The sequence below is a fragment of the Salmo salar genome, chromosome 06 (assembly GCF_965601325.2).
Source record: "Salmo salar chromosome 06, fSalSal1, whole genome shotgun sequence".
NCBI classification, from domain to species: Eukaryota; Metazoa; Chordata; class Actinopteri; order Salmoniformes; family Salmonidae; genus Salmo; species Salmo salar.
The window spans coordinates 14,923,379-15,153,920 of NC_138296.1; the positions used below are offsets into that span (position 1 = coordinate 14,923,379).

Here is a 230,542-nt window from a genome sequence, read left to right on the forward strand (position 1 = left end):
TTGTGCTGTGCTCACTTGAACAGGAAGGTGGTGTGGCGGTCCATCGTGGGCAAATTTTGTCATCAAAGTCTGACATTCTCTGGATTAATGGTGCTTTCAAAACAACTGGGAACTTGGGAAAAAAAACAAGGTCGAATCATGATGACGTCATTGATCTTCAGGTCGTAGCTCTAGAAAGGATTTACAATTCCGAGTTGGATGACCGTTCAAAACGTATTTTCCCCCTGTCGGAGCTTGTTTATTCCAGACTTTCCAGTTGTCTTGAACACACTGAGGTCAAGTTTTCGCAGTTCCGAGTTAAGTTGTTTTGAGCATGGTACAAATCATGCTTCATTGACAGCATGGCCAATGTTGAATGTTTATCATTTTAAACTTCGAAAAAATCCCCTTAATTCCAGATTTGGGACCACACAGGCACTCCACTGAATAGCAGGCTAGTGATTGCATTTACATATTTACATTTATGTCATTTAGCAGAGGCTCTTATCCAGAGCGACTTACAAATTGGATTGCTTTGTAATGCTTGCAGTTAGCCACTGTCACTGATTCCTTCCAAACCACTCATTGTTGAATTTGCGATTTCCAACTTGTGTAATGTTTAGGTCCAATGGCCGATGAGAACCGATACGTTTAATCTACAATTTTTCTTCATCATTTCTCTTCATATGACAAGGATTAAAAAGCATTTGCCAGTAGATTGTCGACTTGATTCATGATGACTGCTAGCTAAGATTTTGAAAGTAGGATGTTGACATGATCAGTCCAGTCAAAGCTACTGTAGGTATAACATAATTTGACGTCATTTTGTCTTTGGCCAATGACGTTGAGCCTTCTTGGATGGGAACTTCTAATGTAACTCTATGGCAGCACCCAAGGAGTTCCAATTTTGTAGCTCTACTCTTAGACTTGGTGTTGACATACTGTCCACATGAGTGACAAAATACTGAGCCAATCATGGTGCAACGCTCCGTATTTTCTGCTGGCTCTGCCCCACCTTCCCTGAATGACGGGTCGCCACTGTATATATATATATATATATAATATCTAAAACAGGAATATCTATTTTGGATGCAATTTGAATGGAGTTGCTGATGTGCGAGAGAAACACTGAGTGCTCATGCTGATTTAAAATGATATTAGGGGGATTGGCTGTTTTAAAACTCTGCAGCTGCAATTAAAAAATATATATATTTACAATTAAAAAACAAGGTGACCCCTGAAAGCCAGATGGAGATGGGTATATTAGACGCTCATTCGGTCCTTATATTACTGTAGCATGGGCTATGCTGCAGCAAATGTAGTCCTACCTTTCACAATTTAAATTTTTTTCACAATTTAACGGTTTCTCGCAGTTATTTTGGGGCGGTAAATCCCAGTAAATCTTGGTAACTGGGTTCCTGCCATTTAACCCTAGTGTAGATGCTGTTGAGGGGAGTTTCTTCCTTATAAGGGCACAAGGCAAGACCCAGATGCAGACACGGGAGGCAGATGGTTTGAGAATTTGATATTTATTGAACAATCCAAAAGGGGTAGGCAAGAGAATGGTCGTGGACAGGCAAAAAGGTCAAAACCAGTTCAGAGACCAGGGGGTACAGAGTGGCAGGCAGGTTCAAGGTCAGGGCAGGCAAACTGGTCAGGCAGGCGGGTATGCAAACAGGCAAGGGTCAAAACCGGGTGGACTAACAAAAGAGAATAGAACAAGGAGTACAGGAAAAACACGTCGGTTGAAAAAACATACAAGACAAACTGACACAGGGATAATAAACAACACCTCGAGGGGGTGGAGACAATCACAAGGACAGGTGAAACAGATTCCTCTTCGGTGCCTTCAAACACAAACCTAAACTTCTTCAGACTGGATTTATGTTCCTCTTTAACTCTCTGTATGAGTTCTATAAGGACAGAGTGTAATGGAAATGATATGATTAAAGGGTTGACTAAATGATTTCACTCAGAAACCCTATAACCTGTTGAAATGTATTCGAAATAAGGCTATAATAATGGGTTAAAAACTATATTCCAATACTGTGTGTGAATAAGACACTGTTAAAATGAGAAGGGCAGAGCTCTCATAAATAAACGTTTTGACCCTTTTAGGCTGGCTATCCGTCTGCTTCATTCAACCAGAATCTTACACACACTGGTGGGGTAGACTGAGTAGTTTCATTGAAGTTCGGTTTAAGAACATTGATAACTTAATTCACATAACACAGAGTCAGAATAAAACAGCTTAGTTAGAACATAAGATGAAGAATAAGTCTTATCCACCTTTCACTCATATGGATGAGACTGTCTACTCATAAACCACTATAAGGTCTAGTGTGGTGCTGTGGGGTTTTCATAAGACTGTCTACTAATAAACCACTATAAGGTCTAGTGTGGTGCTGTGGGGTTTTCATAAGACTGTCTACTAATAAACTACTATAAGGTCTAGTGTGGTGCTGTGGGGTTTTCATGAGACTGTCTACTAATAAACTACTATAAGGTCTAGTGTGGTGCTGTGGGGTTTTCATAAGACTGTCTACTAATAAACTACTATAAGGTCTAGTGTGGTGCTGTGGGGTTTTCATGAGACTGTCTACTAATAAACCACTATAAGGTCTAGTGTGTTTCTTTTCCTTATTTATCAGTAGTCATCCTCTTTAACTAATTCAACTAAGAAGAGGCTCCAATGGGCGATCACCAACAGAAGAGAACTGAGGAGGGGAACAGCATCGGCCTGGAACATGAAAGCGAGTTCAGTTTACTTGAGTGGCCTGCTCAGTCCCCAGTCCTCAACCCAATAGAACAGGGGTGTCGAACTCATTCCATGGAGGGCCGAGTGTCTGCGGGTTTTGAGGTTTTTCCTTTCAATTAAGATCTAGACAACCAGGTGAGGTACAAGGTTGAAGTGAAAACCCGCAAATGCTCCGTGGAATGAGTTTTACAAGTGCAATAGAGCATCATTGGGATGAGATGGAACGGGCAGTTCACAACGTGAATGTACTGCTGTCCAACCTACTGTGTGATACCATCATCGTGTCAGCATGGACCAACATCCCTGTGAAACGTTTCCGACATCTTGTAAAATGCCCCTAATAATTCAGGCTGTTCTGGAGGCAAAGGGGGGTCCGACCCGGTAGTAGATGGGTGTATCTAATAAACTGTCCGGTGAGTGTAGAGCACTTCTACCCTTAGCTGTGAGGGCAAACAAGGATAGAAGAACCAACACACAAATAGATTTTTTATTGTGGAACAACTAGAAAAAAATGCTGACAAAAAGAGAAGAAGAGAAGAGGAAGTCCATCAGTGTCTGTCCAAGTGTTTCTACTGTTCTAGTGACAGTGAGAAAGAACTCCCACTGGACTCCTGTTTCAACATGGTAAGAGTCTCTGTTACTGGACTCCTGTTTCAACATGGTAAGAGTCTCTGTTACTGGACTCCTGTTTCAACATGGTAAGAGTCTCTGTTACTGGACTCCTGTTTCAACATGGTAAGAGTCTCTGTTACTGGACTCCTGTTTCAACATGGTAAGAGTCTCTGTTACTGAACGTTGAATGTAATAAGCCATTTAGTCATATATATGTTAGTATTATGTATGTTGTACTTATGAACAGATGTTCCTCTGATCAGGCCTTGTGTGTCGTCTCATACTTTTCATATCATAGTATTTCTTCTCATATTATTTTTAATTGAGTATACTGTACATGAAGTATGTTCTGTCATGATGATGATGTTGACTGGTTAGTATACTGTACATGAAGTATGTTCTGTCATGATAATGACTGGTTAGTATACTGTACATGAAGTATGTTCTGTCATGATAATGACTGGTTAGTATACTGTACATGAAGTATGTTCTGTCATGATAATGACTGGTTAGTATACTGTACATGAAGTATGTTCTGTCATGATGATGATGTTGACTGGTTAGTATACTGTACATGAAGTATGTTCTGTCATGATGATGTTGACTGGTTAGTATACTGTACATAAAGTATGTTCTGTCATGATAATGATGTTGACTGGTTAGTATACTGTACATGAAGTATGTTCTGTCATGATAATGGTGTTAACTGGTTAGTATACAGTACATGAAGTATGTTCTGTCATTTTGATGATGTTGACTGGTTAGTATACTGCACATGAAGTATGTTCTGTCATGATGATGATGTTGACTGGTTAGTATACTGTACATTAAGTATGTTCTGTCATGATAATGACTGGTTAGTATACTGTACATGAAGTATGTTCTGTCATGATGATGTTGACTGGTTAGTATACTGTACATGAAGTATGTTCTGTCACGATAATGGTGTTAACTGGTTAGTATACTGTACATGAAGTATGCTCTGTAATGATGATGATGTTGACTGGTTAGTATACTGTACATGAAGTATGTTCTGTCGTGATGATGTTAATTGGTTAGTATACTGTACATGAAGTATGCTCTGTAATGATGATGATGTTGACTGGTTAGTATACTGTACATGATGTTCTGTCATGATGATGATGATGATGTTGACTGGTTAGTATACTGTACATTAAGTATGTTCTGTCATGATGATGATGACTGGTTAGTATACAGTACATGAAGTATGTTCTGTCATGATAATGATGTTGACTGGTTAGTATACTGTACATGAAGTACTTTCTGTCATGATGATGATGACTGGTTAGTATACAGTACATGAAGTATGTTCTGTCATGATAATGGTGTTGACTGGTTAGTATACTGTACATGAAGTATGTTCTGTCATGATAATGACTGGTTAGTATACTGTACATGAAGTATGTTCTGTCATGATGATGTTGACTGGTTAGTATACTGTACATGAAGTATGTTCTGTCATGATGATGATGTTGACTGGTTAGTATACAGTACATGAAGTATGTTCTGTCATGATGATGTTGACTGGTTAGTATACTGTACATGAAGTATGTTCTGTCATGATAATGTTGACTGGTTAGTATACTGCACATTAAGTATGTTTTGTCACGATAATGGTGTTGACTGGTTAGTATACTGTACATGAAGTATGTTCTGTCATGATGATGATGTTGACTGGTTAGTATACTGTACGTGAAGTATGTTCTGTCATGATAATGGTGTTGACTGGTTAGTATACTGTACATGAAGTATGTTCTGTCACGATAATGGTGTTAACTGGTTAGTATACTGTACATGAAGTATGTTCTGTCATGATGATGTTGACTGGTTAGTATACTGTACATGAAGTATGTTCTGTCATGATAATGACTGGTTAGTATACTGTACATGAAGTATGCTCTGTAATGATGATGTTGACTGGTTAGTATACTGTACATGAAGTATGTTCTGTCATGATGATGTTGACTGGTTAGTATACTGTACATGAAGTATGTTCTGTCATGATGATGATGTTGACTGGTTAGTATACTGTACATGAAGTATGTTCTGTCATGATGATGATGTTGACTGGTTAGTATACTGTACATGAAGTATGTTCTGTCGTGATGATGATGTTGACTGGTTAGTATACTGTACATGAAGTATGTTCTGTCGTGATGATGATGTTGACTGGTTAGTATACTGTACATGAAGTATGTTCTGTCATGATGATGATGTTGACTGGTTAGTATACTGTACATGAAGTATGTTCTGTCATGATGATGTTGACTGGTTAGTATACTGTACATGAAGTATGTTCTGTCATGATAATGACTGGTTAGTATACTGTACATGAAGTATGCTCTGTAATGATGATGTTGACTGGTTAGTATACTGTACATGAAGTATGTTCTGTCATGATGATGTTGACTGGTTAGTATACTGTACATGAAGTATGTTCTGTCATGATGATGATGTTGACTGGTTAGTATACTGTACATGAAGTATGTTCTGTCATGATGATGATGTTGACTGGTTAGTATACTGTACATGAAGTATGTTCTGTCATGATGATGATAATGACTGGTTAGTATACTGTACATGAAGTATGTTCTGTCATGATGATGTTGACTGGTTAGTATACTGTACATGAAGTATGTTCTGTCTTGATAATGATGATGATGATGCTTTTGTATCCTCTTCTCCACCATCTTCTATCTCTGCAGGGTGGTGAATCTCAACACTCCAACCTGGTATTCATCCTGCTCATGACTACAGGTAAACTAGTTGAGATTAAATGACATTTTAGTTGTACTTGTTTGTTTACCCCCTGAAAAGGAATGATCTGGATTTATTGGTGTGTACTGTGTTCATTTGAAAACTAAACCTCACACTACTTCTCTTTCGTTGGTTTCACAGAAAAGGAACTCGAAACTCTCTTGGAGCAGATGGCACAGATTTCAACACCACAAATGTACTTCTTACTTCTTGTGTGTCTGTATGTGTGTGTCATGCTTACTTATGCTGTCTTAGTCCATGCATTTGTTACAAACAACAAGCATGTGACTGTGCTCTTTGCAGACGGGTGTGTTGCACTGAGATCACCAGCAGCTGACTTTTCTATCCTTTGCGCTTGGGCAGAGCTGGCGCCTCTTCTTCTTATGGCCCTGGCTGCTGTGAGTGGTGGTGGCATGGCTCTCTCATCACCCTACATCTTTCCATTTCCTCAGTGATGACCTTTGGTAGGTTGCAACAGCCTTCTATGAGCCTCTGCATGTGTGGGATCACAAGCTCTTTGACCAGCTCCTTGATGAACAGCTTTCAGGTGCTGTTCACACCTACCATGAAGTTGGGCTTCTGTGCCATAAATATGGTGTAAGCATTGAGGTGGCAACATCCAGCAGGTTGTATCACAGCACCATCGGCCACCTCCTTGACTGGCGTTTGCATGTGTAATTACGCACCATCTGATCCATAATGTCCACTCCTCCTTTTGTGCAGTTATTGTATTGGATCATCTCTGGCTTCTTCTTCGCACAGGCCTCATCCACCGCTTTGTCATCATGCAGGGTGCTCAGGAGGGCAACAGCCTTTCGCTGCTTCAGCACATAACTCACCATGGCCAAGTTGCCATTAAAACCAAACTCGGAGCGATGCACCTTCTTGAACTTGGATGGCTTCATAATTGTTGGTATGTCTGGCTTGTTTTGTCATAGAGTCCCCACAATTGTCAAGTTATTTTCCCAGAGGTACACTAGTAAAGAAGTTGTCCATTGTGATGTTGCGACTTGTGATTCAAAACAAAGGGACAAATTGTCAATTTACTTTATTTCCAAAATTATACATTTGGAATTTCTATTAAATTCTTTTTGGATTCAAGATAACAACATCTCACAATAATGATTAAAATGTCTATCTAAAATACACACTAGAAAAGATAAACAAGGCTGAGCGAGGTATTGAAATAATACTTACAGAGCGTACTATTTCACCTGTTTGTCTCATTCCACTGAACAACTTTCGGACAACGCTCTCTCCAAGGTTGTTCTGAACCTCCTCTGCTGGCTGTCAGCCTGTGTAGACTATGCCATCAATGGCATAGGGGACTCTTGCGTCACACACCCAGAAGATCTGTATGCCATATTTGGCAGGTTTGCTGGGCATGTACTGTGCGAACCTGCTTCTGCCCCGGAACGGCACAAGCTGCTCATCCAGTCGCTGGGGATGAACCTTCCTCTACAGTTTGCTAAGAAAAGGTCCCACACATACTGGAAGGCTGCCAGGTGGTCCGTTGCCTCTCTGAACACTCTGGTCCTCTTGTCATCAAGCCTCAGGTAGCGACGGATATCCTCATATCTTCCGACCGACTTGGTGACCTTATACATTGGATTCTGCAGTGGATCCAAAATGTGGCTCCCGTGTGGAGACATTCCAGCTGTTAAACACATAAAGGCCTTTAGTTCCTCTTTGTTGACCTCTCTCCACTCTGTCCCTTTTGCTGTCTCCAATTATTTTAGCATTAGTGTGGCTAAGTTTAGACCCCCCCCTCCCACATTCTCCTAGTCATCTTCCAACTACTCCCCTACCCCCACCCCCCTCTCTCTGATTAGCTGGCTGATTAAATTTTTGGGGCGAAACATTATATCCGACCAACCGACAAACAGACTAACTTATACTAGCTGCATGGCTAGCTGGCTAAGATCAAGATCAGGCTAGATAGATAGATTATTATTATTATTATTATTATTATTATATAGTATACATTTCTCTCTAACTTCTGTAATGATGGACGTGCAAATGTTATAGAATATTTTTTTATCTGAAGACATCAAATGTTTTGTGAGGTCAACTTTTTGTAAAATACTTGCATGTATCAGATGATGAGCATAATTGTCTTCCAGTATTGTGAAATTGTTGACTGCAGATGTGTTGTCCACTGTAAATATATTCCTGACTGGAAAAATGTACTAGGATCAAAGGTTCCTATCAAATTCCATGAGAAATGTGTATGGGTAATATTTTTACCCGACATATGTAAACTTGGGGTAGTTATGCAAAAACTCATTTTACTCAATGAGTTAAAAAGGAGAAACGAAAACTGTGATTACCGAACACTAAAAACAAGATATTTAATAAATACTTTATTAATTACATTGATTTTATTGTTGCAGCAAAAAGAAAGGTCAGTTTGACGAGTGCAATGTAGTGAATTCCATAGGAAATACCTACGGGTCATATTTGACCCACATATGAAAACTTGGGGTTAGCGATGCAAAAACCATTTTTACTTAAAAAAATAAGAAATTAAAAAACAAAACTAGAATGTTGGAACATTAAATACACCGTATTTAATGAATTCCTGGAATATTAGATGATGACATTTTGGGGGGATCAATAGAGCAAAAAAACATTAGGCCGGGTCATTTTGACCAGACATATGCATCCTAGGGTTTTAAAGGGCTCTTCTTTGACCATACCCTGCTCTTACACGCTTAGAATCACAGACCTGAGAGAGAGCAATTCAGGCACCTTCAGCTTCCTGTTTTGGACTAATGTCACTCCTGGGGGGTGGATGGGGAATCCAGGAGTCAGGTTAAACGTGACAATTCATCATTGTCCGTTTTTGTCCGTCAAATGTTCAACTTAAGACAGCTATTTTCTATTGTATTCGCACAAAGTCTGCACAAAGGCCAACAAAAGCACGTGTTTTTTGACTGACAATCATCCCGCTGTCCGTCAACGGATGTCTCCGTAATTTTGAGACACAATATAAGAGGAGAATCTTCTGGAAGCTTTGGGAGGAGAATCTATTATGCTTTACCTTACTGTCTGTTATTTTCCTGGGTTTGACTTGATCTAATAAAGCTATTTTGTTTGAAATCAAATCAAAACTAAATTAAAATGACCCCCACTCTACCCAGGGCTCCATGTTGATTTGACCCCTGACCTAGTTGTGGACAGCGAGAGGGCCGTCCTGACCTGTGGCTCCTACTTCATCAGAGAGAATCCCACCTACACCTGGTACAGGGACACAACCTTTGACCTATACCAACAAGGTCAAGGTTATGGCCAATTACCTGGAACTAGACCCGGTAGGCAGGGAGGATGCAGGCAGCTACTCCTGTGCGGTGAGCGGCAGAGAGGATTCCCCTGGTCCGGCAGTGATCCTTGTAGTGGGATGTGAGTAGAGTGCTTAGAGAGGATATTAGAAATGTATGCATTTCTTCCGTTTATGTCCCTAGCAAATCATCTATTGGCTCTGAGAGTCAGCAACCCAAATATGGTTTTGTTTACTGACCTACATCTTAGCATTAGCTTGAAAAACAACAAAGGGGTATACTACAGCTAACTTTGATAAACAACCAGAAATAACCATTAATTTTCTGATTCATTAAGAAAGCTAAACTTCAATATGTGTTTTTGGTTGTTCAGTCAATTAGACCATGTCATTTTAAGCTTTTTTTCTAAGAAATAAAACATTATTTTACAATATTTAGGCAAGTTAGCTGGCTAACTCATTGACCCTGCTTCGTAGTAAGCCCCTCTGGAGTGGAAGGACCCCAGTCAGCATGCGCTAAATAACATGCCATAAACAGCTCAATGTCACCACAACATCAGCTGTGGGTGTTAATCTAGAGGTTACAAACTGTCTTCATCGTTTTCTCCTCCAGACTTCCCAAAGAACACCTCAGTGTCAGTCACAGTCAGTCCCTCTGGTGAAATAGTGGAGGGCAGATCAGTGACTCTGACCTGCAGCAGTGATGCCAAGCCACCAGTGGATAAATACACCTGGTACAAGAAGAATGAAGAACGGACAGGGTTCTCAGAAACAGGATCAGGGCAGAGTTACATCATCCTTAACATCAGCAATGAGGACAGTGGGCAGTACTTCTGTAAGGCTGAGAATCAATACGGACCACTTGACTCTGCACTCTCAGTATAGCAGGTAAGATATCCATTTAATTAATATTGTCGGTCTAAAAAATGTCAGATGGGCTGGTTTATATTTCTCCTAATGGGCTGGTCTCAACTTGTCATCTTCTGTAGGTGGTCACCTTCACCAGGGTTGTAGGTTAAATGTTCTGATGTGAGTAGCTGTTGTCTTTATCTGGTAGTCGTCTTCTCCCAGGTAAACCAGTGTTTCTCTGGGCTCCCGTTGTGGGGGTGGTGGCTGTGTTGGCAGCTGGAGCTCTCCTAGTCATCCTCTATGGCACACTGAAGAAGAGGCGAGCCCATTAGGATAGCAGGGTTGGGCAGGGCCGTCACCATAGTTTCATAACATTCGGGGCTCTGTCCTAAAGACCAGGTGCTGAGGGGTTTGTAGGTCCGGAGAAAAAAAAGGAAATTTCAAAAAAATAATTTCCTGCAATTCTCTGTCATTTTACATGACTGGAGACATACATTAATATTTGTTATACCACACAAATTAGCAAAATCACAAGCTACTCTGAAATGTACGTGCTGAGATCAATAAAACAAATGACTCATCTTAAATGCAACCAGTAGTATTGGCCAATGAAAAGAGTGGACACGCAGATCAAAAGGTTTACAAAATTATAGTCCACCAACTTTCCAGTGCCACTCACCTATTCAAACAGATTTTTCCCTCAATTGTATTTTGAAAAATTGCTAAATACCTTCTAGCTTTTTAAAATAAGCTATTGAACCTCTGTGGCTAAATTATGCTGGTGTAGTATTTTCAATGATTTCATTTATTTATAGAGCCAGGAGTCGGGTGAGTATTGGTTAAGTGGGACACCTGGCAAAGATGGACACTTAAGCGTTGTAACGGATATCTTTGAATGTGTACAACAACATAACCAACAGCCAATGCCTGTGTGTTAGTGAGGAAAAAAATGCGTTCAATGGGTATGACGCCATCATGGTGGGCGTGGCATCCCGTGTGATGACGTGTCTGTAGAGGCATAATAGATGTGAAATGACATTGGATAAATAATGGTAAATAATGTTAAGGTTATAAAAAACAAAGAAAGGATATTCAGTGTCTCATTACAACATATTTTGTAATGGGATGTAATTGTCAATCAAAATGACTGTAAATGGTTTTCTTACTACTCTCAACTTTTTAGAATATTGACATTTTGAGAGTTGTCGCAGTATGTCAATGCCTACTGTCAAACTGGGACCCCCTGTTACTGGAAAACTGGTAACCTCCTCTAGGCCATTTTAATGCAGATTTTGTATATATATGTCCGGGGATTACGACATTCAAACGAGGCTGCAAAGAAAACTAATGGGACTGTAGTGACTGTGTTGACTTCAAAATCTGGGGTGTGAACTACGTTTCTATTCATGCGTTGATCGACATGGTAATGGCTCTATAGTATTGGAGAAAAGTTGAAAAAACTGACCCTCCGTCACATCGTGACGTGTCATGCCGTAACGTACAGCACGCATAAAGCAACTATTTCTGTCTTACAATCTCTCTCCACCAGGTGTAACACTTCTCTCATCGTTTAAAAACAAGAAATGGACAGTGACGGGGGTAAGGGGGGATACCTAGTCATTTTTTGCGTCATCACTGCAAGTGATCATGACTCTCAATAGACGATGTTTACTTCTGAAGATCACTTTAGCACCGCCCTAAAAACCCGATTCAAATTCGACACAAACCTTCAAATAGGTATGTAATGACACATTATATAAACTCTTTATAGTGTTTTATTTACATTTTAGATGCGATAAGGTGATAAGTTGGACAGATCGAGTGAAAAAAAGCCGTTTCCCCACATGACATCTCTCCTCACTATCAAGCATTAGTTTCGCTTCCCCACGGAGCTCATTGCCTTCTTGAATCATGCTGAAACGGGCAGCGTGGTCTCGTCATGGATTTTGTTGGAAAGGGAAGAAATTGTGCTCTACAATGGTATTGACATTACAGTAGATCTGGAAGTATTACGTTTTTTGGGCGCTAAAATAAGGTCAATTGAATGGACCAATGCGATGTACAAAAGTGAGTGAGTTTACGTTACATTTCTAAATAACAATTCCTAGCTATTTGGATAACCATACAGGTGTATGATGACTAAAGATTATTTTGCTGTATGTGACTCTGGTGACAATAAAACAGTTATTGAAATTGTTGAGGGGTAACGTCTTTCTGGTTTCATTCTACAACATGATCATTAGAGTGTATGTCATGTGGAGAATGTAGAGCTGATAGGTCCTACATGAAGTTCATTGTATTTTATTTATAGGCTGTAATTACATATAGGCTACATCATATCATTATAATCAAGTATGATGATAATAATAATACATGATAACAATAATAATAATAGTACATGATAACAATAATAATAATAATAATACATGATAATAATAATACTCACAATACATGACAATAATAATACATGATAACAATAATACATAATAATAATAATAATAGTACATAATAATAATAATAATAGTACATAATAATAATAATTATACATGATAATAATAATAATAATACATTATACAAATAATAATGATAATATTACATTATAATAATAATCATAATAACAATCATGATAATAATAATACATTCTTAATGTTCCACATAAATACATTTAATTTAACTAGGCAAGTGAATTAAGAACAAATTCTTATTTGCAATGACGGCCTACCCCGGAAAAGTGGGTTAACTGCGGGTAGCCTATGGTTAGAGCGTTGGACTTGTAACCGAAAGGTTGCAAGATTGAGTCCCCGAGCTGACAAGGTGAAACTCTGTCGTTCTGCCCCTGAACAAGGCAACCCAGGCCGTTGTTGAAAATAAGAATTTGTTCTTAACTGACTTGCCTAGTAAAATAAAAAGCGAACGACAGATTTTTACCTTGTCAATTCGGGGATTTGATTCAGCAACCTTTCGGTTACTAGCCCAACACTCTAACCACTAGGCTACCTGCCGCCCCACGCACGCACCTGCACAAATCCACGCATTTGTATAAATAATTGAAGTTTATCATTATTATATTGAAATTATTCATATACTCTCCAATTTATCCTTCATTCCAATAAAGAATTAAGTGTCCCACTTTGCCAATCAAGGCGTCCCAATTTGCCCGTAACGACTTAATGTGGTCTCAACACAATTTGTGTTTATTATTTATGTTTTATTTTGTTTAGTGCAGTAGTGTAGTAGACTTTTTAAGCAATGTAGAACATCCCATTGTCTTGGGGGTTAAGACAATGGGATGATTCTGTAAGGTGTTCCGGAAAACGAATTTTCAGAAAGTGTCCCACTTTACCAATACTCACCCTAATTATATAATTTGGTAAATGTATTTCAATTTCTCTGCATCACTTCCAGCACCCCTTTCTGCAGCGCTATGTTATCTTCTATGCGCTGTGCTCTCCCCAAGGCCTAATAAATTAATCAACACTTCTTATTATTAATTACACCCCTTGTGGTCAGTAATCCCATATGAAGTTATTCTGTAGGTAGGCCTACTGTAACAACAATATTTAAAATAATCTATCAGAATGCAGCCTAGCCTACAATTACGAGAATCAATTCAGTAAGTCAATGAAGCCGATATTGGTTTCAGCTATATAGTTATTGAAACGATTACCTTTTGAAACAATAAAACAATATGTCAAATGACTTGAATAGCCAATGGGAAAAGTGTACAAATGTGTATTCGCATTAGTAGGTTAAGTGATTGAAATGCATCAGAAAAGTAATGGAAAGCTCAGGAAAACACCAGGGAAGCTCATCAGGTAGGCTATAGGACTAATGTGTGCGTAGAGAAAATCGGCAGTGCTTTCAATTGCTAAACTAATAATCATGAGAGCTCACCTCAATTTAGCTAACATTTCCCAGCCTAATTGAAACCAAATATCCACACGGAGATTCAGTGAAAACAAAAATCTGACATTGATTTATCCATATGAGTTCTCATGCTTGTCTCAAAGCAGCACAGTGACGTTGTCCCAATCAACACGGTGCTGGAATTATCAGTTGACCACATGTCCATTACTTTACATTTATTATAACCAGTTACTGTGTTGTCTTCTTTAGGTAGTCTACCGGAGCACCATTGTTTTGGAATTATTATTAAGACATCATTTCTGAATGAAAGTCGATACCAACATGAAGCCTTTTGTATAAAATAATGTTAGAATGTAGGCTACATACAATTCATCATCCGAATTTCACGATTGCCTACACATACTGTAAGTATTACAAAAATTAGGTCATCATCACTGTCAATCCCGAATGATAATTCTTCACATTTTACAGGTGAAACGTCCATGCTGCATGACGTCAACCATTTGATCCCAATTAGTTTCATGGTAATATGCATTTCGATCTTATTGAGGGATGTAAATAAGGGTGGCTAACCAGACTAACTAATCACACTGAGAGCACATGGAGTTAAACAGCCAACCATGAGAAATACAATCCATCATTTCAGCACAATCATCCTAAATTGTCATAAGAAATGAAATTGTGTTTTTGGTATAACAGTAGCCCGACATTATCATGCTATTATATTCGGTTTGTTATGTTGAATCCTAATTAATCATTATTAAGTGATCTTGCGAGACATACCACCATTCTGAGAAGTGGCAGAGCGTCACTCCACTGTGCAACCGCAGCCCAACATCCCTGATTATATCAATTGGATGACTTCGGGCGTTTCAAGTAACCACCGCCCAAAGAAATAAGTGGCGCATTCAGTTGACTACAATTTTTTACACCATTGCAGCAGCGCAAAAGATTCGGGCTGACCCAAAATCATTGGGGGCTAAAGCTCCAAAAGCCAGGCACTGGTGATGTCCATGCTACAGCACTAGACATTTGTTTTCCAAACAGTTTAAATGTTGCGATATGCCTGGCTGGGTCTCTCTGCTTTTCACTGACAGTCACAACTCAACAATCATATATTTGGCATTTGCAGCGCGCGCTGCCCAAATTGCGGGCAATTCCGACAGTAGTCTGTCTGTGCGATTTAAAACAATCGACATCTTTCTGGTTTAGTAGCCTATTTTGAATGATTTATGTATAGACACGAGTGAGCTAATTAGGCTACATTATTTTGGCAATTTTATTAAATTTACTATAGGGAAAGCTTAACCTTATGGACACACCGCCTATGCATTTTAATGTGGCAGAAACACAACCAGTTTAAGATCATCTGATTGTCAAACAATCACTTAAGGAAGGCGCTCGTGTAGGCTACCGGCCCACATTTGTCCGCTCCAAAAATAATTTCAGCATCCAAACTTAAACAGTGCACCCGAAATGTGATGAATGGAAAGAGACATCTATGACATTATGCGGTTGTCATTAGGTTTACACTTGTAGCCAGTGCCTCCGTCTCCGCCACTCATCTCCGCCTTGTTCGTGATCATCTCCGCCACTCATCTCCGCCTTGTCGGTGATTATCTCCGCCACGCATCTCCGCCTTGACAAAATGTATGTGTTCTCCTCAAACGACAACGCAATTTGAAGCGTTTACCACCCGGTTTCCAGTCACTTCGCTAATTGTTCATGCGGCTGACATGCAGTAATGTTAAGTAATGGTGTAATCAGGGGCGAAAATCTGATATCAACTTTGGGGGGGACAATTACATGACATTTTCTCAAGAGCAATTCCTGAGGGGGACACCAAAAGTAGTGCTGTAACACATAGCCTACATTGTAATATGGTAAATGTATATTGAGGAACCAAAGAAATAAGGTGTTTGCCATACTCCTAACTACCGGTACCCAAAACTACACAACTATTCACAACAGCAATACCATTGCCTTTAACAAATCTTAGTTCAGTCACCAGTTTAAGTTGAGAGTGGGGGTATCCATGGCATTTTCCAATTATGTTCCTATTTTACAAGTAAAAAAAATGGAGAACCTTTCATAATGTTGCCAAACAAAGACTCAAGAAACTTACCTGAGACTCCCTGTCTCTGCCAGTCTGTCCCTGCATATCTGTCCCCAACTCTGCTGTCTGTGTGCCATCTGTTGCCTGCTCTGCCCAATGACATCATTGTGAAACATTTCCATTAGAATTTCATTTCTTTCTTATGAACATTTTATCAACTAGTCTTTGGGATATTAGGCTACTAGGGTTCTTACTTTGCGTTTTGGTGTACTGAAAAATACTCTGATGTCCGTCTTTTATTTTTCTGCCATTTTTCTACCTGGCTGGCTGGCTATACACACACACACAGTGTGTTGGTTATTTACAGTAGGAGATGGGCTTCTATCATCTTATCTTTTATCATTCTATTTGGGCTTCGATCTAAAAGGTAGCTAGCAAATGTGAAACGGATTAAAATGACAAGAGTTGACAGCTGTATGAGTTCACCTTTTACACAACATATGCTGCAACCTTTTGTAATTTTAATAGTTTGTTTCATATTGGCTGGCTTCCAACAATAGCTGAATTTGCAAAGCTTGCGAACACCAATTCAGTTTCAGTGGTGTTTGCTATAATCTTTGCTACCTGGGTTAAATCAGTTTATCGCTAACCTTATCACAGGGACTTTGAAGCACTAACTTACGTCATCTGCATGCTGATCTCGGAATAAATTGACCATAGCAAAGATTCCATATTTGACGAGGCCACATAAATGGAATAGGTACTAGCTAGCTTAATAGTTAATATTTGCGCGCTAGCTGTGCATATTCAGCTAGTGTGTGTGCGCGATTGACTGGATTAACCTCACGTCAGTTACGTTCATTGAGTGCCTTTCAGACAGTGGCTACGACCCCTCTGTTACCTTGCCAGTGGATCAAACCATTGTGAGGAAAAGGGTGGGGGGGTCGCAATCTTTTGAAACTTAAAAACGCGCTGTTAAGTGTCTATAATCAGCACAATTGCTTTCATTGCGTATTATTAATATTATTTAAATTACATAGTTATGTTTCAGTGATATATTGGGGGGGACAAATCATATTTTTCCCAGGATGGGGGGGTCGTGTCCCCCCCGTCCCCCCCGCGATTTCCGCCCCTGGGTGTAATAGCCTACCGTTTTTTGGGGCATGTATTAATTGTGATAGGCTCATGTTTTACCGGTACCGCATACCACCACGACTTATTTTGTCGGGACACCATAGCGCCTTTAGTTTCACCCCTGGTTCTGAGAAGAACAATATTGGCACGCCAGGCATATAGCCAATATGCTGTGATAATGTTTAGGCCTACTGCACAAACCTCATTCCTACTCATCTGTTTTTAATAATTTAATGTTCGATTTTTTTAAAGTCATGTTTAAAACAAATCTGAGAGGTCGATCTTGGCTTGCTTTTTGCTGCGAAAGTGATCTTGACGCAGAAAAGGTTTGTAGTCACAAAGTGGTGCGGGTGTTAGTTTCATTTGGAAGCTTATATTTAGATACTTACCACTGTAAAACATATTTATCACTGCATTTGAAATAAATAGGAGAATGCTTAAATTAGCATTATTTAGAGACCCCGCCCAAAGTTTGACTTTTGTTGCATTTGGTTAGTTTTTTAGATGCATGTCAGCAAAGCCACACCACAACACTAAACAATACATTAATTGCACTATAACTGTTAGGGCCTAACATAAAGCTGTCCCATAAAGCTGTCCCAACAGCAGTCCCAACACCTTACCACTGCTACACCTGGCTTTCAGCGGAGCCTTGTCTGGCAGCGAAAGAGTTCCTTCAGCCTCATTTACTGCCTTTAAAAAAAACATAGCTGATATGGCTGACTTGCTTAAACAAATGTGGTTTCTAATGACAATTGAGATGTACAAATACCATAAGGGGACGACAAGCGGAATAGAGGCAATCCGTAATTTGATTAAGACATTCATGAGCGAGCTAGGACAGATGTAGTCAATATAACTATTTGTTCAGCACTTTTGAAATGTACAGCGACAGAATTCAGAACATGGGCCATTCTTACAGTGTTCTCCCTGTACACCAAGTCAGAACCGTTGGATAAATAAAGGGATACAAGCAGACAATGAAAGCTCTTACAATATTCGATGATTACATTTCTCAAAAACAGGTTATAGGCTACATGTGCCTCACCGAGTCAGAACAGTAGGTGAAATTAAGAGGTGAAAATTGACCAAAATATTAGAGTGAGGCACATGTGCTGCTAATATCTTACTACACAATATACACTTAGTATTACTTTCTTATCTACAATATACACAGCTCGCTGGCATATTACATCATTTATGCAGCAACATACAATATATTTTTGGACTCATGTTGTTGTGATGTAGTTGAACAGGAAAATGACTCAGCGGTCCTTCCTGGAAAAATGTTGTCATCAAAGAGAAAGATGCCGGATTTACAATTCCAAGTTGAAAGACCGTTCAAAACGTTTTTTCCCAGTTTGAGCTGTTTATTCCCGATTTCCCAGTTGCAATGCTTGCTGTTAGCCACTGTCACCGATTCCTTCCAAAAAACGTATTGTTTAATTTGCGATTTCCAACTTGTTGTGTAATGTTTATGTCCAATGGCGGATGAGCACTGATACGTTTTATCTATCATTTATCTTCATTATTTCTCTTCATATGACAAGGTGATTGATTAAAATGATTGCTTGTAGATTGTCTACTTGATTCATGATGATGACTGCTAGCTAAGATTTTGACAGTAAGATGTTGACATGACCAGTCCCATCAAAGCTACTGTACATATAACGTGATTTGACGTCATTTTATCTGTGGCCAATGACCTTGAGCCTTCGTGGAAGGGCAATTCTAATCTAAGTCTATGGCAGGACCCAAAGGGCTCACATTCTTGACGTCTACCCTTACTAAAGGCGGGTGATGTATTGTCTCCATAAGTGACAGAACACTGAGCCAATCACAGTGCAATGCTCCTATTTTCTGTTAGCCTGCCCCAACACCACAGAAAGCACTGAGCTAGGCTGAAACACCTCTATTTTGGAGCTACCTGTTTGTATGCAGCTTTATTAACTCAATGATATATATATTTTTTACATTGTTTGCAAATTGATGTGACACGTATTAATGGCAAAATAACATGCAAAACAGGCAAGTCCCCCCCCCCCCCAAAACCCCCCCCCCCAAAATGTATATACATATATTTTTTTTTGTTGCAAAAAATATTGGGCTCAAAACAGGTAGGGCTCTGCCCCACCTGCCCTGTATGACAGGTCGCCACTGCTAATGTCTCATTCAGGGGAGCTGAGCCCCCGGCTCCCCCACTCTGCTTATTCCTCCACTTGGTAATGTTCATGGCAGTTCATACATTTAGGCACTCTATCAAGCAAATGTTCATATTGATACATCTCAGACTTTGTGTGGAAATGATCCCATACATGGTTTATTACAGTGCTGTGCCTACGCATGATTAATATGTTCCCAGAGATGCTAGTCCCGTGTGGCTCAGTTGGCGCTTAGTGCTTGCAACGCCAAGGTTATGGGTTTGATTCCCACCGGGGACCAGGACAAAAAATAATAAAGTACAAAAAATGTGTGCACTCACTTACTGAATAAGAGCGTCTACTAAATTACTAGAATGTAAAATGTTGAGCGACACAGAGTCAAGCGCAGAGGATGTATACTGTAGGGAAAAAAGAGGAAGTAGAGAGACACTGACATGTTACTGCAAGATTATTGATACACTTCATGGCCAAAAGTATGTGGACACCCCTTAAAATGAGTGGATTCGTCTATTTCAGCCACAGCCATTACTGACAGGCATATAAAATCGAGCACACAGCCATGCACATTGGCAGTAGAATGGCCTGTACTGAAGAGCTTAGTGAATTTCAACGTGGTACAGTCATAGGATGCCACCGTTCCAACAAGTCAGTTCTTCAAATGCCTGCCCTGCTAGAGCTTCCCAGGCCAACTGTAAACGCTGTTATTGCCAGGAAGTGGTAGACGTAGTCCGCACAAGCTCACCGAACGGGACCAATGAGTATTCTCATCATTCAGACTATTCTCAATTTAATCTTGTCTTTATATATACTAAATGATATGTGTGCCCCTCTCTCTCTCTCTCTCTCTCTCTCAATTCAAAGGGCATGGGAAACATATGTTTACATTGCCAAAGCAAGTGAAATAGATAATAAACAAAAGTGAAATAAACAATTACAATCAACAGTAAACATTACACTCACAAAAGTTCCAAAAGAATAAAGACATTTCAAATGTCATATTATGTCTATATGCAGTGCTGTAATGATGTGCAAATAGTTGAAGTAAAAAAGGGAAAATAATTAAACATAAATATGAGTTGTATTTACAATGGTGTTTGTTCATCACTGGTTGCCCTTTTCTTGTGACAACAGGTCACAAATCTTTCTGCTGTGATGGCATCAAAATTGGATTTGTTTACGAGTTCTTTGTGGGTCTGTGTAATCTGAGGGAAATCTGTGTCTCTAATATGGTCATACATTTGGCAGGAGGTTAGGAAGTGCAGCTCAGTTTCCACCTCATTTTGTGGGCAGTGTGCACATAGCCTGTCTTCTCTTGAGAGGCAGGTCTGACTATGGCAGCCTTTCTCAATAGCAAGACAATGCTCACTGAGTCTGTACATAGTCAAAGCTTTCCTTCATTTTGAGTCAGTCACAGTGGTCAGGTGTTCTGCCACTGTGTACTCTCTGTTTAGGGCCAAATAGCATTCTAGTTTGCTCAGTTTTTTTTGTAAATTCTTTCCAATTTGTCAAGTAGTTATCTTTTTGTTTTCTCATGATTTGGTTGGGTCTAATTGTGTTGCTGTCCTGGGGTTTTGTGGGGTGTGTTTGTGTTTGTGAACAGAGACCCAGGACCAGCTTGCTTAGGGGACTCTTCTCCAAGTTCATCTCTCTGTAGGTGATGGCTTTGTAATGGAAGGTTTGGGAATCGCTTCCTTTTAGGTGGTTGTAGAATATAACAGCTCTTTTCTGGATTTTGATCATCAGCGGGTATCGTCCTAATTTTCCTCTGCGTGCATTATTTGGTGTTTTACATTGTACACTGGGGATATTTTTGTAGAATTCTGCATGCAGTCTCAATTTGGTGTTTGTCCCATTTGGTGAATTCTTGGTTGGTGAGCGGACCCCAGACCTCACAACCATAAAGGGCAATGGGTTCTATAACTGATTCACATTTTTTTGCCAGATCCTAATTGGTATGTCGAATTTTATGTTCCTTTCGAAAGCATAGAATGCCCTTCTTGCCTTGTCTCTCAGATCGTTCACAGCTTTGTGGAAGTTACCTGTGGTGCTGATGTTTAGGCCGAGGTATGTATAGTTTGTGTGCTCTAGGGCAACGGTGTCTAGATGGAATTTGTATTTGTGGTCCTGGCGACTGGACCTTTTTTGGAACACCATTATTTTTGTCTTACTGAGATTTACTGTCAGGGCCCAGGTCTGTCAGAATCTGTGCAGAAGATCTAGGTGCTGCTGTAAGCCCTCCTTATGCGAATACACATTTGTACACCTTCCCATAGGCTATTCAAGACATTTGTTAGAAAAGGTCATCGTTTCAATAACAATATAGCTTAAACCAATAGTGTCTTAATTGACTTACTGCATTTATTCTCGTAATTGTAGGCTACTTGCTGATAGATTATTTTAAATATTATTGTTACAGTAGGCCTACCTACAGAATAACTTCATATGGGATTACTGACCACAGGGGATGTAATTAATAATAAGAAGTATTGATTAATTTATTAGGCCTTGGGTAGAGCACAGCGCATAGAAGATAACATAGCGCTGCAGAAAGGGGTGCTGGAAGTGATACAGAGAAATTGAAATACATTTACCAAATTATATAATTAGGGTGAGTATTGGTAAAGTCGGACACTTTCTGAAAATTCGTTTTCCGGAACACCTTACAGAATCATCCCATTGTCTTAACCCCCAACATGATACTATTCTAAATAGCTTAAAATCTCTACTACACTAAACAAAATAAATAAATATTAAACACAGGATGAATGACTCTTTTTCAAACACAAATTGTGCTGAGACCACATTTTTTATGTCGATACGGGCAAATTGGGACACCTTGATTGGCAAAGTGGAACACTTAATTCTTTATTGTAAAGATGGAATAATTGGAGACTATATGAGTCATTTCAATATTTGAATGATAAACTTCATTTATTAATACAAAAATGAAATGTATTAAAACTTTATTTACTTATTTTCGTGTAACATTAAGAATGATCATGTATTATTATAATTTATAACAGCCTTGTTCAGTGGCAGAACGACAGATTTTGACATCATCAGCGCGGGGATTCGATTCAGCAACCTTTCGGTTACTGTCTCAATGCTCTAACCACTAGGCTACCTGCCGCCCCAGGTAGTAAGAAAACCATTTACAGTCATTTTCATTGACAATTACACTGCAGAGCGGCTGGTGCTATGTCTCGCAAGATCACTTAATGATTAATTAGTAATCTACATAACAAACCGAATATAATAGCATGATAATGTCGGGCTACTGTTTTAAGAACAAATTCATATTTACATTGACGGCATAGGAACAGTGGGTTTACTGCCTTGTTCAGGTAATATGCATTTCGATCTTATTGAGTGATGTAAATAAGGGTGGCTAACCAGACTAACTAATCACACTGAGAGCACATGGAGTTAAACAGCCAACCATGAGAAATACAATCCATCATTTCAGCACAATCATCCTAAATTGTCATAATGACATGATGTTTTTGGTATAACAGTAGCCTGACATTATCATCCTATTATATTCGGTTTGTTATGTAGATTACTAATTAATCATTAAGTGATCTTGTGAGACATGGCACCATTCTGAGAAGTTTGGAGCGTCGCTCTGCTGTGCACCTGCAGCACCACAATCCTAATTATAACCGTTGGAAGACTTCGGGAGGTTCATGTAACCACCGCTCTATGAACTAAGAGGCGCATTCAGGTAGTTTTTTTTTTACACCATTGCAGGAATGGTGATGTCCATGCTACAGCAATAGACATTTGTTGCCCAAACAGTTTCTCCGCGATTGTATTTTTAAATATTGCGATATGCTTGGCCTGGTTTCTCTGCTTTTCACAGAGACACACGTCACTGTACGTTTCACTACATGTTGCCCCTTAGGGTGGGGGAACATGTAGGACAGCCAGGCACAGCCTTTTAGGTTCTAGATAGCAGCTTTCCCCCCCTAAGAGTATAGGAAGAAAACAGAAACACGTGTACTGCCAGTTCCTTAATATGTTGGCTCTATATGTGATAGCAATGAACACTTAGGAGTGACAGACCGACACAGTGACAGAAGAGAGACTGCACAACAGGAAATCAACAGGAACAGTTATAGTTGTTGGGCTGTTGTGGTCATGACATTTTGTTAGCAGGTGATTGTCATTCCAAAAACTGCTGGTCTCATGGTAACTGACAGCTAATTAACATAAACAGGTGTAGCGTCTCCTGGCTTCAACACATCTTACAAGCCACTGATGCAGACCTTTGGAATATCTACATTTTAAAAAGACTAATCCATTTGATATAGCTCACACCATCACAATCAATCTTTTACTTATTTTAGACAGGTCTAAAGAAATATTGTATATACTGAACAATTGAACATAGTTAACTTAAATAGAAATTATATTTTTCCCCAAACGATTTAAGGGAGTACGCACATGCAGCTATTCTGTGTTGAGCGGTTAACGAATAAACATGTCCTCCTATATGCTTCATTTAGAGTTACGTATGCAACGTTAGTTGTGATGCACATGTTTTGAGGTCTAATACATTAAGGCTGCATGATGAGACGAATGATTTGAAAAACGGAAGGCCCTGAGGGAAGGCTCTGCTCTCTGTTGCGCTGGCTCTTTGTTGTGCAGTCTAGAATTCACATGTTGACATGCATTTTACAATATTGTCACGCTATATTCTCAATTTAATCTTTACGTATAGCCTACTAATATATGTGTATATACTTTTGATTTAGAATGGCCGAAAAAAGCAAGCTTTTTTTGTTGTTGCGCAAAAACCTTCAGGGTGGGGTTTTTGTTCAGGTTTTTGTTGTCGTGTGGCGACTTCCTCCGTGGTCACATTCTCACCATCTTTCACACTACACAGTCAATTTATCACAGAAGGTAAGGATCTTCCCTTAATAATTACAATAGATTCGTTTTGGAGTAACATTTGGAGTAAATCTTTGTTGAACCTATTTCTGGTGGAACATAAAGTCAATTGTACTTGACAATTTATCAAACTGGAATGGATTTGAAATACTTTAAAGCTTCAAAGATAGATTTAGGAAACATGTCATACTCTAAAATGGTGTATAAACATACCTAGTGCTTTATGTCACATTTGGCATTTTACCCTACAGCAGATATGATGTCACCCTTTATACACCATTTATAAAGTATGAAATACACTTAGATGATTTGTGAAGCATTTATGTAGTACTTATGAAGCCTTTATGTATGCTTTATAAAGCCTTTATAAGTTGTACTTTGTTTAATGTGGGACCCTAATATGTTCATGAGTTCACTCATGTTCCATAGATTGAGATTGAGAGAAAGAAATGGGGTGCATTTGCTTCAATGGGAGGAGAGAAGATAGGGACACAACCGCTTTCTCCAAAGATAGTAGTTTGTCTTGGGGAAGAAAAAAGGGGGACACTGAAGGGAGGATAGCAGAGGACAGCGGTCTCATCGGTGGAGAAATGCCCTGTCAACAAAGGTGAGACCGATTTCAATGAAATGTTTGAGGTCAGAGTTTTACCTTGTGTTGTAATACCAGGGTGAGGACACAGGGTTACCTCTATCTCCCTCTGTCTCTCTCCCCCTGCACAGACCAACCTACAATCCCCAGTCTACCATCACAGCGCAGGGTGGAAGCATTGTAATTGCCCCAGCGATCAACTCCACAGTAGGAGGTGACATCAACATCAACGTTCTGCAGTTTCAGAACAAAGGTAAAAGTTTATAACTCTTCCACTTTCTATAAATAGCTATGAGGAAAAAGTATTGGGGCGACAGGTAGCCTAGTGGTTAGAGTGTAGGGCCAGTAACCAAAAGGTTGGTGGATCGAAACCCCGGGCTGTTTGTTCATCACTGGTTGCCCTTTTCTTGTGACAACAGGTCACAAATCTTTCTGCTGTGATGGCATCAAAAGTGGATTTGTTTACGAGTTCTTTGTGGGTCTGTGTAATCTGAGGGAAATCTGTGTCTCTAATATGGTCATACATTTGGCAGGAGGTTAGGAAGTGCAGCTCAGTTTCCACCTCATTTTGTGGGCAGTGTGCACATTGGCTGTCTTCTCTTTAGAGCCAGGTCTGCTTTCGGCGGGCTTTCTCAAATCCAATAAAAAAAATTGGTCACATGCACATGGTTAGCAGATGTTAATGCAAGTGTAGTGAAATGCTTCTGCTTCTAGATCCAACAGTGCAGTAATATCTAATATCTAAGAAGTAATATAAGAATTCCCAACAACTACCTAATACATACAAATCTAACGGGGTGAATGAGAATTTGTACATATAAGTACAGTATATGGATGAGTGATGGCCGAGTGGCATAGGAAAAGTGCAGTAGATGGTATAAAATACTGTATATACATGTGATATGAGTAATGTAAGATAAGTAAACAATATTAAAGTGGCATTATTTAAAGTGGCATTGTTTAAAGTGACTGGTGATCCATTTATTAAAGTGACCAGTGATTGGGTCTCAATGTAGGCAGCAGCCTCTCTGAGTTAGTGATACTTTTTATATATATATTTTTTAATCACCTTTATTTAACAAGGTAGGCTAGTTGAGAACAAGTTCTCATTTACAACTGCGATCTGGCCAAGATAAAGCAAAGCAGTGTGACACAAATAACAACATAGAGTTACACATGGAATAAACAAACATACAGTCAATAACACAATAGAAAACAAAAGAAAGTCTATATACAGTGTGTGCAAATGGCGTGAGGAAGTATGGCAATAAATAGGCCATAGTAGCAAAGTAATTACAATTTAGCAGATTAACACTGGAGTGATAGATGTGCAGATGATGATGTGCAAGTAGAAGTACTGGTGTGCAAAAGAGCAGAAAAGTAAATAAAAACAATATGGGGATGACATAGGTAGATTGGATGGGCTATTTACAGGTGGGCTATGTACAGCAGCAGTGATTGGTTAGCTGCTCAGATAGCTGATGTTTAAAGTTAGTGAGGGAAATATAAGTCTCCAGTTTCAGCGATTTTTGCAATTCGTTCCAGTCATTGGTAGCAGAGAACTGGAAGGAAAGGCGGCCAAAGGAGGTGTTGGCTTTGGGGGTGACCAGTGAGATATACCTGCTGAAGCGTGTGCTACGGGTGGGTGTTGCTGTTTGCTGTTTAGCAGTCTGATGGCCTTTAGATAGAACCTGTTTCTCAATCTCTCGGTCCCAGCTTGGATGCACCTGTACTGACCTCGCCTTCTGGATGATAGCGGTGTGAACAGGCAGTGGCTTGGGTGGCTGTTGTCCTTGATGATCTTTTTGGCCTTCCTGTGACATCGTGTGCTGTAGGTGTCCTGGAGGGCAGGTAGTTTGCCCCTGGTGATGCGTTGTGCAGACCGCACTACCCTCTGGAGAGCCCTGCGGTTGAGGGTGGTGCAGTTGCCGTACCAGGCTGTGATACAGCCCGACAGGATGCTCTCGATTGTGCATCTGTAAAGGTTTGTCAGGGTTTTGGGTGACAAGCCAAATTTCTTCAGCCTCCTGAAGTTGAAGAGGCGATATTGCGCCTTCTTCAACACACTGTCTGTGTGGGTGGACCATTTCAGTTGGTCTGTGATGTGTACGCCCAGGAACTTAAAACTTTCCACCTTCTCCACAGCTGTCCCTTTGATGTGGATATGGGGGGGGGGCTCCCTCTGCTGTTTCCTGAAGTCCATGATCATCTCCTTTGTTTTGTTGACATTGAGTGAGAGGTTGTTTTCCTGACACCACACTCCGAGTGCCCTCACCTCCTCCCTGTAGGCCGTCTCGTCGTTGTTGGTCATCAAGCCCACTACTGTTGTGTCGTCTGCAAACTTGATGAGTGAGTTGGAGACGTGCATGGCCACGCAGTCGTGGGTGAACAGGGAGTACAGGAGAGGGCTGAGCACACACCCTTGTGGGGCCCCAGTGTTGAGGGTCAGCGAAGTGGAGATGTTGTTTCCTACCTTCACCACCTGGGGGCGGCCCGTCAGAAAGTCCAGGATCCAGTTGCACAGGGCGGGGCTGAGACCCAGGGCCTCCAGCTTGATGATGAGCTTGGAGGGTACTATGGTGTTGAATGCTGAGCTGTAGTCAATGAACAGCATTCTTACATAAGTATTCCTTTTGTCCAGATGGGATAGGGCAGTGTGTAGTGCGATGGCGATTGCGTCATCTGTGGACCTGTTGGGGCGATATGCAAACTGAAGTGGGTCTAGGGTGGCCGGTAATGTAGCGGTGATATGATCCTTGACAAGCCTCTCAAAGCACTTCACGATGACAGAAGTGAGTGCTACGGGGCGGTAGTCATTTAGTTCAGTTATCTTTGCCTTCTTGGGTACAGGAACAATGGTAGCCATCTTGAAGCATATGGGGACAACAGACTGGGATAGGGAGCAATTAAATATGTCTGTAAACACACCAGCCAGCTGGTCATTGCATGCTCTGAGGACGTGGCTAGGGATGCTGTCTGGGCCTGCAGCCTTGCGAGGGTTAACATGTTTAAATATTTCACTCACGTCAGCCACTTAGAAGGAGGGGGGGGATGCAGTCTTTGTTAGCGAGCCACGACGATGGCACTGTATCCTCAAAGCGGGAAAATAAGGTGTTTAGTTTGTCTGGAAGTGTGACAGTGGTATCCGTGACATGGCTGTTTTTGTGGTCCGTGATTTCCTGTAGACCCTGCCACATATGTCTTGTGTCTGAGCCATTGAATTGCGACTCCACCTTGTCCCTGTAACTGCATTTCACTTGTTTGATTGCCTTGCGGAGGGAATAACTACACTGTTTATATTCAGCCATATTACCAGACCTCTTTCCATGGTTTAATGCGGTGGATCGAGCTTTCAGTTTTTCGCAAATGCCGCCATCCATCCACGGTTTCTGGTTAAGGTAGGTTTTATTAGTCACCATGGGTACGACATCTCCAATGCACTTATTTATAAACGCACTCACCGTGTCAGCGTATAGATCAATGACGTTATCAGAGGCTAACTGGAACATATTCCAGTCCGCGTGATCAAAACAATCTTGGAGCGTGGCTTGCCGATTGGTCAGACCAGCGTTGAATGGTTCTCGTCACTGATACGTCCTGTTTGAGTTTCTGCCTATAAGCCGGGACGAGCAAGATGGCGTCAGGGCCGGATTTGCCAAAGGGGGGGCGGGGGAGGGCTTTGTATGCATCGCGGAAGTTAGTGTAGCAGTGGTCTAGGGTATTAGCCCTACGTGTCGTGCAATCAATATGCTGATAAAATTTAGGTTAACATTGATCTCAAATTTGCTTTGTTAAAATCCCCAGCTACAATAAATGCAGCCTCCGGGTATATAGTTTCCAGTTTACATAGAGTCCAGTGAAGTTCCTTGAGGGCCGTCTTGGTGTTCGCTTGAGAGGGGATGTACACAGCTGTGACTATAACTGACGAGAATTGTCTTAGTAGGTAGAATGGCCTGCATTTGAGTTCCTGTGTGTTGTTATGATCACACCATGAGTTGTTAATCATAAAGCATACACCCCCGCCCATCCTCTTCCCAGAGGGGTGTTTATCTCTGTCGGCGCGATGCATGGAGAAACCCGGTGGGTGGACTGATTCCGACAACATATCCCAAGAGAGCCTTGTTTCAGTGAAACAGAATGTTAGTCTCTGATGTCTCTCTGGAAGGCAACCCTTGCTCGAATTTCATCTACCTTGTTGTCAAGAGACTCAAAGAATCAAGAGAATTTAACGGCTCTTTTCTGGATTTTGATAATTAGCGGGTATCGACCTAATTCTGCTCTCCGTGCATTATTTGGTGTTTTACGTTGTTCACTGGGGATATTTTTGCAAAATTCTGCATGCAGAGTCTCAATTTGGTGTTTGTCCCATTTTGTGAATTCTTGGTTGGCGAGTGGACCCCACACCTCACAACCATAAAGGGTAATGGGTTTTATAACTGATTCACATCTTTTTTGCCAGATCCTAATTGGTATGTCAAATTTTATGTTCCTTTTGACGGCATAGAAGGCCCTTCTTGCCTTGTCTCTCATATCGTTCACAGCTTTGTGGAAGTTACTTGTGGCGCTGATGTTTAGGCCGAGGTATGTATAGTTTGTGTGCTCTAGGGCAAGATGGAATTTGTATTTGTGGTCCTGGCCACTGGACCTTTTTTTGGAACATCATTATTTTTGTCTTACTGAGATTTACTGTCAGGGCCCAGGTCTGGCAGAATCTGTGCCTAAGATCTAGGTGCTGCTGTAGGCCCTCTTTGGTTGGGGACAGAAGTACCTGATCAGCAGCAAACGTAGACATTTGACTTCAGATTCTAGTAGGGTGAGGCCAGGTGCTGCAGACTTTTCTAGTGCCCTCGCCTATATGTTGAAGCGGGTGGGGCTTAAGCTGCCTCCCTGTCTCACCCCCCGGCCCTTTGGAAAGAATTGTATGTGTCTTTTGCCAATTTTAACCACACACTTGTTGTTTGTATACATGGATTTTATAATGTTGCTCTCTCTCTCTCTCTCTTCCTACAGGGAGGTGACCTGTCCCCAGTATGAAGAGAGACCCAGAGCACCCAGCGATTATTAAGTCATTGACAATAATCATTTACATTTACATTTAAGTCATTTAGCAGACGCTCTTATCCAGAGCGACTTACAAATAGGTGCATTCACCTTATAATATCCAGTGGAACGACCACTTTACAATAGTGCATCTAAATCTTTTAAGTTGGGGGTTAGAAGGATTACTTTATCCTATCCCAGCTATTCCTTAAAGAGGTGGGGTTTCAGGTGTCTCCAGAAGGTGGTGATTGAAGGAGAGAACATAAACATTCAATAAAATTCACAAGTTGAATTTAATCCTTTCTCATTCTTGACAGATTTGTCCAAAATTGTGACACAAAAAACCCCACAATTTTTCTTTACATGCGTTTATGGCAGTGTTGCTTGTCGATGTATGGCTTCTGGTGAGGGGAAAACTATTCAGAAAAAGGGCATGTCCTCTAAAACTGGTTATAACTCCAGTTCTGTTTGTGACATTAAGATTCTAACACAGTGTGTTTTAAAGGAAAAGTCAAGGACAGAGGAGGGGATGACTTTAAAAAATGAGCAGTCAAAATGAGTGCTTTAACGGTTGTAGTGTTAACTCTGTGATTACCAACAAGGGTTTTGCCACCAAGTACTAAGTCATGTTTTGCAGAGGGGTCAAATACTTATTTCCCTCATTAAAATGCAAATCAATTCATAACATTTTTGACATGCGTTTTTCTGGATTTTTTTGTTGTTATTCTGTCTCTCACTGTTCAAATAAACCTACCATTAAAATTATAGACTGATCATTTCTTTGTCAGTGGGCAAACGTACAAAATCAGCAGGGGATCAAATACTTTTTTCCCTCACTGTCAGGCCACGGCATGAATTCATCCACATGAATACAGATAAAATCGTATTATCTATTCATCATTGTCCGTTTTTGTCCGTCAAATATTCAACTCAAGGCAGCTATTTTTTGACTGACAATCATCTCCGCTTTCCGTCATCCGTCAGCAAATGACTACCGTTGAAAAAAACATTGGCTTCATCTGTAATTTTAAGAAAACAATAAAAGAGAATCGTCTGCAAAATTTGGGAGGAAAGTGTATTATGCTTTATGTTACTGTCTGTTATTTTGCTGGATTGACTTGATCGATTAAAGCTATTTTGTTTGAAATCAAATCGAGATGACCCCCACTCGACCCAGGGCTACATGTTGGTTTGACCCCCGACCTAGTTGTGGACAGCGAGAGGGCCGTCCTGACCTGTGGCTCCTGCTTCATCAGAGAGAATCCCACCTACACCTGGTACAGGGACACAACCTTTGACCTATACCAACAAGGTCAAGGTTATGGCCAATTACCTGGAACTAGACCCGGTAGGCAGGGAGGATGCAGGCAGCTACTCCTGTGCGGTGAGCGGCAGAGAGGATTCCCCTGGTCCGGCAGTGATCCTTGTAGTGGGATGTGAGTAGAGTGCTTAGAGAGGATATTAGAAATGTATGAATTTCATCTGTTTATGTCACTAGCAAATCATCTATTGATTCTGAGAGTCAGCAACCCAAATATGGTTTTGTTTACTGACCTACATCTTAGCATTAGTTTGAAAAACAACAAAGGGGTATACTACAGCTAACTTTGATAAACAACCAGAAATAACCATTAATTTTCTGATTCATTAAGAAAGCTAAACTTCAATATGTGTTTTTGGTTGTTCAGTCAATTAGACCATGTCATTTTAAGCTTTTTTTCTAAGAAATAAAACATTATTTTACAATATTTAGGCAAGTTACCTGGCTAACTCATTGACCCTGCTTTGTAGTAAGCCCCTCTGGAGTGGAAGGACCCCAGTCAGCATGCGCTAAATAACATGCCATAAACAGCTCAATGTCACCACAACATCAGCTGTGGGTGTTAATCTAGAGGTTACAAACTGTTTTCATCGTTTTCTCCTCCAGCCACCAGTGGATAAATACACCTGGTACAAGAAGAATGAAGAACGGACGGGGTTCTCAGAAACAGGATCAGGGCAGAGTTACATCATCCTTAACATCAGCAATGAGGACAGTGGGCAGTACTTCTGTAAGGCTGAGAATCAATACGGACCACTTGACTCTGCACTTGTGCATCTCAGTATAGCAGGTAAAATATCAATTTAATTAAGGTAGAATAGACCGGCCATACTGTAGGTCAGGCAAATGTCAGATGGGCTGGTTTATATTTCTCCTAGTGGGCTGGTCTACATGATCATTATTAAATGTCAGATGGGCTGGTTTATATTTCTCCTACTGGGCCGGTCTACATGATCATTATTAAATGTCAGATGGGCTGGTTTATATTTCTCCTAGTGGGTCGTTCTACATGATCATTATTAAATGTCAGATGGGCTGGTTTATATTTCTCCTAGTGGGCTGGTCTACATGATCATTATTAAATGTCAGATGGGCTGGTTTATATTTCTCCTAGTGGGCCGGTCTACATGATCATTATTAAATGTCAGATGGGCTGGTTTATATTTCTCCTAGTGGGCCGGTCTACATGATCATTATTAAATGTCAGATGGGCTGGTTTATATTTCTCCTAGTGGGTCGTTCTACATGATCATTATTAAATGTCAGATGGGCTGGTTTATATTTCTCCTAGTGGGCTGGTCTACATGATCATTATTAAATGTCAGATGGGCTGGTTTATATTTCTCCTAGTGGGCTGGTCTACATGATCATTATTAAATGTCAGATGGGCTGGTTTATATTTCTCCTAGTGGGCCGGTCTACATGATCATTATTAAATGTCAGATGGGCTGGTTTATATTTCTCCTAGTGGGCCGGTCTACATGATCATTATTAAATGTCAGATGGGCTGGTTTATATTTCTCCTAGTGGGCTGGTCTAAATGATCAATAACTAACTATTGTTATCTAAAAACTATTGAAGCTCTGTGGCTAAATTATGCTGGGGTAGTATTTTCAATTATGTCATTTATTTATAGAGCCAGGAGTAGGGTGAGTATTGGTTAAGTGGGACACTTGACAAAGTTGGACACATAAGCGTTGAAACGGATATCTTTGAATGTGTACAACAACATAACCAACAACCAATGCCTGTGTGTTAGTGAGGAAGCATGTGATTTAAAAAAATGGGTTCAATTGGTATGACGTCATCATGGTGGGCGTTGCATCCCGTGTAATGACGTGTATGTAGAGGCATAATGGTATGTAAAATGACATTGGGTTCTGAGGTAAATAATGTTAAGGTTATAAAAAAACTAAGAAAGGATATTTAGTTTCTCATTACAACATATATTGTAATGGGATGTCATTGTAAATCAAAATGACTAAATGGTTTTGTTACTACTCTCAACTTTTTAGAATATTGATATTTTGAGAGTGTCGCAGTACTTCAACCGCCTACTGTCAAACTGGGAACCTCTAGGCCATTTTAATGCAGAACATTTTTTATTTCGTGGGATTATGAAATACATTTTCTAAATAGGATCAAATGTTTAATTTTCCTCAAATCTGCTATAGCTGCATTTTACTTAAAGATATTACCTCACCAACATAAAAAAAAATCCTAGCTATATTCATAACCAAGTCATCATACACCAGATGAAAACATCGTGACTGGTTGTGTTTCTGCCACATTAAAATGCATAGGTGGCGTGTCCGTAAGGTTAAGCTTTTCCTATAGTAAATTGAATTAAACTGCCAAAATGATATAGGCTAATTAGCTTACTCCTGTCTATACATAAATAAAGAAAGCATGATTAGGCCACAGAGGATCATTAGCTTCTAAAAAAAAGCTGTGGATTATTTACTCTTACAGCCGGCAGGGCCCGCAATTTGGGAAACGCGCTGCAAATGAAAAATGGATTATTGTTGAGTTGCGACTGAGACCCAGCCAGGCATATCGCTATATTTAAAAATACAATCGCGGAGGAACTGTTTGGACAACAAATGTATATTTCTGTACAATGGACATCAGCAGGACCTGGCTTTTGCGTCAGCCCGGAATCTTTTTCGTTCCTGCAATGGTGTAAAAAAAACGAACCGAATGCGCCTCTTAGTTCATAGAGCGGTGGTTACATGAAACTCCCGAAGTCTTCCAACGGTTATAATTAGGATTGTGGTGCTGCAGGTGCACAGTGGTGTGACGCTCCAAACTTCTCAGAATGGTGGTATGTCTCGCAAGAACACTTCATGATTAATTAGTAATCTACATAACAAACCGAATATAATAGGATGATAATGTCGGCTACTGTTATACCAAAAACACCATGTCATTAATTATAACAATTTAGGATGATTGTGCTGAAATGATGGATTGTATTTCTCATGGTTGGCTGTTTAACTCCATGTGCTCTCAGTGTGATTAGTTAGTCTGGTTAGCCACCCTTATTTACATCACTCAATAAGATCGAAATGCATATTACCATGAAACTAATTGGGATCAAATGTTTCACCTGTAAGACGTAAATAATTGTCATTCGGGATTGACAGTGATGACGTAATTTATAATAAAGTAGACCTAATTTGGTGTTTTAGGATTTAAAAAATATAACTTTCCTATAGCCACTTACAGTATGTGTAGGCAATCGTGCAATTTAGATTATGCGTTGTAGCCTACATTCTAACATTATTTTATACAGAAGGCTTCATGTTGGTATCAACTTTAATTCAGAAATGATGTCTTAATACTCATTTTAAAACAAAGGTCCTCCGGTAGACTACCTAAAAAAACATCACAGTAACTGGATGTAATAAATGTACAGCAATTGCCATGTGGTCAGTTGGTAGAGCATGGTGTTTGCAGCGCCAGGGTTGTCGGTTCGTTTCCCACGGAGAAAAACAATGTATGAAATGTATGCATTCATTAGTGTAAATCGCTCTGGATAAGAGCGTCTGCGAAATGACTAAAAAAATATTTAAAAATAATTCCAGGACCGTGTTGATTGGGACAGCGTCATTGTGCTGCTTTGAGACAAGCATGAGAACTCATATGGATAAATCAATGTCAGATTTTTGTTTTCACTGAATCTCCGTGTGGATATTTGGTTTCAATTAGGCTGGGAAATGTTGGCTAAATTGAGGTGAGTTCTCATGATTATTCGTCTAGCAACTGAAAGCAACGCAGATCTTCTCCACACACACATTAGTCCTATAGTCTACCTGATGAGCTTCCCTGGTGTTTTCTGAACTTATCATTACTTTTCTGATGCATTTCAGTCACTTAGCCTACCGATGCGAACACACATGTGCACACTTTTCCCGTTTTGGGCTCCCGAGTGGCGAAGCGGTCTAAGGCACTGCGTCTCAGTGCAAGAGGCGTCACTATAGTACTTGGTTCGAATCCAGGCTGTATCACATCCGGCCGTGATTGGGAGTCCCATAGTGCGACGCACAATTGGCCCAGCGTCGTCCGAGTTTGGCCGGTGTAGGCCATCATTGTTTTTTAATTCGACCTTTATTTAACTAGGCAAGTCAGTTAAGAACAAATTATTATTTTCAATGGCGGCCTAGGAACAGTGGGTTAACTGCCTTGTTCAGGGGCAGAACGAACTTGTCAGCTCGGGGATTCGATCTGGCAACCTTTCGTTTTGTAAAGAAGAATTTGTTATTAACTGACTTGCCTAGTTAAATAAAGGTTATATAAAAAATAGGCTTCAAGTCATTTGACATATTGTTTTATTGTTTCAAAAGGTAATCGTTTCAATAACTATATAGCTGAAACCAATGTCGGCTTCATTGACTTATTAACTGAATTGATTCTCGTAATTGTAGGCTAGGCTACATTCTGATAGATTATTTTAAATATTGTTGTTACAGTAGGACTACCTACAGAATAACTTCATATGGGATTACTGACCACAAGGGGTGTAATTAATAATAAGAAGTGTTGATTAATTTATTAGGCCTTGGGTAGAGCACAGCGCATAGAAGATAACATAGCGCTGCAGAAAGGGGTGCTGGAAGTGATGCAGAGAAATTGAAATACATTTACCAAATTATATAATTAGGGTGAGTATTGGTAAAGTGGGACACTTTCTGAAAATTCGTTTTCCGGAACACCTTACAGAATCATCCCATTGTCTTAACCCCCAACATGATACTATTCTAAATAGCTTAAAATCTCTACTACACTAAACAAAATAAAAAATGGATAAATATATAAATATTAAACACCGGTTGAATGACTCTTCGAAAAACACAAATTGTGCGGAGACCATTTTAAGTCGATTAGGGCAAATTGGGACACCTTGGTTGGAAAAGCGGGACACTTCATTATTTATTGTAAAGGATACATGAGTTTAAGATTCATTTTAATGATAAACTTTTATTATTAATACAGATGAAATGTATTAAAACATTATTTATTTTTGTGGAACATTAAGAATGACCATGTATTATTATTATTGTGATTATCATTATTATAATGTATTATAAATATTATTATGTATTATAATAATAATACTTGATTATAATGATGATAGTCTGTATGTAATTACAGCCTATAATTAAAATACAAGGAACTTCATCTAGGCCTATCAGCTCAACATTCTCAAGACTACAAACACTAATGGACATTTTATAGAATGAAACCAGAAAGACGTTACCCCTCAACAATTTCAATAACTGTTTTGTCACCAGAGTCAAATACAGCAAAATAAACGTTTTAGTCATCATACACCTGTATGGTTATGAATATAGCTAGTTTTTTTTTTATGTTGGTGAGGTAATGTCTTTCTAAGTAAAATGCTGCTATAGCAGATTTGAGGAAAATTAAATAAAACATTTGATCCTATTTAGAAAATGTATTTCTGTTAAGCAAATATGTATTTCATAATCCCCCGAAATATTTTGTTTTAGCATTAAAATGGCCTAGAGGAGATTCCCAGTTTGACAGTAGGCGTTGACACTCTGAAAATGCCAATATTCAAAAAAAGTTGAGCAGTAAGAAATCTATTTACAGTCATTTTGATTGACAATGACATCCCATTACAAAATATGTGATGAGACACTGAATATAATTTCTTCGTTTTTATAACCTTAACCTAACATTATTTACCTGAGAACCCAACGTAATTTTACATACCATTATGCCTCTACAGACACGTCATCACACGGGATGCCACGCCCACCATGATGACGTCATACCAATTGAACACTTTTTTTATCATCCTCACATGCTTCCTCACTAACACACAGGCATTGGTTGTTGGTTATGTTGACGCCTCTTGAGATACAGTGCGTTAGACCGCTGCGCCACTCGGGAGCCCAAAATGGGAAAAGTGTGCACATGTGTGTTCGCATCGGTAGGCTAAGTGACTGAAATGCATCAGAAAAGTAATGATAAGTTCAGAAAAACATCAGGGAAGCTCATCAGGGAAGCTATAGGACTAATGTGTGTGTGGAGAACGCTTAAAGGATCACTACAGACACCCTGATTCGAATCCAGGCTGTATCACAACCAGCGGTGATTGGGAGTCCCATATAGCGGCGCATAAATTGGTCCAGTGTCGTCCGGGTTTGGCCGGTGTAGGCAGTCATTGTAAATAACAATTTGTTCTTAACTGACTTGACTAGTTAAAAAAAGGGTACATTTAAAAAAATCGACTACAATTTTTTTGCAGCAGCGCGAAAGTTTCGGGCTGACCCAAACTCATTCGGGGCTAAAGCCCCGAAAGCCAGGTCCTGGTGATGTCCATGCTACAGCACTAGACATTTGTTTTCTAAACAGTTTCTCCGTGATTGTATTTTTAAATATTGGGATATGCCTGGCTGGGTCTCTGCTTTTCACTGACAGTCGCAACTCAACATTCATAATCTATTTGTCATTTGCAGCGCTCGCTGCCCATATTCCCGACCGTAGGCTATGCGATTTAAAATAATCTACAGCTTTAAAAATAAATAAATAAATAAATAAAAAAGCTAATGATCCTCTGTGGCCAAATCATGCTTTCTGGTGTAATAGGTCATTTTCATTTTTTTTTATTTAGCTAATTAGGCTATATCATTTTGGCAATTTAATTCAATTTACTTTAGGGAAAGCTTAACCTTATGGCCACGCCGCCTATGCCTTTTAATGTGGCAGAAACACAACCAGTCACGATCAGATTGTCAAACCAGACGCGCCTGTAAACTACCGGCACTTTGTCCACTCACAAAATAATGTCGGCATCCAAATCAACAGTGCACCATGCATCCGCAATTTGTTGAATTGAAAGATACATCTGTTACAAAACACCTACGTGTACTGCAATAACATTATGCGGTTGTCATTAGGTTTACACTTGTAGCCTGAACTGATGCGTCCACTGTTGACCACCAGTGCCTCGGTCTCCACCACGCATCTCCGCCTTGACAAATGTATGTGTTCTCCTCAAACCACAACGCAATTTGAAGCGTTTACCACCCGGTTTCCAGTCAAGTCGCGATCACAATTAATACATGTCCAAACAACGATAGGCTATTACACCATTAAATAACATTACTGCATGTCAGCCGCAATATTATTTCATGGTGTAATAGCCTATCGTTGTTTGGACATGTATTAATTGTAATCGGCTCACGTTTTACCGGTACCGCATACCCCCACTATTTATTTTTATAAACTTCATTTAACTAGGAAAGTCAGTTAAGAACACATTCTTATTCACAATGACGGCCTGCCAAAAGGCCTCCTGTGGGGATCGGGACCTGGGATTAGAAATAAAAAATAAATACAACATAAATATACGACAAAACACACATCACAACAAGAGAGACAAAAACACTACATAAACAGAGACCTAAGACAACATAGCAAGGCAGCAACACATGACAAAACGGCATGGTAGCTACACATGACAACAACATAGTAGCAACACAACATGGTACAAACATTATTGGGCAAGAAGGTAGAGACAACTATAATCACACAAAGCAGCCACAACTCTCAGTAAGATTGTCTGTGATTGTGTCTTTGAATGAAGAGATTGAGAGAACTGTTCAGTTTGAGAGAGGACCCCCCCCCCCCCCCCCCCCACAAAGTTTGACTTTTGTTGCATTTATGGGAGCTAATGTCTCATTCAGGGGAGCTGAGCCCCCGGCTCCCACACTCTGCTTATTCCTCCACTTGGTAATGTTCATGGCAGTTCATACATTTAGGCACTCTATCAAGCAAACGTTCATATTGATACATCTCAGACTTTGTGTGGAAATGATCCCATACATGGTTTATTACAGTGCTGTGCCTACGCATGATTAATATGTTCCCAGAGATGCTAGTCCCGTGTGGCTCAGTTGGCGCTTAGTGCTTGCAACGCCAAGGTTATGGGTTTGATTCCCACCGGGGACCAGGACAAAAAATAATAAAGTAGGGGAGAGCGAGGTTTGTCACAATTTTCACGCTGTCTAACATTTACTGGGCATAATACATCACATTGGTATACATGTCATACCAAATGAAAGACGGAAGTCTTGGGCACATATTTTGTATTCATTTCATCTTCATATCTTATTACAGTCTGAAGTTGTAGACCGTTAAATAGAGTGTGCACTTGTGACAATTTGCCCCATCAGCGGGTAAATTGTCACATTGGACTATCAACAAATAAGAACTAATTAATTGTGAATATTGATTTTAATTTCAACTTCATTAAAGGACTCAAAATAAAAACAATCATGCCTAGATAATCAAAAACAATCATGCTACAGAGCACACATTAATAAAGTGGCACGACCACTTTACTTTGAAATCGAACGTTCTCTGCCGTGCACATAGATCCACCGTAATTGTTGGAATCGGAATGGCATGTAATGCTGCAGATAAGACTTAAAACATTTCAAGCAAGTTAACAAAACAGACGTGGTGTTTAAACACACGAATGCACGGTTTTGTAACAGCCTATAAGACGTACATCCGTATCTGATGTCATGACGTTGGCCTCTTTTGGTACAGGGAGGACAGTTGACCCCTCCCTTTTGCACACAATCCACCCTGTGTGTAAAGGGTCGTAAAAACTCAAAAATTCCAGGAAAGTCTCTGGCCACATGGCCCATAGAGAGACAAAGGAAATTCTTCCAACTCATAGAATTGGAGAGCCAAGCGACATTTTGTGTTCTGGAGAAGGTATGGAAGATTGGTGAAGAATCCAGCTACGAACTAATCCGCTTGGTACAATTTTGTGATACTCAGAAGAGACAATATAGCCATATTACCATAAAACTGTTTATATAATAGCATCATAATGGTTGTATAGAATGTATTAATAAGGATAAAGCTTTTGTAAGACATTGAGATGCTATGTACTGATGTAATGTGATAGAATTGTATTTCTGTAACCAAATCTAACTCAGTCATAGGCATGCCCCCAACACCCATACAGGACCAGGCGTCATTTGACAAGCTGTTCTATGGGCACTATAAAACACCCCCGGATTTACATTTCCTCAGACCAGGCCTACACTCCGTTGGCCAAATAGGTTCTACCATCTAATTCCTCTACTGAAAGTGAACCATACCACGTGGTTAACTTTTAGACTATTGATACCGACAGGATAAGAACAAGTCTTTGATATTAATTATTAGTCTGCAGCTAAGTAAATTATATCATCGAACGCGAAGACCAACGAAACCACCATTCTATGACGACATTAATGAATGTCGCTCTGAAAGATCCATTCTAACCGAGAGAGAGAGAGAGCGAGAGAGAGAACGCGGACAAAACTCCCCAACAGAACTACTCTCCAACAAGAATCAGAACGACACACTGAGCGTAAATATATATATTGATTGCAATTGTTCCCGAATGAGTGAGCCTTCAATTGTCAATTGTTAATGAACTCTGTGTAAACTTCTCAGCTGACCATTTATGACCCATTGTTCAACAGGCCGACCAGCCTGTTTAGCCAGTAGGGCACATTCCGATACCAATCCTTTGTGACAATAATTACTGTTTGTATGTTTTTCTGTTAATTACTTAGTGTAGTAAATAAATGATTTTAAGACAATTGATGTATGGATGATTTTAGTAAAGACTGGGTTCGTGCAGATACAACAATTTACGACGTTTTGGAATGAGACTGGACTAGAGGTAAATACACCATTTAAACTTAGAAGATAATCGACCTATACTATAATAGAATATAATATTATAGTACAGGAAAGTTATATTAGGAAAATTATAGCTTTGTAATCTGAATATTCTCCTTGGTGCCCCGATCTCCTAGTTAATTACAATTAAACGATTAATAAGTTTAATCGCGTGATAATAATTACAGGGAGCTAATTGATAAACATATCTTCCGTTTAATGGTACCCCCAAAGACACGACACTGACTAATCAGACTCATCTTCAGAGTCACAGTTCTGGCACACAAACTGCCTGGCCTGAGGTGCAAGCATCATGGGCCCATTTGTTGCATCTCACACACTTCACCCAAGTCTCCTTTGGAAGGCCGTTTGAAAATGGCTCCACACAGATGAGGCAGAAGCACGCTTCATCTGATGACTCTTCTACGATTTACTTTTTTAGCTGTCTTCTTGTTCTTTGCAGATACAGATTTTGACTCCCCCCTTGCTTCCCTTTCTTCTGAAACAGCCTTTTGCTAGATCGTGCCTTATTCTTTTAAATTTCTAGTGCCTGCTAGAATTGTTGTTTTGCTCCGTTTTCTTCCTTTGCAAGCTGGTTTTCGGGGGCCAGCTTTTGGATATGGCCGGATGTCCTCTGGAGTTGGTAGTCTGCTGTCAGCAATGGCATTGCTGGGCGACGGTGAGCTGGTGCTAGCATAAGAACTGGGCAGGTCTGTGTCTGAGCTCATACTAGGCAGGGCTCGAATGGTGCTGGGGCCTGGCAGGGCCATTTGCACACACTGTATACAGATTTTCTATTGTGTTATTGACTGTACGTTTGTTTATTCCATGTGTAACTGTTGTTTTTGTCGAACTGCTTTGCTTTATCTTGGCCAGGTCGCAGTTGTAAATGAGAACTTGTTCTCAACTGGCCTACCTGGTTAAATAAAGGTGAAATAAATAAAATAAAAAATAAAAGGGCTGGAATGTTGCTGGGGCTTGGCAGGGTTGGGTTCTGAATGGGGCGATCTGTAACGTAGGATGGCGCAAACTCGGTTTCCAGAAATACATCCCTGTTGTAAGGTTGTACCCCAGCCACCCTAAAGCCAGCCTGAATGTTCAAGGGGGTTGCAGCCAGAGGATAGGCGATTGCCATAATCCCAGGAGTTATACATTTACATTGTCTGCCCAGGATTGTTCCTCATCCAGGCATCACACGCAGTGTTGATGTGCCTCTTCAGCGGCCCGTAGACAGACCTGTCTAAAGGTTGAAGCCGATGAGAGCAATGGGGTGGGAATGACAGCATAATTGCCATTTTCTTTGGCATAATTGAGTCCATCAATGGACAGATGAGACTTGTGGTTTTGTCCAAAAGGAGTAAACAGGGCTTCTCCTTTGAGCACTTCATATGCTCGACGAAATGTTTCAGGAAATCAACAAAGTGCACATCTTTCATCCACCCAGAGGGATTTGCCCCTCCTTTGCTGCCAGATGGCCTGTTGATCAGGAAATGATCACGGAAGCTGACACTGGGGAATATAAACTATGGAGGTATACTATCCAAATCAAATCAAATTTATTTATATAGCCCTTCTTACATCAGCTGATATCTCAAAGTGCTGTACAGAGACCCAGCCTAAAACCCCAAACAGCAAGCAATGCAGGTGTAGAAGCACGGTGGCTAGGAAAAACTCCCTAGAAAGGCCAAAACCTAGGAAGAAACCTAGAGAGGAACCAGACTATGAGGGGTGGCCAGTCCTCTTCTGGCTGTGCCGGGTGGAGATTATAACAGAACATGGCCAAGATGTACAAATGTTCATAAATGACCAGCATGGTCAAATAATAATCATAGTAGTTGTCGAGGGTGCAACAAGTCAGCAATTCAAGAGTGTCAGTTGGCTTTTTCATAACCGATCTTTGAGAGTATCTCTACCGCTCCTGCTGTCTCTAGAGAGTTGAAAACAGCAGGTCGGGGACAGGTAGCACGTCCGGTGAACAGGTCAGGGTTCCATAGCCGCAGGCAGAACAGTTGAAACTGGAGCAGCAGTAGTGTCATGACGTTGCCCTCTTTGGTTACAGCGAGCACAGTTGACCCCCTCCCCCTGCACATCTTCACCATCTCCCTCTGTCTCCTACACCAAGGCTGCTGTGGTCAGAAGGGGTCGTAAATTCCTAAGAAAATGTCCCACCTCATGGCCACAGTATAAAGAGACAGAGTGTTTCACAGTATAGAGAACAAAGGATTCTTCCACCTCACAGAATTGGAGAACCGAATGACATTTATGTTCTGGAGAAGGTATAAAAGATCGGTGAAGAATCCAGCTACGAACTGGTCCGTTTGGTACAATTTTGTGAAACTCATAGACAATACGGCCATATTACCATAATAATGTTTATATACTAGCCTCAGCTATGAGACTTACATCTAAATGGTTGTATAAAATTAATGAATAAGGATAGAACTGTTTGTGATATTGTGCAATGTGATTTTGGACTGTTAATGAAGGAAACTCCAATTCCCTTTGGAGTCTTAACCTCTCTGGGCTAGGCGGGACGAATTCGTCCCACCTACGTAACAGCCAGTTGAATCCTGTGGCGCGATTTTTAAAACCTTTGAAATGCTATTACTTCAATTTCTCAAACATATGACTATTTTACAGCTATTTAAAGACAAGACTCTCGTTAATCTAACCACACTGTCCGATTTCAAAAAGGCTTTACAACGAAAGCAAAACATTAGATTATGTCAGCAGAGTACCAAGCCAGAAATAATCAGACACCCATTTTTCAAGCTAGCATATAATGTCACAAAAACCCAGAAGACAGCTAAATGCAGCACTAACCTTTGATGATCTTCATCAGATGACAACCCTAGGACATTATGTTATACAATACATGCATGTTTTGTTCAATCAAGTTCATATTTATATCAAAAACCAGCTTTTTACATTAGCATGTGACGTTCAGAACTAGCATACCCCCCGCAAACTTCCGGGGAATTCGCTAACATTTTACTAAATTACTCACGATAAACGTTAACAAAAAGCATAAATTATTTTAAGAATTATAGATACTGAACTCCTCTATGCACTCGATATGTCCGATTTTAAAATAGCTTTTTGGTGAAAGCACATTTTGCAATATTCTAAGTACATAGCCCAGGCATCACGGGCTAGCTATTTAGACACCCGGCAAGTTTAGCACTCACCAATATCAGCTTTACTATTATAAAAGTTTGACTACCTTTTGTTGTCTTCGTCAGAATGCACTCCCAGGATTGCTACTTCAATAACAAATGTTGGTTTGGTCCAAAATAATCCATCGTTATATCCGAATAGCTGCGTTTTGTTCGTGCGTCCCAGACACTATCTGAAATGGTAAATCAGGGTCGTGCGCATGGCGCAATTCGTGACAAAAAAAATCTAAATATTCCATTACCGTACTTCGAAGCATGTCAACCGCTGTTTAAAATCCATTTTTATGCCATTTTTCTCGTAAAAAAAGCGATAATATTCCGACCAGGAATGTCCATTTAGCTAAACAGAGGAAAGAAAACACAGCTTTCGGTCGACGCGGGCACGAGCCTGAGTCTCACAGTACTGTAACCAGCCACTACCCAAACGCGCTACTTTTTCTCAGCCAGAGCCTGCAAAGCCACGATTCCGCTTTTTGCCACCTTCTGAGAACCTATGGCAGCCGTAGGAAGTGTCACGGGACAGCTAAGATCCTCACTCTTCAATAAACAGACAAGAAGAACGACACCTTGTCAGACAGGCCACTTCCTGTAAAGGAATCTCTCAGGTTTTTGCCTGCCATATGAGTTCTGTTATACTCACAGACACCATTCAAACAGTTTTAGAAACTTTAGGGTGTTTTCTATCCATATGTAATAAGTATATGCATATTCTAGTTACTGGGTAGGAGTGGTAACCAGATTAAATCTGGTACGTTTTTTATCCGGCGGTGTAAATACTGCCCCCTAGCCCTAACAGGTTAACTAAGTCATCGGCACGCCCCCAGGGACACAGACATGACCTGGCGTCATGTGACAGCCTTTTCTACGTTCAGTATATAAACCCCCCATCCAGGGTTTCTTTCCCTAGACCAGCTTACCTCGAGAACGAGGGCCAAGGTTTGACCATGCATTCCTCGTTCTGAACTTTAACCATACCACGTGGTTAAACTCTTAGACTATTGAAACCTACAGAATAATAACAAGTCTTTGATATTAATTACTAGTGTGCAGCTAGGAATTCGGTATCATTGAACGCGAAGACCGAAGAAACATCCATTCTTTAACGACATTAATGAATGTCGCTTTGAAAGATCCATTCTAACCAAGAGAGAGAGAGAACTCCAACAGAACGACCTTTCCAACAAAGATCCCGACGACACACTGAGCGTAAATATATATATTGATTGCAATTGTTCCCGAATGAGTGAGCGTTCATGTGCAAAGGAGTAGCATTTCAATTGTTAATATTTATCAACTCTGTAGTGTCTTCTCAGCTGACCAACACTCCCCTTTTGTTTAACAAGCCGCCATGCCGGTTTAGCCCACTAGGGCACATTCCTCTATCATTTCTTTGTAACCATATCTACGGTTTTGTATGCATTTCTGTTGAATTATTTAGTTTAGTAAATAAATGATTTTAAGACAATTGATGTATGGATGACTCATAGTGAAGACTGGGTTCGTGCAGATAACCAACAATTTACGACGTTTGGAATGAGACTGACCAAGGTAAAGAATACGTCATTAAATCAGAAGACTCAGAGATCAGATATTATGATATCTGAAAGTTATATTAGGAAAATTATAACTTTGTAATCTGAATATTTTCCTTGGTGCCCCGACCTCCTAGTTAATTACAGTTACACGATTAATCAGTTTAATCGCGTAATAATAATTACAGAGTTATTTGATAAACATGTCTTCAGTTTTAATGATGCCAAAGACACGACAACAACCAGGTGGACTGGGGACAGCAAGGAGTCATCATGCCAGGTAGTCCTGAGGCATGGTCCTAGGGCTCAGGTCCTCCGAGAGAAAGAAAGAGAGAAAGAGAGAATTAGAGAGAGCATATTTCAATTCACACAGGACACCGGATAAGACAAGAGAAATACTCCAGGTATAACAGACTGACCCTAGCCCCCCGACACAAACTACTGCAGCATAAATACTGGAGGCTGAGACAGGAGGGGTCAGGAGACATTGTGGCCCCATCCGATGATACCCCCGGACAGGGCCAAACAGGCAGGATATAACTCCACCCACTTTGCCAAAGCACAGCCCCCACACCACTAGAGGGATATCTCCAACCACCAACTATTCCCTGTGGCTGAGACAGCACAGGCCAGTGTGACGAGGGTTCCCTTTTCAGCGGAGGTCAGTGACCCTACTTATTTGAATCCACGTCTGCCCACCACGTTGTCATGTTTATGTACAGTGGTCACCCCAGTTTCATCGGCATTCCATATGTCTCCTGGTCCAAATTGATATCTCTGTAGCACTTCTGCTACATTGTTGAAGAAAGCATTAACCTTTTCTCTGTTGAAGCTACTTGCCCTGGCAAGGCTAGTTGCCTCTGGCTTTCTCTGCGACAGCGTTGGGTGCCGCTTTAAGAAGCCTGTAAACTACTCCGAGCTGGCCTTTTGTTTTTCTGCCCACATTGGCGCGAACTTCAGCCGGTGTGCCACAGCAACCTGGTAGGCAAGTCTTCTGACCTCACTTGGCGACTGAACAATCTGCATCTCCAAATCAGGTGAAAAAACCTGGCTTCGGATAGCCAACCACTGTTGGTATGGCTGTCTGACTTTCAACTTCTTCTCTGGTAACCTTTTGACAATACCGAGTCAGATTACTGTAATCTATGTAAAAATCCTTCGCTGTACTCCTAATTTATATGTTATGCAGCCTCACTGCCTTTAACATGATGCCAGATGGTGTGCTGCCATTCTGTCTTTATTTTATCATTTCTAACCATACATCCTTCCTTCCAAAACGCATTTCCTCATTACATATTCATTACACCACACTAAATTCATGACTGTACGAAGTAGTGTGCATGTCTGTGGATATACTGTCTCATACAGTAGGCATGTAGTGTGTTAGTACACACACACCAGAGCCTGTCTTGTGTAGTCCAGGGATGTCTGCTGCTCTAAACTATACGTGTATATATAATAATCCATTTACAGTCACTTTTAATACTATTATCATAGCTGATTTGACAATATCAATGTTTTTTGAGCATGTTCTTTGTCTATGTATACTGGGGCAAGTTGTCACATGTGAAGACTTGCCCCAAGGTCATTGAGACAACTTGCCCCAAGGTCATTGAGACAACTTGCCCCAAACTGGCATGTGTGCGAATGTTGGCTAAATCTCAGTTAGGACTGCAGCTAAAGTATCAAAAGACACGTTACTGTCTCCTCTACTCAGTGCAACATTTTAATTTTGAACATTAATATCTAAAAGTTCTTTGCATAAAATGTAAAGTGCCAATATTTTACTTTGAAGGGGAAAAATAAGAAACTTGTGCTCATCAGATTAGTGACTTTGACCACATGTGAACAGGACATTGACTATAGAACATGTAGTCACACAAAGTAGCTATTCTAGTGTTGGAGGTATGAACAGTTTGACCGTGTGACAAATTACCTCGCTCACCCCTAGGGAAAATTAATGCACTCACTTAATGTAAGTCACTAAATAAGGGTGTTTACTAAATGTAAAATGCTTAGGGGCACGGAGTCAAGCGTAGGAAGAAAAGAGGAAGCGAGAATCAAACTGCCATCTTATATCAACCCCACCCCGACATCCTGTTACTGATAGATGTACGGTGAGGGAAAAAAGTATTTGATCTCCTGCTGATTTTGTACCTTTGCCCACTGACAAAGAAGTGATCAGTCTATAATTTTAATGGTAGGTTTATTTGAACAGTGAGAGACAGAATAACAACAAAAAATCCAGAAAAACGCATGTCAGAAATGTTATAAATTGATTTGCATTTTAATGAGGGAAATAAGTATAGACTGATCATTTCTTTGTAAGTGGGCAAACAAACAAAATCAGCAGGGGATCAAATACTTTTTCCCCCCACTGTATAAAATCGAGCACACAGCCATGCAATCTTTATAGACAAACATTGCCAGTTGAATGGCCCGTACTGAAGAGCTCAGTGACTTTCATAGGATGCCACCTTTCCAACAAGTCAGTTCTTCAAATTTCTGCCCTCCTAGAGCTGCCCCTATCAACTGTAAGTGCTGTTATTGTGAAGTGGAAAAGTCTAGGAGCAAAGGGAAATGGTTGTCTGCACAAGATCCGCAACAGGAAGGAAGCATGACATTATTTTTTAAATGTAACCTTTTATTTAACTAGGCATGTCAATTAAGAACAAACTCTTATTTACAATGATGGCCTACTGGGGAACAAATCAAATCAAAGTTTATTTGTCACGTGCGCCGAATACAACAGGTGTAGACCTTACAGTGAAATGCTTACTTACACCAACAGTGCAATTTTGAAATAAAAAATAGGTATTAGGTGAACAATAGATAAGAAAATAAATAAAAACAACAGTAAAAAGACAGTGAAAATAACAGTAGCAAGACTATATACAGACACCGGTTAGTCAGGCTGATTGAGGTAATATGTACATGTAGGTATGGTTAAAAAGTGACTATGACTTTGATTAAGTATTTGAGGTCAGTGTTTGTCTTGTGTTGTAGTAGCAGGGTAAGGGCACAGGGTTACCTCTATCTCCCATCTCTGTCTCTCTCCCCCGCACAGACCAACCTACAATCCCCAGTCTACCATCACAGCGCAGGGTGGAAGCATTGTAATTGCCCCAGAGATCAATTCCAAAGTAGGAGGTGACATCAACATGTCGTCTCAGAACAAAGGTAAAAGATTTATAACTCTTCCACTTTCTATACATGCTGTGAGGGAAAAAGTACCAGCTGGTACATTATTGTAGTCATACTGTATTTATGCCAGGTTTCCTCAAGTCACCTTCAGAACTGTAGGAGAATATCATGTATTTTAGTCATAAGTGTTCTCTTTTGTTCAATATCTAGAGGACTCCAAGGTTGCACAATGCAGTGCCACACAACAAGGGTAAGGCCCATAGCCGTGGGATGTAAGGGGACTAAGGGTACTGCAGCACCCTTCTGATAAATCAAAAAAGTAGTTATTTTTTTATTGCACCATTTTTTTCTCCACGGAGCCTTTGCTAGTTCTGTATGAGCGGACCTAAATAGAAGGTTTCATGTGTAAAATAAGTGGTTGAACTCCCTCTTTGAACTGCCCCTAGTGTGAAGAGAGGCCCATCAGGGAAAAACCCATGCACTACCACAGCAAAAGGAAGACAAAGAATAATCAAAGACAACATTTCCTCATCAATCTACACACAATACCCCATACTGACAAAGCAAAAACAGGTTTAGACACTTTTGCTAATATATCACATTTCGATAAGTATTCAGACCGTTTACTCAGTACTTTGTTGAAGCACCTTTGGCAGCAATTACAGCATTGAGTCTTCTTGGGTATGACGATACAAGCTTGGCACACCTGTATTTGGAGAGTTTCTCCCATTCTTCTCTGCATATCCTCTCAAGCTCTGTCAGGTTGGATGGGGAGCACAGCTATTTTCAGGTCTCTCCAGAGATGTTCAATCGGGTTCATGTCCGGGCTCTGGCTGGGCCACTCAAGGACATTCAGAGACTTGTCCCGAAGCCACTCCTGCATTGTATTGGCTGTGTGCTTAGGGTCATTGTCCTGTTGGAAGGTGAACCTTACATTTACATTTACATTTTAGCCATTTAGCAGACGCTCTTATCCAGAGCGACTTACAAATTGGTGCATTCACCTATAATATCCAGTGGAACAACCACTTTACAATAGTGCATCTAAATCTTTTAAGGGGGGGGGTTCGAAGGATTACCTTATCCTAACCCAGGTATTCCTTGAAGAGGTGGGGTTTCAGGTGTCTCCGGAAGGTGGTGATTGACTCCGCTGTCCTGGCGTCGTGAGGGAGCTTGTTCCACCATTGGGGTGCCAGAGCAGCGAACAGTTTTGACTGGGCTGAGCGGGAACTGTGCTTCCTCAGAGGTAGGGAGGCGAGCAGGCCAGAGGTGGATGAACGGAGTGCCCTTGTTTGGGTGTAGGGCCTGATCAGAGCCTGAAGGTACGGAGGTGCCGTTCCCCTAACAGCTCCGTAGGCAAGCACCATGGTCTTGTAGCGGATGCGAGCTTCGACTGGAAGCCAGTGGAGAGAGCGGAGGAGCGGGGTGGCGTGAGAGAACTTGGGAAGGTTGAACACCAGACGGGCTGCGGCGTTCTGGATGAGTTGTAGGGGTTTAATGGCACAGGCAGGGAGCCCAGCCAACAGCGAGTTGCAGTAATCCAGACGGGAGATGACAAGTGCCTGGATTAGGACCTGCGCCGCTTCCTGTGTGAGGCAGGGTCGTACTCTGCGAATGTTGTAGAGCATGAACCTGCAGGATCGGGTCACCGCCTTGATGTTGGTGGAGAACGACAGGGTGTTGTCCAGGGTCACGCCAAGGCTCTTAGCACTCTGGGAGGAGGACACAAGGGAGTTGTCAACCGTGATGGCGAGATCATGGAACGGGCAGTCCTTCCCCGGGAGGAAGAGCAGCTCCGTCTTGCCGAGGTTCAGCTTGAGGTGGTGATCCGTCATCCACACTGATATGTCTGCCAGACATGCAGAGATGCGATTCGCCACCTGGTTGTCAGAAGGGGGAAAGGAGAAGATTAATTGTGTGTCATCTGCATAGCAATGATATGAGAGACCATGTGAGGATATGACAGAGCCAAGTGACTTGGTGTATAGCGAGAATAGGAGTGGGCCTTCACCCCAGTCTGAGGTCCTGAGCGCTCTGGAGCACGTTTTCATCAAGGATCTCTCTGTACTTTGCTCCTTTCATCTTTGCCATCCTGACTAGTCTCCCAGTCCCTGCTGCTGGTAGCATCTCCACAGCAGGATGCTACCACCACCATGCTTCATCGTAGGGATGGTGCCAGGTTTCCTCCAGACGTGATGCTTGGCTTTCAGGCCAAGGAGTTCAATCTTGGTTTCATCAGACCAGGGAATCTTGTTTCTCATGGTCTGAGAGTCCTTCAGGTGCCTTTTAATTAGGAATTTTACTGCACACTGCCCTATCCCATCTGGACAAGAGGAATACCTATGTAAGAATGATATTCATTGACTATAGCTCGGCATTCAACACCATAGTACCCTCCAAGCTCATCATTAAGCTCGAGGCCCTGGGTCTGAACCCTGCCCTGTGCAATTGGGTCCTGGTCTTCCTGACAGGCCAACCCCAGGTGGTGAAGGTAGGAAACAACACCTTCACTTTGCTGATCCTCAACACTGGGGCCCCCACGAGGGTGCGTGCTCAGCTCCCTCCTGTACTCCCTGTTCACCTATGACTGCATGGGTATGCACGCCTCCAACTCAATCATCCAAGTTTACAGACAACAGTAGTAGGCCTGATTACCAACAATGACGAGACAGCCTACAGGGAGGAGGTGAGGGCTCTGGTGTCAGGAAAATAACCTCTATCACTTTTCAGGATTTGCCGTACCAGGCGGTGATACAGCCCGACAGGATGCTCTCGATTGTGCATCTATAAAAGTTTGTGTTTTAGATGACAAGCCAAATTTCCAAACGGCAACTGCACCACGCACAACCGCAGGGCTCTCCAGAGGGTAGTGAGGTCTGCACAACGCATCACCAGGGGGGCAAACTACCTGCCCTCCAGGACACCTACAGTACCCGATGTCACAGGAAGGCCAAAAAGATCATCAAGGACAACAGCCACCCGAGCCACTGCCTGTTCACACCGCTAACATCCAGAAGGCGAGGTCAGTACAGGTGCATCAAAGCTGGGACCAAGACTGAAAAACAGCTTCTATCAAGGCCATCAGACTGTTAAACAGCTATCACTAGCACAGAGAGGCTGCTGCCTACATACAGACTAAGTCATTGGCCACTTTAATAAATGGAACACTAGTCACTTTAATAATGATTACATATTACATTACTCATCTCATACGTATATACTGTTCTATACCATCTACTGTATCTCAGTCTATGCCACTGACATTGCTTGTCCATATATTTATTTATTCTTAATTCCATTGCTTTACTTAGATGTGTGTGTATTAGGTATTTGTTGTGACATTGTTAGATATTGCTGCACTGTCGGAACTAGAAGCACAAGCATTTCACTACACCCGCAATAACATCTGCTGAACACGTGCATGTGACAAATACAATTTGATTTGATTTTGATTTGAGGTGTGGCTTCTATCTGGCCACTACCATAAAGGCCTGATTGGTGGAGTGCTGCAGAGATGGTTGTCCTTCTGGAAGGTTCTCCCATTTCCACAGAGGAACTCTAGAGCTCTTTCAGAGTGACCATCGGGTGCTTGGTCACCTCCCTGACCAAGGCCCTTCTCCCCCGATTGCTCAATTTGGCCGGGCAGCCAGCTCTAGGAAGAGTCTTGGTGGTTCCAAAATAAGTCCACTGTGTTCTTGGGGACCTTCAATGCTGCAGAATTGTTTGGGTACCCTTCCCCAGATCTGTGCCTCGACACAATCATGTCTCAGAGCTCTACGGACAATTCCTTCGACCTCATGGCTTGGTTTTTGCTCTGACACGCACTGTCAACTGTGGGACCTTCTCTATAGACAGGTGTGTGCCTTTCCAAATCATGTCCAATCAATTGAATTTACAACCGGTGGACTCCAATCAAGGTGTAGAAACATCTCAAGGGCTCTCAAAGTGTTTGATTAGATTTTAGATTGCATTGATGTCAGAGTGAATAGAGGGACAATAGAGTGCTGAGTACCAGGCAGTTAGTATGTTTGGTAGGTTATTAATGACCATCAGCAGCATCAGAGCTTGGAGAAGTCGAATTACCGTGACTAAACGGTCATGTGGAATTTGACTGCCATCATGACTCGTGACCGCCGGTGTGGTGGTAATAGGGTGACCGTAACAGCCCAATGAGACAGCCTATAGGGAGGAGGTCAGAGTCCTGGCAGTGTGGTTCCAGGACAAAAACCTCTCCCTCAACATGATCAAGACAAAGCAGATGATCGTGGACTACAGGAAAAGGGGGGCCGAGCACGCCCCCATTGACATCGATAGGACTGTAGTGGAGCAGGTTGAGAGCGTCAAGTTCCTTGGTGTCCACAACACCAACAAACTATTATGGTCCAAACACACCAAGACAGTCGTGAAGAGGGCACGACAAAACCTATTCCCCCTCAAGAGACTGAAAAGATTTGACATGGGTTCTCAGATCCTCAGTAGGTTTTACAGCTGCACCATCAAGAGCATCCTGACTGGTTACATCAGCGCCTGGTAGGGCAACTGCTCAGCATTCGACCGCACGGCACACAGAGGGTAGTGCGTACCACCCAGTACATCACTGGGGCCAAGATTCCTGCCATCCAGGACCTCTATATCCCAGAGGAAGGCCCTAAAAATGGTCAGACTCAGGCCACCCTAGTCATAGACTTCTCTCTGCTACCTGCACGGCAAACGGTACAGGAGCGCCAAGTTTAGGTCTGACAGGCTCCGTAACAGCTTCTACCCCCAAGCCATAAGACTGCTGTACAGCTAATCAAATGGCTACCCAGACTATTTGTATTGACCCCCGCTTCTTTTTTTTTTATGCTGCTGCTACTTGCTGTTTTATCTATGCATAGTCACTTTACCCCTACCTACATGTACATATTACCGACTAACCTGTACTCCCACACATTGACTCGATACCGGTACCCCCTGTATATAGCATTTACATTACATTTTACATTTACGTCATTTAGCAGACGCTCTTATCCAGTGCGACCATGGTCTTGTAGCAGATGCGAGCTTCAACTGGAAGCCAGTGGAGTGTGCGGAGGAGCGGGGTGACGTGAGAGAACTTGGGAAGGTTGAACACCAGACGGGCTGCGGCGTTCTGGATGAGTTGTAGGGGTTTAATGGCACAGGCAGGAAGCCCAGCCAACAGCGAGTTGCAGTAATCCAGACGGGAGATGACAAGTGCCTGGATTAGGACCTGCACCGCTTCCTGTGTAAGGCAGGGTCGTACTCTGCAAACGTTGTAGAGCATGAACCTACAGGATCGGGTCTCCGCCTTGATGTTAGCGGAGAACGACAAGGTGTTGTCCAGGGTCACGCCAAGGTTCTTAGCACTCTGGGAGGAGGACACAATGGAGTTGTCAACCGTGATGGCGAGATCATGGAACGGGCAGTCCTTCCCCGGGAGGAAGAGCAGCTCCGTCTTGCCGAGGTTCAGCTTGAGGTGGTGATCCGTCATCCACACTGATATGTCTGCCAGACATGCAGAGATGCGATTCGCCACCTGGTTGTCAGAAGGGGGAAAGGAGAAGATTAATTGTGTGTCGTCTGCGTAGCAATGATAGGAGAGACCATGTGAGGATATGACAGAGCCAAGTGACTTGGTGTATAGCGAGAATAGGAGAGGGCCTAGAACTGAGCCCTGGGAGACACCGGTGGTGAGAGCACGTGGTGCGGAGACGGATTCTCGCCGTGCCACCTGGTAGGAGCGACCTGTCAGGTAGGACACAATCCAAGAGTGAGCCGCGCCGGAGATGCCCAACTCGGAGAGGGTGGAGAGGAGGATCTGATGGTTCACAGTATCAAAGGCAGCAGATAGGTCTAAAAGGATGAGAGCAGAGGAGAGAGAGTTAGCTTTAGCAGTGCGGAGAGCCTCCGTGACACAGAGAAGAGCAGTCTCAGTTGAATGACCAGTCTTGAAACCTGACTGATTTGGATCAAGGTCATTCTGAGAGAGTTAGCAAGAGTTGGAGAGAAAAGAAAGAAGGGATACTGGTCTGTAGTTGTTGACATCGGAGGGATCGAGTGTAGGTTTTTTGAGAAGGGGTGCAACTCTCGCTCTCTTGAAGACGGAAGGGACGTAGCCAGCGGTCAAGGATGAGTTGATGAGCGAGGTGAGGTAAGGGAGAAGGTCTCCGGAAATGGTCTGGAGAAGAGAGGGGATAGGGTCAAGCAGGCAGGTTGTTGGGCGGCCGGCAGTCACAAGTCGCAAGATTTCATCTGGAGAGAGAGGGGAGAAAGAGGTCAAAGCATAGGGTCTGGCAATGTGAGCAGGACCAGCGGTGTCGTTTGACTTAAACGAGGATCGGATGTCGTCAACCTTTTCAAAATGGTTGACGAAGTCATCCGCAGAGAGGGAGGGGGGGGGGGAGGATTCAGGAGGGAGGAGAAGGTAGCAAAGAGCTTCCTAGGGTTCGAGGCAGATGCTTGGAATTTAGAGTGGTAGAAAGTGGCTTTAGCAGCAGAAACAAAGGAAGAAAATGCAGAGAGGAGGGAGTGAAAAGATGCCAGGTCCGCAGGGAGGCTAGTTTTCCTCCATTTCCGCTCGGCTGCCCGGAGCCCTGTTCTGTGAGCTCGCAATGAGTCGTCGAGCCACGGAGCAGGAGGGGAGGACCGAGCCGGCCTGGAGGATAGGGGACATAGAGAGTCAAATGATGCAGAAAGGGAGGAGAGGAGGGAAGAAGGATTGAGCAGAGGGAAGAGATGATGGATGGAAGAGGAGTGAGTAGCGGGAGAGAGAGCACGAAGGTTGCGACGGCGCAATACCATCTGAGTAGGGGCAGAGTAAGTAGTGTTGGAGGAGAGCGAGAGGGAAAAGGATACAAGGTAGTGGTCGGAGACTTGGAGGGGAGTTGCAGTGAGATTAGTAGAAGAACAGCATCTAGTAAAGATGAGATCAAGCGTATTGCCTGCCTTGTAAGTAGGGGGGGACGGTGAGGGGGTGAGGTCAAAAGAGGAACAGGAAAGAAGGAGGCAGAGAGAAATGAGTCAAAGGTAGACGTAGGGAGGTTAAAGTCACCCAGAACTGTGAGGGGTGAGCCGTACTCAGGAAAGTAACTTATCAAGGCGTCAAGCTCATTGATGAACTCTCCAAGGGAACCTGGAGGGCGACAAATGATAAGGATGGTAAGCTTGAATGGGCTAGTGACTGTGACAGCATGGAATTCAAAGGAGGAGATAGACAGATGGGTCAGGGGAGAAAGAGAGAATGTCCACTTGGGAGAGATGAGGATTCCAGTGCCACCACCCCGCTGACCAGATGCTCTAGGGGTATGCGAGAACACGTGGTCAGACGAGGAGAGAGCAGTAGGAGTAGCAGTGTTATCTGTGGTAATCCATGTTTCCGTCAGTGCCAAGAAGTCGAGGGACTGGAGGGTAGCATATGCTGAGATGAACTCTGCCTTGTTGGCCGCAGACCGGCAGTTCCAGAGGCTGCCGGAGACCTGGAACTCCACGTGGGTCGTGCGCGCTGGGACCACCAGGTTAGAGTGGCAGTAGCCACGCGGTGTGAGGCGTTTGTATGGCCTGTGCAGAGGAGAGAACAGGGATAGACAGACAGATAGTTGACAGGCTACAGAAGAGGCTACGCTAATGCAAAGGAGATTGGAATGAAAATTAACTAAACAACTGGGGAAGCGAGAGAGCAGGGCCTCCCTCACTAACCATTCGCTGAAACACTCAAATAACTATTCCAACTTCCACTTAGAAATTATAATTGATGTAAACTACAGTGGTTCAATGTTTCCAGGAATAGGCTCAAACTTAGTTTATTCAGCTAGATAACTTGGTACAGTATTCTTCCGTGGAACCCACCCAGTGCACCGTATCCTATGACGCCGTAGCTAACTAGCATCCAATAACACACGGTTAGCACCAATACTTGGTTACAACAAACTACCAATGGATCATTCGTGTCCGTGTCTAGTTCCTTTCATAACGCAGAAGTAATTAAACGTTGGCTAGCTAACACAAAGTCAGTCCTGCTAGCTACACAAGTGGACTACACATCTCGAATGTTCAGAAAGTTAAGCTTACGTTGCAAAAAATCTTATTGACTAAAATGATACAGTACTGCTAGCTGGTAAAGTTGGCTAGCTAGCAGTGGCTGCGTTGTAGACGGTTTGAAAATGTAGCTGGCTAGCTAACCTCGATAGTTTCTCTGTACTACACTTTTATCTTAGATACAAAGACAACTATGTAGCTAGTGTGGCAAACCTCTTCAAAGTTAGGAGCGTTTGTCACAAATTAAGTGGGAAACTGTCACCAAAGTCAGCCCAGAATGAAAGTTCTTTCGAACATGACAGTACCTGTGTGTTTGTTTCCCTGTCCTGGTCCACCCAGGCCGCAGGTAAGGTCAAGGATAGCAGGGTTCGGTACACAAATCTGGTTCTCGGTAGGTCCAGGTCTAAACGCCAACAGGTAAGTCCAAAACAGTCCAGCTCGTACACGGTAAATCCAGGCAATATAGATTGTCTCTTTCTCTATGGTTCATAGATCCTTCCCGCCCTCTCTCTCTCTCTCTTCCTGGTTTTTCTTGACCTTTTATCTGTGGGTCGGCTCCACCTTCTGAGGGTTCCCCTTGCTTCTGGGAATTGTAGTTTTGGCAGTCGGCCATTTTGTGATCTGTAGTTCTGATCGGGGTGGCCATTTTAGTGATTGTGCAGAGCCCGTTTATTAGTTCTGCCCTCACATATCTGCCATTTATCACTCGACCCCCTTCTTTGCCACACTAGCTAACATTACACTAATCAAATCGTTCTGTTGTAATGTAATATTACCTGCCGAGCGAAGTATAGCCTCATTGTTATTGTGTTAATTTAGTAAATATTTTTTTTTACTCTTAAGAAAAATAACTGCATTGTTGGTTAATGGCTTGTAAGTAAGCATTTCACGGTAAGGTCTACACCTGTTGTATTTGGTGCATATGACAAATACATTTTGATTCGAAATATTCCACTCAGGTAAAACAGCATAGCAGTTTCATTACTTTCTAAAAATGTACTGACAGTTGCGTCAGTCACTTGACATGCATGGCTCTTCCCCACAGGACCGCTCTTCCCCACAGGACCGCTCTTCCCCACAGGACCGCTCTTCCCCACAGGACCGCTCTTCCCCACAGGACCGCTCTTCCCCACAGGACCGCTCTTCCCCACAGGACCGCTCGTCCGAGAGCGACGTTGATCGCCGCGTGACCCCAGACCTCCAGCATCCATCTATTCAGGTAAGACAACATGGCAATTAAAATTGCATGAACTTAGAAGGTAGACTGACACCATTAAACAGTAGGGAATTGGTTACAGAAGGGACCTTAACTTTCAACTTTTGTGGCGAAAGGTAAGTGCGATAAGTTGGCAGGTTTTTAGGTAAAATGGGAATATAGTTCCTCAACAGGTCAGATATTTGGAGGTGGTGTTTAAAATATCCACTGTGCAATATATTTAATGCTGAGTGCTAAAACAAAGACTCATACAGTCACATTTTCTAAAAACTTGGTATGGCTTGGCCAGGATCAAACACCCAGCCTTTTGACTTCCAAACAGGAACTCTCACCACACGACTACATGGTAGGCTCAATACCGCAGTACAGGTTGATGACAGAGGTGCAAGCTAACAAGAGCTGTCTTCTGTCTCATTATTCACCTCCTGCATCTGCCTTCCTTCATGTTAACACTACGGCTATAAGCCTCCTTCTGACCTGGGTATCGGTTGTGCTTACAGGGAGACAACACGGGGGGACAAGGCAGGGACATCAGAAATCAAGTCGGAGGACAAAAATGCAACATCTATCCAAATGCAAAAATGACTGGACAAGTACTGGACAGTTTCTAAATGTCCTTAAGTGGCCCAGCCAGAGCCCGACTTGAACCGATCGAACATCTCTGGAGAGACCCGAGTTATCGGCATATTCAACACCGTTCATGAAATATATTACCTTCAACAGTGTTATCCTGTGATCAAGCCATCAATGTTTTGTGATTATTGGTGTTGTAAAAATGTTAGCTAACAGGTTAGCAATTAGCATGTTTGACATTTCATTGGAAATACTATGAGCGTTTTAGCTAAAAAATACGTCCCGTATTATCGGCATTATTACTATGGGCTCCCAAGTGGCGCAGCGGTCTAAGGCACTGCATCTCAGTGCTAGAGGTGTCACTACAGACCCTGGTTCAATTCCAGGCTGTATCACAATCCGGCCGTGATTGGGTGGCGCACAATTGGCCCAGCGTCTTCTGGGTTTGGCTGGGGTAGGCCGTCATTGTAAATATGAATTTATTCTTAACTGACTTGACTACTTAAATAAAAGGTACAAAATAAATAAAGATGGTACACAATAAAGATGGCCACCTTACAATTTAGTAAAAAAAGACACCAACCATTCAACTTTTCATTGGGTTAATCCTGTGGACTCTCAAAAACGGTTCTTCACCAACATCTTTTCAGTGTTGTAACCAAATAATGTCTCAACTCGTTTTACAGATTCATATTTTTTGAGAAAGTAGATAGCAGTTTAATACTAAAATATAAATAAAACTTTAATTTCAGTGATTGACATGAAAAATGAAAACACTGTTGGAGTTTGTTGCAGAGATGCACAATGAAAGTAAAGGAAAAATACACAAGATGGGTTGAATAATTAAAAAACATTTTTTTAGACATGTATTGGATTTTTTACAAATAAATAATTTAATATGAAAACAAACAATTGAATCTCAACCCCCATTCCTATATTGTCAAAGAAATCCACAGCACACACCTGCAGTGGAACCAGTGTTGGCAGAAGTCGCAGCACACACCTGCAGTGGAACCAGTGTTGGCAGAAGTCACAGCACACACCTGCAGTGGAACCAGTGTTGGCAGAAGTCACAGCACACACCTGCAGTGGAACCAGTGTTGGCAGAAGTCACAGCACACACCTGCAGTGGAACCAGTGTTGGCAGAAGTCACAGCACACACCTGCAGTGAAACCAGTGTTGGCAGAAGTCACAGCACACACCTGCAGTGGAACCAGTGTTGGCAGAAGTCACAGCACACACCTGCAGTGGAACCAGTGTTGGCAGAAGTCACAGCACACACCTGCAGTGGAACCAGTGTTGGCAGAAGTCACAGCACACACCTGCAGTGGAACCAGTGTTGGCAGAAGTCACAGCACACACCTGCAGTGGAACCAGTGTTGGCAGAAGTCACAGCGGACCTACACTCCAGCGGGGAGCTTGCAGACGGATCCACTCTCCCCACAGGGAGCACAGCAGGTGGTCTTCTTTTATTTGAAAAACATAATCAAGTTGATTAACATGGTTTGCAAATGCAAAGTACTACAGCAACAATAGTAATTGACACAACAGATTATTTAGTACCTGAGGGTGGTGCCCATGGGTGGCAGGTAAAGCTTTTCTCTTCCTTTTCTGTGCTGCAGTTGAGAGAAAAAGTAGTGTTAGACAGAACATGTTTCATGAAAACCATTTTCTAAATGTTTACATCAATACATCTGGAGGAAGCTGCAGAAGTTTTGGAGGAGGTGGACATGCCTTGAGGGCTGGTGCTATGGACTGTAGATATGTAAAGAGAGAAAGAAAATCTTTAAAGACTGCAGTTTTATAAAACACAAAAATACTTAACATATGTTACCTGTGGAGATGGCTGTATTCGAATTGCAGGGAGCAGGGATACCAGACGAGGCTGCTGTGGTGGTGTTACCAGGGGAGATGGAGGGGGCAGGGATACCAGACGAGGCTGCTGTGGTGGTGTTACCAGGGGAGATGGAGGGAGCAGGGATACCAGACGAGGCTGCTGTGGTGGTGTTACCAGGGGAGATGGAGGGAGCAGGGATACCAGACGAGGCTGCTGTGGTGGTGTTACCAGGGGAGATGGAGGGAGCAGGGATACCAGACGAGGCTGCTGTGGTGGTGTTACCAGGGGAGATGGAGGGAGCAGGGATACCAGACGAGGCTGCTGTGGTGGTGTTACCAGGGGAGATGGAGGGGGCAGGGATACCAGACGAGGCTGCTGTGGTGGTGTTACCAGGGGAGATGGAGGGGGCAGGGATACCAGACGAGGCTGCTGTGGTGGTGTTACCAGGGGAGATGGAGGGAGCAGGGATACCAGACGAGGCTGCTGTGGTGGTGTTACCAGGGGAGATGGAGGGAGCAGGGATACCAGACGAGGCTGCTGTGGTGGTGTTACCAGGGGAGATGGAGGGAGCAGGGATACCAGACGAGGCTGCTGTGGTGGTGTTACCAGGGGAGATGGAGGGAGCAGTTGGTACAGATGAGGCTGCTGTGGTGGTGTTACCAGGGGAGATGGAGGGAGCAGGGATACCAGACGAGGCTGCTGTGGTGGTGTTACCAGGGGAGATGGAGGGAGCAGGGATACCAGACGAGGCTGCTGTGGTGGTGTTACCAGGGGAGATGGAGGGAGCAGGGATACCAGACGAGGCTGCTGTGGTGGTGTTACCAGGGGAGATGGAGGGAGCAGGGATACCAGACGAGGCTGCTGTGGTGGTGTTACCAGGGGAGATGGAGGGGGCAGTTGGTACAGATGAGGCTGCTGTGGTGGTGTTACCAGGGGAGATGGAGGGAGCAGGGATACCAGACGAGGCTGCTGTGGTGGTGTTACCAGGGGAGATGGAGGGGGCAGTTGGTACAGATGAGGCTGCTGTGGTGGTGTTACCAGGGGAGATGGAGGGGGCAGTTGGTACAGATGAGGCTGCTGTGGTGGTGTTACCAGGGGAGATGGAGGGAGCAGGGATACCAGACGAGGCTGCTGTGGTGGTGTTACCAGGGGAGATGGAGGGAGCAGGGATACCAGACGAGGCTGCTGTGGTGGTGTTACCAGGGGAGATGGAGGGAGCAGGGATACCAGACGAGGCTGCTGTGGTGGTGTTACCAGGGGAGATGGAGGGGGCAGTTGGTACAGATGAGGCTGCTGTGGTGGTGTTACCAGGGGAGATGGAGGGAGCAGGGATACCAGACGAGGCTGCTGTGGTGGTGTTACCAGGGGAGATGGAGGGGGCAGTTGGTACAGATGAGGCTGCTGTGGTGGTGTTACCAGGGGAGATGGAGGGAGCAGGGATACCAGACGAGGCTGCTGTGGTGGTGTTACCAGGGGAGATGGAGGGGGCAGTTGGTACAGATGAGGCTGCTGTGGTGGTGTTACCAGGGGAGATGGAGGGGGCAGTTGGTACAGATGAGGCTGCTGTGGTGGTGTTACCAGGGGAGATGGAGGGGGCAGTTGGTACAGATGAGGCTGCTGTGGTGGTGTTACCAGGGGAGATGGAGGGGGCAGGGATACCAGATGAGGCTGCTGTGGTGGTGTTACCAGGGGAGATGGAGGGGGCAGTTGGTACAGATGAGGCTGCTGTGGTGGTGTTACCAGGGGAGATGGAGGGAGCAGGGATACCAGACGAGGCTGCTGTGGTGGTGTTACCAGGGGAGATGGAGGGGGCAGTTGGTACAGATGAGGCTGCTGTGGTGGTGTTACCAGGGGAGATGGAGGGGGCAGTTGGTACAGATGAGGCTGCTGTGGTGGTGTTACCAGGGGAGATGGAGGGGGCAGTTGGTACAGATGAGGCTGCTGTGGTGGTGTTACCAGGGGAGATGGAGGGGGCAGGGATACCAGATGAGGCTGCTGTGGTGGTGTTACCAGGGGAGATGGAGGGGGCAGTTGGTACAGATGAGGCTGCTGTGGTGGTGTTACCAGGGGAGATGGAGGGGGCAGTTGGTACAGATGAGGCTGCTGTGGTGGTGTTACCAGGGGAGATGGAGGGGGCAGTTGGTACAGATGAGGCTGCTGTGGTGGTGTTACCAGGGGAGATGGAGGGGGCAGTTGGTACAGATGAGGCTGCTGTGGTGGTGTTACCAGGGGAGATGGAGGGGGCAGTTGGTTGGGTGGTGGTGGACGTAAAAACTGACGATGGCTTGGAGGAGCTGGTGTTTGTAGTGGTGGGGTTGAGGGGACGACGGTGTGCTCGGGGGTCCGGCGGCTCCTACAGGTGTTGCACACTGGGAGTCACTGGCGGTGGTGACGCAGCTGTCAGTAGTGGTTCCAGCAGAGGCAATGGCGTCTATGGTCTCATCCATGGCAGCTCTCTCCTGTGCCCTCTGTGTTCTGAGGGCTGCCTGACGCTCTTTCTCCTCTACCTCGGTCCTCTCCTTCTCACCCCTCTCCTGCCACTGGCGCTTGTATTCCTCCCCGGGGAGGCATGTGGCGACCACAGGGAGTCTTCTGTATCGGTCTGTCCTATACTTCAGGACAGTAAGGATGTGCCCCAGGTCCTTCGGTATCAGCCCCCCCCTCTATTAGCGGGTGCTTTTCTGGAGCAGGGACTGGGGCAGGGACTGGAGCTGGAGCTGGGACTGGTGAGGGGATGGAGCTGGGACTGGTGCAGGGGATGGAGCAGGGACTGGTGCAGGGGATGGAGCAGGGACCCGGGGCAGGAGCTGGAGCAGGGACTGGGGCAGGAGCTGGGGATGGGACTGGGGCAGGGGATGGGGCTGGAGCAGGAACTGGGGCAGGAACTGGAGCAGGGACTGGGGCTGGAGCAGGGACTGGGGCAGGGGATGGAACTGGGACTGGGGAAGGGGATGGAACTGGAGCAGGGGATGGAACTGGAGCAGGAGCTGGGGATGGGACTGGGGCAGGGGATGGGGCAGGAGCTGGGGCAGGGACTGAGGGTCCTCCTGTGGTCACTGGGGAGGAGGTGCTGGTGGAAGTCACAGTGCTGCTGGTTCCAGGAGAGGCAGTGTTGGTACCCGGTAGGGACCGAGACGGCATTAAATGGGACCCTTCAATGGCTGAAGGGGTAAAAGGGAAGAGGCCACACTTCTTACACAGTTCCACCACATAGTGCCCTGGGGAGCCAGCACCTTGTGCCTGCTCTGGTCGCTACAAAACCCTAATTTTACAGCTTTGTCATTTAACAATTTAAATTTGACTTGATGAAGCCACAATGTGCCAGAGATAATTAGACAACTGTGATAATCTGAAGTACCTAAAAGGGCCACTAGATTTGACTTTTTATTTTATTTAACTAGGCAAGTCAGTTAAGAACAAATTGTTATTTACAATGACGGCCTACCCCGGACGACGCTTGGCCAATTGTGCGCCACCAAAGGGACTCCCAATCAAGGGCAGATGTGATTCAGCCTGGATTCGAACCAGGGACTGTAGTGTCACCGCTTGCACTGAGATGCTGTGCCACTCGGGAGCCCAATTACAAATTATTCTTAAAATATACCAAAATTCTGGTAGTTTACTGGGAAACGTAGAAAGTTCCCAGTAACATACCCTCCCTTTGCAAGCCCTATCCTAGATCAGAACTTCTACTGAGATGCTTCATAAATACAGGCCTTAGTCTATATCAACACATAGCATGGGAACCCTGAAATGTAGCCTTTTAGAAGTGTATAGTAAAAAATGACTGCTGCTTTGCACAGGTTATCATAAAATACCTGCTACACAAATTTTAGTAACCAACATATTACAATATCCACCACCATACTTTTGGACCAATGCAACAAGTCTTCTAGACTGTAGACAGAAAATGCCTAGACACAATTCTACAAAAAATTCAATTTATTTAGATTCATATTTCAAGAAAATAGTGTAACATTTATAATTCTTACAAGACAATACAGTACAAATCCTTTCCAGGAGAGGGAAAGAGGGGGAGTGGGGAAAGCCGGTTAATATGGAGTCTGTTGGTTCTGCCTCTCACCATCCAAAGCGAGACACCAGCTTCTCCTGATCATCCAGGTCTTTCTGCACCTTCTTCCTCATGTAGAATATGGGACAGTCCCGGCTGTACACAGGGAGGGACAGAAACATAAACTTAATAATAATAATATATACCGTGGGGTCTTAAATTATTGACAACCTTGATAAAGATGAGCAAAAACGAATAAAATAAAGAGTTCAAATACTGTATGCTCCATAAATATGGGGATTTATATTATTTCATTGCTCAGAGAAAGATATTTTGTTTAAGTAACTTTATCTCCTGTTTCAATACCTCACCTTGAGAGGATAAGGGTACTGAGCCTTCTTCTAAAGTGTTTCATGAGATTATAGAACACAATGGGAGGGATCTTACACCATTCCTCTAAACAACATCTTTGGAGATCCTTCGTCTGTGCTTATGGACTTCCCTCTTCAATTCAAACCACAGGTTTTCAAATGGTTTTGAAGTCTGGAGACAGATGTTGATTTTGTGGCCAATAAAAATTGTATTTGTGGATTTTGATTTGTGCTTGGGGTTATTGTCTTGCTGGAAGATCCACTTGGGGCTAACTTTCAGCCTCCTGGCAGAGGCAACCAGGTTTTTGGCCAAAATATCCTAGTACTTGGTGAAGTACTGTGGCAAGAAAAAGTATGAACCCTTTGGAATTACCTGGATTTCTGCATAAATTGGTCATAAAATTTGATCGGATCTTCATCTAATTCACAACAGTAGACAAACACAGTCTGCTTAAACTAATAACACACAAACAATTATACGTTTTCATGTCTTTATTGAACACCGTGTAAACAGTCACAGTGCAGGGCGGAAAAAGTATGTGAACCCTTGTATTTAATAACTGGTTGACCCTCCTTTGGCAGCAATAATCTCAACCAAACGTTTTCTGTAGTTGCCGATCAGACCTGCACAACGGTCAGGAGGGATTTTGGACCATTCCTCGTTAGAACTGTTTCAGTTCAGCAATATTCTTAGCATGTCTGGTGTGAACCGCTCTCGAGGTCATGCTACAGCATTTTAAAATCAGGTTGAAGCCATTCTGTTGTTGATTTACTTCTGTGTTGTGGGTCGTTGTCCTGTTGCGCTTTAATTAGCGGACAAATAGCCTTACACTGTTCTGCAAAATGTCTTGATAAACTTGGGAATACATTTTTCTGTCAATGATAGCAAGCTGTCCAGGCCCTGAGGCAGCAATGCAGCCCCAAACCATGATGCCCCCTCCACCATACTTTACAGTTGGGATGAGGTTTTGATGTTGTGTTTTCCTTCCAATCAACTCAACTTTAGTTTCATCTGTCCACAGAATATTTTGCCAGTAGCGCTGTGGAACATCAAGGGGCACTTTTGCGAACTTCAGACGTGCAGCAATGTTTTTTTTGGACAGCAGTGGCTTCTTCCGTAGTGTCCTCCCATGAACACCATTCTTGTTTAGTGTTTTACGTATCATAGACTCGTCAACAGAGATGTTAGCATGTTCCAGAGATTTCTGTAAGTCTTTAGCTGACACTAGGATACTTCTTAACCTCATTGAGCATTCTGCGCTGTGCTCTTGCTGTCATCTTTGCAGGACGGCCACTCCTAGGGAGAGTAGCAACAGTGCTGAACTTTCTCCATTTATAGACAATTTGTCTTACCGTGGAGTGATGTGCATCAAGGCTTTTATAGATACTTTTGTAACCCTTTCCAGCTTTATGCAAGTCAACAATTCTTAATCTTAGGTATTCTGAGATCTCTTTTGTTCGAGGCATGGTTCACATCAGGCGATGCTTCTTGTGAATAGCAAACTCAAATTTTGTGAGTGTTTTTTATAGGGCAAGGCAGCTCTAACCAACATATCTAATCTCGTCTCATTGATTGGACTCCAGGTTAGCTGACTCGTTAGCTTTTGGAAAAGTCATTAGCCAAGGGGTTCGCCTACTTTTTCCAACCTACACCGAATGTTTAAATGATGTATTCAATATAGACAAGAAAAATACAATAATTTGTGTGTTATTAGTTTAAGCACACTGTTTGTTTATTGTTGTGACTAAGATGAAGATCAGATCAAATTTTATGACCAATTTATGCAGAAATCCAGGTAATTCTAAAGGGTTCACTTTTTCTTGTCACTGTACATTATCCCGTTGGCCTTAACAAGGGCCCCAGAAACAGTAGACGCAAAATAGCCCCATAACATCAAACATCCATGAAAAACAGAGCTCTTTGGCCACGCACACTAGAGGTGGGTTTGACGTGAAAATGAGAATGCATGAGCAGAACCCCATACCTACTGTAAAATTTTGGGACTATTGTTGCTATTTTCACAAGAGATATACTCCAGAAAACGTAATACAACCTATACAGAGTGTGCAACTTTCTTTTTATACAGTTTACCCTCCGTCAGAATCAACAAAAATGTTTGGGTGTGTGTCAGCTCATGCTTTTTAAGGGACTGCTGCTCTGACAGCTTGGTTACTGGGGGGTTGAACTGTGATACAGGGGTTTGACGGGGGATACCTAATCAGTTGTACAACAATGCATTCAACTGAAATGTGTCTTCCGCATTTAACCCAACCCCTCTGAATCAGAGAGGTGCGGAGGGCTGCCTTAAGGTGTTTCACCTGTGCTGCTCGTCCTAATATTTATACATTTCTTAATTCCATTCTTTTATATGTGTGTAGTGCTGTGAATTGTTAGATACTACTGCACTGTTGGAGCTAGGAACACAAGCATTTTGCTACACCCACAATAACATCTGCTAAACATGTGTATGTGACCAATAACAGTTGATATTTAAGAGAGGTGATAACCACCTCACATTTTTTCTTTTAAACATTTTTCAAGCTCTGTGAAGTTGGTTGTTGATCATTGCTAGCCATTTTTATGTCTTGTCATATATTTTCAAGCTGATTTAAATAAAAACTAGGCCACTCAGCAACATTCAACGGCATCTTGGTAAGCAACTCCAGTGTATATTTGGCTTTGTGTTTAGGTTATTGTCATGCTGAAAGGTCAATTTGTCTCCCAGTGTCTGTTTGAAAGCAGACTGAACCAGGTTTTCCACTAGGATTTTGCCTGTGCTCATCTCTATTCCGTGTCTTTTTAGCCAAAAAAAACCTCTAGTCTTTGATGATGACAAGCATACCCATAACATGATACAGCCCCCAACATGCTTGAAAATATGAAGAGTGGTACTCAGTGATGTGCCACATTGGATTTGCCCCAAACATAACACTGTGTATTCAGGGCAAAGATTTTATTTCTTTGCCACATTTTTTGCAGTTCTACTTTAATGCCTTGCTGCAAAACAGGATGCATGTTTTGGAATATTTTATTATTCCGCGCAGGCTTCTTTTCACTCTGTCATTTAGGTTAGTATTGTGGAATAAGTACAATGTTGTTGATCCAATCCTCAGTGTTTAATGGCTGTGATGAGAGAACTAACTGTTTTAAAGTCACCATTGGCCTCATCCCTGAGCGGTTTCCTTCCTCTCTGGCAATTGACTTACTTGGGAAGGACGCCTGTACCTTTCTAGTGACTGGGTGTATTGATACACCATCCAAAATGTAATTAATAACTTCACCATGCTCAAAGGGATATTCAATGTCTGCTATTTTTATTAGTTCTGTGTGTAACAGATATGTTGCGTGTATTTCAGAGTGGGTCTGTGTGTGGTAATTGTCCGACATGAGTGTGTACTGCTGGTACAGATGTTGCACATTTATGTGCATTAAAGTTTCCCTTTCATTAGTGAATATAGAGTATCTCCCATTTCAGAAATGTCACCTATGTATTTATTTACATAAGTTATCTTTAGATTGTAAACTAACTTGGAGCTTGACATCACTCTGTGAGAGAGTCACATTAACGATGTACCGGCAAAGTAACTTTCAAACACACACATTTGTATACCTGGTACAGAGCACATCCTCATGGAGAGAGCCCTGACAGCGTTGACACTGTGTCCACAGGCGAGAGAAGCGCTCCTCCAGAGTACTTAAGTGGAAGATCTAGAATTCAAAGAGATTCACCATTATTAAGTACACTGAACAAAAATATAAACACAACATGCAACAATTTCAAAGATTTTGCTGAGATACAGTTCATATAAGGAAATCAGTCAATTTAAATAAATTCATTAGGCCCTAATCTGTGGATTTCACATGACTGGGCTGGGGCACAGCCATGAGTGGGCATAGGGTCACCCACTAGGAAGCCAGGTCCAACCAATCAGAATGAGTTTTTCACCACAAAAGGGCTTTATTACAGACTAAAACTCCTCCGCAACCCCCCTCCCCCCTCTGACGATCCCGCAGGTGAAGAAGCCAGATGTGGAGATCCTGAGTGGTTCCACGTAGTCTACGGTAGGGAGGCCGGTTGGATGTACTGCCAAATTCTATAAAACAACTTTGGTGGCAGCTTATGGTAAAGAAATGCATGTTCAATTCTCTGGTAACAGCTCTGGTGGTCATTCCTGCAGTCATCATGCCAATTGCACGCTCCCTATGGCATTGTGTTGTGTGACAAAACTGCACATATTAGAATGGCCTTTTATTGTCCCCAGCACAAGGTGCACCTGTGTAATGATCATGCTGTTTAATCAGCTTATTGATATGCCACACCTGTAGGTTGGATAGCTTATATTGGGAAAGGAGAAATGCTCGCAAACAGGAATGTAAACACAATAGTGCACACAATTTGAGAGAAATAAGCTTTTGTGCGTATGGAACATTTCTGGGATCTTTTATTTCAGCTCATGAAACATGGGACCAACACTTTCCATGTTGTGTTTATATTTTTGTTCAGTGTATTTAATCACCAGATGGATTCACCATTAGAAAGTAGTTATCACCACATCACCTTGACACACCCCAATGTACGGATGTAGTATCCCTATTACATTAAATATTTAGCACCAGATTAACAGAACAGGTTGGTATATTGTACCTCTTTCTGGTACAGCTCCGACTCCTTCTTCTTACAGAAATCACACACAGCCGCTGTGGGGAGGACAGCAGAGATTAGAAATCCCACACAGTCTTGTACAACTAACCTTGTGGGGACACACAATTCAGTCCCATTCAAAATCCTATTTTCCCTAACCTTAACCATAACCTTAACCCCCCTAGAAATAGCATTTGACCTTGCGGGGACCAACAAAATGTCCCCAGTTGGTCAAATGCTTGTTTATTCTTGTGGTGACTTCTGGTCCCCACAAGCATAGTTAAACACGTGTACACACACACACACACACACACACACACAGAAGGATGTGCAAGTGAAAACACACAAGAATGCAAGCACATTCACAGCAGAAAGATGGATGGATTAGTGGGAACACACAGCCACAGCAGAAAGAGGATGGATTAGTGGGAACACACAGCCACAGCAGAAAGAGGATGGATTAGTAGGAACACACAGCCACAGCAGAAAGAGGATGGATTAGTGGGAACACACAGCCACAGCAGAAAGATGGATGGATTAGTGGGAACACACAGCCACAGCAGAAAGAGGATGGATTAGTGGGAACACACAGCCACAGCAGAAAGAGGATGGATTAGTAGGAACACACAGCCACAGCAGAAAGAGGATGGATTAGTGGGAACACACAGCCACAGCAGAAAGATGGATGGATTAGTGGGAACACACAGCCACAGCAGAAAGAGGATGGATTAGTAGGAACACACAGCCACAGCAGAAAGAGGATGGATTAGTGGAAACACACAGCCACAGCAGGAAGATGGATGGATTAGTGGGAACACACAGCCACAGCAGAAAGATGGATGGATTAGTGGAAACACACAGCCACAGCAGGAAGATGGATGGATTAGTGGGAACACACAGCCACAGCAGAAAGATGGATGGATTAGTGGAAACACACAGCCACAGCAGAAAGAGGATGGATTAGTAGGAACACACAGCCACAGCAGAAAGAGGATGGATTAGTGGGAACACACAGCCACAGCAGAAAGAGGATGGATTAGTGGGAACACACAGCCACAGCAGAAAGATGGATGGATTAGTAGGAACACACAGCCACAGCAGAAAGAGGATGGATTAGTAGGAACACACAGCCACAGCAGAAAGAGGATGGATTAGTGGGAACACACAGCCACAGCAGAAAGAGGATGGATTAGTAGGAACACACAGCCACAGCAGAAAGAGGATGGATTAGTGGGAACACACAGCCACAGCAGAAAGAGGATGGATTAGTGGGAACACACAGCCACAGCAGAAAGATGGATGGATTAGTGGGAACACACAGCCACAGCAGAAAGATGGATGGATTAGTAGGAACACACAGCCACAGCAGAAAGATGGATGGATTAGTAGGAACACAGCCACAGCAGAAAGAGGATGGATTAGTAGGAACACACAGCCACAGCAGAAAGAGGATGGATTAGTGGGAACACACAGCCACAGCAGAAAGATGGATGGATTAGTAGGAACACACAGCCACAGCAGAAAGAGGATGGATTAGTAGGAACACACAGCCACAGCAGAAAGATGGATGGATTAGTGGGAACACACAGCCACAGCAGAAAGAGGATGAATTAGTGGGAACACACACACACACACACACACACACACACAGTACATTATTACAGTCTCACCATCGTTCTTCAGCACTGCTCTGCAACCGATACAGGCGCTCCTCCTGGTGGCGAAGGCCATGAGCCCCCCCACCCTGGAGGTCAACACTGTCTTACAGCGCGTGTGATCCCCCTCTGAAACGCACATAAAATCAACTTTATTAGTGCAATTAGTCTAATAATAGCAGCAGTCATGGTGTGTTTGTAGTGAGTGAGTGGGCCTAGAGAAAGGACGAGAGTGTGTGTGGCATACTGACTCACTCAGTAAGACGCTCTCTGCTTTGCTCTCTCCCAGGATGGGCTCAAAGATGCGGAGCAGTGGCTTGGAGAGCTGTTGTTCCAGGTAGTACTGGGTGTCAATGGGAATGTTGTTCTCCAGAACATAGATTGGGTCCTGCACACACAAGATTCATTATTTGTGTGAATGTTAATTAATGTACCTTTACACGGCTTACCAACAATCACATGAATATTTCCAATAGACACACCCAGTTCTAACCTCAGACTTCATGTATGCTGCTACTCCTTTGGCAGCTTTGATGATGACGTAGGGAACTCTGTCTCCCAGTTGGGGGGCGCTACCCGCGTCTCTCTTCTTCATCCTGCAGAGGTGAGGGGTCAGAGGTTATCAACTGGTAACAAGGTTAAAACCACTTTTATTTGGATGGGCTTCCATAAACCATTCCAATCCAGCCATTACAATGAGCCTTTCCACCCCATTTCTCCCTGCACCAGCCTCCAATGTTCCTCCTCTCTCTGTGCCTCTCTCCATCTCTCCCTCGTTACCTCTCGGCCAGCTCCACATGCGCCTGCTTGGCAGCGTACTCCTGGGCTGTGCGAGTCAGCTCCTTGGTGATAACCAGCTGGCTGATGTCGATGCGGTTACACAGCAGGTCAGAGATCACCTCTTTGGCGTGGGCCACCGCACCCTGGGGATCTCTGTGTAGAGAGACGAGGAGGGAGGGAGGGAGGGTAGAGAGACGAGTGAGGGAGGGAGGGTAGAGAGACGAGTGAGGGAGGGAGGGTAGAGAGACGAGGGAGGGAGGGAGGGTAGAGAGACGAGGGAGGGAGGGAGGGTAGAGAGACGAGGAGGGAGGGAGGGAGGGTAGAGAGACGAGTGAGGGAGGGAGGGTAGAGAGACGAGTGAGGGAGGGAGGGTAGAGAGACGAGGGAGGGAGGGAGGGAGGGTAGAGAGACGAGTGAGGGAGGGAGGGAGGGAGGGTAGAGAGACGAGTGAGGGAGGGAGGGAGGGAGGGTAGAGAGACGAGGGAGGGAGGGAGGGTAGAGAGACGAGGGAGGGAGGGAGGGTAGAGAGACGAGGGAGGGAGGGAGGGTAGAGAGACGAGGAGGGAGGGAGGGAGGGTAGAGAGACGAGTGAGGGAGGGAGGGAGGGAGGGAGGGAGGGTAGAGAGACGAGTGAGGGAGGGAGGGAGGGAGGGAGGGAGGGAGGGAGGGTAGAGAGACGAGGGAGGGAGGGAGGGAGGGTAGAGAGACGAGGGAGGGAGGGAGGGTAGAGAGACGAGGGAGGGAGGGAGGGTAGAGAGACGAGGGAGGGAGGGAGGGTAGAGAGACGAGTGAGGGAGGGAGGGTAGAGAGACGAGTGAGGGAGGGAGGGTAGAGAGACGAGGGGAGGGAGGGAGGGTAGAGAGACGAGGGAGGGAGGGAGGGTAGAGAGACGAGGAGGGAGGGAGGGAGGGTAGAGAGACGAGTGAGGGAGGGAGGGTAGAGAGACGAGGGAGGGAGGGAGGGTAGAGAGACGAGTGAGGGAGGGAGGGAGGGAGGGTAGAGAGACGAGGGAGGGAGGGAGGGAGGGAGGGAGGGTAGAGAGACGAGGGAGGGAGGGAGGGTAGAGAGACGAGGGAGGGAGGGAGGGTAGAGAGACGAGGGAGGGAGGGAGGGTAGAGAGACGAGGGAGGGAGGGAGGGTAGAGAGACGAGTGAGGGAGGGAGGGAGGGAGGGTAGAGAGACGAGTGAGGGAGGGAGGGAGGGAGGGTAGAGAGACGAGGGAGGGAGGGAGGGTAGAGAGACGAGGGGGAGGGAGGGAGGGAGGGGGGTAGAGAGACGAGTGAGGGAGGGAGGGTAGAGAGACGAGTGAGGGAGGGAGGGTAGAGAGACGAGTGAGGGAGGGGGAGGGTAGAGAGACGAGTGAGGGAGGGAGGGTAGAGAGACGAGGGAGGGAGGGAGGGTAGAGAGACGAGGGAGGGAGGGAGGGTAGAGAGACGAGGGAGGGAGGGAGGGTAGAGAGACGAGTGAGGGAGGGAGGGAGGGAGGGAGGGAGGGAGGGTAGAGAGACGAGTGAGGGAGGGAGGGTAGAGAGACGAGTGAGGGAGGGAGGGTAGAGAGACGAGTGAGGGAGGGAGGGTAGAGAGACGAGGGAGGGAGGGAGGGTAGAGAGACGAGTGAGGGAGGGAGGGTAGAGAGACGAGTGAGGGAGGGAGGGTAGAGAGACGAGTGAGGGAGGGAGGGTAGAGAGACGATGGAGGGAGGGAGGGAGGGTAGAGAGACGATGGAGGGAGGGAGGGAGGGTAGAGAGACGAGTGAGGGAGGGAGGGTAGAGAGACGAGGGAGGGAGGGAGGGTAGAGAGACGAGTGAGGGAGGGTAGAGAGACGAGTGAGGGAGGGAGTGAGGGAGGGAGGGTAGAGAGACGATGAGGGAGGGAGGGTAGAGAGACGAGTGAGGGAGAGAAGGAGCAGAGTCATTTATTTGATTTATTTAACCAGGTTAGTCTCGTTGAAACAAAACTTTTTCAGGAGGCCTGGACCAAGACAGAAGCAACATTAGTTTCAGACATCAACCAGACAAAACTTACTTCAATACAACAAGCAGCATGTCAGTAACAAACATGTATACAACACAAATATCTAGATTGTAGTTCAATATTTAAATGTTCTGCAACGGCAAACGAAAACAAGTTTCTTATTGGACACGTTAAGATAGTGCCTCCCAGTTTCCCTCTGTTACATACCTACTGAACAGGACCCAGGACAACACCTCTGTTACATACCTACTGAACAGGACCCAGGACAACACCTCTGTTACATACCTACTGAACAGGACCCAGGACAACACCTCTGTTATATACCTACTGAACAGGACCCAGGACAACACCTCTGTTACATACCTACTGAACAGGACCCAGGACAACACCTCTGTTATATACCTACTGAACAGGACCCAGGACAACACCTCTGTTACATACCTACTGAACAGGACCCAGGACAACACCTCTGTTACATACCTACTGAACAGGACCCAGGACAACACCTCTGTTACATACCTACTGAACAGGACCCAGGACAACACCTCTGTTACATACCTACTGAACAGGACCCAGGACAACACCTCTGTTACATACCTACTGAACAGGACAACAACTCCGTTATATACTGTACACCTACTAAACAGGACAAAGGTCCCGTGTAGTCACCTCATTCACGACCACAACATATTTCAATCTGTTGAATAATTTTCATATGTTTTCTTTCTACTTCTCCAAAACATACATTATCAGAACATTGACAAGAAGTCTAGTCTATGAGAATGTTCTGCAGTAGGTAGTAGGTACCCGTCTATGAGAATGTTCTGCAGTAGGTACCCGTCTATGAGAATGTTCTGCAGTAGGTACCCGTCTATGAGAATGTTCTGCAGTAGGTACCTGTCTATGAGAATGTTCTGCAGTAGGTACCCGTCTATGAGAATGTTCTGCAGTAGGTACCCGTCTATGAGAATGTTCTGCAGTAGGTACCCGTCTATGAGAATGTTCTGCAGTAGGTACCCGTCTATGAGAATGTTCTGCAGTAGGTACCCGTCTATGAGAATGTTCTGCAGTAGGTACCTGTCTATGAGAATGTTCTGCAGTAGGTACCCGTCTATGAGAATGTTCTGCAGTAGGTACCCGTCTATGAGAATGTTCTGCAGTAGGTACCCGTCTATGAGAATGTTCTGCAGTAGGTACCCGTCTATGAGAATGTTCTGCAGTAGGTACCCGTCTATGAGAATGTTCTGCAGTAGGTACCCGTCTATGAGAATGTTCTGCAGTAGGTACCCGTCTATGAGAATGTTCTGCAGTAGGTACCTGTCTATGAGAATGTTCTGCAGTAGGTACCTGTCTATGAGAATGTTCTGCAGTAGGTACCTGTCTATGAGAATGTTCTGCAGTAGGTACCTGTCTATGAGAATGTTCTGCAGTAGGTACCCGTCTATGAGAATGTTCTGCAGTAGGTACCCGTCTATGAGAATGTTCTGCAGTAGGTACCCGTCTATGAGAATGTTCTGCAGTAGGTACCAGTAGGTACCTGTCTATGAGAATGTTCTGCAGTAGGTACCTGTCTATGAGAATGTTCTGCAGTAGGTACCCGTCTATGAGAATGTTCTGCAGTAGGTACCTGTCTATGAGAATGTTCTGCAGTAGGTACCCGTCTATGAGAATGTTCTGCAGTAGGTACCTGTCTATGAGAATGTTCTGCAGTAGGTACCTGTCTATGAGAATGTTCTGCAGTAGGTACCTGTCTATGAGAATGTTCTGCAGTAGGTACCTGTCTATGATAATGTTCTGCAGTAGGTACCTGTCTATGATAATGTTCTGCAGTAGGTACCTGTCTATGATAATGTTCTGCAGTAGGTACATGTCTATGATAATGTTCTGCAGTAGGTACATGTCTATGGGTTTCCATCCAATTTGAGGCAGATCTTTATGAGAATATTTAAAAATCGTCATAAAATAATATATCTGTGCATGATGACAGTGCACATAAACATTTATTTTGCAGCTAAATTCCCATGTAAAGAATGAAAAAAGGAATGTTTCCATTGCATTTTCAACTCGAATGGATATTTTGTCACTAAAGACGTGTTGTATAGAAAATGTGCCCTCTCCACTCTGGTATTGTCAGGTGTGCTCTAGCTAACAGCTGGCAGACAGGGCGGGTAGAAGCCTACATGACATTTTTATGAATAAGAGCAATATTTCTATTGGTCAAACGGCAGCCAAGCGTCGATCATCACGTCATCAGAATAAGACCCTCAATATTTATTGGAAAGGAGCATCAAGCTCATCACCTTGTACCGTCACCACCCTGTGAAGTTCATCTCTTACTGTATCTGGAGAACAATAAACTGCATGCTGTCCTGAGTCGTAGTGGGAGGACCACACAACATGTGTTTGGGTAAAAACTTTCCACCGCAATTTATCACATTCATTTTACCGACACTAAAAGAACCCACCATGTTGAATGAAGAAATTGTCTGTTGGCATTTATAAAATTGTACCGGCATTTCCTGTTTCTATCAGCCCCGTCGTGACTTGTTTCGTGAGTCAGGTAATTCATCCGCATGAAAAGGTTGGATGGAAACCTGGTTAATGAGAACCTTCTGTAGTAGGTGGTACCTACCCGTCTGTCAGAATGGTCCAGGTGGCACCTACCCGTCTGTCAGAATGGTCCAGGTGGTACCTACCCGTCTGTCAGAATGGTCCAGGTGGTACCTACCCGTCTGTCAGAATGGTCCAGGTGGTACCTACCCGTCTGTCAGAATGGTCCAGGTGGTACCTACCCGTCTGTCAGAATGGTCCAGGTGGTACCTACCCGTCTGTCAGAATGGTCCAGGTGGTACCTACCCGTCTGTCAGAATGGTCCAGGTGGTACCTACCCGTCTATCAGAATGGTCCAGGTGGTACCTACCCGTCTATCAGAATGGTCCAGGTGGTACCTACCCGTCTGTCAGAATGGTCCAGGTGGTACCTACCCGTCTATCAGAATGGTCCAGGTGGTACCTACCCGTCTATCAGAATGGTCCAGGTGGTACCTACCTGTCTATCAGAATGGTCCAGGTGGTTCCTACCCGTCTATCAGAATGGTCCAGGTGGTACCTACCCGTCTATCAGAATGGTCCAGGTGGTACCTACCCGTCTATCAGAATGGTCCAGGTGGTTCCTACCCGTCTATCAGAATGGTCCAGGTGGTACCTACCCGTCTATCAGAATGGTCCAGGTGGTACCTACCTGTCTATCAGAATGGTCCAGGTGGTACCTACCCGTCTATCAGAATGGTCCAGGTGGTACCTACCCGTCTATCAGAATGGTCCAGGTGGTACCTACCCGTCTATCAGAATGGTCCAGGTGGTACCTACCCGTCTATCAGAATGGTCCAGGTGGTACCTACCTGTCTATCAGAATGGTCCAGGTGGTACCTACCCGTCTATCAGAATGGTCCAGGTGGTACCTACCTGTCTATCAGAATGGTCCAGGTGGTTCCTACCCGTCTATCAGAATGGTCCAGGTGGTACCTACCAGTCTATCAGAATGGTCCAGGTGGTACCTACCCGTCTATCAGAATGGTCCAGGTGGTACCTACCCGTCTATCAGAATGGTCCAGGTGGTACCTACCCGTCTATCAGAATGGTCCAGGTGGTACCTACCCGTCTATCAGAATGGTCCAGGTGGTACCTACCCGTCTATCAGAATGTTCCAGGTGGTACCTACCCGTCTATCAGAATGGTCCAGGTGGTACCTACCCGTCTATCAAAATGGTCCAGGTGGTTCCTACCCGTCTATCAGAATGGTCCAGGTGGTACCTACCCGTCTATCAGAATGGTCCAGGTGGTACCTACCCGTCTATCAGAATGTTCCAGGTGGTACCTACCTGTCTATCAGAATGGTCCAGGTGGTTCCTACCCGTCTATCAGAATGGTCCAGGTGGTACCTACCTGTCTATCAGAATGGTCCAGGTGGTACCTACCTGTCTATCAGAATGGTCCAGGTGGTACCTACCCGTCTATCAGAATGGTCCAGGTGGTACCTACCCGTCTATCAGAATGGTCCAGGTGGTACCTACCCGTCTATCAGAATGTTCCAGGTGGTACCTACCTGTCTATCAGAATGGTCCAGGTGGTACCTACCCGTCTATCAGAATGTTCCAGGTGGTACCTACCCGTCTATCAGAATGGTCCAGGTGGTACCTACCTGTCTATCAGAATGGTCCAGGTGGTACCTACCCGTCTATCAGAATGTTCCAGGTGGTACCTACCTGTCTATCAGAATGGTCTGCAGGCAGGTGTTGATCAGATTGGCCACCAGGGTACAGTTGTCTCTGCGGACCGTCTCGATACCCTTGCAGTCCATCTTGTCGTGAGTGTCGGCGCTGGAGGAGAAGTAGAGACCTGCGTAGCGCTTCTTGTTGATCAACAGGTAGGGGTAGTACACCTGAAGGGAGGAGAGAGAGAGTGTGGAGAGGGAGTGGAGAGAGAGAGGGAGAGCGATAGAGGCAGATAAATGGAGTTTAACTAGTCTTTATTTGACCATGGAAGGAGCTCATAGTAGCATCGAGTCAAGTCCAATAGGGAGAGAAGAAGAGGAGAATATGGATGTTAGTTATTTGACCAGCCAAGAGAGGATGAACATAGCTTTATTCCAGACTAAACAAAAGACAAAGTAGTACAAGCTAGCCTGCTCTAGCACTTGACCTGGGTGATGTTCATTAGGGAACACTGTTCATGCAACATAAAAAATAAAGTTTTTTCCTAATTGGACAACTCCAGGTAGTACACATATAATTAAGTATTTTAATGGGATCTCTGTGGTAATACCTTCTGGTTTCATAATCTCCCCCCCCCCCAGGGGTTAGGTTTTTCAAACAATAGAGTTTCACTCCGTTTTAAAACGTTTCCTACCAACTGAACATGACCCAGGGCTATTAGCAACAGCGGTTTAAATGGTGAACTGGTACCTTCTCAAACTCCAGTTTGATGGGAGGGGTGAAGTGGGAGGAGACCCACTCTGCCGCCTCCCTCCCAACCTCCATGGCCCTGCTCACAGTGTCCACGCCCAGTTTGACCATGACGGAGTCCGTGTCCCCGTAGATGACCTGCCCGCGCGCCCGCGCCCCCGACGACGACAGCCACAGCCACAGACACCGACAGACAGACAGCCACGACGACAGCACAGACAGACAGCACAGACAGACAGACAGCACAGCCACAGACAGACAGACAGACAATCAAGGAGAGTTGTGAAAGTGAGAACTAAAAGGAGAAGAAAAAGAAAGGAGAGGTTAGGATGGTGTCATGACTGTCCTCGCTCTCCTCTCTCACCTTGGCATCGGCTTGGTAACCGTTGGCGATGGTGTACTTGGATTCCACAAGCTGTTTGGTCTGCTCAATCATCTGTCTGCCAAACCCAGTAACACTCTGGAAACACAGGGAGAGGTTAGGAACACTGGTGACAGTCTGGAAACACAGGGAGAGGTTAGGAACACTGGTGACAGTCTGGAAACACAGGGAGAGGTTAGGAACACTGGCGACAGTCTGGAAACACAGGGAGAGGTTAGGAACACTGGCGACAGTCTGGAAACACAGGGAGAGGTTAGGAACACTGGCGACAGTCTGGAAACACAGGGAGAGGTTAGGAACACTGGTGACAGTCTGGAAACACAGGGAGAGGTTAGGAACACTGGCGACAGTCTGGAAACACAGGGAGAGGTTAGGAACACTGGCGACAGTCTGGAAACACAGGGAGAGGTTAGGAACACTGGCGACAGTCTGGAAACACAGGGAGAGGTTAGGAACACTGGCGACAGTCTGGAAACACAGGGAGAGGTTAGGAACACTGGCGACAGTCTGGAAACACAGGGAGAGGTTAGGAACACTGGCGACAGTCTGGAAACACAGGGAGAGGTTAGGAACACTGGCGACAGTCTGGAAACACAGGGAGAGGTTAGGAACACTGGCGACAGTCTGGAAACACAGGGAGAGGTTAGGAACACTGGCGACAGTCTGGAAACACAGGGAGAGGTTAGGAACACTGGCGACAGTCTGGAAACACAGGGAGAGGTTAGGAACACTGGCGACAGTCTGGAAACACAGGGAGAGGTTAGGAACACTGGCGACAGTCTGGAAACACAGGGAGAGGTTAGGAACACTGGCGACAGTCTGGAAACACAGGGAGAGGTTAGGAACACTGGCGACAGTCTGGAAACACAGGGAGAGGTTAGGAACACTGGCGACAGTCTGGAAACACAGGGAGAGGTTAGGAACACTGGCGACAGTCTGGAAACACAGGGAGAGGTTAGGAACACTGGCGACAGTCTGGAAACACAGGGAGAGGTTAGGAACACTGGCGACAGTCTGGAAACACAGGGAGAGGTTAGGAACACTGGCGACAGTCTGGAAACACAGGGAGAGGTTAGGAACACTGGTGACAGTCTGGATACACAGGGAGAGGTCAGGAACACTGGCGACAGTCTGGAAACACAGGGAGAGGTTAGGAACACTGGCGACAGTCTGGAAACACAGGGAGAGGTTAGGAACACTGGTGACAGTCTGGAAACACAGGGAGAGGTTAGGAACACTGGCGACAGTCTGGATACACAGGGAGAGGTTAGGAACACTGGCGACAGTCTGGAAACACAGGGAGAGGTTAGGAACACTGGCGACAGTCTGGAAACACAGGGAGAGGTTAGGAACACTGGCGACAGTCTGGAAACACAGGGAGAGGTTAGGAACACTGGCGACAGTCTGGAAACACAGGGAGAGGTTAGGAACACTGGTGACAGTCTGGAAACACAGGGAGAGGTTAGGAACACTGGTGACAGTCTGGAAACACAGGGAGAGGTTAGGAACACTGGTGACAGTCTGGAAACACAGGGAGAGGTTAGGAACACTGGTGACAGTCTGGAAACACAGGGAGAGGTTAGGAACACTGGTGACAGTCTGGAAACACAGGGAGAGGTTAGGAACACTGGTATTTCCAAGACATCTTAAGACGTGTCCAAAGACATCCAAGACATCTTTATGTTTATGTCTTAAGACATGGTGTTGGCTGGGTAGGTAAATACAAACAGGACATTGTCTGGATGCCTACAGCTCCACTGGCCTGGGGTCCTGGTCCCAGTTTCCACTTTGAGACACTGTGCTTGAGGAAACTGGGGAGGGTGCTCACCTGTGAAATCTCAAGGCAGGGCAGCTTGCCCACCTGAGCCCCTGTAAAGCCATAGACGGAGTTGGCGCTGATTTTCAGAGCGAGCTGTCGGCCGTCAAGGACCTGTTTCTTGAAAGGATCCGTTTCCTTTTTCAGCTCCGCTTTGGCCCTGAAGACATCGCAAGGGGGTCAGAAATAATAACAACCACAACAACTTTCATTTGTTAAGCACTGTTCATTCACTGTTTGGGTAAGGTCTGCACGGGCTGACTTGTGTCCAGGATGAATTGGCTCATACACAACTCAGCTTTGGTCATTTGACGGCACAAGAGTTGAATTATCTTTTGTGAGAGTGAAATGGGTTAAGAGCACACTTAAAATGTCAGAAATATACAAGAACCACCCGTCTTCCCCAAGCCATCTCTTGGCCATTATATTTATGTAACCTTTATTTAAGCAGGGAGTCCCATAGAGAAACAAGTCTATTTGGCAAGGGAGCCCTGCATCTCAAGACCATTACACACTAAGTTACAAACAGAAACAGTTCAATCAAGACAGGAAACACAAAGATGCAAACAAACCCACAATTATAAGAGGAATAGTCTGGATAAAGACAGCCCTCATATACTCTATAGCAGTGTTACTGATCCTAGATCAGATTGAGAAACCTAGGAGATGTGCGTAGACCCTCGTTTCAGCTGACTCTGGGTCAGTGCTTACTTCTTCCTGGCAGAGAGCAGGTCCTCCAGGATATCAGGCAGAAGTCCCTTCCTCACCGAGCTCTTAACAAACAGGTCTCCTGTGGGAGTCTTGATGAAGTCCTCTGGGTTCAGACTAAGGAGACAAGACATCCATGTCACTCACAAAATCAACCTAGGTCGACCAATCAAGGATGCAGTCAAAAAAAACTGGCTGAGGTTTTCACAGCCACCTGTTGCAGAGCCCTGCCGTAGCTAGATTAGAGTTGGAATGAAAACCTACAGGATGGTAGCTCTCCAGGAACATGGTTGGAGTTAAAACCTACAGGATGGTAGCTCTCCAGGAACAGGGTTGGAGTTAAAACCTACAGGACTGTAACTCTCCAGCAACAGGGTTGGAGTTAAAACCTACAGGACTGTAACTCTCCAGGAACAGGGTTGGAGTTAAAACCTGTTAACTCGAAATGACACAACGACAAGGTTCCAGTTTAACAAAGTTTACTATACCGTATCAACACACTACAAGGTAGCCATTGCACTCTCGGCTAGGTCCATCAACGAACAGACATCCTGCGCAGGCGCACTCTTGACTGAGTGATAGCCCCGTAATAACAGAAATATAGGGATACTTAAAACATGAACTTAATCTCCCCCTTTTTGTTAAAGACAAATTAAACATCAACATAATTAAATGTCCAAGTATTATTCAAGTTCCCCATTACAAATGGGTTGTGTGACAGTTTTTGTATCTCGCTGCCCTCCATTACTCAGAGCGTGGGCCGAGCCTGTGGGGGTCCTGTGGGGGAGCCTGTGGGGAGAGCCTGTAGGAGGAGAGCCTGTAGGAGGAGAGCCTGTAGGAGGAGAGCCTGTAGGAGGAGAGCCTGTAGGAGGAGAGCCTGTAGGAGGAGAGCCTGTAGGAGGAGAGCCTGTAGGAGGAGAGCCTGTAGGAGCACAAGACCGGATGCTCCTTTTTCAGTCAGACAGTCAGCAAGCTGTTCCTTTGTGGTCGACCACAGAATCCGCTGGATTCTCTGTGCTTGAATAAGTTCCTTGATGCTGCTAATCTCAAGACGAAGTCTTTTCTCTGTGACAGACTTGGTTGACTTCAAAGCATCAACTAATGAGTAGTTGTCAGTGACACAAACTACAGGTAGAATGTGCCGTTTTGTCTCACCAGTGGTAAGCTCTGAGAACAGAGTTGCAAGAAAGATCGCATTGTCAATTCCATCCGCAAGAGCAAGTGTTTCTCCAGCAAGTGTGCTTCAGACAACCCTTCTGATCCTTTCTGACTGCCAACAGATAGGTGAGAATCTTCCTCCTTCACCCATTAACACGATTAGATGTCCACCTTGTGTGCCTCCATCTGTAAGGTTCCCTAGCGAAGCATCACTGAAGACAACTAGTTTCAGAGTCATCTTTTCCAACATGCTGAAACTTTAGTCACTTGTTGTGATTTCAGTTTACGAACAACTTTGTTTGCCTCACGAATGGTTTGTACAGCGGCGTTTTGTGTTAGATGCCAAGTTGCAACCATCAAACCTTACATCAGGTCTACTCTGTCTAGCAACCCATAAAATGTGTCCTATCTTTGACCTCAATTGATCAGCTTCAATTCCACAGAGAGGGGAATTCCTTTGTACGGCTCTTGAAGAATCCATGTGAATGTGTTGAAGATTGTTGATATAGCTCTCCTGTTGCATCAGTATTGTTCCATCAACTGTAATAAACTCTATGCCAACATAACAAAAATGATCATGCTCCTCACGGCCGACCTGAAAAACAGATTTGAGGTGTGGAATCACAGTTGTAGCAAAGGTCTGTGAGCCACCCCAGATAAAGTCATCAACATGACAGGCAAGTACTCCAGTCACATTGCAGTCTTGATCAAGCCAATAGAAGACTGCAGGATCCACTTGTGACAGTTTTCCACCTGTATTCAGCATTGTTGCCTTGACTTTGTACCAGTAGAGTGATGCATCTGCCAGTCCATACACACACTTTTTTAGTTTCCACAGTGTTCCTTCGCATTTAGCTTCAGGCGGAGGTCGGATGTGAATGTCCCTTGACAGCTCTGTTCCCTGCAAAAATGCAGATTTGATGTCTACGGAATTAAGTTTCCATTTTTTCTAGCAGATCACGGACATCAGCAATCTGAGTGACTGAGGTGCATGTCGGTGAGTCTTTTGGGAGTTGTTTAGCAGCCAGCTCCTCTAAACCTCTAGCCACTAGACGTGCTTTAGGCACTATTCCAGTTAAGGATTCTTTAAGGGTACACACCCACCTTGTTGAGACACATTTTTGTCCAATGTCTAACTTCATCAAACACTCCATTTTTCCTCCAATTACTGAGCTCATCTAGCTTAGCTGAGTCAAATCACACGTCCTTTGTTTCAAGTACATCATCATTTTGAATGTCATTCTGTTTTTCTCGATTTTCCATTGGTTCAATTCTGAGATTATCTACAAGTGACAGGTCAGCTGACCCTGTTGTACCAGAAAGTGTAACTGGTTCAGAGTACTGCAAGTTGTACCAGTTCTGGTGTTTTCCTTTGGCTTTTCCTGCTCGTCCAATGACGGTTGCTGTATGTGGAATACCACTTTCTCTGTCCATGTATTTAACAGTTTGTCCAGTTTTCAGATTGGAACATCCATGTTGTCTTAACACATGTGGCTGTTGTTGAATGTTCTCCTCATTTGAACCCTCAACAGTATTATCTGTAGCATGTTTGAAGGTCTCTGCTTCATTTCCTGTGTCAGTTTCAGTGTCCATATCATTGGATGTGACATCTGGTAGGTTTGTGTCTGTTACTGTCTCCTTTTCATTCGGATGATTCTCAGCAACAGCCCCTCTATCTTGTTGATCATTTACTTTCCGCAATCTTGAGTGATGCACCCTGGCAATGATGCCTCCGTGCCTCACAAATATCACCACACCATCTTGGCCAATGACTACTCCCGGTCCCTTCCACTCTTGACAGTCAACTCGTTTGTAGTACACTTTGTTTCCAGTTTCGTACTTCTCATCGGTGGGTCGTAGCTGTTCACGCAGAGCCCTGCGAATTCTTTCTGAGCACTCTGCTTCAGTGAACGCTTTTCTCGCTGCATGTAGTGCTGAAAGGTGCTGTCCCACCCATGCACTCACACTGGTCCCTTCTAGTGCTGGTGGCTTGTCAACCAGTACAGAGGGAAGATTAGGGTTCTGCCCGAACACTAGTTGGTATGGGCTGTAACCATGAACATTGTGCATTGAGTTTTTTGCCATCAAAGCCCAATCTAGGGCTGTGTTCCAGTCACATCCATTGTCTTGCTTCACTTTCAGCATGATCTCTGTGAGTGTTTGATTGTGTCTCTCCAGAAGTCCATTGCTCCATGGACTGTATGCAGCAGTTGTCTTTACTTCCATGTTGAAGTTCTCTGCCATTTCTCTTATTTCATTATTATTGAATTCTCCTCCATTGTCACTGTACAATTTCTGGGGCGGGACATGCACACTTACCCAGGAATGATTGAAGTGCCTGACGATGTCACTGGGTTTCTTTGTATTCACAATGCTTCCAGCGCTGAAGCGTGTGAAGTGGTGGATTATGTGAAGGTACCACACACTTGGTGCTAACTCATGTAGATCTACAGCCACTGTTTCATTGTATTTGGAAGCCAGTGGCAAACCAACAGCTGGTCTGGGCTTAGGTTTACTGTATTTTTGACATGTCTCACAGCTGTTAACTACCTGCTGTAGAATGGAAATACTCTCATCATTATTCCCTGAACTGCTGAGTAACTTCTGAAGTCTGTCAACTGTAGCATGTCCAAACTGTTTGTGAAGCTTTAACAATACTTTGTGTTTTTCTTTTGTGTTTATGTTCTCTGTGACTGTCAGAATCTCCATGTGCTCTGTGTCCTCAGAATCTCATTTTTGCATGGACTCTGTGTGATGTCTTTGTCTAAAATCTTTACACAATAGTGGCCTGAGGTAGTAAATTAATGGGTCACTGGTTGTTTAAACATCACTGCCTTGTCATTGTTTGTCTAGTACAGCCCCTGCCTTCTTGAGGGAAGCTTTGCTTAATAGTAAGGGGATATCTGCAGGGACCACCTCTGTTTCAATGTGACACTTAGTCTGACACATTTTTGCTGGTATCTTAACTTGCTTGGTAGAATGGACGATTCTCCCATCTCCAAATTTGAAAGCTCTGTTGCTTGGTGTGTCAATCATATTTTGTACTTTTCATATTTAGTTCACTGACATAGCCATCAAGCCATTTTGCACCACACACTGTCCGTGTACATGCAGTATCAATCACAGCAGATCCTAAGGATTCAACTATAAAAATCTCAGTATCAGAAGCAGATTCATTTGAAAACAGTGTAATGTTACACTGCTCTCTCTCTGTGTTTACATTTTCCTCTGTTGGTTTAACTTGTTCATTTTTATGAGGACAGTCTTTAACCCAATGGTAAGTGCTTTGACAAATAGCACATTTTGATCTCCTTCCATATTTGTCCAGTGGATTTGTTCGAGGAAATGGCGCCCTCTTCAGGTTGTCTTGAGAACGTGACTTTTTGGCGCCTTTTCTCTGCTGCTCAGTGTAATATGATCCGTCACTCACTTGCATTCCATCTGTTACCGGCGCGACAGACATCTTTTCACCCAAAATTATTTTTAGTGCCGACTTCATTGATGCAAAAGTCAGCACAGTACAAGCAGTCAAAGCCAACTGTTTCTCCCTACCATCTAGACAGGCAGTATCTAGCAACTTGAAAGCTAACACTGCATCCGGGAGAACCATGTCGTACTTGCGCATCCTATTGTACCTCTGTTCGAAATCAATGATGTAGTCCGTCATTGCAACCGAAATATCTCTCGTAACACTGTCAAAGTTTGAATATGCCTCGTATGCACGGTCTTTCTCTTCTTTAAGAAACACAGAATCCAGTGCTCTGATCAAAGTTCCCATACCATCATCATTGTTCAAATCCTCAACGGATATTTCCAGTGCTGTATCTCTCGCTCTTCCCTCGAGCGATAATACCACAACAAGTGCTTGCTTTTTCACGTCCAGATTAGTAACCCGTGTCCAGATTCCAAGTTCATTTTCCCAACTTTCGTAAGACCTCTTCTCGTCGAAGCGAGGTGGCACATTGTAGTTATTAGCCATCCTCTGCTACCAATGTTAACTCGAAATGACACAACGACAAGGTTCCAGTTTAACAAAGTTTACTATACCGTATGAACACACTACAAGGTAGCCATTGCACTCTCGGCTCGGTCCATCAACGAACAGATGTCCTGCGCAGGCGCACTCTTGACTGAGTGATAGCAACGTAATAACAGAAATATAGGGATACTTAAAACATGAACTTAACAAAACCTACTGGACGGTATCTCTCCAGGAACAGGGTTGGAGTTAAAACCTACTGGAGGGTAGCTCTCCAGGAACAGGGTTGGAGTTAAAACCTACAGGAGGGTAGCTCTCCAGGAACAGGGTTGGAGTAAAAACCTACAGGAGGTTAGCTCTCCAGGAACAGGGTTGGAGTTAAAACCTACAGGAGGGTAGTTCTCCAGGAACAGGGTTGGAGTTAAAACCTACAGGAGGTTAGCTCTCCAGGAACAGGGTTGGAGTTAAAACCTACAGGAGGTTAGCTCTCCAGGAACAGGGTTGGAGTTAAAACCTACAGGAGGTTAGCTCTCCAGGAACAGGGTTGGAGTTAAAACCTACAGGAGGGTATCTCTCCAGGAACAGGGTTGGAGTTAAACCCTACAGGAGGGTAGCTCTCCAGGAACAGGTTTGGAGTTAAAACCTACAGGAGGTTAGCTCTCCAGGAACAGGGTTGGAGTTAAAACCTACAGGAGGGTATCTCTCCAGGAACAGGGTTGGAGTTAAACCCTACAGGATGGTAGCTCTCCAGGAACAGGTTTGGAGTTAAAACCTACAGGAGGGTATCTCTCCAGGAACAGGGTTGGAGTTAAAACCTACAGGAGGGTATCTCTCCAGGAACAGGGTTGGAGTTAAACCCTACAGGAGGGTAGCTCTCCAGGAACAGGGTTGGAGTTAAACCCTACAGGAGGGTAGCTCTCCAGGAACAGGTTTGGAGTTAAAACCTACAGGAGGGTATCTCTCCAGGAACAGGTTTGGAGTTAAACCCTACAGGAGGGTATCTCTCCAGGAACAGGGTTGGAGTTAAACCTACAGGAGGGTATCTCTCCAGGAACAGGGTTGGAGTTAAACCCTACAGGATGGTAGCTCTCCAGGAACAGGTTTGGAGTTAAACCCTACAGGAGGGTATCTCTCCAGGAACAGGGTTGGAGTTAAAACCTACAGGAGGGTAGCTCTCCAGGAACAGGGTTGGAGTTAAACCCTACAGGAGGGTAGCTCTCCAGGAACAGGGTTGGAGTTAAAACCTACAGGAGGGTAGCTCTCCAGGAACAGGGTTGGAGTTAAAACCTACAGGAGGGTAGCTCTCCAGGAACAGGGTTGGAGTTAAACCCTACAGGAGGGTAGCTCTCCAGGAACAGGTTTGGAGAGCCCTGGTTAGTGAAACGACACAACAAGAGTGACTCTCACCCCAGCTTCTCTGCTGAGCCCTTCTGAAGCAGGGTGGTGTAGCAGAGGTTGTGGGCCATCATGATGGAGGGATACAGGGAGGAGAAATCCAGGGTGGCGATGGGAACGCTGTAGTATCTGGAGAACACAGAGAGACAGAGATAACAAGTTCACGTTTTTACCCACATAGCAGTAATAGACAGTGAAATACATAAAGGGACCACAATGGAAATAAGTCATTGACTTTACTGTGTTATCGCTGACAGCATGTATGTACTGTGTGGATATTTATTGAACTGTCAAATAAAAATCAAATCAATATTAGATTACATTAATATACAAACAAAACATTCAAGCTAAAATCACAAGTTAAAACCATGCCAGAACACACCCTAAAACACAGAGCAGTGTTACTCACCCTGTCTGTCTCAATGACTGTAACTCCAGTAGTCTTCAGAGCAGTGTTACTCACCCTGTCTGTCTCAATGACTGTAACTCCAGTAGTCTTCAGAGCAGTGTTACTCACCCTGTCTCTGTCTCAATGACTGTAACTCCAGTAGTCTTCAGAGCAGTGTTACTCACCCTGTCTCTGTCTCAATGACTGTAACTCCAGTAGTCTTCAGAGCAGTGTTACTCACCCTGTGTCTGTCTCAATGACTGTAACTCCAGTAGTCTTCAGAGCAGTGTTACTCACCCTGTCTGTCTCAATGACTGTAACTCCAGTAGTCTTCAGAGCAGTGTTACTCACCTTGTCTCTGTCTCAATGACTGTAACTCCAGTAGTCTTCAGAGCAGTGTTACTCACCCTGTCTCTGTCTCAATGACTGTAACTCCAGTAGTCTTCAGAGCAGTGTTACTCACCCTGTCTCTGTCTCAATGACTGTAACTCCAGTAGTCTTCAGAGCAGTGCTACTCACCCTGTCCCTGTCTCAATGACTGTAACTCCAGTAGTCTTCAGAGCAGTGTTACTCACCCTGTCTCTGTCTCAATGACTGTAACTCCAGTAGTCTTCAGAGCAGTGTTACTCACCCTGTCTCTGTCTCAATGACTGTAACTCCAGTAGTCTTCAGAGCAGTGTTACTCACCCCGTCTCTGTCTCAATGACTGTAACTCCAGTAGTCTTCAGAGCAGTGTTACTCACCCCGTCTCTGTCTCAATGACTGTAACTCCAGTAGTCTTCAGAGCAGTGTTACTCACCCTGTCTCTGTCTCAATGACTGTAACTCCAGTAGTCTTCAGAGCAGTGTTACTCACCCTGTCTGTCTCAATGACTGTAACTCCAGTAGTCTTCAGAGCAGTGTTACTCACCCTTTCTCTGGCTCAATGACTGTAGCTCCAGTGTAGTCTTCACCTCCCTCAGGCTTCACCACTGGCATGACCAGCCCCTGTTTCATTGCCTAACACACACACACACAGACTACATCATTTTCTAGGTCCCAAACATTTAGGTGAGAACGTGTGTTCTAGGAATGTGTATTGAGAGAAAGAGTGTGTGTGTGTGTGTGTGTGTCTCACCTGCCGCAGTAGCTGGGACACCACTTTGATCTGCTGACCTCTGGAGAGCAGGTAGGTGAGGGGAACCCCGGTGACTCTGGCCATCTCCATGTAGTTGATCACACACATCAGCTTCTGCAGCAGACGCAGGGGCAGGTAGGCATCCTTCAGACAGTACACCGCCAGGCGCCTCCGCGTCTGCTCATTACCATTCTGGGATAGAAGGACGACAGGGAGGGAAAGAGAGGAAACATGAATGAGACACTGTCAGTATCTGGGGGAAAGTCAGGGTACTAATAGGCCTCCACTTGAGTGAGTGAGTAATGGAGTGAGAGAGCAGAGAGAGAGCGAGAGCAGAGAGAGAGAGCAGAGAGAGAGAGAGAGAGCGCAGAGAGAGAGCGCAGAGAGAGAGAGCGCAGAGAGAGAGAGAGCAGAGAGCAGAGAGAGCAGAGAGAGCGAGAGAGAGAGCAGAGAGAGAGAGAGCAGAGAGAGAGAGAGAGAGCAGAGAGAGAGAGAGCAGAGAGAGAGAGAGAGAGCAGAGAGAGAGAGAGAGAGAGCAGAGAGAGAGAAGAGAGAGAGAGAGAGAGCAGAGAGAGAGAGAGCAGAGAGAGAGAGAGAGAGAGAGAGCAGAGAGATGTACCTGCAGATCTGTGATGATAGAATGCTGAACATCCTCCTTCTGTTCTTGCAGGAAGTGGAAGCTGACGGCATTGAGCGTATACGAGCGCAGTTTGTAGTCCCTCAGCAGCACCTGAAGGACCCACATGGACAGATCCAGGGTCAGTCAGACAGAACACTTGGGAACAGTCAGAACAACCGAACAGTCAGTCCTACAGAACAACCGAACAGTCAGTCCTACAGAACAACCGAACAGTCAGTCCTACAGAACAATCCGAACAGCCAGTCAGAACAATACAACTGTCAGTCTGAACCCTCAGAATAGAACCCTTAGAACAGAATCATTCAGAACAGAACCCTCAGAACAGAACAGTCCGTTTGTAGTCCCTCAGCAGCACCTGAATAACCCACATGAACAGATCCAGGGTCAGTCAGAACAGAGCCCTTAGAACAACAGAACAGTCTGTTTGTAGTCCCTCAGCAGCACCTGAAGAACCCACATGAACAGATCCAGGGTCAGTCAGAACAGAGCCCTTAGAACAACAGAACAGTCTGTTTGTAGTCCCTCAGCAGCACCTGAAGAACCCACATGGACAGATCCAGGGTCAGTCAGAACAGAGCCCTTAGAACAACAGAACAGTCTGTTTGTAGTCCCTCAGCAGCACCTGAAGAACCCACATGGACAGATCCAGGGTCAGTCAGAACAGAGCCCTTAGAACAACAGAACAGTCTGTTTGTAGTCCCTCAGCAGCACCTGAAGAACCCACATGAACAGATCCAGGGTCAGTCAGAACAGAGCCCTTAGAACAACAGAACAGTCTGTTTGTAGTCCCTCAGCAGCACCTGAAGAACCCACATGGACAGATCCAGGGTCAGTCAGAACAGAGCCCTTAGAACAACAGAACAGTCTGTTTGTAGTCCCTCAGCAGCACCTGAAGAACCCACATGGACAGATCCAGGGTCAGTCAGAACAGAGCCCTTAGAACAACAGAACAGTCTGTTTGTAGTCCCTCAGCAGCACCTGAATAACCCACATGAACAGATCCAGGGCATAGAGTTACAGGACTCATCCTTGTATGTGTTCCATTATGGTGTCTGTCCATAGGAATCCCCACCCAGTTGATGTCCACACAAAAACATGAATCCATGATGAGTCTAACTATGGTCCAGGGTCAGTCAGACAGAACACTCACAATACTGACTCCATCTTGTCTGCTACGCTGGTCTACAGTTGAAAACCTCTACTCCCAGAACCTAGCTAATCTAGTAGCTAGCCAGCACGCAACATATGGTTCTGGGTTCCAACACTGGATGAGTGCATGTTATCTTTTCCTATACATAAGGTCAGAGGTCAGCGGCCGGCCAGTTACCTGGAGCAGGTCAAACTGAACTCGTCCCTCCATGTTAAGGATCTTGTTCTCTCTGCGGCCCATCTGTTTGCTCTGGAAGCTGGAGTCTCTCAGGACTGACTTGATGCCCTGTACTCTGCCCAGGTAGGGGAACAGATTGACCTGGAATCAGACATATCAATCAATCAAATGCATTTTATAAAGCGCGTTATACATCATCAGTAGTCAGAGTGCTTTACAGATCCAGCTTAAAACCCCAAAGAGCAAGAGATAGAGGCACAGAGACACAGAGGCACAGAGACACAGAGACACAGAGACACAGAGACACAGAGGCACAGAGACACAGAGACACAGAGGCACAGAGGCACAGAGGCACAGAGACACAGAGACACAGAGGCACAGAGGCACAGAGACACAGAGACACAGAGACACAGAGACACAGAGACACAGAGGCACAGAGGCACAGAGGCACAGAGGCACAGAGGCACAGAGGCACAGAGGCACAGAGGCACAGAGACACAGAGGCACAGAGGCACAGAGGCACAGAGGCACAGAGGCACAGAGACACAGACATCACTCCAGATGTCTCTTTCCATTACTTTAATAGAGGATGGACGTGGGCAGGTAGGAGAGACAGCCACGCTACTCCAGCAGCCTTTTAAAGGTCATTGTTTCTAAAAACAACATTTCCGTGAATTTTCCAATTATTATTTTGGGGGCCTAATTCACAAATGCATTTCTTAGCGTCAAAGGTTTGTGTGCGAGTTGTTTTTTGGGTCGGACCAAAATCATCGCTGTTTTGGGGATCTCTAGTTTCTTCCAGGGCAGCGGTTTAGGCCCCTTACCCTTTTCAATCTTTACTAACGACATGCCGCTGGCTCTGAGTAAATGACTCAACACTACACACGTCAGATACTACAGCAACTGAAATGACTGCAACACTTAACTTAGAGCTGCAGCTAGTTTCAGAATGGGTGGCAAGGAAGAAGTTAGTCCTAAATATTTAAAAACTACAAGCATTGTATTTGGGACAAACCATTCACTAAACCCTAAACCACACCTCGTAATGAATGTGGTAATGAGAAAGTTGAGACTAAACTGCTTGGAGGAACCCTGGACTGTAAACTGTCATGGTCAAAACATATTGATACAACAGTAGCTAAGATGGGGAGAAGTCTGTCTATAATGAAGTGCTGCTCTGCCTTCTTAACAACACTATCAACAAGGCAGGTCCTACAGGCCCTAGTTTTGTCGCACCTGGACTAGTGTTCAGTCATGTGGTCAGGTGCCACAAAAAAGGACGTATGAAAATTGCAATTGGCTCAGAACAGGGCAGCACGGATGTACACAGAGAGCTAACATTAATGACATGCATGTCAATCTCTCATGGCTCACAAAGAGGAAGAGAGATTGACTTCATCACTACGTGTTTTTGTAATACGTGTTGACATGCTGAATGTACAGAGGTGTCTGTTTAAAATGCTCGTACAAAGCTTGGACACCCATTCATACCTCACAAGACATGCCACCAGAGGTCTCTTCACAGTCCCCAAGTCCAGAACAGACTATTGGAGGCGCACAGTACTACACAGAGCCATGTCTACATGGAACTCTATTCCACATCAGGTAACTGATGCAGCAGTAGAATCAGATTTAAAAAGCAGGTAGAAATACATCGGGGACTGTGAAGACATGCACATACATTGTAATATTGTTGAATGGTGGTATTATACATATGTAAATGTAAGTGGTTTAATGTGTTTGGACCCCAGGAAGAGTATCTGCTGCCTTGTCCCTAATAAATACAAATAACAGCCACATCTCTAGTATCTTATAACAGCCAGGTACAGCTCCAGCTGTTAGACTGACAGGCAGGTACAGCTCCAGCTGTTAGACTGACAGCCAGGTACAGCTCCAGCTGTTACGCTGACAGCCAGGTACAGCTCCAGCTGTTAGGCTGACAGCCAGGTACAGCTCCAGCTGTTAGGCTGACAGCCAGGTACAGCTCCAGCTGTTAGGCTGACAGCCAGGTACAGCTCCAGCTGTTAGGCTGACAGGCAGGTACAGCTCCAGCTGTTAGGCTGACAGGCAGGTACAGCTCCAGCTGTTAGGCTGACAGCCAGGTACAGCTCCAGCTGTTAGGCTGACAGGCAGGTACAGCTCCAGCTGTGAGGCTGACAGGCAGGTACAGCTCCAGCTGTGAGGCTGACAGGCAGGTACAGCTCCAGCTGTGAGGCTGACAGGCAGGTACAGCTCCAGCTGTGAGGCTGACAGGCAGGTACAGCTCCAGCTGTGAGACTGACAGGCAGGTACAGCTCCAGCTGTGAGACTGACAGGCAGGTACAGCTCCAGCTGTGAGACTGACAGGCAGGTACAGCTCCAGCTGTGAGACTGACAGGCAGGTACAGCTCCAGCTGTGAGACTGACAGGCAGGTACAGCTCCAGCTGTGAGACTGACAGGCAGGTACAGCTCCAGCTGTGAGACTGACAGGCAGGTACAGCTCCAGCTGTGAGACTGACAGGCAGGTACAGCTCCAGCTGTGAGACTGACAGGCAGGTACAGCTCCAGCTGTGAGACTGACAGGCAGGTACAGCTCCAGCTGTGAGACTGACAGGCAGGTACAGCTCCAGCTGTGAGGCTGACAGGCAGGTACAGCTCCAGCTGTGAGGCTGACAGGCAGGTACAGCTCCAGCTGTGAGGCTGACAGGCAGGTACAGCTCCAGCTGTGAGGCTGACAGGCAGTTACAGCTCCAGCTGTGAGGCTGACAGGCAGGTACAGCTCCAGCTGTGAGGCTGACAGGCAGGTACAGCTCCAGCTGTGAGGCTGACAGGCAGGTACAGCTCCAGCTGTGAGGCTGACAGGCAGGTACAGCTCCAGCTGTTAGGCTGACAGGCAGGTACAGCTCCAGCTGTTAGGCAGACAGGCAGGTACAGCTCCAGCTGTTAGGCTGACAGGCAGGTACAGCTCCAGCTGTTAGGCTGACAGGCAGGTACAGCTCCAGCTGTTAGGCTGACAGGCAGGTACAGCTCCAGCTGTTAGGCTGACAGGCAGGTACAGCTCCAGCTGTTAGGCTGACAGGCAGGTACAGCTCCAGCTGTTAGGCTGACAGGCAGGTACAGCTCCAGCTGTTAGGCTGACAGGCAGGTACAGCTCCAGCTGTTAGGCTGACAGGCAGGTACAGCTCCAGCTGTTAGGCTGACAGGCAGGTACAGCTCCAGCTGTTAGGCTGACAGGCAGGTACAGCTCCAGCTGTGAGACTGACAGGCATGTACAGCTCCAGCTGTGAGACTGACAGGCAGGTACAGCTCCAGCTGTGAGACTGACAGGCAGGTACAGCTCCAGCTGTTAGGCTGACAGGCAGGTACAGCTCCAGCTGTGAGACTGACAGGTCCACACACAAAAAGGCAATATACAACAAATACTGCATCAACAGACATTGATATAGCAGGTTAGACTTAGAATCTGGACGTTCTGATTCTAGAAGTTTCCATAGAACCATGGCCAGTCTGTCTGTACTGACCTTCAGGGTAGCTGCTCTGTTCAGCAGGTAGGGAAGGTCAAAGTTCTGGATGTTGTAGCCAGTGATGATGTCTGCATCCACTGTCCTCACAAACTCAGCCCAGCTCTGCAGGGGGAATACAAAGAGCCAATCAGGGGGGAAACCTCCACTGCTTTTGGTCTTAAAGCAGCCACGCTCAACTCCACACAAGTGTGTATGTATATGTTACCTGTAGTAACTGGCTCTCTTTAGTAAAGCACAGGACCTGGGAGCCCACGATGCTGGAGCAGGACTGGAGGGTGAAGACGGTGCGGATGAAGGGTTCCTTCTCTCCCTGTCGCTGCACCATGGAGGCTATCTGGATCACTGGGTCTTTCTCTGCCTCTGGAAATATCCCTAGAAGAAGACAAGAGAGTCTGACCAACCTTTAGAATAGTGAATACTGTTCTGATTCTAGACGCTCAGTTACATAGAATAGTCTGAATATTCCTTATGTAATGTTAACAGGGAGCTAACATGGCTGTATATAATGTTGTAGAGTCATGTAAATGAAGAGTTAACATGGCTGTCATAGAATGTTGTAGTGTCATGTAAATGAAGATCTAACATGGCTGTATAGAATGTTGTAGAGTCATGTAAATGAAGAGTTAACATGGCTGTATAGAATGTTGTAGTGTCATGTAAATGAAGATCTAACATGGCTGTATAGAATGTTGTAGAGTCATGTAAATGAAGAGCTAACGTGGCTGTATAGAATGTTGTAGTGTCATGTAAATGAAGAGTTAACATGGCTGTATAGAATGTTGTAGTGTCATGTAAATGAAGAGCTAACATGGCTGTATAGAATGTTGTAGTGTCATGTAAATGAAGAGTTAACATGGCTGTATAGAATGTTGTAGAGTCATGTAAATGAAGAGTTAACATGGCTGTATAGAATGTTGTAGTGTCATGTAAATGAAGAGTTAACATGGCTGTATAGAATGTTGTAGAGTCATGTAAATGAAGAGTTAACATGGCTGTATAGAATGTTGTAGTGTCATGTAAATGAAGATCTAACATGGCTGTATAGAATGTTGTAGTGTCATGTAAATGAAGATCTAACATGGCTGTATAGAATGTTGTAGAGTCATGTAAATGAAGATCTAACATGGCTGTATAGAATGTTGTAGTGTCATGTAAATGAAGATCTAACATGGCTGTATAGAATGTTGTAGAGTCATGTAAATGAAGATCTAACATGGCTGTATAGAATGTTGTAGTGTCATGTAAATGAAGATCTAACATGGCTGTATAGAATGTTGTAGTGTCATGTAAATGAAGAGCTAACATGGCTGTATAGAATGTTGTAGTGTCATGTAAATGAAGAGTTAACATGGCTGTATAGAATGTTGTAGTGTCATGTAAATGAAGATCTAACATGGCTGTATAGAATGTTGTAGTGTCATGTAAATGAAGAGTTAACATGGCTGTATAGAATGTTGTAGTGTCATGTAAATGAAGATCTAACATGGCTGTATAGAATGTTGTAGTGTCATGTAAATGAAGATCTAACATGGCTGTATAGAATGTTGTAGAGTCATGTAAATGAAGAGTTAACATGGCTGTATAGAATGTTGTAGTGTCATGTAAATGAAGATCTAACATGGCTGTATAGAATGTTGTAGTGTCATGTAAATGAAGAGTTAACAACGGCTGTATAGAATGTTGTAGTGTCATGTAAATGAAGATCTAACAACGGCTGTATAGAATGTTGTAGTGTCATGTAAATGAAGAGTTAACATGGCTGTATAGAATGTTGTAGTATCATGTAAATGAAGAGTTAACATGGCTGTATAGAATGTTGTAGTGTCATGTAAATGAAGATCTAACATGGCTGTATAGAATGTTGTAGTGTCATGTAAATGAAGATCTAACATGGCTGTATAGAATGTTGTAGTGTCATGTAAATTAAGAGCTAACATGACTGTATAGAATGTTGTAGTGTCATGTAAATGAAGATCTAACATGGCTGTATAGAATGTTGTAGAGTCATGTAAATGAAGAGTTAACATGGCTGTATAGAATGTTGTAGAGTCATGTAAATGAAGATCTAACATGGCTGTCATAGAATGTTGTAGAGTCATGTAAATGAAGAGTTAACATGGCTGTATAGAATGTTGTAGAGTCATGTAAATGAAGAGTTAACATGGCTGTATAGAATGTTGTAGAGTCATGTAAATGAAGAGTTAACATGGCTGTATAGAATGTTGTAGAGTCATGTAAATGAAGAGTTAACATGAATGTCATAGAATGTTGTAGTGTCATGTAAATGAAGATCTGACATGGCTGTATAGAATGTTGTAGTGTCATGTAAATGAAGATCTAACATGGCTGTATAGAATGTTGTAGTGTCATGTAAATGAAGATCTAACATGGCTGTCATAGAATGTTGTAGTGTCATGTAAATGAAGAGTTAACATGGCTGTATAGAATGTTGTAGTGTCATGTAAATGAAGAGTTAACATGGCTGTATAGAATGTTGTAGAGTCATGTAAATGAGTGTTAACATGGCTGTATAGAATGTTGTAGTGTCATGTAAATGAAGATCTAACATGGCTGTATAGAATGTTGTAGTGTCATGTAAATGAAGAGCTAACATGGCTGTATAGAATGTTGTAGTGTCATGTAAATGAAGATCTAACATGGCTGTATAGAATGTTGTAGTGTCATGTAAATGAAGAGCTAACATGGCTGTATAGAATGTTGTAGTGTCATGTAAATGAAGAGCTAACATGGCTGTATAGAATGTTGTAGAGTCATGTAAATGAAGAGTTAACATGGCTGTCATAGAATGTTGTAGTGTCATGTAAATGAAGAGCTAACATGGCTGTATAGAATGTTGTAGTGTCATGTAAATGAAGATCTAACATGGCTGTATAGAATGTTGTAGTGTCATGTAAATGAAGGCTAACATGGCTGTATAGAATGTTGTAGTGTCATGTAAATGAAGAGTTAACATGGCTGTATAGAATGTTGTAGTGTCATGTAAATGAAGATCTAACATGGCTGTATAGAATGTTGTAGTGTCATGTAAATGAAGAGTTAACATGGCTGTATAGAATGTTGTAGAGTCATGTAAATGAAGATCTAACATGGCTGTATAGAATGTTGTAGAGTCATGTAAATGAAGATCTAACATGGCTGTATAGAATGTTGTAGTGTCATGTAAATGAAGATCTAACATGGCTGTATAGAATGTTGTAGTGTCATGTAAATGAAGATCTAACATGGCTGTATAGAATGTTGTAGTGTCATGTAAATGAAGATCTAACATGGCTGTATAGAATGTTGTAGAGTCATGTAAATGAAGATCTAACATGGCTGTATAGAATGTTGTAGAGTCATGTAAATGAAGATCTAACATGGCTGTATAGAATGTTGTAGTGTCATGTAAATGAAGATCTAACAACGGCTGTATAGAATGTTGTAGTGTCATGTAAATGAAGATCTAACATGGCTGTATAGAATGTTGTAGAGTCATGTAAATGCATCATAATGCAGAAACCTCAAAGTCCCAACTCTCTAAATACATGTCTCTGCTGACAGGAGCCAGAGGACAAGCCAGTAAATACAGTCTCTCCAGTCCACAGACACACAGTCAGAGATTATAAAACTCCCTCCTAACATAAAATGAAGATGACAGTGTCTCTTGGCATTATACATGAAAACCACAATGGCATAATTAGACAACATCACATGACAATGAGACACCAGAGTACAGCACAATCTGCACAATAACTGCAGTCAGACTGCGCAGAATCACTGATCTACAAATCACTTTATATCCCAAATAACTAGCATACTCATTATGTAATCAAGACTAGTGATATAAACCTGGACGTGCCCATATTGACCTCCTCTGACACTGAATAACTGAGTATGTGGTGGTATAGTGCTGGTTTAGAACCCTGACACTGAATAACTGAGTATGTGGTGGTATAGTGCTGGTTTAGAACCCTGACACTGAATAACTGAGTATGTGGTGGTATAGTGCTGGTTTAGAACCCTGACACTGAATAACTGAGTATATGGTGGTATAGTGCTGGTTTAGAACCCTGACACTGAATAACTGAGTATGTGGTGGTATAGTGCTGGTTTAGAACCCTGACACTGAATAACTGAGTATGTGGTGGTATAGTGCTGGTTTAGAACCCTGACACTGAATAACTGAGTATGTGGTGGTATAGTGCTGGTTTAGAACCCTGACACTGAATAACTGAGTATATGGTGGTATAGTGCTGGTTTAAAACCCTGAAACTGAATAACTGAGTATGTGGTGGTATAGTGCTGGTTTAGAACCCTGACACTGAATAACTGAGTATGGGTGGTATAGTGCTGGTTTAGAACCCTGACACTGAATAACTGAGTATGTGGTGGTATAGTGCTGGTTTAGAACCCTGACACTGAATAACTGAGTATGTGGTGGTATAGTGCTGGTTTAGAACCCTGACGCTGGTTGGTAATCACTACCGTACACAATTATTAGACAAATACACAGTTGTCAAATACAGTACAATACAGCACAATACCATACAGTACAATACAACACCGTACAGTATGATAAAGTACAGTACAATGCTGTACAGAGCACAAACCTTTTCTTCCAGCACACTCAATGTCAAAGCTGAGAACCCTGAGAGGAGCGATCCTCTGGTACTCTCCCTCCGCTGGGTGACTGATCAGCTGGGTCCATCCCACATCAACCTCATACTGACACAGAGACACCTAGGAGAGAGGAGGGGGGGTATTGTAAATCTGGAACATCCCCTGGGTGTGTAAAGGCCCAGAGGTCTCTATTCTCTTACCTTGCCTGGGTAGTGAGCGTCCGTCTCCCCCACCTTCCTCTCCGCCCTCACCCGGTACTTCCCTTTGGGCAGCTCAATCCAGCAGCAACCCACCACATCACTGTCCACCATAAACCTAGCGCCACGGGACACAGCGGACCGCATTTATCAACATGTGTACAAATTAATTTGTTCATTCTCATGAAAAACAACTGCTTACTGTGTGAATTTGGTTGAAAATACATTTCTCCCTAAAAGGTCAAAATAATTGGTTTATATAGTTTAACACCAGAAGCCCTGAGGAAGTCATTTTGGCTGCTTATCAATAAAACATGTTCATCTCTTTTTAAAGTCCTGCACAACACTACTTCCTTGACTCATCCTAAATAAGTCTATTTTATTTGTGTTAGAAGCAGTTTCAGGACGACACGCCATTTTGTTTCACTGAGCGCCATAAAGTGACTTTTTCAAATCCTCCTAGTCACACGCAGGTAAGACATTTTGATTTCTATACCGTATCAGAAAGAGCACATTTGGAGGTGTCCAACACACTTACCACTGTGAATTAACTCTCAAAAATGTAAAGATTAACACTATTTCAAAATAAAACTTTATAAAAGAATAAACCCTGTTTTATGCCCTCCACACGTGAACACGCAGCTACAGACGACCTACAGTAACAAACTAATGACAATGATATTGTGTTCTTTGAAATTAAATGCATTCTGTATTCTAATGTTACTCAAGACCATCATAAACACAACCAAGTGTTCATTTTTTCGATGGCATATAGGAACAGTTTTTATTAGACTGTCAGAGTGTTGCAGCTCATTGAGGCAGTAAGGGGGGTAAGCGAGGCCCGGCAGTTTAGGGAATGAACTGGGTAAAAATGTCAAGAGAAAACCAGGACTGCTTTTTTTACTTCTCTCTCTCACACACACACACACACACACACACACACACACACACACACACACACACACACACACACACACACACACACACACACACACACACACACACACACACACCTTATCTCAAAGTCGATGTTAGCCTCGTAGGAAGAGAAGCTCTGAATGGGGAAAGGTCCGAACTTAAATCCCTGTTCCAGGAGCCTCTTCGCCGGGGCAATCAGACGAGGCATTGCCATGGTGATGCGCAGGAAGTCCACAATCCGTTTCCCATGGTAACCATACATAGCTGGAGGAGAGATGGGGAGGAAGTTATCAACTACACTGTCAGCCTAGTCAACACCACAGCACTACAAGCTACCACACACACACAACCAAAAACAACAGCGCAACTGTTAACACACAGGATACTCCTCTGCATCCTTGGTAAAAGGAGGTCATTAAGGACTGATAGAGCGTCTTCACTTCTTCATTCAACCAATTCAAACGCTCTTTTCTTTGCTACCTGTCCAGAAAATGTCCATGTTAACATTCTGAACTTTCCTTTGCCTCAAATGACTATTGGAACGCACCCTAAGTGTATCCAGGAGTCAGCAGTCCCACCACTAGCCTATTGGAACGCACCCTAAGTGTATCCAGGAGTCAGCAGTCCCACCACTAGCCTATTGGAACGCACCCTAAGTGTATCCAGGAGTCAGCAGTCCCACCACTAGCCTAGCCTATTGGAACACACCCTAAGTGTATCCAGGAGTCAGCAGTCCCACCACTAGCCTAGCCTATTGGAACGCACCCTAAGTGTATCCAGGAGTCAGCAGTCCCACCACTAGCCTATTGGAACGCACCCTAAGTGTATCCAGGAGTCAGCAGTCCCACCACTAGCCTAGCCTATTGGAACACACCCTAAGTGTATCCAGGAGTCAGCAGTTCCACCACTAGCCTAGCCTATTGGAACACACCCTAAGTGTATCCAGGAGTCAGCAGTCCCACCACTAGCCTAGCCTATTGGAACGCACCCTAAGTGTATCCAGGAGTCAGCAGTCCCACCACTAGCCTATTGGAACACACCCTAAGTGTATCCAGGAGTCAGCAGTCCCACCACTAGCCTATTGGAACGCACCCTAAGTGTATCCAGGAGTCAGCAGTCCCACCACTAGCCTAGCCTATTGGAACGCACCCTAAGTGTATCCAGGAGTCAGCAGTCCCACCACTAGCCTAGCCTATTGGAACACACCCTAAGTGTATCGAGGAGTCAGCAGTCCCACCACTAGCCTATTGGAACGCACCCTAAGTGTATCGAGGAGTCAGCAGTCCCACCACTAGCCTAGCCTATTGGAACGCACCCTAAGTGTATCCAGGAGTCAGCAGTCCCACCACTAGCCTAGCCTATTGGAACGCACCCTAAGTGTATCCAGGAGTCAGCAGTCCCACCACTAGCCTATTGGAACGCACCCTAAGTGTATCGAGGAGTCAGCAGTCCCACCACTAGCCTATTGGAACGCACCCTAAGTGTATCGAGGAGTCAGCAGTCCCACCACTAGCCTAGCCTATTGGAACGCACCCTAAGTGTATCCAGGAGTCAGCAGTCCCACCACTAGCCTATTGGAACACACCCTAAGTGTATCCAGGAGTCAGCAGTCCCACCACTAGCCTATTGGAACGCACCCTAAGTGTATCGAGGAGTCAGCAGTCCCACCACTAGCCTATTGGAACGCACCCTAAGTGTATCGAGGAGTCAGCAGTCCCACCACTAGCCTATTGGAACGCACCCTAAGTGTATCCAGGAGTCAGCAGTCCCACCACTAGCCTATTGGAACGCACCCTAAGTGTATCGAGGAGTCAGCAGTCCCACCACTAGCCTATTGGAACGCACCCTAAGTGTATCCAGGAGTCAGCAGTCCCACCACTAGCCTAGCCTATTGGAACGCACCCTAAGTGTATCCAGGAGTCAGCAGTCCCACCACTAGCCTAGCCTATTGGAACGCACCCTAAGTGTATCCAGGAGTCAGCAGTCCCACCACTAGCCTATTGGAACGCACCCTAAGTGTATCCAGGAGTCAGCAGTCCCACCACTAGACCAGACATGGGCACTATACCTACTTTCTTTGCGTGTGATGTCCACCGCCAGCACAGTGACCGACATGTTGTCCTTGTTGGAGCGCATGTCCTTCAGCACAGCAGAGTTAAGCTCCCTTTTGAACTCACTCAGGTGATCACTGGTGAACCCTGAGACAGAGAGAGGAAGGGAAGGGGAAAGTGAGAGAGAAAAGGGGTGGATGAATTTGATATTGTTACTCCATTCCACCGACTTGGTGGACAATTTTAAAGCCATTATTTTCATGTTGTTTGTGGTTGGCCATCAGATTGAGTCCTAAATAATAATGTAACCTTCTGCTTCTTAAAGTGACCACGACATTACTACTGTGACGCCTAGAAAACACGTATCTCACACGTTCATGCAATGCTTAGCTCACACTAATAGGTCTGATATATAGAGTAATGTTGCGTATCATTATATTATATTATTCATTTCCAGAGAAAACTCACCATTGGGGGCAGGGATGTAGAAATAGGGGGCAAAGCCGTGCACGTGGCAGCACACACTGTTCCCGCTGTCAGTCACCCCGAACATGCGGATTATTGGTACATTCCCCTGAGACTGACCTGGCATGCCAGCCACAGCAGCCCCTGTTGAACAGACCATCACAAACAGTTTAGGTAGGTGTCGTGACTCGTACCCCTGCCTTAAAACGTGACGTAAAAATGGCCTTTAAAAGTCTATAGCAGCCTAAATACGCTTCAACTAAAACTAACATGTTGGTCCCATGGACTGTCAGGCATTGCCTTTATATATCCATCTATGATCTTGAGAGTGGTTACATTTCTCCAGCCTCATCCCTGAGCTTTACTGCAACTGAAGTTGACTGTGACATAGCTTACCTAAATAGTAGTCGAGGTCGATCTGTTGGAAGACCAGGGTGTCAGAGTCCGGGTTAAGAGGGGCGGCCTGCGGCCGACGCCATCGGGGGTTGAGGTCAGCAGAGAACAGCTCACCTGCAACCGGGTCAAGGGTCAGATGTAGAAGACAGGAGATTGGTCAGTCAGTGTGATGTTAAAGAGGCAGGTTGGTGAAAAATGAATGAAACTCTCCACCACCAGTGTCAAATGGTAGCCTGGGTACCAGTGTGTTGAGTTATCATTCCACTCCCTGTCATGCTAAACATGTAGTAGGCCTACATGGAGTGGAATGATGGTTATAAACAGGTTCTGGATTTCAGGCTAGTCAAATGGCAGAAATCCTAAACATTTCAGTCATTCCAGACAATAGGAATCCCTGGTAAGACTAAAGCCTGCACAATGCACATCAACATGCGCTCTCCTCTCATCCTCTCACCAACAGGGATGACGTCATGCCCTGCCTGTCCTTCCCTCTCCTCCGCCTCCATATCGGCTTCTTCGAACAGGGCGAGTTCCTCCTCGAAGATCGACGGGCTGTCTTCCCAATCCCCAGCAGTTTTACCACGCTTGGCCTGGGACGCCCCGCCCCTCGGCGGACCGCTATTCCGCCTTTTAGCATCCATGTGTCCTACAGGAGACATCAATGGACCAACGATTAGTACTTACACACCTTGCAAGCATTTGTATCTGTCACGTGTGAATGTTTATATATTTAGTATTATATCTATATATTTAGTATTATATCTATATATTTATCTTACCTGATTTGCTACATACTTATGTTCCTTCTGGAAAAATAAAGTAATTATAGTCTATTCAACCAAATAGGCTACAACTGGTTCAGCTGGTAGAGCATGGCGCTGGCACCATCAGGTCGTGGGTTTGATTACCGCTACGGCCATCCATAAAAAAAATGATGTACCCACTACCGTAAGTCATTTTGGATAAAAACGTTAGTTAAAACGCATGTATATTATATAGCCAGGCCTATTTCATTCTGATTGATATAATTCACTGTCATCTGGCCACTTTGATTATACAGTTGAAGTTGGAAGTTTACATACACCTTAGCCAAATACATTTAAACTCAGTTTTTCACAATTCATGACATTTAATCCTCGTAAACAATTACTGTCTTAGGTCAGTTAGGATCACCACTTCATTTTAAGAATGTGAAATGTCAGAATAATAGTAGAGTGATTTATTTCATCTTTTTTTTTTTTCTTTCATCACATTCCCAGTGGGTCAGAAGTTTACATACACTCAATTACTATTTGGTAGCATTGCCTTTAAATTGTTTAACTTGGGTCAAACGTTACGGGTAGCCTTCCACAAGCTTCCCACAATAAGTTGGGTGAATTTTGACCCATTCCTCCTGACGGAGCTGGTGTAACTGAGTCAGGTTTGTAAGGCCTCCTTGCTCACACACACTTTTTCAGTCCTGCCCAAAAATGTTCTATATGATTGAGGTCAGGGCTTTGTGATGGCCACTCCAATACCTTGACTTTGTCGTCCTTAAGCCATTTTGCCACAACTTTGGAAGTATGCTTGGGGTCATTGTCCATTTGGAAGACCCATTGCGACCAAGCTTTAACTTCCTGACTGATGTTATGAGATGTTGCTTCAATATATTCACATCATTTTCCTGTTGCATGATGCCATCTATTTTGGGAAGTGCACCAGTCCCTCCTGCAGCAAAGCACCCCCACAACATGATGCTGCCACCCCCGTGCTTCACGGTTGGGAGGGTGTTCTTCGGCTTGAAAGCATCCCCCTTATTCCTTCAAACATAACGATGGTCATTATTGTCAAACAGTTCTATTTCTGTTTCAGATTATGAGCAGCCTTTTAGATTGTCAATATAGGACACATTTTACTGTGTAATATAGATACTTTTGTACCCGTTTCCTCCAGCATCTTCACAAGGTCCTTTGCTGTTCTGAGATTGATTTGTACTTTTCGCACCAAAGTACGTTCATCTCTAGGAGACAGAACGCCTCTCCTTCCTGAGCGGTATGAAGGCTGCGTGGTCCCATGGTGTTTATACTTGCATACTATTGTTTGTACAGGTGAACGTGGTACCTTCAGGCGTTTGGAATTTGCTCCCAAGGATGAACCAGACTTGTGGAGGTCTACATTTTTTTTTCTGAGGTCTTGGCTGATTACTTTTGATTTTCCCATGTCTTCAAGCAAAGGGGCACTGAGTTTGAAGGTAGGCCTTGAAATACATCCACAGGTAAACCTCCAATTGACTTAAATGATGTCAAGTAGCCTATCAGAAGCTACTAAAGCCATCACTTTTGTGGAATTTTCTAAGCTGTGTAAAGGCACAGTCATCTTAGTGTATGTAAACTCCTGACCCACTGGAATTGTGATACAGTGAATTATTAGTGAAATAATCTGTATGTATCAATTGTTGGAAAAATTACTTGTCATGCACAAAGTAGATGTCCTAACCAACTTGCCAAACTATAGTTTGTTAACAAGAAATTTGTGGAGTGGTTGAAAAACGAGTTTTAATGACTCCAACCTAAGTGAATGTAAACTTCCGACTTCAACTGTAGCTGATGTAGCTATGGTGAGCTTTCTAGTGCAGTGGCTGCCTGGGCATCAGTCGGGTGGACAGTGAAGGTTGTTGTGTTAGCTTGCTAGCCAGCTACCCTCATAAAATTCAATATTTAGGCCACTTCATTTCAATGCCCAATGATTCTTGAAATGCCTCATGAGTTTAGTAGAACGGTCTTACCCCACCATAATCCAAAATATAAGGTTGTTACAATGTCTTTGTAAACAATGTAGCTATAGCTTCAAAATATGTGCCAAACTAGCCATCACTCTGATCTCATGTAGACTGGGACTTGTTAGGTTCATAGCTCCATCTATGAAGTTGAGTGTTACCTAGCTACTACAGTAGCTCCCTCATTTTTACAAAGTTACCTACATGTATCCAGCCCTGGCTATTCCTGTGAACTAACTACAGTGGTGGAGAAAGTACAAAATGTTTATACTAGAGTAAAAGTAAAGATACCTTAAAAATGAAAATGACTCAAATAAGTGAGTCATCCAGTAAAATACTACTTGAGTAAAAGTCTGAGTATTTGGTTTAAATATACTTAAGTATCAAAATCAAATGTAATTGATCAAATGTACTTACGTATCAAAAGTAAAAATCATTTAAAATGTCTAATATTAAGCAAACCAGACGACACAGTGTTCTTGTTTTTTTAATTTACGGATAGCCAGGGGCACAGTTCAACACTCAGACATAATTTACAAACGAAGCATTTGTGTTTAGTGAGTCCTCCAGATCAGAGGCAGTAGGGATGACCAGGGATGTTTGCTTGATAAGTGCGTGAATTTGACAATTTTCCCGTCCTGCTAAACATTCAAAATGTAACGAGTACTTTTGGGTGTCAGGGAAAATGTATGAAGTAAAAAGCACAATAATTTTTAAGGAATGTAGTGGAGTAAAAGTAAAAGTTGTCAAATATAAATAACCAAACAACCCAACTTAAGAGGTACTTAAAAAGTATTTTACACCGCTAACTATAGGAAACCAAGTGGCAGGGCTGTAGTTTGGCTGAAACACGAATGAAGGACTGTGCCTTTAACAGCTAACGTTAACTAGCTACAATAACCGAATCCAAATATCACTTTCCAACTTCATAGCTAGCTATCCGCTGATGAAGTTGAGACACTGGTAACATTTAGAAGACGAGCAGGCATCATTAGTAAGTAGTTATCAATATTAATAGTTACAAGTCGCCGTTGAGGTGTTTATTTGCTACAATGTGAACTTCTCAACGTCGTAGAACAACAACACTCATGCAAGTTAGCTATAGTTAACTAGCTAGCCCTGTTAAATTGTAAATAGCTAGTTACAAAGAATCAAATGGGTATATAAATGAATCATCATCCGCATATATTTGGCAATCGGACACATGTGACATGGTTAGCTAGCTCTCGCTACTTGGTAATAAAATGTTGTAGCTACCTTTGTTCAATGTGGTGACTTCGATCAGATCCTACTTGACAACAACTCCCGCCACTTGTGCGTTTAATATGTGAACTTTCACCCCCGGAAAGAGCGGAGGATTTCAACAGCGCATGTGGTGATTGGTCTGAGCGCAACAAGCTAGCCATGTTGACTGGCATCCTGCTGGCCAATGGCAACATCTCAGCCTCTATCCTCAACAGGCTCTACAATGAGAACCTCGTCAAAGAAGGTGTCTCTGCAGCCTTTGCTGTGAAACTTTTCAAATCCTGGATCCATGAGAAGGATATCAACTCTGTGGCAGGAAGTCTCCGGAAGGTCTGCATGGATAACAGACTTTTGGAGCTGTTCCCTGCCAACAAGCTGAGCTGTGAGCATTTCTCTAAGTACTTCACAGACGCCGGTCTCAAAGAGCTGTCGGACTTTGCCTGGAACCAGCAGGCCATAGGGTCCCGTAAGGAGCTTCAGAAGGATCTCCAGGAACAAATGGAACGCGGGGACCCTTTCAAAGACATCATTGCCTCAGCCAGGGAGGAGATGAAGAAGAACAACATCTCAGAGCAGACCATGATTGTCAATACAGCCCCTTGCTGAAGGCGTTCACATCCCAGGAAGCCTCTGAGATCCTGCTGCTCGTGAAGATGCAGGAGTACTGCTACGACAACATCCACTTCATGAACTCCTTCCAGAAGATCGCGGTGCTGCTCTACAAAGCGGATGTTTTGAGTAAGGAGGCCATTCTTAAGTGGTACACAGAGGCCCACGTTGCCAAAGGAAGGAGTGTGTTCCTGGAACAGATGAAAACATTTGTGGAGTGGCTCAAGAACGCAGAGGAAGAATCTGAGTCCGAGGAGGACGAGGCTGCTGACTAACGGACCAAATCCAAGGCGTGTCATTTTTTTTCTTTTTTTAAATAAAGTACAGTAGCACCAGGAGCAGTAGAATGTTCTGTTACAGAAGTGCTTGTCTCCCCCCCTTTTCTTTTTTCTACCTCCTCCACTCCAACTATAATGTATAGATGTAAGGGCTTTTACATTCTGTTCATTTTAAAACTAATAAAGTTTACACTTGTGGATAGCATGAATCATGAATAGTCTCCCTTGAAATTCTTAACGATTCCTCATTTGAAGGGAAAGACATGTTGCCACATTTAACCCCCTAAGGTTGATGTCTGCGCCCCTGCGGAAATGTAATTGGCATATTAATAAAAAATCCCCATAAAAATCTGTCAGTTTAAGCTAGGGGGGCTCTATCTGTTCCGTGTAGTGAATCTGTTATTCAATGCGTTTGTATGAGCTAATGGCAGTAAGGTACAATTTTAATGTTTCATTAAATCATTTTACAATAAAAAACAATTATAAAAATAAAAAATAAATAAATAAAAACGTGGTGAGTGGTCAAAAGAGCGGAAACCCGTGGGTGAAAAAAGGGATGGAGGCAGCGGCCATATTTAGTGTGGCTCAGAGACTGAAAACTCTGTGTGAGCTGTGTTAGATTGCTATCATAACAATATGTTTACATTGTGGTGACACTCAATTTGAAGTCTAATCACAGAAAATAGACTGTTTTAATATGTATTTTAATCATGTATAAAACACTTATATTGTATCTCTATGAGCTAATAACCTAACCCAATAGATGAAATAGATATTTATTCCAATTATTATATTATATTGTTAACAAGCCATGTGGTTCACTGTAATGTATTTATCGTTATGGGTTACTAAAGGGCTAAGCATACCTCTTAAGCTGTCTGTCTCCTCCTGACTGGTGGTTCTTTTTTTTAAAGAAACTAAATATTCTTTCTTTTTCTCTGCATCTCTGATCAAATCTGGGTTAAAGAGTTCAAGGAATTTGAGTCTTATTCGATACATTTAGTTATTACTTGATTTTCTAAACCAATCTTGCCTATTCTAACTTGATTGATATCCTGAAATGTCTTCTTGGTCGCTGCTTTTAGCAACGCTAGCATTTACACAATTGCGTTGCTGGGAATTAGCTTGCAAAAAAACGTAATAATCTGCCAGAAGCCAAAAGTTTAATAAAATTACATTTCAACTTATTTTGTTGATTGTCTGTATGCTTGGTCTTTATGCAGGGGAGATTTGAGAGAGAAAAAACATCTAATCAAATCAAATTGTAAAATTCACATGCACATGCACCTAATACAACAGGTGTTCACCTTACAGTGAAATGCTTACTTACAAGCCCCTAACCAACAATGCAGTTTTAAAAATACAGATAAGAATAAGAAATAAAAGTAACAAGTAATTAAAGAGCAGCAGTAAAACAACAATAGCGAGACTATATACAGGGGGGTACCGGTACAGAGTCAACGTGCGGGGGCACCAGTTAGTTGAGGTAATATGTACATGTAGGTAGAGTTATTAAAGTGAATATGCATAGATGACAACAGAGAGTAGCAGCGGTGTGAAAGAGGATGGGGGGGGGTGAGGCAATGCAAATAGTCTGGGTAGCCATTTGATTAGATGTTCAGGAGTCTTATGGCTTGGGGGTAGAAGCTGTTTAGAAGCCTCTTGGACCTAGACTTGGCGCTCCAATACCACTTGCCATGCGGTAGCAGAGTAAACAGTCTATGACTAGGGTGGCTGGAGTCTTGACAATTTTTGGGCCTTCCTCTGACACCGCCTGGTATAGAGGTCCTGGATGGCAGGAAGCTTGGCCACAGTGATGTACTGGGCCGTTCGCACTACCTTCTGTAGTGTCTTGCGGTCGGAGGCCGAGCAGTTGCCATACCAGGCAGTGATGCAACCAGTCAAGATGCTCTCGATGGTGCAGCTGTAAAACCTTTTGAGGATCTGAGGACCCATGCCAAATCTTTTCAGTCTCTTGAGGGGGATTAGGTATTGTCGTGCCCTCTTCACGACTGTCTTGCTGTGCTTGGACCATGTTAGTTTGTTGGTGATGTGGGCACCAAGGAACTTGAAGCTCTCAACCTGCTCCACTGCAGCCCCGTCGATGAGAATGGGGGCGTGCTCGGTCATCTTTTTCCTGTAGTCCACAATCATCTCCTTTGTCTTGATCACGTTGAGGGAGAGGTTGTTGTCCTGGCACCACACGGCCAGGTCTCTGACCTCCTCCCTATAGGCTGTCTCGTCGTTGTCGGTGATCAGGCCTACCACTGTTGTGTCATCGACAAACTTAATGATGGTGTTGGAGTCGTACCTAGCCGTGCAGTCATAGGTGAACAGGGAGTACAGGAGGGGACTGAGCATGCAGCCCTGAGGGGCCCCTGTGTTGAGGATCAGTGTGGTGGATGTGTTGTTACCTACCCTTACCACCTGTGGGCGGCCCGTCAGGAAGTCCAGGATCCAGTTGCAGAGGGAGGTGTTTAGTCCCAGAGTCCTTAGCTTATTGATGAGCTTTGAGGGCACTATGGTGTTGAACGCTGAGCTGTAGTCAATGAATAGCAATCTCACATAGGTGTTATTTTTGTCCAGGCGGGAAAGGGCAGTGTGGAGTGCAATAGAGATTGCATCAGTGGAACTTATAATTAAACAGACTTTCCAAACGTGGGTCTGTTGTAGACCCATGCAGTTCCTCAGCGAAGTCAGTTCCTTTCAGCTTTCCTCATTTCAAAATAAAAGTCCCCCACAAGTTCTTGCTTTTTTTTTTGCAGTTATGGCACACGTGCAGAACTTTAATTATGACGTAAGGTATGCAGAGAGGAAGTGGGTCTACAACAGACAGACGTTTGAAAAGTCTGTTTAATTTATGTCCTATTTAAAAAAAATCTCAATTTCCCCCCTGCAACCCTACGGACAATCTGCATAGTAAATTGAAATTGACCTTCTGGCTTTGCAAGCTAATTCCTAACAAGGCTAGTGTGTAAATACTACCGTTGCTAAAAGCATCTAGCTTCTTGGAGGTTGGGAGATTGGGAACCCATCTGGGGTAGCTAAAGCCAACTTTATAAAATTGCTAGTTGGCTAGTAGTATTTATTTTCTTTACATGCAAATCTGAGGGGGCACGTGCCCAATATGGGCATGACGTGTGTGGTGTGTGTGTGTGTGTGTGTGGGGGGGGGGGGGGGGGGGGCAGAGACATGCAAGAGGAAAAACTATAAATTAGGTAAAGTTTCACAGCATATAAGAACTGAGAGCGGGGCTTGCTGCATGGTCAAATGTCATTCTGTAGTCACGTTGTTGGTTGTACTTTCCGCTATACTCCAATCTGACACTCAACGAGCATTATAAATAACTTGCTTGCCCTTTTCTCTCCTCTTTGAAAAATAAAAAAAGACAGACCAGTTGCTCACGTTGCTCACGATTCCCTCTCCTTCGATTGACAACAAAGTCCACCAACCACAGTCCGTCTTAGTGAACTCAGTCAACCAATTGTACATGTTGGTTTGTGAAAACGACCCATTTTCCCATGGGCGGGGCCTGTACCCCATAGAAATCAAGGGGTCAAGAACGCCATCTCATGAATAATGTGAAAAGAAGGCGGTACTTTTACCGATACAACCCCGCCCCTGTACGTGCAGTAATCCACACACAGGCGTTATTTCATTTTGTCCATCAACATGACATACTGTGCATTAAACCAATGTGGATCTCCAGCATTCGAGTGAGGCTTCCGCCCCCTCTGCTATCTCATTTTTTTTTTGGATTGATTGAAACAGATGCCAAAGTTGCCATAGCTTGCTTTACCGAACTTGGTACGACACCGGTTTAGGGTAAGTAACCTTCACCAGCTCAGTGGGGTTGATGATAATTCCATGTTTTCTGGAATGTATAGCCTATGAGTACGTGTATTATTGCGGAGGTAAGGAGAGCGTCCTCTGCATCGCGATGTGTTTGCTGTCATAGTCACACTGTGTTCTGGCTGGGCAAGCAGTCTTCCTGATACAGTGTCGTCGCAATGTAACCGGTGACAGTAAACACGTTACATTGTAATCATTATTAGTAGCAAAGCGGTGTTTCATAATTCTAAATGATAGTGTGTTGTTCGCTGCGGGAGTGTGTGTGTGTGGTGTGTGTGTGTGTGTGTGTGTGTGTGTGTGTGTGTGTGTGTGACTGAGCTGCACGAGCGAAGAGGAGGCCTCAGACAGTACTAGTAGCCAGCCAACCTGTTCCCAGGCAGCCTTACAGGCTTCTTTAGGATGTATAATGTACTCCATTCATATTCAGGAAGAGAAAGTAGCCTCAGACAGTACTAGTAGCCAGCCAACCTGTTCCCAGGCAGCCTTACAGGCTTCTTTAGGATGTATAATGTACTCCATTCATATTCAGGAAGAGAAAGTAGCCTCAGACAGTACTAGTAGCCAGCCAACCTGTTCCCAGGCATCCTTACAGGCTTCTTTAGGATGTATAATGTACTCCATTCATATTCAGGAAGAGAAAGTAGCCTCAGACAGTACTAGTAGCCAGCCAACCTGTTCCCAGGCAGCCTTACAGGCTTCTTTAGGATGTATAATGTACTCCATTCATATTCAGGAAGAGAAAGTAGCCTCAGACAGTACTAGTAGCCAGCCAACCTGTTCCCAGGCATCCTTACAGGCTTCTTTAGGATGTGTAATGTACTCCATTCATATTCAGGAAGAGAAAGTAGCCTCAGACAGTACTAGTAGCCAGCCAACCTGTTCCCAGGCAGCCTTACAGGCTTCTTTAGGATGTGTAATGTACTCCATTCATATTCGGGAAGAGAAAGTAGCCTCAGACAGTACTAGTAGCCAGCCAACCTGTTCCCAGGCATCCTTACAGGCTTCTTTAGGATGTGTAATGTACTCCATTCATATTCAGGAAGAGAAAGTAGCCTCAGACAGTACTAGTAGCCAGCCAACCTGTTCCCAGGCAGCCTTACAGGCTTCTTTAGGATGTATAATGTACTCCATTCATATTCAGGAAGAGAAAGTAGCCTCAGACAGTACTAGTAGCCAGCCAACCTGTTCCCAGGCATCCTTACAGGCTTCTTTAGGATGTGTAATGTACTCCATTCATATTCGGGAAGAGAAAGTAGCCTCAGACAGAAAAAAAGAGGGAGTACATTCGCTCCATCATAACAAGTGTTACACTACAGTATTATGACCTGCTCTGTATGAAATGTCTCTATATTGCCAACAATAGTCTGAAACCATGGGAGTTGGGTTTGCCTGAGCCACAGCATGCCAACAGTCAACCAACCTTGGGTTGCTGCAATTAGTGTCGTAAATCACCCTGCAATATTTCATCATGGTGCTGCGTGTCACCAGCATCATTTGTTGTCCAAGCTATTTCACAAAAGCTGAGGGGGGTGTGTGTCACGTTCAGTATTTTTCTGACATGACAAGATTGTCTGGTCAGAACATGTCACTAAAATAGTGTAGTAACTTCCTGGTCCTAGGCTCTACTCAGCGCCCACCTGCACCTCTCTCATCCTTACCCCTCTCTTCCTCAGCCTCTCCCTCTCCCCACCTCTTCTACCTTCCCCCCTCTTTTCTTCCACTACTCTACATTACAGTTGATGACTGTACTTCCACAAATATTTCTCTCTCTCTCACACACACCCATATGCACACACACACACACACCACTGAATACTGTCTGTCTCATTCTCACACACACTCCTAGAACCCCATAAGACACAGCAGAGCTAGTTGGGACAGCCTCTTCTCATTGACTTTTTAAAATAATCAAGGTGTGTGCCAGTCTGGCAGTTCTTTGGGAAGGAGATTGCCAAACACTCATCTGCCCAGCTGCTCTCCAACCGATATCCTGGTCTCAACAAATCTCATTTGAACATAAACCAACTCTCCCATTCTGAAGTCATTTTTATCCAGCCTTCTCAGTTTGCAAAGTAGACCAGTGACTTAGTCAATCAAATGTATTTAATAAATCAGCAGCTGTCACAAATACTTCTCCAGATACCCAGCCTAAAATCCCCAAAGAGCAAGCAATGCGGAAAAAGTCCCACGACAAAGAGGTGTGTGTGTGTGTGTTCTGTGTGTGTTAGATATATATATATCTATCTATCTATCTCTATATCCCCGCCACATAGACTATAGCAGCATAGATAGGGACACAGTAACAACTGTAGCAGTGATGAATAAATACATGGCCATTGGGGTGGAGGCAGAGTAAAGACTGTTGGGGGGGGTGTGACCATAGGGGGAGCAGCAGACTAAATTACCACTGAGGGGGTGTGGGGACCAAGTGAAATAGAATATAAATAATCATTTTTGACTGACATATTTTTAGACCACGATATCCCAGTTCTCTCTAAGCTGAGCGTACTGAGGTAACCATCCACTCTCTCAATGGTCTTAACACTCGGGGTGACGGGTAGCCTAGTGGTTAGGGACGGGTAGCCTAGTGGTTAGGGACGGGTAGCCTAGTGGTTAGGGACGGGTAGCCTAGTGGTTAGGGACGGGTAGCCTGGTGGTTAGGGACGGGTAGCCTGGTGGTTAGGGACGGGTAGCCTGGTGGTTAGGGACGGGTAGCCTGGTGGTTAGGGACGGGTAGCCTAGTGGTTAGGGACGGGTAGCCTAGTGGTTAGGGACGGGTACCCTAGTGGTTAGGGACGGGTAGCCTAGTGGTTAGGGACGGGTAGCCTAGTGGTTAGGGACGGGTAGCCTAGTGGTTAGGGACGGGTAGCCTAGTGGTTAGGGACGGGTAGCCTAGTGGTTAGGGACGGGTAGCCTAGTGGTTAGGGACGGGTAGCCTAGAGGTTAGGGACGGGTAGCCTAGAGGTTAGCGACGGGTAGCCTGGTGGTTAGCGACGGGTAGCCTGGTGGTTAGGGACGGGTAGCCTGGTGGTTAGGGACGGGTAGCCTGGTGGTTAGGGACGGGTAGCCTGGTGGTTAGGGACGGGTAGCCTGGTGGTTAGGGACGGGTAGCCTGGTGGTTAGAGCGTTGGACTAGTAACCGAAAGGTTGCAAAATCGAATCCCCGAGCTGACAAGGTACAAATCTGTCGTTCTGCCCCTGAACAAGGCAGTTAATCCACTGTTCCTAGGCTGTCATTGTAAATAAGACTTTTTTTTCTTAACTGACTTGCCTAGTTAAATAAAGGTAAAATATAAATCCCAGACCTATGCTGGAACATTGTTAACATTGTGGGAGGCAACCCATCTGCCTAGGGAGACTACTCCCAGGGTCTGGTTGTATATGGGCGGTTGTTTGGGGGTACAGAACATGGTGTTCTTCCACAGCTCGTGGTGATGATTCATGTCTTTTTAAGTCTAGAAAGTTCCCCCTGTACCACTGACCAAATACTGTTGTATATGGGCCTACGGTATCATTGATGTCATTTGATCAAGTTATCAGATTTGGATACAGTACTTTGTACACACACACACTCTCTTAACTGACCTGGGTTGTGATGTTGAGTCAGTCATGTCATATAGTGTTTTCATGTTAACTCTTCCTTTCCATTTTGGGGCAGCAAACATAGACATTTCCTTCTGCATCTTTATCTCACCACTGCATTATACTCTTTGTCATAGGAGCCATTGTAAACAAGCTGTGTATAGTTTCTAATGATGCTTTAAAATAGTGTATATTCAACCAGCAGATATTAAAGGCTGTCCGACCAGCGGTACGCTAATGATAAGAATAAGAGATAACTTTATTGTTCATTTACATCAACATTTATTTGGAGGTCAGGATACTGATATGTTAAAATGCTGGAAAGTGAGCACACACATTCACTTTAACCCTTAACCTCACTGACTCTACTCCTAACCAATGGCAACTTCTTAACCTCGCTGACTCTACTCCTAACCAATGGTAACTTCTAAACCTCACCCCTTAACCTCACTGACTCTACTCCTAACCAATGGTAACTTTTAAACCTCACCCCTTAACCTCACTGACTCTACTCCTAACCAATGGTAACTTTTAAACCTCACCCCTTAACCTCGCTGACTCTACTCCTAACCAATGGTAACTTCTAAACCTCACCCCTTAACCTCACTGACTCTACTCCTAACCAATTGTAACTTCTAAACCTCACCCCTTAACCTCATTGACTCTACTCCTAACCAATGGTAACTTTTAAACCTCACCCCTTAACCTCGCTGACTCTACTCCTAACCAATGGTAACTTTTAAACCTCACCCCTTAACCTCGCTGACTCTACTCCTAACCAATGGTAACTTCTAAACCTCACCCCTTAATAACCTCGCTGACTCTACTCCTAACCAATGGTAACTTCTAAACCTCACCCCTTAACCTCGCTGACTCTACTCCTAACCAATTGTAACTTCTAAACCTCACCCCTTAACCTCATTGACTCTACTCCTAACCAATGGTAACTTCTAAACCTCACCCCTTAATAACCTCGCTGACTCTACTCCTAACCAATGGTAACTTTTAAACCTCACCCCCTAACCTCGCTGACTCTACTCCTAACCAATGGTAACTTTTAAACCTCACCCCTTAACCTCGCTGACTCTACTCCTAACCAATGGTAACTTTTAAACCTCACCCCTTAACCTCGCTGACTCTACTCCTAACCAATGGTAACTTTTAAACCTCACCCCTTAACCTCACTGACTCTACTCCTAACCAATGGTAACTTTTAAACCTCACCCCTTAACCTCGCTGACTCTACTCCTAACCCCATTTCTTTTCCACCTCAATGATGACCCCTATGTCTAACTGTACATCTTCAGCTATTTTAGCTCTGCCAGCTGAATATACCCTTCCTTCCAAAAAACAATGTGTCTCTCATGACGTGTCTAAACCATGTGTGTTGTTCTTCTTTCCCAGCATGCCTCTGGCTCGCAGCCTGTCCATCACCTCCCTGTCGGGGTTGGAGGAGTGGGATGAGGAGTTTGACCTGGAGGACGCTGTCCTCTTCGAGATCGCATGGGAGGTGGCCAACAAAGGTGTGTGTGTGTGTGTGTGTGTGTGTGTGTGTGTGTGTGTGAGAGAGAGTAACGACAGTGTATTAGTAACGACAGTATATTAGTAATAACTCTTGGTTCTGTGTGGAACGACAGTATATTAGTAATAACTCTTGGTTCTGTGTGGAACGACAGTATATTAGTAATAACTCTTGGTTCTGTGTGGAACGACAGTATATTAGTAATAACTCTTGGTTCTGTGTGGAACGACAGTATATTAGTAATAACTCTTGGTTCTGTGTGGAACGACAGTATATTAGTAATAACTCTTGGTTCTGTGTGGAACGACAGTATATTAGTAATAACTCTTTGGTTCTGTGTGGAACGACAGTATATTAGTAATAACTCTTGGTTCTGTGTCTCTGTGCAGTCGGTGGGATTTACACAGTGATCCAGACCAAAGCCCGTCTGACAGCAGAGGAATGGGGAGAAAACTATTTCCTGGTTGGTCCGTACGTGGAGAGTAACGTCCGCACCCAGGTGGAGCTGATCGAGCCCACCAACCCTGCCCTTAAGAGAGCCATAGACAAGATGAATTCCAGTGGATGTAAGGTACAGACCCACACAGAGACCCACACAGAGACCCACACAAGTTTGCTGGCACTATTAAAGGACTTAAAGGGGAAATCTGCAGTTTCTTCCTCCATTTTTGGACTTAGAAGTTAATATGTACCCATTTTCATTCTTTAAGAATATAACTTATATAAATGCCTCATGACTAACCTTTAACTGTCGTACCCCACCACAACCCAAAATATAGAAGCTTGATTTACTCCAATGTTTGTAAACATAAACAAATACCATATAAATCAAACATGGTTAAAACTATCAATGTTATATCATGGATGGTCAGTCCTGGCGTCCATAGCTCTGTCTGAGTTTGAGAGTGGTTACATTTCCCCAGCCCCACCCCTCAGCTTTTTACCAAACTGCAGATTGTCTCTTTAAAGGAGCTACGTGTAACATTAGCACCAACTAGCACCAAATGCAGCAAAGGAGTATAAATCCATGAGACTAAAACGAACTTTTTAGAACCCAGTGTAAAGTTGCTAATTAGCATTTTTACCTCAACTAGCCTGTGTGTGTGTACAGCTTCCTAAATTACCATTGGTTCTTGATCGTGACGTTGACAACAAAAGAAAAAAACATTAGCAATACATAACTTCACGTCCTTGCAATTGAAGTTTTTTTGGATTATGATGAGGTTAAAAGCAGTATTATGCCATTTCTAAGCAGTGTCCTTCAGTTAAAAAAAAGTTTGAGTTACTTCATGACTTCAACCTTGCCTCAAAAGCCCCTGTGCACCCCAAGACCCCAACTAACACTGGTCCATGGCATTGGCCTTTCCCCAGGACACACACACACACACACAGTCTTGTATAACCAACCTTGTGCGGACACACAAGTCAGTCCCATTCAAAATCCTATTTTCCCTTACCCTAACCCTAGTTCCTAAACTTAATTCTAACCCTAGCACTAATTCTAACCTTAACCCTAAACCGCCTAGAAATAGTATTTGACCTCGTGGGGACTAACAAAATGTCCCCAGTTGGTCAAAAAAAATGTGTTTACTTCTGGTCTCCACAAGTATAGTTAAACACGTCCACACACACACACACACACACACACAGTGTCCCTCTTTCTCTCTGTATTTATTTCACTCTATCCTTCACTCTCTGTCCTTGTCGTTCTAATCTCTGGTATTTCTGTTAAAAGGTTAAAGGCTGTATCAGTGTCAGACACACTGCTGTCTATTTCTGGTAGGCAGTCTGTAGCGTGTGTTTAGTGTGTGTGTGTGTAGCTCATATGTGTAAGTGTGTGTGCCATACTGAGTCACTCCTTGGCATTCTATTTGTGCAGGGTCATAGCAGTGCAGTGCACCATGGGAAAGCCCTGTGTGGTGAGGTCAGATCATTTGATTGGAGGAGAGCGATACTGTACCGTAATCGTCCTTACTTGAGGACTGGAAGTTGTGGAACATTTGTGTAAATCATTGTGTAAGCTCCTTGTTCTTTGTGGTATAAACAACAGGACAATGTCTTTTAATTCTCTGTACTGGGCAACGACAAATAAACATGTACATGTCAAACACTCTAGGTCCAGACTGTGACCACATTGAAAACATGCTAGTTGAGTAACGACACTATGGCTAACAGCACCAGACCTTGTCTGGCTGGCTAGCGAGCTACTTTTAAAACACTGACCCCAGTCTCTCATTCTCACCCCTCCTCTCTCATTCACTCGCTCTCTTTCCCTCTCTCTTCACCCCAGGTGTACTTTGGTCGTTGGCTGATTGAGGGCAGTCCATACGTGGTGCTGATAGATGTGGCGTTCACGGCCTGGAACCTGGATAAGTGGAAAAAAGAGTTGTGGGACAACTTCTCCATCGGGGTGCCCTGGTTCGACCGCGAGGCCAACGACGCCGTCCTCTTTGGCTTCTTGACCGCCTGGTTACTAGGAGAGGTGGGTTGCTGCCAGGGAGGGTCAGGGATAATGGGTTACTAGGAGAGGTGGGTTGCTGCCAGGGAGGGTCAGGGATAATGGGTTACTAGGAGAGGTGGGTTGCTGCCAGGGAGGGTCAGGGATAATGGGTTACTAGGAGAGGTGGGTTGCTGCCAGGGAGGGTCAGGGATAATGGGTTACTAGGAGAGGTGGGTTGCTGCCAGGGAGGGTCAGGGATAATGGGTTACTAGGAGAGGTGGGTTGCTGCCAGGGAGGGTCAGGGATAATGGGTTACTAGGAGAGGTGGGTTGCTGCCAGGGAGGGTCAGGGATAATGGGTTACTAGGAGAGGTGGGTTGCTGCCAGGGAGGGTCAGGGATAATGGGTTACTAGGAGAAGTGGGTTGATGCCAGGGAGGGTCAGGGATAATGGGTTACTAGGAGAGGTGGGTTGCTGCCAGGGAGGGTCAGGGATAATGGGTTACTAGGAGAGGTGGGTTGCTGCCAGGGAGGGTCAGGGATAATGGGTTACTAGGAGAGGTGGGTTGCTGCCAGGGAGGGTCAGGGATAATGGGTTACTAGGAGAGGTGGGTTGCTGCCAGGGAGGGTCAGGGATAATGGGTTACTAGGAGAGGTGGGTTGCTGCCAGGGAGGGTCAGGGATAATGGGTTACTAGGAGAGGTGGGTTGCTGCCAGGGAGGGTCAGGGATAATGGGTTACTAGGAGAGGTGGGTTGCTGCCAGGGAGGGTCAGGGATAATGGGTTACTAGGAGAGGTGGGTTGCTGCCAGGGAGGGTCAGGGATAATGGGTTACTAGGAGAGGTGGGTTGCTGCCAGGGAGGGTCAGGGATAATGGGTTACTAGGAGAAGTGGGTTGATGCCAGGGAGGGTCAGGGATAATGGGTTACTAGGAGAGGTGGGTTGCTGCCAGGGAGGGTCAGGGATAATGGGTTACTAGGAGAGGTGGGTTGCTGTCAGGGATAATGGGTTACTAGGAGAAGTGGGTTGATGCCAGGGAGGGTCAGGGATAATGGGTTACTAGGAGAGGTGGGTTGCTGCCAGGGAGGGTCAGGGATAATGGGTTACTAGGAGAAGTGGATTGATGTCAGGGATAATGGGTTGAATGGGGCTAAGGGGGGCGTGGCCTACACACTGCTCACTGTTATAACAGGGAAGTAGGAGGTTCTAGCCCAGTGGTCACCAACCTTTTCTGAGTCAAGATCATTTTCGCAGTCAAAAATCAAGCTGAGATCTACTGCTCAGATTTATTTTTTTACATTAACCCACACAAACAGTTTAGTAGGAATGAGGTTTGGGCAGTAGGCCTAATACATTATCACAGCATATTGGCTATATGAATGGCCTGCCAATATTGTTAATCAGACCATATTATATTTCAGAACTCGAGCTTTGATAACAAAATAGATCAGTTGGTTTATCACTTGTGTGGAGCATGAATTTAAATAATTAGCTTTTTTTATTTTACTGGACTGATGGTATCTGCATCTGATGGTCAACGAGGTCAAATCACCACGTCACTGATCTTCAGGTCGAAAGGTCGGAGCTCTAGAGAGATGCTCGAGTTTCCGACTTGGAATTCCGAGTTGGATGACCGTTCAAAACGATTTTTCCCAACCACCTCTCACGGTCCCTGCTCTCTCCTTCCTTCGGTGAGACTGACCAGAAAGAGAGGACACCGTCTTCCACCTGATGGTGAAACTCGAGTCGCACCGCATCTGCCTCATGTACAAATTCATGTTGTTCCTATTACCAGAGAAAGTTAAATATTCCTTAATATTAAAATCGACACGACGAGCTGCAATAATAATCAAATGCAGGGCTATTGATACTTGGCTACTCATTCATTGCAGCCCGAGCGGAAGTACGGAGATGCGCGTTTTGTAATAGTGTTGAATTAAACAGTGACTGTGCTGAATATAAACTTAAACATGAACTTGCTGTATTCGTTGACAGTCTCTCTGTGGTCATGGTTTTAAAAGTTATTAAATCTTACGTAGACTAGTAGCCTATTAAACTTGGCTGTGGCCAGGGACATGGAAGCTCTGTGGCTACGGTGATTTGAGCTATCCGATTGGGCAGCGCAGTAGGTGCACTCGATTTAGTCCGAGATTTGCCGGGTAGACAGTTTGTCTCATGGGAACACTTTGCTTGCCCGGTGTTCAGGACTTTTGAATCAAGTACCTACCGGCAATAGCTTGACATGATTTTTAAAAAGGAGCTCAAGCCTTCGTTCGTTGGCTTTTCTACAGAAATATTTGGTGATCGACTAGGAATGCCTTGAAGATCGACCAGTCGATCGACCGGTTGGTGACCACTGTTCTAGCCAGATTAATAATGGCTTGTGTCAGTGCAAGGTTGCAATTCATTAGTAACAGTATTCCGTATAAAGTTCCGTATTAACCCCACATTGTCTTCCTCCAGAATGCTGGCCCATTGTAGTAATCCCACATTGTCTTCCTCCAGTATGCAGCGCAGTGTGAGGAGCCTCCCCATATCCTGGCCCATTTCCATGAGTGGCTGGCAGGCCTGGGCCTGGCTCTATGCCGACAGAGACAGTTGCCCGTGGCAACAATCTTCACCACCCACGCCACCCTGCTGGGACGCTACCTATGTGCCGGCAGCGTGGACTTCTACAACAACCTTGCCGATGTGAGTGTGGGTGTGTTTGTGTGTACACGTGATGATGTCATTATCTGTGGTGTGTGTTGGTCAGGGTGGTGATGTCATGATCTGTGGTGTGTGTGTTGGTCAGGGTGGTGATGTCATGATCTGTGGTGTGTGTGTTGGTCAGGGTGGTGATGTCATTATCTGTGGTGTGTGTGTTGGTCAGGGTGGTGATGTCATTATCTGTGGTGTGTGTGTTGGTCAGGGTGGTGATGTCATGATCTGTGGTGTGTGTTGGTCAGGGTGGTGATGTCATGTTTACTATGTTCTGATTGTTCTGTCTTTGCATCTTCAGCATCATTCACAGGTAACTGACCTCACAGTAAGTGTTGTGGTTCATTCTAGGTTGTTTGAAGGTCAGTTGTATCACCCTAGCTAGTATCTTCTGCCCTGATCCTAAATCAACCCCTTACACCTAGTCCCCTACTTAGTATTCACTAGTGTAGATCTGAAAGGGAACTGTTATCAGACTGATGATGCCAATCTGATGCTTCTAGATTTAGTGGAGAACTGTTACCAGACTGATGATGCCAATCTGATGCTTCTAGAGTTAGTGGAGAACTGTTACCAGACTGATGATGCCAATCTGATGCTTCTAGAGTTAGTGGAGAACTGTTACCAGACTGATGATGCCAATCTGATGCTTCTAGAGTTAGTGGAGAACTGTTACCAGACTGATGATGCCAATCTGATGCTTCTAGAGTTAGTGGAGAACTGTTACCAGACTGATGATGCCAATCTGATGCTTCTAGAGTTAGTGGAGAACTGTTACCAGACTGATGATGCCAATCTGATGCTTCTAGAGTTAGTGGAGAACTGTTACCAGACTGATGATGCCAATCTGATGCTTCTAGAGTTAGTGGAGAACTGTTACCAGACTGATGATACCAATCTGATCCTTCCAGGAGTTACACAAGTGTGTGGAAGGTGGGGTGGGCAGGACCGTAGCATTTTAATCATGTTGGTTTTTAGCATCTAGTCTGTCCTGTTTCATCGACCCTGGATTACTCCACTAAAACAGTGAAAGCACTTATTTGATGTGCTATTTACTGCTGAACGTTGTGGGTCAGTGTCTCCCAGCCTCTTCACCATAGCCACTACTCTAGATCAGACAGGATTGGATAGGCTTTGTTTAATGATCAAAAATCATTGAGAATAAAAAAAACGCAAGTTATTTATTCAAGTAACTTTATCTCATAGTAGATAATAGCTTAGTCTTAGTGAGTGGAATTGACGATTTGGAATTGTCCTCTCTGTGTCTCTGTCTCAGTTCAACGTGGATAAGGAGGCGGGGGATAGACAGATCTACCATCGGTATTGTCTGGAGCGGACAGCGGCGCGCTGCGCTCATGTCTTCACCACCGTCTCTCAGATCACAGCCGTTGAGGCAGAGCACCTGCTGAAGAGGAAACCAGGTGTGTGACAGGAATTCCTCAAGTTAACCTCTGTTTGTTCTTAGTTGACTGTCTGGCTAACCTCTCCTGTTTTATCTATCTCTACCTCTCCTGTTTTATATCTATCTCTACCTCTCCTGTTTTATATCTATCTCTACCTCTCCTGTTTTATATCTATCTCTACCTCTCCTGTTTTATATCTATCTCTACCTCTCCTGTTTTATATCTCTCTCTACCTCTCCTGTTTTATATCTCTCTCTACCTCTCCTGTTTTATATCTATCTCTACCTCTCCTGTTTTATATCTCTCTCTACCTCTCCTGTTTTATATCTATCTCTACCTCTCCTGTTTTATATCTATCTCTACCTCTCCTGTTTTATATCTATCTCTACCTCTCCTGTTTTATATCTATCTCTACCTCTCCTGTTTTATATCTATCTCTACCTCTCCTGTTTTATATCTATCTCTACCTCTCCTGTTTTATATCTATCTCTACCTCTCCTGTTTTATATCTATCTCTACCTCTCCTGTTTTATATCTATCTCTACCTCTCCTGTTTTATATCTCTCTCTACCTCTCCTGTTTTATATCTCTCTCTACCTCTCCTGTTTTATATCTCTCTCTACCTCTCCTGTTTTATATCTCTCTCTACCTCTCCTGTTTTATATCTCTCTCTACCTCTCCTGTTTTATATCTCTCTCTACCTCTCCTGTTTTATATCTATCTCTACCTCTCCTGTTTTATATCTATCTCTACCTCTCCTGTTTTATATCTATCTCTACCTCTCCTGTTTTATATCTATCTCTACCTCCCCCACCACCCCACCCACAGACATAATCACCCCTAACGGGCTGAATGTGAAGAAGTTCTCTGCCATGCATGAGTTCCAGAACCTGCACGCCCAGAGCAAGAACCGTATCCAGGAGTTCATCAGAGGTCACTTCTATGGGTCAGTGGGGTCACCACCCAAACACAAATATACTATATATACATACTGCTGACCCACTGGGCACAGATGTCATTTCAATGTCTATTTCTGATTGACATTATGTTGAGTTATCAACTAATGTGATTTCAACAAAACATGATCACCATCACATTGGATTTAGGTTAAGTTGGGTGAAAAAAATCTGAAATTCCCTTATGTTGATGACTTTTTTTGTTGATTCAACATGATCACATTTGTTTTGTTTAAATGATGTGGAAACAATGTTGATTCAACCAGTTTTTGCCCAGTGATGGGAGTGTTACCTCTTGGCCTCTTCACCAGGGGTACTATGGGTACTGTCATATTAATAGACAACCCTAGAAACAGCCTGTTGCTAGAACCTAATTGACACGATCATTTTCAGGGTTTGAAACTGTGACCAAAACCTTTTTGACTTGGCAGTGAGACACATTTTTAATTGGTCGCAAGGGTGCCAGTTGCATAGCTTTTTTTATCATGATTTATTCAAACCGTAATGTGCAATTGACCAAAAATAAACCACCTTCTGAAGAGGCAACATCGTCACGGGAATTCCCTGTCTGTGTGTGTCAGGACTCGACATACAGGGGTTTAGAAACCCTTCATCACTGGAAAACATATTTTAATAATGCCATTTTTAATCTAGGCTATATCATTTATTTAAAAAAAACGGATTCTCAAAGCTTTTTTTATGTTGATTATTTATCACGCGCTGCACACAGCCTATATCAAATCAAATGTATTTATATAGCCCTTCGTACATCAGCTGATATCTCAAAGTGCTGTACAGAAACCCAGCCTAAAACCCCAAACAGCAAGCAATGCATGTGAAAGAAGCACGGTGGCTAGGGAAAACTCCCTAGGAAAAACTCCCTAGGAAGAAACCTAGAGAGGAACCAGGCTATGAGGAACCAGGCTATAGATAATCTGAAACGTAGAAACAGCTTGCAGCTCTGAAACAGCTGGTTGTTGCGTAGAGGAAAGCAGTAGGAAAGATGTTACAAGTTAAATCTACCGGTAAATGTTAAGGCCAGAATGGGTGTGCAACCCATGTAAAACGTTCCAAGTCTTGTTAGAATATTGGCGATGCGCAATCCAGTCATCATGGAATAGCCTACCTTGAAAATCAGACATTTCTTCTAGACTATTTGGTTGTTGAAGTCATTGGTTACGGTAGCCGATTTACAACGTATACTGCTCCAACAGAATTATTACGGGATTTCATTTCTTATCAGTTTTTATGAGAGATTCAGGTGCATTCGATTGTTTCCCGCTGTTTCAATTGAAGTCTGTTGTGGTAAAACCATATGCGGTTATTATGAGAAAATAACATTGAATGTTTGCTTCAACTTGGTTTTCTATACAAAGGTAGTTTGGCTGGTGTAGGCTGTTATTGTAAATAAGAATTTGTTCTTAACTGACTTGCTTATTAGTTGGTTCACTTGTTTAATTTAAGTGGTGAGACTGACTGACTAGCTACCACATGGACAGACTTCATTAGTGTGTTTGTGTCGGGAGCATGCTGTCTATTTAGTCAGACAATGTCCTCATTGTGACATTTTAGAATGTAAAAGTCATGTGAATGTCAATGCATAATACTATTGGTTAGGCCTATTTAAAAAAACTAAGTGCATTATTCATAGTGGAAATGCATACTTTTGGGGGATTTTTCTTCTTCTATATGCTATTACAACAATGACATATATAAAAAGTAACTCCTTCAAAATTTGCCTACAATTAAGTGCTTGAAAAAGTAATTTAAAGTCCTTGAATTTGACTTGCCAATGTCTGTATGAACCCTGTATAGGCGACTTGCTCAGCCCAGAAATGAAATCTAAAATCACCTGCTGTCAGATCTGGTATGTTATTCTTCGGGCCGGTAGCTTTCAGTTGGCACTGGCCCAGTGTGTCTCGCAAATTGACCTGAATGTCAAGCCCTGCTGTGCACTTAGCCGTTAGCGATGCTAATGATAGTCTAACTGTTTTCGGGTTGATGGAAAGACCATTTAAAAGGTAAATACAAAGCAGCCTAACCTGGCAGAATCATGACTATTTGCATCAATCCAGTGGCCATTGTTTTGAAAAGTCCATCACAAGTGAGCTATAGAAACACAACTAGCCAAACTGTCTGACTGGTGCTCACCTGAATTAAAGGGTAACTACACACGCAAAAAAAACTTGATTGCTGACATTTTGGGACAGTATCAACAGTGTACTAATTAAACAAATGCCAAAATATAGTTTGAGTGGTATTTTCATTTAATTTGCTAAGATTCTCCATCTCGTTATCTAATTCTAGATACCCCAACCTTCATTTTAATGCTATAAATCTTGATTATGGAGAAATAAATGAATGTGGTTGGATGAGGGTTGTGGTCAGTTCCATTTCAATTCAGGAAATAACCTGAATTCAAATATCAATTCTCATAGAGAAGCATTGAGGAAAATTGGAATGTCAGTTTACTTTCTGACTTGACTGAATTGAAATGAAATTGACTCCAACCCTGGTCTGGACATGTGGTCAGGTGATGTCAGGATTGCATCATTTGGTCTGATCTTGAATGGTTGTTGTTGTCCCACCTGCCAGGCACCTGGACTTCAACCTGGACAAGTGTCTGTTCCTGTTCATCGCTGGGAGGTATGAGTTCAGCAACAAAGGGGCGGATATCTTCTTGGAGGCTTTGGCCAGACTCAACTATCTACTGAGAGTAAGCTGTGTTTGTGTGTGTGTCCGGCGCTGTGTGTGTGTCCGGCGCTGTGTGTGTGTGCACGTGTATCAGAAAATGTGTGTGCATTCGGAAAGTATTCAGACCCCTCAACTTTTTCCACATTTTGTTACATTACAGCCTTATTCTAAAATGTATTTAAAAAAATCCCTCATCAATCTACACACAATACCCCATAATGACAAAGCAAAAACAGGTTTTTAGACATTTTTGCAAATGTATTACAACAACAAATTATATCAAATTTACATAAGTCTTCAGACCCTTTACTCAGTACTTTTATGAAGCACCTTTGGCAGTGATTACAGCCTCGAGTCTTCTTGGGTATGATGCTACAAGCTTGGCACACATTAATTTGGGGAGTTTCTCCCATTCGTCTCTACAGATCCTCTCAAGCTCTGTCAGGTTGGATGGGGAGCGTTGCTGCACAGCTATTTTCAGGTCTCTCCAGAGACGTTCGATTTGGTTCAAGTCCCGGCCACTCAAGGACATTGAGACTTGTCCTGAAGCCGCTCCTGCGTTGTCTTGGCTGTGCGCTTAGCGTCGTTGTCCTGTTGGAAGGTGAACCTTCACTCCAGTCTGAGGTCCTGAGAGCTCTGGAGCAGGTTTCCATCAAGGATCTCTCTCTGTACTTTGCTCCGTTCATCTTTCCCTCATTCCTGACTAGTCTCCCAGTCTCTGCCGCTGAAAAACATCCCCACAGCAGGATGCTGCCACCACCATGCTTCACCGTAGGGATGGTGGCAGGCTTGCTCCAGACATGACACTTCGCATTCAGGCCAAATAGTTCAATCTTGGTTTCATCAGACCAGAGAATCCTGTCTCAGAGCTCTACAAACAATTCCTTTGACATCATGGCTTGGTTTTTTCTCTGACATGCACTGTCAACTGTGGGACCTTATATAGACAGGTGTGTGTGCCTTTCTAAATCATGTCCAATCAATTAAATTTACCTCAAGTGGACTCCAAGTTGTAGAAACATCTCAAGGATGATCAATGGAAATAGGATGCACCTGAGCTAATTTTCGAGTCTCATAGCAAAGGGTCTGAATACTTATGTAAATAAGGTATTTTTTAAATATTTTTTTATACATTTGCAAACATTTCTAAAAACCTGTTTTCACTTTGTCATTATGGGTTATTGTGTTTTTTAAATCCATTTTAGAAAAAGGCTGTAACGTAACAAAATGTGGAAAAAGTCAATGGATCTGAGCACTTTCTGAATGCTCTGTATGTGCCTGTGTGAGTGTACAGTGAGGGGGAAAAAGTATTTGATCCCCTGCTGATTTTGTACGTTTGCCCACTGACAAAGAAATTATCAGTCTATAATTTTAACGGTAGGTTTATTTGAACAGTGAGAGACAGAATAACAACAAAAAAATTCAGAAAAACGCATGTCAACAATGTTATAAAATGATTAGCATTTTAATGACGGAAATAAGTATTTGACCCCTCTGCAAAACATGACTTAGTACTTGGTGGCAAAACCCTTGTTGGCAATCACAGAGGTCAGACGTTTCTTGTAGTTGGCCACCAGGTTTGCACACATCTTTGCAGATCTTCTCCAAGTCATTAAGGTTTCGAGGCTGACGTTTGGCAACTCGAACCTTCAGCTCCCTCCACAGATTTTCTATGGGATTAAGGTCTGGAGACTGGCTAGGCCACTCCAGGACCTTAATGTGCTTCTTCTTGAGCCACTCCTTTGTTGCCTTGGCCATGTGTTTTGGGTCATTGTCATGCTGGAATACCCATTCACGACCCATTTTCAATGCCCTGGCTGAGGGAAGGAGGTTCTCACCCAAGATTTGACGGTACATGGCCCCGTCCATCATCCCTTTTGATGCGGTGAAGTTGTCCTGTCCCCTTAGCAGAAAAACACACCCAAAGCATAATGTTTCCACCTCCATGTTTGACAGTAGGGATGGTGTTCTTGGGGTCATAGGCAGCATTCCTCCTCCAAACACGGCGAGTTGAGTTGATGCCAAAGAGCTCCATTTTGGTCTCATCTGACCACAACACTTTCACCCAGTTTGTCCTCTGAATCATTCAGATGTTCATTGGCAAACTTCAGACAGGCATGTATATGTGCTTTCTTGAGCAGGGGGACCTTGCGGGCGCTGCAGGATTTCAGTCCTTCACGGCATAGTAAGTCACCAAGAAAACAATTGGTAACAATGGTCCCAGCTGCCTTGAGATCATTGACAAGATCCTCCCGTGTAGTTCTGGGCTGATTCCTCACCGTTCTCATGATCATTGCAACCCCACGAGGTGAGATCTTGCATGGAGCCCCAGGCCGAGGGAGATTGACAGTTCTTTTGTGTTTCTTCCATTTGCGAATAATCGCACCAACTGTTGTCACCTTCTCACCAAGATGCTTGGCGATGGTCTTGTAGCCCATTCCAGCCTTGTGTAGGTCTACAATCTTGTCCCTGACATCCTTGGAGAGCTCTTTGGTCTTGGCCCAGGTGGAGAGTTTGGAATCTGATTGATTGATTGCTTCTGTGGACAGGTGTCTTTTATACAGGTAACAAACTGAGATTAGGAGCACTCCCTTTAAGAGTGTGCTCCTAATCTCAGCTCGTTACCTGTATAAAAGACACCTGGGAGCCAGAAATCTTTCTGATTGAGAGGGGGTCAAATTCTTATTTCCCTCATTTAATATGCAAATCAATTTATAACATTTTTGACATGCTGGATATTTTTGTTGTTATTCTGTCTCTCTCACTGTTCAAATAAACCTACCATTAAAATTATAGACTGATCATTTCTTTGTCAGTGGGCAAACGTACAAAATCAGCAGGGGATCAAATACTTTTTTCCCTCACTGTACATACCCAGCCTGTCTGTCGGTTAGTTAGATGTATTCTAGAATCTTGCAGGTATTTACTCCCTCCCTGCCTCCTCTCTCTCCCTCAGGTCAACCACAGCGATGTGACTGTCGTTGCGTTCTTCATCATGCCTGCGCGGACCAACAACTTCAACGTGGAGACGCTGAAAGGCCAAGCAGTCAGGAAGCAGCTCTGGTAATGACCAACACCATCATGGCTGTTTCCTGCCACAGAGGGAGACACTTGCATGTGAGAAAATAAGAAAACGTATTTATAGTGACTAATAACTTGACTTTGTTTTAACATCCTCATGGCAGGGATACAGCTCAAACTGTGAAAGAACGCTTCGGAAAGAAACTTTATGAATCACTGCTGGTGTAAGTGGACCTCTATGAATCCCCATTTGTGCTGTTGAACTACCAGTACAAGAACTGTCCTGTAAACCCATATGAATCACTGTCCTGTAAAACCCATATGAATCACTGTCCTGTAAAACCCATATGAATCACTGTCCTGTAAAACCCATATGAATCACTGTCCTGTAAAACCCATATGAATCACTGTCCTGTAAAACCCATATGAATCACTGTCCTGTAAACCCGTATGAATCACTGTCCTGTAAAACCCGTATGAATCACTGTCCTGTAAAACCCGTATGAATCACTGTCCTGTAAAACCCATATGAATCACTGTCCTGGAAACCCGTATGAATCACTGTACTTGAACCATTATTACTGTAAGATAATTTCTATAGACTACAGTTTGTATGAATGACTTTGTGTTAGTTAAAGAGAAGGGAAACCCACATACATTTGATTCAAGCTTGTGTCTGCCTCTTGGCCTTCATCAGAGCTTTTGTGCTAGTTTGTATTTTACACCCTTAGTAAAATCTACCTTTGTGCTGGATTAGTGGGCAGTTGCCGGACGTGTCCAAGATGCTGGACAAGGATGACTTCACCATGATGAAGCGTGCCATCTTTGCCACCCAGAGGCAGTGCCAGCCTCCCATCTGTACCCACAACATGCTGGAGGACAGCAACGACCCCATCCTCACTTGCATTCGCCGGATCGGCCTGTTCAACAGCTCTGCCGACCGTGTCAAGGTAGATTTGATTGAATTGATTAGATGATTAAAAGTATTGGGCAGCTCCAGCTGGAGACGACGTTACATAGCCTATGTCAACAATTCAGCTGGAGACGACGTTACATAGCCTATGTCAACAATTCAGCTGGAGACGACGTTACATAGCCTATGTCAACAATTCTCCAGGATAAAGACACAAAGGCCAGAGGCTCATTGCCATTGTGTCCTCATTTGCTAGTGAGATGGCATGTGGGCCATAATGACACTTTACAAATACATAACCGTCACACTGTGCTCCGCTCTGGTCCCTCCCATCACATAAATGTCATTCCTATAACACTATCCTACTACTGATACACAGGCCAGTCTGGACTAGAAACCATTACCCAGCCCTGTGCATAGCTGGGGGTCAAATGGGTTCAACTGCTTCAAAATAATTCCTCTCTTCCCCTTCTTCTGCACTGATTGGAAGACGTGTAAAACTGGTGTAAATAATATGGCGGAAGTGCATCTCTTTCATCTGGTCAACTCTGTCCTCATCCCCTGCCTCATTTGTGCTTCCCATCATCCTTTTAGGTGATCTTCCACCCAGAGTTCCTCTCCTCCACCTCTCCCCTCCTTCCCATGGATTATGAAGAGTTTGTAAGAGGCTGCCATCTTGGAGTGTTCCCCTCTTACTATGAACCATGGGGATATACACCAGGTAGACTCTTATAGATACTATGAACCACCAGGTAGACTCTTATAGATACTATGAACCACCAGGTAGACTCTTATAGATACTATGAACCACCAGGTAGACTCTTATAGATACTATGAACCACCAGGTAGACTCTTATAGATACTATGAACCACCAGGTAGACTCTTATAGATACTATGAACCACCAGGTAGACTCTTATAGATACTATGAACCACCAGGTAGACTCTTAAATATACTATGAACCATGCAGATATGGTTGTCTTGTACATTGGCTGTATGGCATATACAAGTATATTTACTTCAATCTCTCTCTCTCTCTCTCTCTCAGCTGAGTGTACAGTCATGGGGATCCCCTCAATCTCTACCAACCTCTCTGGGTTTGGCTGCTTCATGGAGGAACACATAGCTGATCCCTCAGCATACGGTGTGTTCAGAATGTGTCCAAGTCAAGGTTGTTTAGTGTCTTCCAAGGGGCTGATAAAACGTTCTACATTTAGAGAAGTAATGGTCCCAGTATAATATAATATGCCATTTAGATGAGGCTTTTAACCAAAGAGACAATCATTCATGTATACATTGTACGTATGGGTGGGTCCGGCGGGAATTGAACCCACAACCTTTGGCATTACAAACGCCACCAACTGATCTCCAGTAGATATGACTAATGCTGTTGTACCTCAGGAATCTACATCCTTGATCGCCGGTACAGAGGGGTTGATGAGTCATGTAACCAGCTCACATCGTACCTGTTCCAGTTCTGCCAGCAGAGCCGGCGCGCCAGGATCATCCAGCGGAACCGCACCGAGCGCCTGAGTGACCTTCTGGACTGGAGATATCTGGGCAGGGTGAGAACTTTCACCTTTATCAAGAGAAGAATGTATCAACCGTTCTACTATAACTATCATCTTATCTCTCTTCTCTCTCAGTATTACATATCAGCTCGTCACATGGCCCTGGCTAAAGCCTTCCCGGATACCTACTTCTACCAACCTCATGACTCTGAGACTGTAAGTCTGTCCTGTCTGTAAGGAGAGGATATGCTGTTTCCTCCTTTTGGGTAACAATGGGTACTTAGTTGAAATAATTCTACACCATTGGAAACTACCTAGTACCTAATGGTGCCCGGGGGAGATTAGTAAAACATTTGTTCTTTACCCATTCAGTAGGAATTTGCTGTAGTGTACCTTTTTAGTTGGACTCTTTTTGTTTTATAACAGGGGTGTTTACTCAATTCCCTGGAGGGCTGAGGGTTATAACAGGGGTGTGTACTCAATTCCCTGGAGGGCTGAGGGTTATAACAGGGGTGTTTACTCAATTCCCTGGAGGGCTGAGGGTTATAACAGGGGTGTTTACTCAATTACCTGGAGGGCTGAGGGTTATAACAGGGGTGTTTACTCAATTACCTGGAGGGCTGAGGGTTATAACAGGGGTGTTTACTCAATTACCTGGAGGGCTGAGGGTTATAACAGGGGTGTTTACTCAATTACCTGGAGGGCTGAGGGTTATAACAGGGGTGTTTACTCAATTACCTGGAGGGCTGAGGGTTATAACAGGGGTGTTTACTCAATTACCTGGAGGGCTGAGGGTTATAACAGGGGTGTGTACTCAATTACCTGGAGGGCTGAGGGTTATAACAGGGGTGTTTACTCAATTACCTGGAGGGCTGAGGGTTATAACAGGGGTGTTTACTCAATTACCTGGAGGGCTGAGGGTTATAACAGGGGTGTCTACTCAATTACCTGGAGGGCTGAGGGTTATAACAGGGGTGTCTACACAATTACCTGGAGGGCTGAGGGTTATAACAGGGGTGTTTACTCAATTACCTGGAGGGCTGAGGGTTATAACAGGGGTGTCTACTCAATTACCTGGAGGGCTGAGGGTTATAACAGGGGTGTCTACTCAATTACCTGGAGGGCTGAGGGTTATAACAGGGGTGTCTACACAATTACCTGGAGGGCTGAGGGTTATAACAGGGGTGTCTACTCAATTACCTGGAGGGCTGAGGGTTATAACAGGGGTGTCTACACAATTACCTGGAGGGCTGAGGGTTATAACAGGGGTGTCTACTCAATTACCTGGAGGGCTGAGGGTTATAACAGGGGTGTCTACACAATTACCTGGAGGGCTGAGGGTTATAACAGGGGTGTCTACACAATTACCTGGAGGGCTGAGGGTTATAACAGGGGTGTTTACTCAATTACCTGGAGGGCTGAGGGTTATAACAGGGGTGTCTACTCAATTACCTGGAGGGCTGAGGGTTATAACAGGGGTGTCTACACAATTACCTGGAGGGCTGAGGGTTATAACAGGGGTGTCTACACAATTACCTGGAGGGCTGAGGGTTATAACAGGGGTGTCTACTCAATTGCCTGGAGGGCTGAGGGTTATAACAGGGGTGTCTACACAATTACCTGGAGGGCTGAGGGTTATAACAGGGGTGTCTACACAATTACCTGGAGGGCTGAGGGTTATAACAGGGGTGTCTACACAATTACCTGGAGGGCTGAGGGTTATAACAGGGGTGTCTACTCAATTACCTGGAGGGCTGAGGGTTATAACAGGGGTGTCTACACAATTACCTGGAGGGCTGAGGGTTATAACAGGGGTGTCTACACAATTACCTGGAGGGCTGAGGGTTATAACAGGTGTGTCTACACAATTACCTGGAGGGCTGAGGGTTATAACAGGGGTGTCTACACAATTACCTGGAGGGCTGAGGGTTATAACAGGGGTGTTTACTCAATTACCTGGAGGGCTGAGGGTTATAACAGGGGTGTCTACACAATTACCTGGAGGGCTTAGGGTTATAACAGGGGTGTCTACACAATTACCTGGAGGGCTGAGGGTTATAACAGGGGTGTCTACACAATTACCTGGAGGGCTTAGGGTTATAACAGGGGTGTCTACACAATTACCTGGAGGGCTGAGGGTTATAACAGGGGTGTCTACACAATTACCTGGAGGGCTGAGGGTTATAACAGGGGTGTCTACACAATTACCTGGTTTATTACATATGTGAAATTAGATATACATCTGGATTAGTAAATCTTAAGAGAAAGTGTCAGAGATTAAACATACTGTTATGCTACTTTGGCTGTGTTTAGACAGGCAGCCCAATTCTGATCTTTTTTAACTAATTGGTATTTTGGCCAATCAGATCTGAAATACATCTGATGTGATTGGTCAAAAGATCAATTGGTGAAAAACATATCAGAATGTGTCTGCCTATCTAAACACAGCCATGGTGTGTTGTCTGTGTCTTACCCTCTAAACCCCACCAACCTTTCTTTTCAGGCCCAAGGTTTCCGTTACCCTAGACCGGCCTCTGTGCCCCCATCTCCGTCTCTGTCACGCCACTCCTCCCCCCGCCAAAGCGAGGCAGAAGAAGATGATGACCGCTATGATGAAGATGCAGAGGCAGAGAAAGACCGCTTGAACATCCGCCAGCCCTTGACCCTGCCTAGTAAAAAGGGTCCCGCCTTGCCTTACACCCTGCCAGGTGCCAACGGAGAGAAAAACGGCGCCGCCAGCGTGAAAAACTGACTGTCTCACACACACAACATACACAAACGTACACATGCTGATACTCACTACACACAACATACATGTTACAAACACGCCACTCTTATCTTGACCGTCTCCACTTCCATAATATAGATCAACAACTGCTGAAGAGATGAGCTCTTACAGTATGTTATTCATCCAGCAGCCAGAACGTCTTCCAAACCTGCATGCAGCTCTGCCTCTGTGGGCATCCTGTACTGACATGGAGGAGGAGAGGGAAAGGATGGCTAGCCGGGTGACGGTTCCTTGAGTTAAAGAGCCCAGCTTTGAGATAATGAAGTGGGGTAACTTGGAGTATATAGGAGGGTTACCTCTGGTCATTCATCTAGGTTACCTCTGGTCATTCATCTAGGTTACCTCTGGTCATTCATCTAGGTTACCTCTGGTCATTCATCTAGGTTACCTCTGGTCATTCATCTAGGTTACCTCTGGTCATTCATCTAGGTTACCTCTGGTCATTCATCTAGGTTACCTCTGGTCATTCATCTAGGTTACCTCTGGTCATTCATCTAGGTTACCTCTGGTCATTCATCTAGGTTACCTCTGGTCATTCATCTAGGTTACCTCTGGTCATTCATCTAGGTTACCTCTGGTCCACAGGAGGCTGCTGAGGGAGGATCAGCTGGAATAATGGCTGAAACCATGATACTATTCCAGGTATTCTGCTCCAGCCATTACCACGAGCCCGTCCTCCCCAATTAAGGTGCCACCAATCTCCTGTGCTCTGGTCCTTAATCTAGGAAATTATGAAATCCTTGCCAGTGTAGACTAACATGAGTTGTAACTGAGGCTAAGACAACCATATGATAACCAGTGGTAACATCAGGATAAAGAAACTAGGGCTAATTAGTCTTGCTAACAAGGGCAAAGGCATTGGCCCACTATGTCATAGTCACACAACCTACCCAACCCAACAGCAACAATTTTCCTGTTCAGACACTGAAGCAGTAACAGCAACCTGTTTAAACAGCAGCAGCACTTTTCCTGTCACACTGTAGCTGTAACAGCAACCCAACCAGCAGCAGTACTTCCCTGGGCTAGGAAACCAATAAGCGACACATTTAGAGCTGGGCCCATAGAGTTAGACTAGATAGATGTACTGTATATAGCCCGTTTTCTGCATGGACATTGCCGTTGAGGGCTTCTACCACAGATACTAAGATGAGTCCTCTTTGTAACTCTATGGCTGAGCCTCAGAACGTCCTGCTGAAGAGCCTCCTGCTGAAACAGGCTCCCATTCGTTCAGAGATTCAGACCTTTCTGTGGGCGTTGTCGTCGTCTCTGGGCCTTGTACTGTATTAGAACCGGCACTACTGTGTAAAAACTGTTGATTGGTCACCTTTTAACCTTTCAGTCAGTGAGCGTGTGTGTGTGTGTGTGTGTGATGGAACACTGATTCTGCCTGCACTCTTTGAGGTTTAGGTAAAAGGTGGGGCTTCCATCCTGAGAAGCTAGTGGTGTTTTTAGACGACAGACTGTATTAGAGAGGAGGAAGGGAGAAGGTCACAGGTTTGGGAGGATCCTATTCCCGGCTGTGCACAGCCAGAAACCAAGATGAGTTGATCCAGAGCCCACACTGCTGTGTCAGTTTGTTTGTGTTACAATCACACACCAGAGGAGGAGAAAATAAAGTATATTCTATGTATTAATGAAGAAACACAGGACTCGTCTCTTTTGTTGGGGTTTTACTACAACAGGAAATACTGTGAGAGCTTGGAACTATAAGGTTTATCTGCATGTTTTGTTATTCCTTGTTCTGTACAATGTTCTCTACATATATAGTACTCTAACTCTATTCATGTTAAGTTCAAAAGAATACAAGATAAAAATACATAATTCAAACCAATTAGGGTTCAGAACCTTATTTTTGCAGATACAACTAGAAGGTTCTAAGGTCACAATGGTGTGTGTGGTGTCAACACCAAGGCACTACATAAAGATCATCATACGTTACTGTTAACATGTATTGTAGTGGATGTGGACGTAACTGCATAAGAGCTGTAAAAGTTGTGGGTTGTTGCTAGACGATTGCTAATGAATGTGGTGCCTGCCATCACCCTGAGAGAGTTGCTCATTTAAATTGTTACTTCACAAAGTCATATTTTAATTTGTAGAGAAAAAGAGGTGCTGCTGGGATACAGTAGTAGGACTTTGTAGGATGAAGGTGGGAGGTGCTGCTGGGATACAGTAGTAGGACTTTGTAGGATGAAGGTGGGAGGTGCTGCTGGGATACAGTAGTAGGACTTTGTAGGATGAAGGTGCAACAGTTGATTCCCCAGAATTGTAGATGCAGACTTGAAGGTTTTGTCAATCCTGATAGTCACACCATATTATATGAAGCAAGCCCATCTTTGTCAACCCTGATACAGTCACACCATATATGAAGCAAGCTAAACTTTGCTCACATGATCAGTAACTACAGACACAGCCACTGCAGACTGTTCAGTACCATAGTGTTGTGTAGTGTGTGTTTCAGTACCATAGTGTTGTGTAGTGTGTGTTTCAGTACCATAGTGTTGTGTAGTGTGTTTCAGTACTGTTGTGTTTCAGTACCATAATGTTGTGTAGTGTGTGTTTCAGTACCATAGTGTTGTGTAGTGTGTGTTTCAGTACCATAGTGTTGTGTAGTGTGTTTCAGTACCATAGTGTTGTGTAGTGTGTTTCAGTACTGCTGTGTTTCAGTACCATAGTGTTGTGTAGTGTGTGTTTCAGTACCATAGTGTTGTGTAGTGTGTGTTTCAGTACCATAATGTTGTGTAGTGTGTGTTTCAGTACCATAGTGTTGTGTAGTGTGTGTTTCAGTACCATAGTGTTGTGTAGTGTGTGTTTCAGTACCATAGTGTTGTGTAGTGTGTTTCAGTACCATAGTGTTGTGTAGTGTGTTTCAGTACCATAGTGTTGTGTAGTGTGTGTTTCAGTACCATAGTGTTGTGTAGTGTGTGTTTCAGTACCATAGTGTTGTGTAGTGTGTGTTTCAGTACCATAGTGTTGTGTAGTGTGTGTTTCAGTACCGTTGTGTTGTGTAGTGTGTGTTTCATTACCATAGTGTTGTGTAGTGTGTTTCAGTACCATAGTGTTGTGTAGTGTGTTTCAGTACTGTTGTGTTTCAGTACCATAGTGTTGTGTAGTGTGTGTTTCAGTACCATAGTGTTGTGTAGTGTGTGTTTCAGTACCATAATGTTGTGTAGTGTGTGTTTCAGTACCATAGTGTTGTGTAGTGTGTTTCAGTACCATAGTGTTGTGTAGTGTGTGTTTCAGTACCATAGTGTTGTGTAGTGTGTGTTTCAGTACCATAGTGTTGTGTAGTGTGTGTTTCAGTACCATAGTGTTGTGTAGTGTGTGTTTCAGTACCATAATGTTGTGTAGTGTGTGTTTCAGTACCATAGTGTTGTGTAGTGTGTGTTTCAGTACCATAGTGTTGTGTAGTGTGTGTTTCAGTACCATAGTGTTGTGTAGTGTGTGTTTCAGTACCATAGTGTTGTGTAGTGTGTGTTTCAGTACCATAGTGTTGTGTAGTGTGTGTTTCAGTACCATAGTGTTGTGTAGTGTGTGTTTCAGTACCATAGTGTTGTGTAGTGTGTGTTTCAGTACCATAGTGTTGTGAATGTTTGGTTGGTAGAGGGAATTGTCTTCTGAAATCCCTCCCTCTTCAGCACAAGTAAACCCGGCCACCATGTCCCTTACACACTGAGAGAAGAAAAGGAGAGGATGGACCGGATGTTAGACAACCCTTCATGTTCTCACACTGATTCATGCTACACACACACACCCTTCTACAGCAGAACCCACCCAGTAAGCTGCTCCAGAAGGAGTTGTAGGTGGCACTCCCAGTTACAGCTCCCAGTTTGGCTGGGTTCCTCCTCACTGTATTCACTGTGAAGCCATTGGCACCAGTAACCTCCACCTCCACCACATGGTAATCACTTAGTCTAGGAGAGGGAGAGAAGCCATTGGCACCAGTAACCTCCACCTCCACCACATGGTAATCACTTAGTCTAGGAGAGGGAGAGAAGCCATTGGCACCAGTAACCTTCACCTCCACATCAGGGTTATCACTTAGTCTAGGAGAGGGAGAGAAGCCATTTGCACCAGTAACCTTCACCTCCACCACATGGTAATCACTTAGTCTAGGAGAGGGAGAGAAGCTGTTGTGTGACTATGACATAGCGGGCCAATGCCTTGGCCTTGTTAGCAAGACTTATTAGCCCTAGTTTAAGTTTGGTAAACTTGAATCAGTGCCAACCTTTCTAAACAATGATGCTGTGTAGAAGTTTGGGGGTGAATGAAGTTCTTGCACAGCTGTGCTTCAGAGAGTGGGGGTTCCTTAATTGAAAGAGGCTATGTAAATACATGCTGAAACGTGCCAGCAGGTATTTTGTAACAGTATGGGCAGAACAAGCCCACCTCCTTGCTTGTTCTGCCCATAGTGTTACAGTGATTCCCATTGTAAAAGCGCACTCTGAACTATCTTGTGTTATTTAAGAAGCTTTGCTTACGCCGTATCCGACACAATCTCCCCCTGGACGCCAGCGAATCCCAGGGTCCCCGCTGCAATGGCCGCTGCCGCCATGGTGTTGACGTTGTTAGGGGCGACGGGACAGAGCTCTGCCACCGAGCCACTGAATAAGACCCGCCTCCCCTCATCCTCTGTCCAATCAGACAACACGTCTCCTGTCAGACGGAAACATGACGGGTGCTTGGACATCCGGATGAACAGTGCCTTCAAGCAAAAAACGAGAGGAGGGGGCGTGAGGTTAGGAAAGAAAGAGGAGAGAAACAGAGGCAGAGGAGGGATTTAGAAAACGTGTGTTTTGTACACCAGTAATACAACAGAAACTCTAAGATTTAAAGCTATACTAAGGGAATAGAGAGCAATAGTAATGGGGTCTTTTTGTAGGAACTAACTCCACCATGGTTCGTTGGACAAAGTCTATGGGGAAATGAATGGCGTTTTTGTAGGGGTTTTGGGAAAATGCATTCTGTCCAGTACAACCATTCTGCACACTCTATGTAACAGCATTCTGTCCAGTACACCATTCTGCACGCTCTATGTAACAGCATTCTGTCCAGTACAACCATTCTGCATGCTCTATGTAACAGCATTCAGTCCAGTACAACCATTCTGCACGCTCTATGTAACAGCATTCTGTCTAGTACAACCATTCTGCATGCTCTATGTAACAGCATTCTGTCCAGTACACCATTCTGCACGCTCTATGTAACAGCATTCTGTCCAGTACAACCATTCTGCACACTCTATGTAACAGCATTCTGTCCAGTACAACCATTCTGCATGCTCTATGTAACAGCATTCTGTCCAGTACAACCATTCTGCATGCTCTATGTAACAGCATTCTGTCCAGTACAACCATTCTGCACGCTCTATGTAACAGCATTCTGTCCAGTACAACCATTCTGCACGCTCTATGTAACAGCATTCTGTCCAGTACAACCATTCTGCATGCTCTATGTAACAGCATTCTGTCCAGTACAACCATTCTGCACGCTCTATGTAACAGCATTCTGTCCAGTACAACCATTCTGCATGCTCTATGTAACAGCATTCTGTCCAGTACAACCATTCTGCATGCTCTATGTAACAGCATTCTGTCTAGTACAACCATTCTGCATGCTCTATGTAACAGCATTCTGTCCAGTACAACCATTCTGCATGCTCTATGTAACAGCATTCTGTCCAGTACAACCATTCTGCACGCTCTATGTAACAGCATTCTGTCCAGTACAACCATTCTGCATGCTCTATGTAACAGCATTCTGTCCAGTACAACCATTCTGCACGCTCTATGTAACAGCATTCTGTCCAGTACAACCATTCTGCATGCTCTATGTAACAGCATTCTGTCCAGTACAACCATTCTGCATGCTCTATGTAACAGCATTCTGTCTAGTACAACCATTCTGCATGCTCTATGTAACAGCATTCTGTCCAGTACAACCATTCTGCATGCTCTACTATGACATTTCAGAAGATTAGAAATAGAGAACTATGACCTTCTTCACCTTTAATAACAATCTGAATTTAATCTCATATTAATGAGGTCTACACATTCTCTTATACTAACTCTTATATACTGCTCAAAAAAATAAAGGGAACACTTAAACAACACATCCTAGATCTGAATGAAAGAAATAATCTTATTAAATACTTTTTTCTTTACATAGTTGAATGTGCTGACAACAAAATCACACAAAAATAATCAATGGAAATCCAATTTATCAACCCATGGAGGTCTGGATTTGGAGTCACACTCAGAATTAAAGTGGAAAACCACACTACAGGCTGATCCAACTTTGATGTAATGTCCTTAAAACAAGTCAAAATGAGGCTCAGTAGTGTGTGTGGCCTCCACGTGCCTGTATGACCTCCCTACAACGCCTGGGCATGCTCCTGATGAGGTGGCGAATGGTCTCCTGAGGGATCTCCTCCCAGACCTGGACTAAAGCATCCGCCAACTCCTGGACAGTCTGTGGTGCAACGTGGCGTTGGTGGATGGAGCGAGACATGATGTCCCAGATGTGCTCAATTGGATTCAGGTCTGGGGAACTTGCGGGCCAGTCCATAGCATCAATGCCTTCCTCTTGCAGGAACTGCTGACACACTCCAGCCACATGAGGTCTAGCATTGTCTTGCATTAGGAGGAACCCAGGGCCAACCGCACCAGCATATGGTCTCATAAGGGGTCTGAGGATCTCATCTCGGTACCTAATGGCAGTCAGGCTACCTCTGGCGAGCACATGGAGGGCTGTGCGGCCCCCCAAAGAAATGCCACCCCACACCATGACTGACCCACCGCCAAACCGGTCATACTGGAGGATGTTGCAGGCAGCAGAACGTTCTCCACGGCGTCTCCAGACACTGTCACGTGCTCAGTGTGAACCTGCTTTCATCTGTGAAGAGCACAGGGCGCCAGTGGCGAATTTGCCAATCTAGGTGTTCTCTGGCAAATGCCAAATGTCCTGCACGGTGTTGGGCTGTAAGCACAACCCCCACCTGTGGACGTCGGGCCCTCATACCACCCTCATGGAGTCTGTTTCTGACCGTTTGAGCAGACACATGCACATTTGTGGCCTGCTGGAGGTCATTTTGCAGGGCTCTGGCAGTGCTTCTCCTGCTCCTCCTTGCACAAAGGCGGAGGTAGCGGTCCTGCTGCTGGGTTGTTGCCCTCCTACGGCCTCCTCCACGTCTCCTGATGTACTGGCCTGTCTCCTGGTAGCGCCTCCATGCTCTGGACACTACGCTGACAGACACAGCAAACCTTCTTGCCACAGCTCGCATTGATGTGCCATCCTGGATGAGCTGCACTACCTGAGCCACTTTTGTGGGTTGTAGACTCCGTCTCATGCTACCACTAGAGTGAAAGCACCGCCAGCATTCAAAAGTGACCAAAACATCAGCCAGGAAGCATAGGAACTGAGAAGTGGTCTGTGGTCCGCACCTGCAGAACCACTTCTTTATTGGGGGTGTCTTGCTAATTGCCTATAATTTCCACCTGTTGTCTATTCCATTTGCACAACAGCATGTGAAATTTATTGTCAATCAGTGTTGCTTCCTAAGTGGACAGTTTGATTTCACAGAAGTGTGATTGACTTGGAGTTACATTGTGTTGTTTAAGTGTTCCCTTTATTTTTTTGAGCAGTCTATATTAACTTAACTATCTACATAACGTAACCAACTTAACTATTAACTATGCTATCCCTTATAAATGAACATATTTTACTTGTTAAGTCCTCTTTCCTCCTCCCTCCTTCCCTGCACCTTTAAAGATCCACTATCATTGAGTCTCAGGATATCCTGGCCTCCCCACAATGCACCACTGGGGACATATAGGGTCCTCCCATGATGCTCTGCAGCCTGGCGCAGTTCCTGGTTCAGCTGTGGGTCTGAGAGGGCTGAAGGAGAGCCCACCTAAAACAGAGGCAGACAGAGAGGGAGGGACCACAATCTTTTCAAGGACTACCTCCGTATTGGAACTTGACGTGTTTCAGATTGGTGTGTGAGGGAAATCCTCCTTTTATCCTGTTGTCATTAGCATATACTGTTAGTATTTATTTATATAGGCATGTTATGCCAGGTGTTATGCCAGGTGTTATTCCAGGTGTTTTGCCAGGTTATCCATACTAGCTAAAGAATGTTCAATAAGAGATGATGCTCTAAAGTGTTAATTTAGATGTTTTTAGAAACAGAGAGCGAGATCTTACAAGAAAATGGAAACAGAGAGAGAGAGAGAGAGAGAGAGAGAGAGGGATCTTACCAAAAAATGGAAACAGAGAGAGAGAGGGATCTTACTAGAAAATAGAAACAGAGAGAGAGAGAGAGAGAGAGAGAGATCTTACCAGAAAATGGGCCTTAGAGAGGAATTGGACTCCAAAGTCTTTTACAATTTTGGGATGACACACCTCCACAATCACATCAGCACCCCTAGAACACACACACACACACACGTTACTTGTGCACATGACATAACACACATTACAGTGTGTGTGTGACGTGGCTCTCTACCTGTCTGTAAAGTCTGGGAGGTTGTGTAGAATCAGCTCCTCAGCCACTGATTCTCTGAGTTTGTCAGTGTTTCTGTTCCACACAAAGACCAGTGTCAGGCCCACCTGGGCCCCTTCTCTCTGGAGCCGCTCCACAAGGTACTGCCCTGGAAGTTCAACAACTTCAAGTTTAATTGGCAGTGTTTACACAGGCAGAACAATTCTCATATGTTGTCCAATTACTGGCAAAGAGCTGATCTGATTGGTCAAAAGACCAATTGGTGAAAGGAATATCAGAATTGGGCTGGCTGTGTAATCACAGGATGTTGGTGGCACCTTAATTGGGGAGAACAGTCTTGTGGTAATGACTGGAGCGATATTAGTGGATTGGTAACAAGCATATAAAACATGGTTTCCAGGTGTTCGATGCCATTCCATTTGCTCCGTTCCGGACATTATTATGTAGTATTGACTACTACATACAGTAGTAGGCAATACAAACTGAAAACCATGAACACAACAAAAGGCCTATCATAAATATACAATCAACATTATGAATACCAGTAGGTACAGATGTAGGATCTAAATTTGATCACCCTGTTGCAGGACAACTTCTAGTGTATTTCAGTTTTAAAAAGTCTTCTGAAGTTTGTAATTTCCACTCTGAAATTTCAGACTTGATTTTCCCTAACATAAAAATGTAGCACCCCCCACAAAAATGTCCTTTAATAATAATCCACATAATAATGCACATTTCCTGTTGCTGCAGGATTATTTTCCTGCTGTAGCAAACTGGCTCAAATTAAGATCCTACGTCTGTAGATAAAATCAAATCAAATCAAATGTATTTATATAGCCCTTCTTACATCAGCTGATATCTCAAAGTGCTGTACAGAAACCCAGCCTAAAACCCCAAACAGCAAGCAATGCAGGTGTAGAAGCACAGAACATGAACCTGGTGAACTCCCGCCCAATCAGTATTTTAGTTCATCAATTAACAATCAGATAGAGAAGAAACCCAGCAGTACTTAGGCCCTTGAGGGCCTGTAAATGAATGACCCTGTTGTGAAGTGGTAGGATTTACGAAGATGGGACCTACTGACACAGACTGACCACAACAATCAACCCAGGGACTGCAGCTGAAAACTAGCCGGCAAGCTAAAACTGGCACTTTTATAGTAATGTTGATGAATGTGCATTTTCCCTGTAAAACTACATTTAATAAATGAATCCATTCCACAGTGAGAACATATGAGATGTGGTGAGGATGGAGGAAGAGAGGAGGAAGACAGGGGAATACAGCACTGACCTAAATGTCCATAACCCACAACTCCAATTCTCATCACTGGCAACTTGTCAGTCATGGTTCCTGGTGAGAAAGAAGACAAGAGAAGACAAGTATATGAGTTGATAATTCCCACTGCCAATGGTGCTCTCCTTCTCTCATGATCTCACACCTCACTCCACCCACCTCCCCATGGTGCCAGAGAGACTGGCTCTTCAAACTATCCATGACCCCTCTGACCCGGCCAAGGATTGATTGCCAGGGGTCAGGTTGTTAGGAGGCTGGGCACCTGACCATCCTCACTTCCTTTCCAGGTCAGAGCCTCACTATAGATTTATACAGTACTTCCTTCTCTCATTGGGCCACCAGCTATTGTATTATTTACAGCTTTATCATTGTTTCTATTCTCTCTCTCTCTCTCTCTCTCTCTCTCTCTCTCTCTCTCTCTCTCTCAGCTCTTCATCTTTTCAAGGCCTTCTCTTAGTACCTAGACCCTATCTACTCTGGTGGTCCTCAAAACTCTCCTTTTAACAACGTTTACTGCTACTCACCGGTGAATTCCTCGCCCTGCTCTCTTTCTCTCCAAACCTTCTCCTTCGCAATCTACATTCCAACTGACACCCCTTCTCAGAGGATTGTGGGAAAGGTAGGGGTCAAAGTTCGACTCTGAGAGAATATGTTAATTATTAGTCCCTGTATCAGTGAAATTGTTGTTTGTTTTGTTTTTGAACCCACACATTTTCACAAAGTTTAGCAGCCGTGAAAGGAAGAGCTGGCAGTGAAAGGAAACTACCTGAACAAGTCATAGATTATGGACAAACCAAATCATAACTATACTGCCGTTATCTGACTGATAATATATTTGATGGATTTTATCTATATTTTTATCAACAAAATTTCTGTTGGTCTTGTAATGGACACAGCAAAGCCTATGAGCTGCGCCACACACGGAAGTGATTACAACTGAATGTGGGACAATGTAATGTACACAGTACAATGTACACAGTAGCCTACCTCACATGCTGCCTCCAGTGGCAACACAGTCGTAGAAGCATCAAATGAGTACTATTACAACATTGTCTGTGTGTGACGTCATACCAGCGTCCTGCTAGTTAATGTCCTATTCTGCTCTTAGATCACCTGACCCGAAAGGCCAGTTGACCCTCTTGGTGGTAGGGTTCTGGGTTCACTACAGGTTCACTATCGTTCATAGAACTAGGGTTCGAACCCTTAGTGTTGGTATGACTGAATGTATCTACTGCCACTGTGTGGACAAACTAAGTACTGCTGGTGACTTGCATGCAGTTGTGGATAGATACACTTTAAGTAGAGTGAGTCGCTCTATTCCTCAAAAAGTATCACATACCAACTAATACTTGTCTTTATTTACAACCTTGAGGCAGGAGACAATGAGAAGAATGGTTTTGATGAGATACTGATAGAGATTGTATATTGTACAGGGATTGTTGTAGGACTGTCCCCAAGGTAATAGCCATGCTGTCTGACATTGGCTACTGACACAAGTCCTTATTCTGCATGTCAGAGGGACATATTTGTAGCCTGGTCCCAAATCTGATTGCACTTTTGCCTACTAAATTCCATTAGGAATTGGCAGTACAGCCGAGACAGACTGGCACCCAGGCTAGCATATTTGTTCTATATAATATATATTTTCTAAATATCTGAACGTTCCACAGTGTTGTGTCCAGGGGCGGAAATCGCGGGGGACACGGGGGGGGACACGACCCCCCCCCCCATCCTGGGAAAAATATGATTTGTCCCCCCCAATATATCACTGAAACATAACTATGTAATTTAAATAATATTAATAATACGCAATGAAAGCAATTGTGCTGATTATAGACACTTAATAGCGCGTTTTTAAGTTTCAAAAGATTGCGACCCCCCCCACCCTTTTCCTCACAATGGTTTGATCCACTGGCAAGGTAACAGAGGGGTCGTAGCCACTGTCTGAAAGGCACTCAATGAACGTAACTGACGTGAGGTTAATCCAGTCAATCGCGCACACACACTAGCTGAATATGCAGAGCTAGCGCGCAAATATTAACTATTAAGCAAGCTAGTACCTATTCCATTTATGTGGCCTCGTCAAAGATGGAATCTTTGCTATCGTCAATTTATTCTGAGATCAGCATGCAGATGATGTAAGTTAGTGCTTCAAAGTCCCTGTGATAAGGTTAGCGATAAACTGAAGTCCAAACTGAACAGAACTACACTCTCTTCTACCATTGTCTTAAATATATTTAATGGTCTCGTTGCAAAAGCTAAATTGTCGCAAGGGAACTTTTATTTATTTATTTTATTTAACCCGGGTAGCAAAGATTATAGCAAACACCACTGAAACTGAATTGGTGCTCGCTAGCTTTGCAAATTCAGCTATTGTTGGAAGCCAGCCAATATGAAACAAACTATTAAAATTACAAAAGGTTGCAGCATATGTTGTGTAAATGGTGAACTCATACAGCTGTCAACTCTTGTCATTTTAATCCGTTTCACATTTGCTAGCTACCTTTTAGATCGAAGCCCAAATAGAATGATAAAAGATAAGATGATAGAAGCCCATCTCCTACTGTAAATAACCTACACACTGTGTGTGTGTGTAGCCAGCCAGCCAGGTAGAAAAATGGCAGAAAAATAAAAGACGGACATCAGAGTATTTTTCAGTACACCAAAACGCAAAGTAAGAACCCTAGTAGCCTAATATCTCAAAGACTAGTTGATAAAATGTTCAGAAGAAAGAAATGAAATTCTAATGGAAATGTTTCACAATGATATCATTAGGCAGAGCAGGCAACAGATGGCACACAGACAGCAGAGTTGGGGACAGATATGCAGGGACAGACTGGCAGAGACAGGGAGTCTCAGGTAAGTTTGTTGAGTCTTTGTTTGGCAACATTATGAAAGGTTCTCCATTTTTTTGACTTGTAAAATAGGAACATAATTGGAAAATGCCATGGATACCCCCACTCTCAACTTAAACTGGTGACTGAACTAAGATTTGTTAAAGGCGATGGTATTGCTGTTGTGAGTAGTTAGCCTTCCCTGTAGCTCAGTTGGTAGAGCATGGTGTTTGCAACGCCAGGGTTGTGGGTTCGGTTCCCACGGGGGGGGCAGCACAGAAAAAAAAAATGTATGAAATGTATGCATTCACTACTGTAAGTCGCTCTGGATAAGAGCGTCTGCTAAATGACAAAAATGTAAATGTAGTTGTGTAGTTTTGGGTACCGGTAGTTAGGAGTACGGCAAACACCTTATTTCTTTGGTTCCTTAATATACATTTACCATATTACAATGTAGGCTATGTGTTACAGCACTACTTTTGGTGTCCCCCTCAGGAATTGCTCTTGAGAAAATTTCATGTAATTGTCCCCCCCAAAGTTGATATCAGATTTTCGCCCCTGGTTGTGTCCTACTGAACACAGCCTGGTTCAAAGTCATGTGTCCAACTGAACACAGCCTGGTTCAAAGTCATGTGTCCTACTGAACACAGCCCGGTTCAGAGTCATGTGTCCTACTGAACACAGCCCAGTTCAGAGCTATGTGTCCTACTGAACACAGCCCAGTTCAAAGTCATGTGTCCTACTGAACACAGCCCAGTTCAGAGTCATGTGTCCTACTGAACACAGCCCAGTTCAGAGTCATGTGTCCTACTGAACACAGCCGGGTTCAGAGCTATGTGTCCTACTGAACACAGCCCGGTTCAGAGTCATGTGTCCTTCTGAACACAGCCCAGTTCAGAGCTATGTGTCCTACTGAACACAGCCCAGTTCAGAGTCATGTGTCCTACTGAACACAGCCCGGTTCAGAGTCATGTGTCCTACTGAACACAGCCGGGTTCAGAGTCATGTCTTAATACATGGCTCTGGCCCAGTTCAACTTCACCCTCAAGTTGATGATGTCACTAATCTGGTCCAGTTGGATGGGCCAAGGGTCACTACTGGCAGAGTTGAACATGAAAACTGAGAGGAGGAGACATTGGGCATTGATTATAACTGAGCAATCTGACAGATAACGTGTCACTGTGACTGGTCCAAAGTTCAATGTCGACCGGCACCAAGAGACAGGGACACACTCAGGCAGACTGAACCAGAGAAGGGTGAGAAAGAGAGAGAGAAGTACAGAGGAAAAGAGAAACACATGAAATACTCTGAAATGAGGCAGGACTGAAGAAAGGAAACAGGTACAGCCCAGATACATACAGGCCTTGGTTCTGAGAGAGATGGACATCCTTGAAACAGCCGCCTATGACCAAAGACAGCGCAGGAACACGGTATGATCGTTACCTCTAATCACACACACACGCATGCACACATAGACACACACACACGCACACACACATTTTTGGGGTTTGTGTTTAAAACCATAATGTAAATCTCTCATATTAACTACCTCCCTTCTTCCTCTCCTCTCGTCTCCCCTTCCTCTCTCTCTCTCTCTCTCTCTCTCTCAGTACTGTGTTCTGTTTCTCTCTCTCTCGCCATTCTTCCTGGCCATCGCTGTCTACTTCTATCTGTGGATCCCTGACTCCTCCCCCTCCGTCCTCGCTGCGGCTATTAAGGCAGCCCCTGTCATCTCATTGGCTCTCCTGGTGCTGAGCTACAAAGGGGAGAGGAGTCTCCTCGGCGTGGCGGGGGGCCTGATCTTCTCGGCAGGCGGAGACTGTTGCCTCATATGGCCCGAGCTGTTTCTCCATGGTAACGAGAGCTTTTTCTACTGCTACTGATAAACTCCTGCAGACACTGCAGACATGGCAGATAGCCTAGAGGTTAGAGAGGGCAAGCAGTTTGAATCTCATGTCTGACTAGATGTCACTGGAGGGTGGCAGTTTGAATCTCATGTCTGACTGGATGTCACTAGAGGGTGGCAGTTTGAATCTCATGTCTGACTAGATGTCACTGGAGGGTGGCAGTTTGAATCTCATGTCTGACTGGATGTCACTAGAGGGTGGCAGTTTGAATCTCATGTCTGACTAGATGTCACTGGAGGGTGGCAGTTTGAATCTCATGTCTGACTAGATGTCACTGGAGGGTGGCAGTTTGAATCCCATGTCTGACTGGGTGTCACTGGAGGGTTGGCAGTTTGAATCTCATGTCTGACTGGATGTCACTGGAGGGTGGCAGTTTGAATCTCATGTCTGACTGGATGTCAATGGAGGGTGGCAGTTTGAATCCCATGTCTGACTAGATGTCACTGGAGGGTGTCAGTTTGAATCTCATGTCTGTCTGGATGTCACTGGAGGGTTTGTAGTTTGAATCCCATGTCTGACTAGATGTCACTGGAGGGTTTGCAGTTTGAATCCTATGTCTGACTAGATGTCACTGGAGGGTGGCAGTTTGAATCCCATGTCTGACTGGATGTCACTGGAGGGTTTGCAGTTTGAATCCCATGTTTGACGAGATGTCACTGGAGGGTTTGCAGTTTGAATCCCATGTCTGACTGGATGTCACTGGAGGGTTGGCAGTTTGAATCCCATGTCTGACTTGATGTCACTGGAGGGTGGCATTTTGAATCCCATGTCTGACTAGATGTCACTGGAGGGTTGTCAGTTTGAATCCCATGTCTCACTTGATGTCACTGGAGGGTTGTCAGTTTGAAACCCATGTCTGACTAGATGTCACTGGAGGGTTGTCAGTTTGAATCCCATGTCTGACTTGATGTCACTGCAGGGTGGCTGTTGTGTAACTCCACTGGAGTACTCTGACATACTTCAATGACTATTAACCATGTATGGCGCCATCACCTGCTGTTGTGCCCTTGAGCAAGACACAACCCACAGTTTCTGCTCTTGGGGTGTTGCACTGCAGATGACCCTCTGCTCCAACCGCTCTGTGTGTGTCTTGTTGGGGCGGATAAAGCAAATAGACAAATCTCTATTTCAGGTGGAATACGGGCAATAAAGTAATGTTGTTCTCTCTCTAATCCTCTCCTCAGGAATGGCCTCCTTTGCCTTGGCCCACCTGCTCTACTCCCTCACCTTCCTCTCCACTCGTTACTCCTCCCTCAGCCCCTCCTCTTCCCTGTCCTACTTCTTCTGCCTGATCCTGTGGCTGCTGGGGGGAGGCGTCTACGCCTACCTCTTCCCTTTCCTGCAGAAGACACCGGACGCGGCCGTTCTGACTCCCGGCGTTGGGGTGTACGTGGCTCTGATCGTTCTGATGGCTACGCTGGCGGTTCTCACCCGCCGCCCGCTGATCATGCTGGGCAGTTTGATCTTCATGACCTCTGACCTCACGCTGGCGCTGCAGACCTTCAAAGTGACGGAGCCCCTGGAGCACGGCAGGCACATCGTCATGACGACATACTACCTGGCGCAGCTGCTGATCGCTGTGGGCGACATCAAGGCCGTGGAGGGCGGCGAGGAGTTTGCCAAATGGAAGAAATCTTAGTTAAGGGGTTATGTCAGATATGGGCTAGGTCCCAATTTTCCACCCTGCTCCCGAAGTGTGCAAATAACTGCACACTTTCTCACATGGATTTCACAATGGTGGAAACTCCCTTCAGCCAATGCTTACTTATACTAATCGCATGCTTTTAAATCAATGACAGGGAGTGTTCAAGTGCACAATCCGAATAAGGGTGGAGAATTGGGACATTGCCATGGAAAGCAAACTTGGGACTACTGCTCTCTGACTAGTCGGCAGCTATAGGAACTTCAGGCTGTCTGTTGAGACTAGACTGTCTGTTGAGACTAGACTGAGAATGAGGCAGAAAGAAGTTAAAGGGAGATTCCACCAAAGAAAATCCTCTTTATTCAACAAAACCTCAGAGCATCAGGACAGTCTGTCCATTTGTTGAGGAAGCTCAGGGATGGGCCTGGGAAACGTAACCACTGCCAAAATTCATAGACAGCGACAGTTGCAAGGACTGACATGAGATCAACATGAGTTTTTTTAATAGTCCAGAATAAAGTTAAATTTAGTCAAGAAGAATGATATTTCTATGCCTGTGAAAACAGTCCTACGGTCTTAAAGAAATGATTTGAGATGCACTTCCCTTGTGTTAGTTGTGATTTATCAATCACAATCCGTATAACGGTCTGTTGCTATGAAGAGAATATTCTCAGAAATGAAGTCCCTTATGAAAAAAGAAAATGTATTTATTCATGATGAAATGGGGATGAAAAATAAACAATGTTGTGTTACATATTTCATGTTATTTCAGGCGTAAGAACTCTGCAAAAGTCATCCACTACGTTCATAGACACAGATAAGACAGAAACATCTCAACAAAACATTGACAAATGGTGGATATTCTGAATGAAAGACAGTCATTAACAAAGCCAAAACACAAGAAGCCAACAGAAATGATTTATGGGTAGTGAAACTCGATCAAAATGGATTCTAATAAAACATCTGACAAATGAAGCTGAAAGATGCTAAACGGCTAACTTTATTTTACAGCCCAATTACCTGCTACTTATTCAGTAACATGAAAACTATTTGATGTAGTTTAACAGATGTAAAGTGTAAAGTGGTTGTTCCACTGGATATCCTAAGGTGAATGCACCAATTTGTAAGTCGCTCTGGATAAGAGCGTCTGCTAAATTACTTAAATGTAAACAGTGTAAATTACTTAACATTACCACAATAACTAGTTGTCACTTGGTAAATAACTTTAACGAATACAAGATGCCAGTTATTACCAAGTAACGTCACACTATGCCAGATAAATAAATGGCGACAGGGCTGTAAAATAGCATTATCACTAAATGTTACCTCTGATATTTCATGTATGGAATCAGAGGTTTTGTTGGGCACACCCAGAATCCAAAAGGCTTCTCTAATCTGTTTTCTTCAGCAACGTAACAGCAACACGGGGGAGTACGTCACAAAGCAGGATCAGATAACCTGAAGAAATTTTCAGAAATGACTTGCAGTACTATCGGAAAATAAAATATTGTATCTTTATTCAACCAGGAAAACACCTTTGAAGTTAGAAACCTCTTTTGCAAGAGGTCAGCAGGAAGTAGTCAGGTGTAGATCCAATACATAATGATACATAAACTGGACATGGTAGAAGTGACTGAACACAGAGATATATCTGAAGTTCATCTGCGTCGCCTGGTGACAGTGATTAGTGAAGCACCCTCTGCTCTCTAAAGCCTGCTACACTCTTGGATCCAGACACTTTGTAACATGGGTCTAGATGGACAACAACATCAGCATATTTTCCTCAAGGAGAGTTAAATCCTCCTATGTCTCCTAGCCAATGACGGCACTGCAGGAGAAGTGGAGGACCAGTTGGATTTCAGCGATCCATTCCACTGTCGTCAGGTTGCCGTCCGCAGAAACAAGCAGAACGCAAGCGCTTGCAGAACTCCAACTCTTCCTATAAGGAGGAGACCAGAGGAGAAATCTGTGAAGGAAATGACAAGATGCAGCCTAGTGGCAAATAAGTAACAAATATATCAATAGAAAAAGATGTGGGGAATCAATACATTATTCCATGTTATTAGTGATGCACCTTGAGAGATGGAGAAGACCAGTCAGTGGGAAGAGTAAGAGGAGGGCAAGAATGAAAAGGGGATTTTAGAGAGAAGACACATGGGGAGTGACAGAGGGACGGTATTAGAGATGGAGTGGAAACACACGGGGAGTGACAGAGGGATGGTATTAGAGAGATGGAGAGGAGACATGGGGAGTGATAGAGGGATGGTATTAGAGAGATGGAGAGGAGACACACGGGGAGTGACAGAGGGACGGTATTAGAGATGGAGTGGAAACACACGGGGAGTGACAGAGGGATGGTATTAGAGAGATGGAGAGGAGACATGGGGAGTGATAGAGGGATGGTATTAGAGAGATGGAGAGGAGACATGGGGAGTGATAGAGGGACGGTATTAGAGAGATGGAGAGGAGACACATGGGGAGTGATAGAGGGACGGTATTAGAGAGATGGAGAGGAGACATGGGGAGTGACAGAGGGACGGTATTAGAGAGATGAAGAGGAGACACATGGGGAGTGATAGAGGGATGGTATTATAGAGATGGAGAGGAGACATGGGGAGTGATAGAGGGACGGTATTAGAGAGATGGAGAGGAGACACATGGGGAGTGATAGAGGGACGGTATTATAGAGATGGAGAGGAGACATGGGGAGTGACAGAGGGACGGTATTAGAGAGATGAAGAGGAGACATGGGGAGTGACAGAGGGACGGTATTATAGAGATGGAGAGGAGACATGGGGAGTGATAGAGGGATGGTATTATAGAGATGGAGAGGAGACATGGGGAGTGACAGAGGGACGGTATTAGAGAGATGGAGAGGAGACATGGGGAGTGACAGAGGGATGGTATTAGAGAGATGGAGAGGAGACACACGGGGAGTGATAGAGGGACGGTATTATAGAGATGGAGAGGAGACACACGGGGAGTGATAGAGGGACGGTATTATAGAGATGGAGAGGAGACATGGGGAGTGACAGAGGGACGGTATTAGAGAGATGGAGAGGAGACACATGGGGAGTGATAGAGGGACGGTATTAGAGAGATGGAGAGGAGACATGGGGAGTGACAGAGGGACGGTATTAGAGAGATGGAGAGGAGACATGGGGAGTGATAGAGGGACGGTATTAGAGAGATGGAGAGGAGACATGGGGAGTGACAGAGGGACGGTATTAGAGAGATGGAGAGGAGACACATGGGGAGTGATAGAGGGACGGTATTAGAGAGATGGAGAGGAGACATGGGGAGTGACAGAGGGATGGTATTAGAGAGATGGAGAGGAGACATGGGGAGTGATAGAGGGACGGTATTAGAGAGATGGAGAGGAGACACATGGGGAGTGACAGAGGGATGGTATTAGAGAGATGGAGAGGAGACACATGGGGAGTGATAGAGGGATGGTATTATAGAGATGGAGAGGAGACACATGGGGAGTGATAGAGGGACGGTATTAGAGAGATGGAGAGGAGACATGGGGAGTGACAGAGGGACGGTATTAGAGAGATGGAGAGGAGACATGGGGAGTGATAGAGGGACGGTATTAGAGAGATGGAGAGGAGACATGGGGAGTGACAGAGGGACGGTATTAGAGAGATGGAGAGGAGACATGGGGAGTGATAGAGGGACGGTATTAGAGAGATGGAGAGGAGACATGGGGAGTGATAGAGGGACGGTATTAGAGAGATGAAGAGGAGACACATGGGGAGTGACAGAGGGACGGTATTAGAGAGATGGAGAGGAGACACATGGGGAGTGATAGAGGGACGGTATTAGAGAGATGGAGAGGAGACATGGGGAGTGATAGAGGGACGGTATTAGAGAGATGGAGAGGAGACATGGGGAGTGACAGAGGGACGGTATTAGAGAGATGGAGAGGAGACATGGGGAGTGACAGAGGGACGGTATTAGAGAGATGAAGAGGAGACATGGGGAGTGATAGAGGGACGGTATTAGAGAGATGGAGAGGAGACATGGGGAGTGACAGAGGGACGGTATTAGAGAGATGGAGAGGAGACACATGGGGAGTGATAGAGGGATGGTATTATAGAGATGGAGAGGAGACACATGGGGAGTGATAGAGGGACGGTATTAGAGAGATGGAGAGGAGACACATGGGGAGTGATAGAGGGATGGTATTATAGAGATGGAGAGGAGACATGGGGAGTGACAGAGGGACGGTATTAGAGAGATGAAGAGGAGACATGGGGAGTGATAGAGGGATGGTATTAGAGGGATGGTATTAGAGAGATGGAGAGGAGACATGGGGAGTGACAGAGGGATGGTATTAGAGAGATGGAGAGGAGACACATGGGGAGTGATAGAGGGATGGTATTATAGAGATGGAGAGGAGACACATGGGGAGTGATAGAGGGATGGTATTATAGAGATGGAGAGGAGACATGGGGAGTGATAGAGGGATGGTATTATAGAGATGGAGAGGAGACACATGGGGAGTGATAGAGGGACGGTATTAGAGAGATGGAGAGGAGACATGGGGAGTGATAGAGGGACGGTATTATAGAGATGGAGAGGAGACACATGGGGAGTGATAGAGGGATGGTATTATAGAGATGGAGAGGAGACATGGGGAGTGATAGAGGGATGGTATTATAGAGATGGAGAGGAGACACATGGGGAGTGATAGAGGGACGGTATTATAGAGATGGAGAGGAGACACATGGGGAGTGATAGAGGGACGGTATTAGAGAGGAGACATGGGGAGTGACAGAGGGACGGTATTAGAGAGATGGAGAGGAGACATGGGGAGTGACAGAGGGACGGTATTAGAGAGATGGAGAGGAGACACATGGGGAGTGATAGAGGGATGGTATTAGAGAGATGGAGAGGAGACACATGGGGAGTGATAGAGGGACGGTATTAGAGAGATGGAGAGGAGACACGGGGAGTGACAGAGGGACGGTATTAGAGAGATGGAGAGGAGACATGGGGAGTGACAGAGGGATGGTATTAGAGAGATGGAGAGGAGACATGGGGAGTGATAGAGGGATGGTATTAGAGAGATGGAGAGGAGACATGGGGAGTGACAGAGGGACGGTATTAGAGAGATGGAGAGGAGACATGGGGAGTGACAGAGGGACGGTATTAGAGAGATGGAGAGGAGACATGGGGAGTGACAGAGGGACGGTATTAGAGAGATGGAGAGGAGACATGGGGAGTGACAGAGGGACGGTATTAGAGAGATGGAGAGGAGACATGGGGAGTGACAGAGGGACGGTATTAGAGAGATGAAGAGGAGACACATGGGGAGTGATAGAGGGACGGTATTAGAGAGATGGAGAGGAGACATGGGGAGTGACAGAGGGACGGTATTAGAGAGATGGAGAGGAGACATGGGGAGTGACAGAGGGACGGTATTAGAGAGATGGAGAGGAGACACATGGGGAGTGACAGAGGGATGGTATTAGAGAGATGGAGAGGAGACATGGGGAGTGATAGAGGGACGGTATTAGAGAGATGGAGAGGAGACATGGGGAGTGACAGAGGGACGGTATTAGAGAGATGGAGAGGAGACATGGGGAGTGATAGAGAGACGGTATTAGAGAGATGGAGAGGAGACATGGGGAGTGACAGAGGGACGGTATTAGAGAGATGGAGAGGAGACACATGGGGAGTGACAGAGGGACGGTATTAGAGAGATGGAGAGGAGACATGGGGAGTGATAGAGGGACGGTATTAGAGAGATGGAGAGGAGACATGGGGAGTGACAGAGGGATGGTATTACAGAGATGGAGAGGAGACACATGGGGAGTGACAGAGGGATGGTATTAGAGAGATGAAGAGGAGACACATGGGGAGTGATAGAGGGATGGTATTAGAGAGATGGAGAGGAGACACATGGGGAGTGACAGAGGGACGGTATTAGAGAGATGGAGAGGAGACATGGGGAGTGACAGAGGGACGGTATTAGAGAGATGGAGAGGAGACATGGGGAGTGACAGAGGGATGGTATTAGAGAGATGAAGAGGAGACACATGGGGAGTGATAGAGGGACGGTATTAGAGAGATGGAGAGGAGACACATGGGGAGTGATAGAGGGACGGTATTAGAGAGATGGAGAGGAGACATGGGGAGTGACAGAGGGATGGTATTAGAGAGATGAAGAGGAGACATGGGGAGTGACAGAGGGACGGTATTAGAGAGATGGAGAGGACACATGGGGAGTGATAGAGGGATGTATTAGAGAGATGGAGAGGAGACATGGGGAGTGACAGAGGGACGGTATTAGAGAGATGAAGAGGAGACATGGGGAGTGACAGAGGGACGGTATTAGAGAGATGGAGAGGAGACATGGGGAGTGACAGAGGGACGGTATTAGAGAGATGGAGAGGAGACATGGGGAGTGATAGAGGGATGGTATTAGAGAGATGGAGAGGAGACATGGGGAGTGACAGAGGGACGGTATTAGAGAGATGAAGAGGAGACACATGGGGAGTGATAGAGGGATGGTATTAGAGAGATGGAGAGGAGACACATGGGGAGTGACAGAGGGACGGTATTAGAGAGATGGAGAGGAGACACATGGGGAGTGACAGAGGGACGGTATTAGAGAGATGGAGAGGAGACATGGGGAGTGATAGAGGGATGGTATTATAGAGATGGAGAGGAGACACACGGGAGTGATAGAGGGACGGTATTAGAGAGATGGAGAGGAGACATGGGGAGTGACAGAGGGACGGTATTATAGAGATGGAGAGGAGACACACGGGGAGTGATAGAGGGACGGTATTAGAGAGATGGAGAGGAGACATGGGGAGTGATAGAGGGACGGTATTAGAGAGATGGAGAGGAGACATGGGGAGTGACAGAGGGACGGTATTAGAGAGATGGAGAGGAGACACACGGGGAGTGATAGAGGGACGGTATTAGAGAGATGGAGAGGAGACATGGGGAGTGACAGAGGGACGGTATTAGAGAGATGGAGAGGAGACATGGGGAGTGACAGAGGGACGGTATTAGAGAGATGGAGAGGAGACATGGGGAGTGACAGAGGGACGGTATTAGAGAGATGGAGAGGAGACATGGGGAGTGATAGAGGGACGGTATTAGAGAGATGGAGAGGAGACATGGGGAGTGATAGAGGGACGGTATTAGAGAGATGGAGAGGAGACATGGGGAGTGATAGAGGGACGGTATTAGAGAGATGGAGAGGAGACATGGGGAGTGACAGAGGGATGGTATTAGAGAGATGGAGAGACACATGGGGAGTGATAGAGGGACGGTATTAGAGAGATGAAGAGGAGACATGGGGAGTGACAGAGGGACGGTATTAGAGAGATGGAGAGGAGACATGGGGAGTGACAGAGGGACGGTATTAGAGAGATGGAGAGGAGACACATGGGGAGTGATAGAGGGACGGTATTAGAGAGATGGAGAGGAGACATGGGGAGTGATAGAGGGACGGTATTAGAGAGATGGAGAGGAGACATGGGGAGTGACAGAGGGACGGTATTAGAGAGATGGAGAGGAGACATGGGGAGTGACAGAGGGACGGTATTAGAGAGATGGAGAGGAGACATGGGGAGTGACAGAGGGACGGTATTAGAGAGATGAAGAGGAGACATGGGGAGTGACAGAGGGACGGTATTAGAGAGATGGAGAGGAGACACACGGGGAGTGACAGAGGGACGGTATTAGAGAGATGGAGAGGAGACATGGGGAGTGATAGAGGGACGGTATTAGAGAGATGGAGAGGAGACACATGGGGAGTGATAGAGGGATGGTATTAGAGAGATGGAGAGGAGACATGGGGAGTGACAGAGGGACGGTATTAGAGAGATGGAGAGGAGACACATGGGGAGTGACAGAGGGACGGTATTAGAGAGATGGAGAGGAGACATGGGGAGTGACAGAGGGACGGTATTAGAGAGATGGAGAGGAGACACATGGGGAGTGATAGAGGGACGGTATTAGAGAGATGAAGAGACACATGGGGAGTGATAGAGGGACGGTATTAGAGAGATGGAGAAGAGACATGGGGAGTGATAGAGGGATGGTATTAGAGGGATGGTATTAGAGAGATGGAGAGGAGACACATGGGGAGTGATAGAGGGATGGTATTAGAGAGATGGAGAGGAGACATGGGGAGTGACAGAGGGACGTTATTAGAGAGATGGAGAGGAGACACATGGGGAGTGATAGAGGGACGGTATTAGAGAGATGGAGAGGAGACATGGGGAGTGACAGAGGGACGGTATTAGAGAGATGGAGAGGAGACATGGGGAGTGATAGAGGGACGGTATTAGAGAGATGGAGAAGAGACATGGGGAGTGATAGAGGGATGGTATTAGAGGGATGGTATTAGAGAGATGGAGAGGAGACACATGGGGAGTGACAGAGGGATGGTATTAGAGAGATGGAGAGGAGACACATGGGGAGTGACAGAGGGATGGTATTAGAGAGATGGAGAGGAGACACATGGGGAGTGATAGAGGGACGGTATTAGAGAGATGGAGAGGAGACACATGGGGAGTGATAGAGGGACGGTATTAGAGAGATGGAGAGGAGACATGGGGAGTGATAGAGGGATTGTATTAGAGAGATGGAGAGGAGACATGGGGAGTGACAGAGGGATGGTATTATAGAGATGGAGAGGAGACATGGGGAGTGATAGAGGGATGGTATTAGAGAGATGGAGAGGAGACACATGGGGAGTGACAGAGGGACGGTATTAGAGAGATGGAGAGGAGACATGGGGAGTGATAGAGGGATGGTATTAGAGAGATGGAGAGGAGACATGGGGAGTGATAGAGGGACGGTATTAGAGGGATGGTATTAGAGAGATGGAGAGGAGACATGGGGAGTGACAGAGGGACGGTATTAGAGAGATGGAGAGGAGACACACGGGGAGTGATAGAGGGATGGTATTAGAGGGATGGAGAGGAGACATGGGGAGTGATAGAGGGATGGTATTAGAGAGATGAAGAGGAGACACATGGGGAGTGATAGAGGGACGGTATTAGAGAGATGGAGAGGAGACATGGGGAGTGATAGAGGGACGGTATTAGAGAGATGGAGAGGAGACACATGGGGAGTGACAGAGGGACGGTATTAGAGAGATGGAGAGGAGACATGGGGAGTGATAGAGGGACGGTATTAGAGAGATGGAGAGGAGACACATGGGGAGTGATAGAGGGACGGTATTAGAGAGATGGAGAGGAGACATGGGGAGTGATAGAGGGACGGTATTAGAGAGATGGAGAGGAGACATGGGGAGTGATAGAGGGACGGTATTAGAGAGATGGAGAGGAGACATGGGGAGTGACAGAGGGACGGTATTAGAGAGATGGAGAGGAGACATGGGGAGTGATAGAGGGACGGTATTAGAGAGATGGAGAGGAGACATGGGGAGTGACAGAGGGACGGTATTAGAGAGATGGAGAGGAGACACATGGGGAGTGATAGAGGGACGGTATTAGAGAGATGGAGAGGAGACACACGGGGAGTGATAGAGGGATGGTATTAGAGAGATGGAGAGGAGACACATGGGGAGTGATAGAGGGACGGTATTAGAGAGATGGAGAGGAGACATGGGGAGTGATAGAGGGATGGTATTAGAGAGATGGAGAGGAGACATGGGGAGTGACAGAGGGATGGTATTAGAGAGATGAAGAGGAGACATGGGGAGTGATAGAGGGATGGTATTAGAGAGATGGAGAGGAGACATGGGGAGTGACAGAGGGATGGTATTAGAGAGATGGAGAGGAGACATGGGGAGTGACAGAGGGATGGTATTAGAGAGATGGAGAGGAGACACACGGGGAGTGATAGAGGGACGGTATTAGAGAGATGGAGAGGAGACACATGGGGAGTGATAGAGGGACGGTATTAGAGAGATGGTATTAGAGAGATGGAGAGGAGACATGGGGAGTGACAGAGGGACGGTATTAGAGAGATGGAGAGGAGACATGGGGAGTGACAGAGGGACGGTATTAGAGAGATGAAGAGACACATGGGGAGTGACAGAGGGACGGTATTAGAGAGATGGAGAGGAGACATGGGGAGTGACAGAGGGATGGTATTAGAGAGATGGAGAGGAGACATGGGGAGTGACAGAGGGACGGTATTAGAGAGATGGAGAGGAGACATGGGGAGTGACAGAGGGATGGTATTAGAGAGATGGAGAGGAGACATGGGGAGTGACAGAGGGACGGTATTAGAGAGATGGAGAGGAGACATGGGGAGTGATAGAGGGATGGTATTATAGAGATGAAGAGGAGACATGGGGAGTGACAGAGGGACGGTATTAGAGAGATGAAGAGGAGACATGGGGAGTGACAGAGGGACGGTATTAGAGAGATGAAGAGGAGACATGGGGAGTGACAGAGGGATGGTATTAGAGAGATGGAGAGGAGACATGGGGAGTGACAGAGGGATGGTATTAGAGAGATGGAGAGGAGACATGGGGAGTGACAGAGGGACGGTATTAGAGAGATGGAGAGGAGACACATGGGGAGTGACAGAGGGACGGTATTAGAGAGATGGAGAGGAGACATGGGGAGTGACAGAGGGATGGTATTAGAGAGATGGAGAGGAGACACATGGGGAGTGATAGAGGGACGGTATTAGAGAGATGGAGAGGAGACATGGGGAGTGACAGAGGGACGGTATTAGAGAGATGGAGAGGAGACATGGGGAGTGACAGAGGGATGGTATTAGAGAGATGGAGAGGAGACATGGGGAGTGACAGAGGGACGGTATTAGAGAGATGGAGAGGAGACATGGGGAGTGATAGAGGGATGGTATTAGAGAGATGGAGAGGAGACATGGGGAGTGATAGAGGGATGGTATTATAGAGATGGAGAGGAGACACATGGGGAGTGACAGAGGGACGGTATTAGAGAGATGAAGAGGAGACATGGGGAGTGACAGAGGGACGGTATTAGAGAGATGGAGAGGAGACATGGGGAGTGACAGAGGGATGGTATTAGAGAGATGGAGAGGACACATGGGGAGTGACAGAGGGATGGTATTAGAGAGATGGAGAGGAGACATGGGGAGTGACAGAGGGACGGTATTAGAGAGATGGAGAGGAGACACATGGGGAGTGACAGAGGGATGGTATTAGAGAGATGGAGAGGAGACATGGGGAGTGACAGAGGGACGGTATTAGAGAGATGGAGAGGACACATGGGGAGTGACAGAGGGATGGTATTAGAGAGATGGAGAGGAGACACATGGGGAGTGACAGAGGGACGGTATTAGAGAGATGGAGAGGAGACACATGGGGAGTGACAGAGGGATGGTATTAGAGAGATGGAGAGGAGACATGGGGAGTGACAGAGGGACGGTATTAGAGAGATGGAGAGGAGACATGGGGAGTGATAGAGGGATGGTATTAGAGAGATGGAGAGGAGACACATGGGGAGTGACAGAGGGATGGTATTAGAGAGATGGAGAGGAGACATGGGGAGTGATAGAGGGATGGTATTAGAGAGATGGAGAGGAGACATGGGGAGTGATAGAGGGACGGTATTAGAGAGATGGAGAGGAGACATGGGGAGTGATAGAGGGACGGTATTAGAGAGATGGAGAGGAGACATGGGGAGTGACAGAGGGACGGTATTAGAGAGATGGAGAGGAGACATGGGGAGTGATAGAGGGACGGTATTAGAGAGATGAAGAGGAGACATGGGGAGTGACAGAGGGACGGTATTAGAGAGATGGAGAGGAGACATGGGGAGTGATAGAGGGATGGTATTAGAGAGATGGAGAGGAGACATGGGGAGTGATAGAGGGACGGTATTAGAGAGATGAAGAGGAGACATGGGGAGTGACAGAGGGACGGTATTAGAGAGATGGAGAGGAGACACACGGGGAGTGACAGAGGGACGGTATTAGAGAGATGGAGAGGAGACACACGGGGAGTGATAGAGGGACGGTATTAGAGAGATGAGAGGAAACACATGGGGAGTGATAGAGGGACGGTATTAGAGAGATGGAGAGGAGACACACGGGGAGTGACAGAGGGACGGTATTAGAGAGATGGAGAGGAGACACACGGGGAGTGACAGAGGGACGGTATTAGAGAGATGGAGAGGAGACACATGGGGAGTGACAGAGGGACGGTATTAGAGAGATGGAGAGGAGACATGGGGAGTGACAGAGGGACGGTATTAGAGAGATGGAGAGGAGACATGGGGAGTGACAGAGGGACGGTATTAGAGAGATGGAGAGGAGACACATGGGGAGTGATAGAGGGACGGTATTAGAGAGATGGAGAGGAGACATGGGGAGTGACAGAGGGATGGTATTAGAGAGATGGAGAGGAGACATGGGGAGTGACAGAGGGATGGTATTAGAGAGATGGAGAGGAGACACATGGGGAGTGATAGAGGGACGGTATTAGAGAGATGGAGAGGAGACATGGGGAGTGACAGAGGGATGGTATTAGAGAGATGGAGAGGAGACACTGGGGAGTGACAGAGGGACGGTATTAGAGAGATGGAGAGGAGACATGGGGAGTGACAGAGGGACGGTATTAGAGAGATGGAGAGGAGACACATGGGGAGTGATAGAGGGATGGTATTAGAGAGATGGAGAGGAGACATGGGGAGTGACAGAGGGATGGTATTAGAGAGATGGAGAGGACACATGGGGAGTGACAGAGGGACGGTATTAGAGAGATGGAGAGGAGACACATGGGGAGTGACAGAGGGACGGTATTAGAGAGATGGAGAGGAGACACATGGGGAGTGACAGAGGGATGGTATTAGAGAGATGGAGAGGAGACATGGGGAGTGACAGAGGGACGGTATTAGAGAGATGGAGAGGAGACATGGGGAGTGACAGAGGGATGGTATTAGAGAGATGGAGAGGAGACACATGGGGAGTGACAGAGGGATGGTATTAGAGAGATGGAGAGGAGACATGGGGAGTGACAGAGGGACGGTATTAGAGAGATGGAGAGGAGACATGGGGAGTGATAGAGGGACGGTATTAGAGAGATGGAGAGGAGACATGGGGAGTGACAGAGGGACGGTATTAGAGAGATGGAGAGGAGACATGGGGAGTGACAGAGGGACGGTATTAGAGAGATGGAGAGGAGACATGGGGAGTGATAGAGGGACGGTATTAGAGAGATGGAGAGGAGACATGGGGAGTGACAGAGGGACGGTATTAGAGAGATGGAGAGGAGACATGGGGAGTGATAGAGGGATGGTATTAGAGAGATGGAGAGGAGACACATGGGGAGTGATAGAGGGACGGTATTAGAGAGATGGAGAGGAGACATGGGGAGTGACAGAGGGACGGTATTAGAGAGATGGAGAGGAGACACACGGGGAGTGACAGAGGGACGGTATTAGAGAGATGGAGAGGAGACACATGGGGAGTGATAGAGGGACGGTATTAGAGAGATGGAGAGGAGACACATGGGGAGTGATAGAGGGACGGTATTAGAGAGATGGAGAGGAGACATGGGGAGTGATAGAGGGACGGTATTAGAGAGATGGAGAGGAGACACATGGGGAGTGATAGAGGGACGGTATTAGAGAGATGGAGAGGAGACATGGGGAGTGATAGAGGGACGGTATTAGAGAGATGGAGAGGAGACATGGGGAGTGATAGAGGGACGGTATTAGAGAGATGGAGAGGAGACATGGGGAGTGACAGAGGGACGGTATTAGAGAGATGGAGAGGAGACATGGGGAGTGATAGAGGGATGGTATTAGAGAGATGGAGAGGAGACATGGGGAGTGATAGAGGGATGGTATTAGAGAGATGGAGAGGAGACATGGGGAGTGATAGAGGGATGGTATTAGAGAGATGGAGAGGAGACACATGGGGAGTGATAGAGGGATGGTATTAGAGAGATGGAGAGGAGACACATGGGGAGTGATAGAGGGAAGGTATTAAGGCTTCGCTGGCGTCTAGCCGAACAAGTTTGTTGCATCCTCCCTTCAAAAACATTTGCAAGAACAACGAGGAAAAAGCGGCAACAGTACCGTTTGTCCATCTTGAGATGCCGTAGCCAGTATACACTTCCTCAAAATAGTCAGAACTAAGATAACTCAAGAAATGTCATTACTTTTGACGTTTAGTCGCGCAATTTTACATCTAGTTAAGATGTTTGGTGCAGTATTTCTAAATGAAAAAATGTGCATGTGAACGAGTGTCTGTCGTTGAATGATAAATACTTAATTTAAGAATCCCTACCGTTGACCAATGACTGACGAAGGGGCGTAGACTTCTGCTACCGAAATTCAGTTCGCCTCGAGAAAAAAGTGCATGAATAGCCGAACCCTCGCTGAAGACCAAAACATCCCAAAATGTCATAATATATGCACAAACTGTTCCGGGTGGGAAGCATGCGGACGCCTTTAGAGAGATGGAGAGGTTCATGGGTCACATGGGAAGTGAAAGAAGGAGAAGAGTGGAGAAAAGTGTGTAGGGGTACCAACCTGACACTCCTCTCTCCCCTGCAGATCTTCAGCCCGCTGGTTGAGCATCTCCTCCAGCCCCAAGGTGGGGCTCTGACAGTCCCTCAGACCCAGAGGACTCTCCTCCACCAGGCTACAGACAGAGAGCTTTGTTTTATTGAAGCTCTATTGAGAAGACATTGCAAGTTTCAAGCCATTTCCTCTTTGCGTGTTCACATGTATTACCAGCAGAGGGCACCGAGCACGTGCTCGTGGAAGGAGGAGCGAGGCATGCGTAGAACGGACACCAGCTGTTGCACCATACCCATGGAGAGAACTGTATCTGAGAGAGGGAGAGATAGTACATTGCCACACAAGGACACACATTTCTTTAGTTATGATCCAAATAACCCAGTTCAAATAATTTCTTAGATCGGGGGGACACAAAGCATGATACTCTCTATAGACACAACCAATAACAACACACAGCAGCAAAGAGAGTCTCGCTGTCAGACTGAGTCACTGTTAGTCACACACAAACCTTTATGCTCTGGGTGGACTGTGAGCAGGTTGAGGAGTAAGAAAGACGACTTGGTCCTCAGTTTCTCGTTGTCAGACTGCATGCCTCTCATCAGCACAGAGAAGCCATCGTGGGACAGGAAGGCCCTGAGACCTACTTCCTGCTCACGCACCAGACCTGATGGAGAGAGAGAAAGCGAGAAAGAGTTACTGTGTGGTACTTCACTGCTGCTCAGATCTAAATGTACTCCTATCAGCAACACTCAGGCCAGTGGAACTTCATTTAGATCTGAGAGGAACAGGCCATATTAGCAATATTGTTCTGGGCACAGGAGGCGATGAGCTGGGCACCACGCCACCTCACGCTGCCCTGAGGATGGTTCAAGCACTGCGACATACACAGGTCCAACCCACCCAGGGTCATCAGGTCTGACACACAGACAGACGAGAGACATTACAATGGACACAGTATTATTATTAATGAATATAACTTGTCATTCATGTCCATCTGTCTTTACTGGAATGTCAGTTACATACAGTGCATTTGGAAAGTATTCAGACCCCTTGACTTTACACATTTTGTTACATTACAGCCTTATTCTAAAATGGATTAAAAAAATGTTTATCACACACAATACCCCATCATGACAAAGAGAAAACAGTTTAGAAATGTTTGAAAATATATTAGAAATAAAAAACAAACACCTTATTTACAATAAGTATTCAGACCCTTTGATATGAGACACGAAATTGAGCTCAAGTGCATGCTGTTTCCATTGATAACCGTTGAGATGTTTCTACAACTTGGAGTCCACCTGTGGTAAATTAAATTGAATGGACATGATTTGGAAAGGCACACAGCTGTCTATATAAGGTCCCACAGTTGACAGTGCATGTCAGAGAAAAAAACAAGCCATAAGGTCGAAGGAATTGTTTGTAGAGCTCCGAGACAAGATTGTGTCGAGGCACATATCTGGGGAAGTGTACCAAAACAGCATTAAAGGTCCCCAAGAACACAGTGGCCTCCATCATTCTTACAGTTGAAGTCGGAAGTTCACATACTTAGGTTGGAGTCAATGTTTTTCAACCACTCCACAAATGGAGTGGATGTACTTCGAGGCCTACCTTCGAATGCAGTGCCTCTTTGCTTGACATCATGGGAAAGTCCCCCAAAAAAATCTGCCAAGACCTCAGAAAAAAAATTTGTTGGGAGCAATTTCCAAATGCCTGAAGGTACCACGTTCATCTGTACAAACACATTGTACTTTTTTGGAGAAATGTCCTCTGGTCTGATGAGACAAAAAATAGAACTGTTTGGCCAAAATGACCATCGTTATGTTTGGAGGAAAAAGGGGGACGCTTGCAAGCCAAAGAACACCATCCCAACCGCGAAGCACGGGGTGCCAGCATCATGTTGTGGGGATGCTTTGCTGCAGGAGGGGCTGGTGCACTTCACAAAATAGATGGCATCATGAGGGAGGAAAATGATATTGCTATATTGAAGCAACATCTCAAGACATCAGTCAGGAAGTTAAAGCATGGTCGCAAATGGGTCTTCCAAATGGACAATGACCCCAAGCAAACTTCCAAAGTTGTGGCAAAATGGCTTCAGGACAACAAAGTCAAGGTATTGGAGTGGCCATCACAAAGCCCTGACCTCAATCCAATAGAACATTTGTGGGCAGAACTGAAAAAGGGTGTGCGAGCAAGGAGGCCTACAAACCTGAATCAGTTACACCAGCTCCGTCAGGAGGAATGGGTCAAAATTCACCCAACTTATTGTGGGAAGCTTGTGGAAGGCTACCCAAAACATTTGACCTAAGTTAAACAATTTAAAGGCAATGCTACCAAATAGTAATTGTGTATGTGTCACAGTTGTCTTCGTCTTCTGACGATAATGCGAAATCGTCATCAGAAAATGTGGACCAATACGCAGCAGGTACGTGAATGCTCATCTTGATTTTTAATTATCTTCAAAATGAACGTACAAAATAACAAAACACGAACGATCAACAAAAACAGTCTGGTAAGGCACAAGGCAAAACACAGAACAATCACCCACAAATCACACATACAAACACACCCTAATATATGGGACTCTCAATCAAAGGCAGATAGACAACACCTGCCTTCAACTGAGAGTCCCAACCCAAATCAACCAAACATAGAAACACACAACCTAGACTAACCATAGAATTAACTAAACATAAACCAAAACCCGGAATTACTAAATCAAACACCCTTTACACAAACACCACCCCGAACCACAAAACAAATACCCCCTGCCACGCCCTGACCAAACTACAAAACAATTAACCTTATATACTGGCCAGGACGTGACAGTACCCCCCCCTTAAAGGTGCTACCCCAGAAGCACCTTAACAAAAAATAACCCCAAGCAACACCAACAAAAAGTCCCCTTTTCTAAAGGGAGGGAAGGGAGGGTGGCTGCCGTCAACGACGGCACTGTGCTACACCCCCCCTCCCCAACCCACCTATTTCTGGAGGTGGCTCTGGTTCCGGCCGTTCCAGGCTGTCGGGCCACTCTGGCATCGCCGGGGGGCAGTCGGGCCAGTCTGGCATCGCCGGGGGGCAGTCTGGGCAGTCTGGCATCGCCGGGGGGCAGTCTGGGCAGTCTGGCAATTCGGGAGAGTCTGGGAAGTCTGGCAATTCGGGGCAGTCTGGGCAGTCTGGCAATTCGGGGCAGTCTGGGCAGTCTGGCAATTCGGGGCAGTCTGGGCAGTCTGGCAATTCGGGGCAGTTCAGGGCAGTCTGGCCACTCCGGCAGTTCAGGGCAGTCTGGCCACTCCGGCAGTTCAGCGCAGTCTGGCCACTCCGGCAGTTCAGCGCAGTCTGGCCACTCCGGCAGTTCAGCGCAGTCTGGCCACTCCGGCAGTTCAGCGCAGTCTGGCCACTCCGGCAGTTCAGCGCAGTCTGGCCACTCCGGCAGTTCAGCGCAGTCTGGCCACTCCGGCAGTTCAGCGCAGTCTGGCCACTCCGGCAGTTCAGCGCAGTCTGGCCACTCCGGCAGTTCAGCGCAGTCTGGCCACTCCGGCAGTTCAGCGCAGTCTGGCCACTCCGGCAGTTCAGCGCAGTCTGAGCCTACTCTGGCGACTGTTGACTGGCGGGCAGCTCTGACGATGACTGTTGACTGGCGGGCAGCTCTGACGATGACTGTTGACTGGCGGGCAGCTCTGACGATGACTGTTGACTGGCGGGCAGCTCTGACGATGACTGTTGACTGGCGGGCAGCTCTGACGATGACTGTTGACTGGCGGGCAGCTCTGACGATGACTGTTGACTGGCGGGCAGCTCTGACGATGACTGTTGACTGGCGGGCAGCTCTGACGATGACTGTTGACTGGCGGGCAGCTCTGACGATGACTGTTGACTGGCGGGCAGCTCTGACGATGACTGTTGACTGGCGGGCAGCTCTGACGATGACTGTTGACTGGCGGGCAGCTCTGACGATGACTGTTGACTGGCGGGCAGCTCTGACGATGACTGTTGACTGGCGGGCAGCTCTGACGATGACTGTTGACTGGCGGGCAGCTCTGATGAAGACTGTTGACTGGCGAGGCTGGGTTGACGCACTTGTAGCCTGGTGCGTGGTGCTGGTACTGGGCTTACCAGATTATGTACACGAACCTCCAGGCTAGTGCGGGGAGCGGGAACAGGACGAGTCGGACTGGGTTGACGCACTTCCGGGTCCGCACGAGAGACAGGAGTTGGAAACCCAGGGCTATGGAGGCGCACAGCCGGTCTAAATCTTACCTCCTGCACAACCCGCCTTGGCTGGATGGAACTAGTAGCCCTGTACGAGCGGGGTGCTCGTACAGGGCAGACTGGGCTGTGCAGGGGCCTGATGGTAGCCGTGCGTAGAGCGGGAGTTGGGTAGCCTGGTCCTCGGAGGCGTACCGGCGACCAGATGCGCTGCGCAGGCATCCTCCTACCAGGCTGGATGCCCGCTCTAGCACGGCACCTGCGAGGGGCTGGAATAACGCGCACCGGACTGTGCGTGCGTATGGGTGAGATAGTGCGCTCCTCAGCGAAACATAGCGCTCTCCACCCCATACGCTCCTCCATATAACCACGAGTAGCTGGCTTCCGGCTCTTCTTACGCCTAGCCAAACTACCCGTGTGCCCCCCCCAAAACTTTTCTTGGGGGTGCCTCTCGTGCTTCTCCTTCAGCGCGTACTTGGCCTCGTACCACCGCCTCTCTGCCTTGGCTGCCTCAATTTCCCACTGCGGGCGTCGATAATCCCCAGCCTGGTGCCAAGGTCCGGCCCCGTCCAGAACTTCCTCCCAAGTCCACTTCTCCCGCCAGTCCAACTCGAACTCCGTCTGCTCCTTCCTCTGCTGCTTGGTCCTTTGGTGGTGGGTGATTCTGTCACAGTTGTTTTCGTCTTCTGACGATAATGCGAAATCGTCATCAGAAAATGTGGACCAATACGCAGCAGGTACGTGAATGCTCATCTTGATTTTTAATTATCTTCAAAATGAACGTACAAAATAACAAAACACGAACGATCAACAAAAACAGTCTGGTAAGGCACAAGGCAAAACACAGAACAATCACCCACAAATCACACATACAAACACACCCTAATATATGGGACTCTCAATCAAAGGCAGATAGACAACACCTGCCTTCAACTGAGAGTCCCAACCCCAATCAACCAAACATAGAAACACACAACCTAGACTAACCATAGAATTAACTAAACATAAACCAAAACCCGGAATTACTAAATCAAACACCCTTTACACAAACACACCACCCCGAACCACATAAAACAAATACCCCCTGCCACGCCCTGACCAAACTACAAAACAATTAACCTTATATACTGGCCAGGACGTGACAGTATGTAAACTTCTGACCCACTGGGAATGTGATGAAAGAAATAAAAGCTGAACTAAATCATTCTCTCTACTATTATTCTGACATTTCACATTCTTAAAATAAAGTGGTGATCCTAACTGACTGTCACGATCGTCATAATGATTTGACCAAAGCGCAGCGTGAGTTGAGTTCCACATTATTATTTTGCAAGTGAAACTAAGAAAAGACAAAAAACACATAAACAATAAACTAACAACGAACCATGACTACAGAGATGCTACGTGCACTAACTCAAAACAATATCCCATAAACACAGGTGAGAAAAACAGCTAATTTTTTTTTAAAATCTTTATTTTAACAGGGAATACAGACTGAGACCTGGATCTCTTTTACGGCTGTGCCCTGTCTAAACATGTTGACATGTACAGTTTTAGGCATACAGACAAGAACATTTCAAACATACAAAACAAAGACGCAATTCAACAGAAACAATCACAGACAATATCATATTGATCCTCCATAACATTTTTGAAATGGGCAAGGGACACCAGAGTGTCTAACTTAAGTTGGATTTGCAGTTTGTTCCATAAATAAGGTGCAAAGGAACTAAAGGCAGTCCTACCCAACTCTGTGGAGACCGCAGGAGTCTCTAATGTAATCCACATCTGTGATCTGGTTTTAAAATTTGTATATCTAGTGGAAATTAATGATGATATATATGGAGGTAGTTTTAAAAGAAGTGCTTTATAAATAAACAAGAGAGCCTGTTGCTCTCGCCTCACAGATAGAGAGGCCCAACCCACATGTTGATAAAGGATACAGTGATGAGTTTTGTAACTATCACCCGTGATAAACCTGAGTGATATATATGGAGGTAGTTTTAAAAGAAGTGCTTTATAAATAAACAAGAGAGCCTGTTGCTCTCGCCTCACAGATAGAGAGGCCCAACCCACATGTTGATAAAGGATACAGTGATGAGTTTTGTAACTATCACCCGTGATAAACCTGAGTGCCTGAATGGTAAATAGCATCCAGTGGTTTTAATGGTTTTAATGTGGTTTTAATGTGTTTGCCGATGCATGCATATAGATAATATCACCATAATCTAAAACGGACATAAAAGTAGCCTACACAATTTGTTTTCTATTTACGGAGGACAGACAAGCCCTGTTTCTGTAAAGGAACCCTATCTTGAATTTGAGCTTTTTTCCCAATTCAGTAACATGTTTTTTAAAAGAAAGCCTATCATCTTTTTATTTATTTATTTTTATTTCACCTTTATTTAACCAGGAAGGCAAGTTGAGAACAAGTTCTCCTTTACAATTGCAACCTGGCCAAGATAAAGCAAAGCAGTTCGACAACATACAACAACACAGAGTTACACATGGAGTAAAAACAAACATACAGTCAATAATACAGTAGAAAACAAATACGTCTGTATACAATGTGAGCAAATGAGGTGAGATAAGGGAGGTAAAGGCAAAAAAAGGCCATGGTGGCATAGTAAATACAATATAGCAAGTAAAACAATGGAATGGTAGATTTGTAGTAGAAGAAAGTGCAAAGTAGAAATGTAAAAAATTTCTCTTCCATTGTATATGATTGATTACTATTCATGCAAAACAGTTGCTTTTCTGACCACTAGACTGAGGCCTAAAAGAGCTCATACAACTTATCCGTTTCACATTTTATCAGTATCTCACTCAAAGGCTTCATGATCCTGGAGAGCAAAAGAGCAAAAGAGCAAAATAAATAAAATAAATAAATACAGTAGGGGAAGAGGTAGTTGTTTGGGCTAAATTATAGATGGGCTATGTACAGGTGCAGTGATCTGTGAGCTGCTCTGACAGCTGGTGCTTAAAGCTAGTGAGGGAGATAAGTGTTTCCAGTTTCAGAGATTTTTGTAGTTCGTTCCAGTCATTGGCAGCAGAGAACTGGAAAGAGAGACGGCCAAAGGAGGAATTGGCTTTGGGGGTGACCAGAGAGATATACCTGCTGGAGCGCGTGCTACAGGTGGGTGCTGCTATGGTGACCAGTGAGCGGAGATAAGGGGGGACTTTACCTAGCAGGGTCTTGTAGATGACCTGGAGCCAGTGGGTTTGGCGACGATTATGAAGCGAAGGCCAGCCAACGAGAGCGTACAGGTCGCAGATGGCACTGTGATAGACTGCATCCAGTTTGTTGAGTAGGGTATTGGAGGCTATTTTGTAAATTACATCGCCGAAGTCGAGGATCGGTAGGATGGTCAGTTTTACGAGGATATGTTTAGCAGCATGAGTGAAGGATGCTTTGTTGCGAAATAGGAAGCCAATTCTAGATTTAACTTTGGATTGGAGATGTTTGATGTGAGTCTGGAAGGAGAGTTTACAGTCTAACCAGACACCTAGGTATTTGTAGTTGTCCACATATTCTAAGTCAGAACCGTCCAGAGTAGTGATGCTGGACAGGCGGGCAGGTGCAGGCAGCGATCGGTTGAAGAGCATGCATTTAGTTTTACTTGTATTTAGGAGCAGTTGGAGGCCACGGAAGGAGAGTTGTATGGCATTGAAGTTCATCCGGAGGGTTGTTAACACAGTGTCCAAAGAAGGGCCAGAAGTACACAGAATCTAACCATACCCCTAAGTAGAGACCTGTTTGATTTGAGTACCATCCAAGCTAGTGATTACAAAAGTGTTTCTAACTGAGAGTTTAGACCTAAATATGATCTCCAATTAGAGACAACGATTACCAGCTACCTCTAATTGGGAATCATTCAAATCACCAACATAGAAAAACAAAACTAGAAAATAAGAACTCTCTATGGTCAGGACGTGACACTGACCTAAAACAGGGATTTTTTACTAGGATTAAATGTCAGGAATTGTGAAAAACTGAGTTTAAATGTATTTGGCTATGGTGTATGTAAACTTCAGACTTCAACTGTAGGCCTAAGGCCGAGACAATAAGAAGACACAGTTGCAGAATATATTCAACTACACCTTTGTTTAATCACAAAACCGGAGAGCAACATCTGTCTGGTGAAGTCCACAAAGCATATTGCATTTACAATAACAGACAGTTACATGGCCTACAGTACACCATGGTCAAGCAAGTTAATGTTCCCGACATTTTCGGACCACTAAACAACTATTGATTTAATACCACGGAGAGTTACTGCAAGTCGCTTCGACTACTCCAGCACCATTTCAACATCATCAAATCACCTATGCTTAGTCTAATTCAGTGAAAACTAAAAGATACCAAAAACAATTTAGTCCAATCAACATAAGCTAAATATTTGTAGAGAAACACCAATGCCATCCTCCTCTCTTCCATGTTGACAAAATGGTCTATCACTCTGTCATACAGTACACACCTTTATTTGTTGTTGTCCTAAGCCCTATTCCCACGAAACTAGTATTACTATAGAACGTCGGTTATGTAATTACTACCCCAGCATGTCATTTTTCCAGTGGATGATTCATTCAAAATGAACCGTTATGACGGAAGCCTGGAGGCTCTTGTAGGCGTGAAGATATTTCACATGTCTAGGGACAGCCTAATATTGGCCTAATGGCCTTCAGTTCGGAGAAAGTCAAAATAATAATGCTTATCAATAGCCTAACATCCATGAACTGTAACCCATGCAGACATTTAATTACCTGAAGTATTTGGCAATTTAATAATTAATTGGCACAATATCGTCCACTTCATCTTTTAAAAGAGAAGTATGGCACTAGGAAAGTTGACATATGACAAAACAGATAATTAATCTGTAGGCTAGATCCATAGCACATGTTTGAAGCATCAATTTGTTGCCATGTTCTTCTTACCCAAACTGGGTGCAGCACCTGTTAAACTCTTTAATATCCCTCAAAACACAGGGATGATAATTCACACAGGAAAGGTATTATCAGAGGACCTGAGAGTTTGCTGAATAGGTTTTTAGGGCTGGGATAATAACCTTCCTGCCTAGTAAAAATTTGTGACAAGGCAGATTTGGATGGGACTAAAATGACATATGTTGTGATTTGTGCTCGTGCACATAATTACATTACCTGAGCTCCTTCAGTAAAATGTATCCCTTCCGAATAGGGCTCTAGCTTACCTGGGTGAAATGCTTGCTCACTAGCCTAATTTACATTAATGGGCAACGTTAGCTAGCCTTCTACATCTAGCTACGTATGAAACTGACATCCTCTCAGGCCAGGGGCACAACAATGTATGAATTAATGGTTGGATAAGAATCGCAGTTTTAACCATTTGCCAGTACGGAGAACAAGTCCAAATCCCTATCTACATCCATAGCTAATTTAGTAAAGTGACAATTTTAGCTAGCCACCAGAGGACAACAACACAACGAGATGCAACAATTCAATGCTACGGGCGGCAACAATGTCATACTCGTTTGGACCAGACAGCATCAGATAGATGGCCTACACGTGGACAGGCAGAGGGGCGCTGTTTCGCTCGCTCGGATGCTTTCTCCTGTGAGACATATTCAGTCTCTTGCGAGTTGAAGGAAAATTATGAAACACAGAGAGACGAAAGATAAAACATTTGTATATACAGTATGTACATAATTTTTTGGGGGAAGCCTGGGTTCCCTGAGTTCCCACGCCACCGCGTAGAACCCTTTTGGTTCAAGGTAGAACCACTGTTCCCTAGCTCAGACTTCCGCCAAGCTCCCCCTGGACTGCTAAATCGGGTGCATCTACCAGCAACAGCCGAGACTAATAAAAAAAAAAGGCTTTAAGCCTGAGACTGATAAAAAAACAAGGCTTTATCATTGTTTTTTTTACAGAAATGTTTGGCGATCAGCTAGGAATTCCTTGGAGATCGACCAGTTGAACTGATTGCGATCAACCGGTTGGTGACCACTGCACTAGAAAGTTTCGTGAAGTTCAATCTGGTGTTTCTCACTGTTGGTTGATATTTCTGCGCAATAGTCCAGCTGCCCTGCACGCCAGGTAGTTGAACTGTTGCTATTTTGAACCATTTCGTGTGTCTGAAAGTACAAACTATGCCTTCCCGGTGGGCCCAGAGAGCAAATCAAGTGTCCTGGCCAATCAGATGGCTCAGATGACAGAGTCTGCAGAAACGGCATAAAAGAAAGCTACAGCAAAGTTGATACTGTGAGATTTCAAAACATTTAAAACCATGTCTAGAGAGAGACTGTCAACGAATACAGCAAAGAGCTGCTGTTTTTATGAGTGAGTTCATGTTTGAGTGAGTTCATGTTTAAGTTCTTACTCAGCACTGTCAACACTTTGTATTCAACTCTTTTAAAAGCCATAAAATGCGCGTTCTTCCTATTTCCACTCAGCGCTACAACAAGCACTGCAGCATTAATGAATGAGGAGGAAAGTGTATCTATAGGCTTGTGTTGTTGTTATTATTAGTGGCTTGGGTCTTTTTTAATATCGAGAAATATTTCACTTTCAATGTTCATAGGAGTAACAACATGAATTTGTGCAGGAGGCAAAAATAATGCAGTGCGACTCGAGTTTCGACAGCAGCTGGAAGATGGTGTCCATTTTTGGTCAGTGGAGGAATGGAGGAATGCTGCTCTCTCCCTCCGCTGAGACTGACCATCAGATGCAGGTACCGTCAGCCCAGTAAAATAAAAATAAAAAGCAAATTATTTAAATGTATGCTCACTCAGCTGTGCTTCACAGGTAATATAACAACAGGTCTTTTACCGGTGTGATCAAATAGCCTACCTCACATTTTTAAATATCAGTTTTTTAAATGTCCCGAACAATAATGCACTGGCAGGACAATTCAAGCATAGCCAATGATAATGTGATAATGTATTGGGCCTATAGCTTACTGCGCACACCTCATTGGTACAGCACTGTTTTTAATTGGTTAATGTTGCATAGGCTTTTTTTAAGGCAAGTAAAAAAAAAGATCTGAGCGGTAGATTTCGGCATGCATTTTGACTAAGAAAAGGTTGGTAACCACTGTTGTAGAGTTTTCCCTGTTAACACTATCAACCTTTCCCTTTATTGTGGCAATTGTGATCAAATCAACATAATATTAGCCACTTTCAATGCAACATACCGAATAGAAACAAATTATGCAAGAGATTTTGTTGTAGGCAGAATGCATGGTAGTAGGATTCTATTGCATTGAGACGCCCTACTCAGCCAGTACTGTACACAGACCGGTGTGGCATAAACAATCAGAGCTGCGTGTAGCCACGTGTGCACATTTTGTTCAAATCCTTTGCTAGTTAGTGAGTTATTAGTCCAGTTATAGATAATGTGTAGTCAGCAATAGGGGTGACTGTTTCCTACAAGAGCACTAAACGTGTACATTTCTAGACACCTTTGAAAAGCGAGTCAGATAAAGAGCTTTAATTTTGTCTTAAAGGGGCAGTGTTGTGTTTTGAGACAGTCTTGAATAAGTTAAGTAGCCAATAGGCAGATAGGTAGTATAATTTGTCTGATTTTCTGTAATAATGTTATGGGAATAATAATGCATTTTAATTTGTAAAGTGGTTTCTTTCATCACACAACACAACAACATTTTCAGTCACCTCCTTGTCTAAAGGACAAGTGGATTAACAGCTTAATGTCCAGTCCGGCAAGTCTCATAGAATGTAGTCCTACATTGAACACCACACATTGGCTGCTACTGTCAAACCAGAGTCCCTACTGATGAGAAAGTGTGAGTGATCGCAGTTTGCACAGCATCCTACCTGTTTTCGACTCATTTTATTCACCAACCATGTGTCTGACAACATCTAGTACCTTTACTCTGTGAATTTCCAGATAATAGCCTCCCGTTCATCATTCAGGACGCGCAATTTAGCTTCTTATAGGATTTTAATTGTCTACAGGACACCATCATTCAGTCTGACTTTATACTAGAAATGTAAATAAAATAGTATGATGACTATAATAGTGAGACTGTTCCAAGGTTTAGTGTAACTATCAGGAGATGCAGAGGGCATTGTCTCCCAGTAAATGCACCTTTTTGTGATTTAATCTTCACTTAGCCTAGCTAACTCCAGATTAGAGTTTATATTTTATACTTTTTACACAAATAAATGTAATTCAATTCAACATCTTTTCCACATATAGGTACGCAACTGTTTTCATTAAGACAGAAATACAGGAGAAAATGAAATCCTACTTGAAGAATAGGACATATTCTTTATTTGAGGGCATTGAAGATCAAGTAAAAACAACACCTCTTAACAACATCTACACAGAGCTCTACATCACACAAGGTGGAAGTGGAGAGGTTAATTATGATCATGAGGTGAGACAGATTGAGACAGCATGCAGTTGTCAAGTAGAACAAGAGACATCAATCCAAATCAATGACATCTTCAAACCAATACCTGGACAAGACAAGCCTATCAGAACAGTGCTGACAAAGGGAGTTGCTGGCATTGGAAAAACAGTGTCTGTGCTGAAGTTCATGTTGGACTGGGCTGAAGGAAAAGCAAATCAAGACATCCAGATTATCTTTCCACTTGCTTTTCAGGAACTAAAAGGTTGTGTTTGTTTTTAATGGTCTGGATGAATGTCGCCTTCTTCTGGATTTCCAGAATAATAACATCTGCTGTGATGTCAACTTCAGTGGATGTTCAGCTGACAAACCTCATTAAAGGGTCTGCTTTTCTCTGCTCACATTTGGATAACCACCCAACCTGCAGCAACCAATCAGATCCCTCCTGAGTGTGTTGACCAGGTGACAGAGGTACAAGGGTTCAATGACCCACAGAAGGAGGAGTACTTCAGGAAGAGATTCAGTGATGAGGACCTGGCCAGCAGAATCATCTCACACATAAAGACATCAAGGAGCCTCCACATCATTTGCCACATTCCAGTGTGCTGTTGGATTTCAGCCAGTGTCCTAGAGAGACTAATACGAGAAGCAGAGAGTCAAGAGATACCCAAGAATCTGACTCAAATGTAAGCTCACCTCTTGATCTTCCAGTCAAAACTGAGGAGTCAGAACTATCCTGTAGAGCATGCCAATGATTCTCACTGGGATAAGGAATTGTTTCTGACACAGCTAGAAAAAGGCCATCTGATATTCTATGAAGAAGACCTGAGAGAGCGTGGCATTGACATCAAGGATGCGTCTGTGTACTCAGATCTTCAGAGAAGAGTCTGGGCTTAACCAGATAAAGGTGTACTGCTTTGTACATCTGAGTATCCAGGAGTTTCTGGCTGCACTATATGTGTTCCTCATGTTCACTAACAACAAAAACAATCTGATGGCTAAAGAGAAATCCCTCCCCCCAAAAAACAGTCTATATGAAGATGCAGTGGACAAGGCCTTGCAGTTTGAAAATGGCCATCTAGACCTTTTCCTCCACTCCCTTCTAGGCCTTTCACTGCACTCCAATCAGCATCTCCTACAAGGCCTACTGACACCAACAGGAAGCGGCTCACAGAGCAACAAGGAAATAGTCAATTACATCAATGAAAAGATCAGAAAGAAACTTCCTCTGGAGAGGTGCATCCATCTGTTCCACTGTCTGAATGAACTGAATGATCATTCTCTAGTGGAGGAGTTCCAAAGCTACCTGAGATCAGTAAGTCTCTCAAAATCTAAACTCTCATCTAGCTTGTCTACTATGTGTCTGTCTATCCCTGTTCTCTCCCCTCTGCACAGGCCATACAAACGCTCCACACCGCGTGGCCGCTGCCACTCTAACCTGGTGGTCCCAGCGCGCACGACCCACGTGGAGTTCCAGGTCTCCGGCAGCCTCTGGAACTGCCGGTCTGCGGTCAACAAGGCTGAGTTCATCTCAGCCTATGCTACCCTCCAGTCCCTAGACTTCCTGGCGCTGACGGAAACATGGATTACCACAGATAACACTGCTACTCCTACTGCTCTCTCCTCGTCTGCCTACGTGTTCTCGCATACCCCTAGAGCATCGAGCCAGCGGGGTGGTGGCACTGGAATCCTCATCTCTCCCAAGTGGACATTCTCTCTTTCTCCCCTGACCCATCTGTCTATCTCCTCATTTGAATTCCATGCTGTCACAGTTACCAGCCCTTTCAAGCTTAACATCCTTATCATTTATCGCCCTCCAGGTTCCCTTGGAGAGTTCATCAATGAGCTTGACGCCTTGATAAGTTCCTTTCCTGAGGATGGCTCACCTCTCACAGTTCTGGGTGACTTTAACCTCCCCACGTCTACCTTTGACTCATTCCTCTCTGCCTCCTTCTTTCCACTCCTCTCCTCTTTTGACCTCATCCTCTCACCTTCCCCCCCCCTACTCACAAGGAAGGCAATACGCTTGACCTCATCTTTACTAGATGCTGTTCCTCCACTAATCTCATTGCAACTCCCCTCCAAGTCTCCGACCACTACCTTGTATCCTTTTCCCTCTCATCCAACACTTCTCACTCTGCCCCTACTCGGATGGTATTGCGCCGTCCCAACCTTCGCTCTCTCTCTCCCGCTACTCTCTCCTCTTCCATCCTATCATCTCTTCCCTCTGCTCAAACCTTCTCCAACCTATCTCCTGATTCTGCCTCCTCAACCCTCCTCTCCTCCCTCTCTGCATCCTTTGATTTCCTCTGTCCCCTATCCTCCAGGCCGGCTCGGTCCTCCCCTCCTGCTCCGTGGCTCGACGGCTCACTGCGAGCTCACAGAACAGGGCTCCGGGCAGCCGAGCGGAAATGGAGGAAAACTCGCCTCCCTGCGGACCTGGCATCCTTTCACTCCCTCCTCTCTACATTTTCCTCTTCTGTCTCTGCTGCTAAAGCCACTTTCTACCACTCTAAACTCCAAGCATCTGCCTCTAACCCTAGGAAGCTCTTTGCTACCTTCTCCTCCCTCCTGAATCCTCCTCCCCCTCCCCCCCCTCCTCCCTCTCTGCGGATGACTTCGTCAACCATTTTGAAAAGAAGGTTGACGACATCCGATCCTCGTTTGCTAAGTCAAATGACACCGCTGGTCCTGCTCACACTGCCCTACCCTGTGCTTTGACCTCTTTCTCCCCTCTCTCTCCAGATGAAATCTCGCGTCTTGTGACGGCCGGCAGCCCAACAACCTGCCCACTTGACCCTATCCCCTCCTCTCTTCTCCAGACCATTTCCGGAGACCTTCTCCCCTACCTCACCTCGCTCATCAACTCATCCTTGACCGCTGGCTACGTCCCTTCCATCTTCAAGAGAGCGAGAGTTGCACCCCTTCTGAAAAAACCTACACTCGATCCCTCCGATGTCAACAACTACAGACCAGTATCCCTTCTTTCCTTTCTCTCCAAAACTCTTGAACGTGCCGTCCTTGGCCAGCTCTCTTGCTATCTCTCTCAGAATGACCTTCTTGATCCTAATCAGTCAGGTTTCAAGACTGGGCATTCAACTGAGACTGCTCTTCTCTGTGTCACGGAGGCTCTCCGCACTGCTAAAGCTAACTCTCTCTCCTCTGCTCTCATCCTTCTAGACCTATCTGCTGCCTTTGATACTGTGAACCATCAGATCCTCCTCTCCACCCTCTCCGACCTGGGCATCTCCGGCGCGGCCCACGCTTGGATTGCGTCCTACCTGACAGGTCGCTCCTACCAGGTGGCGTGGCGAGAATCTGTCTCCGCACCACGTGCTCTCACCACTGGTGTCCCCCAGGGCTCTGTTCTAGGCCCTCTCTTATTCTCGCTATACACCAAGTCACTTGGCTCTGTCATATCCTCACATGGTCTCTCATATCATTGCTATGCAGATGACACACAATTAATCTTCTCCTTTCCCCCTTCTGACAACCAGGTGGCGAATCGCATCTCTGCATGTCTGGCAGACATATCAGTGTGGATGACGGATCACCACCTCAAGCTGAACCTCGGCAAGACGGAGCTGCTCTTCCTCCCGGGGAAGGACTGCCCGTTCCATGATCTCGCCATCACGGTTGACAACTCCCTTGTGTCCTCCTCCCAGAGTGCTAAGAGCCTTGGAGTGACCCTGGACAACACCCTGTCGTTCTCCACTAACATCAAGGCGGTGACCCGATCCTGTAGGTTCATGCTCTACAACATTCGCAGAGTACGACCCTGCCTCACACAGGAAGCGGCGCAGGTCCTAATCCAGGCACCTGTCATCTCCCGTCTGGATTACTGCAACTCGTTGTTGGCTGGGCTCCCTGCCTGTGCCATTAAACCCCTACAACTCATCCAGAATGCCGCAGCCCGCCTGGTGTTCAACCTTCCCAAGTTCTCTCACGTCACCCCGCTCCTCCGCTCTCTCCACTGGCTTCCAGTCGAAGCTCGCATCCGCTACAAGACCATGGTGCTTGCCTATGGAGCTGTGAAGGGAACGGCACCTCCGTACCTTCAGGCTCTGATCAGGCCCTACACCCAAACAAGGGCACTGCGTTCATCCACCTCTGGCCTGCTCGCCTCCCTACCTCTGAGGAAGCACAGTTCCCGCTGAGCCCAGTCAAAACTGTTCGCTGCTCTGGTACCCCAATGGTGGAACAAGCTCCCTCACGACGCCAGGACAGCGGAGTCAATCACCACCTTCCGGAGACACCTGAAACCCCACCTCTTTAAGGAATACCTGGGATAGGATAAAGTAATCCTTCTAACCCCCCCTTAAAGATTTAGATGCACTATTGTAAAGTGGTCGTTCCACTGGATATTATAAGGTGAATGCACCAATTTGTAAGTCGCTCTGGATAAGACCGTCTGCTAAATGACTTAAATGTTAGACAGAGGTCAGCTCTGGTCTTCATGCTGCTGACCTTAAAGAAGCTGGATGTGTTTGACCCGAGGAAATGCATCTGATATGATGTATCTCTTCTCAAACTTCTCCCAGTTGTCAGATCCTCTAGAACAGCCCTGTAAGTGCTTAGGCAAATTACATTCCAGACAGCATGATAATATAACATAATAATGAACATCAGTTTGCATTACCATTTAGGCTGACAACTCAGTCCTCAAGGCGAGATGTTTTGTTGGCACCTGGGTATCTTGAGATGCATCTTTAGAAGTATGCTTTGGGTCATTGTCCTGCTGGAAGGTGAACCTCCGTCCCAGTCTTAAATCTCTGGCAGAGTGAAACAGGTTTCCCCTCAAGAATTTCCCTGTATTTAGCGTCATCCATCATCCGTTCAATTCTGACCAGTTTCCCAGTCCCTGCCGATGAAAAACATTCCCACAGCATGATGCTGCCATGCTTCACTGTGGGGATTGTGTTCTTGGGGTGATGAGAGGTGTTGGGTTTGTGCCAGACATAGCGTTTTCCTTGATGGCCAAAAAGCTCAATTTTAATCTCATCTGACCAGAGTACCTTCTTACATATGTTTGGGGAGTCTCCCACATGCCTTTTTGTGAACACCAAACGTGTCTGCTTATTGTATTCTTTAAGCAATTACTTTTTTTCTGGCCACTCTTCCGTAAAGCCCAGCTCTGTGGAGTGTACGGCTTCCTGTGGACAGATACTCCAATCTCCGCTGTAGAGCTTTGCAGCTCCTTCAGGGTTATCTTTGGTCTCTTTGTGGCCTCTCTGATTAATGCCCTCCTTGCCTGGTCCGTGAGTTTTGGTGGGCGGCCCTCTCTTGGCAGGTTTGTTGTGGTGCCATATTCTTTCCATTTTTTTAATAATGGATTTAATGGTGCTCCGTGGGATATTCAACGTTTCTGATATTTGTTTTATAACCCAACCCTGATCTGTACTTCTCCACAACTTTGTCCCTGACCTGTTTGGAGAATTCCTTGGTCTTCATGGTGCCGCTTGCTTGGTGGTGCCCCTTGCTTAGTGGTGTTGCAGACTCTGGGGCCTTTCAGAAGAGGTGTATATATACTGAGATCATGTGACACTTAGATTGCACACAGGTGGACTTTATTTAACTAATTATGAGACTTCTGAAGGTAATTGGTTGCACCATAGCAAAGGCTTCATAGCAAAGGGGGTGAATATTTATGCACGCACCACTTTTAAATTTTAGAATTTATTTTAGAATTTTTTTAAACAAGTTATTATTTTCATTTCACTTCACCAATTTGGCCTATTTTGTGTATGTCCATTACATGAAATCCCCCCCAAAATAAATTGAAATTACAGGTTGTAATGTAACAAAATAGGAAAAACGCCGGGGGGGGGGGGGATATTTTTGCAAGGCACTGTATGTGCATTTCCAAAGCTTAGTTCAGTTGCTGGAAAATGTTCAGTAATGTGAAATGGGAGAGTAGCCTAGATATGTCTACATGAACAGATTTTCATTTTTCGTTGCAAAATGTTTTGCTTTAGTGTGTCTATACGGAACACATCCCTGTGTAGCCAGGGACTCAATCTTTGGCTATGCAGGAACATAAACAAAGAATGACAAATAGTGATTTGTAGAATGTTTATTGTGAAAGCAAGTTTGCACGGCAGTTATTCCCTCTGAAAGCGGTTTTAATCCTGATGGCTGGCAGTGAATTGAGTCTTTGTGCTGGCAGATGTTTTGAATAAATACGTTATGGGTGTTGTCTGATAGCAGTTGGGCTCATCTTGAACGGTTGAAAAACAACTGAAAGACTCTTGTTGAACCTGAACGCAGGGGTTTTCGCAGGAAAGGGGAGGAGAAAATGAAAACAAAAAATAGGAGTCAATTGGTGACACCAGGTGGATGTGCACAAAACGAAAACTCCACCTCCTTATACAGTATGCGGGCTAGTTGTGTGGAAAATGATTGCAGGACACAAAAGACATGTAGGCAACTTTTCCAAATGGCTTAACTAGGGAAATAGGCTACCCTACTGTTAATCCATGTGTTTTTTTACCTTCATTTAACTAGGCAAGTCAGTTAAGAATAAATTATTATTTTCAATGACTGCCTAGGAACAGTGGGTTAACTGCCTTGTTCAGGGGCAGAATGACAAATTTGTACCTTGTCAACTCGTGGGATTGGATTTTGCAACCTTTCGGTTACTAGTCCAACGATCTAACCACTAGGCTACGCTGCCGCTGTTCACAGATATATGTGAAGTTAAAAAGCTTTAAAGTACAGCTAACTGCTAGGGCTGCGATGACACTGCAGAGATGGAACAAAAATCACAGAAAATAGATGTGGTGCCAGCTGCAGCAGCCTGGTCTCATAGACTAGATGTAACATAATCCATGTAAATCCGGGACACTGAAATTAGTATGTGTTACGTTTGGTATGGTTATATAAGACACATGATAACTAAAAGTGCCATACATTGAAACAAATGAACTTTACACAGGCTTTAACGAAACACGGCTTGTAACAAAAATAAATAGGCTTTAACGAAACACGGCTTGTAACAAAAATAAATAGGCTTTAACAAAACACGGCTTGTAACAAAAATAAAAAATTAGCAGTAAGCTTTAGTTGTCTTTTTGCACTGAGTCAATTCCTCACGCTGCTGTTTCCAACGTCTTATCATCGACTCATTAAGACCAAGCTCCCGTGCAGCAACTCTATTTCCTTTTCCAACAGCCAGATCAATCGACTTCAACTTGAAAGCTGCATCATATGCATTTCTCCGTGTCTTTGCCATGATGAGGGTGACAAAATGACTACCGTAATCAGAATGATGGGAAGTTTGAGAGCGCTCGATTGAATCTAAACAGTAAACAAAAAAGTTGTTTGACCTTAACCCGTTCGGCAATTTCATTGGTCGAATGAAAGCTTCATGCCGCCAAAAAACTGAGCACGTCACAGAATGTGTTTTTCTTGAGAAAAAAAATGTGAAAGTGGGAAAAATCCATATATTAGCCGCGTCATTGTTTAAGCCGCGAGGTTCAAAGCGTGGGAAAAAAGTTGCGGCTTATAGTCCGGAAATTACTGTAGTCTAATGCATACAAAGCAGAAAGAGGACCGTTTCTAAATCATTTGTGCGACAACAAAAATAGGGTCTACGGAGCTCAGGTGAATTTTGCAGTATATTAACAATAACAGTGAATGATACAAAGTTCCATTTTGAATTGATGGGTAGACCAACAGGACAGCAGCTTAAGCTTAAAGCTACATTCTGGGATCTGGAAATAAAGGTCATTTAAATTATTGATCCATTGATTCTATTCTTGGATAATATAATGTATAAATGTACACCAAGATAATTCTTTGTCATGCCTCATTTTAGGAGGATCAGACAGTGACAGGGGTCTCAGCAGTGTCAGGCAGCCAGGGAAGACCAGTCTGTGATGGAGGTGAGGTGAATTTTTGCAGATACAATACTTTGTTCTCTGTGCAGCAAACACTGGACAAGCCAGATTATATTTTAAGACAGTCTGACAGACCTCCAAAGTTGATTTCCAAACTGTATCAAGGGTTGATAGAGACTTTCCCCAATGACACAAGACATGTAAAACAAACATGTGAGGAAGACCTGGTAGAAGCTATTGATGATGATGAATGGATACAGATATGTGCGAATGCCCAGTCATATTCATATCATCTCAGACATAAGTTAGTGCAGTTTAAGAACATACTATATGACAGTGTAATTCCTCTGCTGGAGGTGTAAATCACAAAAGGGGACATATTTGCATATGTTATGGTCTTGTGAAGGCTGGCTGAATTCTGGCAAAGAGTATGTTCTTTTATCTCAGCATGTCTACAGATTCTCCCTTCTCCCTATTTTTGTTTGCTTGGAAATGTTGATACTAGAGACTGTTATCTGAAGAAACTATGTAACCTAGGATTTGTAGCAGCTAAGAAATGCATTGCTATTAATTGGAAAGTTGGTTATCCTCCCACAATGTCAAGTTATGTATCACTAGATTTGATTTATTGCAAGATTAAGGGTATACTGGGCAACTTTCAAAAGGTCTGGATGCCTTATATGGAATACTGTACGACTAAAGGAGTCTGTATTGAAAACAAGCCCACGTCAGGGGAGATACCTATTTAGGCATATTGGATTGTGTAAAAATGCTGGAAATTAGCTTTAGAAGCGCAAAACAATTCTGGGGGAGGACCCCCAGACTCCCCGCCAAGTTATGTCCCCCCCACTTCTAAAACAAAAGTGGCACTCCTGGAATCTACAATGTAAATTGGAGACACTGAGGTAAGGTTAACCCTCATGGAGTTTAACTTACATTTCACTTGGGCCAGGTTTCAAAACTGACATATTTTCTGGAATATTTATATTGTGTATATTTTCTCCTTTGGTTTCCTCAGGCTATCAGGCTGCAGCATCATAGAAGAAGGCTGTGCTTCTCTGGTTTGAGCTCTGAGGTCAAACCCCTCACAGTGTCAAGGTGAACCGCTGTTCATTTTCTGTTGCAAAACGTTTTGCATTAGTGTGCCTATAATGAACACATAAACAAAGAGAAATACTTATTTGCATGATGTTTATTGTGAAACCATGATTGTGAAGCGGTTATGCCCTCTGAAAACAACGTTAATGGCTGGCGGAGACTTGACTTTTATGTTGGCAGATGTTTGAAATAAATATGTCATAGGTGTTGTCTTCTCCTATTGCAGTAGAGCTGCACTTGTTCCTGCTCCTACGCCTTCTCCTGCGCCTGCCAACTGACAGTTGGATGTTGAAAGGCTGTTGTTGAACCTGATCGGCAGGTTTTTCAAAGGAAAACATTAAAAACATGAGAAGGGTGTCAATTGGAGACATCCGCTCAACAAAGATACTCCACCTCCATATATAACAGGCTCTGCAAGGGGTTAATACATGGCTCTGGCCCAGTTCAACTTCACCCTCAAGTTGATGATGTCACTAATCTGGTCCAGTTGGATGAGCAGAGTTGAACATGAAAACTGAGAGGAGGAGACATTGATTATAACTGAGCAATCTGACAGATAACGTGTCACTGTGACTGGTCCAAAGTTCAATGTCGACCGGCACCAAGAGACAGGGACACACTCAGACAGACTGAACCAGAGAAGGGTGAGAAAGAGAGAGAGAAGTACAGAGGAAAAGAGAAACACATGAAATACTCTGGAAGGAGGCAGGACTGAAGAAAGGAAACAGGTACAGCCCAGATACATACAGGCCTTGGTTCTGAGAGAGATGGACATCCTTGAAACAGCCGCCTATGACCGAAGACAGCGCAGGAACACGGTACGATCGTTACCTCTAATCACACACACACACGCATGCACACATAGAGACTCTCTCTCTCACACACACACACACACGCACACACACATGCATGGGTGATTCTGCAACTTCGGGCACTTTGGCCCGGCAAGCATTCAGAAATTAAAATGTATTGAAACACCATTTTACCAGTATTATAATTGTCTTTGATTTGTCTAGAAATAATATCTGATAATGGCTGCGATCGTACTATTCAGGAATTGATATATTTTAGTAATATTTTTCAGACAGCCATAGACTAATGTTATTTCCATCACATCATTAAACATCCATTTTTGTTGAAAATTAAATATCATGCAATTAATTTATAACATATTTCTTATACATTTGTACATTAGCTTTCATTGAATATTATTTGAAGTGCTTTTTAAGGTTTTCCTAAAATGAATAATTCAACACAATACCTGAATGTATAAACTTGCCTTTGTGACAGCTGAAAGCATTTATTTATCATAAAAAAAGAAGATATTTCCACCCAACCTTTTTGTCAGATTATGATAACAACCATATGATTTCCCTATCTAAAACAAATCAATCAATGTAAATTATACATAATATACTAATTTACCTAAAACATATGGCTGTGGTGGAAATTACAAGGTGTGGTGGAAATGACATCTATGTTAAAAAAACGTATGAAAACAATATTTTATTGCAAACCTTTTGAACAACAACCATTGCTAAACATTTAATTCATTTAAAATAAAATAAGATTCTAAAAGTAGCCGATGGGCAGAGCTCAAGGAAGTAGGCCAGTGCAGAGGGTGGAGGGTCACCTGCTTGTGAGAATCACTAAAGTGAACTGCCTGGATTTCACTGGTGTATTTACACAGGTAGTTCTCTAAGTGGCACAACTTTGGTTTTAGAAGTGGGGGGGAAATACTTATTATAATTTGTTTGATCCAGTCAGATTGTCACGTCCTGACCAGTATAAGGGTTATTTGTTATTGTAGTTTGGTCAGGATGTGGCAGAGGGTATTTTGTTTATGTGGTTCAGGGTGGTGATTTATGTAGTAGGGTGTTTGATTTATTATTTCCGGGTTTTTGGGGTTATGTTCTAGGTTTGTATTTCTATGTGGTCTCTAGTCTTTTGTATTTCTATGTCTAGTTTATTGGGGTTGGACTCTCAATTGGAGGCAGGTGTTTTCTAGTTGCCTCTGATTGAGAGTCCTATATATAGGTATGTGTTTGGGTTTAGTGTTTGTGGGAGATTGTTCCATGTATAGCTTATGGCCTTACAGGACTGTTTATTTGCCGTTGTGTTTCTTTTGGTGTACGTGTTTATTTTGGTTTTTTCCTTCTTTCCTTAATAAAAGAAGATGAGTACACATATACCCGCTGCGTTTTGGTCTCAATCCGACGACAACCGTTACACAGATAAACACTCCAAACAGCCTACCCGACCGCTCGGAGGTGTCTGCATCGTCCTAAGCACACCGTTGCCTCATTTTGTACCACATTCAAATGATAAAACTGGAGGGGACAAAAATGCAATTTCAGAATGTCCCCAGTGAAAGTTGCGCCCCTGAGTTCTCTACAAAGTCAATATGCACGATGATCTCCTCTTTCCGCAGATTCTCTTTTAATTCCATCAGTTTGGAGTATTGTGGTCGAATGTTGTACATGTGTTTCCCCAACTTCTCTTTCAATCCTTTGGAGAAGTCCTCCAGTAGAATCTGCAGTGTGCCACAAACCTTTTCTTTTACTGTCAGATGTACAGTGAACTTCTTCATGTTTCCCTCTTTGTTTTTCTTTCTCTCTCTCTTCAGCTTTGTTTTCCCACTCAAACCACCATGTCTGCTCACCAGCATCAAAGTCAGATGTTTAAGCTCTTTTGCTTGACAAAGGGAGCACTCTGTGTACATACACTCTTTCTTCAGGTTCTCACAGCACAAAGACTCAAAAACGTTCTCATTGTTGCTGCAGCTGATCACTTCGTGATACTGTAGTTTGTCTGCCATGAACTGGAGGTTGCCGCGGGTTTTGTCCCTATGCTGGACTGTTGGCTTGACAACCCAAAAAGAGGTATTTTGCAGAATTCATAGTAGGACATTTTAATCTGAATATTCCCTCTTCAAATACTGATAAGGGTTCTGAATTGTGCCATTCAAGAAGTGCTTATGCTTTTTTTCCCTCTCTCCTTGTTAGTGTGTCCTTTTCCATGTTGTTGCTCTACTGTTGACATCGCGTTCATTGAATATAGTGATTTTCTCTTCTGAGGCTGTGCTAATTACACTGCTCAAAAAAATAAAGGGAACACTTAAACAACACAATGTAACTCCAAGTCAATCACACTTCTGTGAAATCAAACTGTCCACTTAGGAAGCAACACTGGTTGACAATAAATTTCACATGCTGTTGTGCAAATGGGATAGACAACAGGTGGAAATTATAGGCAATTAGCAAGACACCCCCAATAAAGGAGTGGTTCTGCAGGTGGTGACCACAGACCACTTCTCAGTTCCTATGCTTCCTGGCTGATGTTTTGGTCACTTTTGAATGCTGGCGGTGCTTTCACTCTAGTGGTAGCATGAGACGGAGTCTACAACCCACACAAGTGGCTCAGGTAGTGCAGCTCATCCAGGATGGCACATCAATGCGAGCTGTGGCAAGAAGGTTTGCTGTGTCTGTCAGCGTAGTGTCCAGAGCATGGAGGCGCTACCAGGAGACAGGCCAGTACATCAGGAGACGTGGAGGAGGCCATAGGAGGGCAACAACCCAGCAGCAGGACCGCTACCTCCGCCTTTGTGCAAGGAGGAGCAGGAGGAGCACTGCCAGAGCCCTGCAAAATGACCTCCAGCAGGCCACAAATGTGCATGTGTCTGCTCAAACGGTCAGAAACAGACTCCATAAGGGTGGTATGAGGGCCCAACATCCACAGGTGGGGGTTGTGCTTACAGCCCAACAACGTGCAGGACGTTTGGCCTTTGCCAGAGAACACCAAGATTGGCAAATTCGCCACAGGCGCCCTGTGCTCTTCACAGATGAAAGCAGGTTCACACTGAGCACATGTGACAGACGTGACAGAGTCTGGAGACGCCGTGGAGAACATTCTGCTGCCTGCAACATCCTCCAGCATGACCGGTTTGGCGGTGGGTCAGTCATGGTGTGGGGTGGCATTTCTTTGGGGGGCCGCACATTTACATTTTACATTTAAGTCATTTAGCAGACGCTCTTATCCAGAGCGACTTACAAATTGGTGCATTCACCTTATAATATCCAGTGGAACAACCACTTTACAATAGTGCATCTAAATCTTTTAAGGGGGGGGGGTTAGAAGGATTACTTTATCCTATTCCTTAAAGAGGTGGGGTTTCAGGTGTCTCCGGAAGGTGGTGATTGACTCCGCTGTCCTGACGTCGTGAGGGAGCTTGTTCCACCATTGGGGTGCCAGAGCAGCGAACAGTTTTGACTGGGCTGAGCGGGAACTGTGCTTCCTCAGAGGTAGGGAGGCGAGCAGGCCAGAGGTGGATGAACGCAGTGCCCTTGTTTGAGTGTAGGGCCTGATCAGAGCCTGAAGGTACGGAGGTGCCGTTCCCCTCACAGCTCCGTAGGCAAGCACCATGGTCTTGTAGCGGATGCGAGCTTCGACTGGAAGCCAGTGGAGAGAGCGGAGGAGCGGGGTGACGTGAGAGAACTTGGGAAGGTTGAACACCAGACGGGCTGCGGCGTTCTGGATGAGTTGGAGGGGTTTAATGGCACAGGCAGGGAGCCCAGCCAACAACGAGTTGCAGTAATCCAGACGGGAGATGACAAGTGCCTGGATTAGGACCTGCGCCGCTTCCTGTGTGAGGCAGGGTCGTACTCTGCGAATGTTGTAGAGCATGAACCTACAGGATCGGGTCACCGCCTTGATGTTAGTGGAGAACGACAGGGTGTTGTCCAGGGTCACGCCGAGGCTCTTAGCACTCTGGGAGGAGGACACAAGGGAGTTGTCAACCGTGATGGCGAGATCATGGAACGGGCAGTCCTTCCCCGGGAGGAAGAGCAGCTCCGTCTTGCCGAGGTTCAGCTTGAGGTGGTGATCCGTCATCATCTGCCAGACATGCAGAGATGCGATTCGCCACCTGGTTGTCAGAAGGGGGAAAGGAGAAGATTAATTGTGTGTCATCTGCATAGCAATGATATGAGAGACCATCCATATGCTCCATATGCTCGCCAGAGGTAGCCTGACTGCCATATGCTTGCCAGAGGTAGCCTGACTGCCATTAGGTACCGAGATGAGATCCTCAGACCCCTTGTGAGACCATATGCTGGTGCGGTTGGCCCTGGGTTCCTCCTAATGCAAGACAATGCTAGACCTCATGTGGCTGGAGTGTGTCAGCAGTTCCTGCAAGAGGAAGGCATCGATGCTATGGACCGCCCGTTCCCCAGACCTGAATCCAATTGAGCACATCTGGGACATCATGTCTCGCTCCATCCACCAACGCCACGTTGCACCACAGACTGTCCAGGAGTTGGCGGATGCTTTAGTCCAGGTCTGGGAGGAGATCCCTCAGGAGACCATCCGCCACCTCATCAGGAGCATGCCCAGGCGTTGTAGGGAGGTCATACAGGCACGTGGAGGCCACACACACTACTGAGCCTCATTTTGACTTGTTTTAAGGACATTAAATCAAAGTTGGATCAGCCTGTAGTGTGGTTTTCCACTTTAATTTTGAGTGTGACTCCAAATCCAGACCTCCATGGGTTGATAAATTGGATTTCCATTGATTATTTTTGTGTGATTTTGTTGTCAGCACATTCAACTATGTAAAGAAAAAAGTATTTAATAAGATTATTTCATTCATTCAGATCTATGATGTGTTATTTTAGTGTTCCCTTTATTTTTTTGAGCAGTGTATGTTACACTGCTTTTTTCTGGAGTATTGAAGACTTGTTGGCTTGTTTTCATTTCTCTGTTTGTGGCTTTGACCAGATAAAAAACATGAGCTGGCGCACACCCAGAATAATACTTTGTTGTGGAGGTGCTGACTAACGGCGAATAAACTATAAACTATAAAAATAAAGAAAGTCACACACTCCATGTATAATCTCCCAGCAATTGAATGGGTATTTACCAACGTTTTGGCATCACTGTGCCTTCCTCAGGCTTTGAACAGGCCATACTTTCTCAGGAGGTTGCCTCTGATCATTTTTGAAGCCACTTGTTTGTCCTTGGCACTGCACATTTTGTTTATACTGTTGCTTGAACTCTACAATGATGGCATTTTGAAACAATAAAATCCTTCTCAAGTTTTTTTTCTGTTTTGTCTTTGGGGAATCATGTCTCTCCATTTTCTTCATCAGTTGATCATACCTTTTTTTGTATTTCTCAGTTTTCCTTTTTAAGCTTTATCAAGTTTGACATTTGTCATGCAAAGATCTCTATGTTTTTGAGCGATCTCTTCCAACCTTTTTCATCCCAGCAAGTATTCACCTTCTCATTCCTGTTGCAGAAGATGAGGAAGGGGTATCAGGGCAGGTAAGTTAGGGGCAGGTATGTTAGCCTCATGTTCTGGCTGCAAGTCATCTGGTGACTGAGGTGGTGTGTTGCCTGATAGGTAGGTCTCCATTGCAACTGTTCTCTTTAAAGTCTGTCTTCTATTCCGTTGGTTGCATTTCCATTGCCATCTCTTGCTTCTTTGTTCTCGCTTTGTAAGCTCAGAGATAGAAGTGAAATCTATCTATTTTTTCTTCCAGTATCTCTCCCTGTCTTTTTACAGATGTTCCTGGTATCGTATAGGATCATTTTTTATTTTGTTTCTATGTCTGTGACCTCTGTGCTGTTTTATGTGGCATTTTCTATAAACAAAGAAAAATACTACTTAAGTTTTCCAATTGTGCACACCTTGGAGCATTTTATAGATTAAAGTAATTTAAAACATGATTAAATAAGCCTAAAGTAAAAAAAGGTAATTGATTTTTGTCATTTCCACCACGTTCTGTCATTTCCACCACAGTTAAGTTTGTGATGGAAATGACTGTGATGGAAATTACGCTTCTACTGTTTTTGGAGAAAAATGACAGACTGCTTAGCATGCTTTGGCCAGTATTACAGCTAGCATATAGTTTACACTAAATACATCAAATATATTTAAATAATCCAAATTCTACCACAAATTAAACAAATTATAGCCTGTTTGGAAATGACTGACAATAAAAATATTCTCTACACAAGCAATATTTACCTAGATTTTTCTTCAACTTCTGGACATCACTTCTGGAACAACTGTCTGCTGCAGCCATGTGCTTCAGTGTCACAATCAGTTTCCATGGTAACTAAATTAACATTCTCTTGACAAAACTTTATTCATGAGGAATTTGCCCTCAGTGGTGGCAATGACAACACTACCAAAGGACAGGTATATTTTGTGTAAATAACAATATAAAGTGCATAATCACAATAAATATTGATATAGATTTTATTTAATTGACTCTTTCTCTAGAAGATAACATTACATACTGTATAATTATTAATGTTTTCTCATAGAAAAACATAGTAGAAGCTTAAAAGTCTGGGTCAGGGACAAAGGCAAAACAGTGAAATTGAGGTATAAAATGCATCTGAAAAGTAGCTAAAATACTTGAGAGAGAGAGGTGTTGAAAAAAATATGTTGTGATTGTGGTGTGAACTTAACATATAAAGAATAAAAACATATATGTTTTAATAAAATCCCCAAAATTGACCCTGAGGACATAGAAGTTCACGTAGTTGCAGAATCACCCGCACACACATTTTTGTGTTTGCATTTAAAACCATAATGTAAATCTCTAATATGAACTATATCCCTTCTTCCTCTCCTCTCTCTCTCTCTCCCTCTCTCTCAGTACATCCTTGAAACAGCCGCCTATGACCAAAGACAGCGCAGGAACACGGTATGATCGTTACCTCTAATCACACACACGCATGCACACATAGACACACACACACGCACATTTTTTGGGTTTGTGTTTAAAACCATAATGTAAATCTCTCATATTAACTACCTCCCTTCTTCCTCTCCTCTCGTCTCCCCTTCCTCTCTCTCTCTCTCTCTCTCTCTCTCAGTACTGTGTTCTGTTTCTCTCTCTCTCGCCGTTCTTCCTGGCCATCGCTGTCTACTTCTATCTGTGGATCCCTGACTCCTCCCCCTCCGTCCTCGCTGCGGCTATTAAGGCCGCTCCTGTCATCTCATTGGCTCTCCTGGTGCTGAGCTACGAAGGGGGGAGGAGTCTTCTCGGCGTGGCGGGGGGCCTGATCTTCTCGGCAGGCGGAGACTGTTGCCTCATATGGCCCGAGCTGTTTCTCCATGGTAACGAGAGCTTTTTCTACTGCTACTGATAAACTCCTGCAGACACTGCAGACATGGCAGATAGCCTAGAGGTTAGAGAGGGCAAGCAGTTTGAATCCCATGTCTGACTTGATGTCACTGCAGGGTGGCTGTTGTGTAACTCCACTGGAGTACTCTGACATACTTCAATGACTATTAACCATGTATGGCGCCATCACCTGCTGTTGTGCCCTTGAGCAAGTCACTTAACCCACAATTGCTGCTCTTGGGGTGTTGCACTACAGCTGACCTGCAGCTGTGTGTGTCTTGTGGGGGTGGATAAAGCAAATAGACATCTCTATTTCAGGTGGAATACGGCCAATAAAGTCATGTTGTTCTCTCTCTAATCCTCTCCTCAGGAATGGCCTCCTTCGCCTTGGCCCACCTGATCTACTCCCTCACCTTCCTCTCCACTCGTTACTCCTCCCTCAGCCCCTCCTCTTCCCTGTCCTACTTCTTCTGCCTGATCCTGTGGCTGCTGGGGGGAGGCGTCTACGCCTACCTCTTCCCTTTCCTGCAGAAGACACCGGACGCGGCCGTTCTGACTCCCGGCGTTGGGGTGTACGTGGCTCTGATCGTTCTGATGGCTACGCTGGCGGTTCTCACCCGCCGCCCGCTGATCATGCTGGGCAGTTTGATCTTCATGACCTCTGACCTCACGCTGGCGCTGCAGACCTTCAAAGCGACGGAGCCCCTGGAGCACGGCAGGCAAATCATCATGACGACGTACTACCTGGCGCAGCTGCTGATTGCCGTGGGTGACATCAAGGCCGTGGAGGGCGAAGATGAGTTTGCCAAATGGAAGAAATCTTAGTGAAGGGGACATCCCGAAGTGTGCAAATAACTTCACACTTTCTCACATGGATTTCACAATGGTGGAAACTCCCTTCAGCCAATGCTTACTTATACTAATCGCATGCTTTTAAAACAATGACAGGGAGTGTTCAAGTGCACAATTCCGGAAAAGGGTGGAGAATCGGGACGTTGCTATGGAAAGCAAACTTGGGACTACTGCTCTCTGACTAGTCGGCAGCTATAGGAACTTCAGGCTGTCTGTTGAGACTAGACTGTCTGTTGAGACTAGACTGAGAATGAGGCAGAAAGAAGTTAAAGGGAGATTCCACCAAAGAAAATCCTCTTTATTCAACAAAACCTCAGAGTATCAGGAAAGTCTGTCCATTTGTTGAGAAAGCTCAGGGATGGGCCTGGGAAACATAACCACTGCCAAAATTCAGACAGCTACAGATGCAAGGACTGACATGAGATCGACATGACAATATTTTCAATAGTCCAGAATAAAGTTCAATTTAGTCAAGAAGAAGGATATTTCTATGTCTGTGAAAACAGTCCTACAGTCTTAAATGACTTGAGATGTGATGCACTTCCCTTGTTAGTTTCTGATTTATCACAGTGTAGAGAGTATAGAGATATTGTTATCCACGTCGGCACCAACGATGTTAGGATGAAACAGTCAGAGGTCACCAAGCGCAACATAGCTTCAGCGTGTAATTCAGCTAGAAAGATGTGTCGGCATCGAGTAATTGTCTCTGGCCCTCTCCCAGTTAGGGGGAGTGATGAGCTCTACAGCAGAGTCTCACAACTCAATCGCTGGTTGAAAACTGTTTTCTGCCCCTCCCAAAAGATAGAATATGTAGATTATTGGCCCTCTTTCTGGGACTCATCCACAAACAGGACCAAGCCTGGCCTGTTGAGGAGTGACGGACCCCATCCTAGCTGGAGGGGTGCTCTCATCTTATCTACGAACATAGACCGGGCTCTAACTCCCCTAGCTCCACAATGAAATAGGGTGAAGGCCAGGCAGCAGGCTGTTAGCCAGCCTGCCAGCTTAGTGGAGTCTGCCACTAGCACAGTCAGTGTAGTTGGCTCAGCTATCCCCATTGAGACTGTGTCGGTGCCTCGACCTAGGTTGGGCAAAACTAAACATGGCGGTGTTCACCTTAGCAATCTCACTAGAAGAAAGACCTCCTCCATTCCTGCCATTATTGAAAGAGACAGAGATACCTCACATCTCAAAATATGGCTACTTAACGCTAGATCCCTCACTTCAAAGGCAGTTATAGTAAATTAACTAATCACTGATCATAATCTTGATGTGATTGGCCTGACTGAAACATGGCTTAAGCCTGATGAATTTACTGTGTTAAATGAGGCCTCACCTCCTGGTTACACTAGTGACCATATCCCCCGTGCATCCCGCAAAGGCAGATGTGTTGCTAACATTTACGATAGCAAATTTCAATTTACAAAAAAACCCCAAAAAACGACGTTTTCGTCTTTTGAGCTTCTAGTCATGAAATCTATGCAGCCTACTCAATCACTTTTTATAGCTACTGTTTACAGGCCTCCTGGGCCATAAACAGCGTTCCTCACTGAGTTCTCTGAATTCCTATCGGACATTGTAGTCACAGCAGATAATATTCAAATTTTTGGTGACTTTAATATTCACATGGAAAAGTCCACAAACCCACTCCAAAAGGCTTTCGGAGCCATCATCGACTCAGTGGGTTTTGTCCAACATGTCTCTGGACCTACTCACTGCCACAGTCATACTCTGGACCCAGTTTTGTCCCGTGGAAAAAATGTTGTGGATCTTAATGTTTTTCCTCATAATCCTGGACTATTGGACCACCATTTGATTACGTTTGCAATCGCAACAAATAATCTGCTCAGACCCCAACCAAGGAGCATCAAAAGTCATGCTATAAATTCTCAGACAACCCAAAGATTCCTTAATGGCCTTCCAGACTCCCTCTGCCAACCCAAGGACATCAGAGGACAAAAATAAGTTAACCACATAACTGAGGAACTCAATTTAACTTTGCGCAATACCCTAGATGCAGTTGCACCCCTAAAACCTAAAAACATTTGTCATAAGAAACTAGCTCCCTGGTATACAGAAAATACACGAGCTCTGAAGCAAGCTTCCAGAAAATTGGAACGGAAATGGCGCCACACCAAACTGGAAGTCTTCCGACTAGCTTGGAAAGACAGTACCGTGCAGTATCGAAGAGCCCTCACTGCTGCTCGATCATCCTATTTTCCCAACTTAATTGAGGAAAATAAGAACAATCCGAAGAAAAACAATTGACACTGTCGCAAAGCTAACTACAAAGCAGCATTCCCCAAGAGAGGATGGCTTTCACTTCAGCAGTAATAAATTCATGAACTTCTTTGAGGAAAAGATCATGATCATTAGAAAGCAAATTAGGGACTCCTCTTTAAATCTGCGTATTCCTCCAAAGCTCTGTTGTCCTGAGTCTACACAACTCTGCCAGGACCTAGGATCAAGGGAGACACTAAAGTGTTTTAGTACTATATCTCTTGACACAATGATGAAAATAATCATGGCCTCTAAAAGCTTCAAGCTGCACACTGGACCCTATTCCAACTAAACTACTGAAAGAGCTGCTTCCTGTGCTTGGCCCTCCTATGTTGAACATAATAAATGGCTCTCTATCCACCGGATGTGTACCAAACTCACTAAAAGTGGCAGTAATAAAGCCTCTCTTGAAAAAGCCAAATCTTGACCCAGAAATTATAAAAAACTATCGGCCTATATCGAATCTTCCATTCCTCTCAAAAAAAATTGAAAAAGCTTTTGCGCAGCAACTCACTGCCTTCCTGAAGACAAACAATGTATACGAAACGCTTTAGTCTGGTTTTAGACCTCATCATAGCACTGAGACTGCACTTGTGAAGGTGGTAAATTACCTTTTAAGAGGCTCCGCATTTAAGAGGCTCCGCATCTGTCCTCGTGCTCCTAGATCTTAGTGCTGCTTTTGATACCATCGATCACCACATTCTTTTGGAGAGATTGGAAACCCAAATTGGTCTACACGGACAAGTTCTGGCCTGATTAAGATCTTATCTGTCGGAAAGATATCAGTTTGTCTCTGTGAATGGTTTGTCCTCTGACAAATCAACTGTAAATTTCGGTGTTCCTCAAGGTTCCGTTTTAGGACCGCTATTGTTTTCACTATATATTTTACCTTTTGGGGATGTCATTCGAAAACATAATGTTAGATTTCACTGCTATGAGGATGACACAGAGCTGTACATTTCAATGAAACATGGTGAAGCCCCAAAATTGCCCTCGCTAGAAGCCTGTGTTTCAGACATAAGGAAGTGGATGGCTGCAAACTTTCTACTTTTAAACTCGGACAAAACAGAGATGCTTGTTCTAGGTCCCAAGAAACAAAGAGATCTTCTGTTAAATCTGACAATTAATCTTGATGGTTGTACAGACGTCTCAAATAAAACTGTGAAGGACCTCGGCGTTACTCTGGACCCTGATCTCTCTTTTGAAGAACATATCAAGACTGTTTCAAGGGCAGCTTTTTTCCATCTACGTAACATTGCAAAAATCAGAAACTTTCTGTCCACAAATGATGCAGAAAAATTAATCCATGCTTTTGTTACTTCTAGGTTGGACTACTGCAATGCTCTACTTTCCGGCTACCCGGATAAAGCACAAAATAAACTTCAGTTAGTGCTAAATACGGCTGCTAGAATCCTGACTAGAACCAAAACATTTGATCATATTACTCCAGTGCTAGCCTCCCTACACTGGCTTCCTGTTAAGGCAAGGGCTGATTTCAAGGTTTTACTGCTAACCTACAAAGCATTACATGGGCTTGCTCCTACCTATCTTTCCGATTTAGTCCTGCCGTACATACCTACACGTACGCTGCGGTCACAAGACGCAGGCCTCCTAATTGTCCCTACAATTTCTAAGCAAACAGCTGGAGGCAGGGCTTTCTCCTATAGAGCTCCATTTTTATGGAATGGTCTGCCTACCCATGTGAGAGATGCAGACTCGGTCTCAACCTTTAAGTCTTTACTGAAGACTCATCTCTTCAGTGGGTCCTATGATTGAGTGTAGTCTGGCCCAGGAGTGTGAAGGTGAACGGAAAGGCTCTGGAGCAACGAACCGCCCTTGCTGTCTCTGCCTGGCCGGTTCCCCTCTCTCCACTGGGATTCTCTGCCTCTAACCCAATTACAGGGGCTGAGTCACTGGCTTATTGGTGTTCTTCCATGCCGTCCCTAGGAGGGGTGCGTCACTTGAGTGGGTTGAGTCACTGACGTGGTCTTCCTGTCTGGGTTGGCGCCCCCCCTTGGGTTGTGCCGTGGCGGAGATCTTTGTGGGCTATACTCGGCCTTGTCTCAGGATGGTAAGTTGGTGGTTGAAGATATCCCTCTACTGGTGTGGGGGCTGTACTTTGGAAAAGTGGGTGGGGTTATATCCTTCCTGTTTGGCCCTGTCCGGGGGTATCATCGGATGGGGCCACAGTGTCTCCTGACCCCTCCTGTCTCAGCCTCCAGTATTTATGCTGCAGTAGTTTATGTGTCGGGGGGCTAGGGTCAGACCTGCTGTTTTCAACTCTCTAGAGGCAGCAGGAGCGGTAGAGATACTCTCAATGATCGGCTATGAAAAGCCAACTGACATTTACTCTTGAAGTGCTGACTTGTTGCACCCTCGACAACTACTGTGATTATTATTATTTGACCATGCTGGTCATTTATGAACATTTGAACATCTTGGCCATGTTCTGTTATAATCTCCACCCGGCACAGCCAGAAGAGGACTGGCCACCCCTCATAGCCTGGTTCCTCTCTAGGTTTCTTCCTATCTAGGGAGTTTATCCTAGCCACCGTGCTTCTACACCTGCATTGCTTGCTGTTTGGGGTTTTAGGCTGGGTTTCTGTACAGCACTTTGAGATATCAGCTGATGTAAGAAGGGATATATAAATACATTTGATTTGATCAAACACTCCATATAACGGTCTGTTGATATGAAGACTCTTCTCAGAAATGAAGTCCCTTATGAAAAAATACAATGTGTATTTATTGGGGATGAAAACTAAACAAAGTTGTTACATATTTCATGTTATTTCAGATGTAAAAACTCTGCAAGTCATCCACTACATTCATAGACACAGATAAGACAGAAACATCAACAAAACATTGACAAATTGTGGATATTCTGAATGAAAGACAGTCATTAACAAAGCCAAACACAAGAAGCCAACAGAAATGATTTATGGGTAGTGAAAGTTGATCAAAATCTAGTCTAATAAAACATCTGACTAATGAAGCTGAAAGATGCTAAACGGCCAACTTTATTTTACAGCCTAATTACCTGCTACTTATTCAGTAACATGAAAACTATTTGATGTAGTTTGACAGTGTAAATTACTTAACATTACCCCAATAACTAGTTATCACTTGGTAAATAATTTTAACAAATACAAGATGCCAGTTATTACCAAGTAACGTCACACTATGCCAGATAAATAAATGGCGACAGGGCTGTAAAATAGCATTATCACTAAATGTTACCTCTGATATTTTATGTATGGAATCAGAGGTTTTGTTGGGCACACCCAGAATCCAAAAGGCTTCTCTAATCTGTTTTCTTCAGCAACGTAACTGCAACACGGGGGAGTACGTCACAAAGCAGGATCAGATAACCTGAAGAAATTTTCAGAAATGACTTGCAGTACTATCGGAAAATAAAATATTGTATCTTTATTCAACCAGGAAAACACCTTTGAAGTTAGAAACCTCTTTTGCAAGAGGTCAGCAGGAAGTAGTCAGGTGTAGATCCAATACATAATGATACATAGACTGGACATGGTAGAAGTGACTGAACACAGAGATATATCTGAAGTTTATCTGCGTCGCCTGGTGACAGTGATTAGTGAAGCACCCTCTGCTCTCTAAAGCCTGCTACACTCATGGATCCAGACACCCTGTAACATGGGTCTAGATGGACAACAACATCAGCATAATTTCCTCAAGGAGAGTTAAATCCTCCTATGTCTCCTAGCCAATGACGGCACTGCAGGAGAAGTGGAGGACCAGTTGGATTTCAGCGATCCATTCCACTGTCGTCAGGTTGCCGTCCGCAGAAACAAGCAGAACGCAAGCGCTTGCAGAACTCCAACTCTTCCTATAAGGAGGAGACCAGAGGAGAAATCTGTGAAGGAAATGGGACAAGATGCAGCCTAGTGGCAAATAAGTAACAAATATATCAATAGAAAAAGATGTGGGGAATCAATACATTATTCCATGTTATTAGTGATGCACCTTGAGAGATGGAGAAGACCAGTCAGTGGGAAGAGTAAGAGGAGGGCAAGAATGAAAAGGGGATTTTAGAGAGAAGACACATGGGGAGTGACAGAGGGACGGTATTAGAGATGGAGTGGAAACACACGGGGAGTGACAGAGGGACGGTATTAGAGAGATGGAGAGGAGACATGGGGAGTGATAGAGGGATGGTATTAGAGAGATGGAGAGAAGACACATGGGGTGTGACAGAGGGACGGTATTAGAGATGGAGTGGAAACACACGGGGTGTGACAGAGGGACGGTATTAGAGATGGAGTGGAAACACACGGGGAGTGATAGAGGGATGGTATTATAGAGATGAAGAGGAGACATGGGGAGTGACAGAGGGATGGTATTATAGAGATGAAGAGGAGACACGGGGAGTGACAGAGGGACGGTATTAGAGAGATGGAGAGGAGACATGGGGAGTGATAGAGGGATGGTATTATAGAGATGGAGAGGAGACATGGGGAGTGATAGAGGGATGGTATTAGAGAGATGAAGAGGAGACACATGGGGAGTGATAGAGGGACGGTATTAGAGAGATGGAGAGGAGACATGGGGAGTGATAGAGGGATGGTATTAGAGAGATGGAGAGGAGACATGGGGAGTGACAGAGGGACGGTATTAGAGAGATGAAGAGGAGACATGGGGAGTGATAGAGGGATGGTATTAGAGAGATGGAGAGGAGACACATGGGGAGTGATAGAGGGACGGTATTAGAGAGATGGAGAGGAGACATGGGGAGTGACAGAGGGACGGTATTAGAGAGATGGAGAGGAGACACATGGGGAGTGATAGAGGGATGGTATTAGAGAGATGGAGAGGAGACACATGGGGAGTGATAGAGGGATGGTATTAGAGAGATGGAGAGGAGACATGGGGAGTGATAGAGGGACGGTATTAGAGAGATGGAGAGGAGACATGGGGAGTGATAGAGGGACGGTATTAGAGAGATGGAGAGGAGACATGGGGAGTGATAGAGGGATGGTATTAGAGAGATGGAGAGGAGACACATGGGGAGTGACAGAGGGATGGTATTAGAGAGATGGAGAGGAGACATGGGGAGTGATAGAGGGACGGTATTAGAGAGATGGAGAGGAGACACACGGGGAGTGATAGAGGGACGGTATTAGAGAGATGGAGAGGAGACATGGGGAGTGATAGAGGGACGGTATTAGAGAGATGGAGAGGAGACACATGGGGAGTGACAGAGGGATGGTATTAGAGAGATGGAGAGGAGACACATGGGGAGTGACAGAGGGATGGTATTAGAGAGATGGAGAGGAGACACATGGGGAGTGATAGAGGGACGGTATTAGAGAGATGAAGAGGAGACACATGGGGAGTGATAGAGGGACGGTATTAGAGAGATGGAGAGGAGACACATGGGGAGTGATAGAGGGATGGTATTAGAGAGATGGAGAGGAGACATGGGGAGTGATAGAGGGATGGTATTAGAGAGATGGAGAGGAGACACATGGGGAGTGATAGAGGGACGGTATTAGAGAGATGGAGAGGAGACATGGGGAGTGATAGAGGGATGGTATTAGAGAGATGGAGAGGAGACATGGGGAGTGATAGAGGGACGGTATTAGAGAGATGGAGAGGAGACATGGGGAGTGACAGAGGGACGGTATTAGAGAGATGGAGAGGAGACATGGGGAGTGATAGAGGGATGGTATTAGAGGGATGGAGAGGAGACATGGGGAGTGATAGAGGGACGGTATTAGAGAGATGGAGAGGAGACATGGGGAGTGATAGAGGGATGGTATTAGAGGGATGGAGAGGAGACATGGGGAGTGATAGAGGGACGGTATTAGAGAGATGGAGAGGAGACATGGGGAGTGATAGAGGGATGGTATTAGAGAGATGGAGAGGAGACATGGGGAGTGATAGAGGGATGGTATTAGAGAGATGGAGAGGAGACATGGGGAGTGATAGAGGGACGGTATTAGAGAGATGGAGAGGAGACATGGGGAGTGATAGAGGGATGGTATTAGAGAGATGAAGAGGAGACATGGGGAGTGATAGAGGGACGGTATTAGAGAGATGGAGAGGAGACACATGGGGAGTGATAGAGGGATGGTATTAGAGAGATGGAGAGGAGACATGGGGAGTGATAGAGGGATGGTATTAGAGAGATGGAGAGGAGACATGGGGAGTGACAGAGGGATGGTATTAGAGAGATGAAGAGGAGACATGGGGAGTGATAGAGAGACGGTATTAGAGAGATGGAGAGGAGACATGGGGAGTGACAGAGGGACGGTATTAGAGAGATGGAGAGGAGACATGGGGAGTGATAGAGGGACGGTATTAGAGAGATGGAGAGGAGACATGGGGAGTGATAGAGGGACGGTATTAGAGAGATGGAGAGGAGACATGGGGAGTGATAGAGGGATGGTATTAGAGGGACGGTATTAGAGAGATGGAGAGGAGACATGGGGAGTGACAGAGGGATGGTATTAGAGAGATGGAGAGGAGACATGGGGAGTGATAGAGGGACGGTATTAGAGAGATGGAGAGGAGACATGGGGAGTGACAGAGGGATGGTATTAGAGAGATGAAGAGGAGACATGGGGAGTGACAGAGGGACGGTATTATAGAGATGGAGAGGAGACACATGGGGAGTGATAGAGGGACGGTATTAGAGAGATGGAGAGGAGACATGGGGAGTGACAGAGGGATGGTATTAGAGATGGAGAGGAGACATGGGGAGTGATAGAGGGACGGTATTAGAGAGATGGAGAGGAGACATGGGGAGTGATAGAGGGATGGTATTAGAGAGATGGAGAGGAGACATGGGGAGCGATAGAGGGATGGTATTATAGAGATGAAGAGGAGACATGGGGAGTGACAGAGGGACGGTATTAGAGATGGAGAGGAGACACATGGGGAGTGATAGAGGGACGGTATTAGAGAGATGAAGAGGAGACATGGGGAGTGACAGAGGGACGGTATTAGAGAGATGGAGAGGAGACATGGGGAGTGATAGAGGGATGGTATTAGAGAGATGAAGAGGAGACACATGGGGAGTGATAGAGGGATGGTATTAGAGAGATGGAGAGGAGACATGGGGAGTGACAGAGGGACGGTATTAGAGAGATGGAGAGGAGACATGGGGAGTGACAGAGGGACGGTATTAGAGAGATGGAGAGGAGACACGGGGAGTGACAGAGGGACGGTATTAGAGAGATGGAGAGGAGACACATGGGGAGTGATAGAGGGACGGTATTAGAGAGATGAAGAGGAGACATGGGGAGTGACAGAGGGACGGTATTAGAGAGGAGACATGGGGAGTGATAGAGGGATGGTATTAGAGAGATGAAGAGGAGACACATGGGGAGTGATAGAGGGACGGTATTATAGAGATGGAGAGGAGACATGGGGAGTGACAGAGGGATGGTATTAGAGAGATGGAGAAGAGACATGGGGAGTGACAGAGGGATGGTATTAGAGATGGAGAGGAGACACATGGGGAGTGACAGAGGGATGGTATTAGAGAGATGGAGAGGAGACATGGGGAGTGATAGAGGGATGGTATTAGAGAGATGGAGAGGAGACATGGGGAGTGATAGAGGGACGGTATTAGAGAGATGGAGAGGAGACATGGGGAGTGATAGAGGGATGGTATTAGAGAGATGGAGAGGAGACATGGGGAGTGACAGAGGGATGGTATTAGAGATGGAGAGGAGACACATGGGGAGTGATAGAGGGACGGTATTAGAGAGATGGAGAGGAGACATGGGGAGTGATAGAGGGATGGTATTAGAGAGATGGTATTAGAGAGATGGAGAGGAGACATGGGGAGTGACAGAGGGACGGTATTAGAGAGATGGAGAGGAGACACATGGGGAGTGATAGAGGGACGGTATTAGAGAGATGAAGAGGAGACACATGGGGAGTGATAGAGGGATGGTATTAGAGAGATGGAGAGGAGACACACGGGGAGTGACAGAGGGACGGTATTAGAGAGATGGAGAGGAGACATGGGGAGTGATAGAGGGATGGTATTAGAGAGATGGAGAGGAGACATGGGGAGTGATAGAGGGATGGTATTATAGAGATGGAGAGGAGACACATGGGGAGTGATAGAGGGACGGTATTAGAGAGATGGAGAGGAGACACATGGGGAGTGATAGAGGGACGGTATTAGAGAGATGGAGAGGAGACACACGGGGAGTGACAGAGGGACGGTATTAGAGAGATGAAGAGGAGACATGGGGAGTGACAGAGGGACGGTATTATAGAGATGAAGAGGAGACACATGGGGAGTGATAGAGGGACGGTATTAGAGAGATGGAGAGGAGACACATGGGGAGTGATAGAGGGACGGTATTAGAGAGATGGAGAGGAGACACACGGGGAGTGACAGAGGGACGGTATTAGAGAGATGAAGAGGAGACATGGGGAGTGACAGAGGGACGGTATTAGAGAGATGAAGAGGAGACATGGGGAGTGACAGAGGGACGGTATTATAGAGATGAAGAGGAGACACATGGGGAGTGATAGAGGGACGGTATTAGAGAGATGGAGAGGAGACATGGGGAGTGATAGAGGGACGGTATTAGAGAGATGGAGAGGAGACATGGGGAGTGATAGAGGGATGGTATTAGAGAGATGGAGAGGAGACATGGGGAGTGACAGAGGGACGGTATTAGAGAGATGGAGAGGAGACATGGGGAGTGATAGAGGGATGGTATTAGAGAGATGGAGAGGAGACATGGGGAGTGACAGAGGGACGGTATTAGAGAGATGGAGAGGAGACATGGGGAGTGACAGAGGGATGGTATTAGAGAGATGAAGAGGAGACACATGGGGAGTGATAGAGGGACGGTATTAGAGAGATGGAGAGGAGACATGGGGAGTGACAGAGGGACGGTATTAGAGAGATGAAGAGGAGACATGGGGAGTGATAGAGGGACGGTATTAGAGAGATGAAGAGGAGACACATGGGGAGTGACAGAGGGACGGTATTAGAGAGATGGAGAGGAGACATGGGGAGTGATAGAGGGACGGTATTAGAGAGATGGAGAGGAGACATGGGGAGTGATAGAGGGACGGTATTAGAGAGATGGAGAGGAGACATGGGGAGTGATAGAGGGACGGTATTAGAGAGATGGAGAGGAGACATGGGGAGTGATAGAGGGATGGTATTAGAGAGATGAAGAGGAGACATGGGGAGTGATAGAGGGATGGTATTAGAGAGATGGAGAGGAGACACATGGGGAGTGATAGAGGGATGGTATTAGAGAGATGGAGAGGAGACACATGGGGAGTGATAGAGGGATGGTATTATAGAGATGGAGAGGAGACATGGGGAGTGACAGAGGGATGGTATTAGAGAGATGGAGAGGAGACATGGGGAGTGATAGAGGGATGGTATTAGAGAGATGGAGAGGAGACATGGGGAGTGATAGAGGGATGGTATTAGAGAGATGAAGAGGAGACATGGGGAGTGATAGAGGGACGGTATTAGAGAGATGAAGAGGAGACACATGGGGAGTGACAGAGGGACGGTATTAGAGAGATGGAGAGGAGACATGGGGAGTGACAGAGGGATGGTATTAGAGAGATGAAGAGGAGACACATGGGGAGTGACAGAGGGATGGTATTAGAGAGATGAAGAGGAGACATGGGGAGTGATAGAGGGATGGTATTAGAGAGATGGAGAGGAGACATGGGGAGTGATAGAGGGACGGTATTAGAGAGATGAAGAGGAGACACATGGGGAGTGACAGAGGGACGGTATTAGAGAGATGAAGAGGAGACACATGGGGAGTGATAGAGGGATGGTATTATAGAGATGGAGAGGAGACATGGGGAGTGATAGAGGGACGGTATTAGAGAGATGAAGAGGAGACATGGGGAGTGATAGAGGGACGGTATTAGAGAGATGAAGAGGAGACATGGGGAGTGACAGAGGGACGGTATTATAGAGATGAAGAGGAGACACATGGGGAGTGATAGAGGGACGGTATTAGAGAGATGGAGAGGAGACATGGGGAGTGATAGAGGGACGGTATTAGAGAGATGGAGAGGAGACACATGGGGAGTGACAGAGGGATGGTATTAGAGAGATGAAGAGGAGACACATGGGGAGTGATAGAGGGACGGTATTAGAGAGATGGAGAGGAGACATGGGGAGTGACAGAGGGACGGTATTATAGAGATGAAGAGACACATGGGGAGTGATAGAGGGATGGTATTAGAGAGATGGAGAGGAGACATGGGGAGTGATAGAGGGACGGTATTAGAGAGATGGAGAGGAGACATGGGGAGTGATAGAGGGACGGTATTAGAGAGATGAAGAGGAGACACATGGGGAGTGACAGAGGGATGGTATTAGAGAGATGAAGAGGAGACATGGGGAGTGATAGAGGGACGGTATTAGAGAGATGGAGAGGAGACACATGGGGAGTGATAGAGGGACGGTATTAGAGAGATGGAGAGGAGACACATGGGGAGTGACAGAGGGACGGTATTAGAGAGATGAAGAGGAGACACATGGGGAGTGATAGAGGGACGGTATTAGAGAGATGGAGAGGAGACACATGGGGAGTGATAGAGGGACGGTATTAGAGAGATGGAGAGGAGACATGGGGAGTGACAGAGGGACGGTATTAGAGAGATGGAGAGGAGACATGGGGAGTGATAGAGGGATGGTATTATAGAGATGGAGAGGAGACATGGGGAGTGATAGAGGGACGGTATTAGAGAGATGGAGAGGAGACATGGGGAGTGACAGAGAGACGGTATTAGAGAGATGGAGAGGAGACATGGGGAGTGATAGAGGGACGGTATTAGAGAGATGAAGAGGAGACACATGGGGAGTGACAGAGGGACGGTATTAGAGAGATGAAGAGGAGACACATGGGGAGTGATAGAGGGATGGTATTATAGAGATGGAGAGGAGACATGGGGAGTGATAGAGGGACGGTATTAGAGAGATGAAGAGGAGACATGGGGAGTGATAGAGGGACGGTATTAGAGAGATGAAGAGGAGACATGGGGAGTGACAGAGGGACGGTATTATAGAGATGAAGAGGAGACACATGGGGAGTGATAGAGGGACGGTATTAGAGAGATGGAGAGGAGACATGGGGAGTGATAGAGGGACGGTATTAGAGAGATGGAGAGGAGACACATGGGGAGTGACAGAGGGATGGTATTAGAGAGATGAAGAGGAGACACATGGGGAGTGATAGAGGGACGGTATTAGAGAGATGGAGAGGAGACATGGGGAGTGACAGAGGGACGGTATTATAGAGATGAAGAGACACATGGGGAGTGATAGAGGGATGGTATTAGAGAGATGGAGAGGAGACATGGGGAGTGATAGAGGGACGGTATTAGAGAGATGGAGAGGAGACATGGGGAGTGATAGAGGGACGGTATTAGAGAGATGAAGAGGAGACACATGGGGAGTGACAGAGGGATGGTATTAGAGAGATGAAGAGGAGACATGGGGAGTGATAGAGGGACGGTATTAGAGAGATGGAGAGGAGACACATGGGGAGTGATAGAGGGACGGTATTAGAGAGATGGAGAGGAGACACATGGGGAGTGACAGAGGGACGGTATTAGAGAGATGAAGAGGAGACACATGGGGAGTGATAGAGGGACGGTATTAGAGAGATGGAGAGGAGACACATGGGGAGTGATAGAGGGACGGTATTAGAGAGATGGAGAGGAGACATGGGGAGTGACAGAGGGACGGTATTAGAGAGATGGAGAGGAGACATGGGGAGTGATAGAGGGATGGTATTATAGAGATGGAGAGGAGACATGGGGAGTGATAGAGGGACGGTATTAGAGAGATGGAGAGGAGACATGGGGAGTGACAGAGAGACGGTATTAGAGAGATGGAGAGGAGACATGGGGAGTGATAGAGGGACGGTATTAGAGAGATGGAGAGGAGACATGGGGAGTGACAGAGGGATGGTATTAGAGAGATGGAGAGGAAACACATGGGGAGTGACAGAGGGATGGTATTAGAGAGATGGAGAGGAGACATGGGGAGTGATAGAGGGATGGTATTAGAGAGATGGAGAGGAGACACATGGGGAGTGACAGAGGGATGGTATTAGAGAGATGGAGAGGAGACATGGGGAGTGACAGAGGGATGGTATTAGAGAGATGGAGAGGAGACACATGGGGAGTGACAGAGGGATGGTATTAGAGAGATGGAGAGGAGACATGGGGAGTGACAGAGGGACGGTATTAGAGAGATGGAGAGGAGACATGGGGAGTGATAGAGGGATGGTATTATAGAGATGGAGAGGAGACATGGGGAGTGACAGAGGGACGGTATTAGAGAGATGGAGAGGGCGGAGCTAGCATGTTGGAGTGAACGGCTGTGTGTGAGAGGCTCCTGCAACTTTTTTGCGAAATAATCTAACTTAACCTACTTTATAGCACTTTTTACAACAAACGTTTCTTTCTAATACAATATTGTAACTTTTTATGTGAAAATGCCGAGTAATAAGCGACCAAAGGACAATAAATCCACTTCGGAGGCCTACTCCCCGCCAAACAACGAGACAGACATGGCGGAAGGCACAGGTAACAACGTGACACTTACAGAACTTACCCGGGCTTTGGGAGAACTACGTGTTGATATAGCTGAGGATCTTAAGGCTACTATTGCTGAACTGGACACTAAAATTGAGAGCACCATTCGAACGGTCGCCTCGCAGGGCCAGAGTATTGTGGACCTTGAGAAAGCCTCTGAATTCAACGCTGGTAGGATCGACGAGTTGGAGAACCTATGCACGTCATTGCAGGATAGTGTGCAGAGGCTTTCTGTGAAAGTGGTCGACCTGGAGGGCCGATCCAGACGTCACAACCTTCGCGTTGTTGGGCTGGCAGAGGGGATAGAGGCTGGCTCTCGCCCCACCGACTTCTTCGCCAAGCTATTGAAGGATGCAATGGGATCGGATGTTTTGGCTTCAGATCCCCAACTGGACCGTGCACATCGCGCCCTTGTCCCAGTGCCTCGACCGGGCCAACGTCCTCGCCCAGTAATCATCTGCTGTCACAGTTTCAAGACCAAGGATCTTATCTTAGGATCTTAGGAACTTCTACTTTTAAAAATCCACCTCTCCAAAAACAAGTCTCTCACCGTTGCCGCCTGCTATAGACCCCCCTCGGCCCCTAGTTGTGCTCTGGACACCATATGTGAACTGATTGCCCCCCATCTATCTTCAGAGCTCGTGCTACTAGGTGACCTAAACTGGGACATGCTTAACACCCCAGCCATCCTACAATCCAAGCTTGATGCCCTCAATCTCACACAAATTATTAATGAACCCACCAGGTACAACCTCAAAGCCGCAAACACTGGCACCCTCATAGATATCATCCTAACCAACGTGCCCTCTAAATACACCTCTGCTGTTTTCAACCAAGATCTCAGCGATCACTGCCTCATTGCCTGCACCCGTAATGGGTCAGCGGTCAAACGACCTCCACTCATCACTGTCAAACGCTCCCTGAAACATTTCAACGAGCAAGCCTTTCTAATCGACCTGGCCCTGGTATCCTGGAAGGATATTGACCTCATCCCGTCAGTAGAGGATGCCTGGTTATTTTTTTTAAATGCCTTCCTCTCCATCTTAAATAAGCATGCCCCTTTCAAGAAATTTAGAACCAGGAACAGATATAGCCCTTGGTTCTCCCCAGACCTGACTGCCCTTAACCAACACAAAAATATCCTGTGGCGTTCTGCATTAGCATCGAACTGCCCCCGCGATATGCAACTTTTTAGGGAAGTTAAAAACCAATACACACAGGCAGTTAGAAACGCCAAGGCTAGCTTTTTCAAACAGAAATTCGCTTCGTGCAACTCCAACTCTAAAAAGTTCTGGGACATTGTAAAGTCCATGGAGAATAAGAACACCTCCTCCCAACTGCCCACTGCACTGAGGATAGGAAACTCTGTCACCACCGATAAGCCCACTATAATTGAGAATTTCAATAAGCATTTTTCTACGGCTGGCCATGCTTTCCACCTAACTACCCCTACTGCATTCAACAGCACTGCACCCCCCACAGCTACTCGCCCAAGCCTCCCCCATTTCTCCTTCTCCCAAATCCATTCAGCTGATGTTCTGAAAGAGCTGCAAAATCTGGACCCCTACAAATCAGCTGGGCTTGACAATCTGGACCCTTTCTTTCTAAAATGATCTGCCGAAATTATTGCAACCCCTATTACTAGCCTGTTCAACCTCTCTTTCGTGTCGTCTGAGATTCCCATAGATTGGAAAGCAGCTGCTGTCATCCCCCTCTTCAAAGGAGGTGACACTCTTGACCCAAATTGCTACAGACCTATATCCATCCTACCCTGCCTTTCTAAGGTCTTCGAAAGCCAAGTCAACAAACAGATTACCGACCATTTCGAATCCCACCGCACCCTCTCCGCTATGCAATCTGGTTTCAGAGCTGGTCATGGGTGCACCTCAGCCACGCTCAAGGTCCTAAACGACATCGTAACCGCCATCGATAAGAAACAATACTGTGCTGCCGTATTCATTGACCTGGCCAAAGCTTTTGACTCTGTTAATCACCACATCCTCATCGGCAGACTCAGTAGCCTTGGTTTCTCAAACGATTGCGTCGCCTGGTTCACCAACTACTTCTCTGACAGAGTTCAGTGTGTCAAATCGGAGGGCCTACTGTCTGGACCTCTGGCAGTCTATGGGGGTACCACAGGGTTCAATTCTTGGGCCAACTCTTTTCTCTGTATACATAAATGATGTCGCTCTTGCTGCTGGTGAATCTCTGATCCACCTCTACGCAGACGACACCATTCTGTACACTTCTGGCCCTTCTTTGGACACTGTGTTAACAACCCTCCAGACGAGCTTCAATGCCATTCAACTCTCCTTCCGTGGTCTCCAACTGCTCCTAAACACAAGTAAAACTAAATGCATGCTCTTCAACCGATCGCTGCCTGCACCTGCCCGCCTGTCCAGCATCACTTCTCTGGACGGTTCTAACTTAGAATTTGTGGACAACTACAAATACCTAGGTGTCTGGTTAGACTGTAAACTCTCCTTCCAGAATCACATCAATCATCTCCAATCCAAAGTGAAATCTCGAATTGGCTTCCTATTTCGCAACAAAGCATCCTTCACTCATGCTGCCAAACATACCCTCGTAAAACTGACCATCCTACCAATCCTCGACTTCGGCGATGTCATTTACAAAATAGCTTCCAATACCCTACTCAACAAGCTGGATGCAGTCTATCACAGTGCCATCCGTTTTGTCACCAAAGCCCCATATACTACCCACCACTGCGACCTGTACGCTCTCGTTGGCTGGCCTTCGCTTCATAATCGTCGCCAAACACATTGGCTCCAGGTCATCTACAAGACCCTGCTAGGTAAAGTCCCCCCTTATCTCCGCTCACTGGTCACCATAGCAGCACCCACCTGTAGCACGCGCTCCAGCAGGTATATCTCTCTGGTCACCCCTAAAGCCAACTCCTCCTTTGGTCGTCTCTCCTTCCAGTTCTCTGCTGCCAATGACTGGAACGAACTACAAAAATCTCTGAAACTGGAAACACTTATCTCCCTCACTAGCTTTAAGCACCAGCTGTCAGAGCAGCTCACAGATCACTGCACCTGTACATAGCCCATCTATAATTTAGCCCAAACTACTACCTCTTCCCCTACTGTATTTTATTTATTTTGCTCCTTTGCACCATATTATTTATATTTTATCTCTGAACTTTCTTCAAACTACAAATCTACCATTCCAGTGTTTTTCTTGCTATACTTTATTTACTTTGCCACCATGGCATTTTTTTTTTGCCTTTACCTCCCTTATCTCACATCATTTGCTCACATTGTATATAGTCTTATTTTTTTTTCTACTGCATCATTGATTGTATGTTGTTTTACTCCATGTGTAACTCTGTGTTTTTGTATGTTGTCGAACTGCTTTGCTTTATCTTGGCCAGGTCGCAATTGTAAATGAGAACTTGTTCTCAACTTGCCTACCTGGTTAAATAAAGGTGAAATTAAAAAATAAAAAAAATATACGCCAATCCCCCGTACAGGTTAGAGTGCCTTGTCATTGTGTGTTAGGGTCTGCTCATGGACTCGAACCCATACTATACCATAACGGGTGAAACCGTACTAAACGGTCTCGACAGGGCCTGCCGAACATGTAACACGCTGAGCTGACCAATGGAGGGCGGTTAGAGCTCTCATTTAACGTCAGTTTCACTTTAATTCCGACTGGGTTCGTGGTGGTGCCTGTTTGGGAGGCCTTCCAGGTCTGATCATTGACACTTTCGGATGGATATACTTATGCTCCCCCATTTTTGTTTTGTTTCGTTATTTATTTTTCAATTCTTACATTAATCCTATTACCATACCAGTTAGTTATTGCTTGCGGAGGTCTGGGGGTGATGGCTGGGAAGGGGCAGACGCAGACACCTGGATAGCAAGTTGATGTTTTGTGCTGTTCTGCCTTTGTCATAGCCTGGCCCGCCCTCACGATTAGATTCCCACCAGACCTCCGTGGGGCTTGTGTCTGTGTAGGTGTGCGTACATGTAATTACTATGTGTACTTTATTATTATTTTCTCTTAGCTTTTTAGTATTAGGTATGTGTATATTTTAAATTAGTGTAGATTACTATTCTGGGGTGTGTATGTAGATGTGTGTGTGTGTGTGTGTGTGTGTGTGTGTGTATCTGTATATATATATTTTTTTTTAATATTTATTTCTATAAGTATATATTTATTTCTATAAGTATATATTTTCGGGTGTATGTGCGTAAGTGTATGTGTGTGTGTATGTATGCACGTGTGTACGTATGTGGGTATGCGTGTATATACTTGCGCATGGGTGTGTGTAGGTAGGTATGCACGTGTGTGTGTATATGTGCACGTGTGTGTATGTATGTATGTATGTATGTATGTATGTATGTATGTATGTATGTATGTATGTATGTATGTATGTATATGTACAAGTGTGTATGTGTATGGATGGATGGATGTATGTATATGTACATGTATGTATGGATGGATGGATGTATGTGTGTGTGTGTGTGTGTGTGTATATAGGTATGCATGTGTGTGTGTGTGTGTATATATATCACTATTGTTTTTTTAGAAGGGGGAAAAAAATGTATTTTTTATTATTATTAATTTTTTATTTTTTTTGATTGGGGGGGTACGTTCAAATTATCGAAATCCTTGTTCCCATCTCCTTAGCCACAATATGTAATTGTACTGCTGTCTATGTCGGTTGCGGATGGTTTATGTTTAGACCGGCATTGCTTAGCAATGTAATCTTGTGATGCTATATCTTGCTTATCTCAGGGATTGACCCAAGATGAAGCTTAAGTGCACAATATGTTTAAATTGCAACTTATTCTGTTTAGGTTTAATAGATGCTATCTGAACACTTTAATCGCGGGAGCCTCCTCAGTTCAGATGTTAGTAGAAGTTCTAGGACAGTGAGAGGTGAACGTACAGTTGGGATTTTATTTTTGTTTTACCTCTTGCTCGAGGTCGCGCCGTGCTTTTTTGGCATCGGCCAGACAATGTGTTTATTATTTTTATTTTCATGTTTTTTTCTCTCCTTTTTGTGTATGCCTGTTAAATGTGGGTCGATGGGAGGGGTAAATGTTGGGGTAAGTAGGGGAATAGGGTGGAGAGTAAAGGTGCTTGCAGGGGGGGAGGGGTGGGTTGGATACTGCTCGGGTGTAGGTGCTACATATGCTGATCGTGATAGTTTGGTGCACTTTCTTACCTTTTTAGTAACTTACATGCTATGCAGGCCACCATAGGAACTACAAATGAGAGGAGGGCGGGGCTTACATTCACTTCCTGGAATGTCAAGGGTTTAAATGAACCAATTAAGAGAGGCAAGGTCCTAGCCCACTTGAAAGTACTCTCGTCTGATATTATATTTTTGCAAGAAACCCATCTGAAAAACAATTCTCATAACAGACTTAAATGTAAGTGGGTGGGGCAAGTGTATCACTCTAACTTCTCTGCCAAAACGAGAGGCACAGCGATTCTGGTACGGAAAGGAATTCCCTTTCAACATAAAACCACTATTGTGGACAAAGAGTGTCGTTATGTGATCGTAATCTATGGGCCAAACATTGATAACCCCTCTTTTTTCAAAAGAGTCCTTGCCCTGATTCCAGATATCTCCCATACTAACCTGGTCATTGGAGGAGACCTCAACTGTGTACTAGACCAATATTTGGATAGATCCTCTACCCGGCGAACCCCTACCTCCTATTCAAGCGAATTCTTGAATACCTACATAAAAAATGCAAACTTATTTGATATATGGAGGATCTCTAACCCTACGGGTAGGGAATACTCCTTTTACTCTCATGTTCACAATGTTTATACTCGAATTGACTACTTTTTGGTTGATGCTAAACTACTCCCCTATACCTGTAATGTGAGGTATCATGATATTATAATCTCTGACCACAGTCCACTCACCTTCTCCCTGAGATTGGGTGACATCGTACCAAACGAGAGGGTCTGGAGGTTGAATCCTCAGCTCCTCACAGAACCAACATTCTGTGAACATCTTAAAGATCAAACTACATTTTTCTTTGATACCAACGACAACACAGAGACTTCCCCAGCATTATTGTGGGAAACACTGAAGGCTTATTTGAGAGGCTGTATCATCTCCTTTCAGACTGCCAGGAGTAGGCAAAACAGAAGAGAATTGGTAGAACTGGAGGGACAAATTCACTTACTGGATAGGGAGAATGCTAGACACCCATCTAGGGAGAAACATAAAAAAATTATGTCTTTAAAATTTAAATACAATCAGATCCTCTCTGCTAAAATTGCTAAATCTTTTCTCTATGCCAAGCAAAAATATTTTGAGTTTGGTGACAAACCACACAAACTACTCGCCAGACAACTTCGTAAGAATGTGAGTGACCGTATGATTCACAAAGTTAAATCTGCATCTGGGGAATTACTCTCTTCCCCCAAAGACATAAATGACAGATTCCGTCAGTTTTATGAGACTTTATATACATATAAAGCGGATCCTAACCCCTTAATTATGCAAAACTTTTTGGAGAACTGTAATCTTCCTGCCCTGAACCAGGAAGACTAACTTCCTGAATAAGGAAATATCTCTTGAAGAAATTACAGAAACAATAAAATCTCTAAAGAGTGGCAAGGCCCCGGGCCCAGATGGATACCCGAGTGAATTCTACAAAACATTCAGCAACATGCTCTCTCCCTACCTACACAAAATGTTGGTTCAGGCCAACGAGGATGGAGTGCTCCCATCCACTTTGGATGAGGCGTTTATTACAGTTATACATAAGAAGGGTAAGGATCCGGAAGAGGTAGGGTCATACAGACCAATATCCCTCCTTAATACAGACCAAAAGATTTTAGCAAAAACTTTGGCTAACAGGCTGAGCACTTTAATTGGCAAATTGGTCCATTCAGACCAGACCGGCTTTATCCCTAACAGAAACTCATTCTTCAATCTCAGGCGCCTATTCAACATTATGTATTCTCAGAGGTTACCTAATGTGGACCTAGCCGTTATATCTCTTGACGCTGAAAAGGCCTTTGACCAAGTTGAGTGGCCCTATCTATTCAAGGTCCTACAGAAATGTAATATTGGAGATGGGTTCATAAAGTGGATCCAGCTTTTATATAGGAACCCCTGTGAGAGAATACTCACTAACCAACCATTGTCGCCCCGATTTAAGCTTCACAGAGGGACAAGGCAGGGTTGTGCCCTGTCGCCTATGCTCTTCGCCCTAATTATTGAACCTCTCGCTCAAGCGATCAGATCTCATGCAGCAATACACGGCTATAATACTAAACATACTCTAAATAAGATTTCCCTATACGCAGATGACATTCTCCTCTATGTAACAGAACCCCAAGATAGTATTCCAGCTATTCTAGAGGTGATTAATTTGTTTGGTACCTTCTCGGGATACAGAATAAATTGGAACAAGTGTGAATTAATGCCCATTCGGTTGCAAAACACCTCCTGGCTAGAACATCTTCCAGTTAAGCTATCTTCAGATAAATTTACCTACCTTGGAATTGTAGTTACCAAACAATACTCCTTACTATTTAAAGAGAATTTCCCCTCTCTGATGCAAAAACTTAAGGCAAACATACAATTTTGGAGAACTCTCCCAATTTCTCTGCTCGGAAGAATTAATGCCATTAAAATGGTCTTCCTCCCACAACTGCTCTACCTATACCAGAACATCCCAATATTCATACCTAAATCCTTTCATAAACAACTGGACTCTATTATCAATCCTTTCATCTGGGATTCTAAAACACACAGGATAGGTAAAAAACACGTCTGTAAATCCAAGATGGAAGGAGGATTGTCTCTCCCAAACTTTATATTTTACTACTGGGCCGCCAACCTCCGCGCTGTTACGTTTCTGCTGGATGACGCACACCCGCCACCCAGCTGGCTTAGTATGGAGCGAGAGGAGTGCCACCCCTTCCCTATTGGTGCTGTGATTTTGTCACCTGTCAATCTGGAGATGTCACTTTACCGTAACAATCCTATTATACATAGCACAGTCCGAATCTGGAAGCAAATTAAAGTCCACTTTGATCTTAGACCAATATCGTTCATGCTTCCTGTTGCCAGGAATCCCTCCTTTGCCCTCTCTAACCTTGATAACACCTTTGAGCGGTGGGGAGAGTTGGGGATAAGTACCATAGGGGATTTATATATAGGGGGAACCTTTGCTTCCTTTGAATCGCTGAGGGAAACTTATAATCTTCCTAGAAGTAACTTTTTCAGATACCTACAGATTAGAGACTATGTTAGAAAATACCTCCCAACATTTGGGAATGCTAAACCTTCCACGTTTGACGGATGCATAAAAATATGCCCCACCTCAGACAAACTGATATCTCGTATATATGATGCTTTTCAATCTGTTAGCGCACCCTCTACTAATGCCACTAAGGCAAAATGGGAGGAAGAACTAGGGACTGACATTTCGGTGGCAGACTGGGAAGATAGCTTGGTGTATATCCACACCTGCTCCATTAACTCCAGACATCGTCTCATACAATTCAAGGTATTACACAGATTACACTATTCCAAAACCAAACTGCATAGGATATATCCTGGTACATCCCCTATGTGTGATAAATGTCAGGCTGAGCAGGGTACACTACTCCACTGCTTTGCCCTATGCTCTAACTTGTATGGGTATTGATGTGGAATTTTTGGGGTCCTCTCTGAAGTTCTGGAGACTTCAATAGACCCAGACCCGCTTCTGATAATCCTGGGAGTGTCCGATTCCCTAAACGGATTAACCAACTCCCAAAAACAACTCATCTCTTACAGTCTCATTTCGGCAAAAAAATTAATCTTGTTGTTTTGGAAAAAGAGGGAAGCGCCCTCTACCAAATTATGGCTCAGCGAATTGGCAAACACTGTACACTTAGAAAGAATTAGATATATTTTGAACAATAAATTATCAACATTTGATCAAATCTGGCAGCCTTTCCTCTCTTACTTGGACCAGGCGGCGCTGTGAATTTGCACTTAACGCACTCTTAATTGTCATACGGTAATCTACCTTTGGGCAGCGTGTGCTGGCCCCGCCACCCGAGCAGTTGGGAGGGGAATAGGGTGGAATAAGGGGGGATAAAGTGGGGTATAAGTGGGGGGGGGCTACATCGACCCTTTTTTTAAAAAAAACATTTTCTACCTGTCCTTGTTTTGTATGTCTTGTTTTGTAATATTTGTTTTGTGCCCAGAACTCTGGGTCTTTTGGTTAATGTCTGTTCTCTTATGTTTAGATAAGAACTGTAAACTTGTCTTTTATACCTATACACCACTCTTGTGTATGTGTTCAATAAAAAATATTTGAACAAGAGATGGAGAGGAGACACATGGGGAGTGACAGAGGGACGGTATTAGAGAGATGGAGAGGAGACATGGGGAGTGACAGAGGGACGGTATTATAGAGATGGAGAGGAGACATGGGGAGTGACAGAGGGACGGTATTAGAGAGATGGAGAGGAGACATGGGGAGTGATAGAGGGATGGTATTAGAGAGATGAAGAGGAGACACATGGGGAGTGATAGAGGGACGGTATTATAGAGATGAAGAGACACATGGGGAGTGACAGAGGGACGGTATTAGAGAGATGGAGAGGAGACATGGGGAGTGATAGAGGGATGGTATTAGAGAGATGGAGAGGAGACATGGGGAGTGACAGAGGGACGGTATTAGAGAGATGGAGAGGAGACATGGGGAGTGATAGAGGGATGGTATTAGAGAGATGAAGAGGAGACACACGGGGAGTGACAGAGGGACGGTATTAGAGAGATGGAGAGGAGACACATGGGGAGTGATAGAGAGACGGTATTAGAGAGATGAAGAGGAGACATGGGGAGTGACAGAGAGACGGTATTAGAGAGATGGAGAGGAGACATGGGGAGTGATAGAGGGATGGTATTAGAGAGATGGAGAGGAGACATGGGGAGTGACAGAGGGACGGTATTAGAGAGATGGAGAGGAGACACATGGGGAGTGATAGAGGGACGGTATTAGAGAGATGGAGAGGAGACACACGGGGAGTGATAGAGGGATGGTATTAGAGGGATGGTATTAGAGAGATGGAGAGGAGACATGGGGAGTGACAGAGGGACGGTATTAGAGAGATGAAGAGGAGACACATGGGGAGTGATAGAGGGATGGTATTAGAGAGATGGAGAGGAGACACATGGGGAGTGATAGAGGGACGGTATTAAGGCTTCGCTGGCGTCTAGCCGAACAAGTTTGCTGCATCCTCCCTTCAAAAACATTTGCAAGAAAAACGAGGAAAAAGCGGCAACAGTACCGTTTGTCCATCTTGAGATGCCGTAGCCAGTATACACTTCCTCAAAATAGTCAGAACTAAGATAACTCAAGAAATGTCATTACTTTTGACGTTTAGTCGCGCAATTTTACATCTAGTTAAGATGTTTGGTGCAGTATTTCTAAATGAAAAAATGTGCATGTGAACGAGTGTCTGTCGTTGAATGATAAATACTTAATTTAAGAATCCCTACCGTTGACCAATGACTGACGAAGGGGCGTAGACTTCTGCTACCGAAATTCAGTTCGCCTCGAGAAAAAAGTGCATGAATAGCCGAACCCTCGCTGAAGACCAAAACATCCCAAAATGTCATAATATATGCACAAACTGTTCCGGGTGGGAAGCATGCGGACGCCTTTAGAGAGATGGAGAGGTTCATGGGTCACATGGGAAGTGAAAGAAGGAGAAGAGTGGAGAAAAGTGTGTAGGGGTACCAACCTGACACTCCTCTCTCCCCTGCAGATCTTCAGCCCGCTGGTTGAGCATCTCCTCCAGCCCCAAGGTGGGGCTCTGACAGTCCCTCAGACCCAGAGGACTCTCCTCCACCAGGCTACAGACAGAGAGCTTTGTTTTATTGAAGCTCTATTGAGAAGACATTGCAAGTTTCAAGCCATTTCCTCTTTGCGTGTTCACATGTATTACCAGCAGAGGGCGCCGAGCACGTGCTCGTGGAAGGAGGAGCGAGGCATGCGTAGAACGGACACCAGCTGTTGCACCATACCCATGGAGAGAACTGTATCTGAGAGAGGGAGAGATAGTACATTGCCACACAAGGACACACATTTCTTTAGTTATGATCCAAATAACCCAGTTCAAATAATTTCTTAGATCGGGGGTACACAAAGCATGATACTCTCTATAGACACAACCAATAACAACACACAGCAGCAAAGAGAGTCTCGCTGTCAGACTGAGTCACTGTTAGTCACACACAAACCTTTATGCTCTGGGTGGACTGTGAGCAGGTTGAGGAGTAAGAAAGACGACTTGGTCCTCAGTTTCTCGTTGTCAGACTGCATGCCTCTCATCAGCACAGAGAAGCCATCGTGGGACAGGAAGGCCCTGAGACCTACTTCCTGCTCACGCACCAGACCTGATGGAGAGAGAGAAAGCGAGAAAGAGTTACTGTGTGGTACTTCACTGCTGCTCAGATCTAAATGTACTCCTATCAGCAACACTCAGGCCAGTGGAACTTCATTTAGATCTGAGAGGAACAGGCCATATTAGCAATATTGTAAACTTGCCTTTTGATAGGCTAGAGTTCTCTTTCATGATTCAGGAATTGTGCAATGGTGGAATGTGTTTATCTATCCAAGGGGCAACACTTACAGGAGACAGCGTAGAGGGCCTTCACTCGAACGGTGGGGTGGGGATCTGAGTCAGTCAGCTGCAGCAGTTTGGGTAGCGCCCCCTTGCTGAGTAAGTGGCACTGCACTTCGGGCATGTTCTGGGCACAGGAGGCGATGAGCTGGGCACCACGCCACCTCACGCTGCCCTGAGGATGGTTCAAGCACTGCGACATACACAGGTCCAACCCACCCAGGGTCATCAGGTCTGACACACAGACAGACGAGAGACATTACAATGGACACAGTATTATTATTAATACATTTTACTTGTCATTCATGTCCATGTTGATCTGTCTTTACTGGAATATCAGTAATATACAGTGCATTAGGAAGGTATTCAGACCCCTTCGACTTTTTACACATTGTTACATTACAGCCTTATTCTAAAATGTATTAAAAAATGTTTTTCATCACACACAATACCCCATAATGATAAAGAGAAAACAGGTTTTTAGAAATGTTTGCAAATATATTAAAAATAAACAGAAATACCTTATTTACATAAGTATTCAGACCCTTTGCTATGAGACTCGAAATTGAGCTCAGGTGCATCCTATTTCCATTGATCATCCTTGAGATGTTTCTACAACTTGGAGTCCACCTGTGGTAAATTCAATTGAATGGACATGATTTGGAAAGGCACACACCTGTCTATATAAAGGTCCCGCAGTTGACAGTGTGTGTCAAAGCAAAAACCAAGGCATGATGTCAAAGGAATTGTTTGTAGAGTTCCGAGACAGGATTGTGTCGAAGCACAGATCTGGGGAAGTGCACCAAAAAAAATGTCTGCAGCATTGAAGGTCCCCGAGAACATCATTCTTAAAATGGAAGAAGTTTGGAACCACCAAGACTCTTCCTAGAGCTGGCCGCCTGGGCCAAACAAGCAATCATTGTAGAAGGGCCTTGGTCAGGGAGGTGACCAAGAACCCAATGGTCACTCTGACAGAGCTCCAGAGTTCCTCTGTGGAGATGGGAGAACCTTCCAGAAGGACAACCATCTCTGAAGCACTCCACCAATCAGGCCTTTATGGTAGAGTGGCCAAACAGAAGCCACACCTCAGTAAAAGGAGTGAAGGCCCGCTTGGCGTTTGCCAAAAGGCACCTAAAGACTCTCAGACCATGAGAAGTAAGATTATCTAGTCTGATGAAACCAATATTGAACTCTTTGGCTTGAGTGCCAATTATCACATCTGGAGGAAACCTGGCACCATCCCTACAGTGAAGCATGGTGGTGGCAGCATCATGCTGTGGGGATGTTTTTCAGAGCCAGGGACTGGGAGATCAGTCAGGACCGAGGGAAAGATGAATGGAGCAAAGTAGAGAGATCCTTGATGAAAACCTGCTCCAGAGCGCCCAGGACCTTAGACTGGGGCGAAGGTTCACCTTCCAACAGGACAACAACCCTAAGCACACAGCCAAGACAACGCAGGAGCGGCTTCGGGACAAGTCTTTGAAAGTCCTTGAGTGGCCAACCAGAGCCCGGCGTTAAACCCGATCGAACATCTCTGGAGACCTGAAAATAGCTGTGCAGCGACGCTCCCCATCCAACCTGACAGAGCTTGAGAGGATCTGCAGAGAAGAATGGGAGAAACTCTCCAAATACATGTGTACCAAGCTTGTAGCGTCATACCCAAGAACATGTGGTAGTAATCGCTGCCAAAGGTGCTTCAACAAAGTACTGAGTAAAGCGTCTGTGGCTCAGTTGGTAGAGCATGGTGTTTGCAATGCCAGGGTTGTGGGTTCGATTCCCACGGGGGACCAGTACGGGGGGGAAAAAATGTATGAAATGTATGCTTTCACTACTGTAAGTCGCTCTGGATAAGAGCGTCTGCTAAATGACTAAAATGTAAATGTGATATTTCCGTTTTTTTGCTTTGTCATTATGGGGTATTGTACATAGCCTTCTTCTAAAATGGATTAAACTAACAAAATGTGAAAAAAGTCAAGGGGTCTGCATACTTTCCGAATGCAGTGTATAAAACTACAGTAACTTAAAGTTTAATTTTATATTGTTTTAACTAGGGTCCATCAAAGACAGTGGAATCTTTAATTTGGGTCACAAGCTGAAGTGTAATTTCTTTACATCAGTTCTTGTTGCTTGGCATGTCTCACCTCTGGCATTGTCTAGGTTCTCACACAGCTCTGAGAGAAACTCCAGTGCCCCTTCTGTCTCCCCCTCTTCATCCTCTCCTTCCTCCTCTCCCTCTCTCCCCCTCTCACACCCTCCATCTCTCAGCAGAACACGCATACACTCCTTCATCTGTTCCACCTCGCTGTTCTGTCCTTTGGCCACTTCCGCAAGAGCTCCTTTCAACCATTCTTTCCTCTGTAACAAAAGTGACATTACGGTCAATGTAACAAGTTGTTGTGAGATCTGCTAATCTACACAGTAATGAAGACGCCCTGGGAGGTGACTAAGAAGGACCATTACCTCCTCTGACATGGGTTCAGGGAGGGCGGGTCCATCTGCAGCCGAGCCAGCCTCCACAGCCAATCGAAGGACACCCTGGAGGTTTTGGGGATGTCTCCTGTTGCGTTGGTCTTCTGCCATGATGCTCTGTGCCGATGAGAAAAATGGGTGAAATTACTCCAGAACTTGTTTATCAATGTATTAGTCCCCAAATGTGGCACTGAATTGTGGTCAGAAAGCAAAATCAACCTATGCACTTGGTAATGTTTGATGAATTGTTGATTACAATTAGGGTTCCAATCTGCTCTACAAGTTCTGACAGGTCAGTATTACGCTATAGTCTATTGATAACTTGAATTACTCATTGCAGCTAGATCTCCAGGAAGCAGCTATGGGGCATGTAAAGAGCCGCATGTGGCTTAGGAGCCGCAGGTTCCTGACACATTCCATTCTCAAATGAATTAACTAACCATAGCCCGAGTTGGTATTAAAGTGGTTGTAACTAACGTTAGCTAGGTAAGTGATGAAAAATATGAATTTTTATCCCTGATACTAGGCCTAGCTAACAGCGAGCAAGTTGTTGGCCTTGGAAGTTGTCACATAAATATCAAGCACATACAGAATAACGTTAGCTGGGTAGGTTTAGCTATTTTGAGAGCTACAGCAAAGGTCTTGGGTAGACTAACGTTACAAAGCTAGAAAGAAAGCTGCTACCAGCTGCTGTTAGCACAGTAAATAACATGTCAGGCAGTTTGACGTAGCTGGGCTGCTCTTTTTACTTTGGTGTCTCATATACTTGCCTGTTTGTTCAAAACGCCGACTGTCACAATGTTAAAGTTGGTTCTTATTTCGCTGCCCTTTAATACTGTACAAGAATGATACGGTACTAGAACATTCTAGTTAAGTGGCAAGCTAATTGCTGTACGTAGAAACATCATGCGTTTCAGAGGCAGCCATTCTTCTTCTTCTTCTGTGGGTTTCATGGCGGAGTACAACCCCAAAAGGTGTTTTGCCGCCACCAACTGGACGGGTTCAATTCAAATCTAATTTTAATTGTCACATGCGCAGAGTACAACAGTGAAATGCTTACTTACAAGCCCTTAACAAATAATGCCGTTTTAAGAAAATATATTTTTTAAAGTAAGAGATAAGAATAACAAATAATTAAAGAGCAGCAGTAAATAATAATAGCGGGGATATATACAGGGGGTACCGGGACAGAGTCAATGTGTCAATGTGCGGGAGCACCGGTGTCGAGGTAATTGAGGTAATTATGTACATGTAGGTAGAGTTATTAAAGTGGCTATGCATAGATAATAACAGAGTAGCAGAAGCGTAGTGAGGGGTGGCAGTGATGCAACCGTCAGGATGCTCTCGATGGTGCAGCTGTAAAATCTTTTGAGGATCTGAGGACCCATGTCAAATCCTTTCAGTCTCCTGAGGGGGAATGCCCTCTTCACGACTGTCTTGGTGTGCTTGGACCATGTTAATTTGTTGGTACCTGCTCCACTACAGCCCGGTCGATGAGAATGGGGGCGTGCTCGGTCCTACTTTTCCTGTAGTCCACAATCATCTCCTTTGTCTTGATCACGTTGAGGGAGAGGTTGTGGTCCTTGCACCACACGGTCAGGTCTCTGACGTCTCAGCATTGTCGGTGATCAGGCCTACCACTGTTGTGTCAGCAGCAAAGTTAATGATGGTTTTGGAGTCGTGCCTGGCCGTGCAGTCATGAGTGAACAGGGAGTACAGGAGGCGACTGAGCACGCACCCCTGAGGGGCCCCCATGTTGAGGATCAGCGTGGCAGATGTGTTGTTACCTACCCTTAACACCTGGGGGCGGACCGTCAGGAAGTCCAGGATCCAGTTGCAGAGGGAGGTGTTTAGTCCCAGGGTCCTTAGCTTAGTGATGAGCTTTGGGGGCACTATGGTGTTGAAATCTGAGCTGTAGTCAATGAATAGCCTTCTCACATAGGTGTTTCTTTTGTCCAGGTAGAAAAGGGCAGTGTGGAGTGCAATAGAGATTGCATCATCTGTGGATCTGTTGGGGCGGTATGCAAATTGGAGTAGGTCTAGGGTTTCTGGGATAATGGTGTTGATGTGAGCCATGACCAGCCTTTCACAGCATTTCATGGCAACAGACGTGAGTGCTACGGGTCGGTAGTCATTTAGGCAGGTTACCTTAGTTTTCTTGGGCACAGGGACTATGGCGGTCTGCTTGAAGCATGTTGGTATTACAGGTTGAAAATGTCAGTGAAGACACTTGCCAGTTGGTCAGCACATGCTCGGAGTACACGTCCTGGTAATCCGTCTGGTCCTGTGGCCTTGTAAATGTTGACCTGTTTAAAGGTCTAACTCACATCGACTGCGGAGAGCGTGATCACACAGTCGTCCAGAACAGCTGATACTCTCATGCATGTTTCAGTGTTACTTGCCTTGAAGCGAGCATAGAAGTTATTTAGCTCGTCTGGTAGGCTCGTGTCACTGGGCAGCTCTCGGCTGTGCTTCCCTTTGTAGTCTGTAATAGTTTGCAAGCCCTGCCACATTCGACGGGCGTCGGGGCCAGTGTAGTACGATTCAATCTTATTCCTGTATTGATGCTTTGCTTGTTTTATGGTTCGTTGGAGGGCATGGAGTGATTTCTTATACGCTCCCGGGTTAGAGTCCCGCTCCTTGAAGCGGCAGCTCTACCCTTTAGCTCAGTGTGAATGTTGCCTGTAATCAATGTCTTCTGGTTGGGGTATGTACGTACAGTCACTGTGGGGATGACGTCCTCGATGCACTTATTGATAAAGCCAGTGACTGATGTGGTGTACTCCTCAATGCCATCGGAAGAATCCCAGAACATATTCCAGTCTGTGCTAGCAAAACAGTCCTGTAGTTTAGCATCTGCTTCATCTGACCACCTTTTTATAAACTGAGTCACTGGTGCTTCCTGCTTTCATTTTTGCTTGTAAGCAGGAATCAGGAGGATAGAGTTAAGGTCAGATTTGCCAAATGGAGGGCGAGGGAGAACTTTGTACGCGTCTCTGTGTGTGGAGTAAAGGTGGTCTAGATTTCTTTTCTCTCTGGTTGCACATTTAACATGCTGATAGAAATTAGGAAAACTGATTTAAGTTTCCCTGCATTAAATTCCCCGGCCACTAGGAGCGCCACCTCTGGATGAGCATTTTCCTGTTTGCGTATGGCGGAATACATCTCATTGAGTTCGGTTTTAGTGCCAGCCTTGGTCTGTGGTGGTATGTAGACAGCTACGAAAAATACAGATGAAAACTCTCTAGGTAGATAGTGTGGTCTACAGCTTATCATGAGATACTCTACCTCAGGTGAGCAAAACCTTGAGACTTCCTTTGATATCGTGCACCAGCTATTGTTTACAAATATGCATAGGCCCCCGCCCCGTGTCTTACCAGAGGCTGCTGTTCTGTCCTGCCGATAGATAGTATAACCCGTCAGCTGTATGTTCTTAATGTCGTCGTTAAGCCACGACTCGGTGAAACATAAGATATTACAGTTTTTAATGTCCCGTTGGTAGGATATATGTGCTTTCAGTTCGTCCCATTTATTTTCCAGCAATTGAACGTTAGCTAGCAGAACGGAAAACAAGGGCAGATTAGCCACTCGTCGCCTGATCCTCACAAGGTATCCTGATCTCTTTCCGCGAAACCTACGTTTCCTTTTCCAGCGAATCACGGGGATCTGGGCCTTGTCGGGTGTCCGTAGTATATCCCTTGTGTACGACTCATTGAAGAAGAACTCCTCGTTCAATTTGAGGTGAGTAATCCCAGGCCTGATGTCCAGAAGCTCTTTTCGGTCATAAGAGAAGCTAGCAGCAACATTATGTACAAAACAAGTTACGAACAACGCAAAAAAACGAACAAAAGAGCATGGTTGGTCAATTCAGAGCCGATAAGACATTAGCCCTCCCCTTGTAACCAAAACAAGTTAAAAAGAAAATCCATGTGATAGGGAAACTAACTTAATCCACCCAAATAAAAATAGGCCACATAGGCCATTTAAAACCAGAGAAGTTGGTTCTAAGGGGCAGTTGACCCTTAAAACCACCACAGGTCAGAGATCAAAGAGTACAAACCAAAGATTTGGAGTTGAATTAGAAAATATTGATAAAATCAGTTTGCAAGTGGCACCTGTCAGACTAAAGGAGCAGAGGGACCTGAGACCTTACGATGTTTGAGGGAATATACACAC

At 44.7% G+C, this 230,542-nt stretch overlaps 7 protein-coding genes, 1 long non-coding RNA gene and 1 pseudogene across 18 annotated transcripts; 5 read left to right on the forward strand and 4 right to left on the reverse strand.

Moving 5' to 3' along the window:
* Window positions 1-3,306: 3,306 nt before the first annotated feature.
* LOC106606238 (uncharacterized) lies at window positions 3,307-30,764 on the forward strand. Its single transcript, XR_014392502.1, has 6 exons — window positions 3,307-3,509; window positions 6,076-6,127; window positions 9,271-9,529; window positions 10,021-10,295; window positions 25,089-25,210; window positions 29,968-30,764. It is a non-coding gene; the product is annotated as an uncharacterized LOC106606238 (long non-coding RNA).
* A 25,838-nt stretch (window positions 30,765-56,602) lies between these two features.
* Window positions 56,603-63,122, reverse strand: LOC123743531 (uncharacterized). The gene is made up of 5 exons (XM_082976137.1): window positions 63,093-63,122; window positions 60,549-62,904; window positions 60,278-60,330; window positions 59,677-60,180; window positions 56,603-58,135 (listed from the first exon to the last, which is right to left on the reverse strand). Exons 1-4 carry the CDS (start codon window positions 63,120-63,122, stop codon window positions 60,115-60,117), a joined length of 2,505 nt encoding a protein of 834 aa, XP_082832263.1. The 3' UTR covers window positions 56,603-58,135; window positions 59,677-60,114.
* On the reverse strand, window positions 62,901-108,170 carry pold1 (polymerase (DNA directed), delta 1, catalytic subunit). Of its 4 annotated transcripts, none has more exons than XM_082976052.1 (28): window positions 108,021-108,170; window positions 104,463-104,654; window positions 104,009-104,122; window positions 103,616-103,756; window positions 103,169-103,294; window positions 101,192-101,360; window positions 100,182-100,296; window positions 99,972-100,101; window positions 95,567-95,733; window positions 95,359-95,463; window positions 91,858-91,998; window positions 90,510-90,620; window positions 89,891-90,082; window positions 89,684-89,772; window positions 88,399-88,515; window positions 81,858-81,971; window positions 81,159-81,306; window positions 79,313-79,408; window positions 78,949-79,086; window positions 78,250-78,425; window positions 72,013-72,165; window positions 71,726-71,828; window positions 71,488-71,620; window positions 71,248-71,361; window positions 69,581-69,633; window positions 68,546-68,643; window positions 64,636-64,719; window positions 62,901-63,712 (listed from the first exon to the last, which is right to left on the reverse strand). In XM_082976052.1, the coding sequence occupies exons 2-28, from the start codon at window positions 104,647-104,649 to the stop codon at window positions 63,706-63,708; spliced, it is 3,321 nt and encodes a 1,106-aa protein (XP_082832178.1). In that variant the 5' UTR covers window positions 104,650-104,654; window positions 108,021-108,170; the 3' UTR covers window positions 62,901-63,705.
* Window positions 108,168-110,082, forward strand: LOC106606412 (eIF5-mimic protein 2-A pseudogene; annotated as a pseudogene).
* A 2,424-nt stretch (window positions 110,083-112,506) lies between these two features.
* Window positions 112,507-137,917, forward strand: LOC106606415 (glycogen synthase 1 (muscle)). Its single transcript, XM_082976077.1, has 16 exons — window positions 112,507-112,720; window positions 117,734-117,852; window positions 118,241-118,422; window positions 120,142-120,333; window positions 122,795-122,980; window positions 124,266-124,410; window positions 125,221-125,338; window positions 127,944-128,064; window positions 130,999-131,105; window positions 131,228-131,287; window positions 131,821-132,013; window positions 132,571-132,697; window positions 133,025-133,120; window positions 133,378-133,541; window positions 133,623-133,703; window positions 135,991-137,917. The coding sequence occupies exons 2-16, from the start codon at window positions 117,735-117,737 to the stop codon at window positions 136,237-136,239; spliced, it is 2,139 nt and encodes a 712-aa protein (XP_082832203.1). The 5' UTR covers window positions 112,507-112,720; window position 117,734; the 3' UTR covers window positions 136,240-137,917.
* A 13-nt stretch (window positions 137,918-137,930) lies between these two features.
* LOC106606414 (putative L-aspartate dehydrogenase) lies at window positions 137,931-150,476 on the reverse strand. 3 transcript variants are annotated; one of them, XM_082976081.1, is made up of 8 exons: window positions 150,455-150,476; window positions 146,069-146,128; window positions 144,782-144,926; window positions 144,616-144,700; window positions 144,038-144,187; window positions 140,757-140,980; window positions 140,050-140,189; window positions 137,931-139,947 (listed from the first exon to the last, which is right to left on the reverse strand). In XM_082976081.1, the coding sequence occupies exons 2-8, from the start codon at window positions 146,121-146,123 to the stop codon at window positions 139,910-139,912; spliced, it is 837 nt and encodes a 278-aa protein (XP_082832207.1). In that variant the 5' UTR covers window positions 146,124-146,128; window positions 150,455-150,476; the 3' UTR covers window positions 137,931-139,909. The 3 variants fall into 3 exon arrangements, with proteins under 3 accessions (XP_082832207.1, XP_045575751.1, XP_045575752.1); XM_045719795.2 differs by lacking the exon at window positions 150,455-150,476 and adding an exon at window positions 146,596-146,691; XM_045719796.2 differs by lacking the exons at window positions 144,038-144,187; window positions 150,455-150,476 and adding an exon at window positions 146,596-146,691.
* LOC106606413 (lysoplasmalogenase-like) lies at window positions 150,048-153,206 on the forward strand. Its single transcript, XM_014202587.3, has 3 exons — window positions 150,048-150,335; window positions 150,516-150,759; window positions 151,997-153,206. Exons 1-3 carry the CDS (start codon window positions 150,285-150,287, stop codon window positions 152,449-152,451), a joined length of 750 nt encoding a protein of 249 aa, XP_014058062.1. The 5' UTR covers window positions 150,048-150,284; the 3' UTR covers window positions 152,452-153,206.
* On the reverse strand, window positions 153,144-227,331 carry hpbp1 (Hsp70-binding protein 1). 6 transcript variants are annotated; one of them, NM_001139947.1, is given in 8 exon segments: window positions 153,144-154,393; window positions 223,016-223,127; window positions 223,220-223,316; window positions 223,515-223,670; window positions 223,907-224,131; window positions 226,039-226,252; window positions 226,358-226,483; window positions 227,137-227,277. In NM_001139947.1, coding segments are annotated over 7 exon segments (1,005 nt in total). In that variant the 5' UTR covers window positions 226,478-226,483; window positions 227,137-227,277; the 3' UTR covers window positions 153,144-154,312.
* Window positions 188,919-202,340, forward strand: LOC123743387 (lysoplasmalogenase TMEM86B). Its single transcript, XM_045719797.2, has 4 exons — window positions 188,919-189,229; window positions 196,079-196,126; window positions 196,299-196,542; window positions 196,920-202,340. Exons 1-4 carry the CDS (start codon window positions 189,179-189,181, stop codon window positions 197,372-197,374), a joined length of 798 nt encoding a protein of 265 aa, XP_045575753.1. The 5' UTR covers window positions 188,919-189,178; the 3' UTR covers window positions 197,375-202,340.
* Window positions 227,332-230,542: the final 3,211 nt, after the last annotated feature.

What these genes read in the sequence shown, in the direction of transcription:
- LOC123743387 (XM_045719797.2), top strand. Translation starts at nt 189,179, where the DNA reads ATGGACATCCTTGAAACAGCCGCCTATGACCGAAGACAGCGCAGGAAC. An exon ending in AAAGACAGCGCAGGAACACG is followed by an intron (nt 196,127 to 196,298) that starts GTATGATCGTTA and finishes TCTCTCTCTCAG; the next exon opens with TACTGTGTTCTGTTTCTCTC. An exon ending in GCCCGAGCTGTTTCTCCATG is followed by an intron (nt 196,543 to 196,919) that starts GTAACGAGAGCT and finishes TCCTCTCCTCAG; the next exon opens with GAATGGCCTCCTTCGCCTTG.
- LOC123743531 (XM_082976137.1), bottom strand. Translation starts at nt 63,122, where the DNA reads ATGCCTCCCCGGGGAGGAATACAAGCGCCA. An exon ending in GAATACAGCCATCTCCACAG is followed by an intron (nt 60,331 to 60,548) that starts GTAACATATGTT and finishes TCTCAACTGCAG; the next exon opens with CACAGAAAAGGAAGAGAAAA. An exon ending in CCCATGGGCACCACCCTCAG is followed by an intron (nt 60,181 to 60,277) that starts GTACTAAATAAT and finishes TTCAAATAAAAG; the next exon opens with AAGACCACCTGCTGTGCTCC.
- pold1 (XM_082976052.1), bottom strand. Translation starts at nt 104,649, where the DNA reads ATGGATGCTAAAAGGCGGAATAGCGGTCCGCCGAGGGGCGGGGCGTCC. An exon ending in CGACCTCGACTACTATTTAG is followed by an intron (nt 103,757 to 104,008) that starts GTAAGCTATGTC and finishes TCTGTTCAACAG; the next exon opens with GGGCTGCTGTGGCTGGCATG. An exon ending in CAGACCATTCTGATAGACAG is followed by an intron (nt 72,166 to 78,249) that starts GTAGGTACCACC and finishes CTCTCTACACAG; the next exon opens with AGATCCCCAGGGTGCGGTGG.
- hpbp1 (XM_045719437.2), bottom strand. Translation starts at nt 226,477, where the DNA reads ATGGCAGAAGACCAACGCAACAGGAGACATCCCCAAAACCTCCAGGGT. An exon ending in GAACCTAGACAATGCCAGAG is followed by an intron (nt 224,132 to 226,038) that starts GTGAGACATGCC and finishes TCTGTGTGTCAG; the next exon opens with ACCTGATGACCCTGGGTGGG. An exon ending in AGGGGAGAGAGGAGTGTCAG is followed by an intron (nt 222,933 to 223,015) that starts GTTGGTACCCCT and finishes ATCTCTCTAAAG; the next exon opens with GCGTCCGCATGCTTCCCACC.
- LOC106606414 (XM_082976081.1), bottom strand. Translation starts at nt 146,123, where the DNA reads ATGACTGACAAGTTGCCAGTGATGAGAATTGGAGTTGTGGGTTATGGA. An exon ending in TGTGGGTTATGGACATTTAG is followed by an intron (nt 144,927 to 146,068) that starts GTCAGTGCTGTA and finishes TTGAACTTCCAG; the next exon opens with GGCAGTACCTTGTGGAGCGG. An exon ending in ATGATAGTGGATCTTTAAAG is followed by an intron (nt 140,981 to 144,037) that starts GTGCAGGGAAGG and finishes TTTTGCTTGAAG; the next exon opens with GCACTGTTCATCCGGATGTC.
- LOC106606415 (XM_082976077.1), top strand. Translation starts at nt 117,735, where the DNA reads ATGCCTCTGGCTCGCAGCCTGTCCATCACCTCCCTGTCGGGGTTGGAG. An exon ending in CCTGCTGAAGAGGAAACCAG is followed by an intron (nt 124,411 to 125,220) that starts GTGTGTGACAGG and finishes CCCCACCCACAG; the next exon opens with ACATAATCACCCCTAACGGG. An exon ending in ATCAGAGGTCACTTCTATGG is followed by an intron (nt 125,339 to 127,943) that starts GTCAGTGGGGTC and finishes CCCACCTGCCAG; the next exon opens with GCACCTGGACTTCAACCTGG.
- LOC106606413 (XM_014202587.3), top strand. Translation starts at nt 150,285, where the DNA reads ATGGACATCCTTGAAACAGCCGCCTATGACCAAAGACAGCGCAGGAAC. An exon ending in AAAGACAGCGCAGGAACACG is followed by an intron (nt 150,336 to 150,515) that starts GTATGATCGTTA and finishes TCTCTCTCTCAG; the next exon opens with TACTGTGTTCTGTTTCTCTC. An exon ending in GCCCGAGCTGTTTCTCCATG is followed by an intron (nt 150,760 to 151,996) that starts GTAACGAGAGCT and finishes TCCTCTCCTCAG; the next exon opens with GAATGGCCTCCTTTGCCTTG.